General features: G+C 40.4%; 5 protein-coding genes and 1 non-coding gene across 14 annotated transcripts in view; 3 read left to right on the forward strand and 3 right to left on the reverse strand.

The window, feature by feature from the left end:
• Positions 1-32,989: 32,989 nt before the first annotated feature.
• Positions 32,990-148,609, reverse strand: TTC3 (tetratricopeptide repeat domain 3). 7 transcript variants are annotated; one of them, XM_073890345.1, is made up of 46 exons: positions 148,396-148,609; positions 135,955-136,109; positions 134,862-134,904; positions 134,241-134,391; positions 133,690-133,777; positions 132,594-132,647; positions 131,272-131,392; positions 129,391-129,476; positions 128,089-128,183; positions 126,926-126,988; positions 116,559-116,613; positions 108,613-108,775; positions 107,609-107,654; positions 106,682-106,802; positions 105,285-105,348; positions 102,821-102,881; positions 99,830-99,914; positions 95,445-95,579; positions 94,724-94,804; positions 92,035-92,147; positions 89,161-89,281; positions 86,271-86,393; positions 85,394-85,495; positions 83,942-84,034; positions 83,227-83,291; positions 82,081-82,217; positions 79,650-79,976; positions 77,058-77,309; positions 74,220-74,266; positions 73,214-73,270; positions 72,405-72,478; positions 70,763-70,924; positions 64,366-65,425; positions 63,122-63,187; positions 62,821-62,970; positions 53,358-53,497; positions 50,630-50,698; positions 49,594-49,690; positions 48,125-48,225; positions 45,707-45,797; positions 45,184-45,285; positions 41,563-41,924; positions 39,876-40,002; positions 39,552-39,692; positions 35,917-36,009; positions 32,990-34,545 (listed from the first exon to the last, which is right to left on the reverse strand). In XM_073890345.1, exons 2-46 carry the CDS (start codon positions 136,096-136,098, stop codon positions 34,480-34,482), a joined length of 5,994 nt encoding a protein of 1,997 aa, XP_073746446.1. In that variant the 5' UTR covers positions 136,099-136,109; positions 148,396-148,609; the 3' UTR covers positions 32,990-34,479. The 7 variants fall into 7 exon arrangements, with proteins under 7 accessions (XP_073746446.1, XP_073746422.1, XP_073746506.1 ...); XM_073890321.1 differs by having other exon boundaries at positions 70,763-70,927; XM_073890405.1 differs by having other exon boundaries at positions 70,763-70,927; positions 148,505-148,599.
• LOC112834347 (U6 spliceosomal RNA) lies at positions 91,118-91,220 on the reverse strand. The gene has a single exon (XR_003210862.1). It is a non-coding gene; the product is annotated as a U6 spliceosomal RNA (small nuclear RNA).
• PIGP (phosphatidylinositol glycan anchor biosynthesis class P) lies at positions 148,594-157,656 on the forward strand. Its single transcript, XM_025871544.2, has 5 exons — positions 148,594-148,733; positions 149,354-149,457; positions 155,469-155,541; positions 156,086-156,204; positions 157,497-157,656. The coding sequence occupies exons 2-5, from the start codon at positions 149,376-149,378 to the stop codon at positions 157,607-157,609; spliced, it is 387 nt and encodes a 128-aa protein (XP_025727329.1). The 5' UTR covers positions 148,594-148,733; positions 149,354-149,375; the 3' UTR covers positions 157,610-157,656.
• A 3,260-nt stretch (positions 157,657-160,916) lies between these two features.
• LOC141369911 (small ribosomal subunit protein uS17-like) lies at positions 160,917-162,353 on the forward strand. The gene has a single exon (XM_073890511.1). The coding sequence runs from the start codon at positions 160,946-160,948 to the stop codon at positions 161,420-161,422; it is 477 nt and encodes a 158-aa protein (XP_073746612.1). The 5' UTR covers positions 160,917-160,945; the 3' UTR covers positions 161,423-162,353.
• A 20,976-nt stretch (positions 162,354-183,329) lies between these two features.
• Positions 183,330-192,634, reverse strand: RIPPLY3 (ripply transcriptional repressor 3). The gene is made up of 4 exons (XM_025867553.2): positions 192,517-192,634; positions 191,536-191,602; positions 187,625-187,692; positions 183,330-184,344 (listed from the first exon to the last, which is right to left on the reverse strand). Exons 1-4 carry the CDS (start codon positions 192,618-192,620, stop codon positions 184,035-184,037), a joined length of 549 nt encoding a protein of 182 aa, XP_025723338.1. The 5' UTR covers positions 192,621-192,634; the 3' UTR covers positions 183,330-184,034.
• A 22,616-nt stretch (positions 192,635-215,250) lies between these two features.
• Positions 215,251-215,984, forward strand: part of HLCS (holocarboxylase synthetase) — a 229,498-nt gene continuing 228,764 nt past the window's right edge. For 2 of the 3 annotated variants that reach the window (XM_073890584.1, XM_025871546.2), the window contains exon 1: positions 215,306-215,724. The gene's annotated coding sequence lies outside the window, so the exon portion shown is untranslated. Of the gene's footprint in view, positions 215,269-215,305; positions 215,725-215,984 lie in introns of those variants that run through there. The other variant, XM_073890607.1, reaches the window with a different exon arrangement.

A 215,984-nucleotide genomic window follows, 5' to 3' on the forward strand; every position in this document is an offset into this window, starting at 1 on the left:
CTTTCTTTCTTTTCTTTCTTTCTTTCTTTCTTTCTTCTTTCTTCCTTTCAAGATTTTATTCATTTATTTGACAGAGAGAGACACAGCAAGAGAGGGAACACAAGCAGGGGAGTGGGAGAGGGAGAAGCAGGCTTCCCGCAGAGCAGGAAGCCCAATGCGGGGCTCGATCCCAGGACCCTGGGATCATGACCTGAGCTGAAGGCAGACGCTCAACGACTGAGCCACCCAGGCACCCTGTATAGCGGGTTTCTATCACAGCTTCAAAGGCTGGATAGTTACTGCTAAAGTTGAAAACCTCCCAGGGTATTTTATGAAGCCAGGGTAGCCCTAATATCAAAATCCGGCCTATCAGGCGGAATTGGGTTCAGCTGTGAGTGAGGGCGACCCACGGTTGGAGGGACTTAAACAAGACTCATGTAGATGTTCACAGGTAGGTAGCCCAGAGCTGACATATCAGCACAGAGCCATGATGTCCTCAGTAATCCGGACTAATTCTGGCTCATGGTGCCACCTTGTCTTCACGGTGTAAGACAGTAACAGCTAGTTCCAGCTATTACAACAGTATTCCAGAAAGCAGGATGGAGGAAGGGGGAAGGGTAAGAAAAGGCAAAGGCCAGGTGCCACCTCTATTAAGGATGGTTTCTAGAACTGCTATATAACACTTCTGCCTATGTCTTATATGGTCACAAATAGTTGCAGAGAAACAAGAAACACATTATGCTGTGTGGTCATGTGCCTATAACTGGAAAATACCAGAAGTTTTACAGGAAGGGAAAACTGAACATTGACAAAGCAGGAAAAAACCCACAAATCTATATCACTTATCAATACAAGTTGATTTCTCAGTGTATTAAAAAACCAATATATCATGACCAGAAAGTTGGGGGGCGGGGGTTGGGGGTTTGTGTTTCAGGTATGAAAAGGCAGTTCAACACTAGGAAATCTATTAACTAACATCACATTAGTGGGTTGAAGGAAACCATCTTGATGGATGCCATAGGGTATATATTTTAACTTTTTATTTTGGAAATTTCCAACATACACAAAAGGAGAGAATCAGATAGATTATGTCATATCCAAAAGATATGCATTATTTTTGTTAACATCTTTATTGAGATATAATTTACCATAAAATTGACCCATTCACGCTACGATTTCATGGTTTTTAGTATACTCACAGAATTGTGGAACCATCACCATAATCTAAATTTAGAACATTTTTTTCACCCTAAATAGAAACCCTGAACCTATCAGCAGTCAGTCACTTCCTGTCTCAGCCCTGAGAAACCAGTAATTTACTTTCTGTCTCCATATATTTGCCTATTCTGGACATTTCATATAAATAGAATCATATATTATGTGGCCTTTTGTGACTAACTTCTTTGACTTCACATAACGTAGTTGAGGTTCATCCGCATTGCAACGTGGATCAGTAGCTCATTACTTTTTATTGCCAAATAACGTTCCATTGCATAGCTATACCATATTGTGTTTATTCATCGGTTGACAGGCATTTGAACTGTTTTTCCACTTTCTGGCAATTAAGAAAAATGCTGCTATGAACACTGATACACATACAAGCTTTTGTGTGTACATATGTTTTTACTCTTCTTAGATCATCTAGGGATAGCAGTTCAGGGTTATATGACTCTGTTTAACCTTTTGAGGAGCTGCCAGTCTCTTTTCCAAAGCAGCTGCACCATCTTACTTTCCCACTAGTAATCCATCAGGGTTCCGATTTCTCCACATCCTCACCATCACTTACTATGGTCCATCTGCTTTACTGCAGTCATCCCAGTGGTGGGAAGTGGTATCTCCTTATCATGCTGGTTTTCATTTCTCTAAAGACAAATGATATTGAGCATCTTTTCATGTGTTTATTGGCCATTTTGTATGTCATCTTCGGAGAAATGTCTATTCAGATCTTTTGCCCATTTTTAATTGGATTATTTTTCTTGCTATTATTGAGTCATGAGAGTTCTTTGGACATTCTGTTTACAAATCCTTTTTCAGATATATGGTTTGCAAGTATTTTCCCCATTCTGTGGGTTGTCTTTTCACCATCTTAATACATAATTTGCAGCATAAAAATTTTAAAATTTGATGTAGTCTAGTTTATTTGTTTTCTCTTCTCTTGCTTAAGGTTTTGGTATCATATCTAAGGACTCACTGCCTGATTCAACGGCCATGAAGATTTACTCCAATGGCTTTTTTCCCCAAAACACTTGTAGTTTTAGCTGTTAGATTTATGTCTCTGAACAATTTTCAGTTAATTTTTTGTATGGTGTGAAGTAGAGATCTAACCTCATTTTTCTACATCTGGATATCCCGTTGTCCCAGCACCATTTGTCAAAAACACTATTTTCCCCCATTGAATTGTCTTGGTACCCTGGTAAAAAAAATCAACTGACCATAAATGTATGGGTTTCTGGATCCTGGATTCTTTTCCATTAATCTGGATGTCTATTCTTATGTCAGTACCATCCCATTTTGGGTTACTATAACTTTGTAGTAAGTCTTGAAATTGTGAAGTGTGAGTCCTGTAACTTTTATTTTCATTTTTAAAATTATTTGGGGTCTTTTGCATTTCCAAATGAATTTGAGGATCAGCTTGTCAATATCTGCAAAAAAGTTACCTAGGATTTTGATAAGAATTACATTGAATCTGTAGATCAATTTTGGGAGTGTTATCATTGTAGTAATATTAAGTTATCCAATCCATGAACATGAGATGTCTTTCCACTGATTTAGACACCATTTAACTTCTTTCAAAAATGTTTTATACTTTTCATTGTACAAGTCTTCCTTTTCTTTTGTTAAATTTATTTCTAAATATTTTATTATTATTTTTAAAGATTTATTTATTTATTTTAGAGAGAGTGTGAGTGTGGGGAGGGGCAAAGGGAGAGGGCGAAGGAGGGAAGCTGACTCCCCACTGAGTGGGAAGCCTGACACGGGACTTGATCTCACCACCCTGAGATCATAATCTGAGCTGAAATCAAGAGTCAGACATTCAACCAAATGAGCCACCCAGGTTCCTCAATTTTTCATTATTTTTGATGCTATTGTAAATGGAATTGTTTTCTTAACTTAATATCAGGTTGTTCATTACTAGTGTATAGAATACAATTAATTTCTATATATTATTTTGTACCCAGCAATGTTGCTGACATTATTTACTAAAGGGTTAATTACTAAAATAGGCTAATTAAATACTAATAGGGGTTTTTTTGTAGATTCCTTAGGATTTTCTATATACAAGATCATGACATCTGCAAATAGAGTTAGTTTTACTTTTTCCTAATTTTGTCTTTTATTTCTTTTTCTTACCTAATTGCCTTGGCTAGATCCTCTAGTACAATGTTGAATACACATAATGAGAGCAGACATCCTTGTCTTGTTCCTGATCTTGTGAGAAATTTTGCAGTCTTTCACCATTAAGTATGATGTTAAATGTGGGGTTTTCATAGATGCTCTCATGGGGTTAAGGAGGTTCCCTTATAAACCTAGTTTGTTGAGTATTTTTATTCTGCAAGGGTTTTGTATTTTATCAGATGCCTTTTATGCTATTGAAATGATCTTGTGGGTTTTGCCCTCTATTCTATTGATACAATATATTACATTAATTGATTTTCAGATATTAAGTCAGCCTTGGGACAAGTCTCTTTTCAGTGGGGTACAATCATTTTCATATGTTGCTGGATTTGATTTGATAGTATTCTGTTGAGGATTTTTGTGTCCATATTCATATATTAAAAAAAACAATTGTTCAAGGCATCTATTTTTATTTTTAAAAACCTATTAAGCTGGAGGGGCACCTGGGTCGCTCAGTAGTTAATTGTCTGCCTTCAGCTCAGGTCATGATCCCAGGGTCCTGGGATCGAGCCCTGCATCCGGCTCCCGGCTCCATAGGAAGCCTGCTTCTCCCTCTCCGACTCCCCCTGCTTGTGTTCCCTCTCTCACTGTCTCTCTCTCTGTCCAATAAATAAATTCTAAAAATCTTTAAAAAAATAAAATAACTTATTAAACTGGGGAAATACAGAATTCTAAAAATGTGATAAAATGGATTTATAAAGATGAATCGGAAATACTCTGCATAACAAAGTTTTGGGGATATCTTGTTAATTTTTAGAGCAAGAGGGTATCTGCTTTCCAAGTAATTATTCAAATTTTCTGTTGAAGTTTTGGCCAATGCAGTAAGATAAAAAAAAGAGGGGCTCACTAGATAGACTAGGGAGCCTCTTAGTGATGGTTATATGTGTTTATAACAAAACAAACCCTTTTAATCTGGATTGAAGTGATTGGACCAGGTACTTGAACTAGGATAGTGCAGGAGGGCAGTGGCAGGTGACATAGTGATGTCAATCCGAGAGCCCTTCCGTAGGTTCATGCTTAGGGAAAGGGATGTAGACATTTGCACAACACAGGAGACCAAGTGGTCTAAGGGAGTGGGCACAGAAGATATAAGTCCCTAGATTTCCTTAGATCCAAATAGCTTTTGCCTTCCTGTCTGAATGTATCCTTACAAATTACTTTGTTTTCCACTTGAGATAATCTGAGTGAGTTTCTCTTCCTTGTACTAGGTATGAACATTGCAAAGGAAGACATAAAGTTATCATTATTAGCAGATATTATAAAAAAAACTAGAAATCCCAGAAAATCAACTGAATTAAAAAAGATTATAATTGTAAAGGCAATTCACTAAGATAGCCCATTACAAATATACATATATAGAATATACAATAGTACAATACAATATACAATACAATAGTATTACATATATACAAAAATAGCTTTCCAAAAAATAGAGGTAAACATTGATAAAATTTTATCAATGTTTCCATTCACAATAGCAACAAACTATAAAATACAAAGAATAATTTTAACAAAACTTATTAATAAGACACATGTAAGACCTTTTTAAAGGAATCTATATAACATTATTTAGGAATGCTTCTTAAAATTATAGCATATAAAAAGACTCAATTGTAAAGATACCGGTTACCAAATTAATTTTAAAATTTTAATATTTAACCTTATTCTAATACAATCTTTTTAAAATATTTTATTGTCAGAGAGAGAGAGCAGAAGCAGGGGGAGCAGCAGATGGAGAAGCAGGCTCCCTGCTGAGCAAGGAGCCCAATGAGGGACTTGATCCCAGCACCCCGGGACCATGACCCAAGCCTAAGGCAGACACTTAACTGACTGAGCCACTCAGGCGGTCCATTATTCTAATATAAATCTTAATGTAATATTTTCTTTGGATCTTAAGTTCATATGGAAGAGTAAGTATGTTAGAATATTCAATAACATTTTAAAAGTGAAGGAAAAAATAAAAGGTAATACCAAACCAGATATTAAATAGTATTAAAAAATACAAAAATTATATCAGCGTGGTAGTTGTGTCAAAAGAGACATGTCGGGGCACCTGGGTGGTTCAGATGGTTAAGTGTCTGCCTTCGGCTCAGGTCATGATCTCCAGGTCCTGGAATCGAGTCCCACATCAGCCTCCTGGTTCAGCAGCGGGGTCTGCTTCTCCCTCTCCCTCTGCCTCTCCCCCGCTCATGCTCTCTATCTCTTTGTCTCAAATGAATAAATAAAATCTTTAAAAATAAATAAATAAAAATTTTTAAAAAGAGAGGTCCATTTAACAAATACAAAAGCCATAATTGGACTCAGGTGTATAAATACTTTAGTAGATGGGATAAACAAGGAACACCAAGTAAAAATGTCACTTCAAATCAATTGCAGAAGAACTGAAAATATTATGTTGTGTTAAAAATTATATTGCCAATAATCACGTCAAAAGGAAGTAAACTCCAAAGGTATAAAAATGTAAAGTAAATAATGACCTAATACTACCAAAAGATATAGTAAGGGAAAAATCCATACATGAAACTACTATCACACTGTATGTTAACTCACTGGAATTTAAATAAAAACTTAAAAAGAGAAGATCTAGATAAAATATAACTTTTATATGGTGGAACTTATACAATATGACAGCAAGGACAAAGGTCATCAGGAAAAATATTGATGGTAAAAACCTTCCATACATAAAAATTTTCTGTAAGTTAAAAGAGAAAAGACAGATTAGGAAAAATATTTATGACATAATGATTTGAAAGGTATTAATATCATTAACATATAGGAATACTCTTACAGATCAGTAAGAAAAATATGAATGCCCCAAAAGAAAATAGGTCAAGATATGAATAGACAATTCACCAAAGAAAAGCATGTAGCCAATAAACTCATGAAAAGAAACGGTCAGCCTTGTTAATTTCTTCATTTATGTAACATATCTATTAAGCAATACTATTTATCAGCCATTGTTTTAAGATACCTAGTGAAAGGAGTAAAAAGCATGGTGTCTATGAAAGTTAAAGGTTCATAAGTTCTCTGTTTTAAGAGAAATGTGGGAACAAAATTATATAAGCCCTTTCTTTGATTCAGAAATATATGAAATCAGATATGTGAGAATCTTTTCATTTAAAGAAAAATGGGATTGCCAATCACATGGCCTAATAATCCTTTGCTTGTTCAGGCTCTATGTTACAACTTTCTGTTTTTTCCTAACAATAGAAACTAAGGATACAAAATATTTATGACTCAGGGAGATAAACAAAGAACTTGTTGTCCATGAATCAGGTTGAAACAAGCAAGGAACACTAAATAAGCCTAAAACCTGGCTTGGCTCCATCATAACTAAATTTTCTGTGATGTCCCTTTTGGCTAAGGAGTATTACAAAATAATAAATAATCTTTAAACACCTGCCATGTATTCTTTAACCCCTTGGCTTAAATCAATTGCTTGATATAAGAAAATATGCTTTTTTCAAATTTTAAATTTAAAAAAATGTAAATAAGGTAGTGTTCCTTTATGAATTATGTTTGTTTTCTTTTTTTTTTAAAGATTTTATTTATTAGAGAGAGAAAGAGCATGAGCAGGGGGGAGGGGCAGAGGGAGAGGGAGAAGCAGGCTCCCCACTGAGCAGGGAGCCCGAAGCAGGGCTGGATCCCAGGACCCTGAGATCATGACCTGAGCCAAAGGCAAACACTTAACTGACTGAGCCACCCTGGTGCCCCTATATGTTTGTTATTTTCACCTAAATTATAAATGAAATCACATCTTTTCTCTTGCTTGCTTTGTTCTCCATTAAGCTTCCATTTTTCTGTGATAGTTTCCGTGATTTATCATCTCCCTTTTCAAAAGTATAATAGACATATTATAAAGAAATTAAAGTGTTTTAGGGGCACCTGGGTGAGTCAGTTGGTTAAACCTCTGCCTTCAGCTCAGATCATGATCTCAGGGTCCTGGGATCGAGTCCTGTATCAGGCTGCCTGCTCATCAGGGAGTCTGCTTCTCCCTCATCTTCTGCCCCTCTGCCCCCAACTCGTGCCCTCTCTCTCTCAAATAAATAATCTTTTAAAAAAAGAAATTAAAGTGTTTTACACATTAAGCCTAAACATATCCCAGATCTTTGCTTACAAATCAACATGTATGTCCTCATGGGGTTTGTAATTACAGATAATGAAAGATGTAAATTTTTAAAATAGTGTATAGGAATTTCTGCTTCTACCCATGAAGGGGCAACTGGTACCAGACTTGCCTTCCTTTCATAAACAAATAGAAAATTGGACAAAATATAAGTGGCTGGAATTTGAGATTCAGAATATTGGAGAGGAGAAAGATACATAGAGAAAGAACTCTAGAAATCTGAAGAGTCCCCTTGAACCTGTTGCTGAAAACTTAGTCTTATATGTGTACAGTGAAATTCCAAAAGGCAAGGAAATACTAGGTTAGTATTATATATCTGTATATATCGTATATATATATATACGATATATACAGTATATATATCTGTAAGTCAAAATGTTTCCAGAGCTGACATAGGGCTGGGAGGCATGTGAATTCCAACCAGCTGGAGTGAAGATTCCAGAAGGGTCATGAATCATTAGCAGGGCTACTCTAAAGCCATCCCAACAAAGCTTAAAAATGAGTCTTAATGGGCTCAAGTTGATCTTCAAGCAGTTTAACTGTCAGCCAAAACAAACTCAACGCTCTTTAAAGGAAGCCATAGACTCTAGCCCCTCAGTAGTATGGTACACAGTATCTAGTATCCAATCAAAATTACTAGACACTCCAAGAAGCAGAAGAACGTGATCCATAAACAGGAGAAAACTCAGTCAAAATCCAGAGATCCAGAATTGGCAGAAAAGGTCAAATTAGCAGACAAGGTATTATTTTATTTTATTTTTTTAAGATTTTATTTTATTTTTTTGACAGAGCACAAGCAGGGGGAGTGGCAGGCAGAGGGTGAGGGAGAAGCAGGCTCCCCACTGAGTAGGGAGCCCGATGCGGGGCTCAATCCCAGGACCCCGGGATCATGACCCGAGCCGAAGGCAGACGCTTAACCGACTGAGTCACCCAAGTGCCCAGCAGACAAGGAATTTAAAACAGCTATTTAAAATATGCTGAAGGAATTATGAGAAAACATAACATGATGAGGAAAGAAATTGAAGACATAAAAAAGATTCAAATGGAGGTGCCTGGGGGGCTCAGTTGGTGAAGCGTCAGCCTTCAGCTCAGGTCATGGTCCCGGGGTCCTGGGATCGAGTCCCCGTCGGGCTCCCTGCTCCGCGGGGAGCCTGCTTCTCCCTCGCCCTCTATAGCTCCCCCTGTGCTTTCTCTCTCTCTCTGTCAAATAAATAAATAAAATCCTAAAAAAAAAAAATGGGAAACACCCACCTGTTTACTAGAAAGGATGCTGGGGCCTGATTTGTGGATCATTGAATAAAGCCAATTACATCTTCAGAAAAAAAGAAAAAGGAAGAAACAAAGAAAGAGAGGGAAAGGAAATGAAGAAGGCCCCTCATGAACTGTGGGATCATATCAAGTGGTCTATCCTACTTATCACTGAAGTCCTGGAAAAAACGTTGACTGGGAGCAGAAAAATATTTGCATGAATAATGACTGAAAATTTTCCAAATTTGATGAAAATTGAAATAGTTAAATAGATTTTGTTACATCAATATTGATGTAATGTGAGGCGCCTGGGTGGCTCAGTCGTTAAGCGTCTGCCTTCGGCTCGGGTCATGATCCCAGGGTCCTGGGATCGAGCCCCACATCAGGCTCCCTGCTCTGAGGAGAGCCTGCTTCTCCCTCTGCCTCTACCTCTCTCTGTCTGTGTCTCTCATGAATAAATAAATAAAATCTTTTAAAAATATATTGATATAATGCTAGAGAGTTGTTAAATTGGATAAGGTAGATTTGTATGTACTTATATATGGAAAAGTCATATATATTATAAAGTGAGAAAAGCAAGGTATACAATAGTAGGTATAGAATCGTCCCATTTGAGTAACTTTGAAAAGGGCACACATTATCTTCTATGAAATGGATATGGAAGTATCCATAATTTATCCACAATAAACTTCTGGAAGTGGATTCCCTGGGACATGGCATCAGGGTAGAGGGACAGAAGAACAGCTTCTTATTTATTTTTAGTTGCCTTACTTTCTGTAGTATTTGAATGTTTCCCATATCCAGGTAATTTTTTATTTTTAAAACAAACTCAATTAAAAATTTAAAATATATGATGTGTTCTCATGCACTGCTGGTGGGACTGTAAATTGGTATATATGTACATATGTATACACACAAATACAAATACATATGTGACACAGATTAAGAAAAAAACAAAAAGAATCTACAAAAAAAGTTTAAGATTTTATTTATTTGAGAGAGGGAGCGAGAGATAGCAAGAGAGAGAGCACGAGCAGGGTGGGTGTGGGGAGATGCAGGTTTCCCGCTGAGCAGGGGTTTGATCCTTCTGAGCCAAAGGCAAACTGTTACCGGACTGAGCTACCCAGGCACCTCCCCCCCCCAATTTTTTTAAGGTAAAGAAAGTACATTGTGATAATTTTCTCATTACAGAGGAAATTAAATCTTTGCCAACATAGGCAGTTCTTCCTGGGATGTATATAAACCTGCAACATGAGGAAGTGGGGTAGGGGCGCCTGGGTTGCTCAGTCGGGTAGGTGTCCACCTCCTGGGTTTGGCTCAGGTCCTGATCTCAGGGTCATGGACTTGAGCCCTTTATTGGGCTCCGTGCTCAGCGGGGAGTCTGCTTGTCCCTCTCGCTCTGCTCCTCCCCACACTCACCCTGTCTCTCTCTAACAATAGTTTAAAAAAAAAAAAAGAAAGAAAATGGAGTAAAGGCTCCGAGAGTACTTAAAAAACAAAGAGTTAGAAAAATGACTGAGACCCAAGAAGAGATTACTCACCCCTGAGAGCCCTTGGGGGGACTCAAGGATCGCCCCCCAGTGCCTCGGCCCCGGGCCATTACCCCTAAATCGGCGGCCACTGGTCCAGCCCACACCAGGAAGGAGAGCCTATGTCCACAGGAAGCCTCCCAGGCTAGCAGGGAGGATGGGTAAGGAGGGCTGTCTCTTCTGCTTTGCTTGAAAGTTTCTGAAGGTAGGAGAGGAGACTCTCTCGTGTCTGACTTATCTATAATAATAATCGCTGACACTTATGGAGTGCTTACCATGTTGGTGCCTCATATTAGCTCTTAGTTCTCACAAGCCTGTGAAGAGAGTACTCTCATGCCTCTTTCTTATAGATGAGGAAACAGGCATGGAGAAATCAGTGTAATTTGCCCAAGGTTATCAACTCGCGGGTTGGAGCTGGTAGTCTCAGCCACTGCTGCTCCCCAGTTAGGGGCCTGACTGCAAGGCGAGAGGTAACCAGGCCCCCTTCCAAGGGGCAGCTCTTCCCAGGCCTGCTTGGCATATGATTAACTCCATTGCCCAATTGGCCAACACCTGCAATACCTTACCCCCAGGTGCCCTGGTCTTCCACTTTGACTGCATGTTGGAAGTACCCAGGTGGGGCTCTTAAAAGCCCAGAGGCCACAATCTGACTACTTATTCCAGTTACTGAGAAGAAAGGCCAATTGTGGCTCCCGTGAGCAGTCAGCGGGAGGGCCGCGACCTGGGCCAGAGCCTCACTCACTGAGGACCGTGCTTTCTGAGAGCTCTATAACCTGGCCCTTTTCAAGGGGAACAAGCTTCTCCTACTCTACCCCGGGCCCACCTCACCCTGCAGAATTTGAACGGCTTCTTGGAGTTTCCCGGGGCCTGAAATGGAGCAGGTATGCAACACATGTTTGTTGAATAAGGAAAATGAAAAACAGGGCCTGGAGAAAAGCTGATGAGATCACCAACCTGTGGTTAGTACCGTGAATTGGCCATTGTTTTGAAAAACAGACGAGGTTAAGACCTAAATTAGCTCAACCCATATTTAGTTAGTAATTGCATGTAAATCCCCAGGCCTGCCTCTGAAGCAAATAGAAAGATAAATCTTTCATCTGTAAAATATGGACAGTAACTCCTACTGGGAAGGATTCAAACACTTGGCACAGCGCCTGGCCCATAAAAAGAGCCGGGTAAATGTGGCCATTATTACTCCCTCGACCTGTGTAACAAGGAGGCAGTTACGAAGAGAGCGACTTCATCCACATCATGCGTTGCTCACTGGGTGTGGGGCAGGCACCGTGCGGGGGACTACTCCCTGGCCCAGCAGCGGGCCCCTGTCTTCACAGCCCATGACCTCACTCCGGGGTAAAACAGACTAGAAACCAGAGGTTGGGGGCCTGAGAATTTCCGAATTTGTGTTTGTAATCCTAAAAATAAAATACTTTGTCCTACCAGTTACTACATTTATACTCACAAGCAGTGTACTTTTATTTTTACTGCCATTGAGAAAAATGTAAAAGCCTCAAATGTACTTTCCTACGCGGTGCCTAGCAAGAGACTAAGTGGGTCTGTTGTGTAATTCCCTGGGTCTTCAGAGGAACCCGCTAACTGCTCCACCCAATCCTAAGAGCTCTAGAGGGAAGCTCTCAAAGGAGGAAACTCATGAGATGTTGGAAGTAATGGATGTAATTAGATTAAGACCAGGCAATAGATTTCAAGATGAGAGGATGAAAGGAGGTCCTGATATTTTAAAGTAAATATTTAGTATGAAAAACTGGCATTTAAAAAGTCATTTTACATGGTAGGAGATAATTTTCTGGGAAGAGCTTTACCTTTTTTTTTTTTACAGGGAGAGACACAGCGAGAGAGGGAACACAAGCAGGGGAGTGGGAGAGGGAGAAGCAGGCTCCCCACTGAGCAGGGAGCCCGATGCGGGGCTCGATCCCAGGACCCTGGGATCATGACCCGAGCCAAAGGCAGACACTTAACAACTGAGCCACCCAGGTGCCCCCCTTTTAAAATAATCTGAAGGCATCATCGAGTTTTTTATAATCAGAGAACTTTGGTGTGTCTTTCATATAAAAAAGTGAATAAAGCAAATTATCTGTTCCTTTTATCCATCCCTACAATTGATACCACTTTTAGTTTCTATTCTGCTTCTAGATAGAGAGAGATTTAAAATTTAAACCTGGGCCCCTTCTCTGCTACAGGGACTCAAAATACAAATAACCAATAGTAGGAATGAAGAAGAACCTAGAGGTTCTTTAGATACTCAAAGGACAATAAAGAAATATTTTTAGAAAGCCTTATGCCAACAAATTCAATCTAGATGAACTGGAAAAATTCCTTGAAAGACACAAATTACCTCAATTGACAAAAAGAAATGGAAAATTGGAATGGTCCTATATATATTAAATATATTCTCTATAAAAAAAAATTCCACAGAGAAAATTCCAAATTATCCAACATCTAACAGAGAAATAGTACCCATATTACACAAACTCTTTCAGAAAACAGAACACTCTGCAATTCATTTTGAGGTCAACCCTGACACCACATCCTGACGAAGACATTCCAGCTGGAGATTTGCAGACTATTAATACCTCATGAACATAGAGGTAAAAATCTTCAGGGTATTATCCAATATAATGCAGCAATATAGAAATATGTACATCATGAATAAATAGGGTTTATCAGATGTGATTCACCACATTAACAGAAGAGAAAAATCATGTGATCACTAATAAAAACGGACAAAATTCAACATCTAGTAATGATTTTTTAAACTCTCAACAAACTAGGAATATGAAGGAAACTTCCTTAACTGGATAAAGGGCATCTATGGAAAATCCATAGCTGATATCATACTTAATGATGGAAAACTAAATTCTTTCCCCTTAAAGCTGGGAACAAATGAGAATGTCTTATACTGGAGGTCCTAGCCAATGCAGTTAAGTCAAAAAAACCCAAAAGGTGTAAGATTGGAAGGGAAAGAGTAAAATTGCCTCTATTTGCAGACACAGTTGTCTACACAGACAATCTAAGGAATAAAAAAATACTATGAGAATTAATAAGAACATTCATCAAAGTTGCAGGATACAAGGTCAATACACAGAAATTATATTTCTGTGTGCCAGCAAAAAACACTTGGAAGATGAAGTTTAAAAATAGCATTTCCAGTGGTATCAAAATATGAAGCATACTTAGGAATATATCTTATTAAAGATACGAAAGACCAGCATGAAAAATATAAAACATTGATGAGAGAAATTTTAAATGATCTAAATAAATGGAGAGATATATCATGTTTACAAGTTGGAATAATCAATGTTGTAAGGTGTTCATTCTCCTAAAATTGATCTGTAGATTCAATGCAATCCCAAAACACCCAGTAGACTTTATATATAAAATGATAACCTGCTTCTAAATTGTATTTGGAAATGCGAAAGACCTAGAATAGCCACAGTTATTTTGAAAAAAGAAAATGCTGATGCTGGATTATATTCATTTGCTCAGGCTGTCATGACAAAATACCACAGACTGGTTGGCTTAAATAACAGAGATTTATTTTCTCAGAGTTCTGGAAGTCCAGATCCTCAATTACGGAGTCAGCAGGCTTGGTTTCTCCTGAGGCCTCTCTCCTTGGCTTGCAAACAGCCGCCTTCTCACTATGTCCTCACATGGTCTTTCCTCTGGGTGGGCATCCCTGCTGGTCTCTTCCTTTTCTCATAAGGACACAGCAATTTTGGGGGTGGGGGTGGTTAGGGCTCTACCCTTATGACCTCCTTTAACCTTAGTTATCTCCTTAAAGGCTCTATTTCCAAATAAAGTCACATTAGGAGTTAAGGCTTCAACATGTGAATTTGGGGGAGACACAATTCAGTCTGCAACATGGATCTCACCCCTAAAGAGTCTGACTTAGTTGTGCTGGGGGTGCTGGTTATAGGATGCTTAAATGCTTCCAGGGATTCTAATGAGTAGCCACGGCTAAGAACCACTAAGTGAGGACTAAGGTCTCAACCCATGGAGGGGCTGAAGTCACAGAGGCTCTCCTGCACCTTGTGAACTCTGACTGATGGATGACATCAATTAGACACCTGGAAGGAGACTCTGTGATTGTCTGCTAGGAAAGAGTTCTATTTCAGACACGTCCCGCACCTTGTGTGGTCCTGGGATCAGCCATGTAACAAATTCAGCCCAATGTCAGGCCCAGAGTGATGCTCATTAAATAGAAGTCATTGGCCGGGCACCGAATTTCACATTAGCTCCACTCTTCCCACTATACCTTAGTGACTTCCAGGCTGTGAGGAAGCCTAGCAGTAAACGAGAGGGGAGAGCAATACTATTCTCGTATTATGTAGTCAGGAGCCCCAGTTTTGGATGTTAGTGGGTTTTATTCATTTTACAGCTTCTGTGTTTGTATGCTATTTTGGGGGGTGTGCTAACCCAGAGCCATTGAGTGACAATCTAGCCACCTCTTGCTACTTCCACTGCACGAACAGATGAAATTTGTCAGTGAGAACCAGCAAGAACCATGGAGCACCCTACAGCCAATCTAACATATACCTTAGAAACAAACACAGTCCATTTCTCCTCTAGTTGCTTCCTCAGGATTAAGGGGACTATTTTTAGGATTGGTGTGGTGACAACTGGCACAAGCCATGGAAGGGGCTTCTAGAATTTGCATCTACTTCATCTGAGCTCCAGACTCAGCTCTTGTGCTGTCCCCTTTGTCTTTGATATCAGGGCAGTGACTTGCAAGCTCTTCCCTCCTGCCCCCTTATCGCAGCTCTGTCCCAGTCTGGCTCTGCCTCCTCCACCCACCAAACTTTGGGCTGCTCCCTCCACAGCCTCCACCACTGCCCACAGCTCCTGTCCTGGAGTCCTAAGGCAGGGAGGCAGAAGGACACTGAGAGGCCGATGAGAAAGTCAGCAAGAAGAAAGGAAACCAGCCGGCCACCAAGCACCAAGGCCAGCTCTCCAAGCCATGGGTTCCCCACCTTCCCTCTTTCTTCACCATCCCCAGCTCAGGACTCTAAGGCTGCTCACACCAGAGGTGGGCATGCCATTTTCACAGGGCTAGGTCCCCAGCTGCAGATGCTTCTTGGGACAGAGAAGGCCTACCTCTTACAAAGTCTGGCATGGGGAAAAAGTGTTAGGATATAAGAGTTTGACATTAGAACTTAAAACAAATCTAAAATCCTTTTGGCCACTTGAGAAAAAAATTGCAGAAACACATAGGCAACTATTCTCTTTTGCCTTTGAAGTAAGAACATAAACTGACTTCATTCACTTATTCATTATGTTTCTATGATAACTTCTTATCATCTTCTAAGTAAGATGCCCTTTTAGGTGCTGTGAGGAATAGAAGTGTAACCCAGGTGTCAGGAGGAGTTCTCAGATCTCTGAGTCAGAAAAGGTGAAGTTGAATCCTCTCTTCTTTGCCCTATGCTGTGAGAGTCTAAATTTCCCTTAAATATACTAGTAAGTTCCAGGAGGCTTCTGTTCTTTCGACGAGCTCATTCTCCAAGTTTCTGCTCCTCTGTTCCATACCTCATGGAGTCATGAAACTCTTCTTCAATATGTTCTTTTGTACTTTCCACAAAAGGTCAACTGACACAGAATCTATAATAGATTTCATGAAGAAGTGGGAGGGTTGAGAAGGAGGCACTTATATTACAAAAATGCTAACTTCAAATGGTGTATGAGACACCCTGTTTTTGAAATACCCTCCAGGACTTTCAGGTCTGGTCAGAACTGAAGAACAGGTATTGGACTTATTCTCTCACAATAAAATAAAACTGAACAAATGTAAAGCAACTGCTTTCAGACATTGGATAAAAGCCATTAGAGGACTATGTTCCCTGAGGAAAGTGAAACATTGAGTACCACATTCATCCTGGCTTTCTGCTTGGGGACACTTTGCTTAGCATCCTGTTCATTTAGTTGAGATCCTAGAAAAAGTAGTCCTCATTGCTCCAGGGCAAGGCCACTCTAAGAGTTTCCTCAAAATGTATATTAGTAAAACTTGGAAGGTTAAGATCTATCAACAAATTAGCTGCCTTTCAGAATAAAATTACCCATTACTTAAGGGAAGACAACCAAATACAGACTCTCAAAAAAGGAGCATCCACAATATCTAACATATAATCCAAGGGAGTTAGTGTTTAATGAGTACAGAGTTTAAGTTTGGGAAGATGAAAAAGTTCTGGAGAAGGATGGTGGTGATGGTTGCACAACAATTTTGATGCTACCGAACTGTACAGTTAAAGATAGTTAAAATGATAAATTTTACGTTATGTGTATTTTATCACAATATTTAAAAATACCCTCTAAGACTACTGCTTCCAGAAAGAATAAGGACAAGATGTACCATCTTGCTTGAAATACTAAAACACTAGAAAACAAACAAACAAACAAACAAACGAGGAAATGCAAATAGTGGGCATCAGGCAGCACAGGACGGTAATCCTTCAGAAAGGGAAAACAAAAAAGTCCTACAATGTCTCCAATTTACTGTCTGGACAGAGTTTCCAGACTACAGCATTGGGAGGGGAAACCCTAATGGAGGCCAGTAGTTTCCCTGAATTGAGAAAATGGAGCTGGGAGTCAAAAGAGGCCAAAGCAATCAGAGTTGAGAAGGCAGAGTACATAGAGAGAAGAGAATCATGTAGAGAGGGGGTCCCAGAGATTTGCAGAGGGTCCCCTTGAGTCTTCAGCTGATTACTGATCAACACATGTATATGATGACACGAAGAGAGACTGGAGAAAGAATCACCCAAAAGGACCAGAGGGAGGGGAGCCTAGCTGGTTCAGTAAGTGGAGCATGTGACTCGATCTCACACATTGGGTGTAGAGATTACTTAAAAATAAAATATTTTTTAAAAAGGACCAGAGGGAATAATCCCTACACTTTACTCAGGAGCAGTAATGTTCCAAGTATCTAGAATACAAAGGTTTATAATTTACAAGTTATCAGATAGAATACCCAGAATGTATTGTTTCAGTAATGGAGGGGGAAAAAAGCCCCATTTAAAATCTACTTGAGTCTCAACTAACAAAGGTTAAAAAAAAACAATAAAAGTATCAAACCTTTTCCAAGTAGCTTAATTGTACTGCAGAACAAAGTTCAAGAATATTTATAGAAAAATATCTGCCACATAAGATAAAAATTACGCTGTCTAGCATTCAATCAAAAATTACCAGGCATGCAAAGTAGACAAATGTGATCCATACTAATGAGAAAAATCAATCAAAAACAGAAAAAAAGAGGGAGATAGATGATAGAATTAGTAGACAAGGACATTAAAACAGTCCTTATAACCATAAACTATATGTTTGAGAAGGTAGAGGAAATGTTGAAGCATGTTAAATAGAGACATAGAAATATTGAAAAGATCTAAAATGAACTTCTAGACTTGAAAACCACAATGTCTGAGATGAAAATTACACTTGGTGGGATTAATAACAGATCAGAGACTGTAGGGACAAAAATCAGTGAATTTAAGAATACAATAAGACTACCCAAAATGAAGCATAGAGAGGGTGGAAAATGAAAAAAGAAGTGACTAGAATATCATTGAGCTGTAAGATAACTGCAAGTAGCCTAAGATACCTGTAACTGGACACCACAGAAAAAGTAGAAGGACAAGAAAAAGATTTGAATAAATAACAGAATTTTCCAAGTTTGATGAAACTCATAGGCCCACAGGCCCAAGAAATTCAATGAACTATAAGCACAAGAATCATGAGTAAAGTACATCAAGGCATATCATAATCAAATTGCTCAAAACCATTGATAAAGAGAAAATCTTGAAAAGAAGTCAGAGAAAAAAGGCACATTACATACAGAGAAACAAAGATAAGAATGACATGAGACTTCATATTGGAAACAATATGAGCCCAAAGACAATGGAACAAATAGACAGCATTGAAAGTAAAAAGCTATCAACCTGGATTTCTATGGTCATCAAAAATATCTTTCACAAAAAAGTAAAATAGTTTTTCAGACACTGAAAAGGTGAATGAATTCATCACCAGGAGACCTGATCCACAAGAAATTTTAAAGGAGGTCCTCCAGGCAGAAAAAAAGTAATAGATGGAAGATGGAAATCTGAAAGGGTACTAGAAATACTACATATATTGATAAAAATGAAAGCAAATTTTCCCCTCTATTAAGAAATCACCTTAATAGATCATTGTTAAATTTTAAAAGTTCTCACCACAAAAGTAAAAGGAAGGAAGGAAGGAAGGAAGGAAGGGAGGGAGGGAGGGAGGGAAAAAAATTATAACTACATGAGGTGATGAGTGTGTTAACTAAACTTATTTTGGTAATCACTTTATAATATATACATATATCAAATCATTACACTGTACACCTTAAACTTACATAATGTCATATGTTGGTTATATCTCAGTAAAATTGGGGGGAAAGAGGTCATTGAGATGCACATCATTAGCCATTAGGAAAATACAAATTAAAACCACAATGAAATACCATTTCAGACTCATTGGGATGACTATAATAAAGGAGATGGGCAACAGCAAATGCTGATGAGGATGTGGAGAAGTTGGAACATTCACGTACCGCTGGTGGGAATGCCAAATGGTGCAGCCACCACTTAAGAAAATAGTCTGGCAATGCCTCGAAAAGTTAAATAAATACTGTATGACTGAGGGATTCCACTGCTAGGTATATGCCCAGGAGAAATGAAAACATATGTCCGCACAAAAACTTGAACGTTTATTCCAGCATTATTCACAAAAGTCAAGTAGTGGAAACAGGCAAAATTTCATCAACTGAAGAATGAATAAATAAAATGAGGTATATTCATACAAGGGAATATCGTTCAGCAATAAAAAGGAACAAAGTTCTGGTACATGCTACAAAATAGATGAACTCTGAACACTAAGTGAAAGAAGGCAGTCATAAAAGACCACATGTTGTATGATTCCATTCATACCAAATGTCCAGAATAGACAAATCTATAGAGACAAAAAGTAGATTAGTGATTATCAAGGATTTAGGAGGATAGAGGGAAGGAGGGTGACTATTAACATATATGAAGTTTATTTTGGGGATGATGAAAATACCCTAAAATTGATTATGGTGATTGTTGCACAACTCTGCATATACTAAAAACCACGGAATTATACACATTAAATGGGTAAATTGTATAGCATGTGAATTATATCTCAATAAAGTTGCCATTAAAAAGATAACTGTTTGAAACAAAAATAATTGCAATATACTATAGGGTTTAAAATGTATGGCAATAATAACACAAAAGCCAAGAGGAGAAAATGAGAGAATACTGTTGTAAGATTCTTTTTTTTTTTTTTTTTAAGATTTTATTTTTTAGTCAGAGAGAGAAACAGTACAAGCAGGGGGAGTGGCAGGCAGAGCAGGCAGAGGGAGAAGCAGGTTCCCTGCTGAGCAGGGAGCCCGATGTGGGGCTCAATCCCAGCACCCTGGGATCATGACCTGAGCCGAAGGCAGATGCTTAACTGAGCCACCCAGGCGCCCCTGTTGTAAGATTCTTATACTATAAGTAAACTGGCATAATATTACTTGAAGGAAGTTAAAGGTGTAAATTATAAATAAATCAACCACTAAAATTTAAAAAAGAGATAGCTAATAAATCAAAACCAAAATTTTTAAACACAGTTACTCAAAAAAGATGGCAAAAAAGGAAAATAGAAGTGAGAAGATACTGCAAATAAAAAACTAACAGCAATATGGTAGATGTACACTAAACTACACCAAAAATTACATTAAATGTAAATGTCCAGACACCCCAAATAAAGGCATAGCTTGTCAGGTGAGTTAAAATGTAATAGCTGCTTATAAGAAACCTAGTTTCAGGGTGCCTGGGTGGCACAGTTAAATGTCCAACTATTGATTTCAGCTCAGGTCATGATCTCAGGGTCATGGGATTGAGCCAGCGTTGAGCTCTGCACTCAGCATGGAGTCTGCTTCACATTCTCTCCCTCTGCCCCTCCACCACATGTTCTCTCTCTCTCTTTCTCTCTCTCAAATAAATAAATAAATCTTCAAAAAAAAAGCCTGGTTTTGAATATAAAGACACAAATAAGTTAAAAGTAAAGGGATGGGAAAAGATATACTCTTCCAACACTAACCAAAAGAAAGCTGGAGTAGCTATATTAATATCAGATGATGTAGATTTCAGATCAAAGAATGTTACTGGAGACAAAAACTGGTCATTTCATAGTGGTAAGAGTCAATTCATCAAGAGGACATATACTAAATATTTATACACCTAATAACACAGTTTCAAAATACACATAGTAAAATCTGTTGGAACTCTAAGAAGAGACAAGGCCACAATTATAGTCAGAAGTTTCACACTGTAATTGGGAGAATGAATTGACAGAAAATCAGAAAGTATATAAAAGGCTTGAAAAATACCACCAACGAATTTCATTTGTTGATTGACCCTTCATCTACCAACAGCAGAATACACATTATTTTTTAAGTGCTCCTGGAACATTTGCCATGATAGACCATATTGTGGGCCATAAAAAACTTAATATTTTAGGGGTGCCTGGGTGGCTCAGTTGGTTAAGCACCTGACTCTTGGTTTTGTCTCAGGTCATGATCTCAGGGTCCTGGGTTCAAGACTTGCATCTGGTTCTGAGCTCAGCAGGGAGTCTCCTTGAGGATTCTCTCTCTCCATCTCCCTCTGCCCCTCCCCTCATCTCTCTCAGATAAAGAAATCTTTTTAAAAACTCTTAATATTTTTAAAGGATTCAAATCATACAAAGTTTATTTCTGACTCTTGGAATTAAATTAGAAATCAGTAACAGAAAGATATCTTTAAAAAAACCAAGTATTTGGAAACTAAATAATATATCTTTAATAACCCATAGGTAAAAGAGAAAATCAAAATCAAAATGAAAAAAATATTTTGAACTGAATCAAAATGAAAGCACAACATTACATTACAGGGCTTAGTGATGAATTCTATCAGACATTTATTAAAGAAATAGTACCAGTTCGGGGCGCCTGGGTGGCTCAGTCATTAAGCGTCTGCCTTCGGCTCAGGTCATGATCATGGGGTCCTGGGATCGAGCCCCGCATCCAGCTCCCTGCTCCGCGGGAAGCCTGCTTCTCCCTCTCCCACTCCCCCTGCTTGGCTCCTTCTCTCGCTGTGTCTCTCTGTCAAATAAATAAATAAAATCTTAAAAAAAAAAATAGTACCAGTTCTACACAAAGTCATTCAGAAAATCAGAGAGTACTTCTGAACTCATTATATGAGGCCAAATATTATCCCATTATCACAACTAGGGAAAGACATTACAGAAAAATATATTATATACTAATATTCCTCATAGACATAGATGCAAAAATTCTAAAACAAGTCAGAAAATTTAATTCAACAATAATACAAAAAGGGTGGCCAAATGAGATTTATCACAGGAAAATAAGATTGACTTAACATTTGAAAACCAATACCGTATTAACAGGCTAAAAAGGGAAAACAATATAATCATCCAAACTGATGCAGAAAAAAACATTTGACAAATCCAACACTGATTTCTTTAATTAATTTTAAATTGAAGTATAACTGACATAAAATATCCTATTGATTTCAGGTGTACATCATAGTGATTAAATATTTTAATACCTTACAAATAATCCCTATGATAAATCTAGTTACCATCTGTCACTATACAAAGTTGTTACAACATTATTGACCATATTCCTTATGCTGTACATTACATCCTCATGACTTATTTTTTAAGTGGAGATTTTACCCCTTAATCTCCTTCACAAATTTTGCCTACCCTCCAACCCCTCCCCCCTGTGGTAACCAAAGGTTTGTTTCCTATATCTATGATTCTGTTTCTGTTTTGTTCTGTTTGTTCATTTGTTTTTTCAGATTCCATATGTAAGTGAAATCATATAGTATTTGTCTTACTCTGTCTGACTTACTTCACTTAGCATAACACCCTCTAGGTCCATTCCTGTGTCAAAATGCAAAAGGTTTCATTCTTCTTTTTGGCTGAGTATATTCCATTGTGTATGTATACACCACATCTTTATTCATTCATCCATTAACGGACACTTAGGTTGCTTCCATATCTTGGCTATTATAAATAATGCTGCAAAAAACATAGCAGTGTATATATCTTTTCAAATTGGTGTTTTCATTTTCTTTGGATAAACACCCAGAAGTGGAATTGCTGGGTCATATGGTAATCCTATTTTTAATTTTTTGAGGAACCTCCATACTGTTTTCCATAGTGGCTGCACCAATTTACATTCCCACCAACAGTTTAAGTGTATGAAGGTCCCCTTTTCTCCACATTCTCCAACACTTATTTTTTGTCTTTTTAATAATAGCCAGTCTGACAGGTATGAGGTGATATCTCATTTTGGCTATGGCTCCCTTTGATTTGCGTTTGCCTAATAATTAATGATGATTATCTTTTTATGTGCCTGTTGGCCATCTGTATGTATTCTTGGGGGGGAAATGTCTATTCAAAACTGTCTGCCCATTTTTAAATCTTTTTTAGCATTAAGTTGGGTAAATTCATTATATATTTTGGATATTAATCCCTTATCAGATGTATGATTTGCAAATATCTTCTCCCATTCAGTAGGTTGCCTTTTCATTTTGTTGGTGGTTTCCTTGGATGTAATTCCATTTGTTTGTTTTTTTGTTTCCCTTGACTGAGGAGAATGGTCTGAAAAAATGTTGCTGAGATTGACATCAAAGAGCTTACTCCCTGTGTTTCTTTCTAGAAGTTTTATGGGTTTATGTAAGTCTTTAATTGATTTTCCATTTATTTTTGTATATAGTGTAAGATAGTGGTCCATTTTTTCCCAACACCATTTATTGTAGAAATTGTCTTTTTCTAATCGTATATTCTTGCTTCCTTTGTCATAAACTGAGCGTATATGCAAAGTTTTTTTTTTCTGGGCTCACTATTCTATTCCATTAATCTATGTGTCTGTTTTTGTGCCAGCACCATACTGTTTTGATTACTATAGCTTTATTGTATAGTTTGAAGTCAGGGAGCATAACAGCTCCAGCTTCTTTCTTCCTTCTCAAGATTGTTTTGGCTATTCAGGGTCTTTTAAGGTTCCATACAAATTATAGGATTCTTTGTTCTACTTCTGTGAAAATGCCATTGGTATTTTGATGGGGATTGCATTGAATCTGTAGATTGCTTTGGATAGTATGGATATTAATATTAATAATATCAATCCTTCTGATCTATAAGCACAGTATATCTTTCCATTTATTTGTCTCATTTTTAATTTCTTTCATTAGTATCTTATCGTTTTCAGAGTACAAGTCTTTCACCTCCTTGGTTATATTTATTCCTAGGTATTTTATTCTTTTTTTTTTCTAAAGATTTTATTTATTTGACAAAGAGAGACACAGCGAGAGAGGGAACACAAGCAGGGGGAGTGGGAGAGAGAGAAGCAGGCCTCCCGCAGAGCAGGGAGCCCGATGCGGGGCTCGATCCCACAACCCTGGAACCACAACCCGAGCCGAAGGCAGATGCCCAACGACTGAGCCACCCAGGCGCCCCTAGGTATTTTATTCTTTTTCATGCAATTGTAAAAGGGACTGTTATCTTAAATTCTCTTTCTGATAGCTCGTTATTAGTGTACAGAAATGCAGCCAACTTCTGTATGCTAATTTTGTGTCCTCTGATTTTGCTGAAGTCATTTATTCGTTCTAGTAGTTTTTTGGTAGAGTCTTTAGGGTTTTCTATATACAGTATTATGTCATCTGCAAATAGTGAGTTTTACTTTTTCCTTTCCAATTTGGATGCCTTTTATTTCTTTTTCTTGCCTAATTGCTTTGGCTAGGATTTCCAATACTCTATCGAATACAAGTGGCAAGAGCAGGCAACCTTGTCTTGTTCCTGATCTTAGAGGAAAAGCTTTCAGATTTCCCCACTGAGTATGATGTTGGCTATGAATTTGTCATATACCTTCATTAGGTTGAGGTATATTCCTTCTATACTCATTTTATTCCATTTTTATCATAAATGGATGTTGAATTTTGTCAAAAGCTTTTTCTGCAGCTATTGAGATAATATGATTTTGATCTTTCATTTTGTTAATTTGGTGTATCACATTGGTTGATTTACAGATACTGGACCATCCTTGCACGCCTGGAATAAATCCCATTTAATCATGGTGCATAATCCTGTTAATGTATTGTTGAGTTTTGTTTACTAGTATTTTGTTGAGGATTTTTGCATCTATCTTCATCAGGGATATTGGCCTGTAGTTTTCTTTTTGTGTGGTGTGTTTGCCTGACTCTGTCATTTCTGATTCAAAAAAAAAAAACAAAAAAACTTCAGCAAACTAAAAATATAAATGAACTTCCTCAATCTAATCAAGGGCATCTCTGAAAAAACTACAGTTAGCATTATAACTAGTGGTAAAATACTGTGTGCTTTCAGCATAAGAAGAGGAATAGGTAAGGCTGCCTGCTCTCACTACTTCTATTCAGTACTGTACTTTACTGCATTGTTTACAGTTCAATCAGACAAAACATAAAAGAAATCCAGGGTAGAAGGGAAGAATTAAAACAGTCTTTATTCTCTAATGACATATTTATCTATGAAAATTCTTCAGTCTATAAAAAAGCTACTAGAATAAGTGGGTTTAGCAAGTTTGCACAATGTAAAATAAATATACAAATATCACTTGTATTTCAGTATCCTAGTTATAAATAATCAGAAATTGACATTAAATAAAAGTCATTACCAACAGCATCAGAAATAGAAAATACTTGCATAAACTTGACATAATATGTGCAAGATCTCTACTCTGAAAACTACAAAACATTCCTGAGAGAAATTAAAGAAGACATGAATAAATAAATGTACCATGTTCATGGAGTGGAAAATTCAATATTGTAAAGATGTCAAGTCTCCCCATATTGATATAGGGGTTTAATGCAATCCATATCGAAATCCAAGCAGGCTATTTTTGTAGAAATTAACAAATTGATCCTAAAAAGAGTTGTAAATCCACTAAGAGAAAAACATGCACTGAGGAAGGTATGGGTCTAATCCAAGATAGCAATAAAGGTGATTCTAGGATGGAAGCTGGACAAAAGCCTGAGAAAATAGGCTAAAGGCACATGATGGAAGAAGAGAGGACCAAAGAAAGAGGGAAAGAGAGGCAACCAAAATTTTCAGAAAAAAAGAATAAGAGCCTGGTCTATTTAGAAGTCAGTGGGCTCCAAGAAAAACAGAGTGGGTTCCCACCCACAGATAAGATGAAAATAGAATAGGAAGATATCGGGGATTCAGTGAAGTTCCTTCCCAACAACACAAGTGACACAAGGGTTGTAGCATTTCAACTATGGAGAAAGCCATGTAACCATGGGACACCATTTGTGTGGCCTCAGGAGGTAGTACGAAGGGGATCTCCACTGCAGCTGTGGTGTAGGTGCATGCAGCAGGTGAAGTGGGAATTCCAAGGATTTTGTAGTCTACATGGTTGGAGGTTTTATTGGGGTGTGGGAAGCTGTTTTGGCTGAAGGGGGAGTGGCCAGCAGATGAATGGCTTGAGCAGAGTCCTGGCCTAGGAGGTACAAATCCTGACTCAGACATTTCCAGCCTTGTGATCTTGGTGAAGTTATTTAACCCTTTAGATTTGTTTCTGCTTCTGGAAAATGGGGGTAAAAGTGATCTCTACTTTGTAGGGTACTTTGAGAAATTAAAGGCTGTGATGTTTGTGGTCAGTGCAATAGCCAGAACATTTTACTACACTTGAGAAATGGTCATTTGTAAAAGGAATGTTGGGAGACAGTGACAGGCAGAGCCTGTGTTGGGGGGATTGTGAAGAAGGGGAGATGGAGGTTGGGGGCATTGGACTTGGAGGCCAAACAGCCAGTTTGGGGCGTGTGGCTCTTATCCTGTGGCTGTAGTGGTTTTAAAAAATGTTTATTGGGCAGCTACTATGTGCAAGGCACACTCATCTAATCCTGGTTGTATGCATGTGAAACCAAGTTTCTAAGAGGTTAAACAGTTTATCAAGGCCACAGTACTAAAGGCATTCAGGGAGCGGGGCATGGCACGATGAAAGGGGAGGTCTGGGTGTCTTCGCCGACAGTAGGAGCACTGGAAGGGAGCTGGTGACTGTAGGTCAGGGGCTGGTTTGGGTCACAGGTGTGAGAAGTGAGAATGAGGCTGATGACCTGGAGTGGGGGCTGGCAGTGAATGAAGGGGCTCAGGCCCAGATATGTGAGCCCACTGGTACACCTACCCGCAGGCCTGCTGTGCAGATCCACCGAAGGTCTGTGGGGCCTGACTGGATCCAGAATCTCAAGTGACTAGGGGAGAATGGGAGGGCGGCAGGGGTGTCGAGGGTGGAAGCAGACATTGTCAGGAGCCTGATAAAATACACTTCAAATTGCATCGGAAATGCCTGCTGCCTGCACCAGGGTCAGTCCCTTGTTAGTCCAAGGCCTCTCGTAGGACTGATATTTAATGAGGGCCTGTCGGCAAGCTCTATCACCTTGCCAAATGTTGAAATACCTCCACATCGGTGCTCTCAAGCCCAAGCCCCAACTCCAAACCCCTGCTCCCCATTGCCCTATCTCTGCCCTGGGGACCTCCTGCCCCTGCACAATCCACCAGAACAAGGGGAACGCTGACCTTTTTGCTCTCCTTAAACACCCAGCAGGTCCTCCCTTGGCCGGCTTTGTTCTTGTTTTAGTTCTGTCTGCACTGCCCGGCCCTTCTCCCTCACCTCCATCCGTCCTTTGCCTGGCTCCTCAGCGTTCCACTCAAATGTTCCCTTCCCTGGCCCCTCTAAATTTGTGACCCCTAGCCTCCCATACACACCACCTCATCCCTTTCCTGGCTCTATTTTTCTCTGGTCTACCATATATATTTACTATCATAGTTAATGCCAGTCTCCCCTCTTGGAACGTTGAAGACTTGACGACAAGCCTCTCTGTTCCCTGTAGTATCTCCTGCACTCAGAACAACACCTGCACATGCTAGACATTCAGTGAGGGTTTGATGAATGACTGCATGAACCAATGAATAGCGGATGTGCTGTGGTTCAGCAGCTCATCAGTGACCAGGGCCGTGGGGCTTACTCCCAGAAGGCACAGCTCGGATGCCCTGAAACTCCTTGGGAGAAGATGGACAGGCAGACAAGGTCCTTGTCCTCCAGGAAAGGTCCCTAGTGGGACAAGGAAGAGGGAAGGGAGGAGACGTACCCGTAGGCTCAGCAGTCCCACAAAGGCCCGGGACGCGGGGCCTGATGGCCATGTCTCCCCCAGGGAAGGCTTGCAGCAGGGGCTGTGCCCCGGCTTCCAGAGGTCTTGGCCAGTTTAGAGGTTGTGGTAGTTTTGAAACGAGAAGCAAAAGCAGTGTGGCCTCCGATGAGGCCCCAGTCAAAGCTGGAGTTCTGCTGGTGCTGCGGGAGCAGCCAGCCTCTGGATGCACAATGTCCAGCTGTTCAGTTGCTTTCTTTTTTCGGAGGCTGTTGGCTCACCCCGCTGGAATGGGGTGGCACTTCAGGACACGAAGCGTGGAGCTGGTGGCAGGTTTCTTGGAACTGGGAGCAGGGAGATCTAAATTAGGACCTTTATATCACACCAAATAAATAGAAGCTGAAGTAGAGGGCTGAAGGAATTAGGCAAAATGCCTTTATACATAACTTTTTGAAAAATGGAGGGGCGAAAAGTTAGAAAACAGAAAGGTGTTTATTCGCTCAAGTCCCAAGGTATTTGCCGAAAACAATGGCATCTCTGTCTGCCATGAATGCACACGTTAGAAAGAGCCAGCCTTTCTCTTTGAAGCGTCCCGCCACAGAAGCCTGGGTAGTAAACGCCAAGCGCTTTGTTGTGCAGGTTCTTTGGAAGATTGAGGGCTGGCCCAGTTTCAAGCTGCCTCCTGCCTCCAGGGAGGTAAGTGGAGCCGCCCGTGGCCGGGGGTCATCCGCATGGTTGTTTCTCGTCTGGGATCCCTGAAGCACACCTGCTGTGGATTTACCAGTAGGCTCCTGGGGCGGGGCCTTGTTTCTCTTTGCAGAGGGGGACTCGCCGCAGGGCCAGGTGTGACGGGGAACAGTGGCCCTGGGAGGCGCTGAGAAGGGTAAGAGGCGACTCCACCACACACGGTGGCCTGTCTCTGGGCCCGCGTGCCCCAGGCACTGTGGCGAGCAGTCTTCGTCCCAGGACGGCAGTGGAAGGGGAGGAGCCCACGATGGGGCCCAGGACCGGCAGACAGAAGGCACCTTGGCGGTGAGAATGAGGACCTCAGCAAACGGAGCAGCCAGAAGGAACTCGCTCAGCAGAAATCATCTCAAAGGGCTTATGTATTAAAATCCCCTAATCACCGTGTCAAATGTGAATCGAGAAAGGCATAAAGCGCCCCTTCAGCGCCCTTAGACCAACTGTTTCTCCTACAGACAAAACTCCCGCCCCCCGCCCCCAGCTTCTCCAGGAGTGGAGGGCAGTAGGAAGTCTCAATAGGGAGCATTTGCCAATTTCTACGGTGTAAATACTCCCAGCATTGAATAGAGTTAGGAAGAGATGCACAGAATCCCACTATACAGTATTTCCACCATACAGATTCTACATACATCAGTAATCCCAAAAGCATGAACTATAGCAATCAGGAAGGAATTACCTTTGCTTTTTATGTAACTGGTAAGTTCACACATTCAATCTTCAATAGTTGTGCTGAACAGCCAGCCCACAAAATCCCTGAAAACTAACAATGGGTTCTTGCTACCTGGGCCAGTGGAAACCGAAGCCAGTGTCCCAGACCTCCCCCTAGGCCAAGGAAGATGGCAAAGCTGGTCCTTGCAGGGAGAATGGTCTTGCTTGCCAGTACCAGGCAACTCCAAGACAATTTGCACTACCTTCCCAGCAAGGTGTGGTCTTTGGCTTTTTTCTCTCAATTCGGCAGCAGTTATAAGTTTGGCATCAGGCTCATATTCTCTACTACCTTCCTGAAGAACCGCTGGCTGGCTGTGGTCATAACTGGGAGGTGGCGGGAGCCCGCAACCCAAGTAGGGAGCACCTGTTCTTGGGGACGGGGGTGTAGGTCAGCCCTAGGCCTCTGGTGGGAATTTAGTCTGTCATGGGGGCCATGTGTACAGATGTGTGATGAGCCTTTCTAGGAGCTTTGCCCAGAGACCATAGTAATCACTATGCCTCCTGGGCTCAGGTTTATTATTTTGCTGTTGTTTTTCTTGTGCTCTTGTTTAGTTTTATTGAAAATAACTACAGAAAAGTGCACACATTTTTAAATATACCGCTGCATGAATTTTCCAAATGATCTATTCAGGGAAGCGTCATTCAGCTGAAGAGACCCATTTCCAGAGCCCTGGTGGGACAACCTCGTGCCCCTTCCCCATCAGCAGCCTCGCCTCAGAGGTAACCGTGACTCTGACCTCCGCTGCTTTGCTTTCTTGTTCTTGAAATTCACATATATGGAATTCTATTCTGGCTGCTTTTGCTCAGTATTCTGTTTGTGCGGGTCAGTGTTGCTGTGATAGTTCCTTCCTTTCATTTCTGAGATGTAATCCATCGTATAGATGTACTGCAATTTGTTCATTTGGGGTTGTTTCTAGTTTGAGGCTATTAGGAACAAAGCTCATATAGAAATACTTGTACTATTGCGTGCATTTAAGTGTATGTGAGGGAGTGGGATTGTGTCAAAGGGTACCAGAGCGTTAGCTTTAGTAAATACTGTTATGGTGGGTGCACCAATTTACACTCCCAATGATAGTGTATGAGAGTTCCTGTCGCTCTTCACTAACACTCGGTAGTGTCAGTCCTCTTTATTTTACCCATCCTACAGGGATCTAGCAGTATCTCATTCCAGTCTTTACATTTCCCTGATGATGGGTATTGAATAAATTTGGCTATTAAAATGCTTATTAACTATCTGGATATTTGTGAAGTGGCCAAATTATTTGCTCATTTCTAAATATATTGTCTTTTTATTGATATGCAACACTTACATGTTCTGGGTCCTTTGTTGGATTTTTTTTCCCACTTCCTGGCTTGACTTCTCTCTCAAGGGTAATCTGATAATGAGTTAATTGTAGTGACATTCAATTTATCATATTTCTACCCTTATGGAGTTGTGTCCTAATAAATCTTTGCCTATTCCAAGGCCAGGAAGATTGTCTGTTTTCTTCAGAAGCTTTATTATTTTACTTTCCATACTTAGGACCGTGATCCATTTGGAGTTCATGTTTACATATGGTGTGAGGTCAAGGTTCACTTTTTTCCATATGTACATCCAAAATTATTTTTGATTATTGATGGTTGTCTCGTTAGGGTTTTGCAGTTCCCAAGTGTTAATTCTTACATTTTTGCTAAATATTTTATCTTTTTTTCCCCTTTTCTTTCACTTTTTAGAGAGTGTGCACACGTGTGAGCAGGGGGAGGGGCCGTCAAAGGGAGAGGGAGAATCTTAAGCTCTCTCCACGCCCAGTGTGGAGCCTGTTGGGGGCTCGATCTCATGACCCTGAGATCATGACCTGAGCTGAAATCAAGAGTCAGACACTTAACCAACTGAGCCCCCCAGGTGCCCCCCTTTTCTTTCACTCTTGAAGAGGAAATAGGGAGAGACAGTCTAACCTGGAGGCAATGAGAAAGTGATTGAGCACAGTTCTCACCCGAAACCAGTTAGTCAGGATCACACACCATCTCCACTAGAATTAACCTTGCCTGGACCCCTCCCATACTCCAGTACAAATACCCCAAGTGAGCCAACCATAGAGCTCTGGTCCTCAACCTCAACTGACCAGAAAGGCTGCCTCAAGACTGCTCATCCAGGTAATCTGTGGTGAAACCCAGAGGTTAAATTATCCTTTGCTGTATCATCATGATGTCCACAGTCATATTAGGGAGATTTCAGGAACAAAGCTGTATTTTTCAAATGACTTTGAGGTGAACTGATTTCTTCTGCTCTCTTGTCCACTTAATCACATTCCACAGTCTGGGCTACACTGAGGAATTCTACTTCCTAATCTAACAAAGCCCTTCTTATATAGGACCACCAAACTCTCCCTGTGCAATTTCCAGGCCCTAATCTTTTTTTTTTTTTAAAGATTTTATTTATTTGAGAGACAATGACCTGAGCTGAAGGCAGACGCTTAACTGAATGAGCCACCCAGGTGCCCCTCTAGGCCCCAATCTTAGGAACAGTTACTAGCTTCCTTTTATCAAGGATTTATGTTAGGCACTATGCTAAATACTTTATGAGATTATTAATATTACTATTAATCTATATACCTACTTCTTCAAAGCCTTTCTTACCATCAGGAATCACACCATATATTGTCTATTTAGCTGGAAAACAAATTTCAGAGTCCTGGTTTCTTGTTCACTGCTGTATCAAAGCATCTAGCCCAGGGGCACCTGGGTGGCTCAGATGGTTGAGAGTCTGCCTTCGGCTCAGGTCATGATCCCAGGGTCCTGGGATCGAGCCCCACGTCTGGCTCCTGGCTTGGTGGGGAGCCTGATTCTCCCTCTCCTCTGCCTCTCCCCCTGCTCATGCTGTCTCAAATGAATAAATAAAATCTTTAAAAAAAAATCTAGCCCAGTGCCCAGCACATAGTATGTACTCAATACACATTCATTTTCACTGGTTTCCAGGCCTTGCCCATCCCTTCCTTCCCAGGAAAGCACTTAAGGTATATGGTCACATGAAGGCAGACAGCCCCTCTCAGATCCTTGGCAGAGTGAAGAGGAGAAAATAAAAAAGGGATTAGACATGGCTGATGATCAACTGTTTTTACAATTGTTCTTTTAATATAGTTCGATTAAAGTTTAGAACACCTAAATGTACTTCCTATTTCTTTCACGAAGGACCCTACTGGAGATGTTTTTGTCCTTGTTCTGACAGACTTTACTGTCTGCTTATCAGTCTCATCACTACGTACCTCTTGTGGCAGGAGGACTGTCCACCTTTGCTCCTGTCTCTTCTGCCAGTGTCTTTTAATCCGTGTCTTCAGCGAGGGTCAACTGATTTAAATAGTTTCGTTGCTTCAATGCCGTGGTATCAACACTTTGCCCACCTGCCTCCACTATACAGTCTTAGAAATTACCTTAAAAATATAGTAACATTTTGCATTGCTAGGGCACCACTTCAATTTTCTATTCGATTTCCCATTATTTATAGCATAGATTAAGCTGCTCTGCAGAGAAAACACTTAAACTCTTAGGAATAGTCATCGTTTTAAGTTATATGTTATTTTGAATTAAATGCTATCAGATTAAAAACATATACTGATAATACTCGCTTTCTTCAATCATCTCTTAGTGCTCACCAGGAGATTCTCCAAAAGAGAAACCCTACTGCTTGGCCTCAGTTGTCCATGAATCCACACGTGCCTCAAAGGAAAATGGATACTGAGGAATGTAATTTGATTACCTTCAACATTCTTATATGTGTTCACATGAAATATCTTACATTAGCTAAAGCAGTAAACTATCATCTGTGTATAAACTTTCTATTCACAAATTAAATAGCCAATCATGTGAACTTGAGTTTAGCAACCTTTATTTAGGCACAGAGGCATGTTTTGATCCAGGCTCTAAAATTTTCTAAGATCCTTGGTTAGACTCTTTGGATGTATCATGGCTCTTCTTTTCCAAATGAAGATAATATATGTGTCTTGAATTTTCTAGTAGTATTCTTTTTAAAAAATACTTGAGAAAAATTGACAAGCATGACAGTAAACGTATTATTTTAGAATGCTCTTTATTTTGAAACTTACACCAGGACATGTATAAGGCATGTTCACAATATTTGTTTGATGCACAAAACACATTTTCTCACCCTCCAGTTGCTCTTCTTTTCCTTTACACCTGCTGCTCCCTAAGTATCTTCCTATCTACGGTTCTCAGTTGTTGTGAACATGGAGACAATGTTTCAGGGACCTGCAAGGAGAATCTGCCTCAAAGTACAGAGTGAGCATCTATGGACTAAGTCACTAAGACATCAAAATTCACAAGGAACCAAGGCTGAGGAAGGTGACCAAATTAACTCACGAACTTGGGACTGTGAGCTTCCAGCGGAACAAAGAACAGAAAGAAAAACATTTTTTTGATGTCTGAGAGAAATGGAATGTGTCCAGAATTCATGTTTCTATATTCACCACTGTCTACAACTCACTGAAGAGATCTAATATTTTAACAGATTCTAAAGCAGTTAAAGTTTTGTTCTCACACCACAGTACAAGAGTGCATGCATTACTTCACACAGATGTCAAACACAGAACAAGTGAGACAGGGACACCTCAGGATTGTCTAATTACACAAGTGCCTCCTTCTGTGGTGGGATAAGGGAGGGGAATGATGGTGACTATTTCCCTATGGCACCTACCATGTGTCAGACTGGGATACCCACACATTCATCATCTAACTCGTGAAGGAGCTGCTAGTAAGAGTAAAATATTCAAAGAACAAGTTCCCAATGGGGTATGGGGATGATGAACGTGTAGCCTCCATTTTCGGGGCAAAAAAAAGTCTTGGCTGACACGAATAAGAAAGTATTTGTAATTGATTTTCAAAAATCAGATTATATCTTTTAGGTGATGAAAAGTAAGCTCTTTTATAAACAGCCATTTATTCTACTGGGGGGAATAAAACAACGAAATGAAAAAGAAAATCACATGGTGTTTCATGAAAAGGAGATTTAAATCTTTTGGTTTAAATCAGCCAGTATGTTACCATTTACTACAGATTATTAAAATGTGTTTGCTTAAGCCCATTTAAATGCAGAATCTTTGAGGAAAAATGTAGGCATGTTATAAGGAATACTGACTTGTAAAAATTTTAACCTGGGGCACTTTAATAGGTCAGAATACTTTAAATTCAAGTACTGCTTTGAGGTGCTCCTAACACTTCCCAAAAGAAGCCTTCCATCTCAGAGAGCACCTCTGTAAGAAGCCCCAACAATTTAGGAATGTGGCTACACATAATTTTATTAACCACTATTTGCTATTATCAAAGTGTTTAGTGAAAGCAGGGAAATTACTATCAACTGTATTAAAGATTTCCATTTATTAGCACTGCGACACACAGTGCAAAGAATCTCAAATGTTTGCTTTTTATACCAGAAGTAATATATTGTTATTCTTCCAATTCAACAAACCAGTAAATTACTCTTCAGTGAACTGTGACTACCTAGAGAAGCAGGCTGGCCTCTTCCAGAAGGTGCCGGCTACTCTTCTTACAGGAGATCCTGATCAAGGCAGGCTGGGCAAGTGCTCTGCCCTTTCAGCCACTGCTTAAAGCACTGAAAATGAGAAAATGAAATCAGTCAGTGTCTTCAGGAACATGTGGAGCCTTAGCTCTCCTGTGCTGCTCCTCAACAGACATGGTTAAGTTCACCTACAAGTCTGGTGGTGCCTGGAGCTGCCCAACACTCAGGAACACTGAAGCCTACTCAAGCAAGGAGTGTGCCCCAAGCCTTAGGAACAAATCATTTGCCTCAGAATCTGACCCATGGACTCTGGGCCTCTGACCTAATCTAAGGGGGATGGCCTTGCCCCTACACTCCAGCTTCATTCTTGTCATTTCATTCCAGGGATCGGCATTTTCTTGGTCCTGGGACTCACCCAATTTTTAACCGATCCTCTCTCTGCCTGGTCTTGATTCTTATACATCCCACCAGCCTCCACACCACAGCCTTGACTGGAACCTGTCTAGCATCGTGGTCCCCAGTTGCTTGTGGCTGCCTGTTGCTGCTAAGAGCTGCGTGTGTGTGTTAAGTCTGAGAGCCCAGGCACAACACCCCGATACCTGCAGGACACAGGCCATGCAAAAGACTGCAAGCTGTCTCAACTCCTCCTCCTAAGTGTGTTGTGTCTATCCCTTTTTCCAAAGGATTAATACACTGACATGGCAGAGACCTGACCTATTCTAACCAGAAGCAGGGGTACAGAATGAATGCCCACAGCACCCAAAATATTTACCCAAAGATCGTGCAAGGGTACAAGCCAGAATCTCCCAGGATCAGGCACAATGGACCCAGTTAGGTTTAGCTTTTCTCCTTTAAAATGTTAAACTTACTTCATATACTGCACTAAATTGACAAAATGCTACACTGTGCATCTATTGAGCCATGTGTGTAAGAAATTACCTTTTAAGAAACAAATACTGTTTTGAATTTCAGCACCAACATATTTATATTTGAGGGAGCCGACTAGGACTGTTCTCCTCCACCCATGACGTGATGGATGGAAAGGACAGTGTGCAAAACTGCACACCCCAGACCCCAGGAGGCCTCTCCCCCTTTCCACAGCAGCAATCTTTGGAAAGGGAGACAATGAACACTGGCACAAGGAGGCTTATACAGAAAATACTTTGAAAACACAAGTACTGACACCTATGAAAAAAAGTCCCTTTTTGGGGCACCTGGGTGGCTCAGTCGTTAAGCGTCTGCCTTTGGCTCAGGTCATGATCCCACGGTCCTGGGATCCAGTCCCATGTTGGGCGCCCTGCTCGGTGGGAAGCCTGCTTCTCCCTCTCCCACTCCCCCTGCTTGTGTTCCCTCTCTCGCTGTCAAATAAATAAATAAAATCTTAAAAAAAAAGGTCCCTTTTTATTTTCAAAATACTTAATAGTCGAAATTCATGATATGAGGATGGCCAAAGAGAATTCTTACCCCTTTGTGAAACTTGTGCCCACATTTTAGAACACGCACATTTTTGGATTTGAATACCTCACGGCATAGTTCACAGGAAGCTGCACCTGATGCCTGTGGAAACAAATGTATCCCCGTAATGAAGAAGAGCTAAATTCCTTTTTACTACACAAGCCCTTCCTACAAGTGGCCTTTATACACTTTTGTCATTAAGGTGGCAAATTACTCCCAATTACTGCTAAGCAGGCTGAGGGAACAACTTAGTTTTTAATAGCATTTCTTAAGAAAAATTACAAACATACAAAAGAAAAAAATACACCTTTAAAGTTATAATTTTCTCACAGGAAAAAAATGTTTTATATGGCTAATAGGTTCCCAGGAAATGATTACAAATTTCTAATTATCCCACCCCACACCCAAACTATGGTATGAATATTATAAATTAATCATTCATCTAATTATCTAACAGTTGGGGACAGAAACATAAATGATGACACATCCACACTATGGACTATTACGGGGCTAAGTGAAATCATGATGGAAGTCCACAATCCCTGACACAAAAAGGTGGTGACGACAATCCTCTGAATAAAAGCAGGTTACAAAACAGTACATATCATATAGTCACATAATTGATTTTTTGAAATAAAGATAACGGCTGTAGAGAGAGATACCTTGTAAAAGAGCCTGGAAAGATATAGAATGTGAACAGCAGTTACTTTCAGTTAAGAGATTTAACTTTTTTCTTTGCTATTTTCTAAAGTTTCTATGGATGTGGATTACGTGTGCAAATCAAAACAAAACAAACTGATGGCTCATTCAGCAAACATCCGTGGTCAGGGATTGTGCGGGGCGCGAGGGCACAGAGCTGAATGGGAGAGTTTCTGGCTCAAGCAGCACACAGTCTGGTGAGCACAGACAGCATTTTCTGTGAAAGCAGAGCTGGAGTGCCACCCAGGACACCAGGCACAAACTCCCCCTACAAATCACAGCACCTACCCACGCTGCACCATTATTTTCTACTCCTCCTCCCCTCCAAACTCTGAGCACCCTGAAGGCAAGGAAGGAGCCCTGTTCATCTATATCCTCAGCAAATGGCAAAGAACCTGGCTCCAGAATGATTCTCCACAAACTGTCAGGCGAGTGAATGAGAGCAGCCCTGGCCATGGGATTAAGGTCAGGGATGCAGATGGGGACAGTGCCTAAAGGCTCTGAAGACCCTGAACTGCTGAATGGGGTTTTCTGTCTCTCCCCTAGCATTGATGGGGTAGATACAGTAGAATGAGAGGCTCTAGCTCCACTCTGCGGCCCGATGGGAGGGTCAGGGAGCAATGGAAGTGTCAGTCCCAGGGAAGGGCAGATTAAGGCCTCTGCAAAGCTCAGAGCTAGGTTTGGCTTGAAAAACCCAGTTAACTTGACTTATTTTTATTAGCATGAAAAGATGGGCACATACATTACTAAGTGAAAAAGAAAAGGACACAAAAAGTATTTATAGTTTTGACTAAATTCATATATACACACACATACAAAAGAGATTAGAAAAACACATACCAATATCATAATACTGGTTACCTTAGGGGGTGAGTGTTGGGGTTCTTTAAAGGCTTTTTATTTGTATTTCCTACTATGAACATGTACTGCTTTTGTAATTTGAAAAGATAAAGAAAACTACTTTTAATTTTTAAAAAAACTACCTATAATTATCAAACTAAGTCCCAGTTTGAATACATATTTTTCTTAGAAGTCAGCTTTTACAACTTTATCATCATCATCAACGACCATGAAGCAGAAAGTAATCTCTCCCCTGAAGGTGACTGCATTCCATGTGTGTGTTGGGGGGGGGCGGGTGTCGGGTGTTGGTGAGGATGCTCTCAGCATTTGGCCTGCTCGGAGGACCACCCAGCACCTGGCCAGTCAGCAGCCTGGGGAGAGGGAGGCACTCCAGCCAGGTCTTGCAGGAATGCTCTGTGTGCTCATAAGCTCTCTCACTGGAGTTAGATGCTCTGGGAAATGAATATATATGGTTTGGAAAATAGCCAAAGAACAGCGGAAAGTGAAAATGTACAGGAGGAATAAAAACGTTAAGTTCACACAAAGATTCACTGCTTAGTTCAAGTCAGCAAACAAGTACTCTGTGCAATCATGCATCACTGACTCCACTACGGGGCCAGAAACTCTTCTAATTTTCATTTCATCTAAACTCTGATACTGGGGCGACTGGGTGGCTCAGTCGGTTAAGCATCTGCCTTTGGCTCAGGTCATGATCGAGTCCTGCACCGGACTCCCTGCTAAGCGGGGAGTCTGCTTCTCCCTCTCACTCTGCTCCCCCCCCCCACCCTCGTGCCTGCTCGCTCTCTCTCTCAAATAAATAAAACCTTTAAAAAAATAAACTCTGATATCACAGTTGGACAAAAGGGAGAAACATGCTTTACACCAGCACTCAATCCGGGGCCCACAGCCCTGAATGGTCTCTTTCAACCACGTTTGGTTCCTACTACACAGTCCCTAGCATTGGCTGGCTCCATGTGGTGAGGATTAGGGAATTACATGCTACACACCCAGATCAAATGAAGGAATGCTGGCAAGCTGCATCAATCATCTGTGCCTCAGTTTCTTTATTATAAAATAAAGACAATTAGAATACCTTATCAATTGAGATCATAGATACTACAGTATTTTATAAAAAGATCTATGTAAACGTAACATTCTTATTGTCCAAAAGAACAAAAAAACATTTTAAATCCATATATCAAATTGAGGCAAGTTTAGCCCGTAAGATCAAGTGTCCAGTGTCCCCCCTACCCCCTCTAGGCACTCAAGGGGAGAGAGAGGGGAAGCAACCAGACTTGCATGAATACAGAGCTTGACCCTGGTCATTCTATTCTAGCGCTTCATCCAGACAACAGCCTGAACAAGCAGATATGATCTGAGCTCACAGTGTTACCAAGTGACAGAACTAAGTCTGGGATTCCAAAGCCCATGGTGACATGGAATAAAATGATTCAAAAATCATTTTCCCCAACTATTCAAAATATCACTCTTACTATAAAAAATTAACTTGTATTTGACTGCCAGTAGGCCCAGTTCCCACAGTGTGGCCAGAGCTCTCCTGGTCTCTCTAGTGCAGGGGCTTCTCCCAACAGGGACCCACAGGTACCCACAAAAGCAGAGATGTTCTAATGGGACACTTAAGTACATCTAAATTTGGTCTCTAGTATTCTTTAAAAATTTATTTATTTGAGAAAGAGAGCGTGCACACGAGTAAGGGAGGGGGAGAGGGAGAGAGAGAATCTCAAGCAGACTCCCTGCTGAGAGCAGAGCTTGTCAAGGGGCTTGATGTCACCATCCTGAGATCATGACCTGAGCTGAAATCAAGAGTCCATGCTTAAGTGACTAAGCCGCCCAAGCACCTCTAATTTTTTTTTTTAAAGTAGGTTCCATGCCCAACATGGGGCTCAAACTCACAACCCCAAGATCAAGAGTTGCATACTCTACCAACTGAGCCAGCCAGGGGCCCCTGGTTTCTAATTTTAAGATCAAATAAATTAGGTCTAGAAATGAAAAGAATGGGGCTAAATCATGGATTAACTATTTTGTCTCCTTCTTGTTCATTAAAAAAACATAACTGACTCCACCGTCACACATATAACACTCACAGGGATATCTTCTGTCTTCTGTCCCTTGGTTTTGGGTGATGGTCCAGCAATTATGGAGGGTGGGTCCTGGGAGGCCCTGGTCACAGAGGCAGCAGAGCTGGGCTCAGACAACTTCTTGTCTTTTCCTGAATTTGAGTTTGGCTACAGAGATAATGTGGGCAGGGAGAGAAGCAAGTTTAGTAAACCCAAATCTTCTGTCTTTACTGAAGTGCTCTCCATATTTTGGTTGGATGCATTTTTTTTTTTTTGCTTTTTATAATTCTCATATTTTATAAATAAAGTGGACCATTTTATTGTGTTATTGTATCTGGATGAAACACTGACCTTTTTCTTTTTCTGTTCATCTAGAATGTGTTCTGTCACTCTTTGGACAATTTCATCAATACTCAATCCTGAGAGCGAGTTCTTGTTCTTGTTTCGCACTTTTTTAATAAAACCAGCAAGCTCGGTGCTAAAAAGAGGAAGTAGAGATAAATGACAAGAGAAAGTCAGTTTTCTACTGTGGACAAATATTATGTGCCAATATTAACCCAACAGCTATAAGAAACAAACCCAATACATACAAAATTAAACAATAGCAACTGTATATAAAGGCAAGAAAATCACTCTTTCCAAGTAGTTATGAAAATTCCAATACTATTCCTAAATATTTATTTTACTAGAAATTCAAAGTAACAGAACAGTTTATCTGCTAGATCCATTTGGGATATCCATATCTACTTTGAAACCAGATTTTGTATAGGCTGGATGTATTGTAGCTTTATGCTAAATCACTGATTGATCAGATAACGTTGGTTCTGACTTGAAATCAATAAAATCTCTTTTTACCTAAGGGGAAACTAGATTTGTTGACTGCCTCCCTTAAAAAAACCTAACAACAAGGTTTTCAAGGCCTCAATGTTTCACAAGTACCAGTGGATGGAATTAAACCATTAATCAATAGGAACTTGATATGTGGAGGAGTACTAATACCTCAAATGTTTTCATTTTCAGAAAATTAGGATGCATTTCTATTCGGTTGTTTAAACTCTCCCAAATTTAGTCAGGATTGCAAACCATTTTATTTGTAAGGTACTTCTGGTAATTATAATGAGCATTTTTACAATTAGCTTGGGAACTGCTACTGAGGGAACTTACAAGTTTCTCAAACTTAGGCAGGGCTAAATATGCCCATGGACATATACTTATTTTCAAATAAGCAGGGCTCCACAACAGATGCAAAACATTAATTCTGGCCAATCATAATTTAAACACTACTTTGTTTCAAACGTATAATTTCAAAACTTATAATATCATATCAAAGACAGAAATAACATGGGAAAGAGTACAGAGGGTCATTCTGGGATGGGGATTCCTCTCTTCCTAGCTGTATCCCTGAGGTACTGCCTTCACTGCTTCTCTCCTTGGCTGAGACAGGGAGCATTTCTGATCCCTCATACCAACCTGCAGATCGAGGTCAGAGGTTGCCAGGCAAACGCTTGCTGGCTTAGATAAAGCAGCGTTCCCCACCCTCACAGGACCCTCTGTAACACACCCACAGTCCTGACTCACTATCAAATCACACCTGGTCATTCCAACTTCACACCTCTAACAAATCAGAGGTGCTATTTAGCAAGGTGTAAGTTCTTGCCGCCTTCCTTGCTAGCTGGTATTTCTTCCCCCAAATGATAGGAAACTAGTGTTTTGCAGTTTTGTTTTTCATTTAGGGATTGCATACTAGGACTGGAGCATGTTATTCATCAATATCTCAGCAAATTGCCCTGGGTTCTGATGAGTGTGGAGTAACCAGGAGTCAGTGTTTTCAATCTAGAAATGCATATCAAAAGTTGGTTTGAAAATGCTCACCTCTATGTTTACAAAAAAAGAAAAAAAGGTAACACTTGTCTTTTCTGAGTAAAACAACTATGGAGTGGTTTCCACTTCAGCCCCTAACTGGCCATAATGTTATCTGATCAGGAAACCTCAGTTCAATAAAGTATTTAACAGAGTCACAGACATTTTATATCCCTACCTGTTGTAACATGGGAATACCACTGACAGGTGCTCGATAATACTATTGAATGGCTTTTTTGGAGACTGGCTTGAGCGGGTAACACGTCCTGGAAGAATAGGTGGTTTCTGATCAGCCACAAGGCTTTGTTTTGGTGGAGTTTCCTGGCCCGTGATCTTACACTCTGGCAGCTGGATGACTTCGGGCTGACGGGAGAGCGATCCTGTTAACGGTGGAGAGGAAGCCCCCACTGGGCCATCATTGGCAGAGGCCAGACTTGAATCCTTAGGAACTGCTGTTTGGTTTCCAGTCCCATGACTTGTAGAAGTGGAGGTTCCATGATCCTCACGACCTGAAGACTCTGGAAGTACCGGAGGAGGAATCTGGGAAGAATATACCATAGTCCTTGGATCACTAAGAGAAACATCTGTGGATAAAGACTGACGATTAAGCAGACTATAATAAAACCTGGGTGCTCAAGTGCACAGGAAACTTGAATACAATAAATTAAAGTTTTGTGTTTAAAAAACTGCTGGTCACCTTCACTTTAAAATGAGCTCTACTGGGCTCCACACACCTCCCTCCCACCTCTCTGCAGCCCCTTCCCAGGCTCTCCCTGCAGTTCTTAATGCTTGTCTGTGCCTTAATGTGGACGCTCCTTAGGATGCTGTTGGGGGGTGGAGATTCATGTTCTTCTCCAGGACATTTCACATTCTTTCATGCCTCAGTGACTGTGTGCTTAGTACTGATAATGCCCACTTTTTAAAAGATTCTAGTCTTGAATGTTTTCCTGAGATCCACAACTGCAAATCCAAACTTCCTCTTAGGCAAATCCAAGGCCACTTAAACTTGTGTCTTCAAAATCAGGCTCAGCTCAGTCTCCGATCCTGCTCTTCCTTGGGTGTCCACCTCACGGACAGAAAACCAGATTTGTCTTAACTCCCCAAAATACACACACCGTGCCCCCCATCTCACAGGCAGTACAGTTATTTCCACTGTTCATCCTAAAGACCTCTCAAATCCAGCCCAACTCCCACTGTCTAATCTGGGACACAGTTGCTGACAGTGAGCCCTTCTCCCGTTCTCCATACTGTGGGCCAGCTGATGGCATCTCCTTACTTGAAACCTATATTGGTTTCTTAGTGACCTCAGGAAAAGTCAAACTGCTGAACACACCTTACAGAATAAGTAAGGCTCCCTTGGTTCTGGCCCCTGGGTACTTCTATGATTTTTCTCACCAAAGCCCCCCTCTATCATACTGAACTTCTTTTATATCCATGAAAGAGTGTTTTCTGTTTTTCTAGCCTCCAAATATGCTGTTTCTCGCATTTGAGATACTCTGACCCTCCAAATATCACACTGTCTACCCCTTCTCAAACACATACCCGTGTCTTCCTTTTGCCTGGTTAATTCCTATTCCAGATCTCTGACTCACTGAGACCTCCAACAGGGAATCTTCTGCTGAGGCCTAGACCTCTAGGTTAGGTTAACCCCTCCTAATATATGCTGCTATAGCGTTTTATGCTCCTGTGAAAAACCCTGGCACACTTTACTTATAATTATGGGCTTAATAACTCTCTTTTCCCAAACCCATATGCCCTTTGAGGGAACAGACCATATCTGATCTTGATCACCACTAAATACCCAATGAATGAATGTGGGAGAAATAACACACAAAGCTAATGGTTTTTAGGGATACTTATTACTTAAGTTCCTGGAACCCTAAGAGTTCCCAAGGCTTAGATATTAAAATTTTTTTGTGTATTTATAAAATTACATAAGCTACAACTAAAAATTAATAGCAAATATTCTATTGAGATCTCATATTTTTTTCCCCTTCCATGTCTGCCATAAGAACTTAGAAACACACTCTCTCTCCAAAATGAAAAAAAAGAAAAAAAAAGAAAAAAAAAAGAGAGGGTGCCTGGGTGGCTCAGTCAGTTGAGCATCTGACTCTTGGTTTCAGCTCAGGTTGTGATCTCAGGGTTGTGAGATATAGCCCTGCCTCAGGCTCTGCATTCAGCACAGAATCTGCTTGTGACTCTCCCTCTGTCCCTCCCCTCCACACACTCTCTCAAATAAATAAATCTTAAAAAAAAATAAAGAACTCAGAAACATTATAAATGAAAAGTGATCTTTAATTCTACATCAAACTCTACTTCTTACTCAGCTCAATGGAGAGAAAAATGTGTTTCTATGGAGAGAAGAAAATGGATCCCAAAAGAGTATTTTACTCAGTTCAAGGTGGCCAATCTTTTTTTTTTTTTTTAAAGATTTTATTTATTCATTTGAGACACAGAGATACAGAGAAAGAGAGAGCATGAGCAGGGAGAGAGGCAGAGGGAGAAGGAGAAGCAGGCTCCCCGCTGAGCCAGGAGCCCAACGTGGGGCTCAATCCCAGAACCCCGGGATCATAACCTGAGCCGAAGGCAGATGCTTAACTATCTGAGCCACGCAGGTGCCCCCTTTGTAATGTTTTAAAAACATTTTTTGGCAGGTGAAACCACAATAAGCTTGCATGCTTAGTATGCAAAGTACTGGCTAGAGAGAGACTTTCAAGATCAGGCTCCTGAGTGCAGTCACCTACATTAAGGAGACTGAATGCACATGACAGAAGGGTCACAGGGTGAGGCACAAATGTGGGCAGCTCTGACTGGGCTTGTGGGAAGAGGCAGAAGGTGGAGAGTGAGGTTGGTGTTCCAGGCTGGGGAACACCCCAGGTAAAGGTCTGGCAGTGGCAGAAAGATGCAAATCAGGACCTAAGGAAAACAGTCTCCTTATAGCAGACTAATTCACAACCAGAAGTTTTTAATGTTGTGCCAAAATATTCTGAAACCTACCTCTAATCAACTCTTGAATGAGTCCTTCTTTAAATTCTTACAGTCTGATCTCCTTTGGTCTTAATTCTTTTCAATTTGGTATCGGCTGAGCAACTGCTCTGTGTCCAAATAAGAAATATGTACCCCAGAATACAATAAAGTGATACTAAGTGGAGCCCTATTTTAAAGTCCACAATACAGAACTAATGTTTTTCTTTACTGTGCTGCATATTTTAAAATACAAAGCGAGGTTTGGCAATCACTATTATTCAAAAGATTCAGCAAATACCTCAAACTAGCAATAAAATATGACAGATCAGACCAACAAAACCTTTGTATGTCTCAGATATAGCACTTTTTAGTCTGTATTTGATGAAAAAACAAATCTTAATTTTGGTCTTATGCCTGCAAGTATCTAGGAATAAGACTATATTTTAGGTGGTATTTGTAGAGAGAGCTGGTCTAAATCACAGGCAACTGATCCTCTTGGATTATTCGTTCACACGCAGAAAACACACACCAGCATCCTTAAGAAAGCAATGTACCAGCCCTGTGTTTACTTCAGTCCCATCCTCAGACACTGATGCAGAAAGACTCATCCAGTTATATAAGAATGTTTATTATTAAGCTTAAAGGGTTAACCAGTAGCACCAATAATGAAAACATTAAGGTAACTTATTAATCCATCTCATCCCCACTCCTAGAATACAAACAACAAAAATCTACTCTGGCCAAATAAGAAAGAAACTATGGTTTACTATTGTTTTCTTTTCTTCACACACACAAAAAGAAAAAAGAAAGAAAGAAGCTGTGATAGACTTACTGTGCCACATGTGGGAAATGAAAGCTCAGGAATCTGCACTTTAGGAAGTTCACTGAGCCGAGAGCCATTTTTAACTGCCTGTATTTGTTCTTCATACTGAGACTGTAGGTAGAAGGAAAAGTGTTAAGTTCTTCTAATAAATTCCCAGAAAGAATCACAACTGTCAATTCTTTTTTCTTACTATATATTTACAAATGGTCAACAATCTTTCAGGAAATATAACAGACACGCAAAGTATCAGAACAATTATTTCTTGAAAGAAGTTCAAAATAAGACCTCATTAATAGGAATGCTCTATAGTCTTATCAAATATAACTTCTCTAATTTTCTCAATTACAGGCAGAGTTTAAGACAGCTAATTAAGAAAACAGCATTATTTTCAGGAAAAACTCTTAATAATTACAACAAAAACTATATATTGCCTTTAACAGCTCAACAAAAAGTTTCAGTGACACTCATCTCTCCTGAGAACTATAATCATCATATCGGTTTTGACAGAATTACAAAATATTTTATAACTTACCTTTACTTTCACGATTTCTTTTCTAACCTTAGAAAGAAATAATTCCCATGAATGTACATCCGACTCCATATCAGGGTAAGTTGCAGAATCACTGAAAAAGAAAAACATGGAACTGCTTAATGTCTACTTCAGATATGTTTTTAAGAGTTAAAAACACTACAGTGCAAATGAAAACACTTAAACATGAGAAAGATATATATATATATATATATATATATATACTTAAAGATTTTATTTATTTGACAGAGACAGAGTGAGAGAGAGAGAGCACAAGCAGGGGGAGAGGGAGAGGGAGAAGTAGGCTCCCCGCTGAGCAAGGAGTCCAACATGGGGCTCAATCCCAGGACCCGGGGATCACGACCTGAGCTGAAGGCTGATGCTTAACCAATTTAGCCACCCAGGGGCCCCAGAAAGATATATTTAACATGATCACACACACAAAACTATTTTTTTAAAAGATTTATTTATTTTAGAGAGTGCGCAAGAGTGCTCACATCTTGGGGGAGGGGCAGAGGGAGAGAATCTTCAAGCAGACTCCCCACTGAGTGTGGAGCCCGACAGGGGGCTCAATCTCACAACCCGGAGGATCATGACCTGAGCAGAAATCAAGAGTTGGATGCTTAACAGACTGAGCCACCCAGGCGCCCCACACACAAAATTATTTTTAAAGAATTATGTATCTTACAGACTCACCAACAGAAGCACTTTAGGAAATCTTAATTATTGATTAACCAAACTTCCCAGGCTGGTGGGCAGAGAGTAAATATTCTCCTAAATTTTAATTTCTTGCCCTAACTTTGAAGATTTGACCATTTTTCATTTAACATCTTCATGTTTAACATCAACGGCTGTTTTTACATTAAAAAAATAAAAAGGCAACATGGAACACTTAAACATTCCAATAAAAAACCTCATTCTCGCCTTATGGTAAAATAAAGAGTGGGTCCTAACAGACTGTGATAAGTTTATACCTCAGCACCTTTACTGAAAGTGACAAACAAGCTTTCCACTCCTAACTGGGAAGATCAATAACATTATCAATCCGTGACTGTGTCAGTTCTCATTATATATCTTAAAGAAAAACCAGAACATTCCTTTTATGTCTTTTCTCTTTCGCTATCCTTTGGTAGAAGCTAAGAAAAAAGCTACGTGTACTATGAGGCTTAATGAGGAAGTCAACACTATCAGACAAAAGGTCTGAGAGCTCTGTTTCCCAGAGATGCCATAACATATGGCCCACAGCAAGATGAAACACCAGCCTTTTGGCACCACTGTTTCCACTTCAGCTGTACCAGTCTTGTAATTCGAATCAGCATATTAGTTTTCTCTCATTAGAAAGGTTTTCTCATGTGAAAAAAAACTAAATCTTGAAAAATCAAGAAATAAAAACTACCTTAAAACCTTTTCCATGACCCCAGAGAGGGTCAACACCGAGGGTTTGAAGTGTTAAAGCAAAAAGCATAGGGAAGGATGAAAACTGACTGTGGAATATGATAAAAAGACCAGATGAAAAGTAATCCCTTGTGTGAAAATCCACACAGAAAATGCTGAGGCTAGACTGAAGAAGACCCTCTAAAATTCCCAGGTAAACCTTATTCCAAAAACGACGTCAAATAAAAACAAGAAAGATGATGGAGAGTTAAAAAAAATGACCACAGGTGAATATCTTTTGAAGTGACATTCCATTCTTAGTCTACCCCTAAGACTGTTAAGTGACTGTTCTTATATAGAAGGTAATTTTTTAAAAAGCTTGAAAATGTGATCTTCATTCCAGAAATTTATTGCATGGAAATGATTAGTAATATGCATAAAAATTTAGCTATAAGGGAACTCACTGAAGTGCAGCTTTTATCAACAGAATGTGCATATAACCCGACTATACCATCACAGTGTTGTTTAATAAATCACGACACATTTGTATGCTGGAACACTATTCAACTTTGCAAAATTAGGTTAGAGAAATGTAATTATTGATATGAAAGGAAGTTTCCTATATATTACTTAGTGGGAATAAAAACCATAGATTTTCTTTTTTTCAAACACTTACTGATTTATTCCAAAATACTAACTAGTTACACATCAATTTAGAATTATGGATAATCTTTACCAGTTTTGTTTGTACGTTTTGATTTTCCTACAATTGAACATGTATTGACTGTATAACTATTAAAAATAAAATGGTCTTGGGGAGCCTGGCTGGCTCAGTCAGTTAAGCGTGCAACTCTTGATTTTGGCTCAGGTCTTGATCTCAGGGTCATGAGTTCAAGCTCCTTGTTGGGCTCCATGCTGGGCATGGAGCCTACTTAAAAAAAAAAAAAAGTCCTGTCTAATATAAACATTTTTTTTCCCTCAAATCAGCTCTAACTTGGATTTACTAAATGACATGCCAGAAAGAACATCTGTGATGCCACACAGTACCTGCTCAGGAGCCTCAGGTTCTTAAGATACCCTTCTGCCTGTGAGTCCATGATCTGTAATTTGTACACATCCATGTCCTTCCAGTTTTCAAGCACAGATACCTAACATTAGATTAGAGAATGTTTAAGTATTTTAAGATGATGAAACTGAAACTATTTTAGGTTAAAACTTAAACATTTTGAACTACTTTCAAGTTTCTCCTTAAATGACCAATGATGACAGAATCATTAGAACCTGATAATACTGTAATTTCACACAAGTGAACATGAATTAAATAAAACTTTTGGATTTGAAAATAGAACAACATAATGACAGTAAAATTATTTTACCTTAAATGATACGTTTCTCAGATATGAAACTTTCCACATGGCTTATCGCTTAAGCCATGTACAAGCACACAGCCAGGTTACCTACATGTATACACCTGATGTGTATTATCTATGGTCCTGTTCCTGGTGAGCAGAGGGCCAGGGGCCTGAAGAATAACCCCAAGGCTGCACCCTCTCAAATTTAAAGGCCTCAGAGAAGTTGTTTTCAGTACGAACTTCAAAAGCCTCTGGGGCAGGTTCTTAAAACTTTAGACTCTTTAGCTTCCCAATAAGCCTACTGGCCATTTTCATTAAGTCATTATGGAAATATAGAACTGCTTTGTTTTAATGCAGGTGTTAGTCCCGGACCCACCAGGCAGACGGGCAGGCCAAATGGTGGTAAATGGGACCTGAACAAGCTTATGAATATAGATGTGGGCACAGGACCCAAAAATATATGTACTTTGGCTTTTTTCCTCCCTTCCTTTCCTTAGAAGCTGCTGCACAGTCAATATTTAATCAAAAGTCCGTCTGTGGACTACATAAGCTAACCCTTTTAAATTTCCCAGAAAAATCACAGATATATATACCAACCAAGAACATTTCTTCTCAATTGGAAAAACAAAGACAACCATGTTTTGGGAACTAAATAAAATACAGCCAGAGGTTGTGATTTTGAATTTTGTCTGAGTAGTGTCTCAAACAGTATACTGACATTGGTATATATTCTTCTGGGGGAAGAAGAGAGCATATTTTTTTCTTTTTGAGAGTGTATTAATAAATGGAATATTTTCAAGTTCTTCTAGCATTGGCAAGTATGTTTTATGGTTGGCTACTTCATGGCGTATCATTTGACTATATATGATGAAGCCATTCTAAGTGTAGAGCATGGAAAATGAATTAAAATAATAAGTAAAGCAGACTGCAAAATTTGGTGTACACTATGAGTACAGATACATAACACAATGTAAGCTTAAGGGTAAAAAAACATTAAAAAGTGATAGGCAAGAAAAAAGTAGCTATTTCTGGGAGGTAGGATCATGGGTAAGAGGATATCCCCAGCCTCCACACCTTTTGGCAATGCTGTTACGCCTCACACGTAACAACACAAAGCAAATGTATGTCGCCATAACTGTCAGTCGCCAAGTGTCTCAGACTCACCTCAGCAGCCACAGCTCTTTGAAGATTCTCTTCATAATTCTCCTTCCCTTTCTTTATATATCCTTCTACTTTCATTTTCTCATTTGTAAATGTATTACTGCAAATATTGAGAAAAAAACTTCTTGGGGGGAAAAAAAAAACAGTGAGATAGCCAAAGGCCTAGCTCTGAATCACACCACAGAACGACTAACATCCTCTAAGGTACCTTCTTGCCTAGTATTTGACTATTTACTACACAGACTCATATGTCCTTTTTGCGCTTCACAAATGATCAAAGGAACATATAAAATAAAATTGAGTGTTTGGTGGAAATGCTGAGACTCTGGTTCATCATTTTTATGAGGACAGGTGGAGTACAATCTGGCTGTATTACTAAACTTTATAGAACATCCCTCATCCTTTCAGTCAGAAATTCTATTTTGACACACATTACAAGGAAATAACACAAAGGAAAACAGTGATCTGTACCAAGTTTTCATGGCAATATGTTTATGAATTATGATGTGAATGGAAATGTGTATGTGAAACAATATTCAACAAGAAATGCAGAACGCAAATGCTAAACTACTGAATATATTGGCTACCAGTATGTAAACACATTATTTCCATTAATAAAGGTTAAAAGGAAGCTTTTTATAAGTTCATAATAAAAACCTCAATAAACTTATAATTATAGAGCCACAAACTACCATAATAAAGTTGAGATTGTTATTTTAAGTAACAAAAAAGTTTTAAAAACACATTTAGTTTCAGAATTCAAAAGAAAAGAGTAATCAATAATAGTAAATTCAGGATTTTTATACTGACAATGTGAAATAAAGTAGTAGGAACATCATAAAATAAAAATACTCAAAAAATAAACTTATTTAAATATTAATTTAAAGAATAAAATAAAAACAGAAATAAAGAACAGATACACATAATTATTCTAAAAAAACAGACAAGCCACAACAACAGACTTAGAAGCCTAGTGTGCTGGTGCCTCTGGTATTAAAAATATAATAAGACAGTAAAAACAAATGTAAGCTTAATTTGCCTGATTTCAAGCGACTGATCCAGAAGTAATTCATGTTCCTTATCTTTTTCATCATTTTTCTGGGCATATCTATGAAAGAAAATCACCAAATTTTAATCAGTTTTCAAATATTTTTAAAGACACAATCCCTCACAGTAAATTCTACCTATATCCACGCAAACATTTTTTGAATTCTTTGTAAATTTCTACATTTTGATTTCATTTCTATATCTTCTAAATAGGCAAAGAATCTGGGTCGTTTTTCTTTCACGCCTGGAGGGCAGAAATCTCTCCTTCACCCTAGGTCATATGCTTGCAGTGCAGACCACCCAATCTCAGTTCACTTCAAGAAGTGCCTCCCCGGGGGTTCAGTGTGACACAGAAGAGTGCAGGTGTTGTCAATCATCATCAGTATAACCAGCGAGCTCATTCAAAATGAAAACAGCCTTCTAGTCTTTAAAACAGAACTTAAAAGCCCAGTTAACACACACATCCAGTCTGATAACCCTGCAAAACCAAATGTGTAAATCTTTGATTTTAAAGCAAAACCCTGCAAAAGATGGACTCTGCCTCTTCTTTCATTCTCTCCCATACAACTTTTTGTCATCTCTACTTGCTAAAAATTCCAACATTTCCATTAAGAACCTAAATGTTTAAATGCCATTTTCACTTCTTTTGTAAAATATGTCCTCCTCTAAGTATTCAATACTGGACAGCAATCGTTTCTCCTATCTTTTGTACTTCTCTGAGAGATCTAAAAGGCTTTAAGATTTTACTTTAAAATCTAAATATAAAAATTTAGATTTAAATCATTTATCTGGAAGGTGTAAAAAATAATACACATAGAGAAGTCTGTAGCTTATCTTTAAAATGGGAGAGAAAAAGGCAAATTAATGAAGTGGAAAAAATCAATAAAAACTTTATTCCTCAAAAGAAAGTTAATTTTTATGCTAGTACAGAAAATTTTATAATAGCCTCATTTATTTTATCTAGTTTTGATAGTACACTTGAACTGAGCATACAAAAATATATATTAAATATAAATATTCCTTTATTTTTGAATAACTACTGGTATGCTCAAATATTAAGAGGCACAGCAGTCTCCCTTTATCCATGGAATGATAGGTTCCAAGACTGACCCATGGATGCCTGTACCAAACCGGTTTCTTCCTACACTTACACACCTATGATAACGTTCAAGTTGTGAATCAGGCACAGTAAAAGATTAACAACAATAACTAATAATAAATTAGAACAGTTGTTATGGGAATGTGGTCTCGCTCTCAAAATTCTTATAGAGCATGCACTGCACTCGCCCTTCTTGTGATGAGGGGAGATGATGAAATGCCTACGTGGTGACACGAGGTGAGGTGGATGACACAGTGTTAGGCTACTACTGACCCCCTGACAACATGTCAGAAGGGGGATCATCTGAGCTTCTGGACTGTGGGTGACCGCGGGTAACTGAAACCACAGAAAGTGAAAACTATGGGGAAGTGGAGGGGATACTGTAGAGTTTTATCATTTCCGTAAATGTGTTCTGACAGAACTACTCTACTTTGAGCATACTCAAAATGACGTGCCATAGGCAGTGTTGTATATGTCATCATTCTTTTAAGGACTACCTAAAAACTGCCCAAATGTAATGCTAGCAAGACTCATAATAAAAGCCGTCTGATCATATGGCATGGCAAATGATGGAAAAAGCACAAATGTCCTGAACGGTGAGTGTGGTAGTGCGGCCCCGAATGAACCATGCCTCCCATTCTTCATGCCCTTAAATCTAAAGTAGACCTGCCACTTGTTTTAAACAAAAGAATGTGGTGGAAGTGATGCTCTGACAGTTCTGGGCCCAGACCTTCAGAAGACATGGCAGCTTCCACTCCTGTACCCTTGAAGCCCTTTGGTACCACATAAGGAGTCTGTCTACCATGCTGGAGACCAAATGCCACATGGAGAGACCATATAGATAAAAGTCACATGGAAAGGGAGCAACCCTGAAACTACATGGAGAAAAAAGGCCAGGACATCCCAGGACATCCCAGCTGCACCTAGCCTTCAGCCAACTCCCAGCCACATGAGGAACCACTGGCAAGACCAGCCTAATAGCCCAGTGGAACTCAGCCCAAGTTCCAAGATCAGGATCAAAAAAAAATGGCTGTTAATTTAAGCCACCAAGTTTGGGTGTTTTGTTACACGGTGGTAGGTAACAATTAAGCTGGGGAATCATATGACATATCAATTTTTAGGGAAGAGAGGGGTTAGGAATGGATCACAGAGAATCTCAAAACAAACGTGGCCCATCTGACAACTGTATTACCTGTATGTATTTATTACCAAATGCTTCATACCACAAGACCGAATTTTAATAATTTAAAGATTCAAGATGAAAGTAATGATAAATAATCACCACAGAATCCTAGTGCAGGAAAGAAACTTAGATTTAGACCAAGCCCCTCACTTTACAGAAAAGGAAAAAATGGGTCAAAGGTAATGTTCACAGTAAGGGGTGGTGTCCAACTAGAAGGAAATCAGTTCTTTGCTGATTCAAAGTCCCACTTTATCTGTCAACAGGGTAGATTTAGGAAAAGTTTTAGTTAAGATAATTCTCCACTGAATGTTCTCTAAAATGAGATGAAAACAATATTTAAGTTTGTTCTTTACCTGACATAGTCTGAAACTGAGTATCAAAAATGTTAACCGCCCCCTCAAAAGCAATAAAAATCATTGCCTTTCAGTTGTTACTTACCTCTCACTGGCATTTAAAACCTTTCTCATTTTCTTTGTTAGTGCTTTCAGACTTTCTTGGATTTCTTTTTTCTCGTGTTGCCATTTTTTTATTTCCTTTTCCAAATCTTCAAGGAACCAATCTAATTCTGTCTTTGAGATCTAAAAACATGTTTAGAAAATTCTTAAATAAATAGGAAGATTTACTTAAAAAAAAAAAAAAAGAAAAAAAGAGTCCCAAAGACCAGAACTGTGGTGGTGGTAGCTTAATCGATGCCTCCAGTTTAGCAGAACACACAGCTCTGGGCCTCACCTACTCTCACTGATCAGGCTGGTGGGGGGAGGCTGTCAAATAAAAAGGCACAGAGGCATGACAGACTCTATGGTACTGGAAAAGGGTTTCTCAAAATCAGTGATTTCTGATTTCTGTCTTTAAAGATGAGATGCCAGGGGCATCTGGTGGCTTAGTCAGTTAAGCATCTGACTCTTGGTTTCAGCTCCGGTCTGCTCTCAGGGTCATGACATCAAGCCCCGAAGTCAGGCTCTGTGCTCAGCGGGGAGTCTGCTTGAGATTCTCTCTCCCTGTTCCTCTGCTCCTCCTTCCTGCTCTAAAATAAATAAATAAATCTTAAAAAAAAAAAAAAAATGAGACCCCATGTGGAGAGTGGATTCCAAGCAGTGGGAATGGCAAGGGAGAGGATAAAAGAGTACGGCATGTCTGAACAAAAGCAAGAGGCACTATTATGTGGCTGGGATACAAGGTGGACATATGGAAGGCAGGGCAGGGAGAATGGTACCCCAAAATGCTTTGGGTTCAAATTATGAAAGGTCTTGTAAGCCATGCTAAGGAGGGTGGATTTTGTCCTGCAGAGCACGGGGAGCCAGTGAAGACTCAAGCAGGGCAATGAGATGATGAGATTCTGGTTTTGGAAAAAGAGCTCTGAAAGACACAGAGATGGATTAGGATTGGGTGAAGGCATGTGAAAGCATTAGACCAAAACAGTGGCCTTCACATCTTCTTGATTGTGACCCAAAATAACAAATACATTTTAATAACGATCCATAGCATATGTACATAATATACGTAGGTATGTATGTACACACACATAACTGAAAGAGAATTGCCTTTACTTTTTGAGATGCTGATATTTCTATTCTATTCAATTACTAAAAACAATTCCAGTCACCATCATTAAACTGATTTCATAGCTCAATATGAATTGTAACCCTTAATTAAAAACTCTAGGTAGAAGAAGGTAAAATCTTTTTTTAAAAAGATACTTATTTATTTAGTTATTTATTTATCTGGAATAGAGAGAGAGAGAGCATGAGTGTGGGGAGGAGCAGAGGGAGAAAAAGAATCTTAAGCAGACTCAGTGCTGATCACGGAGACCAGACATGAGCTCGATCCCATGACTCCGAGATCATGACCTGAGTCGAAATCATTAGCTGGATGCTTAACAGACTGAGCCACCCAGGTCCCCGAAGGTAAAATCTCTTAAAATCTCACTGCAGTAGCCCAAATGAGAGACAATAAGGATGAGGTGGTAACATTAGGGATGATAAAAAGAAATAGAGGAAACTTTAGAGAAGGGGATGGAGAAGAGACCATGTGTCTAAGTAGGATATAAAACAAAGCAGAAGTTTACAGAATTAAAAATAGGTTTCTACTTTCAATGAACAGCTAAAAATCCCATTAACAAAAAAGGAGAGCACAAATGATGTACTAGGCTAGGACATGAAAACAGAGATGTTAACCTAGCTTCGGATGTCTAAATAAATCTATGAATAAACAATAAAATATGTGAGAACTCCGTAACTTTAACCCTGCAGTCATTTTGATGGGACAGAGCAGAAATTTACAAGTGTTTGACAGAGACAAGATATCAAAGGAAAAAAAATAATGAATTCAAACAGCTTTCAACAAAACCAGTTAGAGAGGAACATGCTTCTAAGTCATGTTTCTCTACACAACAGGCACAGATTAGCACATGATCAAGTCAGGTGTGCTTTGCTCCTCAAAACAGACTTTCCCAATATGGCCAACTCCCACTCTATCCAAAAGTCCGCCGAACGCTTGGTTGGTTGTAACTTAGAATGCATTTCCCCATGAAAAGCCGTGTTAGAAATGTCTGTTAAACGTCCACCAGTTCCTTCCAGGAAGCTCCTGGTTACAATGGTAAACCGGACACAAGGAGGGTTACAGAGTTAACAGGGCAAGTCCCCAGAACATGAAGAGTCTATCTGACTGTATAAGACACAGTCTTACCCTGGGTGCTGGGGAAAGAGATGTGGTGCAAGGGAAGGCAAAGAGGAAAGTTCAGAATTTCCTCTGAAACCTGCTTGAAAAGATTCATGTCTGTCTGCAGTAGCTTCCCTCTTCTTTTTGGCATTCATTTCGTCCTCCAAGGATCCTTCTCCTGCAACACCCTCAAGCTTCACCTGACCCCTCATTTAAACACCCCGACCCAGGGCATGCCCGCCTTCCAAACGTATGCTTTAAACATTTCTCCTCTCCTTCATGTCTCTCAGCATTCAGAGCACCTGACTGCACTAAGGGATTCTGAAGAACCCCCTCAGCTTGCCTAGAAGTGTTCACACTTCACTCTTCAGCCAGAGTGATTCTCTAATCTAGAGATAGTCTGCATACATTTGGCAAGTCCAATAGTTGTTTGCTTTTTAGAATATAAATGTGGTGTTTCTGGCCTGGCCCCAGGGGCCTTTGGGTCGAGATACTCACCAGAATTTCAGGCAGTGTGACAAACAGAAGTGAAAACCTGTATTCTGAAGCAGGGGTAGTTACCCTTCCCCAGATGATTACGTAAAACACCACATGAGACCCAGCCTTCCTTGTTAGCTTTCTTATGAAGGTGCTGCTTTCCGAAACTTCTTCTGAACCTATACATTCTCTCAAAGTTTTATGTCATTTTTCAAAGTGTCATCCATTCAGTGCTGGCAGAGGTATAGGTGGGGCACACGCTTGTAAATACACGTCATTTGTAAGTAGAATGTCATTTCTAATAATATGTGAATCAGGGAATAGAGCAATATTTACAAGAAACAAGTTTAAATTGTAATATTTTCCAGTTTGAAATTCTAATAATATCAACAACTGCTGAGAATGTGACCAGGTTACTGAGGGTATAGGTTCAGAAACAGAAACTGGGGGCCTCTTCCCTCAAAGAGGATGGTGTACCTGAAGCCAACCTACACAGACTCTGTGGGAAGTGATGGTCTTCCAGTCAAAGACAACACCTACTTAGAAGAAGGACATTTCTCCCTCTTAAGCTTTAGACACCAAGGTTTGTGATGTTCCTGGGTGACAGATTTGCTAACAGTCCAGGTCCTTAAAGACTTCCAAGTCCTACCACAGGGGTAGGGTTGATTTCATTGGCTTTGAGATGCATAGGCCAACTGTTTTTAGGCAGAAGTTCAATGACGTTTCAATGACATTCCCTCTAGCATGGGGACAGTTTTACTCACATATTCCTTGCTGCTACACCGTGAATTACTGAATCATTACTGTCACTGAGGTGACCACCATGTCTACTCTACTTACAAAATCCTGTATTGCACCTGGTTCACTTCTACTACCATGACCAACGTCCATATGCAAGCCCTGCTGCTGGTAACCAAGCCAACCTTGTAGCTCACCTATCCTGTGCTTCCATTCTGAGCCAATGATTTCACCTCAGATTTAGCCCCTTGGCCAGGAGATGATGTGTAACCACAAGGTTATACTGGGCCGTAAGAACCTACTTGGCAACAAATACCAAAAGGAGTTCAGTATCAAAAGGCACAAAGTATTACACACACACAGCTCAGCCACAGAAGATGCTACATAAGTTCATCTGCTGTTTGAACTAACCACCCTTTAATGACACAGCTGCCTCACAATGCTAACTAGGTCAGCTGTCAGCTCCTGTCTCTGACTACATGAAAGAGAAGGATCTGAATCCTTTTCTTTGAAACACTAGAATAAAAGAAAAAACAAACTATACACAACTCTATCTTCTATATGCACAGCTTATTGACATAAAGAGTTTCTGATGGCTTTTTTTCTTAATTAGAAAACATTCGGTTTCCATACCTCTTTTTCTTAAACCTCAACTGTGTTCCAAAATAAACAACTGAGGTACCCTTTACTGTATATATGCGTGTATTATATGTATCTATAATATACATATAGTTTAAAAAGACAAAAGAGGGGCACCTGGGTGGCTTAGTTGGTTAAGCATCTGCCTTTAGCTCAGGTCATGATCCCAGGGTCCTGGGATGGAGCCCTGTGTCAGGCTCCCTGCTCAGCAGGCAGTCTGCTTCTCCCTCTACCCCTCCCCGCTGCTGGTGATCTCTCTCTCTCAAATAAATAAAATCTTTAAAAAAAAAACAAAATAGAAAGATTGTGAAGTAGGTAAAGAAAACAGAATAAAAAGATAAAAATGGTAATATAGAACTAGAAGTGAGAGCAACATAAAAATGAATGGCATGGGGAGCCTGGATGGCTCAGTTGGATGGGTGGCTGACTCTTGGTTTCAGCTCAGGTCATTATCTTGGGTTTGTGGGACTGAGCCCCGCGTCCGGCTCCGTGCTAAGTGCGGAGTCTGCTGAAGATTCTCTTTCCCTTCCCCCTGCCCTCTCCACCACTTGCCTGTGTGCATGCACTCTCCCTCTCTTTAAAATAAATAAATAAAGATCTTTAAAAAAAAATGAGTGGCATAAGGCCCTAACCATTCTTTAGAAATAGCTTAAAACTTTTCTGGTAAACAAAGTCAGAGGAAATACAGTGAGCTATATCCACAAAATAAAAACAAATCTGCTGCACAAAGAAGCCCAGGTAGTGAAAGCAGAGAGAAATGACTTCTTAGGATCTCATAAAGAGGATGCTGCATAAAGTCCCAGAAGACCAGCACAGAGCTTGGCTTATTCTTTTTTTTTTAAATTCTTTATTTAAATTCAATTTAGTTAACATATACTGCATTATTAGTTTCAGAGGTAGAATTTAGTGATTCATCAGTTGCATACAACACCCACTGCTCATTCCATCAATGTGCCCTCCTTAATGCCCATCACCCAGTTACCCCATCCCCCCCACCTCCCCTCCAGCAACCCTCAGTTTGTCCTCTATAGTTAAAAGTCTCTTATGGTTTGTCTCCCTCTCTGATTTAATTTATTTTTCCTTCCCTTCCCCTTTGTTCATCTGTTTTGTTAAGGTCCACATATGAGATCATATGGTATTTGTCTTTCTCTGACTGACTTATTTCACTTAGCATAATACCCTCTAGCTCTATCCATGTTGTTGCAAATGGCAAGATTTCTTTCTTTTTAATGGCTGAGGAATATTCCATTACACACAAACACACACACACAAACACACACACACACCCCATCTTCTTTATCCATTCGTCAATGGACATCTAGGCTCTTTCCATTGTTTGGCTATTGTGGATATTGCTGCTATAAATACTGGAGTGCATGTACCCCTTCGAATTACTACATTTGTATCCTTTGGATAAATACCTAGTAGTGCAATTGCTGGGTAGTAGGGTAGCTCCATTTTTAACTTTCTGAAGAACCTCCATACCGTTTTTCCAAAGTGGCTTCACCAGATTGCATTCCCACCAACAGTGTAAGAGGGTTTCCCTTTTTATGAATCCTTGCCAACCTCAGTTTTCTGAGTTGTTAATTTTAGCCATTCTGACTGGTGTGAGGTGGTATCTCACTGTGGTTTTGATTTGTACTTCCCTGATGCCGAGTGATGTTGAGCATTTTTTCATGTGTCTGTTGGCCATTTGTATGTCTTCTTTATAGGGGAACATCCAATAAATTTTGTCCAATGAAATAATGGATAATATCAACAACATACTAGCAAGAAATCAAGCAACAATCTTCACAGAATGTGCAGGCCTAATGTCCTCTGATGTAGGTGGACACAGAATATGGTGATCCCACATATGTGAGCAAGCACAGCCAAGAACAGAGCCCCAGCTGACCCAAAGGTGAAACAGTCCAGCCAAGCCCAACTGGGATAAACTAACCCACAGACTCACAAACTTGATGTTTACTGTTCTATGTCACTGAGGTTTTATAGGTGGTTGTTACTCAGCATTATTATATGACAGCAATTAACTGATACCCCTATCCTCCTCATGAAGTGCTGAGAAATATTTTTCAACTGGTTGTGGAACTGACATTCTCTTAAGGGAGGACAAAAGCAAGGGATCTAGAGCCTGACACTCATTAACTGTTCTGCCACTTAGTACTGGTATGACTTCGAGCAAGTTGCATTAGCTGCTCCTGCCTTCATTTCCTTAAAAGTAAAATGGAGACAATACTCGTGTACTATACTATAGCATTAGTATACTATGATTGTTTGATATTAAACAATTCATGTAAAAAATTTACAATTGAGTATGACGCATAATGAGCTCCATAAATGTTAGATTAAAAATGGCTGGACTTGGCAAAGATTGTGACTGAATAGGAAAACCCCACCGCTACACAGATGTGGGCTGAGAAATTTTTGGCAGGCAGGGCCCAAGATTCTGTTTTAATATAAAAATAGGACAAAGTTCCAAAATTCTTCTCCATAAATTATTCTAGGCCAAAATTATTTTGACTGTGTTTTAGGAGTCAAAGTCAACTTAAATACCCACCTCAGCTATAAGAAAATCTCATTAAAGCACCTTGAGAACATATGTCCTAGGAGAGATGAGAAGTGATTGCTTAACGGGTACAGGGTTTCTTTTTTGTGCTATGAAATGGTTCTGGAACAAGGCAGTGGTAATGGTCATACAACATTGTGAGTCTACTGAAAACCACTGAATTACAGACTTTGTAATGGTTAAAATGGTAAATTTTATCTTAATAAACTAAAAAGAACATACGCCCTTGAGCAATACTGCGATCAGTTACAACCTACCAGTTACAAATTGGAGGTACATTAAAAACAACAGGACACTCTGGCTTTAGACAGGTATTCTCCTCTGACAGAATAGATAACTGGCCTATTTGTCTATTAAGGCCATTCCTAGCTCATAATAATGAAACCCCATTAGCTATATAAAATAGCTAGCTCAGATTTTTATTGATGCTTTTATGTGCTAAGCACTCTTTAACTGCTTTGTAAACACTTTTTCTCAGGAGGGGTATGAGTGTCATTTTAAGTGGGACAATTCTTCCTTCTACTATACTTAGTATCTTTGGACAACCCCACCCACCCTTGTCCAACCATCGCTGTGAGGCCTCACAAACCTATGAAGTAGAGATTTTATTACTAATGAGGAAACTGAGGGTAGAAGAGATTGAGTAAACTAAGGTCACAAAGGTACTGGATGGTAGTGCTGTAGTTCAACCTAGGCAGCCTGACCGAGGCCTGGGCTTGCCTATCTCTTCTCTACAGTATGAAAGGGTATTGCATCTAATACATTCATTATGTAGTATCAAGCTATTTTCAAGTAAAAGTATTAGCTGGTAACCTCAGGGACTAGAGAGTCAAAGACCAGGGAAAGATCAATAAAAGGCAAAAATTTCTTTTTATGTTTATAAGATTCCTCCACAAGCTAATTATGAACATACTCATGATTAAAAAGAAATGGCCACAGCTACATCTCATCTGCTCCTGTGTGGACAACCACCTAAAAACTCAGATGAGCAACTTATCGTGATAGGAAATGGGTCAGAATTTATATGGGAAGTCTAACAACCCAACAGGTCTGAAATTTGGGCACTAAATAATGGCTATTTTAAAAAACAAACTGACTACACTCTTAAGAACAACAACCTAAAAGCAGACCCAGAGCCTCAGTGAAGGTAAAAAAAAAAACTGCATCAGAAGGCCAGTCCCAGTCAGAGCTGTGGCTCCCTAGCAGCCCCCCTCCCTGGGCGCCTGATTAACGGCGAATTTCTTGATCAAGTGTACAAAGATGTCTTGATAAACTGCACAAATACAGGACCCAGTCAGACCAGCAGTTTATAAAGTTGGACAAGCCTCTGCCAGAGAGAGGGAAACCTCACTCATCAGATGCCCACCTTCAGTGGCAGTCTGAAAATCTGTTCTCCTCACTTAATTGGGCAGCCATAGGCATTCTTATACGGGTTTAGTAAAACTGAATTTACTGAGGCAATAGAAAGTTTATAAAAATATTTTATTTTGTTAAGCCCTCCAGGCAGCTTATTCAAATTAGTGTTCTATGAGTCCCTGTGCAGAGTTTTATTTTTGCTCATTTTCTCCTCTCCCAATTAGGAAGATCTCATTCAACCAGGCAACTGACCAGAAAGTCTGGTTCCTTCTAATTCCTCTCATCCTTCAAATCTCCCCAGTTTTATCCCAAGTGAAAACAATTATAACAGGAATGCTATAACTATTATAATAGAAATGTAATAACAGTTACCTTTACAAACTGACCCTTTTCTGCCAGGTGTACTTAAATCTCAGTAAATGAATTTCCTGATGAAGGTCCAACCTAAGCAAATTTTCTTCTATTTAATATGGTACCCCAGCTACTGATCCAGACTTCTGGAACAAATTCTTCTTTTTTTCGTTTTTAACTTAAGTGTAGTTGACATGCAATGTTGTATTAGTTTCAGGTATACAAGACAGTGAATCAACAATCCTGTATGTTAGACAATGCTTACCAGAGTAAGTGTAAATCCTTCCTTAAATTAACTAACATCCCTTTGTTACATCTGTACAGAAGGCCTCGGTTTTAAAAAAGAAACACACTATGATTCCCTTACATCTATAATTCCATTTCCCTACCAATTCAATCTGGCCTTGCCACTAATTAGTATTACTCCAATAGCCAGTTACATGTAACTGTAATCCATCTTAGCTAATGGAACTCAAGATCAACAGACTCAAACAAGATGGTCTAAGTGATTTTACAGATCTAATATGCCTAAAGCTCCATGTGTTATTCTTATACTTCCTTAACAGTAAGATGAAGACAGTAGTAGGAATAGTAGTAACAGTGGCAGGCAATACTTACAGAGCCCCTATTATGCACCAGGCAGTTTTAAGTACTTTACGAGTATTAATCTAATCCCAAGAAATGGGAGCTATTATCACCCAAATTTTCCAAATAAGAAACTAAAGCACAAAGAAGTTAGCTAACTTGTCCCAGATGAGAACTAGTATGGGACTCAGCTTACATCTGAACCTAGTTGGTCTGACCCCAAGACTCACACTATGGACTACTAATGCTATACTGCCTCTCAATATAAACAAGGATTAATGCAAAAATTTAGTCACCAGAAAACAGGTTTAGTTAATGAAATAAACTGAACTAAAAATAAATGAAAACCCAGATTCACAGCCCTTTTCTTAAATGGCAACATGTAGAGGTTCTAAAACACTGCAAAAACACTGCCACTTTAATATGTCATAGAGAAATTTAAATAGGCATTAAGAAAAAAATCCTTTGTTCAGCCAACAATGCTCCTGATCATGCCACATGCTAGTACAGCGAAGTTTCAGAGAGGATTACCTTGTTTTCTTCTAAGTTCCTTTTCAACTTTTCTTCCAGGTCCCTGGTCTCTTCTGAGCCCTCGAGTTTTCTCTGCTCATAATTTTCGCATGCCTCCTTAAGCTGCTCTTGTAAAACCTGGTACTCCTTCTCAATCTGTAAAATATCTCCCTAAAGGTAAATTACAAAATTATCTATTAAAAATAGTTTAAAACGCCTATTTCTGGTCTTGTTCTGAATAGTCTCTTAAAATAAACAGAGGAGAATAAAAGGCAGATGAAAATTTACAAGGGAAACATCATGATAATTCATTCTGACTTACCTGTTGTGCCTCAAAAGGATCATATGGCTCAGTATTGACTTCTTGATGTCTTATATTCCAAGACACCTTTGGGGCAAAACAAACACTTAAATTTATCTCAATTGCTCTAGTAAAATAAATCCATCATGTAATGACATTTTAAGGCATGCCCACAATTTTTTCAAGGTTTTTTTTTTGACAATTTTAATAATGTTGTATGCTTTCTACAAATACTTGTATTATGAAAGAGCTATCATATAGAATTAGTAAAAATAAAAATGATTTTGGTTCATTACTCTTAAGTTCTTTTTTTAAGATTTTATTTGAGAGAGACAGTGAGAGAGAGTGCGAGAGAGAGAGAGAGAGCACAAGTGAGAGAGCACGAGCAGGGGGAGGAGCACAGGGAGAAGTAGACTCCCTGCCGAGCAGGGAGCCCGACACAGGGCTCCATCCCAGGACCCTGGGATCATGACCTGAGCCGAAAGCAGATGCTTAACCGACTGAGCCACCCAGGTGCCCCTTAAAATGTTCTTTCAAAGCTTTCTTAGGAAACAGAAAATATAATGAGGAGGGGGATAATCCAACAAGGAGTTAATGAATTCAAACCCTATAGAGTGAACTATGGGAGAACGTCAATTTATTCTATGCTTGTTAGGAACTTTTATTCGCACCTCTCATTTCTCTCCACCTGTTATTTTGTTTTGTTTTTAACTCTCCCATTCCTCCCCTATTTTGGTAGGAGAAACTGGTCACACATAAAGCCCAGACTCTGCTTTTTTGGGCTGCCTGTGCAAAAAGCACTTTTCCTTTCATTCTCCATGAAGTAACACTTGTGGGGCAAGCACCCCAAGATGGGAGGCTTCCTGGGTCCGGCACTACTGTAACTGGGTGCTTCAGTGTTGGGCTTCAATACTAGAACATCCAAGTGCTACAGAAACAAACCACATCATCCTTATGGCGCCATTATTAATTGTTAAGGTGATGTTTTGGCTCCATCTGCTGATTCCTCTATCTTATTTCTCAACTGGTAGAAAACTTGGTTAGGGAAGAAGTGTATTATTTACTAGACCCAAAAATTCTTTCTGGATTACCTATCATGCCCTACAAAAGGGTTCATATTTTTAAAAACATTTCCAGGCAAGAGATTTCATAACCATTATAAAGTCAATTATTGAAAAGAATTTTTGTAAATATAATGGCAATGAAAGATGAGAAGGAAAATTTAACTTCAGTATTAAGATGACTTTTTTCTATTTAAGTCTTACCTGTATGGCAACCACTTGTGTATGTGGAGTATTTGTTACTTCATCGGTATTTTCTGGATTTACTTCCCACTTGCTGGCAGAATTTCCACAGTGACCATCATATCTGTTAGACTCACTAAGGGCTGTACCAGCACCATCTGTGCTGCACTGTGTCTTTACTGATACTTCCAGAGAGTCCTGAAGGATCTGTGTTTTCGGGGCAATCTGGTTACCAGGGGCATCCTCAGCATTCAAATGATGACCCTCAAAACACACAGCACTTTCATCTGGTCCGTCACTGGCTATAAAAGATGGCACCACTGGAACTGATCTTTGCAGCTGAATCTCAGAAGAAACGGCCAGAGGTGTGTAAATGTTAGTGTACTGGGGCACACTCGGTAACACATTTATATACGTTGGTGATGTCTGGGTAATGTCAAAGCCCCGAAAGGGGAGGTATGTACGGTATCCTGTGACCAAATGGGGCTGAGTCCAGTAGGTTGGTTTCACATCCTCAGAAGCTGGTTTGGGAGAATTAGAGGATCCTCCCTTGTGACCTTCATCCTCGGATACTGGTTTGGGAGGATCAGAAGAGACCTCTTTGGGCTTCTCATCCTCAGAAACTGATCTAGAAGAATTATCAGACACTGGTTTCGGCTTCACAGCCTCACAGGTTGGTCTGGGAGAATTCGCAGCTATAGGTTTGGGCTTCACATCCTCAGAAGCTGCTGCTGAAGATAAATCAGACACTGGTTTGGATTTTACATCTGGTTTAAATTCCCTAGCGGATGGATTCAGTGGTAGTTTAACTCGTAAATACTCCCCTGTTTTTGAAATTTCTTCCACTTTTGTCTTAATGTTTTTCTTCTTTCTCTTCTTCTTGAGCCGCAATGCAACTTTCTTCAATGCAATACAGTTGTCAATCACAACAAAACGAGGACATCCCAGGAGAAAAGATTTCAAACCTCCGGCTTTTTCTAGTATCTGTCGAGTTTCTTCTGGGAAGAATTCATATTCTTCAGAGAACATTTTATTACTCATGTCCAATGGACCATGCTCCTCCAACAACTGAGAGAAATAACTTGGAAAAAAAATTATGTTTACATGTTATAAGGAAGTATACATGTTCATTTGAAAAAAATATATTCCCCAAAGTTCTTCCAAAGCAAAATACCATTTCAATTCCAACTGATCTCAACAGCTCCCCAACATATTATATTCATATTAAATCTGACAAAAGCTAATTGCAATGAATGATACTCTAAAAGCAAAATTTTGTTTACCCCTTGGAAAACAATCCTTAAAAAGTTATTTTATAAATTTCAATTATATAATTACATAATCTATTTTAAAAGTAATGAAAAGAAAATTTATTATACAAGAATATCAGTAACAAGAATGTCAAATGAGAAGAAATCAAATTTCACTAAAATCCTATGGAATTTGTATCTAGTAATCTTAACATTTTTCTGTTTAAGAATAGGCAGTGATTTAGAGGTACTGAAATTAATCCCATCTCACCAATAAACCAATACAGTACAGGATCAGACACACAGTAATGGGGCGATCCCTTAATCTACTTCCAATTCTGGATTGGGGCTCCCTCCAGTTCTGGGGCTATTTTTTTTCCCATTCTTGTGTCAGCCTCAAAGAGCCTTACTCTTCTATTTGAATTTGGTATACAGTCTGTAACAGTGGCATTAACTAGCAAGAAAGACACGTAACACACACCACCAAAAAGATTTGCTTTTTCAAGAGCAAAAATCTCTAAAGGGACTTTCTTAGTAAATTAACACTAACCAGAAAGACAACTTATTTAGGAGAAGGTAAAAACAACACTTTTTTGAAGCAAAAGAAACCTCTTTATGTACAGATGCTGCTACAGATAAAGGCATAGGACTATTTTTGCAAATGATTAACCTCTATTCAAAGTAACTGATACTCTGAAGGCTGAAGACGAAATGCCACTACTTTTCGTCAGCAATGCTGCTCTAAATACTTAGTGTTTTTCGATGACTACTTTCCCCTTAGAATAATCTCTATAATTGAAACTCCCCAATACATATTGTTTTTGCAAGGTAACAGGTTAGATTTGTTTTCACTTTAAGATTCCCATCAAACTTCATTTTTATTTTTTTAAGATTTTATTTATTTTAAAAAGAGAGAGAGAGCACACGCACATGGCAAGAGTGCACTCGAGGGGAGGGATCAGAGGGAGAGGGAGAGAAGTCTTCAAGGAGACTCTCCGAGGTTACGAGGCTCAATCTCAGGACTCTGAGATCATGACCTAAGCCAAAATTAAGAGTTGGCTGCTTAACCAACTGAGCCACGCAGGTGCCCCTCAAGCTTCGTTTTTAATGAGAAATCTCTAAAAGCAGAAGGGTTTGAAGGAGAGTAAGGTAAAAAGAAATCACTGTAGTCTCAGAAACAGTAACTCTTGTTGAGGATTTTGGCTGATTCGCGTAACTTTGGCTCTACCATCTCTCTGAAGAGAGATACCCTTCCATTTGATATTTAGCTGCCATTAAGCAACAGGAGAATAATTCATGAATGGTGTATGTGTATTTACTTTTTGCTCTCCATGATGAATACTAAAGAGAATCATTGAAAAACAAAGCTTTCCCACCTGGATTAAAACACTTAAATCCAAAATGGGATAACTAAAAAACAGAGTCCACCTTTAAGGAAACCACTCTAATTCAGCAATGAACTTTTCTTTTTTTCTTTGTTTTTAATTTTTTTTTAAATTTATTTGACAGAGAGAGAGAGAGAGCACAAGTAGGCAGAGCGGCAGGCAGAGGGAGAGGGAGAAGAGGGCTCCCTGCTTAGCAGGGCTCGATCCCAGGATGCTGGGATCATGACCTGAGCCGAAGGCAGACGCTTAACCGACTGAGCCACCCAGGGGCCCCAGCAATAAGCTTTTCAATAGCTAGCAATGTAAATGACAGTGCAGATCTGTGATGATTACCAAGCAACTAATAAAAGTCATGTTCTTGAAGAAGAGTCAGGATATGAAAAAATGCTCACTATGCATTTTGAGTGAAAAAAGGTTATGACAAAGCTGAGTGTATAGTAAAATCAGTTTATAAATTTTAAAACCTGTGTTTTACACATCTATCTACATTTTAAAAGCCTGAAAGGATATACACCAAAAATCAACTGTGGTTATATCTGGGTGATAGAATTACTCATAATTTTTATTTTTCCTTTATTTAAAAAAATTCCATAGTAATTTATATTATTACTTTTACAATCAGAAATTTTTTTTTCAAAAAATTAGAGCCTCCACATTTTTTCCACTGGCTAAGTAGCAATGAATTTTTCAAACACCGAAGCAGAACAAAATTTAACACAGGTCCCTAGCCCAAAGAGAAATAGTATTATAACCATACTGTGAATAAAATTTTTATAGTCACTATTATTTGAAATGCAACACAAAATGAACTTTAACTCTATTTATACATCTTTTCTAGCCTTGAAAAATCATCTCTGTAAGATAAACAGTGGATCCAAAATAGCATAAATATGATTTCTTAATAATCCAGTGTTTTACAGGGGTTAGAATCCATCCATCAATGCACACTCAACAGTGGTACTGATGTGGCTATTTAGCAGACATGAATGAAAGAGGTCAAAGCTCTAATGAAAGATGCTAGACAACAACTGAAATGGTGAGGCTGACTCAGCTTCTGCCAAGTTACACAAGATGCATCTCCTCTCTCATCATTGCCTGCTCTCGTTCAAAGTCTCAGACTCTGCACTTCAGGACCAGAGGCAAAAATGAGGCACACTGCACATGACAGGAGTTAAAAAAAAAAAAGAAAAAAAGCTAATTATATCAGAGATAGTAATAGTTCTTATGTTATGTATATATGTACATATATTTTCATAATTGGATGATGACTATTAGTGTCTGAAATGGTCATGGTTGGTCATCCCAACCATAGTACCATTACATGTCACTGCTGGCACAGTGGCAAGGGATAAGGATGGAGAAAACATTTCAGAAGGCATCCCCACCCTAGTATTATAGCTCTGGTCCTTTGAAAAAATCACTGTTTCGTACAAGCTCATGATTCTTATTTCAGAGTAATTTTATCTGCAATACACGGTGACCCGACCAATGATCAATTTAGCTCTCCAAGCTGCATGAAAGGACTGCATCTTCTACTTTTTCTGCAATCTTCCACAGGGCTTAACCACAAGTGGTTAATAAATGCTGGCCGACTAATTAACACCACTAATGAGGTGTTAGGAAAAGCTAAATGCAGAATACTACCCACTGAAATTTAATTTGCTTCAAATATCTAAAATCATAAAATATTAGAACTAGAAGGGCATTAGGTCAATTAAACTCCAATCAGTCTAATCACCTACTTCATGGTGAAATACTTAAGATAAAGTTAATAGCAGTTATCCCAATATTCTTGATTCCTTGTCTAATAATTTTTCTACTCTATACTCTTGTCATAAAGAAAATTGAGTGGTTTCATTTTTCTTTCTTTTATCCACTGGCCACTAAAATAAATCTTTTTTTTTTCTTTTCAGAGTTTTTGTTTATTTATTCATTTAAGTAATTTCTACACCCAGTATGGGGCTTGAACTCACAACCCTGAGATCAAGAGTCACATGCTCCTCTGATTGAACCAGCCAGGAGCCCCTAAAAGAAATCATTCTTAAGCCCATCATCACGTCTACTTTTGAAAATTCAAAGAAACAACTGTTTCTGAGGTGTAACTTCCTGCAACTTCATGACTTTAAGTTCTATCTCAAAATACAACTCAGCCTATTTTTTTTCCTCATGAAGTTGTTTAATTTCCTCCCACTTATAATAGTAATAAATTCTTTAAGAAGCAAGGTCCTCAAAACAACACAGTTCAGCTTCAGTTTTGGATGCCTGAAGCAAAGCCTACCATATTTTACGAAATACTAGTGTAGTTTTATAGCTGTTTCCATATGGTCATCCAGGAAAGTTCTCTGGAAATATGATTTGCTCAGCATTTCAACTCTAAAGAAAAACCATGAAGAGGGACCTATGAGCATAACTAGACTGAATAGGAATAATGCAACTGGGGAAAACAGAAGGAATGACTAAATTATGGATGAGTGACAGGTTTTCTGGGAGAATAGTTAGCTTTTAAATTAATTTTTTACTGCAGGTCTTATCCCTCAATTTTTCTTAAGGAAGATAGCAATACCTTAATAATACCAAGCTCAAAACGGTTAACTGCTTCCTAGATTTTCCTGAACTCTTTACTCCATTATTTTATCCACCCCACTCCAACTTATTAACTTGTCACTGGATTTATGAGATGCTAAACATCCGCATCCATCAACAAAGGAAGAGTAAGATCAAATAATCATCAAATAATCAATAACTACTCTTTGTCAAATGTGTAACTCCACCCTTATCCATGAGAGATATGTTCCAAGACCGCCAGGGATGCCTGAAACCACAGATAGTACGGAACCCTATATATACTGTTTTGTTCCTACGCACACATACCTTTGATAAAGTTTAAGTTATAAATTAGGTGCAATAAGAAATTAACAGCAGTAACTCATAATAAAATAGAACAGTTACAGTATACTGCAATGAAAGTCATGTGAATGTGGTCTCTCTCTCAAAATATCTTATTGCACTGCATTTGCCCTTCTTGTGATGATGGGAGATGATAAAATGCCTACATGATGAGATGAAGTGAGGTGAGTGGCGTAGGCACTGTGATGTAATGTTAGGCTACTAATGACCTTTTGACAATAAGTCAGAAGGAGGACCACTGGCTTCCAGATCATGATTGACGGCGGGTAAGTGAAACCTGGGAAACCAAAACTAAGGATAAGAAAGAGTACGGTATGCCTTGGAATTCATGATAAAAGATTATGGCTGGGCGGGGGGCACCTGGACAGCTCAGTCAGTTAGGTGTCCAACTGTTGGTTTCGGCTCAGGTCATGATCTCACGGGTCATAAGACTGAGCCCGGCGTCCAGTTCCACGCTCAGCTTGAAGATTCTCTCCCTCAGCCCCTCCCCCTACCCACGCACATCTGTGTATGTCTCTTTCTCTCTCTCACTCCAATAAATATATCTTTAAAAAAAAAAGATTATGGCTGGAAACTTTATGGGCCCTATCAGCATATACCAGGTCAGTTTTAGAAATAGAAAATATCTATATTAAGCAGTTCAAACTGACAAAACCAATAATCATCATAAATCATTAGGAGTCTAAATTTAATAGTTAAAAATACTCAGTTAACTCTGTGTAATACCCGACAAAAGCTGTAAAAATACTTTTCTTCCCCAGGTTTGTGAGCTAATAAATGATTCCTTTAATAAGCACAATCGACACAAACAATTTGAGATCTTTAACTGGCAGCATCAGTATAAAATAATACTTGTAGACATGTTAAACTACTTACTCATACAGAGTTGAACATTTTTGTTTTGGGTTAATGTCCCACAGCTTCTTATTACGGACAACATATTCACTATTGTGCTGCTCATAGATAGCTTCAAATTCTTCTACATCTTGCCGAAGGTGGTCAGGTACCACAAATGGGCCTGCAGAATTTGAATTGCATCTGCTGATAAAAAAAAAATTTTGTAAATCATAAACTTGTGAGGTGACCCAGAGAATATTTAAATTAAAATAAATGTAAAGATAGTAACATATTACTCAGCTTTACAATGCAAAAAACCACTACCAGAGAATTAAATGTAGAAAAGTTACCCTTCCACAATTATATATCTTTGCCTGACCACTGAGTAAGCACTTTTAATTAAGTACCTACCCTTGGTCCCAAGAGCAAATTTTCTGAAACTCCTGGTTTTAAAAGTTTCAATGTTACATTAATTGTAACTTGTTAAAGAGAAAAATGCAGGATTTTATTATAAAAAGATTTTTTTTTTCTAAAATATAAGATTCTAGCATTTGTAAAAAGATGTGGTAGTTTCAGTGTGAGTTCTAAAACCAGATTCCTGGGTTATATTCCTTGGCTCTGCTATTTACAAGCTTCAGGTTCTTGGGCGCATCACTCAACTATACCATTCAACGATACTGTGCATGAGTAGCGTCCTTATCTGTAAAATGGACATAATAACAGTACTTACCTCTTAGGGTGGAAGAGTGGATTCAATGAGTTTATATATGTAAAGCTAATGGAATAGCACCTGGTACATAAGTGTTATCTAAGTATAGGCTATTACTATTTTAACTTAAAATAATTCCTCCACTTAAAGAATCCACGAAAATGACTGCAGGAAAGCAGCTGTTATGACAACTCCTTTAAGAAATGTGAAAAAAAAAATTGTAGGTTTCTAGTCCATAAAGGAATATGACATAAAAAGGTCACTGCTACTCACTACTTTTATTTCTTCTTATGTCTATTTGTTTCCTGAAAACTCAGTTTCAACAACCAGACACAACTGAAAATTGCTCATATCTAAGGTTAAACCGCAACATCAGGGGCGCCTGGGTGGCTCAGATGGTTAAGCATCTGCCTTTGGCTCGGGTCATGATCCCAGGGTCCTGGGATCGAGTCCTGTGTCAGGCTCCCTGCTCAGCAGAGAGTTTGCTTCTCCCTCTCCCTTTGCCTCTCCCCCTGCTTGTGCTCTCTGTCTCAAATGAATAAATAAAATCTTAAAAAAAAAAACAAAAAACAAAAAACACAACATCATATACAGCTTCCAAAACGTCTTCCTCAATCCTACTATAGCAAAAATTCTAGCGATTATCAATAGGACACTCTTTTCACTGAACATTTTAAGGACGATTTTCTAGGATTTTCCCACAATATCTTGCACTTAGTAAGCTCCCAAACTGATCTAATAAATGTCATTAGCCCAGTGATTTTAATGTAGTTTGTATGAATTCTTAATGCAGACAAACCATGCTATAAATTCAACCAAGATGGATCACACCAGGTTGTCATAACAGATGCACATCTTTAGACAGTGAAGTTAGGGAAATAAAACACAAGTTTAATTTATGTTAAATTAACACCACTTGCTGAGTTAATACACTTGAGTTAAAATGAAGCAAAAAATTTTAATTGTACTTACTTATGGTCTTCACCTGAAGTGACAGTCTCATTATTTGTTGTTACTGAAGCTGTTCCAGACCCCACTAACATAGGCTAGTTTAAAAGACAGAAAAATGAAAATGATTTTCCACCTTAAAATTCTGAAAAAAATTAGCATTAAAAGTGATGAACACTTATATAAATACGCATGCAAACTGCCAATATATGACTTACCTAAATTTTTCTTATGTATAGGAACACATAGTAATAAAAGTTTCAACAGCCATAAATATGCCCAAATTAACATTTAGGTAGCTTTCAGTGCTCCAAAAAAATTTTAAAGATTTTATTTATTTATTTGAGAGACAGTGAGAGAGAGAGAGCGAGCACATGAGAGGGGGGGAGGGTCAGAGGGAGAAGCAGACTCCCTGCTGAGCAGGGAGCCCGATGCGGGACTCGATCCCGGGACTCCAGGATCATGACCTGAGCCGAAGGCAGTCGATTAACCAACTGAGCCACCCAGGCGCCCTCCAAAAAAATTTTAAATGTCAAAGATAAAAAGACAAGTTTTAGTGGAACTTACAAACAGCTGCTCTCATCCTCCCCTAATATTTGTTCCCCGTCTCAACTCCTGCCCCCCTGAGCCCCCACATATCTGACAGCCAAGGAGAACCCACCGTAAGATAAACAGGACCCTATTTATCTCACTGGACTGGAGCAAATTTTAGATTAAATCTTAAAACAAAAAAAGTCTTTCTCTACAAAATGCTTCTAAATATCCCCCAAAATTGGTTAATTCTAATTTATATATTCAATTACTTTATACAAGAATTGATACAGAAAATATACCTTTGAATCTTTTGGCTTCTTTTTCTTGCCTTTATTTTTTATCTTAGCAGAATTAAACTGGAAAAATGGAGGGGAAAAAACAATGAAAACTCAAATAAAAATTATGAAGCTCAAAATAAAAATATCATACTGGTTTTAGCCATAAGTTGAATATATGTAACAAAAACAACAAAAATGCTCAACAAATATAACATTTAGTATGTTAGCCCTAGTGTTATGATTTATAATAGAACATAAGAGAAAGCTCAATTTTGACTGTTATAACTAAAATTGCTCCAACATTTTAAACTTATTTGTAAGAAGGTTTATGTTATTTCAAGCAATTAATCAGTCTTTTAGAGTAATTCCAGTTATATGCTACTAGCGTTCTAATGACATTCCTTTTACTAAGCTAAACTAGACACTCTACACCTGGCCAAACTCTGGGGTCACAGTGAACTTAAAAGACATTTAACTTCCCACGGGTGTGTTATCTGTGTTTCCATACTTAGCTGGGCAGTATTTAACAGCAGATTAAGACAAAATTTCAAGTACAGGTGACCTGATCCTAAAAATCAGTAAATAAGCATCTTTCTGTCTGAAAACTGCCACAACCTACTAAGAAAAACTCTGGGATTATTTTAACTTAAACTCAGTTTGGAGCCATTCAAAACAAAGTCTATTCTCCTTACAGAGCAAAACATTAAAATTTTAATCATTACAGATAACTTTTCATTTTTATGCCAGGAGATGATTCAACAACTCCTTCCCTATTTCCCTTTCCCCTATTTATTCGTTGCAAAACTTTATGGACACTGCCAATTTAAGCCTCCAAGTTTGCTGACTGTCACTCTAAGAGGAAGATTGGTATTAACTGTCTAATAAATTAGCATAAATCAGCCAGAAATCCTCCAGATTTGGTTCTAGAATGCCACTGTGATGTAAACAAACACTGGCCTGGGTACTCCTTTCTTCCTTTGGCTAACACAGATTAGCACACTACAGTTAAAGTGATCAAGTAACTTACCGGCACATCGCCACTGTCTTGTTTCCTTAATACAGTACAGCGGCTGTCTGTAGGAAAATACCAATGATTTGTGAGAAAATGAAGATTTTGCACTGCCAAACAACACATTAAGCCTTAAAGAGAACCACCCCAGATACTATTATCATCCACTATGTTCTACTCCTTGTTTGATTTTGACACAAATTTAGTTTAAGAAACCAAGAGCAAAAAGGCCAAATAAATGGAAACCGACACAAAGAACCACAAAATGTGAATCCAATTCAACGTGATTTGAGTGTTTTCTGGGGGTCAAACTCTATGCTAGGTGCCAGGAATACAGAAATGCAGAGAATAGCCCCTGCCACAGACAGGCTTGTGTTTCTAAGCTTGTATTGTGCAAAATACACTAACAGGCAAATACTTGTAACCCAGTGTGCTAAGTGCCTCAACAAAGACAATGGAAACAAAACTGATGGAATAATAAAGTTTTCAAGGATAAAGGCCCAAGGAGAGGTCAGGGAGGGCTTGGAGGGGGGGAAGCAATATTAAAGTGAGACTTGAAATAAACAAGCAAAGGAGTAAGACATGGTTGGAGGAAATGTCTGAGCAAAGACACAAGGCAGGAAAGCACAAGGAAGGTCTGGACACTTTCAAGAAGTGAAAGAGGGCAGATAGGGAGAGTGATGATAAACCCAGACAGATGATGTGAATTTAATGTGTAGGCAAAATGAAGTGTTTAACAAAATCATTACAGGATCAGATGTTCTAGAAGAGTCACTAGTGGCAATGTAAGAGGAAGATCTGGATGGGAAGGTCTAGAGGCAGAGAGACCAGTTTGGAGGCTACCAGGATGGTCTAATCACGGAGAGATTACTAAGGCTCTCACGCAGGGAAGTGGAGATGGACAGGAAAGGACAGATCAAAAATAAAGCTTACTGGACCAGTGACAAACTAAACACCGGGTAATAGGAAAAAGGAAGAACTGAGACTAATTTCAGAGTTTCCTGCTTAGATACAAGATATACAACAATGTTACTAAGAATAATTTAGGAAAAACATCTCTAGGGTTATAATAAGTCGGTTTAGCCACACTGTTCTTAAGATGCCTGTTAGCTGTCTACAAATAAATACTAATAGGAAGAGTATGCAGAGTTCAGGAGAGAGGCTGGAACTCCAAATTATCATAGCATTGGTAACATTACTGAATACTTTTATTTACAAGACCAGTAGATTCTGAAAAGTTTTAAGAAATATAATCATCCCTTTAAATGAAAAGGTATAAAACTGAAAATATCTGGGATGAGAGTGAGAAGCAGAGTTATTGGAGGGGAAAATCTGCTGGGATGGCTGGTCATTTGGCTGGTGGCTTCTGACTCTATGACTAAAAGCAGAGGAACAGTCAGCCAGATGGACTGTATAGTTGGGGTACGAAAAAAAGGCACACTAAGAGGGTGTCCTTTTTAGTTATTTTGTTGTGTGAGCCAAGCATCAGGTTCTATAAGCTCAGTTGCCAGGTAGCATTGTATTACCAACAGCAGCAAACTGATGGCAATAAATTCAGGCTATCAAGTAGCATGTAGCCTCCAGTCACGGAGCTGTGTCCTGGAAAAATAAAGCCACCTATATTTGAAAGTGCTCCTTCCTAAGAACCACAGTAAAAGCAAGCTTTTTAGTTCCTTTTACATATGAACTTTGTAATGTGTGATACTTTTGTACAACGCCAGACCTTTTAATGTGCCCTTTAAAAAAAAGCATGAAATTTAAAAGTCTAACTCCTGACAGTCCATAAAGCAGATGCTGAAGAATGCTGAGGGAAAAGGGGGGAGGGGTATCATAAGACACACACTAAGTCCCAAAGATAAGAAGTTAAAATCAATTTAGAATCTAAGAATATTAGAATTCTGAAGCAAAATGGGACCACACAGACCATTGGCTCCAAATCCTATCACTTCAATGATGAAGAAACTAAGATCCAAGAGAAGCTAAGGAATTAACTACTAGTCACCCTATTCTGCTAAACTGGGACTCCATGCTGCTACCCAAACAGGTGACCCAACTCCTCTCAACCCCATGTCTCTAAGTCTGATGTCCACCAATCTGACTACATCCATGTTCACAGCTCGGACTCTAGCCCTGCACCAAGGCTTCATCTTCCCCAGGAAGAACACAAGTGCTTGATCCTCCATTTGAACCGCCAGCACTCTTTCTGGTCCTCTCTTACTGAGCTTATGTCCACATTAGTTATTTGTATATTCATCTTATTCCCTTTTCCACAATATAAGGTCCTTGAAGGCAGGGACTAGCATAAGCATTTCTGAGTTCCTGGCTAACACCCAGCTTGGGCAGGGGCCTTAAAGCAGTAATAAAAACAAGGTTTTTAGTGAACTGAATTAGGGAAGAAGCTGGGCCACAGCTTACTTTTCCTGATTCCCCAATCTAAGTTTTCCCACTACAACAGCTGTGCTATTTCTAGATTTTGCAAACATCACCTCCTCTGCAGGGAGATGTTTTCTTGAAGGTTACAATTTAAACCATTTACTGATAAATTCTGTCCATTTAATAATCAGCCTTTGCCATGATACTGTCAATGTATCTAAGATGAGAATAGTATGGTGTGTAATTAGTGTAACACACCCATCTGAGCACCCCTACAACACTTAGCTCAACAGAGTAAAAACATTTTATGACATAAAACAAAACAAAACACCACTCTTCTTAATCACGTACTTGCCCAAATAAGCAGGCTGTACCATAATAATTCTTACCATTTTACCAAGTATTAAATAAGCTAGGTCCTTCACAGATTTGTTTTCCCCCCTCAGCCCAGATATAATACAAATTGAAACTCAGCTCACACACCCATTATGTCAAAGAACTCATCTAGAGCATTATGTAGTGCGGGGAACTTGTCTCTGTGCTCTTCTAGCAACCATATTAAACACCGCGCTTCCTTCAGTGATGTTGGCTCACAGAAGTAATCAAATTGCTTTCCTTCTATAGAAGCTAGTTTATGACCATATTTCTCATTCCAGAGAAAAGTCATGATGCTAAAATCAAGCTCCTTAAGAGACGCTCCATAACGAGAAAAAAAAGGTCCTGTGGCATCTAAACCTGTAAAAAAAAAAAAACAAAAAAACAAAACCCAAATCAGAAAAAGGGAAAATCATATACCATAAAATCACATTCAATTTTACATCTCTGAAAGCAGTTCAGTTATAGTTTGCTGACATTTTCAGTGAAAACACGTACCTGAATATAAACTTGTTCGAGCTATTTTGCATTTTAGGAATACCACTTAATGATATGCTAATTACAATAGTTCTTATCTATTAGTTGAATAAGGTGGGCCAAAGGCTTCTTACGTAATAGCTCATATATTATAAGCTTCTATGGTCATTTTTATTAGACTTTGGCAATGAAAACAGGGCATTAAATTCCTGTAAAAATATAACAACTCTTTTACTAATTCAAGATTTTCCTTCTAATCAGTACAAATCAGCAAGATTTTAGTCCTTTTCTACATATATCCCATAGTAACAAGAATATGCAAATGATTCCCAAGAGCTTTTAAAACAGGAAAGGGGTAAACAAACCCCCCAACACCTCCATTAATGACTCCTTACCCTCCTCCAAAAATCAGGATGGTCACTATTCCCACTTTTATTCCACCTTCTAACAAATCAGAAAAAGAAGTGGCTGCAACCTCATACCACTGTTCTGAAGGAATGGTGAGACTCTACCCTTACTAACACAGCCACCAAAGGCAAAGACAGTTCTGGTCTATCTTCCCACCCATCTCGAACACAGCACAATCGCCTCTTATGTCAGCCATAGTTTCTCAGTCAGCATATGAAGCAGAATGCGGAGTCAACATTACCCTGGATGGCTGTTTCCTCCAGATGAAACAGTTACCTTGCAGAAGTCAATGCTGCATGAAAAATGTGCTCACTGAAGGGAAGGCAAGAGGTCAATTCTAGTATCAAAACTTTACTCTCCCCCACACCCCACATATAAACTGACCTCTCATGTTAAATATGCATATGATATGACCCTACAGTATAAACTTTTTGTTGAGAAGGAAGTAAAATTCCAGGAATTGGAAATTACTTGCCTTTAATAAATAAATATGAGCTTTACATCAGGGATAGAGTATAATCTTACTAATTAACATGCTTGAAGTCATTTTAGAACTTTTTAAAAATAAAAACTGCAACTTTAAATAGTATCTATATACTTATTAAAATACCTTTAATCTTCAGAATAAATGTGAATTATATCAAAAGGACACATGAACATTTCCATCAGTGAGCTATAAGGCTTGAATACTACAGTACGCTGAAAGAACAGTGGCCGGCACTCTTGCCCGCGTAAGCATAACCAGAAAGCTTCCTTCTCCTAAGTCTTATCTTCCAAAGCAGCTTAAAGTTAAAAATAACATTATAATTTTTTATTTGATTGTTAATAGATGCAAATGACAACCTTATCACTTAAGAGTGATTTTCTGGGACCAGAAGCCCGTTGCAGACCTATGCTCAAAGCAGCAACACTTAGCGATCAACTATGCTGAGCTTCCTGCCATCTTACTTTGTTTCTACTGAGAGAAATTTATCAATATATTCTCTGAAACTCTAGAATTCTAAGAGCTCCGTGTCCCTAAAAATTCCAACAGGTGGGGGTGACTTGCAGAGGTGTGGCAGTCTCACCCTTTGGACTGCTCCGCTGTAGCTCCCACTGGCCTTGTAGCCAACAGCTGCCAATTGAATCATCCACTATCTGAGGCCAGTTACCACCACAGTCACCAAGATAAACAGTGCCCTGGTAGGTACCCAGAGAAACCTCAATCTAGTATTAGACCACAACTCTATCTGCAGCTGCTTTATGCAGTCCTGCATGGCCTTGGGCAAAGAGCCTCCTTGGGGGGAGGGGAGGGTCTTCCTCCACCAAATTAGGAAAATCAGGAAAAATAGCAGAGTTTTATAATCATGTGATTCAACCTCAGTGTATTTTTCTCATAATCCTTAGATACAGATTTGCCTTCAGTGATCCTAAGCAATTAGTTCCATCCACTCTTCCTCTAAATTTTCCAAAGAATCTGACTACAGAACTGCACAATCCCAGAGGGCACTCAGACAGCCACCTCCAGGGGGCACTACTGACCCATGACCTGCCTAGGATTCTCTTTGTTTACACATTTACAAATAGTTTAGCAAAATACAGGACTGGATTTTCTGACAAAACTTTCTTGTGTTTACACCTTTTAAAAGTGTACTGTAACCTATCTATAAAATAACCTAAATTGTGAGTTGGGAGGAAATAGTACTTTTAACCATACAAATCTGTAGTCCTACATTTTTAAAAAAATCATAAATGATGACAGAAAAACGAAAAAGGGATCAGAGGCCGATGTCCACCCTTCCTACTAAGCCGCAGTTCTAGAACTCAGTGGCATACCGAAGCTGTTAAGTTTCTGGATCCAGGCGGCTAATTTTGGCTCCACTTCTTTAAGCTCACTCAAAACATGCAGAAATATCCTGGTCTTTACTCTATTCTTTTCTTGAATCAAGTGACGAATGACATAGTCCACTGCTTCATTTAGAAAATTTCTGCTAGAAAAACAGGTTGTGTAGTCTTCTGTGCTTAAAACCTTCCAAGAAAGCAATTCTCTGAGAAGCTTGGAAGTGTTCAGAATACCAGATTTTATCTTGTCAGCATACTGCTTTATGCACTGCAGAATTCTGTCATCAAGGAACTGGCAACTCTGAACATTGTCTGCAGTTTCTAAGGACAAATAAAAGTGGTTAAAGTGAGCAATGGACCAATTTGCAAAGATATAAACTGAGAAAGAATAATAGAACATTACATAATAATATAAAATATGGTTCAGATAGATTCTTAATGTTTTAAATAAACTCAAGAAATTTTAAATTTGGAATATACTTAACAATACCTTTGAAAAGATATGAAAGTTCACATTAAATCAAATATATCAAAAATAGCTTATCTCCTTCACTCTATACCACTCATGGTAACATCTAAAAATTTAGTTCCTCTAAAATAAAGTTCAACAATCCTAACCCAGCCTCATCACTACCTAAACTTTTTTTTTTTTTAAGATTTTATTTATTTTTTTAAGAGGGAGAGAATGAGAGAGACGGCATTAGAAGAGAGAGGGTCAGAGAGAGAAGCAGACTCCCTGCTGAGCAGGGAGCCCGATGTGGGACTCGATCCCGGGACTCCAGGATCATGACCTGAGCCGAAGGCAGTCACTTAACCAACTGAGCCACCCAGGCGCCCCACTACCTATACTTTACATTCAGTAACTATGCTTAATCATTAAGAATGCAAAGGGTTTTTTTTCTGGAGTTGAAAGGATCATTTATTTAGTTATGAATTCAATTAATATTTGCTAGTTACTGTTTTACTCATCTTATTGTTGGATCCTAAACCATAGGATCCCACGGAGTTGTTAATTCCAAGCTGGAAAATCACTCAGAAGTTCATCTAGCCAACCCAGGCATCTCCCTAATGGATGGCCATTTAGCATCTTGAAGCATCCAAAGTTAAAACACAAACATTTACCCGAGACTTTCCTATAGTAGGAAAGATAATTTTGACTGATCTGTGAAACATTAATGGAATACTAAATAAAAAATAAAAACAACAAGAGGAAGTATTTCATTTTGGGGATAGCCATCACAGTAGAAAATGAGAAAGAATAACTTCCTTTAACTGAAAACTAAAAGTAGTCCTGGGGATGTAATGTACAGCATGGTGACTACAGTTAATATTACTATATTGTGGGGCACCTGGGTGGTTCAGTTGGTTGGCTAAGTGTCCAACTCTTGATCTCAGCTCAGGTCTTGATCTCAGGGTCATGAGTTCAAGCCCTGCACTAAGCTCCACGCTGGGTGTGGAGTCTACTTTAAAAAAAAAATAATAATAAGGGGCACCTGGGTGGCTCAGTCATTAAGCGTCTGCCTTCAGCTCAGGTCATGCCCCACATTGGGCTCCCTGCTTGGCAGGAAGCCTGCTTCTCCCTCTCCCACTCCCCCCTGCTTGTGTTCCCTCTCTCACTATGTCTCTGTCAAATAAATAAATAAAATCTTTTAAAAAAAATAATAATACTGTATTGTATATTTGAAAGTAGCTAGAAGAGTGGATCTTGAAAGTTCTTGTCATGAGAAACCAAATTCTGTAACTATGTATTGGGATGCATGTTAACTGGATTTACTGTGGTGATCGTTTTGCAATATATACGAATATACAATATATACATCATGTTGTACACCTGAAACTCATATAATGTTATGTCCTTTATTCCTCAATTTAAAAAAAAACCCTTAATTAAGAAAAAAACCTGAAAGTAAATATGTTCACAGGAACAGTATAATCACATTCCCATGATGATCAGAGAATAATAACAAGTGAAACGTAAAACAGAAGGCTGGGTTAGGTAATCTCTACAGCATCTTTTATGAACTGCTTCTTTATTTGAACTCAGCATTATTTCAGATAATTAGTAGCTAATTCACATTCAATGTTTTAGAACCTAAATCTGCATAGTGGAGTTTATAGAATACTATCAAACATACAATATGCATGTCAGCTATTATTTCCACCTTCACTTTGGTGATAACTGACACAGATCTTGCCTCAAGTTAGCACACTGCTATCCCCGTGTACGTACTGCTTCCAAATTCAGTGCTCTTTGTGCCAAACTCTCCCCATCTCAGAGCAACACAAGAAAGTGATGGTACTAAAATACGAACTGAAATCTAAATTTCAATTCAGTAACAATATAATGCCCAATAAGATGGATATTTATGTTTATGCTTTTAAGGAAGAAGATATTACTCTCATCATGCCTTTGACTTCAGCATACCTTTCTGCTCTTCAGTTTTGGGTGGATTACTTTCCCTTAAGTCCTCTTCCATTCTTTCTTGTGCTAATTTTTTTGCTTCTTTTTTTTGGATCTTTCTCTTCAATTTTTTGTCTTCTTTCAGTCTTAGCTTCTCTAGGCTGATAAGCATTTACATACAATTAGTGATAATCCACCTTTGTTATAAACTCAATTAACTATCTGCCTATTACAGAAACCATTCTCCAAGTAGTAAGCTAGAAGTTTCCTTTTTAATTCAGAACTTGTCCTGCATCTTCTCTTTAATATCAAAAACCGTTGACACATGTTCAATTAAGATTAGGGTACTTATTTCATGAAAGCAAGAACTCAATGACTAACTTTTAATTAAGGGTGGCATGCACACATTGCACAAATGTTTTCATGTATATAAGTTACTGCTTAGGGTAAATAAAAATGGTATAAATTACACCCTGCAAGACAGTACATATGTACACTCATCTCAAAGAAAGCTCCTACAGTAAAATATTATTTTCACATCCCAATAATGACCCACGACACTGGAATTTGGTTGGTATGGTTTACAATGAATTCTCTTCAACAAATAATTCTGTTCATCTTTTCTTTTTTTTCTTGGTCACAAATGATGAAAAAATCACTTCTTGGAATAGAGGACAAGAAGCAGGACCAAAAAGAAGAAGAAAAAAAGGACTGGAATTATTTGACTAAACAATATATACAGAAGTGAATATTTTTGACAGTATGTTGAGTTTTTCAGGGTGAGAAATAGTCATTGGTTCAAAAATGTTTGCTGAAGAGAGATAAAAAAGAAAAATGCTTTTGGAATTAAAGTTTAAACAACGGAGAGCTAGGTATGTAAATTTAATCTAAATGCCAAAGCTATTAATCAAACGTCATTTCACAGCATCAAATGTCATAATTTTACTTAAAAATTCAATCGCCAAATAATGCTTCTTATTCAAGCTTTTGGTATTTAACCATAGGCGGTTCTCTTTAAGTTTTAAATATCCATAAAATTCATTTAAACAACACTTATTTGGATATGTATACAGCCAATTTAAAAAATAGCATAACTTAGAAATCTGCATTTAACAGAATTATATTCTAATAGACATCGTTAAACTACTAATTCATTGTTAAAAATCTTACCTAGAACATTTCTGTTTCAGAATAGGTCTTGGAGGAACCTTTTCTTTTATGACCTTGTGTTCAAACTTTAAATAAAACAAAGACAACCAAAATTTGTCTCATACTCATGACATAAAGCACAAAACCACAAGTAACAAGCAGTTCAGAAGCACACAGTCAATAATCAATTTGATAGAGAACAGGGATGATGTTCTGACCCAGACAAAAGTCCAGAAAATTTTAGCAAAACAATTTACTGAAAAGAGGAACAAAAGAGTAGACACACTTTAGGAAGCTCAAAAAAAAAAAAAAATTAAGAGTAAGCAGATCAAATAAACTACAAATACCATTAGAATAACCCACCCCTAACATTCCCATATAGTGAAGTAAAAGGTAACCCTTCAAAACACTCTTCCCCCTTCCTAAGAACTCCACCCTTGTCAATACCCATAAGTTTACTGGGGATTAAGAAAACAAGATTATCGAAAAGAATAAAAACAGTAAAACTAAAATGTAAAAAGTCTCCTCTTTTAGGAAATGAAAGAATGTGAGAATCCTTCACTGCAAAGATACATTATGACATCCTAATATTTCCTCCATTTTCTTAAATTAAAGATTTCTCCTGGAAAACACAAGATCTAAATTGTACAACCTCCCCAAATTTAAATCATATTTTAAAAGTTATAAACATTTTGGTTAACAATTTGGTAATATTTCCCCTCTATTAGATACTTACTTCACATTTAACTTGACCACCACTGCTGAAAATGATAATCTTAGAAATGATTCCTTCACAGTCAGGGGTAAGACAAATTCCTTGTAGAAAATCCTATTTGATTAAAAAAACAAGTGCTATATCTCAGAATAAATCTATATATGTATACCATTTTAACCATCAGGAATAGTCAAGATATGTCTAAAACCTCCTTTAGGGAGGCAACGAAAGTCCCTGCTCCTTGTCTTCTGACTTTCAGAGCCTCCCTTGTAGAAGGAATATACTCCCAGCTGTAGGGCTGACCACGTGACTTGCTTTGGTCAATGCAGAGTGAGCTAACATAATGTACATATATCCACGCAAAAGCTTTAAGAAACACTGAATGGACTGGCCATTGCTCTTTACTCTCTGCCACAGGAAGATGTTCTGGTCACTCTTCAACCTCAATTCAGAAACAACACAGCTACACAGACTAGAGCTGCCGGCCCACAGCTGCAGAACTCTAGGACAATAAACGTAAGCAAGAGATGAACTTTTCTTATTATAAATCAAGATATACTTGGGTTGTGTATTACTTCAGTATATCCTAGTGCAAGGTGACTAATTTACAGGGAGTATTTTAACTCACAGGAATGGTTAAGACCACTAAGGGTGCATGTGTAACTAGAGAAACTGAGTTAATGTCAGACAAAGACATAGCAAAAGTGACTCAATGGCAACAATTATTTGGTTATATCATTGTATCTTTAGTTAACTATGTGAAAATGCATAAAATGTGAGAATTTATTTCTACCAAACTTGAATAATTCCTTTTGCTAATAAATACCTAGCACAAGCACCTTACTCTTTTCTCCAACAAGAACAGGGGCTTACATGAGGCTAAGCAGTGTAGAAAATGGTTTTCTTAACTAATGATGTGCTACATGCTAGCTAATTGAACATAATGAAAATAAATTAATTAATTAAAAAAGAAAATGTTTTTTTCTTTTTTTTTTAAAGTCCATAGCTTATAGGAATCAGAAACAAATGAATGCAAATAAGATTACAAAATTGTGCCTTCGCTCAAGGTATCTAGCTAATGGTAATTAACATTATTATCTTGCTAATTAAGAAAAACCACAATGAGAAGTGACAGTACTAAGTTTGGAGAACATAAAACATTTGAGACCCTAATTCTACATCAGAACATTAACATCAGACATTTAAACTTTTATTTTTGATAAGATTCCTAATATAAAAACTGGTTAAACAATTTATTAAAGGCCTCTATGGTTATTGCCCTTATGCCAGTATAAAATAAAAACAAAAACTGATTTTCTACTTTATCATTAAAGTTTTCATTTAAAACTTTTTAGTTATGTTTAGAATGCATAGAAAGGAACTTATATTCACTAAAAACTTCTCCTAAGATTCTCAGGGAAAAAAATCAACATAAATTAAGCACACTACAAAATCCAGACTATGTGAACTTACCTTGTCAATTTTATCATTAAAAGTTGTTGTTTTCAACTTCTTCCAACAGTTCATGTGAAATTCTATTTTACAGTACTGGCAGCAGCTGATTCGTATAAAACCCTAGGGGTTTAAAACAGTGTTTAAATACACATTTAAAGATGTCTACACATACACACTCTTCTTTCACAATCACAACACACATATTAAGATAAAGGGAGAGCTGTCTGCATTAACCAGGCAAACATAACTAAATATCACATTCTCTCCCAGGGAAGTACAATACTTCTATACCCCTAAACGCCTAGTGCTAGAGACAGAGAATTTGACTGACATACTCATTTCCATAGTGTACAGACGTATTCTCCTCTACAGTATCAAATATTTTATAAACATTATTCATCTGATCTACTAACCAGGGAGAGCAGGCAATTACTATCTTCTTGAATAAACTAAGGCCCAGGAACTCAATTAAGTGCCAGACCCGGTTACAAACTTAGGTCTCCAGGAGCTAATTCAGTGGTCACAACAGCCTTTAGATTCCTGGACTCAAATTTTACAAGAAATTAAAATTGCAACCAGTCAGAAGTAATAATCTCATTTTCTTTCCTCTGCTGCTAAGAAATAGGCAAGTTATATGAACAGTGGCTAGAAAGGGGAAATAGGATTAGCTAGCCTGCCTTCTTAGGTGACTACCCCTGCACTCAGGGCTTACTTAGTGGCTTGTTCCCAAATGAGATGATGTAGACCTACAGAAGTCCAGGGGATAGGGTAGACCAAAGGACATAAAACTGCTGACAGCAGAGAACTTGAGTACCTCCAATTACAGAATTTGTTCTGAATCCATTTTAAGGCACAATTCTACAAGTTACTGTCCTACTGTACTTTCATCATGTACCTTGAAGTCTGGATCAGTTATATATATCTGGATTTTGGAATATCCACGGCACTTCTGATAGCAACAAATGGCATCTGGCACTGGAGGGAATCTGCATTCTTCAATAAATTTCTCTAACAGCATCTAAAACAAAAATAAACAAAAACAATATCACAACACTGATTTGTCAATAAAAATGCTTATGATTTCAATAACTTCTTGCCATCAAAATACTTTCAGCATAGGAATGAATGACAAAATGTTTTTTAGCAAAGAATAAACTACATATAACTTCTAAAGTTTTTCTTTTTAAAGATTTTATTTATTTGAAAGAGAGACAGAGATAGTGAGAGAGCAAAAGCCAGGAGGTGAGGGAGAAGCAGGCTCCCCACTGAGCAGGGAGCCGAACCTGGGGCTTGATCCCAGGACGCTGGGATCATGACCTGAGCCAAAGGCAGATGCTCAACCGACTGAGCCACCCAGGCGCCCCTTAGTTTTTCTTTTTTAGAAGGAGGTTGATACATAGGGCACCTGGGTGGTTCAGCTGGTTAAGTGCCTGACTCTTGATTTCGGCTCAGGTCATGATCTCAGGATTGTAAGATTCTCTCTCTCTCGCATGCACTCGTGTTCTCGCTCTCAAAAAAAAAAAAGGCTGATACAGAGACATATCCAGAGAAAAAGCTGGAAAAAAAAGATTGAACGGGAAGTTTCAGAATTTCAGAGTCAGAATCAAAATCTTATCCCGTGTTATTATCATCAAGCCTCACTTGACAAGGTATAGCTCTTAGAAATGTCCTTTAGGCACTCAGAGGGAGTTAGATGAGGTAGAAAAACCCTTAGGAATCTACCCTTCTCCTCCTTCCCAGTGTCACTTCACCTGGGATCCTACCATCCTGATTCATCTTGTGCATTCCTTGAAGAATTATCCCACTGCCACTGAAGCCCCCAAGACACTTGTGCCATGCTTCCAGTGCTGGCTTTTTGTTCTCAAGAGCTCCTCTGTCTCCACCCCAATCTACTATAAAGAGAACATCAGTGATTTTTTTTTTTTTTAGATTTTATTTATTCGACAGATAGAGAGACACCACAAGCAGGCAGAGTGGCAGGCAGAGGGAGAGGGAGAAGCAGGCTCTCTGCCAAGCAGGGAGCCGGACGTGGGGCTTGATCCCAGGACCCTGGGATCATGACCTGAGCCGAAGGCAGCCACTTAACTGACTGAGCCACCCAGGCGCCCTCAGTGATTTTTTTTTTAAACAGTTTTGTTGAGATATAATTCACATATCGTCTACGGCCATACCACCCTGAACGCGCCCAATCTCGTCTGATCTCGGAAGCTAAGCAGGGTTGGGCCTGGTTAGTACTTGGATGGGAGAGATATAATTCACATATCACACAACCTACACATTTAAAATATATATAGTTCAGTGGCTTTCAGTATATTCATAGTGTTGTACAACCACTGCCTCAGTCTAAATTTAAAGTTTTATCACCCAACAAAGAAATCCATCCCCATTAGCAGTCCCTCTGCATTTTCTCCCAATCCCCAACCCCCTGAAACCACTAATCTACTTTGTCTCTAAATACAGACTTGCCTATTCTGGAAATTCTGGATAAATACAATCACACATGTGGCCTTTTGTGTCTGGCTTCTTTTACTTAGCATGTTTTCAAGGTTCATCCATGCTGTAGTACTTATCAGTACATTATTCTTTATGGGCAAATAATATTCACTTGTATGGATAGGCTACTGTATGGTTTTATGAATGGCTTATGAATGGTTTTATTTAACAACTCATCAGCTGATGGACACGTGAGCTGTTCCCACTTTTTAATTATGAATAGTGTTGCTATAAACATTCACGTACACATTTTTGTGAGAACATATGTTTTCCTTCCTCTGTATAAGTTTAGGAATGAAACTGCTGGGTCATATGGTAACTCTATCTTTACTCTACTGGGGAGCTGCCAGACCATTTTACATGTCTACCAGCAACATATAGGGGTTCTGAAACAGAGACATATCCAGAGATAGGTATCAACACTTTCGATTGTCTGCCTTCTCGAGTACAGCCATCCTAGTGTGTGAGGTTGTATCTCATTATGGTTTGAATTTGCATTTCTCTGATAGCTGATGCTGTTAAACATCTTTCACAGGTTTATTGGATATTTGCAGAAATTCTTGGCAGACAGGTCTGTTCAGATCCTTCGGTTACTTTTTCATTTATTTTTTATTTTTTTAATTCCAGTATAATGGCTACTTTTAATCAAATTCTTTTTATTATTGAGTTTTAAGCTTTTAAAAGCTTTAGCCAAAAGCAAGTTCTGTATACATGCCAGGGTTCCCCACAAGTAAAGGCCTATTCTAGTCAATCCACACATAATTTAGTCTTTCCAGAACTAGCAAAGCGTCCTATGTCTCTGGATATGAGACCAAATTTATATTTTCCAAGTCCTCAAGTGCCATCTTAATAATTAGAGTCACTATGATGAAACAACAATGCTATACCTTTCTCTAAGTACAAGCAGTAAGTCATACCACTTAATAATGAATGCTCTGAAATCAGAATGCCTAGATACAAGTCCCACCTCCACTACTTCTTAGCTGTTTAACCTTGAGCTCATCATTTAATGTCCCTAACTTAATCTTCCTCTTCAGTAAAATGAGAATAATCATAGTACTCATCTTGTAGAGTTGCTGTAAAGATTAAAGGTATGATAAATGGAAGCTGTGTGACTGGCACACAGGAAATATTTAACAAATATTAGTGATTCTCACTAGTCTTTAAAGGGAAACACGTGGGGATGCTGAGGACAGAGTGCCCCTACCTCTTTGTCTTCTGATACCCGAGTCAGTCAGTGCAGATGGGCTTTTTGAATTAGTAAGAAGGTCTCTGAAGAAATAAATGGTTACCTTTATTTTCCCCGGCTGAGTCTCTTCAATAATCACATTACTTGTGGGCCAAGTTAACACTCCAGGAAGACGACAAATCAAGGTTCTTGCTTTCTCAAAATGATTGAGAGCTTCTAGAAATCTAAAGTCATAATTATGAAGAAAGAAGGTATTAAAGCTGTGATAAGAATTTTCATTCCCCACAATAAAAGTTACAGAAATTTCAAGTTTACTAATAAGAGTACATCTGATAAATCACTGTTCAGAAATATTCAATGGAACCTCTATTTTCTTAAAAAAAAAAAAAAGGCATGTTGAATCACTATATTGTACACCTGAAATTAATATAACACTGTATATTAAAAGAATTAAGATAAAGACTAAAAAAAAAAGAAGGCACTATTCATTGTTTGCTATAAAAGTAATATAAACAACAAATCTGCCTGGACACTGGCTTTATTATGGTAGGTGCATACTAGTCCTTTTAAAGTTGTAATTTATTGGGACGCCTGGGTGGCTCAGTTGGTTAAGCATCTGCCTTTGGCTCAGGTCATGATCCCAGGGTCCTGGGATCGAGTCCTGCATCAGGCTCTCTGCTCGGCGGAGAGCCTGCTTCTTCCTCTCCCTCTGCTGCTTCCCCCTGCTTGTGCTTGTACTCTCTCTGTCAAATAAATAAATAAAATCTTAAAAAAAAAGTTTCCAACAATTAAAACAGAAAATTGAATAATCTGGTTGTTTCATTTTTGTTTCATTTACTAAGCTAATTAGATTCCTATAGAGGAATGACAGCCCTTTACTTCAGCTAATTAATCATAAATATATTTTTTTAAACTCAACTCTATTAGGACATCTATTAGTAAAAACCACTCTTCTGAAAAAAATCTAAAGAGATCGTGTATGCTGGACATATTTCTTCAACCATAAAGCAGTAAAGTATTTTAAAAGAATAAATGTGTATGTAAATTGTTTTAACTACATGAAATGTTTTAGTTCTGATTCATGTTTTTAAAAAATGTCAAGAGATTCCCACAGTCCATTCAACAAAATAATATTAATACACTGGATTACAAAGTTAACCAAGTCTTTATTATTCTCTTCAGACTAGAGAAGAAAGGTTTCTTGCTTTCTCCAATCTTGAAATGATCTTCCAATTTAAGAACTTTTTTTGCCTATGGGTAAGAAAAATTCACCTGCAGAAAAGCTTAGACCACCATCAACCATAAAATGACAGGTAACAGCAGAACTTTACCAGAAACTGCACATTACAACAGCAAAAACCAACACATTAGACACTGAACCCCACACCATATTATTTTGAAATTAAAATGGCAAAGACTTTTTCATTTACCATAGTTCCCATGATGTTACACATTTGTGATATATTCCTAGATCTTATGAATAATTACATGTGACTACTGCATTAAAAACATATATCTTAAATAAGTTATGCCAAACTTTGAAATTAATTTCATTTGCTGTTCCTATACAGATGATTGCTAAATCCTCACTATCTCTCCCTCTACCTGATTCTTAATATAATTCAGCCTGGTCACACAGTAACTTCTCGAAGTAAAAGAACTTTCTTTAACCTCTAAAAAATCTATAAAGGAAGTTCTAGGCACATTCCAAGACTGGGTTCCCCAGAGTCCCAAAGGTCTGATCAAATTTCCCTTGGGAGCACCCGGCTGGTTCAGTCAGAAAAGCATGCAACTCTTGATCTCAGGGTTGTGAGTCTGAGTCCCAGGTTGGACGTAGAGATTATTTAAAAATAAAAATCTTAAAAAAAATTTCCCTAAAAGGACAGATGAAAATTCAAGATTAAAAGCTATGAATGATACTCAATCAGTCAATAATTATTTATTTATAAGGTAATCTAACACACCTACCAATATACTGGGTGTTAAGTGCAGGAACAGGGAGATTTTTGGTTTTCTTTTTGTTATTGTTGTTTTACAGTTAATGATAGTTTTATTGTGCCAAAAATATGGAACGCTTCACAAATTTGTGTATCGTCATTGCACAGGGGCCATGCTAATCTTCTCTGTATTATTCCGATTTTAGTCTATGTGCTGCCCAAGCAAGCAGTGAACAGGGGAGTTTTTTTTTTAAAGCTCAATGCATAATCCTATCCCCAAAGGGTCATACAGCAATTTGGGAAGATAAGACAAGAAACACTTGCAAAACAACTACATACTAAACTTTGAGTAGGGATTCCAACTATAGAAAAAGTTCTGAGAGGAGATTCTCATTCCTAACTCATGATGTCTTTGAACAGGTATCTATGTCATATTAAAACCATATTCATACAGGTTTTTGGGTGGAAACAGATATTTTGGTAACCAAAAAATTGTACAATCAGACTTGTAAAGCATTAATTTATATCAATTCAGTCACCATTTATAAGGACAAATACTAACAGAAAAAATACAAAATACTTTGGGTCAAATCATTTTGTTCCTGACTTTCTTATGAGATTGAAAATAAGGAAGCACTAGGAGCTGAACTGACCGGCCATATTTTTTTTTTTTACGATTTTATTTATTCATTTGACAGAGAGAGACAGCGAGAGAGGGAACACAAGCAGGGGGAGTGAGAGAGAGGGAGATGCAGGCTTCCCGACGAGCAAGGAGCCCAATGCGGGGCTCGATCCCAGGACCCGGGATCATGCCCTGAGCTAAAAGCAGACGCTTAACGACTGAGCCACCCAGGCGCCCCTGATTGGCCATATTTTAATAATTAATTATACAGAAATGCTGGTCCTCCAAGCAAACATGATGATAATAGTTTGCCACAGAGAAGATAACAATATAATTCCAGAAAAGGGACCTCCACTACAACATTAGACTTCAACTGAGTTATCCAACCTGAGTGTAAAAGAGCATAGTTTCTACTAACCTGTTCTTCTTCAAATATACTTTTCCAATTCCACAGTAGGCCAAGCAATCAAGTCCCTCATTGGGGTAGTGTTCAATCATCCTCTTAAACTGGTTTTCAGCTTCAGATAATTCCTTCAGTAGCAATAAAAACAATGATCACTTAAACTGCAAAAGAAACACTGGAAGAGATTTTATCTGAAGGTCGATATTTTGTGTAATATTTGTGTAATATTACAAACAACTGTATATCCAAAAATTTCTATGGCAAAATTAAACCTTCTGCATTTTATTTTCTTAGCAAATATACAAATTTTGACATAGGACATACAGAGACACAACCAAAGTGATCCAGCTTGAGAATGAAAAATTGGTGTGGAACACATCAGACAACAAACCAAATGAGCATTTACTAATACACAGAGAGGGCCTGGTATGTGTTGGCTAACACTAAAGGGTGTGAATTCATAATAAAAACACTGACTAAATGCAAGCACTCCATGACATATATCCTTGCAAGTGCTGCTCCCTTGGGATATAGGCACTCCAATAATGTTACCCACAATGTTTTGTGGCATACGAAAGATAAATGCTTTGTTTTAAGAACAGTGTTTTAGCAAAAGCTTTACAGAACTTAGAGTACATTCTTTTGAATATTCTCAATAGTAGAAACTTCTGTGCTTAGAATGAATTGTTTTGGAAAAAATCCAGAAGAAACAGCTCAAGGTAACCCTGGTAACCCCATTGTGGGTGAAAAGGGAAATGTCACTACAAAATGGGAGTTTATAAGAAGCTTTGAGGCCAGTTCCAAAGGAGGCATTCCAAAAATGTTTTAAGCAAGAGCTGTAATGGAGTAAATACACTGCTTACTTCGGGGGCTACTCTGAATGATGACATTCTTTTAAATGTCCAAGTTCTATCATACCTGTTTTTTTTTTTAAATCAGTCTCACTAATTCAAAGTAAATCACAAACGTAGTGAACTATTTCTTCAATTCTGATAAAGCAAAACATGATATTTATTATCACTCTGCCAAGAACAGAAGAACTGAGATCATGAAGTCCTGTCTCCAACAATCTATTAGAAAACAGAATTAGGCCTTAATGGAACACATTCATCTGTCACCTCAAGAACAAGGAAAGAGGCATGTAACAAGGAAAATGAACCTCGGCCACTGTAAACCACTTTGAGAGTGGAACCTAAAAGATGATTAACCTTATTAGGTTAGGCAGCAGTTAGGGTTAAGCCTTCATTTAGCCAAGGAAGCTTGGAGGCCAAGTTGGCAGAAAGGATGTATTATACCTGAGGTAATTCTAGAGCAATTTTAACTTTTATTGAAAATTGAAAACCACAGAAAGCAAATTATAGCTCACACCTGAACAATGCAGGGGTTTGGGGTGCCCCATGCAATGGAAAATACAGGTATAACTTTGATTCCCCCAAAACTTTACAACTAATAGCCTACTTGACTAGAAGCCTTATCAATAATATAAAGAGCAGATTAACACATATTTTATATACGTATTATATACTGTAACCTTATAATAAAGTAAGCAAGAGAAAAGAAAAATTGTAAGAAAGAGAAAATACATTCACAGTACTATATTCTGTGAACCCATGCAATTCAAACCGGTGTTTTCAAGGGTCAGCTGTATAATGCCGTGCAGTGCAGATAGGCACAACTTCCAGGAAGAGCACTGAAGGACCATGAGTGATGGAAACCATGTGTGCTCACACCTATACACTGACTGTATGTGGTTATGGGAAGTCTGCACTCTAGAAGATAATAAAATACCCAAAAACTACCACCCAGAACTAAGAGATCTTAACACAAAGCTGAACTCTCCTTTCTTAATCTCCACAGGCCCATTCCTTCCTTCCATCACTAAATGCAAGCATTATCTTAAACTAGGCTAGCCTGTGGTTTTTTTAACCTTTACAAGAGGCAGAGATAGTCATAAAGAATATATGCTATTGTTCTGTATGTTTTCCAAATTGTACATAAGTGGTTATCACAATGTTTGTTATGTTCTCCAACTTGTCTTTTTCACTCAACGTGTTCTCTTAAATCTGTGATAATACAGATTTACTTTTTATACAAGGGAAAAAATTCCAGGCTCCTGGGTGGCTCAGTTGTTAAGTGTCTGCCTTCAGCTCAGGTCATGATCCCAGGGTCCTGGGATCGAGCCCCACATTGGGCTCCCTGCTCAGCGGGAAGCCTGCTTCTCCCTCTCCCACTCCCCCTGCCTGTGTTCCTCTCTCTGTCAAATAAATAAGTAAAATCTTAAAAAAAAAAAAAAAATTCCTACTGGTTGTCTGGCATAGCTATTTTATTATTGGATCACATTTTCTTTTTAATAAAAACAACACAAATTAAACAGGTATTTCAGGGGCGCCTGGGTGGCTCAGATGGTTAAGCATCTGCCTTCGGCTCGGGTCATGATCCCAGGGTCCTGGGATCAAGCCCCATGTCCAGCTCCTGGCTCAGCAGTGAGCCTGCTTCTCCCTCTGCCTCTCCCCCTGCTCGTGCTCTCTCTCTCTCTCTCTGTGTCTCGAATGAATAAATAAAATCTTAAAAAAAAAAAAATAAACAGGTATTTCAGAAGAAATTATCAGAAAGAAATAAGCCAAAGAGGCAAAACTATTTTTTACCTATCTTCTAAAATTAATGGCATATTTTAACTGTTTATTATCTCTGTTACAAATCTTACCTCAGGCTGTCCTATGCCAAGGAGAGAAATAGCAAGTCCGTAGACTACTAAGACATAGTTAATCATGGCCAGGTTCAATTGCTGTCAATAAAAATGCTCCAGTTAAAAATCTGAACATAATTTTGCCCAACTTGCATCATACCCACCTATTAGCCACAACAGAAAAAAAGTATAATAAAATCTCTCTAATCACTATAATTGGGACAAAGGCCAAACAGAATTAGAAAATGTATTTTATAAAGATAATGGAGTTATACTAAAATCAAGTATTTAAAACACAGAACCATTGTCTCAGAGTTCCCTGAAGGGGTGGTTCATAGCAAATTAGAATAACTGAGTTCGTCACGTTCTTTTGCACAGAAGTGGGTACTAGTGACAGATTAAGACATTTGCTTACAATCCTGGATAAACTATTGACCTAGCTAATTCTTTCTGGATGAAAAGATGTGACTAAAGCCAAGTCCAAAACCTTGATTTAGTACTTTTGTAGAGGAAGCCAAGCGTTCTAATGCACACCAAGTAGGGAGCAAGGAGAGTCACATACCGAGTGCAACCATAAAGACTGAATCAGAGTGTCACCTGCTTCTCACAACCTGGGGCAGATTCAGCTAATCTCAGGTAGGCCTAAGGTACATTAATACAATGATGTTAAAGCCTTGGTTCTCTTCTACATTCACCTGAAATGCACCTGCACTGATAAACTGTGAGACGGCAATTTTACCTTTATTTTTTGAGGATCTAAACCATTGAGCAGCTCCGTGAAGGCCTGCGCAGCACTGCGGCAGCGCTGCTCCAACAAAGCTGTGTAACCATCCTGGATTAAGCTTCTCAGCATTTTCATTATATTAGCAAAATCCTGCAAAAAAAGAAATTCTATTACGTCATCCAGAGCTACGTGTGTTTAGCCAAAAATTTAAGATGCAAAGTTCATCATAGGGCAGTTATATTTTATAACTGATCATAAAATACGTAAATAAATACCCAAAGCTGCCCTTTATGTGTCATATTCCCTTCCCTACACAGCACTTTTCCAGTGAAAATTGAAAGGTCCTGCTACACCATCTTATGTCCAACATTCCTACTGCTACTCATGACAAGAAAGGGTAGTTCATTTTACATTACATGGTTCTATGCCTTGCTCACTTTTCCAGATAGAAAAGACAGCATTTAGAAGTTTTAACAGCACAAACAGCACAGAGAACACCAGCCACCATTTAAATAACTGTATGGCTGACTAGAATTAAGAACAAGCAATCAATTTACTGATCACTATCAGATTTTAACATCTACCCTCGTGCTCTGGAACAAATCTTAATTCTCAGCAAGAAAGGATATTTCAATCTTTGGCTCTACTTCTGCCCAACATGTACTTGAATAGAACTCAATAAAATTATCAGGAAAGATATTACAGGTTAAATGTAAAGGGAAGAGCATAAGAAATAAAAAACAAAAACAAAAGTGCTATAATATACCTTGAATAAAGTGAGAAAAAAACTATTTTTGGATAAATATGTGAACATGCACTACAATTTGAATTCAAGTTTTAGTTACCTGGCAATAGCTATCAGTCACAAAAGTTCCATAAAAACTAGATAGACTACAGATTAAACCTAGATTTCCTCACTCCTTGCCATACATGTGTACACCATTCAGGAAAGCAGAAAATGCAAATATGCGTGTGATATTCCTCACTGTTCCTAACAGTAAAGATCCAAAAGGAGGCCCCGTTGCACAAAGCACAGAGGGAAGAGCAGTTTGGTCACAATTAACAAAAGCTCTTTTACTGGTTTTCATCCAATGAATCAAAGTTTAGGAGAACTTTCCCCCAGAATACACATAGAAAAGAGCACCTCTCCCATAAACTTGGTATTTACTATAGTATTCAAAAAGCTCAAGGATAGCTTATATTTATGTTAAGATATGAATTTTAAAAGTTATAGATGATGATGTGCTATCCCCACAAATAATAGTTATTAATCTTGAATGAACTGATTCCATTTTAATCTCTTTCACATTCTAGAAGAGAGAGACATAAAACCTCATGTTTTCATTAAAAATTTATTTCTCTCAGGGACGCCTGGGTGGCTCAGTCAGTTGGGCATCCAACTCTTGGTTTCCGCTCAGGTCGTGATCTCATGGGTCATGAGACTGAGCCTCATGTCAGACTCCGCATTCAGCATGGAGTCTGCTTGGGACCCTCTCTCCCTCTCCCTCTGCCCCTCCCCCCATTCATGGGCACATGCTTGCTCTCTAAAATAAATAAAAATAAATCTTAAAAAAATTATTTTTCTCAGTACAATACAAAAAACTATATAAAGTAGGCTGGGTTGCAGTGCCATATACCCAATCTCTCTCAGACTTCAGCACAGACAGGGGCCTAACCAAAAGTGTGTTGAATGAACAAGGGAAGGCTCAAAAATAACTATCATACTTATTTAAATCACCTCTGATCTTCCCAGGTTGTCTTTTCTATTTAAGTCCTTCACAGTTTTGAGAGTCAGTAAAATCAATGTAAAAGACCTAATTTTAAAATCTCCAAATGTCAGAAATTCTAAAGATGCTTTTATGCAACTGATTAGAGATCTGTTTTCATAAACTGCTTGAAACATGCTTCATTCCTCCAGTCCTCTGTAAGATATTTGTCATATATACCTAAAATAATTAACTAAATTTTAAAATGACCTCCATATTAAAACAAGTATTATATTCCATATGCTAATATACATTTTTAGGAATGAAATTTAAATCCAATATTCTATTTTAGAAGAAATAAAACTGTGTTTACATAAAGGATTATCAAAGCAGACGCCTATGAATCATGTTTACCCAAAAAAGACAATATTTTACTTACTACTACATAGTCTACAAGTGTTCAATGACTAGAATAGTGACCAGCCATGGTTCTGTAAATTCTGGATTTCACTGAGGTTTCTATTTCTTCTTGAATCAGTTTTTGTTAAGTTGGATTTTTCTAGGAATTTGTCCATTTCATCTATATACATTTTTAAACTTCTTGGTATGATGTCGTTCATAATAGTATTTTGATGTATTTGTAATATTCAAGGATCTACAGTAATGCATCCTTGTTCATTCTTGAAATTGTTTTATAATGTTTTCTTTTCTTTCTTTCTTAATCAGTTGCAACACCAGTGTGTAAATTTTATTTATACTGGCAAAGAATCAACTGTTAGCTCTGTGGATTCTTCCTTATGTTTGTTTCCAATTCATTATTTTCTACTTTGATCTCTATTAATTCCTTCCTTCTACTTTCTTTGGGTTTATTTGCTGTTTTTCTTTTTTTCTAGCTCCTGGGATAAATACTTCATTAATTTAGAAGTTTCTGTTCTTTTAATACATACATTTAGCTTGATAAATTTCCTTCAAAGTAATCCTTTAGCTGTATCCCTTGCATTTTTTAGAAGACTTTTTCCTTTTAGGTTTATAACAAAATTGAGAAGGAGGTACAGAAATTTCCATATACCCTTTGCCTCCTCCCATGTATACTCCACTATCAATATCACTCATCAGAATGGTGTATTTTACATCTCTATATTTTTTTAACTGAAGTATAGTTAACATACAATGCTATACTAATTTCAGGTATACAACATAGTGATTCAACAATGCTAAACATTATGCAGTGCTCACCACAATAAGTGTAGTTACCATCTGTCATCAGCCAGAGTTATTACAATATTATTCACTATATTCTCTATGCTGCATTTTTCACTCCATGGTTACTTATTTCATAACTGGAAGTTTGAACTTTTTATTTTTATTTTTTTTTAAAGATTTTATTTATTTGAGAGAGAGAGAGAGAGAGAGACAGCCAGAGAGGGAACACAAACAGGGGGAGCTGGAGAGGAAGAAGCAGGCTTCCTGCTGAGCAGGGAGACCAACATGGGGCTCGATCCCAGGACCCCGGTGTCATGACCTGAGCTGAAGGCAGATGCTTAACAACTGAGCCACCCAGGTGCCCCAAAGTTTGAACTCCTTAATCCCCTTCATGTATTTCACCCATTTCCCCTTCATCCTCTCCCTCTCCCTCCACACTGGCAACCACCAGTGTGTTCTCTGTATTTATGAGACTTTGTTTTTGTGTTTGTTCATTTGTTTTGTTTTTCAGATTCCAAATATAAGTGAAATCACATGGTATTTGTCTTTCTGTAACTTATTTCACTTAGCGAAATACTCCCTAGGTCCAGCCATGTTGTCAAGAATGGCAATATTTTATTCTTTTTTATAGCTGAGTAATACTCTATTGCATATGTGTGTGTGTGTACGTACATCTTCTTGAACCCAGAATAGTATATTTCTTACCAAAGATGAATGACATGGATACATCCTAATCACCCAAAGTCTATAGTTTAACACAGGATATACTCTTGGTGCCATACATTCTACAGGTCTGGATAAATGTATAAGAACATATATCTACCATTATAATATTATACAAAGAATTTTCACTGCCCTAAAAATCCTCTTTGCTGTGGTTATTCATCTTTTCCCCCTTAATGTATACTTTCTAATTAACTTCCTAAATACCGTAGAAAGAATTTTATATAAAAAGTTATCTGATTACTGTTAAATCATTCAAAGAATAGAAAGTTTGCTCTTTAACAGCTTTAAGGTAGGTATAATAAAACTGCAAGTGCTTGAACCTTTTAAAATAATTTAAATCTTCTTACAATACTTATCTATTTTTTAAAATTTTTAAGTAACCTGTACACCCAACATGAGTCTTGAACTCATATCCCAGAGATCAAGAGTCGCAAGTTCTACCAAGTGAGCCAGCCAAGTGCTCCTTAAAGTATTTATCTTAAAAGTTAAAACTTTGGAAAGCAAAGAATCCCAAATCTTTAAATCTTTGGGAAGCAAACAATTCTGCAGTATCAAGCATTAGTTAAATTTCTGTTTAAAGTGATTATCAAGTTAACACCTAAATTAGTGATAGTTTGGTTTCTTAGCAGTCATATATAAAATCGTATGTCCATAATTTAAATTATAAAAAATAAATCTTAGAGATGTACATGATTAGACTTATATGAAAAACGTTTTGTTCAAAGACTTTGCTTTTTTTCATTAGAAATAAGCCTTTTCCTTTACCTGGTGTGCAGCTCTGGAAGATTTAGAAAACTGTTTTTCCAAGATGTTCTTCAAATCTACTGGTAAACTCCCTTGTGAACTAGAACTAATAGAGAAAAGTGTTGAGTTATTTTAAAATAAAATAGTCTTGCTTATATAAAGAATATATTTACTGAAGGCCATTTTTTAAAAACTGAAGTACAGTTGACATACAAACATTAGTTTTAGGCATACCGCACAGTTATTCTACAACACTATACATTACACAAAGCTCATCATAGTAAGTGTAGTCACCACCTGTCACCAATCAACATTATTACAATATTACTGACTATATTCCCTATGCTGTACTTTTCATCTCCATGTAAAGGTCATTTTAAACATTGAATAAATGGAGTCACAAGTTCCTACATTGAAATACTACCAAGAAGCTGATTCTCTCCAAATTAATCTCTAAATACAATGAAATCTCAATAAAATCCCTATAAAATTAGAGATGGAGGGGGACCAGATGAATTGATTATAAAGATGGTATGGAAGAACAACTTGAAGAAAAAAAAGAAATTGGGGGGGATTTGCACTGATCATCAAAAGTTATTATAAATGTAGTCATAACAACATAGCCATGAAACAAGAAATGTGCCCAATAAACATGCAAAGACGCTCCATCTCATATGAAAATCTAATAATATAACTGTTTCAGAAAGTCTGACTCCCAATGCTGCTGAGGGTAAGGAAGATTCAGGTACCCTAGGTGGTATTTTCTGACACCAAATAATTGCCATTTTCCACATCAATTCTCCAACACCAAGTGTCCAACAACTCAATTCCATTTTGACACCAACTCTGGAGTTAACACAGGCCCCACGGGTTAAAGGCTCAGTCCCACAAGACTGACCCCACTTCAGAAATAATGCCCTTACCGCTATTGTCAGCCACAATGAGGTGCTTAGTCCTCCCACACTACTGCCTGATGGACTACAAACTCAGAGGTTCCTGTGACCCACCCTCAGGTTCAACAACTCCCTAGAATGACTCACTGAACTCAGGAAAGTGCTCTACTTATCTTTACTAGACTATAAAGGATATAATTCACAAGAGCCCAATGGAAGAGATGCACAGGAAGGTACAGAGGAGGGGAATGCTGCAATGCTTTCATGCCACCCCAGATCATACCACCTTCCCAACATCTCCACGTATTCAGCAACCCAGAAGCTCCCCTGCCCCAGCAGTTTAGAGGTTTCTTCTATCAAGGTTTCATTACATAAGCATGAATAATCATTACTAGTCATTGGTGATTGAACTCAATTTCCAGCCCCCTTCCCCTTCTTGGAGATCAGGGGGTGGGGCTGAGAGTTCCAACTCTCCAATCACATGTTTGGTCTTTCTGGTAGCCAACCACCCCAATCCTGAAGGTGGGGGACCAGCCTTGAGTCATCTCATTAGTATAGGTAAGGCAGAAAGAAGCTCATTATGAAGAACAAAAGATACTCTTATCACTCTGAAAGTTCCAAGGGTTTTAAGTGCTCTATGCCAAGAACTAAGGACAAAGACCAAATATATATATATATATATATATTTTATTATACCACACTTTCCACCAGCTCAGGAAGAGTCTGAACAATGCTCATTTTCTGGGAGGACAATGTGACAGTATCTAGCAAAGTACACAACCTCTTTGACAGAGCAATTCCATTCTAGAAATTTCTTCTTCAAATATACATCTATACTATGAACTATCCTGTAGCCATGAAAATGAAGGATGTCGATCTCCATGATGTGATATGTGAAAATATGCAGATACAGAATAGATAAAAGATAAAAATAAAAGCAAGCTATAGGCCAGAATGGTCCTAACAACAATGATAGTTCAAGCGTACTGAGCATTTACCATGTTCCAGGGCTCTAAGTGTTTCATGTAGTTACCCTACTTAATCATTAAGTAGACATAATCATGAAGTAGACATGATCAAATAAGAAGACCTCAATTTAAAAACAAAAACAAAATATCGGAACATAAATTTTTCTTTAGAAGAACAGTTTAAAATTATAACTATGCATTCAAAAAATGACCCTGCATGTTTTTGGTTTCTTTTGAGGGTTAACAGGGGGAGGGGAAGACTCAGGATTTTTCTACTGAATAATAGAACAACACAGTATCTAAGCCCTTGCTTTAAATTTAATTTTTTTGTAGCAGCATCAAAAAATAGTCATATTTTTTAAGATGGGGCTTTACTAATATCTCGTAGTGCTTTGATATTAAAATTCTTCTCCTTGAAGCACCTATCCAGGAATCAGCCTTATGTGAAGAAAAGAGAGCTGACAGCTGGTCTAACTGTGGCAGAAATGGTTTTGCAGGGTCTCCGGCACCACTTTCCTTGACCTCATGAACTTCTCTATTCATTGTAAGATTTACAATTTCACTTTGCAATCAGTATATATCTCTGTAGGCAATGGAGAGGTTAATTATAAAGACAGTTGCATGAGGTCCTACTGTTAATTTTGGTGTGGAGGGTGTTTGACAGAACTAACTTTACAAGTGGTTGCTTCATTAATGAATACTTTCCTTTAATGAGAACTACTCAGAAGGGCCCCTAAATACACACATACTCATGCCTGCTTCCAGGTGGACAAGAACTTGTTAACACAGAGTTCCTAAAGGAAGCCACCAAAGAAGCAATTGTGGGAAAGGTGAAATAAGGTGAGCAGGGAGAAGACGTAATTCTCACTTTACACTTCTCTGAATATTTTTTCTTTGTATGAGCATGTATTTTGGGATTTTTAAAAATTAACACTGATACATCTCATATTCCATGCTTTCCAGACATCTACTAACACCCAGGATTAATAATCCTTTAGCCAAAAATGACATTCTCCTAAAGATATGCCTTTGATATTTGAAAGGGATTTCAGTACTCATCATAGCTACTACTTGAGACTTTTCCCCCCTTTTACTTTTTTTCCTAAGAGGAGGCTATAAGGGGTGAAAAGCCACACAGATAAAAAACATACCTGAACTTCTCCAATTCATTGTTCCGAGATTTTTGTTTTCCTTTATATTTTGGAGGCTGACCTGTGAATACAAAGTATTTGTTCCTGAAATCTGTTCATAAAAATCAACAAGCCTGAAAGCAAATCAATTAAAAATATGTAAATTGGAATAAACAGCAAAGGAAGCAATATTTTATGTGAGTGTAAGTACAAACAGATGAAAAACCAGCTACCATGATGTCCGTCTATGGATGCTATGACAGTATTGTGAACACTAATTACAATGACATTATTTAGGCCTAAAGTAGATACAGAGAGATATAGGCCATAGTTCCCATTCTTAGGTTGTTTATAATCAGATGGGAAGAAAAGACAGTCACCAGTAATTACACAACAACCATCTTTAAGAAGAGAAGACAGCATGTTGCTACTGACATATAAATTCCGTATTAACTGCTCTTATAACCCAGAGGTGGAAATCACTTAAGGTCGAGTGGCCAGGAAAAGCCTTAGTGGGGGTGCAGCATTTGTATTTAGTTTTAAGAAAAAAGTAGGATTTGGGGCACCTGGGAGGCTCAGTCAGTTAAGCATCAGACTTTGGCTCAGGTCATGATTTCAGGGTTCTGGGATGGAGCCCCACAGTGGGCTTCATGCTCAGCGAGGAGTCTGCTTGTCCCTTTCTCTCTGCCCCTTCCCCCACTCATACTCGCTCTCTCTCAAATAAATAAAAATCTTAAGAGAAAAAGAAACAAACAGACAAACAAGTAGGATGTGGATAGGATGGGCCAAACCCAATAACATTCACTTTAAGAAGCACTAAGTAAACCTGTGTGATCTGGTGAGTTGGGTAAGAAGAGAAGGTTAGAAAGGGGCAGCGAAGGCCAGCTGGAGTGAGTGCTCACGGGTCCTTTGCTTCCGACACTCCAGCTCTGTGAGCCCAGCCTTTGTCCCACTGGTAAGAGCAAGGACTACTACGTACTTTGGAGTGGGGAGGGCCATGCACAAAGTTATGTGGAAAAAAGCACAGCAACAGGGACAGGGTCTTTTTGATGGAAGCTTTGGGAAGAGACAGCAGAGGCATGTCAGAACCTATGTATTAAGGAGGGGATCAGAGCCAAGCTGGTTTGGATGGCCTCAGAAAACAAAAGAGGCTTCCAGAAAGGCAGAAGAGTTCTAATTTGATTCCTACTGTCTGATTTCAGGCAAAACTACACAGCCCTAACCCTGGGACCTCAATTTCTTTGACTGAATACAGATGCTAAAGTGTGGATGGTATTTAGAGTACTTACTTAAATGTGCTATCTGATAATAACAGCCTAAGAAATATCAATAAATTAAAAGGTGTTTTCCAAAAGAAAAGTTTTATCTTCAGAGATTTTTCATGTGCTATTAGACTTATTACATCAGGTAAGACAATCACCTGAGTCTCCCTCTTCATAATTTTCCAATATGCTAACCAAATGGGAATGGCCAGTGGTAAATAGCTGGATTTGTGGCACTGAAGCCTAAGAAAAGACAGAACTGCGGGAAGCAAAAGACAGAAATGGCTGACAGAAGCAGAAACACTGAAAAGAAAACAAGCCAACAAACAAGAAAAAGGAAAAGAGATTACTAACAAGATCACGAATCAGGTCAGCAATCTCACCCCAATAACCTCTGAAAGCTTCAAACAAAAAATCTGTACCCGATAGCAACCTCGAGTCATCAAGAAAATCTGTATTTTTCAAAACTCTGTTTCAAAAGTCCAGTAAGCATATCTACTTTAGAATGATTTTCAACAAAATCTGGTGATGTAAAGGGAGACCGAGAAGTAAATGGAACATGAATATTCGCTTCTCTGGACCCTTCATTTCCAAATGATGCCAAGTAAATGAAGTCCCGCTGTGTGTCCGTATATCTACTAGATGCAGAAATAGACATATGCATTAAGCATGTACCAGTTAAACTAGTATCAGCCTAAAGCACCCATTCTCAACATCACCCCCAACCAGGGTGAAAATTAAAAAAAAAAAAAAAAGCAGAAACAACAAAAAAAATCTAACTTTTTTAATATATAAAGCACAGATGTACATACAGGACATAAACAGTTAAACAGTATCTGTCGTAGGAGGGCAAACAGGAAAAAAATACATCTAAAAAGCCTCCTGGGTCAGGGGGCTTTAATGAAATTAAAGTTGAAAAACACTGGCCTCACGGAAATTAGGTAGCAGACCAAAAAGAGTTTCATCCTCCCTTTCTATTCCATTTATTTGAATTTCCAAAATTAAATTTATTTAATATGAAAAGACTGAGCACTGATTTCAAGTAAGTATTCAATGTTTTCTTAACACAGAAGCATTATAAAGTAAAAGGAGAGTAACAGCAAATGTATGCAAGGCTCATGCAAACGTTGGGACTGGAGTTTTAGGAATGCTATATTAAAATTAAAAAAAAAAAAGGAATGCTATATTAATTCAGCAACAACTTACATAAGGAAAAAACTTACCTGATGGTGGTAGAAATTCAGGATGACAGTCACAATCATCTACCTTCAAAGCTTCATCTACCACCTATCCATGAAAACAAAATTCGTGAGATTTTCAAAAAAATAAAGCCATAAAGAATTCAATTAACTAAATAATAAAAAAGAATAAAACAGAATTTACCCAAGTGCCTAAAATAACCAGCTGGTAATTAGGCCTAAATGAATAAACACACAAAATGATAACTAGTGATAAGAGATTCTAATAAGACAAATTCTCTAATGGTAATTCTACTTCCAACACTTGGCATGATGCCTGACAGGTCTATTGTTCAATAAGTGTACTGAATAAATATTATTGCATCTTTCCTTATGCTCCTCTCCCTAACTGAATACAGCCTCTGAGATTTTCATTAACAATAAAAGGACTACACAGTGAGTTGGAAAAGCTCCCTTAAATGCCTACTAGCCACATACTCCAAAATACCATTTCCTTTTTTCCTCACAAATTCTGGAAAGAAATATTAACGTGGACTTGGTGATAACTGCCAAGTTTTTAGTATACTACTGTTCAGAGAAAACTCAGATTCAGGTCATTTGGGATACCAATCACAGAGCCAGGCTAAAAGGCCTAGAGGTGCCCTCAAAAACCATGAGGCCTGGGTGCTGGTGAGCACAGGAGGGAGTCAAGGCTGGAGACCACTGCTGCAGAAATGGCCTGGGCAGAAATGGGGAGGGTGTGCCTCCCCCCACACAAGTCAGGTGGACAGCCTCGTGCGGTGCCAGGCAGCCAAGCTGACTGCAAAAGGGAGGGAAAGAAAAATCCGAAGCACTGTAAGGAGTGGGATGACGTGGTCCCCAGACCCTGCTGTCACTCATTCCCAAGTGGCTGTTTGAGAGACATGTAAAGCAGGAAAAGCATACAAAGAGAACTATCCAAGTAGTAAAATGAAATTTAGAAAAAAAGTATTTTGAAAACACACCAATGTGATTTCAAAAGAAACTATGTGATATTGAAATATTCTCTTCAGGGCGCCTGGGTGGCTCAGTTGGTTAAGCGACTGCCTTCGGCTCAGGTCATGATCCTGGAGTCCCGGGATTGAGTTCCACATCAGGCTCCCTGCTCAGCAGGGAGTGTGCTTCTCCCTCTGACCCTCTTCTCTCTCGTGCTCTCTATCTCTCATTCTCTGTCTCAAATAAATAAATAAAATCTTAAAAAAAAAGAAATATTCTCTTCATGTAGTTGAAGAAGGTAGCTGAAATATTTATTAAAAAGAGAGAATCATTCTTTTCATATCAGAGGCAAAAAGGGATTCATATCACCAAAATATTTAATTTCCATTATCACCGGAATACTACTGTAAAAACATGAGACTATCTATACTTGAAATCATTTAATATTAGTTTTTAACTGAATCTACCTTTAGATTCTGATTACCACCGTTTGCCATTTCGTGGTTAGTTCTTCTGGAATCTTTTTCGGTTTCCACAAAGTTAAGTGAAGTACTAAACGCAGGTGCTGATAAACTGGGTATATAGGCCCTGAAGGGAAATAAGAGAAATAATAATTTTATTTGTTGATTAGCATGCATTTTTAAAAAGTTATCCTTCAAATAAATAGGTTCCAGCAAATACCACCTTTTTTCCTTGAAAGCAGGGTAATACTGTTTTAAAAAGGATCTTCCTCTGAGATTGGGCTTTATACACAAATATTGCTTTAAATTTCATAGTAAGAACTCAAAACAGATTAAAAACAGTTCAATGTATTCTGGTTTCTAATATTAAAATAAGTAATTCTCCCTGATTTAAATTTAACAGCTTCAATATCTTAGGCATCTAAAGCATGTGGGGGGGAAAAATCTATTTTAATTGCCAAGCAATAAATGTAGAACCCTGGCTGCTATTTGTTTTCTTGTGAGCATATCGAATCTGTCTGTTGTCTATTTCTAACAGAAAGTGTTCTAGTCTTTGAAAAGATAATGGGAGGCTGGTGGCAGATGCTTCCAAGACAGAGGCTAAAGGTTAAAGGTACAGACTGTGTCCCTGCTCTCTGCTGCCAGGACGCTCATTGCAAAAACTGCACCCAAGCACAGTGACATCCACTTAACATTTCACCCACCTTTTCCCATAGGCTTAGGCTACTGATCTCCCATTAAATACACATACAAATGGTTCAGTAAAATAGTCCACAAAACAAATCTGACAATTCACAGGTCACCTGATCTTAGACCCTCCCCAACTTTACTGTGGTTGCTATTAGCCACAAAGCATCAGATACAGTGATTCTTAAACTTACCGGGAAAAGCCATCCCACGTAAGAGCTACTGATCTGATTGGCATTAACTCACCTGCTTTCATAGAAGGCTTTAATTGGATTTCTAGTTGGTGTTCGACCTATAAAAATCAATCACACATGCAAGGTAATCAGTGGATTGGCAACACATACTTTGAAGAGATTTTCAAATTCCCTTTAAGCTGACAGTAAGAACATCAAATTTATAGAACTGAAAAATAAACCTAAATAATTTTATATTTTCAGATGTTTTGAGTTTTAGGATGGCTTCAGCAAAATGTTACACAGCCTCATCTGACATCCCATTACATGTGATCATTGACTAGATACAGCAGTATATAAATCTGAATCAGAGATGGTACCTGTCTTCAAGGAGCTCACAATCTTATAATCATGTTATGTTGGATAATAACATCTCAGCTTCCTGAGACACTAAATACCCCCCCAAAAAAACCAAAAAAACAAAAAACAGGAAAGGCCTATATGCTGAAAGTATAGAGTAAGGGAATTTCAGGCATTGGAGAAAGCAAAATACTCAGGAGAGAAAACAAGAGAATGAAAATCTAGAATTCCTAGCCCACACAGCTGATTTCTGACATATGTATATGTACCCACATACAGATGTACATATGCAAAAATGTTCAGCATGCTATAGAATGAGCCACACACTTGGTGCAAAAACATTAAACAACTCTACTGAAGAGTCTTTTCTTTAAGAAATAACCATAATGGAGGAAAAAATTTTAAACAATTTTGTTTCCAAAGTCTTCACTTTACCCAAAATCTCAAGGTGGCATATTTCACTACAGAAGAATAAATAATAATTTGTTGTTTCAAATAAAAAATACAAATCATTTATAATTACCTAGTGGAATATAACACTAACGTACTTCTACATAGACAGAAATGGAAAACTTCAGTGACTTGACCAAGATAACGTAACAAAATAAGCACAAATCACCTGAGAGTTGATTTATGGTCCTCCATTAATCCAAGAAACCCACCTTCAAAAGTTTTAAAGGGAATTCAACTGTAACCAAAGAATCTTAGGTGAAATACCTTGCAGGTCTTCTATTTGTTTTTGTAACTTTACATGCTGCTGAATTAGATCCTTGATTCCCTCAGGGTCATTTTTACAGAGTTTTTGAGCTTTTATGTTTGCTTGTAGGGCCCAGTCATATTCCCCCAGCATAGAAAGAGCAGCACAATAACGATAATGACCCTGTTCCAAAAGATAAATTTAATTTTTTTCTCAAAAATATGCTTAAGTTAAAGAAAATAGATAAGGAAAAATATTTTGCTTGAAAACTGATTACTTAAAATGTTAGATTAGGAACCTATCAATGAAAAATTTTTTAAAATGTTAATACCTCTCAGGAAATAAAATTACCTAAATGAGCTAAAGTGAAGTTATGAATAAATAGTATTTATAATAATTTTAACTAGAGATCAGTATTTTTGCTTAAGAGATTTTTTTACCCCAAAGAAAATAATTCAACCTTTATTATATTTTACAAGTAAAGAATGAAATAATTATTTTGTGCCAAATAAAGTAACACAAACCATTCATTATAAATAAGCAACTTGATTTTTTTCAAAATATTTTAAGACAGTAATAGTCTCTAAGTCATTACATTCCCTACACTTTGGAAATCAAACAAATTTTAGAACTGGAAGGAACAATCAGCTTATACAGTCGTTTTCCAACCCCTCTGAAAAGCATGGTCACAGATAGGGGGTGCATCTAGGCTAGATCTTCCATTCGGCTTGCTCTTAATCAGCTTTTAATTATTTTATTTCTAAGCATAGTTCTTGGCTTTAAGAAAAGGTCTGAAAACCACTGATTTACTCAATTCCAATGATCAGGGCTTTTTATTTTGTTTGCTACAGAACCACAGTCCTGGCTGGCCCCATTTATGCATTTTGGGAAATCTTCTATCTCCAGGATGAACGTTTTAACCTAGAAAGCTAGCATTACCAAACCTGGGGCTAACTCAACCACCCCCTCTTCTAGCTACTCACAAACTGATCTCCCATTGTAGGCACAGTACCTCCACTTGAGAACTGACTTACCCGTGAGAGAGGCTAGAAACTGGCCCAATGTCACACTTACTTAGAGGCAAGCCAAAGAATCCTGATCTTACGACTCCAGATCCAGAGCTTTTGCCTCCTTACTACAGATTTTACAAAGAACATTCCCATTCTCTGAGAAACTGCTAAATCAGAAATAAGTGACCCTTTTAAGAAAGATGAGCTTTTCACTAAAAAAAAGGCCAGGAACAACCATGGGGACCTTTGTTTATGCAGGTTTGATACACATATAATCCTGCTCTCGTGCACCAACCCAATCTGTGAGTTCTGAAACATTTTTTTTTAGTCGGACTATTTAGATTCAGATCAAAGATCCCAATTCAGATTGCATTTGCTTAAACTTTGCTTTTCCTCAAAAGGCATATGAAGACAGATCTCTCAGATATGCTACAAGACCAACATCCTATCACCCAGGACTATTCCAACTTCAAAATTAAGGTAACTACATAAAAAAAAACACACACACAGCATAAGATATATGATAGATTATAAACCATACCTGCTAAATTTCTTTCTCTTCCCCATCCCCCCTGCAACCTCCCACCTTCCTCATCTTTTGCCGGGTCCTTTTCCCTAAATTCTGTAAAACCTAGCATGAAGTCTATCGGTTGAAAAATGAATTTATTCAGGTCTCACTGCTGAGGTTATTTGAATGAAACTTAAATTAAAAGGTATCTCAGAGAATTTTCTGAACCCAATTACAATACAAAGTTTTGCTTTTCTCTGACATTACCTCATTCTCTATCACATATATAGAAATTCCCTGTTGTTCGTCTGCCTAGCATCCCCTCCTTTTGGTGCCACCATGTGCCTACTCCACACAGCAAGGGCAGGACTGGGACTAGTGCTCCCTCTCAAAAATGACTGGGGAGAAGCATATGACCCAGGAGACTGACCAATCAAAATGCACCATTTTCCAGGTCATAGGATCAATCCACTGGTGAACACATGGCTCAATCAGGATCAGTCTTGAGGCATCCTTAGGTGTACTGTATAGATACTAAAGGAGATTCTCTTGCCACTAGAATTAACAGTTATTAAGGATAACAGTTTGGGGTTCCCACCCAAACTTTTACCTTTGAAACTTTTACCTTTGAAACTTTGAAAAAGGTAAAAGTCTTTTTCAAAATGAAGCCAAGAGAGCCCACACTCTAACTACCACTTGTGGTCAAGATGAAGTTAACAGGGATTTGGATTTACACTCTTGCCTAAAACAAACAAACAAGGACAAAATATATGAAACAAGGTTTGCAAGACATTGAGTGACTATCAGGCAACGAAAGAGAGTGACCCTGGAGAAACACAACATAAGCCCTGAATGGAATTTTCAGCTTATTGAAGAATTCTAAGCCATGGCACAGGGAGAAGGAACAGAGGCAGGGACTGTAGTCTCAGTTCTGGAGACAGAGACAAGAGACCAGGAGAGCCAAGGCAGCTCAAGTTCACAGGGCAGAGGACCAGAGAGGAGACTGCAAAACAGACACCTCCAGAGATCCTCACACAGTCCCAAGTTGAGTCTTGAGGTGAGTACTAATCAGTACATGCATGTGGGACAACTACCCAAAACCCAAACCAGGGAAAGAACCACTCGAAAGACTAATAAGGAAACAAGAGTCAGCACTCACACAGGGCCAGGAATAATTCCTGTTTCCACCAGCCAGAGTGGAAAACATAATTCATGGAGTAACAGGCAGAATATTCAGAAGCATTTTGCTTCAGATGTGAATAAAAAGGTAGCCGTTGACCTAATACCACTATGGTCCCACCTATAAAAGCTTAAAACAAGACTCCAAAGAATTACACTGTTTCCAAGTAACTTTACTGCATCCCAAAAGGAAGCTCAAAAATATTTAGATACACAAAAACATCAGTATCACAAACAAAAGAGTCCTAATACATCCCTCAATATTAAAAGGTTCTTATGGACATCTGTGAGGCTACTGGTTTGTATGCTATATAACAATATCAAAAGGCAATGCACAGAGAAATGTCAACAAATGTCTACTGATAATACCATAAAAATTCCCACACTTTGGGATACAATGACACACCCTCTCTTAAGCCTGAAAGCAGTGTAGGGCAGTTGGCAATGTACCAGTCTTCTCTATCTGGAAAGAAGGGAGAACAATGGCCCACCCTCACAGAAATTTACAGAGAACTTTCTTAATACAGGCTTATATCCTAGAGGCATGACTCAACAGGTTTAGGCTCATAGTTAATCTCAAGTAGAAGTACAGAATGCAACTTGCACAGTTCACCTTTGCTTCTGAAGTTTAAGCTACCTTTTAATGAGCACTTTCTTTCCAGTAAAATAAAATGAAAAAATAACCTAGATGTAGTTACCACATTTTTTAAATACTTACTAGGATTTGTGTTTTGCATCTATTTCTGCAATCATCACAAAACATCCCTATCTAAATAAAGTGAATGAACCCACATAAATATAGTCAACAAATCTTTGACGAAGATAACAAAGGTAATACAATGAAGTAAAGACAGCCTTTGCAACAATGATGCTGGGGCATCTACATGCAAAAAAAATGCATCTAGATATTATATTCTCCATAAAAATTAACTAAAAATGAATCACAGACCTAAATGTAAAATGCAAAAAATGGTAATGACTTTTTAGATACCATACCAAAGGCATGATCCATGAAAGAAATAACTGATAAGCTGGACTTTAAAATTAAAAACTTCTGCTCTCTGAAAGCTGCTGTCAAGAAAATGAGAAGACAAGCTACAATCAAGGAGAAAATATTTAGCAGACACATCTGTAAGGTCTTAACAGACACCTCATCAAGGAAGGTATACAGTGGCAAATGAGCATATGAAAAGATGCTCCACATCATATGTCATTAGGGAAATGCAAGTTAAAATGAAATACTACTATACACCTATTAGGAATGCCAAAATTCAGGACACATGCCATTAAAACAACACTACAATGACCACAAGAGACAATACCAAATGCCAAGGAGGATATGGAACAGCAGGAACTCTCACTTGTGGCTGGTGGGAATGCAAAATGGCATAGCCACTTTGGAAAACAGTTCGGCATTTCCTTAAAAAACTAAACATTCTTGGGACGCCTGAGTGGTTCGGTCAGTTAAGCATCTGCTTTCAGCTCAGGTCATAATTCCAGGGTCCTGGGATTGAGCTCTGCGCCAAGCTCCCTGCTCAGTGGGGCGTCTGCTTCTCCCTCTCCCCCCGCTCATGCTCTCTCGCTACCTCTATCCTATCTCTGCCTCTCTTTCTCAAATAAATAAAATCTTAAAAACAACAACAACAAAAAAAACAAAACTAGGGGCACCTGGGTGGGCATCTGCCTTCAGCTCAGGTCATGATCCCAGGATCCCAGGATCGAGCCCCACATCAGGCTCCCTGCTCGGTGGGGAGTTTGCTTCTCCTTCTCCCTCTGCCCCTCCCCCCAGCTCCTCTCTCTCGTGTCTCTCAAATAAATTAAAAACAAAAACAAAAACTAAACATAGTCTTGTCACATGATCCAGCAATCCTACTCCTTGATAATTACCCAAAAGAGTTGAAAACATGTCAACACAAAACCCTGCACATAGGTATTTATATCAGCTTTATTCAAAACGGCCAAAAGTTGAAAGCAACGAAAATGTCCTTCAGTAGGGGCTCCTGGGTGGCTCAGTTAAGCATCTGCCTTCAGCTCAGGTCATGATCCAGGGATCTTGGGATCAAGCCCCGCAATGGGCTGCCTGCTCCGCAGGAAGCCTGCTTCTCTCTCCCCTCTGCTTGTGCTCTCTCTCGCTATCTTTCTCTCAAATAAATAAATAAAATCTTAAAAAAAAAAATGTCCTTCAGTAGGTGAATGGATAAATCAACTGGTGCATCCAGACAATGTAATATTATTCAGCATGAAAAAGAAACCATTATCAAGACATGAAAAGACATGGCAGAAACTTAAATGCATATTATTAAGTGAAAGAGAAGGCTATCTGAGAAAGCTATATACTGTATGATTCAAACTCTGACATCCTGGAAAAGGTAAAACTAATGGAAATAGGAAAAAGATCAGTGGTTGCCAGGGGTTTGGATAGGCAGATCAGAAGATTTGGGGGAACAGTGAAAATACTCTGTATAAATCATAATGATGGATAAATATCATTACACATTTGTCCAAACCCACAGAATGCGTAACACTTAGGGAATGAACACTAAGATAAACTATGGACCTTGGATGATTATAACGTGTCTGTGTAGGTTCATCAATTTTCAAATTATACCACTCAGCTGGGGGATACTGATAATGAGGGAGTCTATGCATGTGTGGGGGTTTATGGGAGATTCCCTTCCTCTTAATTTTGCTGTGAACCTAAATCTGCTCTAAAAAAATAGTTTTTTAGAAAGTGAAAATTTTCTGTTCAATAAATCAAGCCAGGAATAAACATTCTACACGAAGTCCTCAATGCAATTCAGAATATTTTAGTACTCCTTTTTTTCTAAATTGATAATAGAAAATTCAAAGGTAACTCTAGAAAACTAACTTCAGGGTCTGGGTTTCAGTATTAAGAATTCTATCATCCATAGAATAAGTATTTATGGAGCAAGTGACAAATGCTAGGTTCAGTGATCAACAAAGATTCTGTATCAAGCACAACAAACTGATCACTCTCAAACAGAAGCACATCCAATGCTGGATTCTAAATCCAGTTTTGTCTTTTACTTGCAAAAGTCACTTTACCTTTCTGGGACTCAATCTCTTCATCTGTAAAATGGCATTTAAAACATTTAAGTCATAAAACATTAAGAGACATTTAAAAACAGACTCCAAAATCTGGATGCAGGAGTCCACCTGGGGAATTTCACAATCCCCAGACTCCTCAGCCACATGAATCATAATTTGGGGGAGGGGCTCTAAAATTCTATGAGTAATACTCACTTTGATTTAAAAACAAATTATGTAAAGCCAGGAATGAAGTCTGAAACATGTATCTTTCTGTGTCTTATCTGAAGCTCTACTTTAAAAAAAAGTCGGGTATTTTTGTGATTTAGGAACATACAGTGATTAATATCACAAACACCCAGAATTAATTGCTAACATTTTGCTGTATTTGTTTTAGATTCTTTTTTACTAGAAGAAATAAAACCATACAGATATGGCTGAAATAGTCTTTGTACCTCTCTAATCTTTCCTTCTCTAACTGCCCAGAAACAAACATTATCATGAGTTTGATAGGTATCTTTCTGGCCTATAATACGCTTTTACTGCTTTTTTTCATTCAACACTATTTTTTAAATCTATAAATGCTGATAAACCAGTTAACTTATTCCAACTACAATCTAATACTCGATTCGTTCATTCACTAAGTCAACAAATATTCACTAGTAAGTGCTTGCTATGTGCCAAGCAGCTTGTCAGGCAGTCCAGATTCAATAGTGAACCAACCAAAAAGATCCGTCCTCATGGATCTCACGTTGTATGGGAGGACACACAGTAATGATACATACAGTATGTTCAATAATGTTAAATGCCAAGAGGAAAAAAGTGAGCAGGGAAAAAGGGTAGCAAATGTCTATACAGGGATAGCCTTGGCATTTTAGTAATGTGGCCAAGAAGTTTTCACTGAGAAGACTTTCAGTAAAACATGAAAGGAAGTAAGGGAGCTAGCTCAGGCTCTGGGAAAAGGCATTCTAATTCTAGGCAGAGGGAAGAACAAGTACAAACTGGGAGTGGGCCTGGCATATATAAGGAACAGTTGAGGAGGCCAACAGGTCAACAAAGAGTGAACAAGGGAGAGAACGGTAGGAGTGAGGTCAGAGACATAATGGGTGTTTAAGGAAGAGGGAAAGATCAGATCAGAGGCACAACTCTGATCAAGTGAAAATACCATATCCATCCCTGCTTTATCAGTGGATATGTAGGTATCTGCAGTTCTATGCCATTAAAACAGCATTGCAATGGCCACTTTGCATATCTCAACATGGGTACATATTGCAAGAATGTCTGCATTCTTAGAATCACACACTTAGAATCAAATAATTATAGCATATGCACATCATAGCGCTCTCCAGGTTGGTTGCAACCAATTCTCACCCACTGGTTTATGGAAGGTTCCTGTTAGTACACACATCCACCAATACCTGGGACTACTGGTCTCTTTAATTTTTGCCAATCTAAAGGACCTAAACGATATCACATTGCTTTACTTACTTAGGTTCATGTAGGTCTGTTTGGAAGCTCTCTATTTTGCTCTCTTGGTTTTGTTTTTCTAACTGTATAATTTTAAGTGTTAGGAAACAGAACATAGTTTATTTCTATTGCCCATTCAGGATTTCTCTTCTGTGAAATGCTTGTTTATTCACTCGCCCATTTTCTACTGGGTTTATTATAGCTCTTTGCATATTCTGGATATAAATCCTATCAGTTATATATGTTATCTATATGACAAATTATCTCCTCCCAGATTATGATTTCATTCATGGCGTCTTTTGACATACAGAAGTTTTTCAGTTGGATATAGTCAAATTTACGTGCCCCCCCACACACACTGATTTGTGCAATGTATGTTATTTAATAAATCCTTTCCCACCTCAAGGTTGTAAAGACAGTCTCCTACAACTTTTCTCCTAAGTTTTAAGTTTCATTTTTCATAGTAAGGTCTTTAACCCATCCAAAATATGCAGATGCTGACATCTTAGTCACTAAGGTACCCTCCAGCTCCTCAACAATTCTACATGCTACTTGTCCTGCTCAGAGACACATGGCCTCTCACTGCTGTGTTAAGTCTCCTTTCTGATTATGGAACTGAAGATTCCCCTCTCACATTCTTGAGCTTGGCATAATTTTATCCAGCATTTTTACATATAAATTTACATCCTGTACACAGATTTTTCACAAAGTTATATGGGGTTACCTGCCCAATGTAAAGATAAAAGCAACTTACCTTTGTCCAATTGCTCTTCAGGATAATGGCTCTCTTTCCATCACCAAGTGCATTTCTAAAAAGAAAAACAAGAAATATTCATTTTTATTTTTTCATAAAGGCATTATAAATTGTGTATCTATTTGTACTTCTTGAATTTTCCAGATATAACCTAGTTAAAAATAACTTTTTAATTTTTAAAAATCCATATATGTCCATTATAGGAAATTTGGAAAATACAGAAAAGTAAAACAAAAGGAAAAAGTCACCCAGAGTCACAATCACAACTACCCAGGAATAACTACTTTTCATATTTCTGGAGTATTTCCTCCACATATCTTATCTACATCTTACTTGTTATTATCTACATAGTTTTTCTGCACTATTTTTGCACATCAGCAAGACTTCTGATCTCCAAAAAGATAACTCCCAGATCTTGCACACATGAGCTAAACTGCAGTGAACAGAGCATAAAAGTTGAGACACAGATGGGAGTTAAGTTCAATACAATCACTAACTCTTCTCGGGACTGTTTAGGAAGTTATTAACCTCCCAGGCCCACTTTCCCATATGTAAAATGAGGATGATAATTCTAATTAGTTTAAGCCAATCATGGCAATCTCACTCTCCTTTCTACTGGCTGGTTTGGGGGTAGTCATGTGACCCAGTGCTGGCCAATGAGAGCTAAGAGGACTCATCACTCTTAAAAATAAGATTACAAGGAAGAACAAAACTAGGTAACTTACACTACCAGACAGAAGTACCTACTAAAAGACTATATATAGTTAAAAAAAAAAAAAAGTCTATCCAAAGATAGATGACCTGACCAACAGATCTGGATAAGCAGATCAGAAACAGATGCTTACATACAGTCGCCTGATCTATATGACAAAATGAAGTGCATGGAGAAAACACATTCTCAAGAAAGAGTGATGAATCAATTAGACATTCATACCCATCTTGAATCCTACCTCTCACTAAATGCAAAGTTAAACAATCAAGCTTTTAAAAGAAACATAGAACATTCTGGTGATGCTAGAGAAGGCAAAGATTATAAACAGAACCCCAAAAGTGCTTATCATAAAGGAAAAAACTGATAAACGGTACTGTTAAAATTAGCATCATCCATTTGTAAAAACAAAACAAAACAAAACACACAAAAGTGAAAAGGCAAGCCACAGAATGTGAGAAGCTATTTGTAATGTATATATTTGACCAATGGCTCAAATCCAAAAAAAAATTTTTTTAAACCTAATGAATAAGACATTCAACTCAAAAGAAAAAAAATAGCAAAAGATCCAAACAGGCACTTCACAAAAGAGAATATCCAAGTGGTCAATAAGCATATGAAAAGATGCTCAACTTAAATATCCTTAATTGACTTAAGGAAATTCAAATTAAAATCACAGCACTGTATCACTACATACCCATCAGAATGTCTAAATGAAATGACAAAAAATAAGTGTTAGCGAGGACATGGAACTGAAACTCTCATATGCTGCTGGCAGGAGTGTAAAACAACACAACCATATAGGAAATTATGTAGGAAAGCTGAATATAAGCATACCTTCGTCCCAGCAACTCCACTCCTTAATTAGATTCTCAAAAGAAATGAATACATATGTTCACAATGATACTATCTGTAAAAGCCAAATACTAGAAACTACCCAAATGTCCATCAACATTAGAATGGATAAAATGTGGTATATTCATGCAATAGATGAAAACTGTACAACTCCATGCAACAATATGGATCTTGAAAACAATGCTGAATGCTAAACATAAAAGAGCACATACCATGACTGTTTACATTACACAAAAACAGGCAAAACTAACCCATTGCATTGGAAAATGGGATAATACTCAACCTGGGGAAGAAGGTGGGTAGACTAGGAGGAACAAGGGGGACCTTCAGGGGTACTGGGGCTGTGATCTGGGTACCAATAACATGTGTAAGGTTTCTGAAAATTCAACCTATAAACTTAGGAATTGTACACTTTGCACTGTGTACTTTTTTTGAAGATTACAAGAGTCATTCTTTTGCTGGAGACTGTAATGTCCAGTTTAATATCTGAATTACAGTAGCCAGAGGAGGCAGCCTGAGGTCCAAGTCACACAGAGGCACTAGAAAAATCCTAGGTCTTTGATGACATTGTTGAGGCACTAAATATACAACCCTAGAGCCACCTTCTTCTGGACTTCTTGAATGAGGTTAAGTTTCCTTCACCATTTAAACAGGGTTTTCTGTTATTGGCAACCAAACACATCCTAATACAATGGCACACCTCGTCTCCCCACTGCTTCCCTCCACGAATACTTTTAACAACTGCCTATACTGTTTCCACTTCCTCTCATCTCAACCCACTCCAACCCAGGATCCACAAGCTTCCCATACACAGCTCTCCCTATGGTAACTAAAAGATGTCCATATTGCTCAGTCTAAACTCCATTTGGCTTCTCAGCAGCAACAGACACTACTGGTCACTCTTTCTCTTCCTTCAATGATGTCACACCTCTAGTTTTCCTCCTACCTCTCTGGCTACCTCTTAACCATCTTCCACGCAGGTTCATCTTCCCTTATATGGCCACTGTTTGTGTCCCTCAAGGCTCAGTCCTAGTTTTCAGCTCACCCTTGCTCTACACAGTGGGTCTCAACCTTGGTTACATATGAGTACCATCTGGGGGGGGTGGGGCTGTTAGAAGCCTAATGCCCAATTAATTAAATCAAAATCTCTTGAGTTGGGGGTATTTCTCCCAAGGTCAATTCCAGGGTGCAGTAAAAGTTGAGAACCGCCTTCCCAAGCAATCTCATCCACATTTGCAACTTCAAATCATCTAGGTTAACTATCCCAAATATGTGTCTCTTGTTGAAATATCTCCTTGGAGTCCCAGACCCACATAATTCATTGCCAATGTGAAATTCCAACTGGGATCCTTCAAGGACACTTCAACTCAGGATGTCCAGGAGTGAAGTCAAGTTCTACTTCCTACAAATGTGTCTCTTCCAGTGATCCCAGTGTTAGGGAGTGAGCCTATAATCCATGAAGTGGCTGAAGGCAGAGTTCATAATTCCAAACACCAAACCACAAGCAACCTCCATCCATTTTACCTCCAAAGCATCTCAAATACTTCCACTTCTCCATTTCCACTACCATTACCCTGCTCTAAGCTACCATCCCTCTGGCCTAGAGTACTGCAACAGCCTCAACCCAATTCATGCTACATCTCCTCCAAACCCATTCTCCTCGCTACAACTAGATTGATCTTTCTAAGGTACTAATCATGCCATCTCACCTCAATTTAAAATCCTTTACTTACTTCTTGATGCTCTTCAAGGCCACAGTTATGTAGCCTACAAGACCCTCCTCAGTCTAGTCCCTGAGTACCACTCACTCCCCTCCTTCTCTGTATTCAGGCCACCCAGCACACTATTAATTCCATGAATGCAACATCCTCCCTTCCACTGCTGGCCCACTGTCTAGAATACAGGAGCTGTGTCTGGTTTTGCTCATTTCTGACATAGCTAGAAGCAGAACTCCAATCGTACTTACTGAATCAATGTAAAATGTTATTGTTATAATATACAGTACAATAACCACTATGATAACTGTAGTTACAATCAATACATTATGAATACCATACATATTAGTGTGTATACACTATATAAATAAAAACACTAACGTATTTTCACATTTACTAGCATATGACCACATCCTCCTACTAAAACAAAGTAGACATAATAAATGACATGGTGTGATTGCTCATCCAACCCAGTGCAGCGGAGGTGTACATACTCTGGAGAGCAGGTATGACTTTAGCAACAGCGATACATCTGTACAATACATCTACGAAAATAGGAAAACTCAAGAGATGCAAATGGTTACTTACTCTTGAAGACTATGTGACAAAATGGTGAGAGTACTGAACAGAGGGCAAGAAAGAATATTCTAGCCTAGATGCTCCAATGGAATACATGTTACATGGCGAAGTATTATTTCTCCAACCCTCTCACCTATTTCTTCATATATGATATGGCACATTTTGCCCCAAAATGTTAGGAGTGAATACGTATTTCTCCCTCCTCTAGCTTCCATGTGGATTTGCTAGATTAATCATTTTTGAGCTCTCTCCTTTCCCACCCCTCACTAACTTTTCCCGAGGATGAATAATGGTGGGGAGGGGCACTAATCCTATGTGGTTTAGCCTCTTCTTTTTCTCACTCTTTGGAATCTTACACTGAACACCATCATAATACCAGATCCCCTTTTCCTCCAAGCTTAAAGTTCACAAAAGTCCCTGTTGCCAGTTCTTTCTGTGACCATGGGTGAACTAACAAGTCAGCTGGCTATCACACTGTTCAGATAAGGCCCTACTCTCCAAACACTGTGTCAGCACCAGAGGCAAGACTAGATCACCATCTGCCTTGTCTTCCGTTTCTATTTCTTAACTGATTCTGGACTTGGAAAGAAAAGATGCTATTTACTCACTCTCTCAAACCACAGTATATATAAGAACTTCACAAGACATAAAAGGATTATCACTTTTTTTCTTCCCTATTATAAATCAGCACTTTTAGGGCCTGACCAGACCAACAAAGAAATAATGCTACTCCCCAGATTCCTAGATCTTACAATGAAGCAACAAAAGCAGAATTCAGATGTAATGGTCAGTTACTACCAAATATGCAGTGACTGATAACCATCAAATGAATAAACACATAAATTTAAATCAAAAGTTAGTGTCTGGAATTAAAATTACATAAGCTCTGGGGCGCCTGGGCGGTTAAGCAGCTGCCTTTGGCTCAGGTCATGATCCTAGGATCCTGGGATGGAGCCCTCCAGCGGGCTCCTTGCTTGGTGGGGAGCCTGCTTCTCCTCTCCCTCTGCCTGCCGCTCTGCCTACTTGTGCGCTATCAAATAAATTTAAAAAATAAAATCTTAAAAAAAATTACATAAGCTCTTTCATCCAAGTAAAAGCAATCAGGAATTTATCTACAGATATACTTTCACCTGAGTGTAGAATGTAAGTAAAAAGATAATCATTACAAAGCTGTAATTTTTTTAAACTGGAAATAATTTATATTCTAATACAAACTAACCAAAGCAGGAGTAATCCACTGAGTAGACTATGGAGCCGTCAATCAGAGAAAGACATGTATCATATGATCTCACTGATATGAGGAATTATTAATCTCAGGAAACAAACTGAGGGTTGCTGGAGTGGTGGGGGGTAGGAGGGATGGGGCAGCTGGGTGATGGACATTGGGGAGGGTATGTGCTTTGGTGAGCGCTGTGAATTGTGTGAGACTGTTGAATTGCAGACCTATACCTCTGAAACAAATAATACATTATATGTTAAAAAAAAAAAAAGACAGCAGGAAGGGAAAAATGAAGCGGGGGAAATCGGAGGGGGAGACAAACCATGAGACTATGTACTCTGAGAAACAAACTGAGGGCTCTGGGGGGGGATGGGTTAGCCTGGTGATGGGTATTAAAGAGGGCACATACTGAATGGAGCACTGGGTATTATATGCAAACAATGAATCATGGAACACTACATCAAAAACTAATGATGTATTGTATGGTGATTAACATAATAAAAAAAAGCTAAAAAAAAAAAGACTATGGAGCCATGAACATAAATAAGGGTATATCTCTATATACACTAATATGCAACAAGCTCCAAGATTTAAGTATTTTTTTTAAAAAAAGCAAGAAGTACAACATTATGTACAGTATGCTCCCACCAATGTTAAAAAATACACACACACACACACACACACACACACACACACACACACGTATATACACATTACATTGAATCAAATGAAACTGCCTACATTCTGGATTATAAAAATAGTAACTTCATTTGGTTCAACATACTAAGTGCTTATACAGGCATAAGATATTATGGAAATACACAGAACACTCACACTGAAGCTCCTCCCACACACTAGGATTTTTTTTTTAAAAGTAGGTTCTGCACCCAACATGGGGCTCAACTCCTGACCCCAAGATCAAGAGTACCACATGCTCTACTGAGCCAGCCAGGTGCTCCCCACACTAGAATTTTTTAAATTCTCACAGGAACATACAATTGCCTTGATTTATACCTCTGGGCCTCAGAGAAATTCAGAAAAACACAAAATGAAACAAAAAACCAGAAGTCATTTAAAGTCTATCTACCTGCTATTAATCATAAGTTGGATTTAACAGAAGAGAATATCTTATGATGGGTAAACACTGAAGGTCAAAGTAAATGCCAAGTTTAAAATTCCATAATTTTCCAAAGTAAATTAAAAAAAAAATCCAAGGCTAAGCTTTCCCTTTTTCCAATTCCATTTCCCCTTACACAGTTTATCACATTCCATCAAAGAATTCAAATTTCCACATTTGAGTACCAGAAAAAAGAATGAAACAGTAAAGAGGCACAGTCTGATGATACACCTCACATAAATGCTGTAACTACAGAAGCCATAGATACGCCTAATTACTTTTTTTAGATTCTCTTTTAAAAATATCTGATTACTTCAATTAAAACTACCACTCTAAAATTCCCTATAACTGCCAAGTTGTATTTGTGAAGTGAACTTCTGGAAGACCTGAATAAAGGACATCTCAGCCACGACCGGCATTTGGGATACACTGCACACAGTCCCGAGCCTAAAGGATTCAGCAGAAGCTGTGGCAGGAAGTAGCATATTTCCACACAGCCCCCCAATCCCATTCCACAGATTTCCAAAGGGGGACATCTGGAGGTGCACACGTCTGAGGAATGTTAAAAGTTCAGATGGGCTCTTGGCCTCACATACATTCACCCAAAGGTGGTACAAACTGTGACTACCTGGCATTACCACCACCAGCACCGTGACCATTTCTTAATGAAGCACTTTCCCCACGCATACCTCACCTCGGGCTCCCCACCATTGGTCTTAAAACACTTATATTTCTCTTCTTTCGAGATTACTTTCACTTATTTTATCTTTGATGTTTTAGTGAACACTGCTTTTGTTTTTTTTCATCTTATGTGCATTTTTAATTTTACTGTATCACTTTTTATCACATATTTCAAGTATACATAAAAGTACAGAGAATAACATTAATATAGTCGACACCCATGTACCAGCTTAGCAAGATCTTAACATTTTGCCGTATTTACTTCAGATCTTTTGCAGAACTGTTATAGTCGACAACCGCTGTGTACCACTTTCTCATCTCCAATCTTTTTCCCTCCTTCCCTCCCCAGAGATAGCCACTCCGCTGATGTTTAACATGCCCATGCATTTGTAAACATTTTTAATACATACTAGGTATTAACTATGATATGTTTGTCATTTTGCATATTTTGACATTATATAAACCGCATACCATACAAATCATTCGGCAACTTGCTTTTTCACTCAACATTGTCATCATTTTAACTGCTGCATAAAATTCCATTGTATGAATATACCATCATTTATTTATCCATTCCCCCATGGATGGACATTTAAGTTGTTTCCATTTCTTTACTCTTACAAACAATGCTATTGTGAAGGCTTGTACGTATCTTCTTGGGTACACATTTGAGTTTGGAGGATAGGAGCCTAGAAGTGGGCTGCAGAGTATGCACATCTTCACCTTGCCAAACTGCTGTCCAAAGTGATTGCACCAATTTACACTTTCTCCAGCCGAGTATGCAAGTTTCCTTTGTTCCACATCCTCTCAAACACTTGGAATTATGAGGTTTTTAAAATGTTTGCCAATCTGATGGACATGAAAAAGAAACTCAAAGTTTGTAATCTGCATGTCCTATAAGGATACTCATGTTTATTGACTATTTGAACCATTTATTTTTTAATCCTTTTTTCAGCTTTCACATTGCCCTTTCCATCGGGATTAAGAGTAGATTAAGAGTAGAAACTCTGCATCCAGGCTGCCTGGGTTCAAATTCTGGCTCCATCACACCCACCTAGTTTCTGAGGATACTTTGCTTGACCTCCCATTCCTGTTTCCTCATCTGTAAAGAGATAGCAGCACCCACCATGCAGGGTTGTTGAGGGTTTTTTGAGCTTGTATGCATAAAGTGCTCAGAACAGTGCCAGTGTGTTACCCCCAGGTGTCCCACAGCTGCTCAGCCAGATTCCCATGACAGATCTACCAAACCTCAGATGTGAGAGCTTCAAAACATCTCAATCATGGTAACTCAGCTAAAGGGCATGGTCCTTCTGTTTCAATGGCACGAGTGAATCACTGGCAACGTGTTCCTTTCTGAAGTCACATTATCTACTCACTGGGTCAGGAGTGAGATGTACTGTAAACTCAGAAAACATTATCCCTACATTACTGAGTAAGTCATATAAACAATGTGCAAGAAGGTGGGAAACACCACCAAAGCTGTGTGGCACAATGTTTCTGACATTACATTGGCATTCAATACATATCGGTGATTGCCTGAGAAGGAAATGCTGCTGACCTGCCTCTAGTGAAAACTTCGAGGGGTGTTGAACCACAAGCTAGACTCTATCAGGAAGTAGGTACAAGGATTGACACACAACCCTGCTCTTGACCTTTTCCTCACCAGGCTACCTGGCTTCTGTATTTCTACTTTGATGCACCTCCTTTGCAGCGCAGTTTTAAGAGGATCCTCCTTGAGTGTCTAGCATTCAACACTCATGAAAGCGGGCAGAAACCCCCCGGCTTGCCTCTCCACTCTCAGAGCTCCCCTATGCAGAGTGGATGACCTTTCTCCCAATCAAGGTTTCGATTTTCACAAGAGGCTAGCCAAGTTGCCAACCTATTCATCTTGAAAGCATATAGATTCACCATCAAACAGCATAGGATATCTGCAATTCTGGACCTAGCCAGACGCAATAACCTAAGGACATTTGCAGCTCATTTCTTGTCAGAACCAGTTGAGGACAGTGGTATTGATGGAAGACTGTGTCCAGCCCATCCATTCCTCTAGTCTAGATAGCCTCGCTTTATCCACGGCTTAAGCCATCTAAAAGCTGCATAACGTTAATACAGCGGTATTCTCCGAGGTGGTTGGATTACTGGTGATTTTTATTTTCTTCTTTTTAAACTCTTGTATTTTCCAAATTTTCTACCATGAGAATGTGTTCTGTTTATAATAAAAGAAAAACAAATGTTATTTTTAAAAGCTACATACTTGGAATATACTCTCTTCCCCACTCCCACCCTCCCGCATCCCAACAATAAGTACTTTAACTAAAAACCACTAGTATCAGACTCTCTGCTTTGATCAGAAAACTCCACAAAAAAATTTATTTGTGAAACCCAAACTGCACTTTCAGGGAGTTTTCTGCTTTGAACAGGAATGTGCCTGAGGTTCTTCTCTACTCCATCACCCAGTCCATGTTACTTGTGAGCCATATAAGACGTTTCTTCCAGAACTAAACATCAGGAAAACTGCTTCACCTGAGCAACTTCTGTCCTCTTTCTTCATGGACAGTGAGAATCATGTAACTTGTCAGGCTTTCTCCTTTTATTTTGGGCAACAGAAAGGTCAAATACAAATATGAATGTAACTAATAACTGTGCAGGACCTTATCCCTATAGAGCTTTATTTTGAGGATCCCCAGCTCTAAATTGGTTTTTTAGTTTATTTTGTTGTGTTTTTAATATTCTTCTACTGAGCAGATTTATTCCTGAAGCCACTCTAAGCCCTTCTTACGGTAAGGCAAGACACGATTAAATGTAACAGCATACACTGCTCAATATTAATGCTTGTAATTTATATCCAAAATATTTGAAACTGAGGGACAACAAAGTCATGGTGCAGTGTCAACAATCTTTTTCAACTAATAAAAACTCAATGCAACATAAGAAACGAAGAATTAATTATGTAAGAAATTAAAAGAATTAATTATGATTTCACTCTGATGGTTAAACCATTAAATTTTTTTTCTTTCACTTACAAATGAGATTTACTTTATTTTTTATATCAACATATAGAAAACAGCAAAAATTCTTCTAGAATTATACAGATTAATTAAGAGAGCTAAAGGAGATAACACAGGTATTATGAACAAAGACTTCAACATCACCAGGTAAGATGTGTGTTCAAATCTTGACATCACTACTTATGAGTAAGTATGAGTCCGCCCGAATGTAAGTGTGGAGAATGACATTACCTAGTGAGTGGACTGTGAGAATCAAGGAACAGTGTAAAGTACTCGAGACAGCACATAACATGTTATCCACTCAGTCAGAACAGCTGCCGCTGCTGTTGTTCGTATAAAGCCTACACAGCCCCTTTAACCATTCAACTACATCTGACAAAAAACTACTAAAGGATTTTCTTGTATACCTGCAAAACACAAACATTTCTCAAAAATGGGTATTTAGCCTAACAGCTCAGTGACTGGAGTACTCTAACCAACTTACCTAAACTGTCCAGTGCGGAGAAAACAAAGAGCTCGGTTACCATAAAGAAGATGATTTTCAGGTCTTTAAAAGAAATAATGTTTAGTCAGTAAAGTACATTACATACAAGGCAAATAAAAAGCACACAGAGAGTGTAAGGCACGAAGGAGGCTTCCGCAGCCCTTGCATCTGGGCGGCGGCGCGGGAGGGACGGAAGGCGCTGAGACCCTAACGGGCTAGGCCCTGGTCCCTCTACTCCCCACCAGAGTAACCTGGTTCGCGTCAATCCACACTCACTATGTGCGAAATGCCCTACTTTCTCTGCCTAGCTCACAGGGATGTTGTGAGGGTCAAATGAGACGTATTAAAAAGCTAGCGAATCGTAAGTATGGTGTAGGTATAAAGGACAGAATTATACTTATGTAAGTCAGGACCATACCACTTTGACAAAGAAAGCCTGTAAATTTCAACAATTTAAATAGCTTCATTTCAAATTTTGTCTTTTCTAGCTTAATCTGTTTCCTTCCTCAGAACAAAGCAGGAGCCTTCCAGATGTGGTGTGCTCCCCTGACTCACTCATGCCCCACGGAGATAGGCAAGGCAGGAAAGAGAGCAGCCGTCTACAGCACACCCTCCAAAGACCGCTATGATACCAGACGGCCCAGGTGAAATACCAGTAGGAACCAAGTATGAGGCACACATGTAGGGACGCTATGAAATTCCAGCAGCTGAGCAAACAGAAGATGAGGTAGAGAGAACACACACTCTCGCAACAATTCCAATTATTATACTTTAAAAGTTCCCTCTCAGAAAGCAGAAATTCCTGAATGGGTATTAGTAACTAGCCCTTTTTGATTAGCGAATAATTTGGAAGGTATTAGCTGAAGGCAAAATGAGAACAAGAAAAAACAGGTGGGCTTACACTGGAAAGCTTGAGAGAAAACGGGGCAGGGTAGAAGCAATATTCACAATTCTGCCTGACTTGCTTAAATTCTACTACTCAGTTATTTCATCTACCCAGGCCATCCCTAACACTTCTAATGCCTAGGGGCGAGAAAATATATTCTACATAGCAAGTTGAAGATCCTCTCTCCAATTCCTCGCCTTGCTTTTATTTCTCCTGACTAGCATTTCAACTTGATCCGCCACACAATAAGGATCTCATTGTTCTATTTTGCTCTTACCTATATTCAATGGCTCTGGTGTAATAGATAATAGCTATATCAAATCTTTCTTTTGAAAACTCTTCATTTCCTTTCATTTTCATTAGCTCTCCTTGCTGAGAAACCAAGGTGAAAGAAGACCCATCAATTAAAAGCAAAGACAATCAAGAATGCCAGTATCTAGGAAAAATGGTTCTGGGCTTTTATCTCTGATAACAGAAATAAGCTAGGAGATTATTTATGTAGAAAATGAGAACCCAGTATCTAATATTTTGGTATATTTATTTTAAAAAATCTGTCTCTGATGACTCAAAGTTAACTTTGTTAAAGGAATATTAAAAAATAAACAAAACCACCACATTATGAGTAACAACTAACAATTTATCCCCTTGTGTACAGTATTTCGCAGGCCCACTTTTAAAAATACCTATTGAGCCTGTCATATAGCAGGGAAAAAAAGAGATGCAAGGTAAAATTTTCAGTTAGAAGATATGATATTATTCAATAATCCTGAGTGCCTAAAAAATATATATATATATACACAAATTGGTAGCATAGAGTCAATGTTGAATAGATTAACAAAAATGAGGCAGCAAAATTAGCAAGAATGAAATCAAAGATGCTATAGATATAATGGAAACTGTTCACTTCAAATATTCAAATTTTCAAAATAAACAGATCAAAATAAACTAGATCCTGTAAATGGCTTTAGTAAGTGAATTAAATAGAACACTAAATATTTTCCTAACTCCTTCTTTAAAAATTTAGTAAAAATCATATTTCCCAGGGCACCTGGCTGGCTCTGTTGGTGGAGGAATGTCACTCTTGATCTCAGGGCTGTAAATTTGAGCCCCGCCTTTGCGAATAGAGATTACGCAAAAATAAAATCTTTAAAAAAAAAATTTCCTTTGAGTGAATTCTATGGCATATGAATTACATCTCAATAAAGCTGTTACCAAAGAAAACTATATTTCTTTAACTAATTAAAAACCTTAGTTTAAAAAAATCAAATTTCAATTAACTCTTTTAAAATACATATATTTAAATGTTTATTATTCAGTATTCTATAAATTTACTTTAATAATATATATATTTGAAATACATATGTAAATTAAAAAATTCTGATCAAGATGTTGTTTTCCTCTTCCAAAAAAAAAATTCCAATCAAAATTTATTAAAATTTTCCCTCAAACGTGTTAGTGAATTTTACAACAGTTCCTGTGTGCTGACAGACAGCGGTTTTACTGAACTTTCTCTGAATGTTAATAAAAGTTCTAACAGATAAATTTTAAAATATACTTACAAGTAAACATTTATTCTCACCTCTATACATTCCGCACAATTTTGAGTTTTAAATTCTTCAAGCAAATTGCAGTTTTCTGTTACAACTTTAGTTATGTGATACTTGTCTAAATTTTATTTTCAGGAGAGAGTGAGAGAACATTTGTTTAAAAAAAAAAAGCAAACTGGTATTGTTAAAGTTCTAAAACTTAGGATACGTAGGTCAGTCCATAAGGTCAACTAATTATTATACTTTCTCATATTTCTAATAACATGTTTCTTATAATCTTTTACATGTATCAAATTATACAAATTAAAGTGAACAAGTGATAAAATGTTTTAGAACACATTAGATTCATTGCATGTGAATCTAACCTATTTTAGTTCTACCATTAAAAAAAAACACTTATTATTACATTAATTCTAACTGTAGTTAAAACAAATCCTCAGTCATAATATTCCAAATAGGCCTCATAATTACTCAAGTTAGTTCAACAAACCTTACTGAGAGCCTATGCTGTACCTGGCACGATGTTCAACAAAAATGTCTAAAAACAAAAACTTGGAAAACTCTCTAAAATATACTTAATGTAACAAAGAATTTTAAATATCTTATTTCAACATTTTGATTCTCATGAATGAAACGTGAAAATGTTATTTGAAATACTATGCTTTTAAAAATTTAATAAACTAATTAAAATGCAGTAGGTAATAACCAAAATTTATGTTAAAAGTTTATCAGACCTCATTTTCTGTATTTTTAGCAGTTTATAGATTTAAATGTTAACAATTTTATCCCAACAAAACTGTAGTTAAGCCTCTAGCCAAACACATACATTTCCAAGATGAATAAAGTATCTAAAATCTAAATTTAAGGAAGAATTTCAGACGTTCACCAAATAAGGTAATTAATAAGGGACAGAGTAAGATTACAGGATAAAAACCTGGGCTTTGAAATCAGGGAGACTTGACTTCTCATCTAGGTTCTACTACTCAGTAGACTGCAGAAATATCACTTAACCTCCCAAAGCCTTAGTTTGCTTATTTCTAAAATAGGGACAACAGCAGCTACCTTGTAACAGCTACCTTGTAGCTTCTTTACAGAGAAACTGTAAAGAAGAGAACAGAGAGAAAGAGAGAAAGAGAGAGAGAATATGTCAGAACCAAGCCCACATGGGTGCCCAATACATGATATTGGTCCTCTACTTCTACCATAAAATCTACCCTATAATTACAGGCCTCCAGAACAATGAGGAGAACCACCCCTACCGATATAATACAGTCCAGTATGTAGTATCAGGAAAACCTGTCTCCGTGTTTAAGCTTAATTTCTCTCTACCACTTAGATCAACAGTATAAAATCTGACCTCTTCTCAAGTGGTAATGGCAAATTACTCGTCATCAACTAAAGAGCACAATATTTTCTGCTTCAAGATCCCTACAGCTGTACTATTAAAAAAACACTGCTAACATTCAAATGCTTTAGAGAAACATATTTCACAAAGTTAAAAAAAAATATAGAAGGCAGTTTCACTATACGAAAGAATAACAGGGTCATCGGGAAAATGAAAATTATAATCTTAGCTCTGTTACTTATTTCTCTTTTGAAGAAGAATACATGAGGCCCCAGTTGTGGATTCTTTTCTTGGGTATTATAACTTACGGCATTCACTTGGTAGGATTTTTAGAAGTGTGACGTCATAGAAATTATTAAGACAGGAAATATAGAATAAAGCTACCTATGAGGTTACAGTTCTCTTATTCAGGCTTTTCTCTTCTTTACAATAGAAAAAGATTTTTTTAAGGGAAAACATTTTTTAAAGTCCTAAGATAAATAAGAAATCACATAACCACACATTCCATTTTCCTAAATAATGCCTTTAAAAACTGAGTCAAGTAACAATTTAATGCATTTATACTTACATTCAGTAAAGAAAATACTTAACATAGGCCAACAATTGTCAACTGCTCCTAATTTAGGTAGAATTGTTACATCGCCTGTGTATTTCACCCAATTCAAAGCTTCTTCCATTGCCAAGATTTTCTGTATCAAAAAGATGGATGAAGAACGTGATTTGGGTATTAATTTTAATTGTACATGTGGTACCATAAATTTAACATACAGTATTTCAGATTCTTAATAAAAACTTAACAAAATCTTGCATTTTCATTACTCACGCAACTAGAATAACTGGACCCCAACATTTAAGTTAACAGATACCAGGGACTCACATATGTTACATCTTCAAATAACCTCAGGCTACCCTCATAGGCCAAGATGCTGCTTCTATCACTACAGACCTGGAAGTTGAGGTTTACAACCTGGCCAGCAGCTGCCCTGGGTGCAATAATACAAGGTGAATGAGGGATCTCAGATCTCATCTAAACTAGGACTTCAATCCTTACCACAAGGTTAAAGGTACAGATTAAGGTTCCTGAAAGGGACTATGTATTTTAAATGGTCTATGGCAAACAGAAGAGTAAGGAGATAAACAGGAGGAGAGTGCAGCTGTGCAAATAAGCACTCAGTGCAAAGATCTTCATGAAGAGGCAGGAGCTCACAGGAATGTTATTCGTACTTCTAGTCTGAAATGACTTCAGAAGTTAAGTAGAAGAGTTATCGATGCTCATGTCAGGCTTAAGGGAAACAAGTAGATGTTTATGTTACCAGTAGCATTAAAAACTGGCTTATAATTTTATCTGGAGATTATCTAATAATTACATATCAAAAATGTTCATACCAGAGACCTAATAATTTCATTTGAGAGAATATATGCCAGATAAATAATCTAAAAAAGAAAAAAAGAATCAATGTATAAAAGCAGCCCGGGGGTGCCTGGGTGGCTCAGTCATTAAGTGTCTGCCTTCGGCTCAGGTTATGAACCCAGGGTCCTGGGATCGAGCCCCACGTCGGGCTCTCTCCTTGGCGGGAAGCCTGCTTCTCCCTCTCCCACTCCCCCTGCTTGTATTCCCTCTCTTGCTGTCTCTCTCTGTGTCAAATAAATAAATAAAATCTTAAAAAAAAGAAAAAGGGCAGCCCAAAATTATACTACATATACGGGGAGGAGGGAAGGATGCAAACCCCCAAAATAAGGAGACTGCTTAAGGAAAATACAGATTATCAATACTAGCAACTACTACATGTAAAACACTAACTCGTGAACCCAATTCATGGAGCAATGAGCAGTGAGACAACTGCCCTTTATCGGCAGTGGTTGTGCTTGCTTCCCGCATTTAATACTTACATTTTCTATTTTATAACCAATTCTCAATAAGCCTCCGATAAAGAATGAATCATTCTGCAAAACAAAACAACAAAACATGAACCATCTTCAATCAGTTACACTTGAATTTTCCAGTGGACAAAAAAAAATCCTACATTTCAGGAATACTGCTATGTATACAAAGAGTCCACCTCCCACAAGCACTTTCATGCCCAATTTACCTCCTAAGAACCCTAAAACAAGAATTCAGAAGTAGTCTTACATTGGCTTCTAATAATAAAATGGCTTAGTGTAACTTTTAGATGTATGGACTTTAAAGTTCATTACATCAAGATTTTTTTATGAAACTACATTGACTGATACAAGGAATAGCAAAGGAGGGGCGCCTGGCTGGCTCAGCTGGTTAAGCGTCTGCCTTTGGCTCAGGTCATGATCTCAGGGTCCTGGGATCGAGCCCCGCATCAGGTTCCCTGCTCAGTGGGGAGTTTGCTTCTCCCTCTGCCTCTCACTCATTCTCTCTCTCAAATAAATAAATAAAACCTTAAAAAAAAAAAAAGGAATAGCAGAGGCTCATCAGCAGGAAATAAACACTTGGCTCCATAACTCCATAACCAACTGAAATAAGAAAAATGATCAAACGGCTTTCAAGGGAAAAAACCTTCAGTATAATACAGGGCACTGCCTCAAATACTATATAATAAAAGTTTACCCCAAAGATCAAATATTTGTTGTGGTGCTGCTGCCAGTGGCATGATTTCACAAGAACCCATCACTTTCAGTGACAAAAGCTCCTATGACAAAAGTTCCTATGAGCTTTCTTTCATCTGTGACAAATTCCATTTTCTATCCTTTAATGATAGGAATGGTCCTGGATCTCATCATTCATGTCAGAACCAGGAAGACCGCCGTCTACATCATTCATGTCAGAACCAGGAAGACTGCCGTCTACCTAATCTCTCAAACACATAGCACAAACTCACGGGTAGTAGAATAATCTCAGGTTCAATCAAACTCAAACCATTACCTGTTAACCACTATAAATGAGTAACATGGGCCTGACACCACATAAATTATATTCTTTAGATACAGGGGGCCAAATACACATTCCACCACTTACCACAACTTTCTTTGCCAAATCCACAATATCTTCCATCAATTCCAGATGTTGTAATTTCTTCAAACTTATCTCAGAAGCATGAGAATTGCTTAAATACAAATTCATTTTTAAAAAAATTAGGTTCTCATATATAAAAATTCACTGAGCTTTACGCTTTACTATATGTTATACCCCAATTTAAACTACTTGAAAAAAATTAAATTCTCTTACTTCACTCTAGGTAACTATAAGTTGTTAAGTGGACAAAATACCTTTTTCTCTCTTCTGTACTACAATGCTGCTATTTATAAACAAGCATATTAATTTTCCTTCAGTTTCAAATCTACCATCTAATGCTCCTCAGAGGTTCACTCATCATAATGTCACCATGATTAGTCATTCATATCCAAATCCAAAGCATTAACTTTTTCCATCTTATTACATAAGAGTCAAGTTGAACAGTTTATACAAGAATAAGACATAAGCCTTCCCCTGTACTTGGCATTCCTCAGTAATGGGCAACATGCTTATCATCACTGTTTACACAAAATGAATGACGTGTAGTAACTTACGTGGCCTCCACACAGGGGTGCAACCGTGATATTATAGAACTGTGCTGACGTTGAAACAGAAGTGGCCAGAAGATGTATATTTTAATGGCATCACAGTAATCTTGCAGGACAGAAACTGGTTTACTACACCACATATTGCAGATGTCAAATTCTTTATTAAAAAAAGTTTTAAATTAATATTTTATGCTTCATTTTGGAATAAATCAACACTGTTAATAGAGAAATGGCTACAATGGATGTGGAAAGGTAAGAAAGAAGGGGATGAGCAAAACAGACGAAGGGGACTAAGAAGTAAAACTTCCACTTATAAAATAAACAAATCACGGGGACGTAAAGTTCAGACGGCATAAGGAATATAGTCACCAACATAGTAATAACTTCATATGGCAACAGATAATAACTACACTTATCATGGTAAGCACTTCTCAATGTATATAAATGTCCAATCACTATGCTGTACACCTGATACTAATATAATATTGCATGTCAACTACACTTCAATTAAAAATACATTAATCAAAAAGTAAAAAAAATGAAAGATATGTAGGACTGCTTTGTTGATGTGAATGGATGAACCTCCCACAACAGTCTCTCAACAAATTAAAATACCAATGTACTCACCTAAGTTTCTCTCACTTTGAGTAAAATCTTTATACTGCATACCCTAAACAGAAAAAAATTCTTTTGATTTGTATCTGGTGAAATGCAAAAATACAGTTTTCAATTTTTAATGTAAGGATTATCAGTACTAAACTAACAAATTTTTCAGTGCACATTTACTTATACACTTTGATTACAATATCTTCGGCCGGTGAGTCCTTTAGGCTTTTTTTTTTAAGTGTTTCCCCCAAGTGTGCGTCTACGGCTATCTCTTGAGAGTATTCTAATCTCTAGTCAGAAAATCATCTTCCAGGGCACCTGGGTGGCTCAGTCGGTTAAGCGTCTGCCTTCGGCTCAGGTCATGATCCCAGGGTCCTGGGATGGAGCTCCGCATCGGGCTCCCTGCTCAGCGGGAAGCCTGCTTCTCCCTCTCCCACTCCCCCTGCTTGTGTTCCTGCTGTCGCGCACTCTCTCTCTCTCTCTCTCTCTGTCAAATAAATAAAATCTTAAAGAAAACCATCTTCCCCTATCACCCATTCTCTGGTACTGAACATTCTTGTTGTTGAGGAACCATTTACTTTCTCTTCTGAAATCGCATTTGAAACTCCCTGTAAAAACTTTTACCCCACAAAAACATCTTTACTCCCATAGCTCTAAATCAAAAAAACCTTTAAAATGTAGACATTAAGTCCTCAGAATAAAAAAAGATCTGTAACTATGAATGGTGATGGATGTAGTTTTTTTTTTTAAAGATTTTATTTATTTATTTGACAGAGAGAGAGAGAGAGTTAGCAAAAGCAGGAACACAAGCAGGGGGAGTGGGAGAGGGAGAAGCAGGCTTCCCGCTGAGCAGGGAGCCCGATGCGGAGCTCAATCCCAGGACCCTGGGATCATGACCTGAGCCGAAGGCAGACGCTTAACAACTGAGCCACCCAGGTGCCCCAATGGATGTAGTTTTAACTAGACTTACTGTGGTGATAATTTCACAACATTTACACATTTCAAGTCATTATGTTGTACACCAGAAACTAATACAACGTCATGTCAATTATATCTTAATAAAATAATAAACCTTTAAGACACGATGTTAAAACAAAAAAGCAACAAATCTTACCACCCCATCGCAGTAAAGTTGAGTCACACGAACATAATCACTGGACATAAATTCAGGAGCAAAGACACAATCATCCACATAAGGGCAATCTTCTAACAAGGCATCATCTGCTACAGTGAAATCTCCCAGGGCAAAATCGTCCATGCTGTACCATCCTAAGGAAACAACACAAACCCAAATCAGTAATTAAATCATTTGAGATAATATGAGAAGCAGTTTTCCTGGCCTCTATGGTATATTAGAAAAATCCTTCGAACTTAGGCTTCCCCAAAATAACCAGTAAGAACACTGAGTCTGGAAGATTCTCATCCTCAGTCTGCTGCTATTCTTTCCCAACTCTCTTCAAATACCAGTTTAATCTTTTTTTTTTCCTGAAGCTCACATAGTCACCATCTCTACTCTGAATTTATCTGTTAGGTGTCTCCTTTAGATGGAAGATAATTAAGGGCATCTTACTCACTTTTGTATGTGCCCAGCACATGGTAAAGCCCTCCAATAATTGTTTGCTGAATGAACAAAAGACATCTTTCCACTGCTGCCCTTTTACCCCAACTGCTTTTACTGCATCCTGAGAAACAATGCCATTTCACCACACACAAACTCCACCATATTCTCAACCTCCTGGCCAGAAGTAAATCCTGACCCCACTGAGAAAATGGTTTCTTATTGGCTGCTTATATTTCCCTATCCATCCATCCGTGTGTGTTCCTGTCTTGGGCAAAGGGGCTGAGCTGGAATGGTACGGGGCAAGCTTGTCAATCTCCTACCTCCCCACAGCCGCACCCAGACTTCCATCCTCCTAACAATCACTGCATCTGGCGCTCTCACAACTACCACAACACACAGCACTGCTAGACTGCAAATGTGGGCAAAAAGCCTCACATTACCAACAGCCTCCTATTATCAAACATATTATCTATGTTTTAAAAAGAATTATTTCAATGGGGGAAAAAAGAAAATTAGGGCTGGAGTTTCAGACTAAGGGTTTTTTTCTGGAAGAAAGTTTAATAATAAAAATTTATCGCCATCAGAGAATAGCCACAAAACATAAACATCATTAAAAAATGCAGCACGGTAGTCCTTCTAACTCTTGCCCAAGTGATGGCCTTCTTTTCGTATCATCATCACCACCACTATTAACACCACTTCTTAGACTTTTCCCCTTCACTACTGCCTGGCCATTGTCAGTACAAACCAAATTTCTTTTTTACTAAGCAAGACCACCATCGGTCCTCAAAATACAAATCTGTTTAGTTCTTATTACGTCCAATTTGCCGTACAAAAACCTCATAGTATGAGAAGAACAATAACAATCCTCCTAGCTAGCTATTCATACTATTTGTCACACATCATACCAAGCATTTTTACACGCATTATCTCGTTCATCCTCTCGGCAATTCTCAGGTCCAATCATCATCACCTGCAGTGTACAGATGGGAAGCATTCTGAATAAAATTAAGTAACTTGCTCAAAGTCACCAAGCTAGGAAGGATTCAAACACAGATCCTCTGATTCCATAGTCTCTCCTCTCGCTCTATTTCACTGTATCTACCTTTGCTTGTCATTGCTACCTACTTCGCTCTTGCTTGTCCTGTTTAAGAACACTGGCCATTAGTTCACAGTGTTCCCAGCTCTCCTCCAAACTCTCACCATCCCAGCCACATCAAGGCCCATGTAGACAATGCCTTCATTGTTGTTGACCTCCTTGACTAAAATGATCTTCACCACCCAATACCTAGGCTCTTCCTTCCCAAGGCTACACCTCAGATCACAGTGCAGGTCTAAACCAGTTTTTAAATCTTTAACTCTGATTAGCTCCTTTGACCACAACCAAGAGTCATACGACTCTTGCATCCTCCATCTCCTACCACAGACATTCTTCATCCTCATCACAATTCTTCCTCCCTTCTCTCCCATTTCCTCCATTCTCATTCACTTTCAGCTTTCTGCAACTGGGTTTCTACCTCTGCCATTCAAGGGAAACTGCTCACAATAAGGTCATTAGTGACCTTCTACAACAGGTTGGTTATCTATCATGTCTGGAACATGATCTGTTCTGGATGAACAGAGTTTAGGGAATTTAACTCCAAAAGTGAAAAACCAGACTAGGACCCAAAGTATGGAATGTAAAATGGGACACACGCTATCTTGGAAATAGATACACTTTTAAACTCATTTGCCTTACAAACATTTTTCGTATGTATACACAGAAAAAGCCAAAAACTCTCTGTCATAGCCCACACATCACCATCATGGCATTGATTACAGTCCAGTTAACGTGCTCATACCCAGCAGACCGAGCCACTGTGACATCACGCTGGTCATTGTCAGCCTGGCAAACCTCACTAGCACACCCTACACCAACTACACTGTAATTAGACACTGGTGTGATTTTTATTTTCTATTTTGTTTTAACCAGAGAGGTGACTGGCACAGGGGTTAATTAAGAGCATGGACTCTGAAATCAGATTGCCTAGGATTGTATCCTGGCTCCCCCATTTCCTGAGTATATGATCTTGGGCAAATTACTTTACCTCTCTGTACTTCATTCAGTTCCTCATGTACCAAATGCAATAGCAATACCACCTACCTGATTAACCAGTTAACACATCTGTAGTGCTTAGAATAGTACATGGCATATAGGAAATGCTATAAATATCACCTATCATTAACATTAGTATTAGGTGAGTATTTTTAAAAATCCACTGTTTGGATGCTTCCAGCTAAATGGTCTACCTTAATTGCTAAGTCCAAAGAGCACTTTTCAGCTTACAACTTACTTGACGCTGTTGACCACTTCCTCCTCCTCAGAACTCTTCATTTGGACTCCAAAGACCATCTTCTCCTGGTTCTCCTCCTATTCTTCTGGCTGCTTTTCCTCAGTCTCCATGGGCTCTTCTTCTCCATTCCCCGCCACCCAAATGTCAACTCTTTTCTTTTCAGGCTTACTCTCTCCTTGGTGACCTTACCCACCACACCCATGGCTTAAAGCAGCACTTTCTGAACTTCCATTATTTGCACAGCTTCACCATGATTTTTGCCATTTCCACACATCAAATGTATTTTTATTTACTTAGTATTTCTCTTTTATTGGGCTCACTTGACCTATGGGATAATATCCATGACATCATAGGTTTGATGCACAACTAATAGCTTTCATACACATTAAATTCTTAACTATTAAAAAAATCTATGTGCCACTTTAAATATTTCATACTACACAATCGTAGCAAACAATCGCTGAAACACCCAAATGCTGAAGAGTCTCTAATTTCTCCAGGATGCATTGCATCTCTATAGTTATTGGATCAACTGTTACTGGATCTTAAACAAGATGTCCCACAAGCCTCTCAGATTCATCACGTTCAAAAATGAACTTATCTTTTTCCTCAAAAACAAACAAATGAAACCAAGTCCCTTCCTCTTTCTGTATGCTATCAGTCAATTGCTCTACGTGCCACCTAGTTAACCAAACCAGCAACATGGGGGTCAATCTAGACCCCCCAGTCTCTTTCAACATTCCTATCCACCTGACCACAAAGTCCTACCCTCTCTCTCCACCTAAGAAATCTAAAATGAAGCGCACACACACCTCTTCATGCCAGCAACACTGCCTTAACTGTCACTTCATCTTTTCTCCTCTGAACTAACTTAACAAGCAGCCTCCTAGCTGGTCACTTGCCTTCAACCTTGGCACTCTCTAAAACTCTGATCGTAACATTTCAGGGCTCAAAATCATTCAATAGCTTCCCTTCACCTTCAGAATAAAGTACAAACTCCCTACCATAGCATGGAAGGCCTTTTGTAATCCTGGTCCTGCTTTTATTTCCAGTCACTCCACAACATGCAACTTAGAAGCCATTCATACTCAACTGCTTCTGATTCATAAACAAACCTTATTCTGCAACCACCTAATGCCTACCAGCCCTTAATACTCCATTCTGGGAAGCATTTCTTGATCTTCTCACTACTACCAATTTTCTTTCTGCACCTCTTCTCTGTAAGACCAGAGCACCCTGTCCATATCTTTTTGACAGCAGTTCTCACACTGGTCATCACGGGTTTATCTTTGCAGGCCCAGAGGGTACACTGTGCCCTACTCATCTTGATTCCCTAACTCAGTATTTCTCAAATTTTTTATTCACACTCCCCAAGTAGAAAACCTTGTAAAATCCACTTGCGACCTATACTACTGTTATTCAATATTTTTTCCTTGAGAATAACTCAACTTCTAACTTCAATGTAAACTTGTTTTAATAGAAAATTTGATATCACAAGAAATCTTACATTTGGTAGGACAGGTTTTATTTTTCTAATACAAACTCAAGTAAACATATTGCTAAAATTAAACATTAATGTAAAGGACTTCTAATCCCATCAGTTACAATGAACTAATGGGGGACTCTCACTGAAAAACAAAGTAGATCCTAGATTTTAAAAATTTTTAAATTTTGCTGAGCTCATAGGGAACATTTAAAGCCACCCTTTCCCCCCGAAAGGAACAAACCCCTTGCTAAAAACTAAAGCTGACAGTCAAGAGCTACAAGTAATAATGCCAAGAGCAATAATGGACACTGAGCCCTGGGCCCGAAGCAAAGTGAGGAAACTGAGCCATATAATGTAAACTCCCTGACTCCCAATGGAAGCTGATACAAACCCTATCAGAAGAAAAGCACCCCCAAATCAAACTCTCAAGATCCCACAGGGAAAGATCAATCAAATAGTTCACAACCAAAGATCATCAAGCAAAGGAGGTGACAACCCACCATGAGGCAGAGACAACAGAAAGAACAAGTCATAAATTTAGACCCCTAAAGACATCAGACATTGGGACTACCAGATACAGTCTACAGAATACCCATGGATTCAGAAAAACAAGCAAGCAACATGAGACTATAAAAGAAAAGAGTTGGTGTGTCTAAAAAAAGAAGTGGAACTTTGAGAAATAAGGAATATAACTTAAAAGTAAAAGGAAAAAAATGGATGCACTTAAGAGAAGATTAAGCACAGATAAAGAGAAATTGATGAACTACAGATGTGTCTGAAAAAATTACCCAGCATTGTAAATTCTGGTAAAGAAACAAGAAAATGAAAACATTGAAAGATGAAAAGTATTGATCTGGAAACAGTTCAATACATATACATCCAATTAAATTTCCAGAAAGAGAAAATAGATAAAAGATAATATTTATTATAAGGCTCAAATCTTCTAGACCTCATGAAAGACAAAATTCAGAATCAAGAAACACGTGTATCCAAAAGAGAATAAATAAAAAGTAATCTCCATCCGACTTAGAAGGGAAATGACATAGCACCAAAGACAGAAAATCCAGTGCAACCAAAAGAAAAAGTATTTTCTTCAAAGTAGTAAAAATAAAACTGGCAGGAGGCTTTGTGTGTAGATTTTTACCATGCGGACAAAAAATAATCTATCAACCTAGAACTATATACTCATCGGAACTATCAAGAACAAGGATAAAATGAAAATAATTATATTTTTTTATTTTTCTTAAAGATTTTGTTTGAGAGAGAACACGCGCACACACACAACAAAAGGCAGGGGCAGAGAAAGAGGGAGCAGACTCCCCACTAAGCATGGAGGCCAATGTGGGGCTTGATCCCAGGACCCCTAAGTACCCTCAGGCACTTAACCAACTGAATCACCCAGGTGCCCCTGAAAATAACTTTACATAAAAACTGAGCTGACTACCAAGAGACTTGAACTAATTCCTAAAAAAATATCAATTAAAAGACATAAACTGTCTGACTAGATTAAAAGAAAAATCCAGGAATATATTCTTTATTACAGACATCTAAAATTTAAGGACATAAAACAAGTGACAGTAAAATAAAGGAAAAGGATATTCTAGGTAAATTACTACCAAAAAAAAGGTGGGATAGATTAAATAGATACTAACACAGAAAGCAAAATTAGGCATAGAGAGGATGAAAGCATAATAGAAAAGGTTCAATCCACAAGGAAAATAATGTTAAACTTTCACATATCTAATCAAAGTCTCAATATACATAAAAAAAAGGTTGTTAGAACTACAGAAAGTCAGTTAGAAGGTGGTAGTGGGAAACTGCAACACATCTCTCTCAATTAAGACAGGTGAAACAAAAATTAATAAAGACAGCCTGAACAACATAATTTACAGGCTTGAGCTAACAGATACATAACAATTAGAAAATACATACTTGTCACAAGTACACACTGAAAAGTTATAATTCACGATGTACAAGGCCCTAAGTCTAGGGAAAATATTTTTTAAAAGATAAAATACACACTACATTCTCTGATAACACAATTTAAAAGTGAGTAACAGAAAGAAAAAATGTTAATGTAAATACTTTTGAAAATTAAACATATTTCAAAGAAAAATTTAAAACATGTAAGTCAAAGAAGAAATCAAAATGAAAATTTAAAAAGTACTTAGATTTGAAAGTTAATGAAAACACAATAAACTAAACAATGTTAGATAAACTGAAAATAAATTTTGAGCAAGTTTACAGCCTAACATACTTACACTAGGAAATAACAATGGCTGAAAATTAATCAGTTAAGCATGCAATTTAAGTTAGAAAATGACATACGGCTAAGTCCAAAGAGAGAATAAGTAAATAAAAAAAAAAAAAAGAATCAATGAACTAAAACACAAAAATGTAATAGAAAGAATTAGGTCAAAAATTAATCACGTGCCAAGATTAGTAAAATAGACAAACTTTTGGCAAGATTAATCAAGAAAAAAGAGAAGCCACATACAAATAATGTTCACAATGAGAAAAGGAACATTAACTACAGATAAAGCAGAAATTAAAAAGGGAATTAAGAAAATACCATGAACTTGACACCAATCAACTTAAAATTTTTGTTGAAAAACAAATTTCTTAAACTTACCAAAATCGATGAAAAGAAATAGAAAAAAATCTGAAATGCTACTACTACTCAACTGCTAATCACTACTAAATTATTAACAATTTACAATCCATCTACAAAGAAAACATTAGGTCCAAATGATGATAGAGGTAAATTCCACCAAACTTTTAAGAAACAAATCACTCCAGCCCAAACTGCCCAGAGAACAGAAAAAAAAGAGCTATTCTCTAATTTGTATAAGGCCAGTGTAACCTTAATGCCAAAATCAGACAAGGTAGTCTATAAAGAAAAATGATGGGTGATTTCACTCACAAACAGATACAAAAATCCTAAATAAAATATTAGCAAACTCAATCCAGTAGTTCACGAAACTACAATTCACTAAGATCAATTTGGGTTTATCTCAATGAAGAATACAAAAGAAAAATAAGAATTTTAAAATATATAAATTGAAATTTATTACATTTAACAGATATAAAAAAGAAAAACCACAAAATATTTTTTTCTGTCCCATGCAGAAAAGCATGTGCCAAAATTGCAAAGACTTCCCTAACTTAATAAAGAGAATCTACAAAAACTTAAAACAAAGATTTTTAATGGGGAAACATTCCCTTTAAAATCAGGAATGAGACATGTATGCCCACTATAATCACTTCTAAAGAACAACCATAATCAATTCCATTGAACATAGATGTAAAAGTATGCCAGCATATTAAGACCAGAAAAAAAAATTTTAAGGGAAAATAACTGAAAGAACCAAAAGTGTCAGTACCTGCAATGACATAATTATTCACACAGAGAATCACTGAAACTATATTAGAAATAATAAGAGTTTAACAAGTGATGGCTAAACATTAATATAAAAAATCCATTAAATTTATATTTGCTAACAATAAAGTCAGAAAATAGAATCTTAAAAAATAATACCATTTATAAAAGCAACAAAACTACTAGAAACATCAGAATCAATCTTTTAAAAGTGTTAGATCTGTATGGAGAAAATTACAAAACTACATTAAAAGACATTGAAAACCTGAATAAATGGAAATACATACCATGTTCTCAGACAGGAAGGTTCAAAATCTTAAAGATTTCAATTCTCCCTCAAATTGATTCAATAATTCCAATTAATTCCCAAAGAATTTTTCACGTCACTTGACAAGTTGATTCTTAAAACAAGAACAAAGGTCCAAGAACAGCTGAGACTCAAGACCCCTTGCCCCAAATAAGATTTCTGGTAAAGCCGTAGGATTAATAATTATCACAGTGTGGTATAACACAGAGATAGTGAAGCAGACAAGTGGCACAGAAAGGGGAGTCAGAAACAAACCCCTGCTGGTGAACAGAGGGCCAATTCCATGCATGGTAGGAGGACAGCTGTAGCCACATGGAGGAAAAAAATGAATGTGGATCACTGCCTCACACTGTACACAAAAATCAATACCAGATGAATTATGAATTTAAATGTGAAAGACATCATTTTAAAATTTCTAAAAAGAAACCCAAGAGAATGTCTTTCTAATTCCAAGGCCAGGTAAAGCTTCCAATTAGATTACATTAAAATTAAGAACTTTTGTTCACCAAAACACACCATAAAGAGTAAAAAGACAAGCCATGAACTGGAAGAAGATATTTACAATGCATATAATCAACAAAGGATCAGTGTTACCAGTTTATTAGTTTTAAAAGACAACCCAAGAGAAAAATGGGTAAAAGATATGACCAGGTAATTCACAAAAGGGAAAACAGTTCATAAACATATGAAAAGATGCTCAAACTCATTAACAAAGAAATGCGAATTAAAATCACATCATTTCATACCCATTTGATTGGCAAATATTAAGAAATCTGATGATAATAAGTGTTGGAGTAGATATAGATCAACTATAACTCTTATACACTGCTTATCAAAGTATATAAAAATTGACAAAACTGCTGGTCAAAGTACAAGGTGGTACAACCACTTCAGAAAACAATTCGGTAAAGCTGAACATTCATACCCCATAATCCAGCAATTTGACTTCTAGCAAATAGCTTACCACAGTAGTATTCCAACCATTTTTTACTCACAAACCACTAAAAATTGTTTGAAATCATTTTCACACTAAGATGACATCTAAAAGTGTTCAGCCCAAGTTTAAATAATCGCAAATGATGAATTCTTGTGACTTAAAAATAAAACTGACATATCATTGGTTTAAACTGTTATAATTATTATAGCATAGGATTTATCAAAAATAACTATATACACTGATAATTAAACATAAAATGTGAAATTGTATTGCAAATGCAGCTCTTGAGATGAGAAGTACCTGGATTAGAAAAGGCTTTCTCTAACACTATATATATACTGGATTTTAAATTATCTGTCTTCCATGGAGTTTTTCTGCTTGAGACAATGCCACAATTCCATGTGGGCAAGTGGTATGCCTTCCTTACCTAAGGCAGAAGTGCTACTAGGAAAGGTAAGGTAGAAAACAGAACCAGCAGGCGGCCTCTATCACAGGCCTCGGGCATCACCAGCTTTAGGAGTACACACGGAATGTAATGGTCTGGAAACTGACTCATGAATCTCACGCCTGTCCAAGTACTCCCTAGAAGTAGCTTCATTACTCCCCTGGGGATCATACACCCCAGCATGAAAACTAGAGAAATTCTTGCAACTGTGTACAAGATACGTACAAGAATCTTCATAACAGCAAAACCTAGAAACAGCCAAATGTCCATCAAAGAAGGCATACACTGTGTTATATTCACCTGTGGAATATTACACAGCAGTGAAAATTAATGACTTACATCCATACTCAGTATCAGTGACTCTTAGAAACATTGAGTGAAATAAGCAAGTCTCAGAAAACTGTATCCAGAATTCCTTTTTTTTAAATTCAAAAACAAAGAAACCATACAATACATTGTTGAGGGATATACACATATCTACAAAATTATTTTTAAAAAGCAAAAAATGACACAGACAATTCAGGATAGTCACTTTGGAGATAAGCACGTACAATATTGGTCATTTTGATTCTTGGATTGAGTGGTGTATTGATTGGTGTTCACTGTATTGTTTTGCTTCACAACCTGCATATATATTACATAGATTTTATTTTTTATCATTTTATTGTTACATATATTTTGATATCAAATATTACATTAAAGAGGAAAAAAGATTTTTCAAAACCATTCATTATATTTTAAAAAGTAATTAAATCACCTCAACTGCCACTAAAGAGGTACATAAAACATACCATGGAAATTACTATCTTTACATCAACCACAGGTGCAAAATAAATTTTTACTCGAATTTATCTTATGAAGACCACATGAGATAAAGACTGAGCCAGTTAGCTGTGAGAGATGAACCCATCTGACACAGGGCTAGAGCAGAAGCCAAGGTGGCTACAAGCAAATTTAGCCATAAGCTAAAGTTACAAGGAAGCTGGTCAGTAAAGAGAAGGCAAAAAAGTAAAAGTCTAGTAAAGTATTAGCAAGGATGTGAGGAAATGGGTGTCCTCACTCAATACCAGTGAGAGTGAAAATTAGTACAACCACTTTGAGAGCTTCTGTGCTATTTAGTTAAGCTGAAGATGCACATATCCTAATATCCAGCAACTCTACTACTAGGTGTATTTCCTAGAGAAACTTCCAAATGTGTGCACAAGCAGACAAGTACAAAGATGTTTATTGTAGGATTGTTTTGAGTCAAAAAACCAGAAACAACTTCAAAGTCCGCCGATTGGGAAATGGATAAATTATGGTATATTCATACAATTGGATTCTATACCGGCAATTAAAATGAATGAACCAAAGATAACACAATTATCCAATTCATTCGTATATAAATCTCAAAATGTGATACTGATCAAAAAAAGCAAGTTGCAAAAAGACATATATCATTTAAAACCATTAAGATTTAAAACACATACCACCACATATTGTCTATGGATTCACTGTGAACCAACTCTAAAATATGCAAGGGAATGATATACACAAATCTGAACACGGTGGCTACCTCTAGGGAAGGAGGGACAGGAACTCGGAGCGCCTCCAACATCTGCAATTTTATTTCTCAAAATAAAAAAGGATCTGAAGTAAATTTGGCAAAATAATTACATTTGTAAATCTGAGTCATGGGTTGGTGAGATTCCCCCTGTGTATTTTATATGTGAAATATTTCAGAAATTAAAAAGGAAAAGGGAAATTAGGCAAAAGTAAGAAAATTGAACAAATGAACAGAAAGACACACCAAAACACAGCCTTTGAGCGAAGAGCATGAGCCTTTGAGCAAGAAGCAGCGTAGGAGGTGGATCTTTAATCGGTCTGAAGTTCCCTTCCCTGGGTATCCTTGTAATAAATCCCATTTCCCTTAGGATAAAACGCAAATTTCTTGCAATAAAAAATGTTCTAACTAGAGCTGTAACTATGAGAAAACTGCTGCCAAGGGAGGAGTAAAAATCTGTACGATGTCTACCTTGAGTCCCCTCGCCAGGATGTTGGGCAGAATCAAGAGATAATTTACGTGAACGCCATAAAACACTACATGAACCGTTACGCATTATCAAGAACGCCCAGGCACAGCTAGAACGTATTTGCCCAGTTGGCGTGTAGGCGTATTTTGGAAGGAGTCTGCAATTGAAGGGCTTTGGGCGTCTACGCCGCTTCTGGAAAAGGCACTCCGCACTGGTACCAGCCAAAATTCACCTACGCCTTGGCTCAATTTTTGGCCCTTGGCTCCCCCCTCATTGTCCCCAGAATAGGCCGGCTCGACAGGCCACACCTAACGTCGTCAACACTACGGAGCAGCTGTCCAGACCCGCCTCCGTCTCCCCCTTCCCACTCGCGTCGGGGGAGGGAGGATGCTCCCGCGAGGAGGGAGGGGGAGCGCTGGGTTGATTTTCCCACCCCCGGTCCCCTCCTGGGAGGGAAGCCGCCCCCGGACTCGACTGCCATTCTCACGAAAACAGGTGGCGCAGACGTAAGGCACACAAAACAGAGAACGGGGCGCGCACGAACGTTCACGAACACTCGCGAACGAAAACGCGCACAAGGGAGATCATACACTCGACAGGACCCAGGCGCGGCACGCGCGCAGGGACACGCGAGGACGCACACCGGCGCGGGAGATGCTCCAGGATGGGAGATGCTCCAGGACGGGGTCACGACTGCAGAAGCGGGGGACGCGCGCCCCCCGGAGTGGGGCGGTGACACAAAGGGGGGCCGCCCACGCCGTCGCCAAGAACGGGCGCGACACAAAGAAGCCGGCAGTGGAAACACAGGCGCGTGCCCGCACGCCCGGGCCGAGGGACCCCTCGCCTCTCAGGGGTGTCACCCTCCAGACGAGGGTGCGCGGGCGGCAGGGGGATGCGCACACAAAGGGGCTACTCCCACCCTCGCACAGACGCCCGGAGGCGCCCAAGAGGGCTGAAGGGGCCCGTTAGATAAAGGTGACACATCCACTGGGGGCGACAAAGGCGGCCACACCCCCAGCGCACCGGCACCCCAACCCACGCAGACACACCGGGGGCACCACAGCGAGCGACGCGGGGCGACGCGCACACACTCACCACACACCCACGGAGGGGGTGTGGAGGGCCCCTCTCCCCGGGCATCTCGGCTGCAGCGCGATAAGGTGACACATCCGGGAGCCCCGCCGCGCGCCAGATGTGCACTCACCGGGGCCCGCAGCCCGCGAGCCTCGGACGCGGGCCGCCGCCGACGCCGCCGCCTCGGGCCCTCCACGTCAGCCAGCGGGCAGGCGGGAGCTGGCGGCGGCGCAGGCGACAAGCGCATCACGTGGGCAACGCACATGCGCAGCCGTGCAGCCCCGCCCTCTTCCGCGGCGGCGAGCGGAGCGATCAGGCAGTCCCCGGCGCTCGCGCGCTCCGGGACGGCAAGGGTCGTGGTACGCATGCGCCTGCGCCTGGGCGGGAGCGGAGGGGGCGGCCAAGGGGGCGACTTAGAGACTCGGCCTTTTCTTTAGTTCTTCCTTTTCTCGCCCCCGCGGAGGCTTTCTGGAAGGGGCCTGCGCGGGGGACTTGGAGCTGAAGTGGCCGAGCTGTCAGGAGGGTGAGCGCTTCGAGGCCCCAATGTCAAGGGCCTCCCCCACCCCCCAACCCTTGAATAGGAAACTGAAGCTCCCGCGAGAGGGCAGGGCCCGGTCCCGGGCGCCGTGGCCCAGACCTGGGGAGGCGCGCGTTCCCCGAGCCCCGCCCTGCCAAGCCCTTTCCGCGGGGGAGGCGAATCCTGCAGGGCAGGGGCGGTGTCAGTACTTTCCGTGCTCTCCCCTCCCCTCCGCTGCAGGGTGCGCGCGCTCTGGCGTGTGCGCGCGCACGCGAGGTCTGGGGCTCGTTCGCGCGTGCAAGCGGTGTGTGTTGGAGGTGTGTGCACGGGGTGGCGATGTGCATTGGTTTAGGCTAGGAAAAAAACTACAAAGGCTGTGCCCATAGCAGAGCGACGAGGCTACAACAGACCAGTGATGAAGGGGAGTAAATCACGGACGATGATTGTGTTTCTTTCCCACAGATTGTCTAAAGCCACAGGGAAAATGGTGGAAAATTCACCGTCTCCATTGCCAGAAAGAGCGATTTATGGCTTTGTTCTTTTCTTAAGCTCCCAGTTTGGCTTCAGTAAGTACTTTCCTGATGGATGGCCAGGGCCTCTTTTCTGGTGTTCAAGGACAAGAATATTACTGCATTTGTTCTTAGAATGTGCACATATGAGCTGTGATTGTTTCTACTTATGCCTCTTTCTAGGAAAACCTGAAGGGAACTTGTGTTTGGTATTTCATATGCCCGACACTAGTGTAAATAATCTCAACAAATATTTATACAGCACCAGACAGCAAAGTGAATAAAACCTGGTCCCTGTGGTCATAGTCTTCTGGACGAAACAGACAAAGGAATCTACAATTAACCGTGGAAAGAGGCATGAGAACCCAGTAGAGAAACATGAAATCAGACTGGGAAACAGGGTTAGCTTTCTCCCCGACAATAAGAAGGAAGGCAGTAAGAAGGAAAATGTGGGAAGGTTTTGAATGAAAGGTTTAGAGTGAGTAAGTTGGTGCAGGTGCAGCCTGTAGGAGCCAGGAAGCCAAGAGAATTAGGCTGGAGAAGTCATGTGCACTTTAGAGTCTTAGATCTGGCTTAGTTCCTGGAAGATCCTGTTTTAGATAAGGAAACCAGTGCTCACTGAGACACTACTGTGCCCAGGGTCACACAGCAGGCCCCACATCTCTCCTCCAAAGGATGTCGGAATTAAAAGGAATACAACAGGGAAAAAACTGGGTGGCCCCATCCAACTTTTTGGAATTTCATGGAAACCAGGGAAGTGAGGGAGTGGTAGTGTCTCTGAACCCTGACTGCATTGGTACAACCAACCATTCTGTTGGCAAGGGTAGTGTATGGAGTAAAGAAGTTGTGACTTGAATTCAAATCTTGACTCTTCCAGGGACTAGCTCTGTCACCTGGCACCATTTGCCCATGCTCTTGAACCTTCAGGTTCTTCATCTGTAAAAGGGTGGTGTTAATGTTTATTGAATGCTTATTATGTGCAAGACAGTCCTGTGTGGTAGGTATTGTTATTACTATCCTCATTTTACAGATGACGATCCAGAGGCATGGGGTTTTAGGAATGTGCCCAGGGTACCCAGCCAGAAACTGATAGAGCTGGAATTTGAACCCAGACACTGGGTTGACTTCACTGTGCTGCCCTTTAGAGCTGTTGTGAGGATTAATTGCTTGATTCATGCAAAGTGCTTAAAACAATACAAAAGATTGATAAGTACTCAATAAATGTTGGCTGCTATTTCAGTGTTACCATTGTTTAAATCCCTGTTCTGTAGGGTATTTGAAAGATTAGAAACTATATGAATAAACAAAGGCAATGACTTTAATACTTAAATCCAGTAACACCCACTATTTTTAACCTTTTGAGGAACCACCATACTGTTTTCCAGAGTGGCTGCACCAATTTGCATTCCCACCAACAGTGCAAGAGGGCTCCCCTTTCTCCATGTCGTCGCCAACACCTGTTGTGTCTTGTGTTGTTAATTTTAGCCATTCTGACAGGTGGGAGGTGGTATCTCATTATAGTTTTGATTTGTATTTCCCTGATGTTGAGTGATGTTGAGCATCTTTTTACATGTCTATTGGCCATCTGTAGTCTTCTTTGGAAAAATGTCTTCTGCCCATTTTTTAAATTGGGTTATTTGTTTTTCGGGTGTTGAGTTCTATCAGTTCTTTTTATGTTTTCGATACTAACCCTTTACCAGATATGTCATTTGCAAATGTCTTCTCCCATTCAGTAGGTTGCCTTTTAGTTTTGGGGTTTTTTTAAGATTTTATTTTATTTATTTGACAGAGAGAGACGCAGTGAGAGAGGGAACACAAGCAGGGGGAGTGGGAGAGGGAGAAGCAGGCTTCCCGCTGAGCAGGGAACCCGATGCGGGGCTCGATCCCAGGATGCTGGGATCAGGACCTGAGCCGAAGGCAGACACTTAACCGACTGAGCCACCCAGGCGCCCCTGCCTTTTAGTTTTGTTGATTGTTTCCTTCACTGTGCAGAAACTTTTTATTTTGATGACGTCCAATACTTTATTTCTGCTTTTGTTTCCCTGGCCTCTGGAGACATATCTAGTAAGAAGTAGTTATGACCCACAACCAAAAGTTAATGCTACAAATTTTTGAGTGCTTACCACATGCTAGGCACTGTTATAGGCAAAGGAGGAGCAAAATATTTAAAAATGTCCTGCTCTCAGAGGGTTTTCATTCTCGTAGGAGGAGATAGCTAATGAACAAATTAAATAAGTAATATGTATATGATAACATGTACCATGGGGAAAAATTAAAGGAGGATAAGGAACGGGAGGCGGTTGCTGTTTTAAAGACAGCAGTCTGGAAGTGCCTCACTGAGAGATGAGATTTAATCACAGACATGAAAAGTGCAAGTTAGCCATGGAGCAGTCTGGGGAAAGGGCTTCCCAGACAGAGAATGGACGGTACAGAAGCCTTTAGAAGAGCATGCCTGTGGATTCAAGGAACAGGTGGAGGTCAGTAAGGTTGAAGTCTGAGAAGGTGAGGCAAGAAGTAGTAGGATAGAAGTCAGAGACCATATGTAGCAGTTATGATAAAACTAGGTAGTGGGTGCAGGAGGGTTACAGGATTCTCTCTACGTTTAAATATTTACTGAATTTTTTTAAAAACAAGGCAGCTTTCTTAGTCTGCTCAGGCCGCTGTAACAAAATGCCGTAGACTGGGAGGCTTAAACAATAGACATTTCTCATGGTTCTGGAAGCTGGGAAGTGTAAGGTCAGGGTGCCAGCATGGTTGGGTTCTTGGTGAAGGTTCTTGCAAACCTTCTTCCTGGTTTGCAGACAACCACCTTCTTGCTGTGTCCTTACATAGTAGAGAGAGAGTAAAAGGAAGCTCTGGTCTCTGACTTTCCTTAGACGGGCACTAATCTTGTCATGCGGCCCCACCCTCATGACCTTCTCTAAACCTAACTACCTCCCAAAGGCCCTACCTCCAAATACCACCACACCGGGGATTCGAGCTTCAACATATGAATTTGGGGGACATGCAAACACTCGGTTCATAACAGTAATTATGGATTTTGATGAAAGCTTTGAAGGAAATAGAAGGAAGTGATAGGGAGTAAGGAGAGTGGTAGGTGGGACATAGTTGGAGTATCAAGTGATGGCGAATGCCTCATTTAAGAAGGTAATATTTGAGCTAAGACATGATGGAAGAGAAGGAGTCATCCATTGAAAGAGTCAAAGGAAGAACATTCTGGGCAGACAGCACTCACTGTAAGTGCAGTGGCCCTGAGACACTGTTTGGAGCTAGAGCATAGTGCACCAGGACTAGAAGTCGGAGAAGTGGGCAGAACATTTAAGTCCTTGCAAGCCATGGTAAGGAGTTTGGATTTTATTCTAAAGGTATTTAGTTTATTCTAAGGGTTTGGGCAAGTCAAGTGATCTGGTCAAATTTATATTTTTGGAAGATCATTCGTTGCTGTGTGGAAAAGGACTGCTCGGATATTCTGTCCTCAGGCTTGAAAAACAAAATTCTTTTTGACAGAGCAGGGGAGGCGCAGAGGGAGAGAATCTCAAGCAGGCTCCACACCCAGCGAGGAGCCAATCCCACCACCCTGAGATCATGATCTGAGCCTAAATCAGGAGTCAGATGCTTCACCTGCTGAGCCCCCCAGGCGCCCCAAGGCTTGAAATTTCTAGACACCCGCTCTAAAAACCTGGGAGCTGTTCTTCACTTAACAGTCTTTCTCCTCCTAACTCTTTCCTCCGCTCCTGCCACTGAATCTGGCAGGCTTCTTACTGTCTCTGCCACAGATACGTCCTGCACACAACCATCCCAGCTCTCTTTGGATCACGGCAGGGAACACCATTTTCTCTTATTTACTTCTGTCCTCATTCATAGGCCCCAACCGTGTATCTTTTTAATCTGGCTAATCCCCTGACTCCTCTGCTTAAGACCTCTGGTTGGGGTAGGAATGGTTATTTCTCTTTGTAGTTTGCTGTGTCTTTAAAGTTAAAAACAAACAAAATACCCAGTTCTCCCCATTGCCTGGAGCATAAAGTCCAAGTTCCTTGTACAACATATTTCATGATCTGGGCCCTGTTTGCATTTCCAGCTTTATTTCTCAGCATTCACAGCCTCACGCTTTATGCCCCATTCACTCTAAACCACTTAAAGTTACCCCCAGATACATCACATCCCTCCTCTGGAGACATATCTAGTAAGAAGTAGTTACTTCTTAAAAATTGTGTGTTTTTACTAATGCTCTTGCTGCTGCCCGAAACCCTAGTATGAGCACACTGTCTGGGTTCACATTCCAGCCCAGTAACTTTTAGTGTAAGATCCCAAGCAAGTTACTTAAATTCCCTACGCCTTGATTTTTTCAAATCTATGGATCAGGGATAATAATAGCATGCATCCCAAAGGGTTTGGAAGGGGTCGAATAAGCTAATGCATGGGAAGTTCCTGCCACTACATTTGAGTCATTTCTGTCTCGTACACTAGTTTGTGAGAATAGGGTCTGTGTCTTATTTCTATATGGCCTTAACTTTTACATAGTGCCTGGCATATAGTAGATGTTCAGTAAATGCTCATTCATTGAATTAATTAAAGTCAATCACTTCCATTTATGAATTTATATTATGTTTTCCCGCTCTTTGTATTTATTTCATTCATCTTAAAAACTATGACAAGCTGCAAGCCTGTCCCATGCCACCTTTTCTCTCTACCATCTAGTCACACCAGATCCCTCACGTTCTCTCTGTGGATCATGGCGGCGAACACCATTTTCTCATATTTCCTTCCTTCCTCATCTGCAGGCCCCAGACATACACATTTTTAATCTGGCTAATCCCCTACTGCTTATTTAGGTCCCAGTTTAGTCACTTCCTCCAGGAAATCTTTCCTGACCATTAACATCACCTCTCTCAGCTCTAGAGTGGGGCTAAGATCCTTCTTATGTGCTCCTCTGTCACCTTTTATTACACATTCGCACTTATCACAGTGTAATGAAAATATCAGTTTACTCTCTTCCCCTCCCCTAGATTTTAAACTTGGGAAGGCCAGAGACCATGTCTTTTGGATTCACCACTGTTTCTCCCGCTCCTGATGTAGAATATGAATCCTTCAGCATCACTGATACAGATAGTTTGAAATTTGTCTGTGCCCCTTACCTTGGGCAGAGGATGTAACATTTCAAAGATTTCATTTACTACTCTGTAGAAATGGCGTACATATCATAGGATTGTTTTAAGGATTAAATTAAATAATGCATGTGAAATGCTTTGAAGTGTGCTTAGCCCACAGTGAGTGCTTGGAGGTTAGCTGTTGTTTTTACAAATTAACAATAAAGGGTTCCACAAAGATTGGACTTGAGGGAGATAAGATTGTATTCTGGGAGATGAGGCAGAAGCCCATCTTGAGGTGGATCAGAACAAGGGTAGATAAATTCACCTTTAAACAACCAGTGTCTATAATCATTTCAACCCTGTGGGAATGAAGTGTTGAATAGCTACTATATATAAAGCAAATTGCTAGGTGCTGTAAGGATCCCAATAATTGCTAAGATTTGATTTCTGCCCTTAAATTGGTTAAACTACAGTATGAGAGTTAAGACGTGTTTTAGAAAAAAGACTAACGGGGGAAACGGAATTGTTTAAGTTCTAGAGATCATTTCACAGCAATGCAAATATACTATAAGTGTCATAAATATTATAAGAATGATAGAAATAAGGAGCTGGGAGATTAAAAGAAAAGAAAACTCAATTCTGAGGTGATCAGGGAATCTTCAAAGAGCTTTTTGGTTTTTGTTTGTTGTTGTTTAAATATTTATTTTAGAGAGGGCTCGAGAGAGTGCAGTGCATGAGCAGGAGGGTCAGAGGGAGAGGGGTAGGGAGAGAGAGAATCTTAAGTAGACTCTTTGGTGAGCACAGAACCTGACAGGGCTCCATCCCACAACCCCGAGATCATGACAGTCTCAATCAAGAATTGGACGCTTAACTGACTGAGCCACCAGGCGCACCAGGAGCTTATTGTTTTATCTGAACCTTGATAAATTAGATGCATGCCTTACTGCTCTTTTTTCTTGTTTTTGTTCCTCTCTGCAGTCTTGTATCTCGTGTGGGCATTTATTCCTGAATCTTGGCTAAACTCCTTGGGATTAACCTATTGGCCTCAAAAGTAAGTTTAATGTTTTTCTTAAATAAAAATGTATTAATACTGTTTTTAAGGATCATAGTTTTTCCTTGAGACTACCCAAATCGTAAATATTTATCCTCTTAAGATCCATAAATAGCCATATAGACATTTAAAGCTTTTCAGAGGTCGTTATTAATACACCTCTAATTCAAGATGGCAGGATGAACACACATTATTGTCTCCATTTCCTCCTAACATCTTGCTAAGATAACACTATACAAGAAAAATGTTTAAGGTGTAAACCCACAGGAACAAATAATGGGATAGCAGATAAGAAGTATCTGAAGAATTCAAGGAAATGGATTGCAGACAGGTGAGAGGTAATAGTCTGCACTTTTTCCATGGTGCTACGGTAGGGAATGATGCAGGATTGCAGCTTTTCATTACAGGCCTTGTAGAACGATTTGACTGTCTTTTATATACATGTATTATTTTAATAAAAAAATCAGATTTAAAAAGCATGTTAACTCGGTGATGGACTCTTGAGAATGATGACTTTATAGCAGTTTAATATTTTCTTCTACAGATACTGGGCAATTGCATTGCCCGTCTACTTCCTCATTACTATAGTAGTTGGTTATGTACTCTTATTTGGAATAAACATGATGAGTACCTCTCCACTCAACTCCATTCATACAATCACAGGTAAATGTATATCAAAGGGAAGTGCGGGGGGATGGAAGAGCAAGGTGTTAGCTGTTTTATCAAGAAAAGCAACCCAGAATAGGCTGTAGTGACACATGTCAGCACAAGAAAAAGAACCTAGGAGAAATAAATACAAAGTGATATCAGAGGATATGTTTATGTGGCAGAAATAAATTCTGATGAATATGCTATTTATAGCACCAGTCAGCAGGTGTATTTTCCCATAAAGACCACAAGTATATAATATGTTTCTTAGCAACTGTGCCTGAGAAAAACATTTTATCCTAAACGGGCAGTGTTGATCAAACAATGGCAAATAGGTCCATGCAGACCTTGTTCAGTAGAGGGATTTGAGAGTGTGCATGCTCCTCAGGATCCTTGTATACACCTGACCCCAATTGTGCAGATAGAAGAGCCATGGCATGTTTTTGTAGTTTTTTTTTTAATTCCCCTGAGTCTAAAGATTAAAATAAATTCCTGACCTTGCTTAGATTCTAGGAAGTGAAGGGGTTTTTTAAGTTGCTTGGTATGAATTTTTTTTTAACTTTTCAAAGCCTTTTTTCATGAGCCTATACAATGTATTTTGAAAACCAGTTCTAGTATTTTTATATTTCTTTCTGATAAGCTACTGTATTCCCTGTCTTCTTGCCTAAAATTACAGCAAATAGACAATTTGTGCAATGAGGGGACATTGTTAAGTTTGCATGAATGATTGTACCAAATGATTTAATAGTTAGAGGGTATCGGATTAAATATATTTACTAAGCCTTCATATAACTCTGTCCCTATGAGAAATGTGCAGATGGGACTTTAATCATCATTGTACAGTTGAATGAATGAAATATTTCTTATCCTAGAGATGCAGAAAGTACCTTCCTGATTTTTATTCTAAATGGGACATTTCTTCTAAAGAGAGAATTTAAGTAGTCTTAACTTAAGAAGTCTTTTAATTATGTTAAACATGGTATTTGTCATTATGCAAATATTAGCCTAGTAAACTATGCAGTGGATCTCCGTAAACCACAGAAATGGTAGAAGAGGGGCTCCTGGGTGGCTCAGTCAGTTAAGTGTCTGCCTTCAGCTCCCGGTCATGATCCCAGGCTACTGGGATTGAGCCCCGCATCAGCCTCCCTGCTTTGCGGGAAGCCTGCTTCTCCCTTTCCCACTCCCCCTGCTTGTGTTCCTTCTCTCACTGTGTCTCTCTCTGTCAAATAAATAAATAAATTTTTTAAAAAAAGAAATGGTAGAAGAAATTGTTTGGGTAAACAGAGCTTTTTGTCCTCTTCTTACAGATAACTATGCTAAAAATCAACAGCAGAAGAAATACCAAGAAGAGGCCATCCCGGCATTAAGAGATATTCCTATTAGTGAAGTAAACCAAATGTTCTTCCTGGCAACTAAATAACTTTATGCCAAAAACTAAATTGTATGGAGACTAACACCGAGCGTTTACTATAATTTTTTATATAATAATTTTGACCATAATTATTTTGACTCTCTCTCGTACCCAGTATTGAAATGGAAACAAAGTAAGTTGATTCTTTTAGATTAAGTTATATTAATATTATAAAAGTTCTTGAGTATTAGTTATTAATGAACAGAATAAATAAAATACTGCATTACCATATAGCAGACTTGTTAAAAAAATAAGTATCAGTAAAAACAAGAAGTCCCTCCAGAGAAGCATTCATGTTATGATTTTTAAATGGCAATTTTGTCCTTCCTGCTGTTTTTTTCTTAGAGGCCCAGAATTCAAACTCTTAGATTTGGGAGAAGGGTACATTGAATTTGTGTGTTCTTGCATCATATTTGTGTCTAAGAAAGAAACATTTGTTGAGTACTTACTACATACCAGGTATTTTTCTAGATGTAGCAATGATAAGATTCTTTCTGAAAGAGCCTACATTTCAGAAGCAGATTGAGACAGACTAAGCAAATATTATTTGATGAGTGCTATGCAGAGAATTAAGATAGCATAATGTTCTAGAAAGTAAAGGGATGACTACTTTATGTCTGTTTTTATTGGAAGGCTGTTGAGAGAGAGACAGTTGAGGTTGAAATTTGATTAGCAAAAGACAGGAGCCCATCAGAAGGATTGGGAATGTGGGAGAGCTTGCAGGTAAGAAGCAGCCGGGGGCAGAGACCTCCAGGTGGGAGGGAGGTCAGTGTGGACAGAAGGCCAGCAGGGGGCCTCGAGCACACTGCCCCGGGGAGTGTGGTCTGAGGGGAGCCTGGAGAGGCGCAGCACCACCGCACTGCCGCAGGGGGCTTTGTACGCCAGCATGGGAAGTCTGGAATTAAGTGTCAGTGTGATGAGTTGGAGGCCCTTTAGATTCTGAGCTAGAGGGAGGCTTTAAGGAAAGGCATGACCTGGCCCAGTGCATGTCTTGAAAAAGTTGCTCAGGCTGGTGGATAGAGGATGGATTCAGGAGGAAGAGTTGGGGATGGGGCAGGAGTATGTATGTAAGGGGGGCGCTCTAAGTGGTGGCAGTGGTGCTAGGGATGGGCGGGTCTCTCTGCAGCCTTGGTCGGAGACACAGCTGATGGACAGGGTGTGTGTATCTGGTTGTGCGGAGTGGGTGGCTGCTGAGAGAAGTTGTGATTGAGGGGCATTCCTGGGGTCTCGGGATCGATGAGCTGGGTAGATGGTTGTGCCTTTTACTGAATTAGACAGTATTTGGGGAAGTTGAGGGGGTTGGAGGCTTCAGTATATGAATTCGTTTGAGTGACTGCTCCTTGTTAATATCTAGTTGTGTCCATGTGAGATTGAGAAGCTTGGATAGAAATAAGTTTTAAAAACAAACCATATGGGGTGCCTGGGTGGCTCAGTTGTTAGGCATCTGCCTTCGGCTCAGGTCATGATCTCGGGGTCCTGGGGTCGAGCCCCGCATTGGGCTCCCTGCTCAGCGGGAAGCCTGCTTCTCCCTCTCTATCTGCCTGCAGCTTTCCCTGCCTGTGCTCTCTCTGTCAAATAAATAAATAAAAAATCTTTAAAAACAAAAAAAAAACTAAACAAAAACAAACCATAGGTAACTTAGCAAGAGTGTACTAACAGTTGGCCAATGAGACCAAATCTCAACTCCTCAAGCATTCGAGGCCTTCTAACCTTTGACACCCAAAGTCTCTGTACAGGAATGGAGCCACACATTTTTGTGCAAATTTAACTATACCTCCTGTAAAAAGAAGAAAAAGAAACTATTAATTTTAAATAATTGAGAAAACTAGGGTTTCCATTTTTCATATCCATATCCCCGCCTTGTAAGCATAAGACGGGTGACATGAATCTGCTATTTCTAGTCTGTCGTTTGTCCCAGCTCCTGTATTTCTAGGGTAAGAGCATGTCCCCACACTTCAGTTTGAGAGGACCAGTTGGCTCCATCCAGGGTAGAATGGTAAATAAAAAATATGTTTATACAGTGGAAAACTGGGGCACCTGGGGCTCAGTCGTTAAGCGTCTGCCTTCGGCTCAGGTCATGATCCCAGGGTCCTGGGATCCAGTCCCTCATCAGGCTCCCTGCTCCGCAGGAAGCCTGCTTCTCCCTCTCCCACTCCCCCTGCTTGTGTTCCCTCTCTCGCTGTATTTCTCTCTGTCAAATAAGTAAACAAAATCTTTAAAAAATAAATAAAATATACAGTGGAAAACCACACAGCCATGCAAACAAGAACAAATCACTGCTCTACCTGACAGCATGAATGAATATCACACACACATGTTGGGGAGAAAAACAGACATAAAAGAACATATAATGTAAAATTCCATTTATATGAAACTCAAAATCAGGAAAAACAAACCTTTGGTGATAACTATACAATAGCAGTATTAACCAGGAGAGGCACGAGGGAACCTGTTGGGAGGTTAAAAATGCCCTGCATCTTGATCTGGGTTATAGTTACTTGGCTATAACAGAAGCATACTGTTAATATCACTTAACTTGTGCTTTTTAAAATTGAATCATAGTCGACATAACATACTATCTTAATTTCAGGTGTACAAGGTCGCCGCTTGATATTTTTATACATTACGAAATGCTCACCACAATAGGACTAGTTACCATCTGTCACCATATAAAGTGATGACAGTGTTATTGACTATATTCCCTGTGCTGGACCTTACATCCCTGTGGCTTATTTTGTAAGAAGTTTGTACCTCTTAATCACCTTTAGCTGTGCCACACATCCCCCCACCCAAGATCTGTGCCCTTGACGTAACATCAATAAAAAGGTAAAGAACGGTGCCTATGCCCCATCCCCAGAAATTTTAATTCACTGGTCTGGAGTGGGGCCCAAGGAGGGGTAGCTTTTAATGACTCCTGGACACTGAGCAACTTGCAGCCAGAACTGAGAACTGCCTGCCTTAATCCATTGGATTTAACAACCTGTGGTCAACCCGGGAGCAGCAGTTTCTTTGGAAGAACGGGTCCTTATCAGAGCAGTCCTTTCACCTTTGTGAGACTCCGTCCCAGATCAGCATCATCCCTTTGTATTCCCCTCAGGCCAATGATAGGCCTAAGAAGATTTTGAAATGGGTCAGAAAAGGCCCTTAATTAACTCCAGTACCCCACCTAACCTCAGGCCTCCTATTAGCTTTTCATTCTGTTTCCCAACCACCGTGTTCTTAGAGCTCCTGAAATACTATGTCAGTGTTTCTCGGATTATGGGCTGCAATTATTTCCAGGGTCTTGCTCAGTTTAATGTAGCGATTCGCACCATTTTTTAAAATCTCAGGACCCGGGCCGGGAAGATGGCGGACATTCAGACAGAGCGCGCCTACCAAAAGCAGCCAACCATCTTTCAAAATAAGAAGAGGGTCCTGCTTGGAGAAACTGGCAAGGAGAAGCTCCCGCGATACTACAAAAATATCGGTCTGGGCTTCAAGACGTCCAAGGAGGCCATTGAGGGCATCTACATTGACAAGAAATGCCCCTTTACTGGTAATGTCTCCATCCGAGGGCGGATTCTTTCTGGTGTGGTGACCAAGATGAAGATGCAGAGGACCATTGTCATCCGCCGAGACTACCTCCACTACATCCGAAAGTACAACCGCTTTGAGAAGCGCCACAAGAACATGTCTGTGCACCTGTCCCCCTGCTTCAGGGATGTCCAGATCGGCGACATCATCACAGTGGGTGAGTGCCGGCCCTTGAGCAAGACTGTGCGTTTCAACGTGCTCAAAGTCACAAAGGCTGCTGGCACCAAGAAACAGTTCCAGAAGTTCTGAGACGAGACATCTGTCCACACCCCTGAAGAAAATAAAGTTACTTTCCCCCCCAAAAAAAAAAAATCTCAGGACCCCCTTACACTCATAAAGAGTGTTTCCACAAACTTTCATATATGTGGATTATATTTAGAAATTAAAATAGGAATTTTAAAAACATTTGTTTATAAATACTAAACCCATTATGCTTTATATATTTAAATAACATTTTATGAAAAATCACTATATTTTCTAAAACTTAGCGACGAGACCAGTAGAATTGTTTCACATTTTTGCAAATCTCTTTAAATGTCTGGGTTACTGGAAGACAGCTGGGTTCTCCTGTCTGCTTCTGTATTCAGTCCGTGCCTCTGGAGAACCACTGCGCACTTGTGAGAGAATGAGAGCGGAAAAGAGAAGCAGCATCTTAATGGTTTTCTGAAATTGGTTTTGACCGTACAGACCCCCTGAAACAGGGTCTCCAGGCCACACTTTGAGAACCACTGCTTAGTGGGCCTCAACTAGACTGTGTGTGTGCGTGTGAACTAGCGTAGGATACAGTATTGCACTTGGTCAGGCTGAGTATCTTGATTGAACACCTCTTGTGCCCACTGCAGATCTTTCCCATTCGACCCCTTTCTCCAGCCACTGATGCCCTTTTGATTGGGTCCACACAGGTGCCACTCAACAGTGCACCCTGTGTGTGTGGGGTGGGGGGAATCAACACCCAAAGGACACTGTGGAACTCACTGTGGGGCAGGCATCCATCCCCCAACAAAGCCGATGTGAGCCGAATTCATTCAGCTTCGGAGGAGGTCTTGGGAGACTGAGCTGCGGTCACCATAGCAACGGTGGCCTCAGTACCGCATGCCTGCGTTGGCTCTTCCCAGTTTTGCTCCCTTGCTGCCCACTCCTTCCTAATGTCACTTTCCAAATAAACTGCCTACACACTCAAGCCTTTGTCGCAGGCTCTGCTTTCATGGGAACCCCAGCTGAGAGGTTTTTATTTTGTAAAAACTGTGCTTCAGTTACAGGGCCAGGATATGTAATGCATTTCCCTGCTGCATGTTCTAATTCAAGAAAAATGTTGGAAAGACACTGCGTTTTACAATAAGCCCAACTAATAGCATAAAATACCCCCCAAATGTCAGTAGTATAAAGTTTCCAATTTTGCCAAAACCCCCTCCAGTAATTAGATTTCTCAACAAGAATTTCATTATGGAAGGCCAAATATGAAATCACCTCAATGAAAAGCCAAGAGAATTCAAATCCAAAATTCTTCCCTCCCTAATTTCTTGACCTTCCCTGTTTGAGCAGGATCTCAATCAGGAGCCTGGGTTTTCTCCAGAAACTGATGCCTAAGGTCTCATTAGAACAGGTGTCACTCCTTAAGCAAACTGATCCAACCCCAAATTTCTTCTATATCCCACTTTTTCAAGGAGTCAGTGGGACAACCAGTATATTACCAGCGCCAGGCCCACAGAACTTAGAAAACCCGAGTAAATCCAGTGCTACCACAGTTGTCCCAGACTCGCTACGGTGGACAGTGCAGACCCCCCCCCCCACCTAGCCTGTCACTGCAGCGGAGACTGGATGGGATGTAGGGAAAGGGAGGCAAGAAAGAAGGGGTCCTTCTTGATTTGTCTTCCCGAGGTACAGGTCAGGCTGTGCCTGTTGTCAAGACCTCCTCATTCAGAGAAAACTCAGTTGGCTGAACTGTGGCACTCTACTACTTCGGAATGGGCAGAAATTGACTTATCCCTAGGGGCACCTGGGTGACTCAAGTCGGTTAAGCATCTGACTCTTGATTTCGGTTCAGATCATGATCTCAGGGTTGTGAGATGGAGCCCTGCAGTGGGCTCCACTGGGCGTGGAGCCTGCTTAAGATTCTCCCCCCGTCCCCTGCTCGCTGATTCTCAAAAGAAATCTACTCACCCCACCTTTTCTAATTGGTCTAGGCCTAACCACAGTTCATTTTTCAAAAAACAGCACTTGGAGATAGCCACCAAATCAGAAGGGAGCCACATAGAGGCAGTGGATGTCTCAGTGGTCACCTGTGTGGACTTATGACCAAGGACCAAATGTTCTCTCCCCTTCCCCCCTCCACTCCTCAGCACCATGTAAGACCCAAGGTGCCAGGAATACAATGGAAGTCTCGGAACCCAAGGAGCCATGGAGTTTGAAGTGATGGTATTACAGAAAATAAGTTATAATTCTTGAGCAGATGCATTTGTGGACCAAGATTTATATCTTTCACATGGTCCAGGAGAAAAACTCTCTTTCTCCGATAATTCAATACCTGTCTCAGGCTATTTCGGCAAATCCAGTGTTCAAGCTCTGCTTGTATAGGTCACACTCACAGAGGGCCATATGGCCAGGGCTGGACGACGCCAGCCAAAGCCTCGCAGTGACTCAAATGTCACACTCCAGTCACGCCATAGTTGGCCAGGCCGGCCCACTTCTGTTACAAAGCCTGTTTACGTGGCCCCTGCGTATTAAAAGCAGCTGTGAGTCAGCCTGCACCAGCTGCTGCGGCTTCTTCAAGAGGCCCCCTCCTGCCCTCTGACACTGGTTTCCAGGACCCCCTTCTTTGACTATTCTCAATGAACCATGGGTGGGCATGCTCCGGGGTGAGCACAGCCACTCCTCACCACGATCCCGTGAAGGACAAGCACCAGGGAGGAATTAAAATACAGAGTCCACTTTGTTACTGGTGAAGCCAGGTGTTCAAGTGCTGCGTAAAAATGAAGACCAAACCAAGCTTTCTTCCTTAAATCTGATCAGAGGAAGGCTGGGCCTGCAAATCTAGACTTGGCACAGCCATCTGCATGCACTAGAAGGCCCAGTGGTGCGCTGCCACCTGGGTGGTCCCGGCAGATAGCAGACAACCCACGGGTTACCATTTCTCACCGGTCCAGTAAGTCACATCCCTCCCCATGGATGTTAGGGAGTGTGGGACAGAGTGCCGGAGTGTGGTCTCTAAACCGTCCCCAGGAAGACATAACTGTTTTAGTCACTGAGGCAGAAATACGAGGACAAAGACCATGATTTCCCTACACTGGCCACTTAGGTCATCTCCTGTTTTCTCCTGCTATAAACAATCAACAGAAATCTTTGTGGATAAGCTTTGTGAAGTTGTGTCCTTGGGCTAGGTTCCTGACATTGGGATTGTTACAGGGTCAAAGGGCTTAAACAGTTTTAAGACACTTAATATGTAATGTCAGACTGATCTTCAAAAAGGTTGTATCTATTAACACACTCCCTACAGTTCACTAACATTATACTGATGTGGTGGTTAATTTTAAGTGTCAGCTTATCTGGGCTAATGGATGCCCAGACAACTGGTAAAACATTATTTCTGAATGCGTCTATGAGGGTGTTTCCAGAAGAGATTAGCATTTGAATCAGACTAGGTAAAAAAGATCTGCTCTGTCCAGTGTGGGTGGACATCCAATCCTTTGAGAGCCCGGAATAGAACGAAAAAGAGGAAGGGTGAATGCTCTCTCTCTTCTTGAGCTGGGACATCCGTCTTCTGTCCTTGGACATCAGAGTTCGTGGTTCTCAGGCCTTTGGATTTGGACTGAATTATACAACGGGCTTTCCTGGTTCTCCAGCTTCCGAAGGACGGCAGATGGTGGCATATCGCAGGCCCCATAATCACAAAAGCCAACTCCCATGATAAATCTCTTCCGTATCTACGTGTATGCTATTAGTTCTGTTTCTCTGGAGAACCATGACTAATACAGCTGGGTATGAAGTGCTCCTCACTTCTGGAGTGTATGAAAAGTCACCATGTTCCATTTTTCCAAATATTACTAAACATGTTGTGATTTCCCACTGTCCACTGTTGACAGGAATTTCAGAATCATTCATTGGGGTGGGGGGAGACTTCCTCACCCTCCCTTGGGCTGTTGACACCTATGCTAGCCAAGCACAGGAGAGACCATCCTGGCGTTTAATCTGCCATGTTTATTGTCTCTGCCCATGTGTCTTTTCCAGGTGCATTACCCCACCTCCTCCCTTGCCCTGCTCAGAGACTGCGTCGGGCTCGTGAGGCTCGTGCTCAGTGTCCACAGACCACCCGCTGACCTTCCCTATTCAATGCCCCCCTCTCTGGGTGCTGCACGTTAACTCCCAGACCCCTAACCCTCTGTCCCTCTGTCCCTGTCTCGGGACACCCAGGCGTCAGTGCTGGGGTGGGCACCCACCCTGAGGCAGGGGCTTCTGCCTCCCCTAGTGTTCCATCTCTCAGCCTCCTCTGAAGTGGTTCCCCGCTTTCAATGAGGTACGCGGTGACCTGGAATACAGCTCTCTCTCCCTCGCAGCAGGACAGTGTGACCTCAGTTCCTTCTGGGCAGTACATTGGATGGGGGGGTGGAGGGGGGACAGTTTTGTAAAGTGCCTTTCAAGGAAGGATCACGCCCTGCTTCAGCCCTCCTCATTTCTGCTGCCTGGTGTGTGGATTTAATGACTGGAAGTCAAGGTGTCCCTTAGGCCATGCAGTGACCCTAGGAATGGAAGCCCCACAGCAGCAAGCAAAAGGATTTCAAGAGCCCGATGGGGCATCTGGATGGTTCAATCAGTTCAGCGTCTGCCTTCAGCTCTGGTCATCGTCTCAGGGGCCTGGGATCGAGCCCCACGTCGGGCTCTCTGCTCGGTGGGGAGTCTGCTTCTCCCTCTCACTCTATGCTCTCCTCTCTCTCAAGAAAAAGAAAGGAAGAAAGAGAAAGAAAGAAAGAAAAAGAAAGAAAGAAAAGAAAAGAAAGAAAGAATGACATTGTAAATCCTGATATTGTACCATACCTGGATGGCTTACCTCTGGACTTGGACCTAGAACTCTCCTTCTATCTTATTTCAGCCACTGTAATTTGGGGGTTGTCCAATCCCAGCCAAACCTAAGCCCAACAATACAGTTCCCTTCAGTGTTCAGGCACTAAGCCATCGTCTTTATCCTGCTAATTGCCAGAATGGCCTTGGGTGTCTATTTTCAACTTTGAAGTGGCCAAGAACCACCAGGGGAGCTGTTAAAATGCAGGTTTCCAGCTTGGAAGGCCCTGGAATCTGCACTTTTAACAGACCTCCTTGAAGGCTATTGCAGGAAATAGGCCACGGACCACAGGTTGATAGTGGGCCTTGGAAACCACAAACTTCGGCAAAGTCTCCTTGATCTGCACGGAAAGTTCTACTCACCGTTCTTCCTCCAGACAACACACACACATCACCCCCTAAAAGAAACCTGGACCCTCTGTCAGTCTGTCCTTGCTCATGTGGGAAGGGAAGACACTGATACTTTCTGTTGTTTTTCTATAGCAGCAAAAAATGAGCAAGCTGCCACAATGTGGCTCCGTAAGCCACGCTTGTCCCACTTTTGCTAAAATAGTGAGTAAAGGAATGGCATGCAGTTTTAATCTGTACTTTTGAATGCCAGTAGGGTTCAATATTTTATACAAATAGTGAATACGTATACATTACAACGGCTAACTTCCAAGAAGCACAGTAAAAAGAGTAGGGCTTTGGCGTCAATGAGTCCTGAGTCCTAATCCCTGCTCTACCACTTCCTGCCAGCGTGACCTTGGGCAGGTTACTTGACCACTCTGACCTTCAGTTTCTTCATCGGTCAAACAACACCCAGTTGATAGGTTATCGGGAAACAGGTTTGGCACACAGTAGGCCCTTAGGTTATGGTAATCATCATTGTATCTCATACTATTCCTCGTGGGGACCACTGCCTCGAATCTGTGCTGCTTTTCCACCAATTCTTATCATGTCTTACTTTCCTGGGGCTGCCATAACAGATCGCCTCAAATGTAGCGGCTTAAATCCACAGAAATGTATTGTCTCGTTGTTCTGGAGGTCAGGAATCTGAAAGCAGTTTTCCTGGGCCAGAATCAAGGGATCGGCAGGGTTGAGCCCCCTCCTGAGGCTCCGCGGGAGAATCCTTCCCTTGACTCATCCGCATTGTGGTGGCTGCTAGCATTCCTTGGTTTGCAACCCTATTACTCCGATCTCTGCCTCGGTGGCGCACAAGGTGTTGTGGACTGAATGTTTATGTCCCCCACAAATTCATCTGTTGAAATCCTAACCCCTGACCACCAATACGGAAGTGGGGCCTTTGGGAGGGGATGGGGTCGTGAGGGTTGTCCCTGCTGCTCCCCATCCATACCCCAATACTCCAGAGTATGTCCATCTCTCTCTGAACGTCCTCTATGCTACACACACACACACACACACACACACACACACACACACACACACACACACACACTTTGTTTTTACCTTTCTTCCTGGGAACCTGTCTGAGTCATCTTGGGTCTCCAGTTCCTACCATGGAGGAAAGTATATAGTTGTTGCGTGGAAAAGGAGAAGTTCAGAGGACCCTCTCTGCAATCATCAGAAGCAGTACAATTAAATAGTCTTGATGGTGCAATGAGGGAGATGTAAACTTTTTTCATATTTTAAGGAGTCAAATCATTTAAGTCCCTAAATATTTAGAATTATCGATGTGGAGATCTTGGTAACAGCCCTAAAGTACCAGAAAGCCATCATTATTTGCATTCTACTTTCACATTTTTGTGTCTTCTAAGATTGTTTTCCCCTTGAATTTACTAAAGTTAAGGAAACCAGTCTGAAAGACCAAATTCGCTGTCCTCCTTGAACGAGAAGATTAAAGTTAATGTGTGTGAAAGATAGATGAACTGTTGCAGGACGAAAAGGCAATTAGAAATAATGGCCTCTGACCACAAAGGTCCACAAATTAAAGAATTGTCAGCCCAAGACAGAGATTCTATCAGTGACGAATCTGCCGCTTTACTTGACTACGGATCCAGTACAATTATGGGAAAACTAACAGAAATGACCCGAGTGAACAGACAGACTGGGGCCATTTGTTTCTTAAGTGAAATTTCCAGGCACCTAGCTGTAGCCTGTGCTTTTCCATCACTGCTGAGTGGCAGTTGGCAGAGAGAGATGACCTTTACTTAACCTTGAGAATAACTCTACCCCTTCCTGGCCAGAATAAGGAATGTATGTCAAGGCCCTATTGACAATCCATTTGCAGGAGTTATCGAATGTTTGGCCTAAGTGGATGATATCCTTGCCTTTCTGAACTTTATTTTACAAAATAAATATCTGCCCTAGGTCATCTTGGAAGTTAGAGAGGGCCACACACCTCGGACAGATGCCTGACAAATTTAAGAGGTCACTTTCATCTGTTTTGTTTTGGTTTCGGGGTGTGTGTGTATGTGTGTGGTGTTTACTCAAACATTCATCAGAATGAATATAAAGAAATAACCAACTTTCATCTGCCACTCTTCTTATGGGAAGACAATCTACTTTCATTCCTTGAGGTATTTAGAAAATGTTTATTGCTGTCAGCAACCCAATAGGTAAGTGGTTTCAAAACAAATGTTAAATCGAGCACTGCTCCTCAGCTTAACTCCTTCCCACCCAAAATACCTGTTTAATGATTTGTTCAAAGATCTGAAGTAAACGACATCAGATCAGATATCCAATCCCTCAAAGAAAATGGTTTCAGTGAAGTCAAATCCCCAAACTTGCCCTCATTCTCACCTCTGTAACCCATCCTTATCAGAAGCTGCTTGTCACCAATAAGATTAGTGGTAGTGCATTGGGCTACATCAGATTTTTCATCATGAAAATGCCATGAACCAAATAACTGATGTGATTGAAAGGTGCTGAAGAGCCCATCAACAACACAGTCTATGGATGAACAGACTACATCAGAAATACCCTCGATTAAAGTCCGTAAGATTTTGGCTAAGGTCACTTCATGATTATAGAATTTTAAATCTTAATTTTAAATCTAAAATTTTAAATTTTAAATAAGTAATGGATATGAGATGGTATCTAATGACTGATGCTTTAAATATTTTCATTGCTTTTTAATCGGTATAACTTATTTTAAAAAGTAATACGCATGCATCATAGAGAATTTTTAAACTATAGAAAAGAAAAAGAATTAAAATCGTGGCCATAAGCCGTGACTCAAAGATAACTATTCTTTTTTTTTTTAATTTTTTTTTTAAGATTTTATTTATTTATTTGACACACAGAGATAGAGGGAGAGAGCATAAGCAGGGGGAGCGGCAGGCAGAGGGAGAAGCAGGCTTCCTGCATGAGCAGGGAGCCCGATGTGGGACTCGATCCCAGGACCCTGGGATCATGACCTGAGCCGAAGGCAGCGGCTTAACCAACTGAGCCACCCAGGTGCCCTCAAAGATAACTATTCTTAATAGTCTTATGTAAGCCCTCCTAAGGATGTGTGTGTTTAACAAAAAACCAAAAACACTGTAAATATAACTTTGTGTGCCTCATTTTTCAAATAACACTATGAGTGGTTAACAATTGCTTAATATTGTGGCATATGGATACACCATAATTTCACAAATTCTCTATTATTGGACTTTGAGGATGGTCCTGAGTTTTATTTTTATAAATGTCACCATAAGAAATATCCCTGTATAAAAATCTTTGTTTTTATCTCTGATCATATCCCTAGGAAATATTTACAGAAGGGTGGGGCATATAAAACTTCTAAGAGCTCTGACTACCTATGGCCAAATTGCCAGGAAGGTGACCTCCACTCCCACCAACAAAGCATGACTGTTCACTCATCAACATCATGTATTGATAACCTATTTATTTATGTATTTATGTATGTATGTATGTATGTATTTAATATGCATTTTAAACTTTAATTATTCAAGAAAACAACAGTGGATCTTCCATGATCATTTTCAGAATAATGAAGTAAGTTCAAAGAAATTTCAAGGCGTGATTTCCTAGGAATTTGTCAAGACTTATTTAACTTGTAAGCCAGAACTAAGAGCTTCCCAGCGGGTCTAGGAGGTAGAAATGACTTATCTGTACAGCATAACTTAAAATTTCAAACTCATGTAGAAAATCCCCTTCACATACAAAGTAATTATTTTGTAATAAGGAACATGATTATGTGCGGCACCTGGGTGGCTCAGTCTGTTAAGCGTCTGCCTTTGGCTCAGGTCATGATCCCAGCGTCCTGGGATGGAGCCACCTGTCCGTCATCGGGCTCCCTGCCCAGCAAGGAGTCTGCTTTTCCCTCCCCCTGCTGTTGTGCTCTCGCTTGCTCTCTCTCTCCCTCTCAGGTAAATAAAATCTTAAAAAAAAAAAAAAAAAGCGTGAGAGAGAAATGGTTATGGGGCTGGTTCAAACTTTAAACTCACCTGGGGGGGCACCTGGGTGGCTCAGTTGGTTAAGCGTCTGCCTTCGGCTCAGGTCATGATCTCAGGGTCTGGGATCGAGCCCTGCATCGGGCTCCTTGCTCAGCGGGGAGCCTGCTTCTCCCTCTACCCCTCCCCCTGCTCGTGCTCTCTCTCTCTCAAATAAATAAATAAAAATCTTTAAAAAGGTTTGCAGACCTTCGCAAGAAAGGTGTTCTGGAAACCCCTGTCTCAGGATTAGACTTCGGTAGAGATACTGCTGTCACAATGTCCTTCTGGATCTGACACGTAGGCCTCCCGAGGAGTCCAGGATGAGGCTGTCCCTTTTCCGCTTTGCATGTGTTATTGGAAAGGGGCAGGTAGAAGTGCTGAAGACCACGTGCCCACTTCAAGCACTTCACGAGCTTCTCCTTGCCTTTAGAATGCACTCACATGGGCGCCTGGGTGGCTCGGTTGGTTAAGCGACTGCCTTCGGCTCAGGTCATGATCCTGGAGTCCCGGGATCGAGTCCCGCATCGGGCTCCCTGCTCAGCAGGGAGTCTGCCTCTCCCTCTGACCTCCTTCCCTCTCATGCTCTCTCTCTACCATTATCTCTCTCTCTCAATAAATAAATAAAAATCTTTAAATAAAAAAAAATAGAATGCACTCACATGATCGGTCCTCTGCCTGTGCACCCTGCCTGCCCCCCACTCTATCTCCCCTTGCTCCTTCTGCCTCCACTGGCTTCCTTTCTATTTTAGCCTTCCACGTTCTCACTCACCTCAGGGCCTTTGCATGTGCCGTTCCTTTGTCTGGAAAGCTCCTTCCCCAGCTCTTTGCCTGGCTGGTTCTTCCCCACCCTTCAGGTCACATCAAATACCACTCTCCTTAGACCAAGTTTTTCCCATTATTCTCCATCCTGTTTTCATGGCACAAATTGCAATGTGTAGTTTAGGGCAAGGCTTCTCAATGTTTCTGGAGTATAGAATTAATTTTTCTAAATTTCCAGACCATTGGAGATCTATATTTTTATAAAATATAATAAAAAAATATTTTATTTTATTTTATTTTAGAAGCTGGATTTTTTTTAACTAGACTCAGCAAACAAATTATTCTGTCAAATTGCTGTAGAAGTTTCTAAACCCTTCTCTCAACTTCGGTGTTAACTCATCCCAACCTGGCAACACAGATCTGTGGCCCAGCTCTAGTCCACAGACCCTACTGTGATGATCAGTGGTTTGTCCCCTCTAGACTGTGAGCTCCATGGGGGAAGAAACCTCATCTGTCTTATTCACCTCCTGTCTCCAAGGCCTAGAATGGTACCTGGCAGGTGGTAGGTGTTCAAGACATTTCTACTGAATGATGTGAGTGGTTGAATGAGCCACCAGTCGCTATAAAAGAGGGTGTGTAGAGAAGAGGGCGCCGCCAGGCTGTTTGGCTGGGCTGGTCACTGTTGGCAAAGTGGCTGGATGCAGGTGCTGAAGTCTGCAAACATCATGGCGGACCAGCAGGGGCCCAGGGATGACTCAGCGGCACTCTCACCACCCAGGCCCATGGGAGGCCTTGCGCAGAGCGTTTGCCAATGCAGCAGCCATGTTTTATCCAGAGCAGCTCAGCTCAGCCTGGCCCCCATGCTCTGAGTGGCAACCCTCTGATCTCTGACCAGACTCCCTCTGAGGACCCTGAGTGGAAAGTCCATTCCAGGTGCATAGACATGAACTGGGTGGGGGCAACAGGCTCCCTGAGGGGAGATGCAGAGAGAGTCTGGGGAGTCAGGTTTAGGCAGAGTCAGCTGGTGGTCATCGGCCCTCTCCTAGGCAGTGGGTATCTAAACACCATGCAGCCTCAGCACAGGATCCCAAAGGGAGGCCAGCAGGGACTTGGGCCTGAAAGACAGACAGAATCTGCAGGGCCCGGGGAGCAGCAGGGAGACTAGAGGCAGCTGGTGGGCTTCCAGAGGTTGGCCCCTGATGTTCAGGGACACATGACTTGAGGAGAGAGCCCGCTCAGATATAAACCCACAGTGGAGAGAAGGAAACCGAACTTCTCTGGACTTCTCAGCCTGGCCAGGAGAAATGTTGCAGGCAAAACACCCAGTACAGAGAGAAATGGGGAAGGAGCAGGGGGCTGGACCCAGGGGCCTCTAGTATAGGAGGAAGGAGCTAAGAAGCAGCCTGAGCTGCCAGGACTCTTTCTCATGGGGGCCGGGGGGCCAGGGCAGGACCAAGAGGCAGCTGCAGAATGAAAGGCAGCAGGAAGGAGAAAAGGGGGAGCAGAGATGTGAAGGTGAGGATGGGAAGGCCCTGGGGAATCTATGAGGCGGGGCTTGGCCCCCCTACCGATTGAGCTGAGCCGTCTGGTCTGACATTCGAATCAGGCCACGCGGTCACCTCTGGAGACAGCCTCACAGCTCCCTGTCAGGAAAGCCCCCGGGAAAGGGAGACAGGCCGGGAAAACCCTCCTGCACCATCTCTAGGGAGTCTGTTATGTGCCCAGGAGTTCCTATTTTGTTTCTTTCTGTTTATTTCCCTACCGCGACGAGTAGCAAGATGTTTCAAACATCAAAGGCCTACATTTAGGTTGACCTGTGAGAACATCAAATTTCTGTAGGTCAAAGTGGGTCAAAACCACCCATTTCACATGATTCCGCCTAAGGTATGTGAGTCCAGGACAGAAAGCAGTGGGGAGCTGGGGAGACAGACTGTGTCCTCACTGGGTCCAGCCATGCCGCAGAGGCCACACAAGCCACGGAGCTAAGAAGAGGGAACGTGGCTGCTTTGCCCAGAGCAGAGGGAAGAAGCGACAGGACAGGGGGAGCAGGCAAAGTGGACAGGGTCTTCTTTGGCAAGAGGGTGGGCTCCCGGCGGTCTGCACCCCGGGCCAAGTCCTTCCGGGCTAAGAATCCAGGTGCTCGGGTGTCACACTGGCCCGTGCGGCTGGATGGTGAACCCAGTGCCGTAAACTTCGCCCCCATGCTATGTCTGCAACGGCCCAAATGTTAAGTCTCGAATGCTCTTAACTCTACGTCCCCCGGGCAGCCCTATGCTAAGTCCACCCCGGTGTGTCGGGGATGTCCTGCTCCGGCCGCTGTGCAAAATAGAATCAACGACACTCAGCACCACCAGAGGAAGGACTGCCCAGAGTCGCCACCCCAGCACCCCCTGAGGCAACAGGACAGTCACCAGACCCTCAGCTGCTGCTCTGTCTGCTGAGACTTGCCACCGGAAGTGCCCGGTGGGAGGGCGCCAGCTCTCGGAGGGACAGCACCCTCAGCCCCCATTCCCTATGCCAGGAGCCCTCACCCTCCCTGAGGTGGGAGAGGCTGTAACCTCGCATGCCTCGCGAGCTCCAGATCTTCCCTTTCTTCCCCACTGATGTCAGGATGGCAGGTGGCAGAGGTAGAGAACAGGGTCACTAAGGCTTCCTTGGGGAATTGCTCATTCACCTGGAGACGGAAGGACACTCTCTTGTTCCACGCTTGGGGTCCTTCCTCAGGCCAATCTGGGGCTGTGGGTTCCTGGCTCCTCCCTCAGCATCCTCTGGGAGGCACCCCCCAACCGCATGCCACCAGCAAAGCCCCGGGGACTTGGATACTGCCCCCGAGTGTCCCCTACGAGGGTCGAATAGGTAATTATTTACTTGCCCTTCAGTTCCTTCAGCTGTCAAGTGGGGTTAATAACGGTCATGACCTCCTAAGTCTTGTGAGAATATCATAACAGAAGTACTTAGAACAGCACCTGGCACGTGGTAAGGATTCTATCAGTGTTACGTGATTATGTAAGTATTACTATTGTTGTTGAGACAGCATAAGACTTTTTCATGCAACTCAGGGCAGGAATGCAGCTGGGTGTCAGGAATGCAGCAGAACCAAGAACTACCTAACCAGCAGGCCTCTCCTAACCAGCAGCTGCTCATCTCTGCTCCTCCAAGCACATCTGCTCCATTTCTCATCACTCTACAGCCCAGCCTTCTCCACTCACCAGTCCACAGGGCCAGACATGTCCGCTCGCAGCTCTGAAATGCTCATGGTACAGGCTCGGCCTTATTCCGAAGTTGGCTTCCTCGGTAAACTGAGGGAAGGTCCCCAAAGAAGAGGGAAATGGGGCGCCTGGGCGGCTCAGTCGGTTACGCATCTGCCTTCGGCTCTGCTCATGATCCCAGGGTCCTGGGGTCAAGCCCCACATCGGGCTCCCTGCTCAGCGGGGAGTCTGCTTCTCCCTCTGCCTCTGGCCCTCCCCCCAATTGCGTGCTCTCTCTCTCTCAAATAAGTAAAATCTTAAAAAAGGAAAAAAGAAAAAGCACAGCCCTGATCCTTGGGACCTGTATTATTTGGAAGCTATTTTGAAATTTCTTATGTTATTTTACTGATCTACTGTTACCTTCTCGTCACATCTTAAATATTCCGTTGAATGTAGGAGGGGAAGATGAGAACGACCATCATGATAGCTTTTCTGAAGTGACATGCTTGGAGAAGGTCAGACCATACTGAAAAGTATTCAGAGTGATCAAGATAACTGACAAGTGAAACAGCTATTCGGGTGAGTTTTGTGGCTTCACTTGTGCACAGAAGAATAATTGTGCTCACTTTCCTGGTGGATTAAGGAAATCCTCCATGCATCTCCTATTTTAGTTTTATTTGAAAAAGCTAGCAGAGGAGAAAAATGGAAGAGGGAGAAAGAGTAATGGTTTTAGCAATTCATTTAAACTCGGGAATAAGTGCCCTTTGTTTCCATTTAGGATTCGATAAGGAGCAGAGGAATACACATGGAGCATCTAATGTTGGGCCAGAATGCTTGTCTTTGGCAAACGTCAGATAAACATACAATCACAGACCCTGTCCACAGTTCTCCTGACTCTATGCCACTCTTGAAAACTATGGTCTCATGTTTAAGAACAACAGGATTACAAGGTTAGGGTGAACTTTAAGAAGCTATGCAGAGGACCAACCCAAATATCCACAACAAACAAATGGATAAACATATATGGTCTATCCCTACAATGGAATATGTTTCAGCCATAAAAAAGGAAGGCAGCACTGACACCTGCTAGAACATGGATGAACCTTGAAACATGATGCTAAGTGAAAGAAGCTAGTGACAAAAATCCACATACTTTATGATTCCATTCGTGTGAAACTTTAAAACAGGAAAATCTATGGAAACAGAAACTAATATTGCATTGTATGTTAACTAGCTGGAATTTAGAGAAAAACTTGGAAAAAGAAAAAAGGAAAATCTATAGAAACCAACAGCAGATTTGTGGTTGCTTAGGGCTGGGATGGGACAGTAGGGAGCTGATAGCTAAAGAGTATGGGGTTTCTTTGATGAAATGTTCTAGAATTGACTGTGGTGATGGTTGTACGTATGTTGTTGTTTTTTTAAGATTTTATTTATTTATTTGAGAGAGAGAGCATGAGCAGGGGAAGTGGGAGCAGGGAGCCAGAAGCAGGACTCGATCCCAGGACCCTGGGATCATGACCTGAGTCAAAGGCAGATGCTTAACCAACTGAGCCACCCTGGCATCCAAAGGTTGTACATATTTATGAATATGCTAAAAACCATTGAATTGTACACTTGAAATGGTTGAATTACAGTGTGTGTGAATTCCATCTCAATAAAGCTGCTAAAAAAATTAATGGATTGATGGATAGATGGATGAAAACTGGTTTAAAAAAAAAAAAAGCTAAGTCATCCACATTTAGATCATCCCGAATATGGGAAACTGGGAAGGGCTGGTTGACTAACTTGGTCTTTTGATACAGACTTTTCCTCTTGCCTTGCTAAACCATCTTTCTAACGGTGAGTGAATTTATATTCATTCCATTCTTATATAAGAATATAAGAATATATATTCTTAGGCAGTAAATAATTCTTTTAAAATGTTAAGTTACCCCAAAATATGGGATCCCTAATAGTTACTTTCCATTTCATAAACCTAAGCAAGTAGATCATTAGTTGTCCTATATCTCATTGTATTAAATATTTGCCATTTTACAAATAACAAGTTTTCCACAAAACATGTTCTGGGTAGAGCTTTTTGGAACATGGCCACAGTTTATCAAAAACATGAAAAGTATGACCGAATTCAGGAAGCCCATCTGATTTAGAGAATATAATTTCTATTCTGCCACTGACAAATGAGAATGTCAAAAATTGTGGCAATTTTTAAAGCAAACCAAAGCACACAGTGAAGAGCATATGGTAAATTCTCTTTATGCTGAAGCTGGTCTCTTTGGGGCACTAGTGTGTTGTAGAAAAGAAATAAAAGATGTGGCCACCGCTTGCCATCTAGACACAAAGACTTTACGGACACTATTCCAAAAGCTGCTCCTTCTACGTACTACATACTTCAGAGATCTGGGAAAGATCAGGCAGCAACAGAAGGAATCCAAATAGAAAGAAAATAAAACTGAGACCTCCCGACAGCCTGGTCCATTAGCACGTAAAGACCCCGAGGCCCGGAAATTCTGATGAGCCCCTCAAATTCCTAAGGGCAGGCAGGAAGCAAGAGGGTCTCTTGTTTTGAGAAAAAGGTTTCTCCAAACCTTGGTAGGACAACCAGTCCAAAGACCAGGAAATGAAACTGATGTGGACGCTCCCTGGGAGGGAGGTTTTCTTTATATTGGGGGCAGATCTTCTGGATTTCTAAAATTAACCTGTGCCATGAGAACATCCGACTGGACGGACCGTGGATTGAATCAGGGTTCCCTTGGCTTGAATTCAAATTTCCAAGGTGGCACGTGAGGGATGGGCTATGACAGGGGTCGTTTATGAGCCCAAGGCCACCCCAGAAGAACTGGTTGGAGGCAAAGCCTACAGTCCCTCCTGGGAAACAATCACAGAGCCCCAGGAAAAAACACAGAAGTGTTGTCTAGGAACCGAGAGACTCAGCCTGGTATCCTGTGCTAATAACCACCTTAGACTTTTTTTTACTAACCCCAAAATAAATTTATTTCCAGATTGTAGGGGGAAATTGAACAAACGTAGTGCTTTTCTCTGGGATCAAAGCCAAAGCAGGGATACAAGCCGTGCTCATCCAGATTCCAACCCGGGAGCAGGCAGGAATGCCAGAAAGCTCACGTCGACCTCATTTCCTGAGGGCTGAAACTCACAGGAGATGGTGTCTTCAGAAGTCATGTTTGTGAGACATCACACTCCAGTAACTTCGTGACTGATATTCAATTGTCCTGCCTATGACAGTGTTTGCTCAGGTCAACTCTGAAGAAGAATGAACGTGTGTTTATACTTGGAAAATTTCTGCATTTGGGTGTGTTTACTCTTAAATCACTTCAAGTGGCTTTCTAGATTTTAGCAAAATAAAATGATTTATACTAAAGCCAGCCATACACATTCCCTATGACCCAGCAATCACTCCGAGGTTAACTACTCAACAGAAACGCATACATATATGCACAAAAGGCATATTCAAAAGAGTTCTTAGCAGAATTGTTCATGATAGCCAAAAACTTGGAAGCAATCCAAATGCCTATTGGCAATAGAATGGATAAATAGTGATCTATTCCTACCATAGAATACCGGAGGACAATGAGTGACTCTTAGGTACACAATGTTGACTAAAAGAAACCAGACACAAATAAGCACACACTGTATGATTCCATTTGTATAAATTTCAAAAGTGGGCAACAAAAGTCAATGGTATTAGAAGTCGGGGGCGTCTGTGTGGCCCAGTCGGTTAAAAAACTCTGACTCGATTTCGGCTCAAGTCGTGATCACAGGGTTGTGTGATGGAGCCCTGCATCGGGCTCCACACTGGGCATGGAACCTGCTTAGGATTCTCTCTCTCTCCCTCTCCCTCTGCCCCACCCCCCCACCCCCTTCTCTCTCTTTCTCCTAAAAAAAAAAAAAAAAAAGAAAAAAAGAAATCAGAATAGTGGCTATCCTTGGGGAAGACAGTGAGTGTGTTAGCTGGGAGGGTGCATAAGAGGAGCTCCTGGGGTGATGGTAATCTATTTCTTACCCTGTTTTGTATTTTAAAGGCTGTGTTCTATTTTAAAATTCATCAAATACTGAGGTGCCCAGGTGGCTCAGTTGGTAGAGTGTATGACTCTTGATCTAGGGGTTGTGAGCTTGAGCCCAATGTTGGGTGGAGAAATTACTTAAAAAATAAATTCCTTAAAAAAATAAAATACATCAAGCACTTATGATTTGCTCACTTTTCTGTATCTGTTGTATGTTGATAATTTTTTTTTTTAAGTAGGCTCCACACCCAGCATGGAGCCCAAAGTGGGGCCCGAACTCGTGACCCTGAGATCAAGACCTGAGCTGAGATAGAGTCGGACGCCCAACCGACTGAGCCACCCAGGCACCCCAAGAAATATATTTTTAAATAAATTAAAAAATATATATCTTTTAATGAGCTAGATTGTAGCTTTAAATGTTGCTAGGATCAGTATATCATAGAAAACTCTGTAAAACTTCTGCATTTGCAGGTGTAGTTGATGTAGTTGGAGAGACCCCAAATTATGACAGCTGGTGACCATTATTGTTTGGTATTGTTGGTAATGAGCTCCAAGTCTTACACCTAACTTAAATCTGGCTCAGAGTTCTTCCACATTGATCAACAATGCAATCTTGGAGTTTAAAGTAATTTAAGATGCTCACAGAAAGATCTAGCTTTATGATGACCTGGGTCTCAGCAAATGGTCTCCCCATAGTGTCTTTCTTTGGAACTGAAGCTATCATCTTGAACATACACCTGAGACCTCATCACCTTTTTTGTGATGGATGGCTCAGAGGGCACTATAAGTGTGCAGAAGACAGGACCTTGAGAAACCCAGAGAGTCAAAAACTAAGAAACCAAACAATTTACTTAGAGCTTTCTCCTTTGGATTACTTTTTTAAAAAATAGGGGCGCCTGGGTGGCTCAGTCGGTTAAGTGTCTGCCTTAGGCTCAGGTCATGATCCCAGGGTCCTGGGATCGAGCCCCACATCGGGCTCCCTGCTCTGCGGGAAGCCTGCTTCTGCCTCTTCCACTCTCCCAATGCTTGTGTTCCTTCTCTGGCTCTGTCCCTCTCTGTCAAATAAATAAATAAAATCTAAAAAAAATTTTTTTAAAATATATAAATTTTTTTCATGACAAAAAAGATTGTTTGTTAATTGGTTCAGTGGCTAAAAAAAAATTCAAATATTGTTTTAGTAGAAGAGTCTAAGCTTTTTTTAAACAGCTTTATTGGGGGTGTAGCTTATGTACTATATACTTACCCATTCACGGCACTGCACAATTCAATAATTTTGGTAAATTTCTAGAATTGTGCAACCATCACCATAATCCAGTTTTAGAACATTTCCATCACCCCAAGAAGCTTCTTTGCACCCATCAACAGTCAATCCCTGTCATGGAAAGGCACCTGGTCCCAGTGCTGAGCAACCATTATGCATTATATGCATATACATACTATATATAATGCATTATGTAATATATATTACAATTATAATTATATTCAATATATAAGTATATATATGATATTATTATATATAATGCATTTTTATATATAATTATTGTTATAGATTTGCCTTTTGTCTTTTTCCCTTTGTTTTTTCTTGCATGCTTAGATTTCTGGTCTAGGACTATTAGGAAGGAGGCAGCACGCCTTCCAATCTGCTGAGGAGCTCGGGCACAGTGGGAGAGGAGAGGGGAAATCACATGCTTAACATGAAGCTTTTGATTTTCTTTAGCCACAATCAGAGAATAGATCTCCTTCATGGAGCAGGTGATAGGAAATTGCGCTATAGGAAGACAGAGAGAATAGGGAGTTAGCTGGGGTGTTCTAAAGAACATCGCCTGCATGAATGGCCAGCATGAATTTGGAGAGCAACGGGCAGTTAGTTATCTAGTGAGCAGGTGCATCTTCTACAATTCAGCCACCCCAACAAAGAGTGCTCAGAAATGGACATACAGAAATGTACATCCTCGGGCGCCTGGGTGGCTCAGTTGGTTAAGCGACTGCCTTTGGCTCAGGTCATGATCCTGGAAAGTTCCACGATCAAGTCCCGCATCGGGCTCCCTGCTCAGCAGGGGGTCTGCTTCTCCCTCTGACCCTCCCTCCTCTCATGTGCTCTCTCTCTCTCTTTCTCGCTCTCAAATAAATAAATAAATAAAATCTTTAAAAAAAAAAAAGAAATGTACATCCTCAAGTAGGTGTCCTCCTTTCTTGCCTTCCTCCCAGGGTCCAAGTCAGCATCTCTCATCACTGTGACAGATTCCTGTCTGGTTTTCTTATACTCAGACCTGCCTCAGTACGGAAAGACTGCTCAGAACACAAACCTGTTCATATCACTCTCCTGTTCAAAACTCCATCATGCTTTTCTCCGCTGTCCTCTAGATAGGCGGGTGCCCCGAGCTTGCCACACAAGACCCCACAACCTGGTTCCTGGACAACGACTCTCTTTCCAAGCATACTGCAAGTCTTTTCTTGACATTTCATACAAAGGAATCATGCAGTGTAGTCTGTGGCATCTGGATTCTTTCACTTAGCATCATGTTTTCATGGTCCATTCATGTTTTAGCATGCACTAATATTACATTTTATCCCTTCTTATTACTGAATTTTATCCCATCGAACGGATAGACCACATTTTATTTATCCATTCACCAGTTGATGTGCATTTGGATTTTTTTCAGTTTGGGATTATTACAAATAAAGGTGCTATGAACATTGGTGTACATGTCTTTCTGTGGACAAATGTTTTCATTTCTCCTGGGTAGACTCCTACAAATGGAATTGCTGGCTTGTGTCATAAATCTGTGTTGAAATTTTTTTTAAAGATTTTTATTTATTTATTTGAGACTCAGAGATACAGAGAGACAGAGAGACAGAGACAGAGAGAGCATGAGCAGGGAGAGAGGCAGAGGGAGAGGGAGAAGCAGGGTTCCCGCTGAGCCAAGAGCCCGATGTGAGGCTTGATCCCAAGACCCTGGGACCATGACCTGAGCCAAAGGCAGACACTTAACCGTCTGAGCCACCCAGGCGCCCCTGTGTTTAACTTTTTAATGAAATTGCCAAACTGTTTTCCAAACTCTTAACCATTTTACATTCCCACCAGTGATGTATGAGGCTTCTAGTTATTCCACGTTGTCTGTCTTTTAAAAATTTTAAATTTTTTTAAAGATCTTATTTATTTTTCAACAGAGAGAGAGAGAGACAGCGAGAGAGGGAACACAAGCAGAGGGAGTGGGAGAGGGAGAAGCAGGCTTCCCGTGGAGCAGGGAGCCCGATGCGGGACTCGATCCCAGGACCCTGGGATCATGACCCGAGCTGAAGGCAGACACTTAACGACTGAGCCACCCGGGCGCCCTGTCTTTTAAAAATTTTAATCATTCTAGTAGGTGTTTGACAGTATCTATTGTTCTCATTTTTCATTTCTGTAATGGCAATGATGCTGAGCATTTTTTGAAATGTTTCAAACTATAAAATAAAAATAAAATCTGCTTGTAAAAGTTGCCATGTAATGGTATAACGGAATATTATAATGATATCATATTTTAGATTTGCCCAGCAAATTCCAAGGGAGTTCAAGTTGTTTTTATAAATATCCATCATTTTTCTAAGCATCATAAAAAATTACCTATTTATGCATTGGTTTTTCACCAGCAATTCTACAAAAATGACTCATGCAGACACAGAAAAACAGGTAGTTTTCCTCTTTAATGAGCTATTACAAGGAGGAAAAGGTGATTAAAACTAAGTTGCCCAAAAAACAAACAAACAAAAAAATCCCTCTGATTTCAGTTGATCATGCAGGGTCCAAAATAAAATAATGGAAAAATCTTAGTAGAGTCTATATAATTAGCATGGCAGGACATGCTACAGAAACAGGTAAGAATAGTGTCATGTGGCCCGTGGTCAGTGTAAATAATTCCCATTGAGCAAAGCAGCCCAGTCACCGGGACAGGGAGGTGGGGAAGGGGCCTGGGCTCATTGCTGGGAAGGGGGCATTTTGGGGCATATGGATACTTTTTTAAAAAAGATTTTATTTAGTTATTATGTCATAGAGAGAGAGAGAGAGAGCACAAGCAGGGGGAAAGGGCAGAGGAAGAAGCAGGCACCCCACTGAGCAAGGAGCCCCGTGTGGGACTCGATCCCAAGACCCTGGGATCATGACCTAAGCCAAAGGCAGACGCTTAACGACTGAGCCACCCAGGCACCCTATAAATAGTAGTTTTTAAAGGGGCAGAGCAATCAGAAACAATTGATGTTAGGTACCTTTGCACAGAGAAAGAGGAAAACAGGAAAGGGTGACTTTTACTTTGCAAATGTATACTTCTCTATGCTGTTTGGATTGTTAAAATATTTGCATGTATTACTCCAATTTTTTTACTATTAATGTTTAAAGGACTTTTTGGGCATTGAGGTTATAATCCCTTTTGCTTTCTTTTTATACATTTTTTTATTTTTAAAAACAATATCATTTGAAGAGTTAAATATGAAAACATCCAAACTTATAAAAACTTTAAAGCAGGCACTAATTAAATCTAAAATTGCCTTAAACATGGGGCACCTGGCTGGCTCAGTGGGTAGAGCACGTGTGACTCTTGATCTCGGGGTTGTGAGTTCGAGCCCCATGTTGGGTGTGGAGGTTACTTAAAAACATAAAATCTAAATAAGTAAATAAACAAATAAATTGTCTTAAACAAAAAAGGTGATTATCAAACATTTTGTCTTTCAAAATATTTATTTCAAGTATAAACTTATTAAAGAACTATATATAGGAAGACAATCATATATAAGATAGTTAAGTAACAAACTTGTGGAACACAATCATTTGATCATCAAAATATAAAAAAAGAAAATAATTTTATATTAGATAATTTGATTGAAAACAGTGTTATTTTATTCAAGTAACAAGCCCAAACCAGTTCCCAACTAAGAGTTAAAGCTCTTTTCTCTATATCTTCATATGCTCAGCCCTTAGACAAGGATCATAAATTTTAAACCGAAATTATTCCCCTAGAAATCCATATTTAAAGTTTTTGTTACTCTTATGGAAGTTATTCAGTTTTATTTTTCATAAATTTTTTTGAAATGCCACTAAGAAAACACATCCACCCTTGGACAATGTCTAAATCCTTTTGTTTACAAAAGCAGAAATAGCTACATAATGAGTCTGAGGTGAAGTGAGAGGCATCGGTGGGTTATTAATCTATATTGGAATAATCTGTCATTGGATGGCAGAGTGACAATATGAATGTGCCTTGAAAGTTGGTCCCATCTGATAACAACCCATGTCAACACAAACCTCCTGGTTCCTTTCTCAGTGGTATGCATGAGTGCCCTGAAGAGAACCTCCAGGAGCAGGAAAAGTTACAAGCTAAGTTCTTGTTGGCCAGAGATAGTCCCCAAACGCTGTATACCAGGGGAAATGCACAGCTGTCCCCAAGAGCGCATGTGAGCCAAGTCTGGTGTGGGAGAGATACCCCATTTATTTGGGCGAGGCACACTCTGTGCCCCCCAGAGAGTCACCATGAGGGAGTCGACCCTTACCACCGAGGCCACTCTGTCCTACAGAACTCCATCTTGGGTTTGTCAGCTGACCTCTGTCCTTCCCTCCTGGGCCATTCTCCGCCTGACTCTGAAGATTGGAAGACTGGGTTTCTTCCTCTTGTTCTTCATCATCTGAACCAGATTCGTCATTGTAGAAATGAATTGTGGCTTGCACTGGGAAACTGGCCAGCACTTTTTCCCCAGAACTCTGCAGATACTCTTGGCGCTTTGAAATGGGTAAATAAAGTCTAATATTTAAGAAACAAATACACCATTAATCACCCTGAAACAGGCTAACCTCCATCTAGCAGGTCCCCTTCCCTAGAGGCATCTCACTCCCAATCTCCCTCTCTGATCTTGCCTTCTGCTGCACAGAGTGTTTTCTAAATCATCAGAACACAAAAACGTGGGCAGGTGGAGAGACCTGGCAAAAGGAACCCTACCCAGCAGTTCAGAAACAAGCTATAATTGGAGTGAGCAGATCGATTTAGACCACCACAGGAAAAAGGGTGTGCTTCCATGAAGGTAAAAGGAAATTAAAACACTGAGTTTCAAGATGAAGAGTCTCAGTCTGATCAAACAGAGAACGTCACTTATCCTGGAGAATATATGTCTTATTTAGGTTAGGCCCCACTCCCCCTAGCACCCCCAAGGACGGGGAATGTTGTGGCCTTTGGGCTCTGGGGGAAATATGACTCTGGAACCGCAGTCTAGAGAAGCAGCTAATTTTTCTGGACATTGCTACAGAGAAGCTGTAGGGGTGGGTTCCTAGCTTTGCCAGAACAGAAACGGTAACCCTGACTATGTGTCTAAAGAATAGGAAAAAAGGAAGGAAAGAAGGAAGGAAAGAAGGAAGGAAGGAAGGAAGGAAGGAAGGAAGGAAGGAAGGAAGGAAGGAAGGAAGGAAGGAAGGAAGGGAAAGAACCTAAATATATAAACTTGGAACTCTAAATTCAGGTTATGTAGAATTTAGGATTACAGTTATACATGGAAAGTATTTAAAATACCCTTCACTCTCCCCATAACCCCTTATTCTTATGCCTTTCACTAATTTATTTGCATTTTTTCCTGAGGTCTTCTGAGGAACTGAGAGGGATTATCATTTGACCACTACTTATTTGCAAAGCTGATTTCTTTTTTATTTTTAAGTGATCTCTATGCCCAACATGGGGCTTAAACCTACAACCCCGAGATCCAGAGTCACACACTCTACCAACTGAGCCAGCCATGCACCCCTGCAAAGCTGAATGCAATTTCTCTCTTTTTGGATAGAAAAGAAAAGAGAGAGAGGGAGAGAGAATGCCCTACTATAAATAATGCATGACAATTCTAAACTTCCTAAGATTTCTGATAAGCCAGGGATTCTCAACCTTCAGAGCACATTTGGCAATGTCTAGAGACAGTTCTGGTTGCCTCAACTGAGGAGAAGCTACTAGCATGTAGTGGGCAGAGGCCAGGGATGCTGGTAAACATCCCATAATGCCCACCACAGCCCCTTACAACAAAGAATTATCCAGCTCAAAGTGTCAATAGTGCTAGGGTTGAGGATCTCTGCAACAAACAGAGAAAAAGAAAACCATTATATATATATATATATAGATAGATAGATAATTTCTATATATAGGATATATATTATTATATATAAATATAGTAAATATATTAAATTTTTATATATATCTATATTATATAAAATACAAATAATGACAGAATATAATTATATATTATATATAATATATGTATTATATATACAGAATATTATATAAAATACAAATAATGACAGAAACATAAACATAGTTTAGGGTTTGGCCATATTAAAAATTAGCTGTAATGCTGAAGTATTTACAGGGGAATTTGAACTTGTAGGCTGTCTGGAAGTGCTTTAACATTCTGACAACAGGGGCGCCTGGGGGGGCACGGTTGGTTAAGCATCCAACTCTTGGTTTCACCTCAGGTCAGGATCTCAGGGTCGTGAGATTGAGCCCAGGGTCGGGCTCTGTGCTCAGTGGGGAGTCTGCTTGGGATTCTCTCTTTCCCTCTCCTTCTGCCCCTCCTACTCGTGCTCTCTCTCCCGCAAATAAATAAATCTCGGGCGCCTCGGTGGCTCAGTTGGTTGGGCGCCTGCCTTCGGCTCAGGTCATGATCCTGGGGTCCCGGGATCGAGTCCCGCCATCGGGCTCCCTGCTCGGCGGGGAGTCTGCTTCTCCCTCGGACCCTCCCCCTTCTCATGTGCTCTCTCTCTATCTCATTCTCTCTCTCAAATAAATAAATCTTTTAAAAAAATAAATAAATCTCAAAAAAATATTCTAACAATAATAAAAACATAATTGGGAGAGGGTGATACTCACGATCAGATCTGAAGACTGTTGATAATTATTAAGGCTGGAGATGGGCATGTGGAGGCGGGGAGAGACTATTCTCTCCACTTGTGTGTAAGTTTGAAATTTTTTGTAATAAAAAGATAGAATAAACCTGCGTCCTTGGTTTGTAATGCATGCTTCACCAGTCCTTGCATTTTCAGTGAATCAAACATTGGGGAGCAGCAGGGTGTCTGTGGTAAGCAGGTGCATGGGTGTGCAGGGCAGGTGGTGCTCACAGGGCATGAAGGAGGATGGTGGCCCTCAACCCCGACGCATGCTGGGATCAGCCAGGGAGCCTGTGAAAATACAGACACGTAGGCCTTGCCCAGACCGAGTGCGTCAGCACCCCCGGGGGGCCACCCAGCGTCTGCATTTTTAAAGTTTCCCGAGTGATCCTGTGGGGAAAAAAGACCACTGGTGTCAGGGGCACAAGGAAAGTTTCCCTTTTCCAAAAATCACTCTTTGACCAGTCTGAAGGACTTTCGATTTTATCTCTAGCAATTAGGATCTTTGGATTTTACTAAAGTTTCGGTCTTCCAGGATAACCAGGGTAAAAATACTCTTCCAGGATGGGGAGAGAAAGAGACAGAGAAACAGATACAAATCCTGAGCATGAGCCACCTGCCCAAAGTGGATGAAATGTAAGAGGGACACAGCAGTGCAGGTCCTGATCACCCCCAGGACTGCGGGAGCTCAGAAAGCCTGGAGGAGCCAACCGTGGTGGAGCCATCCACCCGACCCCTCATTTGGTCACACACGTTTTGAAGGTTTACTTTGCTCTGGACAATATACTAACTGATATCCTGGGAGAGAAATTGGAATGGGCTTAAATATTTAAGTAGATAAGCAGACACCCGTATACAATTCATATTCCGTTGAATTTAACACAAGACATAATATGTAATGAGAGGTAAAAACAAAAGACAAAGGAAAGAGGTCAATCCAATTTGCAACTAGAACACTGAATGAATTAATGAATGAATGATTCCAGAATAGATTCCAGAAATCCAACAAAAGATCCTTGAAGTTTCTTGGGATAATAACTAAATATTAGGGAATATACCGAATTATTTTCTACTTTGTTGGGAATGTGCACAGTTGAAGACACTAAAGTGTATTTATGCCTCTGTTAAAAGGAAATAATCTATTTATTACTGTCAGGTCGTGTTACCTTACAGGATGCTGAAACCCAAAGGCCCCCTTTGATCCCGGAGCTTGTTGGTCACCTTCAGGTTCAAGCTGTAAAGACAGACACGTACAGACACAGATATGGTCAAAAACCTCATAGTCAAGAACCTTAGCATCCGGAAATTCTAAAAAAAGAAAATCCAAGTAGTCTGAACTTCTTAGTATCAATACCAGTTTTAGAGACAGTTTAAACACCCTCAGGGTATTTGATAAGCCCCTCTTTCTCTTCCTGTTGTCAGCAATGGCCTGGGCACTGTGAGGGATTCAAAGATGGGAAGATGAGTCTGACACAGTCCTGCAGTTCAGGTTTTTTCAACCTAACGGGAAAAGACACACACGTAGGCAAATGACTACACCACAAAGCCTTGTACAGCAAGATGCCAACGCTTCTAGGCAGGGAGGAAGAAAAGCTTCACGGAGGGCCTAGCAGAGACATCAGTAGCATTTGGGTGTGCAAGTCTGAGACCATTCCTGGCGGAGGGGAACATCAAATTCTGAGGGACCAGAAAACAGAGGGCATAGGTAGGGAAAGGTGAGGAGCCCAGGGTGGAATGAAGGAGAAGCTGTGTTATTTAAGGGGCTCCAGCAGGAAGCTGAGTCCCGATTACAGGATACCTTGAATACCTACTTTTGAGCCTAGGTTTCATTCTGGAGACAGCACTAGAGCCCAGTGCTGGTTTTTGAGCCAGGAGTTCAACAGTCAGATCTGTATTTTAAGGATAATGGCGGCCCCAGGGAGCAGTGCACAGCCTAGATTGGGGCGGTAAGGGCTCAGAGGCACGGGGCAAGAAGGGATAAAGGTCTGAACAGTGACAGGAAGGCAAGGAAAGATGGATCCCAAGGGCGCTTCTGTAGTATTCAAAAAACCCCTTGACCACTTGAATATCACGAGTGGAGGAAAGGGAAGCCAGTCTGAGCCACTAAGGGCAACATGGATGGAGATAGGATACAAGCAGAAAGAGAGGGAGAGAGAGAGCCAGGCTTGTCCATGCTGTGACCAGCATCGGCGCTAGGGAGGTGAAGGGACAGTCACACCTGCCTGTCCAGGACTGACCCCATTCTACCCAAATTCGTGAGGTCCTGAATCTCAGTGAACTTGGCCTGAACTGTGGTCAGATGATCTGAGAGGCTGCAAAGCTGGTAATTGTCATTTGATCTCAGAGCTCTGAAAATTTTAGTTACTATGGAAAGCGGGAAGTGGGGCGTCTTGGGACAGACCATCCAGGAACAGCTTGAAAGTGAGCTGAAATGGCCTGGGGCAATGGATCAGAAACCCTAGCCCTTGGGTTTGCATGGAGTTTAGCAGAAACCAGATCGGGAGTGAGACAAAATCTGCTAGAGCAGGACAAGGAAGGACCAGGAGGATGGTTTGTCACCAAGGATCATCACACCCATTCTATCCCGCAGTGATAGGCGTGTGGCCTTTGTGAGCAAATGTCAATATATTTTACCAACCGTATTTTTTACAACATGCCTGGGTGAGTGAAGTTAAGGAAAGAAAATGAGGCTCTTGGAACAAAATCTTTTCCAAAATGAAGTTCGCTTTTTGAGGACTCCGGAGAATCATGTCCGTGTTAGGTTCTGTTTGTAATTATGAAATACCCCTAATTGCTCACTACCACAGTAAGCCATCCTGGGTTGTCAGAGGTGACTTTATATCCTGTGAGGGGAGCACATCTAATGCCACAGTGCAAACTTTGGTGGACACCAAAAGGCAGTGTTAGCACAGAAAAACAGCTTCCTTTAAGTGAGTAATTCTAACCAGACTCTGTGAAACATACAATACGCCTTTAAAAACTGTAAAACTTTACCCCCAACATACATAGCTTTAAAAACTGTATGCCACAAATGTCTTCCAATTAAAGATCATTTGCTGATGACAGAAATGTCTACACATTCACACTTGGATAATTCAAGGGGATCAGGAATGTATACAAGGAAAGGTGTGTGTGTGTGTGTGTGTGTGTGTGTGTGTGTGTGTGTGTGTCCGTAGGAGTAAGAGAAGAGACACAAGCCGACTTTCATTAGAGTCTCCCGTTCTCCTCCCCATGCAGCCTCTGACCCCGATAAAGCGATGGTGTGGGAAGCCTGTAAAATGGGAGGATGAACCCAGTAGACACCTCTTTTTAGGAAATCCCCTCCCTTGCAAGGTGGGCAAGTGGCCAGGAGCGAAATGTAACAGAGGTCAACAAAGGCTTAGGCTGTCCTTCATTTCCCCAAGCAGGAGAGGAAGACAGCTCCCAAAGGGAGGTAGGGGTACTAAATGGGTGAGGGTGACCCCAGTGCTCAGGGCATAGGGCCTTGAACCCAGCCCTCGAATTTCTCGGGGGAAATACACAACCGGGCTCTGGAGCCAAGGGATTCTCCCGTGTTGTCGGGAGAGGGCGCTGTTGAGCAAGAAGCGTTCCCTCCCCGCGCCAGGCTGCGCTCTCCCTGCCTGGGCTCCCGGAACAGTGCGCGGTACCTAGAACCAGCGGTCGCCCGCTACTGTCCTTTCCGCCTGGCCCGCTGGGCTCTGGAAAGAGCTGGCCGGACAAGCGGGGCATTATGCGGTACAGCCCCCTCAGAGCACCCCCACTCCCAAAATCCACGGACACAACTGTGCCATGCTGACGATCACCTAGCAACTTCCTACAGCTGAACACTTTCCTGCAAGTAATCATTTTTCTCACAAGTATCCTTCTCACCATAAGGAAAAAACCCAACTGCCTTGTATACTATACTGTGCTATTGTATTTTTACTCCTGCAACAACTGATAGGCTCCATATACATTTCATTTAACAAAAAATTGGATAATTGTGAACTTCTGTAATTTCTCCCTCTCCCAAGCACCTTTTAAAGGGCTGATGTTTAAGACCTTAAGTTTGAATGCAAAAGATGTTAATTATTCTCCATTATTTAGATATTGCACATATTTAAGAGTAACTTAGGCTACAAAATCATATCCCTTGTTAATTTGATATAGATTGTATTTGTTTCATTTTTAAAATAACAGCAACAATTAAAACTTCCATTATCCGGGCTAATTTAATAAAGTAGTCTGAATATCAAAATACAGTCAAAGGTCAGCTTTCGTGCACCTGAGTTTCTTATCATATTACAAATAACTGCCCACATAACATATACCACATGTTTGGTAAATTAAATACATGGTCCTTCCCAGCCTGATTAGCTCTTCAGCATTATAAAAGTCATCAACTTACAACTTAAGATTTTTTAAAAAAGGAAAGGTAAATTCTATGAAAGCAAGCCATTACTTCAACAAGTATAAAGCAATTTAGTTACTAATGCAGGAAACAAAAGAATTGTGGTGGAGATTAATCTTTACCCACAAAGCCCTCGGCTGGAGTGTATTTGCTCAGACAACATGAATTACCCCAGGAGTGCTTGCAGACTGGGCAAAAGTGCTTCAGAAAGGGCCAGCTGGTGGGTGGGGGCTTCTGGGCACCCCAGACTGGTCTCTGCCCTTATTTGCACTGTGGTACAAGCCCACCAGTAATGGCACACTCAGAAGGGAGACTGGGGCAAGCTTCTCCCCTCCTCTCTCTACCTGCTGGGTTGCCCTGGGGGGGGACGACTCAACATAAAGAAATCTCTCTCAATGGGAAGTTTTGGGAAATGCTCTTTTCTAGAACTCTCTTTAAAATGCCCTTGAAAGAGCTATGCCATAGTGGTTTTGCTTTTCAAGAAAGAAGCAAGCAGGAGCCCCATCTATACATGTGATCAGGTCTGATCAACAGCAGGCTCACCCAGGTTCCCTCTCCCAGGCCCACAGGCACTTCGGCATTAGAGGACCAAGGGAGGGACAAGCTGAGGAGGCCTTTCATGGTCATTTTTTAGTTGCCACTTTCTGGCTGAACCCTTCGATACCACAATGCCCACCTTCACCTTACCCGGCTTCCGGCTCTGGTCAGCTCAGCTTCTTGGGGTGTGAGGATCCAAGGTCTCCATGGTGTGGGGCTGGAAAGGCAGGGACCAGAGGTGAACCCCAGAATTTTCTGCTGTCTTTTAAAAGTATATCATAAGAGTTATCATTCTTATCAATTCCAATGTTTGCCTGAGAAAGAGTCACTGGATACCGCAGAAAGTTCTCTCAAGTTCTCAGTCTGTGGATAAACCCGTGCCATTTGCGTTTTTTTTTTTTTTTTTTTCCTCCTGCCGCATTCTCAGTTCTCTGCCTTCACTGGCTTTGAGAAGTCCCAAATCTGATGCAATTATCAGGGGACACATTAGTTGAGAGATTTCTCTCCCAACCTGACTGGATTCTTCAATTGATTCCCTACTGTAGGTGGCGACTTTTTTGCTCATTAATTTCAACCGCACCCCCTCTGCTGTTGAAGGATCTTGACCCTGCAGAGATGATTCCAGAGGGTTCTACGATGCGAAAGGGGGGTGGGGTTGGGGATGGGTTTCTCCACTCTGGCTGCCTAACCACCCAGCCCCTTCCTCACTTTAACTGTACTACCTTGAAAGGGCTGAGCCCCAAGCGCCGGCCAAACAAAGACTGTTATCGAGAGTGTGACAGTCCGCGTGGTGAGGGGATCCCCTGCAACAAGGCTAGCTGAGAGGCCCCGAGACTTCAACGTTCCCAGCCCAGTGAATTTCAGATCTATGAATGGAAGCGTTGGCCCATTTACTCGCGGGGCGCTTCCTGGGCCTCCACACTTCGGCACCGTGCGCGGAAAATAGAGAGGACTGTGCATCCCCGTCTAAGGCTAAGGAACTTGCGCGGCGTCGCCGTCGGGCTCCGGGGCTCCGCCCGGATCCGGGGGGCTCAGCGGCGCTGGAACATCCCGCTCTGCGCTCGCCGCACCGACGCACCGACGCGCCGCGCGCCTCTCCACGCGTCCAGGGGACCGCGGGGACACCCTCACCTCTCGGGCCCGCGCGGCGGCGGTGGCCTCCGGGGACCGTCCGCGGGACACTGACAGACGCGCCCCCGCGCCTCCCGGGCTCCGGCCGCCGCCTCGGGTCTCATGGTGCCCGCGCAGCCAGCGCCTCTCCCGCGGCGCCAGCGACACGGCCGCGCCTCTAACCGCTCGGGCGAGGGCGCTCACCTACCAGTGCGCTCGGCGCCAGGTTTAAAAACGGGGGCGGGGCGGGAGGGGACAAGGGAGACCGAGGAGGGGGCGGGGAGGGCGCTGGAGAGGCTCCGGGAAGGGACGGGGAAGCCGGAGAGGGGGAGGGGACGGGAAAAGCTCCAGAAGGGGCGCCGCGCGGGGGGGTGCGATGGGGGAGGGGGGAAATATCCGTGGAAAGGACTCAGGAAGCTCGGGGCGAGGGTGTGGAGGGGACAAAGGAAACCCAGGGAGGGTCGCCAGGGGCGAGGGCGAGGAAGCTTGGGGAATGGGCGGCGGGAAGTGACTCGGGAAACGCGGGGAGGAGGACACGTGCGGGGAAGGGGGGAGTTTCTGTAGGGCACCCTCCCTCTGGGGTCGGGGGTGGCGGGGCGCTGGCCCAGGGGCCTCCCCCGCCGGGCGCGGAGGGGTCCCTAGCTTCTTCCCGCCCCTCTGGGGGCTCCCCGCGGCCCCTAAAGGGTTCTTCTGGTTCCTGCGGGGGCGTCTAGGTGCCCAGATTTACGGAGGCTCTCACGTCCACCCCTTTTAAGCGGCCGCGGGGTTTTGGGGCGCGTCTACAGACGTCTCGGGACCCTCGGGACCTGCCCTCCCCTGCGGTGCCGGAGCGCGGGCTCCCGGGACGCCCCGACGGCGCTGCGCGAACCGGGTAGGGTGGAAACGCGGCTGCGCTTCCAGGCGGTGGAAGGCCGCGGAGAGGAGAGCGAGAAGACAGCACGCGGCCCACCGTCGCGAGGCTTGGGAGAGAACACGACTCCCCGTGGGGGTGCGAGGGATTTGCCTCCGGTTAGCCCGGAGCCGCGATTAGAAAGCGCCTAGATGAGCCTGGAGCCGCCGATGCCCGGCCCCGAGGACACTTCCCCAGGCTGCAGAGCTCGAGGGGGCGCGCGAGCGCAGCTGCCACCGTCGCCAGCGCAGGGTCAGGGGGAAGGAATGCTGGTTTATCAGCTGCCCCGGCGACAGACCTGGGCCTGGACCCGGGGGACGGGGCGGGGGGTGGGGGGGACGGGAACGACTTGCTTAAATAGCATCTGCTCCTTCGCGCCCCACTGACGCTGCGTTTGAGAACTGGAGCTTGCTGTTTGTGATTTATGGGAATTTACATGTGCTCTATGGGAAAAAAATCAACGAACTTAAGAAATAAAAATATTTCCACATTTTGTTTTCTTAAAAGCAACAGATGTTTGGCAATAATTAAACCTAAGTAAAGGCAGAGAGGGAAAATTAATAACCTTACTATGTACAATTTCATACAAATGATTAAAGAAGACACTGAGTATAACAGAGGGGGAGGGCAGTGTCAAAGAACAACATTAGCAGACAACATTACAACCATACAGTACTATATTTAACGTTGGACAACCCCTTGGGTGCCTTAAAACGAGTGTCTTTCAGGTAGCCTGTGACAATGTAGTCAGGTTACCCCGCGCCTTAAAAATGATCACCTCTTGGCTCGGTAATTCTCCTTCTGGGTCTATATTAAAGATGTATTAATTCACAGAGAGATGTTCATCACAGTGTTACTTATAATGCTGAAAAGTATGCCAAAACACGGCAACGACTAATCAGTGATGGTGGAATATCATGCAGCTAATAAAAATGGTTGTTGAATTTTGAACAGCCTGGGGAAATACATACATATAACATTAAAAGAAGAAAATTGAATGAGTAGGTTGGGCTACAAATGACAAAACAGAAGTGGCCACTTGAGTACTGGGATGACCAAGGATTTTTTTAAAAGATGTTTTAAATTATTTTTATCTCTACAACCATGGGGCTCGAACTTACAACTCGGAGATCAAGAGTCCCACGCTGCACTGACAAAGCCAGCCAGGCGCCCCAGTAAGGATTTAAAACACTTAAAAAACGTTTTCTAAATTTTCAGCAATGAGCATATATTTCTGTGTGGTAAAATATGCATAACAACATTTACCGGTTTAACCATTTTCACATACAACTCAGCAGCCTTAAGTACATTCACTCTGTTGTGAATCCAACCCCATTATCCACCCCCAGAACATTTTCATCGTCCCAAAGTGAAACTCCGTCCCATTAAACACAAACTCCCCATTCCCTTCTCCTGCAGCTCCTGGTACCACCATTCTCCTTTCTAAGGCTGACTATTCCAAGCACTTCATATAATTAGATTCATTTCCTCCTTTTGTGGAGCAAATAATTTCATAAACTATCGATTTAATCCTCATCCCAACCCTGCAAATAGGCATTATCCTTATCCTACAGATTAAGAAACTGGGGTTCGGAGAAGTTAGGTAACTGGTGTAAAGTCACCATCTGGTTAGAAAACTAGAACTTGTGCTCCTGCGGGTACAAGGAATTCAGACACTGAGTGCTGCTAAAGTAAGTTTCAAAGAGAAGAAGGACCCAAGAGAACGCCTGCACACAGTAAACACTCAGTTTTGTCTTTTTGTTTTCTTTTGTTCTTGCTTCTGCCAAGCACATGTAAGAACACATGGCCTGGCAGAGCAGTGACAATTTGAGCGACAATATCAAGTAGTTCTGGATCATAACCCAAGGTATATATTAAACATCAATGAGTTCATACTGATATCAATAAATATTGAATGAGGAGCAAGTCTCCTTAACAGAAGAGTTCCAAGAGATTTATGTAAATACTCTACCCTCAAGGAGGTGGAGTAGAACTCCACAAACTGTAATGAAAATTAATAGCTATGCATGTTTTTGCTGAAAATATATTTAATGAAAAATAAATTCATTGGTGGGGCGCCTGGGTGGCTCAGTCGTTAAGCATCTGCCTTTGGCTCAGGTCATGCTCCCAGGGTCCTGGGATGGAGCCCCACATCGGGCTCCCTGCTCCGCGGGAAGCCTGCTTCTCCCTCTCCCACTCCCCCTGCTTGTGTTCCCTCTCTCGCTGTGTCTCTCTCTCTGTCAAAATAAATAAATAAAATCTTTAAAAAAAATTCATTGGTGATACAGAATAAAAGTGTGTGTATGTTTTTTTTTTTAATTTGAGTTCTTTCTGCAAGTAGAAGAATTAAAATACAGTAACAGAAATAAACTGCTGTTGATTCAAGGGCTTTTCAATTCAAAGGACTTTTGTGTTATCAAGTATGTTATAATTATTTCTTAAACTTTTTTGGGATCCAAGGAAGATGTTTATGACAGAGGAAATAATTTGCCAAAGGGTATAGAAATCTTAAGAAACTTAATTAAGTCCTTGGTTTATAAACTGGGAAAAATTACGTAGCTTCAAGTGCCTGAATTCCTGCCTGGGAGGTGATGTGGGAAAGAGATAAAATTGAGATTCTATTTCTTGCTCTGTTCTCTTTAATTAAAAATTCTTTTTCGTACCCTGACTTTCAGTCGTTGCTTAGAAACAAAGAGTAAAGATGTCAACCCTCAGGGTTTCCGACTTGCCTAGGAGGAGGATACCAAAAGTCAAAACATCTCAGAGGGCAGAATATTTTTACATAAACAGTGCTGAAGACAAGCAGGGAAATGACTGTTTCCTTCCCTTGTGTTTAGACAGACCCTGTTTCCTGTTCTCTGTTCCACAAAGTACTCCGCAACTTCCAAAGCTGATTTAGAAGCTACAAGATGTTATTGCTGTTGATACCATTTTCCAAGAGATTGTTTTGGAGACCAAAAAAAAAAAAAAATATATTTTCCCATGGGAATAAGATGTATTGGGGTATTTTTGTTTTTAAAAATTGATTTTTATTTTTTTTAAATCATGGTAAGATACAAATAACAAAATCTACCATTTTAAACACTTCAAGTAATTGTTTTTGAAGTGTACTTGACACAACGTTACATTAGCTTCAGGTGTACAACACAGCGATTCAACAACTCTGTAAATTATGCTGTGCTCACCAGAAGCGTAGCTACCATCTCTCCCTATACATCACTATTACGATGCCATTGACTCTTTTCCCTGTGCTGTGCTTTTTATTCCATAACTGGATTTTTAAGTGGCATTAAATACATTCACGTTGTTGTGCAACCATCACCACCATCCATCTCGGGAACTTTTTCATCATCCCGAGTTGAAACTTAGTATCCATTAAACAGTAATTCTCATCGTCTTCTCCCTCTGCCCCCATAACCTCTATTCTACCTTCTGTTCTATGAATGTTTATCTAGATACATCATATAAGTGGAATCATGCAGTATTTGTCCTTTTGTTTCACTTAGCACAATGTCCTCAGAGTTCATTCATCTACTTGTAGCGAATGTCAGAATTTCCTTCCCTTTCAAGGCTGAATAATATTCCATTGTATGTATAGATCACCCTTGTTAATCCATTCATCCCTCGTTGGACACGGGTTGTTTCAGCCTTTTGGTGATTGTGAATACTACTACTAAGAACAGCATTCATATGCGTCCCTGACTTCAATTCTTTTGGTATATATACAGAAGTAGAATTGCTAGCTAGGATCTATTGGGTTTTGAATTCTTAAAGCTTGAGTTTGCTTTTGAAAAAAAAATTTAACATGGAATTTGTTTTCAAGGCATGAAAGAGGAGGATGCTATAAACATGTATAACCAAGCTTCTCCCTGTGACTGCAGATGTCCATAGCTTACCTGCATGATCACGGATGTCTGGGTGCTGGAACCGTGTCTGAATACTCCCTGCTTAAGCCAGGACCATTGCAAGGGCTCCCTGATGTCCTCCCTACGCCCTTTACCTCTCAGATCCCCCCTACTGCTCCCCTCCTCCAGCCCACCCTCTAGAGCCCTAGGCCTCTGGGCTGTTTGTGGACCAGAAACATCCCAGACACACGGACCTCTCAGGGCCTCTGCCCAAAACAGCATTCTTCCATATACCCACACAGCTTGTCTGTCACCTTCTTCAGGTCTTTACTCAAGTGTCCCCTGAAGATGAAGCCATTCCTGGACACCTGCTTAAAGCATCTCTCTCTCTCTCTCTTTCTCTCTCATGCATACACACTCACATACATACAGATGCATGTCCCTTGGTATTGCCTATCCCCCTTCCTTTTCTGCTTTATTTTTCTCAATAGTACCTATCACATTTAACACGTTATATTCTTTTTAAAGATTATTTATTTATTTATTTGACAGAGAGAGAGAGAGAGAGAGAGCACAAGCAGGGGAGCAGCAGAGGGAGAGGGAGAAGCAGGCTCCCTGCAAGCAGGGAGCCCGATGTGGGGCTCGATCCCAGGACCCTGGGATCATCACCTGAGCCAAAGGCAGACGCCTAACCAACTGAGCCACCCAGGCACCCCTAACACATTATATTTTAATATGTATTTATTTCATTTATTTTCTGCCTCTCTCACTAGGCTGTCAGTCCACGGGGATGGGGCTCTTGTCTGCTTTTGTTCATGTTCACTACTATATCCCGCTACCCTGAACAGCATCTGACATAGTAGATGTCCAGAAGGTATTGGCAAGTGTATAACTGTGCCTACGGTTTGCTTTGGATGAAAAGGAAGAAGTACTTTGGAGTTGTCTAGTTATGTACTTTGACTTAACACCCCAAATGAGAGAATCTGGAAAGCAGCCTGGTTTATCCACCTATGGCACATGATAAGTAGCAGGATCTCACTTCATACTGGGCCCAAAGTAAGCAGGATGCTATTCACCTATAGTGGGTTGAATAGTGTCCCCCAAAAAGATATGTCCAAGTCCTAAACTAGAACTTATGAATGACCTTACTTAAAAAAGTTTTTTTTCCCCAGATGTAATTAACGATCTCTAGAGGAGACCATCCTGGATTTAGAGTGAACCCTGAATTCAATGACAGGTATCTTTATCAGAGAAATCATGAGTGAAAGGCAAAGGGAGATTTGAAACACAGAGACATGGAGAGGAAGGAGGTGTGAAGACAGAGGCAGGGACAAGAATAATACATTCACAAGACAAGAGATGCTGATGAGGGCAGGCAGCCTCCAGAAACTACGAGAGAGGCACGCAGCGGATTCTCCCAGAGAGCCTCCAGGAGGAAATCCCCTGCAGGCACCTTGATCTCAGGCTTCTGGTCTCCAGAACTGTGAGAGAATAACTTTCTGTTATTTTAAGCTACCTAGTTTGTGGTCATTTGTTACAGTGGCTCTAGGACATTAATACCTCCCCCAGAGTCATCTCCAAACTGGCCCCCGAGTTGATGACTATAACGAGATTCACTCTTCCAATTGTGTCTAGAGGAGACCAAAGAAACTCCTATTACTTACAGCTTGCCTGGTTGTTCACAGTGCTGCCTGACCAAAACCAAACAACAATAACAATTTAAAAAACCCAAAGGACCCAGCAAGATAGGAGAGCCAGAACTCAAGATGCCAGAGCAGGAAGTGACACGGGTGTCATTCCTGGCTCCTGTCCATTTCACAGATGAAGTAACAGAAGCTCAGGAAATGACTCGCTTACCACAGTAGTAATAGCTAATATAGTAACATTAACCTTTGCTAATATTTATTGAGCATTTATTATGTGTCGGGCACTATGGTTTATGGATATCAATTCACTTAGTCCTCACAAACATGTAAGGGAGAGAGTACTTTTTTTTTTTAAGATTTCATTTTTAAGTAATCTCTACATCCAACCTGGGGCTCGAACTCACAACCCTGAGATCAAGAATCACGTGTTGTACCGACCGAGCCAGCCAGGTGCCCCAGGGAGAGAGCATTATCTAAATTTTGCAGGCAAGGAAACCAAAGCATGGAGAAGTTAAATCATTACTTCAAGATCACCCAGAAAGTCAGAGTTGGCACATGTACCCAGGCAGACTCACTCAAGTCTGGGGCTTGGCAAGCATGCTCTGGGGAAGACAGGACTCCCTCTGTCATCTGTCAGAATTGCTGTCCCTCTGCAGTCACACTGGCTTCCAGGGGGGCTAGCGATATGAGAGATAAATTGTGTTGGGGAGTTGAGCGGATGATGGCAACGAGCTCATTCTCAAACAAAACCATTCAGGGTCACGCTGAAACTCTATTACTATTCTGAGAAGTTGAAATTCAGACCTGTAAACTCGGCCTCTCTGGGGTTTTTTGGTGTTAAAAGTAAAGACACTTTTCTGTGGATGGAGCTCGGAGAGGTATGGAAAACACGAGGAGGAAAAAGCAGGACAATCCTAGACATCTATGGCTCCCAGAAATATACAATAATTTTTTATCTAACCTTTGAAAAAAGACAAGTAAACTTCCTCACCTCATTGCCCATTCTGTCTGATGAAGAGCAGGGGAAGACCTCCTGGAGAATGGGCTAGCCTTTTGAACAAAGAGTTTGCTACCTTCTGAGCGGTCTCCTTGGTCCTCTCAGTTAGGTGGGTTGGGGCTCACACCTAAACCAGGCACCAGTCCATTATTTTCCCAGGCTGGCCAAAGCTCAAGCACATGGTCAGGGAGATCGTCTCCCCAAGGACGGGTGTAGCATGTCTATAGGGGTTCATGAAGATGGGGGCTCTGTCCCACAGGACATGACCCTGAGATTATCGTACAACTCCATGATATGAGCTGATTATACGTGAAAACTTATCTTTCTGTTGGTGTGGCTACAACCTGGATGAATACTCCCGTCCCTGGCCCCAGTCCTTTCTGATGTCCCCATTGCGTCTGCTGCTCCTGTCCTTGCCCTAAACTTCAGCCCTGCCACTGTGATCTGACTGATCTGGCATCTCGGCTTTGCTCTTTTGCTCTTTCCTATGGACACTGTCGTACATTCACCCCAGGGCTCAATCGCCATCCGGGGGCTCCAGGACCTGCTCATCCACCTGTCTCCAGCCACTGGAATTCCACAGTGAAACCAGCGACATGCCACTGGACCTGGCCTGGCTCTCCAGGAGGCAGAATGAATACACGATGCCTGAGAGCCTTCATAGCTCACCAGAGCCCACTTCAATGATCTCTTCTTGTCCGGTCTGCATGGGGTGACAGGCATGGCCCTGTGCTTTACAACCAGGACCCCATAAAAGGAGTCTGTTTTGGGCTGAATCATGCCTCCTCCAAATTCATATGTTGAAGACCTAACCCCCTAGTACCTCAGAACATAGCTGCTTTTGGAGATAGGGTTTTGATTTTTTTTTTAAGTTTTTATTTAAATTCTAGTTAGTGGGCCCCTGAGTGGCTCAGTTGGTTAAGCATCTGACTCTTGGTTTCAGCTTGGGTCATGATCTCATGGTCCTGAGATCAGGCCCCACGTCGGACTCTGTGCTCAGCAGGGAGTCTGCTTGGGGATTCTTTCCCTCTGCCCCTCCCCCAGCGCGCATTTGTGATCTCTCTCTCTCTAATATAAATATATCCCAAAAAATTCTAGTTAGTTGACATATAGTGTAATGTTGGCTTCAGGAGTAGAATTTAGTGATTCATCACTTACATATAACACTCAGTGCTCATCACAGCAAGTACCCTCCTTAATCCCCATCACCCATCTAGCCTACCCCCCTAGCTCCTTCCTTCAACCCTCAGTTTGTTTGCTTCTATGGTTAAGAGTCTCTTATGGTTTGCCTCTCTCTCTCTCTCTTTTTTCCCTTCTCCAGTGTTCACCTGTTTTGTTTCTTAAATACCACATGAGTGAAATCATATGGTATTTGTCTTTCTTTGACCGACTTATTTTGCTTAGCCTAATACCCTTTAGCTCGACCCATGTTATTGCAAATGGAAAGATTTCATTCTTTTTGATGACTGAGTAATATTCCATCATACACACACACACACACACACACACACACACACACACACATCCATCATATTCCATCATATATATATCACATCATTTTTATTTTATTTTTTATTTGAGAGAGAGCACAAGCAGGATGAGGGGAAGAGAGAGAGGGAGAGGGATAAGCAGATTCCCTGATGAGTGCAGAGCCCAATGTGGGGCTCGATCCCAGGACCCCAAGACCATGACCTGAGCTGAAGTCAGATGCTTAACCGACTGAGCCACCCAGGCACCCCTATACCACATCTTCTTTATCCATTCATCAGTTATTGGAAATTTGGGCTCTTTCCATAATTTGGCTATTGTTGATAATGCTGCTATAAACATTGGGGTGCATGTGCCCCTCTGAATCAGTATTTTTGTATCCTTTGGGTAAATACCTAATAGTGCAATTGCCGAGCCATAGGGGAGTTTTATTTTTAACTTTTTGAAGAAACTCCATACTGTTTTCCAGAGTAGTTGCACAAGTTTGCATTCCCATCAACAGTGTAAGGGGGTTCTCCTTTCTTGGAGATAGGGTTTTTAAAGAAGTTATTAAGGCCAAATGAGGTCATATGGGTGGGTCCCACTCTAATATGACTGTGTTCTCTTTCTCTCTTTTAAGATTTTATTTATTTTTTTGAAAGAGAGAGAGAGAGAGCAGTAACAGGGGGAGGGTCAGAAAGAGGGGGAGAAGCAGACTCCCCACTGAGCAGGAAGCCTGACATGGGGCTCCATCCCAGGACCCCGAGATCATGACCTGAGCTGAAGGCAGAGGCTTAACTAACTGAGCCACTCGGGCACCCCCTCTTTTTTTTTAAATATGTTTTTATTTTTTATTTTTTAATCTCTACACCCAGTGTGGGGCTTGAACTCATAACCCCAAGATCAAGAGTCACATGCTCTTCCAACTGAGCCAGCCAGGCGCCATTACCGGTGTTCTTATAAGAAGAGGAGATTAGGGGGTGCCTGGGTGGCTCAGTTGGTTAAGCAGCAGACTCTTGATTTTGGCTCATTTCCTGCTCACAGCCTTATTTCACCTTTAGCTGGAACAGGTGCGTGGTCCATTACTGACACTCAATACATGACTTTTAAGTGAACAAATTGTATTACTTTTTAAGGCATCTATCTTCCCAAGTAGAGTGAGACTGTATTCTTCACTCTGTATTCCGCAAACCCGGAACAGTCTCTGTGTATTAGCATGGATATAAGTTTGGCTGTGCTTTAGAGACCCCAAGTAATAGTGACTTCCACAAGATAGAAGTCTGTTTCTCACATAAGAGTCTGGACAGAGGTGGGTCGGATCTAGGAGGGAGCCCAGCTTCATTAGCTTTGCAGGGTCCAGGCTCCTTCTGTCTTGTTACTCCACCTTCTCCAGGTGCTGCCAGCATCCTCACGATCCAAGAGGGCTTGTCACTCTGCCCATGTTCAGAGTAGCAGGATGGAGAGAGGGGCGAGGGCATTGCTCCTCTCTCTCAGGATAATACCTAAATGGTGCACACATTGTTTCTATTCACATCCTATTGTGAACCTGGCCACAGGGCCCCACTAAATGCAAGAGAGGCTGGGAAGTATAGTAATTATTCTGGACTACCAGGCATCCAGTTGAAAATTCTGTTATTGTGGAGGAAGAAGAAAATAGGTACTAAGAGACAACTAGAAATCTTTGCTATACCGTGTCTCATAATAGATGCTCAATAAATATTTGAATTAATGAAATATTGCTGGAGTGATGGGGGTGGGAGGGATGGGGTGGCTGGGTGATAGACATTGAGGAGGGTATGTGCTATGGTGAGCGCTGTGAATTGTGTAAGACTGATGAACCACAGACCTGTACCTCTGAAACAAATAATACATTATATGTTTAAAAAAAAAAGATGTAGGAAGGGAAAAATGAAGAGGGGAAATTGGAGGGGGAGACGAACCATGAGCGACTATGGATTCTGAGAAACAAACTGAGGGTTCTGGGGGGGAGGGGGTTGGGGGGATGGGTTAGCCCAGTGATGGGTATTAAAGAGGGCACGTATTGAATGGAGCACTGGGTGTTATATGCAAACAATGAATCATGGAACACTACATCAAAAATAAATAAATAAATAAATAAATAAAACTCACCTAAAAAAACAAAAGAATATATGGATGTGATAATAATGCTCCAGGGGGCAATGAGGATCTTTAATTTATAAATACACCGGAACTGGAGTGCCTGGGTGGCTCAGTTGGTTAAGTGTCTGACTCTTGGTTTTGGTTCAGGTCGTGATCTCAGGGTTGTGAGATCAAGCCCTGTATCGGGCTCCACACTCAGTGTGGAGTCTGCTTAAGACTTTCACTCACTCCACATGCACCCCCCCCACCGTCTTTCTCTCTCTCTAAAATAAATAAATCTTTAAAAAAATACACCAGAACGAGGTAAGTTTTGATTAATGTAAGTTGGAATATTTACCACATAGAGAGCCAGAGATTTTCACTGAACACAACAGAAAATATTGTTAGATTCTGTAACCTGAGGAAACAACTCAAAAGAATTGTACCTAAACATAAGGGTGTAGAGAAAAAAACCTCAAACTAAGTAGCCTATAGCTTAGGAAGTTGAAATTTACATTATGGTGTCAATATAAATTCCAAATCTAGTTCAAAATAAAGGTCTAAAGCATAGGCAGCCTTAAGCAGTATTTTGTATGCCAGAAAAATTAGAACAAATATACTCACATGGCAAAAATAACTTCTATGACTATGACCCATTTATTTCAAGCAGTGCTTGCTATGTAAGAAGTTCAGCTGGAATTTATCTTTCTAGATCTTTCCTGAAAACCTCTATCACCAGTCCTTTTGCCACTACTGGTCCTGGTCATTATTTCACACCTTCCCCATGTGGGTCTCTCCCTTTGATCTAGACTATACACTGCTTGGAGTGAATTTCCTGATGCTAGGTACTGGTTCAAACAACTGATGATTCTCTGGTTATTCCTAAACTTTTGGCTGAATATTCTGGATCTCCATAGTTATTTGATATTCAATACAAGTTGACCATTGAACAACTTGGGGGTTAGGGGTGCCATCCCCCCATCCAGTCAAAAATCTGCATATAAATTTTGATTCCCCCCCAACTTAACTACTAATAGCCTACTGTTGACCAGAAGCCCCACTGATAACATAAGCAGTTGGTTAACACATATTTTGTGTTCTATATTATACACTGTATTCTTACAGTTAAGTAAGCTAGAGAAAGGAAAATGTTATTAAAAAAATAATAAGAGGGGCACCTGGGTGGCTCAGTCGGTTAAGCGTCTGCCTTCAGCTCAGGTCATGATCTCAGGGTCCTGGGATCGAGCCCTGCTTCAGGCTCTCTGCTCAGTGGGAAGCCTGCTTCTCCTTCTCCCTCTGCATACACCCCTGCTTCTGCTCTCCCTCTCTCTCAAATAAATAAATAAAAACTTTAAAAAAAGGGAAAATTGTATGAGAAAATATAGTTCAGTGTTGTACTGTATTTATGGAGAAAAATCCACAAAAATCTGTGTGTAGGTGGGCCCCTATGCAGTTTGAACTGGTGTTTATCAAAGGCCAGCTGCATATCCAATTTACTCCTCACTCTAGAAAACCAGTTTTCTTGACGTTCTCCCCACTCATTTTCCATTTCATTTCATTAGCAGATCTTGTGTTCACATGTCTCAAAAACAACCCAGTGTAAAAAGTGGCCGAGGAAGAAAGTCTCCTTCCCACCCCTGTGCCTTTCCACTCCATTCCCCTGTCCCCCACTTTTCATAGCTTCTTGTGAAGGCTTTAGGATTCTTTATGCAAATATAAGCAAAATACACTTATAGTTTCTTATCAACCCCTCTGCCTTTACACAAAAGGTAGATTACCATATTCCAGATATTTCTATTTCCATAGAGAGCTGCCTCATCTTTTTTTAAAAAAGTTGTACAGTGTGTCAGTGTGTGGAGAACCATTTATTTAACTATCCCTACCTGATGGACATGTAGGTGGTTTCCAACCTTCTGTTGCTACAAAGCAATACCTCGCAACTAACCTCACACAGATGCACACCATTATGCACATTCGTGACTCTATCAAAGGCTACGTTCTTGTTAGAGGTGCCTGGGTTGATCACCACTAAACCAGGTCCTCTTTCCTCTGGTACCCCCTATGGGCCTAGGCTCTGTGCCAGGAGCCCACCATGCTCCCTTGGGCCCTGGGAGAGATTTATTCCGCAGGACAGTTGGAGGAACGGGTATACTGTATGCATGACTCATGGAACATGATGAGCACAACTTTTTACCTTTTACCATCTCTTTAAATGAATCCGGTGGAAATGATCTTGCCCGCCCCAGATGAAAACTCTAGGAGGCTGTATTAGTTTCCCAGGCTTTTGTAACAAAGTACCACAAACTGGATGGCTGAAATCAGTAATCGTCTTTCAGTTCTGAAAGCTAAAAGTCCAAAATCCAGGTCTTGGCAGGGCCATGCTCCCTGTGAAAATTGTCAGGGAATCCTTCTTGCCACTTCCCCGCTTTGGTGGCTAGCTGGGTCCCTCCAGTCTCTGCCTTGGTCACCATGCCCATCCTTCCTGTCAGTGTGACCTTGTCTTAACTAATGACATCTGCAGTGACTGCATTTCCAAATAAGGTCACATTCTAAGGTACTGGAGGTTAGGACTTCAACATATCTTCTTGCGGGGGGGGGGGTGGCGGGGGCATAATTCAACCCCCTAACGTGGGCCCAAAACTTTTCTGCTCATTTCAGGCAGGACACAATGTTAGGGGTTACTTTAAGCCACAAGTTCATTCTCAATTCAGAAACTAGTATTTCCAGTATTAACTATCGATCAGTCCTTCCCAAGCTCCATTCCAAGGCCAGCTGCAGGTCAGGGGTTGGCAACTGCCTGCCTGCAGGAAGGGGTGTGTTTGGACATTGCCACTTTCTTTTGACTTCCTTGGTGCCCTGCCCATTCGCTCCCCACCACCCATGGGCTCCGTCTCCAGACGGGATGGGAGAAGTGGGAGGATGCGACAGGTCTGAGCCACTGGGAGGCTCCATACTCTCAGGGGCTATTCTTCAGCTCCTTTTCCTCTCAGGGGTATTTTTGGAATTTCTTTGGAGATTTCCAACTTGGAGAATTCTGCCACATGCAACTTGATTTGGGGAATTAACTTGCAACTTCTTTTTCAGCCCTAAAAATCCAGCATTCCTCCCTCTGCTCCTAGGCAGCCCTTTCGGGGCAGGACCCTCAGTGATTCATTGCCAGCCCCCTACCTTCTCCCATGGCCCACATGTGATTCAAGGACCCCTATAAGAACTGCAGACAGCTGCATGCTCCCAGTCTTGCCACCAAAGCAGTTGGTCAGTCCAGCTGGATTTCCCAGGGGATGTCAGACGCATGTATGGTCCTCCAAATACAGGGACACAGACTAACACGCTTTGGGCTATTCCTGGTAGAAGGAAGGGCCAGGAGGAAGACACCTCACAGCAGGCCAGGCTCTCACCTCACTCCTCTCCTCACTCTGACCCCTTGTATTTCCTTGTTTAGGTTGAGGCGCTGGAGGACCAGGGAAGCATCGCTTCCTTTGCAGCTCTGTGGGTGGGGGGTCTTCCTCACCCTCTCTTTCTGTCTGATACACAGGCATCACGGTATCTCACAGAAGATTCCGTTCTGGTATTCTCTTCTTACCTGGCAGCATACTGACCATAAATACGACAAGAGAGTGATTTACACATTTTCTCCCTGTCTTTTAAAGAAGGTGTGTCCTGAAAACTGAAGGTCTTTCAAAAGGTTTTTTTTTAATCTTTAAAAATTTTTTTTAAAGATTTTATTTATTTGACAGAGACACAGCGAGAGAGGGAACACAAGCAGGGGGGAGTGGGAGAGGGAGAAGCAGGCTTCCGTCAGAGCAGGGAGCCCGATGTGGGGCTCGATCCCAGGACCCTGGGATCATGATCTGAGCTGAAGGCAGACACTTAACGACTGAGCCACTCAGGCACCCTCAAAAGTTTTTTTTAATAAACTTTATTTTTAGAATAATTTTACAGAAAATTTGCAAGATAGTGGAGTTCCCATAAACCAGTTTCTTGTTACTATATCACATTATTACAGTATATTTGTTACAGTTAACAAACCTATATGGATAGTGTACTTTATTCAGATTTTCTGTTTTTCCCTAATGTTCTTTTTCTGTCCCAGGAACCCATCCAGATACCACATTACATTTAATCATCAATTTAGGCTCTTTTTGGCTGTGAAAAACCTCTCAGATTCTCCTTGTCTTTCATGACCTAGACAGTTCTAAGGTCAGGTCAAGTATTTTGTAGAATGATCCTCTGTTGGAATTTGTCAGATGTTTTTCTCAGGATTACATGCAGTTATGGGTTTGGGGGAGTGTGGCACAATAAAAAACATATTTGGTCTTTGTCCCCAGGGCCTGGCACATAGCTCCCAAACCCTTGGAAGCTCCCGGTAAGGGCAACCACAGCTGAGGTTAAGTGAATGAGGTGGTAACTGTGGGCTCCCTGATGGCTCCGCACGGAGCACGGACGGGGGCTGGGAGCTGGGGAACCAACCAAGCGATGAGAAAGTTGTAACTTTCACTTACTAACTCTGCCTCCACCTATTCGAATGAAATCATAAAAACCGTCAGAGAGAAGGGTTCAGGGCTGGGTGCTGCGACAGTGGGACCGGGCAAAAGGCACAGACGCTCCGGACCTCCCTTGGGTGCTTCTCTTCCATCATCCTGCTCCTCGTGCCGAATACGGGTAAGGAAAGCCCTTTCCTGAGTTCTGGGCGCTCTAGGAATCATCAAACTGGAGGGGTGCAGGTGGGAACCCATCCACGAATTTGTAGTCTGCGTGGCAGCAATGAGGGTGGCGTCTGAAGTGGGGGCAGAGAATCCGAGACCTGGTTGTTTTGGTGTTGGAAAAGACACCCCGTGTTTGGGACCGGGATACACCTTAGTAAAGAGGACGACCAGAGGCCAGCGGAGAGCCCCTCTTTTTGCTGAGCATCTTGAGATAGGATCTATGAGGCAGTTATAAGGGGGTGACAGACTGGAGGACTGCATAAAGGAGGGTTAAAAAAAAAAAAAACAACCAAAGTCAATAGGGGACAACGCGGGGGAAGAAGGCTGGAAGAGAAGCATCCAACGGTTTTGTTTCCCGCGTCTAACGTTAGAGAAGCGCCAGGCGCCGCCACAGCCCCGCCGTTCGCACGCCCTCCCGCGGCCCCAAGTCCCGCGGCGCGCGTCCCTTCCGGAGGCGGCGGGGGGAACGCGGCGGGGCGGGACGGCCGGCCGCCCGCCGCCGGGGGAGGGCGGGGTCGCAGTCCGGGCCGCGGGCCGCCGCGGGGGACGGCGGGAGACCCTCCCGGGCCCGCCGAGGGGGGGAGGGGGCGCTTCCGGAAGGGCCGCGAGGAAACCTCGGGACCCGGCAGCTCCACCGCACTCGCGCTCCTCCCCGCGGGTCCCCCGCCGGCTCCGTCCGCTTGTCAGTGCGCAGGCGCGGCCCGCCGCCCGCAGCCTGGCCAACCACATTCTCGGGTCCCGCCCGCCGCCGGGCGCCGACCCAGACGCACGTGTGTGCCAGGTGCAAGCGGTAGCGGGAACGAGCAGGAGCGGCCCACGCGCGGTCGGAAGGCACGCGTGCATTCTCCGCAGCGTCGGTGCGCCCGAGGCTTTCTAATGACCCAAGTCGAGGGGCAAGGGGGAAAAGATTGGTACGTTTACCGACATTGAAAAACAAAAATCGGTTCGGAGGCAAACAAAAGCCTACCATAAAGAAAGTGAAAGATGGGGAGAATATATTTGCAACGTATATCACAGATACAAGGTTAATATCCCACATAATAAGACTGAGGGAACCAAAGATCACAATTCCAATTTTAAAGAAGGTGAGAGACAGGAATGGATAATCTGCAAAAAAAAAAAAAAAAAAAAAAGTATGAAACTGGTCCTTAAACGAAAAGGTGTTAGGTTCTTAGAGAAAAGCACATTATTCTGAGATACCATTTCTAACTTAATCCAGTTTGCAAAAGTCAAAAGCGAGAGGACACAGGCACTCATACATTGCTGGTGGGAATGCAAGATGGTACAACTCCCGCAGAGGGGAATTTGGCAACCTCCCACAAAAGTTGGTGTGTATTTACCCTTTGACCCAGCAGTTTCACAGCTAGAAACTCTCCCTCAAGAAACACTTGCGCCAACATGAAAGTATATATATGTACAAAGTTACCTATTGCAGCATTACTTGCAATGACAAAATTTTGGAGACAACTTTTGTGCCAATACATAGACAAGGGGTTGAATAAACTGGCACACATACAATGAAATACTATGTGGTTATTAAAGAGAGTGAGGAAGATCTCTATGAGCTGATATGGAGTGATTTCTAGGATATATTGATAAGTGAAAAAAGTTAAATACAAAAAAGTACATATGCTACTTTTTTGTGTAAAATAAGGAGAAATGAAATATTCAAGGATCTTATTTTTGCTAAAAAAGAAAACTCAGGAAGAATTAACTAGAAACTAATAAATTGGTTACTTAGAGTGGATGGATGGGAATGGGGAGAAACTCTAAGACGAATGACATGTATTTAAGCGTACTTTTTTGGGGTAGTTTTGACTTGTAGAAAATGGATGTTTTAATATTCAAAAAGTAAAATTAAATCAACAAAGAAGGGGGAAGAGAAAACTAAAATTGAATACAAACAAACAAATGAACTAAATGCTGTAGTAAATTAACTGCAGGAGAAGTAAACCCAAATTACTTTTGAACACAAATCTTTGTATACTTTCTGTGTGTAAACAAGCAAACAAAACTACAAAGAAATTTTGAACTTCACTTAGTTGGCAGTGGTTTGGGGTAGCAATTCTGAAAATATTGTGTGTGTATTGTAGGATTAAGTAAATTGATGAATATACTATGGTATATTCATTCCCCTTTGGAGTAGGGTGTTACAAACATGGAGGGAGGGGCGGCAAGGGAGAACTCTGTGGATTGGAATCAGAGCTCTGTCAATTGGAATCTACTTCCTAGATCTGCCTGCTGAAAAAGCCTGGGCAATAGGGCCACTCCAAGAGCCATGAGCATTCCTTGTGTCCATATCTTAGTTTCTAGACACCATTGTCCAGAGCTCCTTGGAGCAATGGCTCACTCCGGGAGAGGCAGGGCAAGTGAAAGACACTCAGGAACAGCTTGTGTCAGCTGCAAGCAAGGAGGTACAGAAAGAATGATGGAGACAGGTCAGGAAGGACACAGGGGCCAGCTTGATAGGGCTTCCAATGGCCAAATTTAGAGCCATTTGAAATGAAAATGAATAATGACAGTAGTGAATTATGACATTGGAGGAAAGGATCCATGAGTCCAGAATGATACTAAAAAACAATCTTGCAAACAAATAAATAGAGGAATGGCTCTTTTTTACAGTACAGTACCAACTAATAAATGCTAAAGGGACAGCAGAGTTAGAAAAGTAACTGTCTTGCAACTATTATAGCAATAACTGACTCAGGCGGGAATCATTGATAGATGCTAAAATCCCTTGTTGGGGGTTTCACACAGTCACACTCCACAGGAACCTTTATAGTGGGAAAATCTGGTAGACACCACCTTAACCATGTGATCAAAGTCAGCATCTTCAATAAGGGTGACCTGACATCATGTGCCAAAAAGGCATCCCCTGAACTGGATCATGAGGAAACAGACAAACTCTTATTGAGGGATAATAATATGGGTCTCTCAAACAATGTCAAGGCCACAAAAGACAAAGACTAAGGAACTGTCCGGATTAAAGGGGAATAAAGAGATATGACAACTACATGAAATGTGTGACTTTGGCAAAGATAATATTGCCATAAAGGGTGTTATTGGGACAACTGGCAAAATGTGAGCATGGACTGAAAACGAGATACTGGCATTGGATCAGTGTTCGAATTTGAACATGGCAACGTGGTTACGTAAGAGAACCTTCTTGTTCTTAGGAAATTTACCCTGAAATACTTAGGACTAAAGAGTCATGATTTCTGCAACTTAATCTCAAATGATTTGGGGGAAGAAGAAAAGTCTTTTTTTTTTTTAAGATTTTATTTATTCATTTGAGACACAGAGATACAGAGAAAGAAAGCATGAGCAGGGAGAGAGGCAGAGGGAGAAGCAGGCTCCTCGCTGAGCCAAGAGCCCGATGTGGGGCTTGATCCCATGACCCCGGGATCATGACCTGAGCCGAAGGCAGACGCTTAACCATCTGAGCCACCCAGGCGCCCCAAGATTTTATTTATTTGAGAGAGAGAATGAGAGAGAAAGAGCATGGTGGGGGAGGGTCAGAGGGAGAAGCAGACTCTCCGCTGAGTGGGGAGTCCGATGTGGGACTCGATCCTGGGACTCCAGGATCACCACCTGAGCCGAAGGCAGTTGCTTAACCAACTGAGCCACCCAGGCACCCAGGGGAAGGAGAAAAATCTGTGCAACACCTTGTACCACTTAGTGGATACACCCCAATTTGCATAATATGTTCCCTACTGTGGAACATTTAAAATTTTCCAATTAAGGGGCACCTGGCTGGTGTAGTCTGTAGAGCATCCAAGCCCCATGTTGGGTGTAGAGATTACTTTAAAATAATAATTTAAAAAAATAAAATAATAATTCAAAAAATAATAATCTTTAAAATATTAAAAAAGAATTTAATAATAATTTAAAAATAATTATTTAAATAACTTTAAATAATAATTATAATAATAAATATAAAATAAATATAATTAAAAAATAAAAAATATTTTGCCAATTAAAGAAAATCACTCATAAACCATGTGGCTATCAGAATCTTTATGAATCTAATTTCTTCTTTTGTTAGCAGTTTTAGAATGAATGCCCGCAACTGTGAATCCCAAATCAAAGAGTGTAAATGTTTTTTGGCCTTTAAGAAGAGTAGTAGCTTGAGATGCCAAGAGTGGCTGATTTAAATAGAAGGTTATAGGTACCAGGGGAGGTGACAGCATAGAGCTACAAATAGCAGGAGATTCTGAAAGCAGCTCCTGGGGCTGTTGTGCACAGGACTCTTGCGTCACTAGGAAACCACCCCCACACCAAGCTCACAGCAGACTTTTTAGGCTAGTAACATCCCTGCCATTGCCCTGAGAACCATGGGTCTACTCCGAGCCACCATGGCCTACACGTAGATTTTGGACAATAAGGGTTTGTGATCAGCTGACTCATTGCCTCTAGAGGATTCTCTTAAGAACCACAATGTGAAGTTTTGTGTTTGGGAACCTCACAATTCTCCAAGGCAGTTGTAAAAATCAGTATCAACTGCAAATTGAAAAGAACAGGTATTTGGCCTAAAAGATATTCAGTTGAGAACAAATAAAAACCACTGGTAATGGGAGGTATATTGGTATAACTACTTTGGAAAACAGTTTAGCATTACCTTTTAAAAACGAATGTTAATTAGCTCAGCCCAGTAATCCCTCTCCTGGGTCCACAACCCAGAGAAATGTTTGCCCACTGGCTCCGGGGATAAGTAAGGGGCTATTCAGAGCCGGACTATCTGTCACAGCAAACAAACTGGAAATAACTCAGTGTCAATCAGCTGGACAAGGGCTAAACAAATGATGTTGTAGTCATACAATAGAATATTATATAGCAGTGAAAATGAATATAAAGTGCAGCTATGCAAAATTATATGTGTGAATCTTAGAAACATGGCATGGAAAAGTGCAAGGCTCAGAAGTGTACTTATTGAATAATATTTTTATACAGCTAAAACAAAACAATGTACCGTGTAGGGATATACTCATTTGTATTTAAGATGTATTTTTTAAAGCAAGGGAGTGATAAATGGAATATCAAGGATGAGTCAGGGGTATGGGATGGGAAAGATAAGAAGTAGAGGTCTTGGCAATATTCTAGTTTTTGTTTTTTTAAACATGCACTGTAAGTGTCCTTCATAGGTGAAGAAATGCAAATGACCGGTAAAACATTGGAAAAAAAAAGTTTTTCCAGTAATTCAAAAAGGAAAGAAAAACTACTCTTTTAAGAGAAATAGCCATTTTTCATTAATCAAAGTAGTAAAGATTTATTTTTATCTATTTTTTAAAGATTTTATTTATTTATTTGACAGAGCTAGAGAGCACAGCAGAGGGAGGGGCAGAGGGAGAGGGAGAAGCAGACTCCCTGTTGAACAGGGAGCCTGACGCGGGGGCTCCATCCCAGGACCCCGAGATCATGACCTGAGCCGAAGGCGGATGCTTAACGATCTGAGCCACGCAGGCGCCCCAAGATTTATTTTTTCTAGAGTGGGGGAGGGGCAGAGAGAGAGGGAGAGAGTGAATCTTAAGCAGGCTCCACTCCCAATGCAGAGCCCAACTCGGGGCTCAGTCTCATGACCCTGAGATCATGACCTGAGTCAAGATCAAGAGTTGGACGCTTAACCAACTGAGCTACTCAGGTGCCCCTAAAAGTAGTAAAGATTTTTTATTTTTTTAATTTTTGTTTCTATTTATTCATTTTAAAGATTTTTATTTATTTGACAGAGAGAGACACAGCGAGAGAGGGAACACAAACAGGGGGAGTGGGGGAAGGAGAAGCAGGCTGCCCGCCGAGTAGGGAGCATGATGCGGGGCTCGGTCCCAGGACCCCGGGATCACGACCCGAACCGAAGGCAGCCGCTTAACCGACTGAGCCACCCAGGCGCCCCAATAAAGATTTTTTTAAAAGGCTGTCCTCTATTAGGAGATAAAATGATACAAAATTCAAGAAGTTTGGCCTTACATTCCCATAGTCTTAGGCTTATATCATTTGACCCAGTAATTTCACTTATAGGAACATAGGAATATATCCCAAACAATTACCAGAAAGGTGGCTAAAAAGTTTTTGTACAGGACTGTTCTCCTCAGCCCTGTGTGAGCAATCACTTGGGGGAGAAAACAGCCCAACAACAGAAGAGTGAACAAATCATGGAACACTCAAATGTGGAATATTTTGCAGCTGTCAGCAATTGTGGTTCTTGAAGACATTTACTCTGGTCACCTGAATTCTGCTCACTCTGGTCACTCTGAATTCTGCTGTTTACTAGAAACCTCAGCAGTGACGGCCGATCTCAACTTGAGGATTTCTCTGACCTGGAGGCCATCCATAGCCACCTAACTGGAGGCCAGACTCCGTTCCTTTTCCCAGATGCTTAGTCTTTGCATTTATCTCCTTGGTTTTTTTTGGGGGTGGGGTGGGGTGTGGCAGTATTCCTAATGGACACCATGGGGCCTTCTATAGAGGTCCTACCACAGAATAATGAATTCCCTATTCCCCAAAACACAGTTGGGGAAGGCTCAAGTTCGTGCTTGAAACTGCTATGCTGACAGGGAAGGCTTCAGGGATTAGATGGCAAAATTCGGACCATCCATCCTTGAGGCATCAATGGAAATCTACTAAGTGCCCCTAGCAAAGGAACAGTAAATCCAGGTCTCAGTTACTCTTGTGATGAAAGAAGCAGTTAGCACCTAGCACCAGAACAAGAAATCCACTGAACAAGAAATTAAAAAAAAAATTTTTTTTAAAAGATTTTTATTTATTTGAGATAAAGACAGATGGTGAGGGAGAGGGGGTAAAGGGAGAAGCAGGCTCCCCACTGAGCAGGGAGCCCCATGCAGGGGCTCCATCCCAGGACCCTGGGATCATGACCTGAGCCGAAGGCAGACGCTTAACCCACCGAGCCACCCAGGTGCCCCTGAATAAGCAATTTAAACCCATAATCTGCACCTCCTTCACCCAAACATCCTAGCAAGAGGGGCCGGATTGGGCGACTTTTCTTTCTCATTTAGCAAAAACTTCAGCCACCTTGGTTTCACTCTGTGCCAGGAAAAAAGACAGATCTCGTCCTTGCCCCTGGAGAGTTTCCAGCCTCAAAGAGAAGGCAGACTCAGGGTTCAATTACAAGGTGGGTGAGTGTTGTTGCTGGAGTGTGTGGGGGGAGGGGGAGGAGGGGGCTCACCTAGCCTAGGCGTGGAGCGTGGAGCGAGACCTCCCCGGGGAGGTGACATTTTGACGTTTAAGGCAAAACCTAAGGACAGGTAGGAGAACGCGGGGGCAGGCCAGGCCGTGCTCTGGGCGGCCAAGGGGAGGAGAGCCGGGAGAAGGGTGCCCAGGTTGAGCCAGAAGTCCCTGCCAGTGTGGCCAGCGGTGGCTACAGCAGTCAGGACTTGGGGTTGTGCAGCGGCAGTGGGGCCCCACCGAGGGGTTTCCCTACTTGGCCTTTCCCACTGTCCGTTCCCGACGCCCCCGCTGCCACCTGCTCTGTCCTGGGCACACCTTCCGGTGCATTTCGGCAGCGGTTGGCCACCCCGTGGGCCGCGGCGCGGAGCCCGGCTGGGGGGGCCCCGGGCTCCGGTAGCAGGTACGTGTGGCGCGGATGGCGGGGCTCGGTCCGACCCGGTAAAGTGCCCGGGCCCGGCTCCACGGGGCCCTGGGCGCACGCTCCTCCGTGGGTTCTCCAAGAAACGGCCGGTTTCTTCGGCTGGGTTTCCTGCCTTTGATCCTGCTGTTATTCCCCTAGGGGGAGTTATTTATAGAAGGGAATAGTTCGATCACCTCCTGCTCGTCTGGTTTTGCTTTTCTTATTCAAGTTGCCGGGGGGGGGGGGGGGGGGGGGGGGGG

The sequence above is a fragment of the Callorhinus ursinus genome, unplaced genomic scaffold (assembly GCF_003265705.2).
Source record: "Callorhinus ursinus isolate GAN/ISIS: 27379988/994484 unplaced genomic scaffold, GSC_fseal_2.0 scaffold1, whole genome shotgun sequence".
In the NCBI taxonomy this organism is placed as follows: domain Eukaryota; kingdom Metazoa; phylum Chordata; class Mammalia; order Carnivora; family Otariidae; genus Callorhinus; species Callorhinus ursinus.

Excerpts from the sequence above, each read along its gene's own strand:
- TTC3 (XM_073890321.1), bottom strand. The coding sequence starts at position 136,098 with ATGGACGATTTTGCCCTGGGAGATTTCACTGTAGCAGATGATGCCTTG. Across the intron at positions 106,803-107,608 it reads AAAGCCTTCTATGAAAGCAG|GGCCTATATACCCAGTTTAT; the intron begins GTGAGTTAATGC and ends ATTTCCCTTCAG. Across the intron at positions 41,925-45,183 it reads CATTTCCCACATGTGGCACA|ATTCCTCCTCCGGTACTTCC; the intron begins GTAAGTCTATCA and ends TATTCTTCCCAG.
- PIGP (XM_025871544.2), top strand. The coding sequence starts at position 149,376 with ATGGTGGAAAATTCACCGTCTCCATTGCCAGAAAGAGCGATTTATGGC. Across the intron at positions 155,542-156,085 it reads TTAACCTATTGGCCTCAAAA|ATACTGGGCAATTGCATTGC; the intron begins GTAAGTTTAATG and ends TTTCTTCTACAG. Across the intron at positions 156,205-157,496 it reads CTCCATTCATACAATCACAG|ATAACTATGCTAAAAATCAA; the intron begins GTAAATGTATAT and ends CTCTTCTTACAG.
- LOC141369911 (XM_073890511.1), top strand. The coding sequence starts at position 160,946 with ATGGCGGACATTCAGACAGAGCGCGCCTACCAAAAGCAGCCAACCATC.
- RIPPLY3 (XM_025867553.2), bottom strand. The coding sequence starts at position 192,620 with ATGAGACCCGAGGCGGCGGCCGGAGCCCGGGAGGCGCGGGGGCGCGTC. Across the intron at positions 191,603-192,516 it reads CCGCCGCGCGGGCCCGAGAG|CCCCACACCATGGAGACCTT; the intron begins GTGAGGGTGTCC and ends CTGCCTTTCCAG. Across the intron at positions 187,693-191,535 it reads TGACCAGAGCCGGAAGCCGG|CTTGAACCTGAAGGTGACCA; the intron begins GTAAGGTGAAGG and ends CTGTCTTTACAG.